This window comes from Marmota flaviventris, chromosome 3 (assembly GCF_047511675.1).
Source record: "Marmota flaviventris isolate mMarFla1 chromosome 3, mMarFla1.hap1, whole genome shotgun sequence".
Classification (NCBI taxonomy): domain Eukaryota; kingdom Metazoa; phylum Chordata; class Mammalia; order Rodentia; family Sciuridae; genus Marmota; species Marmota flaviventris.
The window spans coordinates 159,645,362-159,889,154 of record NC_092500.1 but is presented as its reverse complement, the minus strand read 5'-3'; the positions used below and the strand labels follow the sequence as shown (position 1 = coordinate 159,889,154).

The 243,793-nt window shown below is 38.1% G+C and overlaps 1 protein-coding gene, 1 non-coding gene and 1 pseudogene across 2 annotated transcripts; 2 read left to right on the top strand and 1 right to left on the bottom strand.

Annotated features, from left to right (window-relative positions):
• The first annotated feature begins 1,833 nt into the window (after nucleotides 1–1,833).
• Nucleotides 1,834–115,786, top strand: Cpe (carboxypeptidase E). Its single transcript, XM_071610542.1, has 9 exons — nucleotides 1,834–2,354; nucleotides 89,762–89,958; nucleotides 92,050–92,217; nucleotides 101,406–101,527; nucleotides 102,699–102,877; nucleotides 105,204–105,343; nucleotides 108,214–108,313; nucleotides 112,143–112,261; nucleotides 114,993–115,786. Exons 1-9 carry the CDS (start codon nucleotides 2,048–2,050, stop codon nucleotides 115,089–115,091), a joined length of 1,431 nt encoding a protein of 476 aa, XP_071466643.1. The 5' UTR covers nucleotides 1,834–2,047; the 3' UTR covers nucleotides 115,092–115,786.
• Nucleotides 31,195–31,266, top strand: Trnaa-agc (transfer RNA alanine (anticodon AGC)). Its single transcript has one exon. It is a non-coding gene; the product is annotated as a tRNA-Ala (tRNA).
• Nucleotides 115,787–175,297: 59,511 nt separating the features above from the next.
• LOC114085852 (protein Wnt-8a pseudogene) lies at nucleotides 175,298–176,321 on the bottom strand (annotated as a pseudogene).
• Nucleotides 176,322–243,793: the final 67,472 nt, after the last annotated feature.

The following is a 243,793-nucleotide window of genomic DNA, read 5'->3' as shown; positions in this document are numbered from 1 at the left end:
TTCTTTGGGCATGGTTTTAGAAATGTAATTATAACTCTGGTTTCAAACTTCTGGACCACGTAATCAAACACAGACTAGTCATAGTGGAAAATATAGTTTTTAGCTCTGCTTACATAGACAGGGAAAATGGGTGGACCCAAGTCAGTTCAACTAAGCAGTTGTTTACAGAGCTTTTATAAAGTGGCAGCTTCCCCTCAAGGCCCCCCAAAGAAGATATATGCTACTGTAGGAAATGTAGACAGTCAGGAGGCTTTGAAGCTTGCCTCTCCAGTAGCACCTTACCAACCATATCTGAGCTTTTATTTTTTGATCCAATAAAATCATTTGAATATCTGGATCCTTTTATAGATTGTTATGGTTTCTCTTTAAAGATTCATGTGTTGAAGGTTGGTCTCCAATATAGCAATGTTCAGAGGTGAGGCTTTTAGGAAATGATTGGAACATGAGAGGTCTAAACTCACCATTGAATTAATCCATTGATGGAGTCATAATTTGAATGCTCTCTCTCTCTGTGTGTGTGTGTGTGTAAACTGTATATGGTGGGACCTAGTGGAGGGGTGTGGGTGCTTTGTGGACGAGGCCCTTGTCCCCAGTCCTTTTCTATCTCTTTGCTTGTTGACTGCCTTAAGATGAGCAGCTTGGCTTGATCATACCCTTCTGCCATGATGTTTCTGTCTCCCACAGGTCCCCCCAGCAAAGTTGAACCAGTCTACCATGGACTGAAACCTGAGAAACCATGAGCCATAATAAATCTTTCCTCCTCTAAGTTGATTTTCTCAGGTATTTTGTCATAGTGATGAAAAAGGTAACACACGGGAAAAAGTTTTTATTTAGTGCAATGCATTACTAGACAGATGAAGAAAGAGGAAACTTAGAAAAAAATGTCTTAAGGTAAAAAATTACCCATCTAGGGTCCAGTTTTTCTTCTTGGTTGCAATTGCCAATGGATTATTTATTTATTCGGGTTTGTGCTGTTCTTAAATATAAAAGGCAACCTCTACAGGGTAACATCTGTTCCAGACATGGTCCATGAATATAAATCCTACCTAAGACTGGATATTTAAAGCTGTAAATGATCTTTACATTTTTACAATTTGTGGAAGGATTGGAGGTGGCAAGTCATAATCAGTTTTCGCTATATCAGGATGTAATCTTAATGCCAAACTAAATCTTTTGTCTAAGCCACCAGCAGAGCTGTATTTTGTTTTCCCAGGAGGTGTTTATAGACGATGTTCTTACAGGCACTGCCAAACGACATTGTCTCATTTTCCCCCTCTGTGAGAATGTGCATAAATACAATTAAAGACAGTAGCTGCAAATTGGTAGAAAGCATTTCTATTCTTTTAAATCTCTAAATCGAAGTGCATGGTGTTCTGGTTTCTAGCCAGGCCTTGCTATAAATGAAATCCCCACCCTTGGGTTTGTATTTCGATTACTGATACAGTGATGCTTCAGGAAGAGAAGGCAAGTGGCTCCTAACACTTCCTTTCTGTTCTTTTTCTTCCTGGAATACTCTCTAATTCTCTAATGCATCAAGATGGAAACCCCGTTCTGCTTGGAATAGATGTTTCTTTAAAAGGTTCCACTAACAATCCAAGAATTATATTCCACGTGCAGTGTCACGGGTCACGGTTTTCTCAATGACAGCAACGTCCGGGAGCCCAGACCTACGCTGTCGTGTCACCTGGGTTGCCCCAGGCTCCATTCGGCTTTGGCCGAGGTTTGGAGCCAACAGATAGCGCCCGCTGCCCTCCCCGACGCGCGCCGGCTGCAGCTCTCTCGGCCGGCCCCCCCGACTGCAGTGGTTTCTCCTGCAGCTCCCCTGGGTTCGGCGGCCAGTAGTGCAGCCCGCAGAGCCGCCGCGTCGCCCCTCTCCTCTGGGCGGCCCCAGCGCGCGGTGACACTCATTCAGCGCAGAAGGTGAGGCGACGCGAGGCTGGTGCGGAACTTGTCGCCGCTCGCGCAGCGCCTGCCAGCTGAACCCGGAGCCGGGCAGACAAAAGAGGCCGCCAGGGCAGGAAGGCACGGCCGGCGGCGGAGCGCGGCGATGGTCGGGCGAGGAGGCAGGGCGCTGCTGGCGCTGAGCGTGGCACTGGCCGCCTGCGGGTGGCTGCTGGGTGCTGAAGCCCAGGAGCCCGGGGCGCCCGCGGCGGGCATGAGGCGGCGCCGGAGGCTGCAGCAGGAAGACGGCATCTCCTTCGAGTACCACCGCTACCCCGAGCTGCGCGAGGCGCTGGTGTCCGTGTGGCTGCAGTGCACCGCCATCAGCAGGATCTACACGGTGGGGCGCAGCTTCGAGGGTCGGGAGCTGCTGGTCATCGAGCTGTCCGACAACCCTGGGGTCCATGAGCCTGGTAAGGGCGATGCCCCTTGCCAGCCCTGGAGGCGTCCCGGAGGGCGGCAGAGGGTCGGACTGGTGGCGGTGGGGGACGGAGGGAAAGGTGGGCCCAGGGGTGCCTCCTGGTAAGGGGTGCCTAGCGTAGGTGGGAAGCGGAAGGCGGCTGGAAATGGGGAAGAATCGGACCTAGACCGCGGCGGATGGCCGGGAGCCTAATCTCTGTCCCCCTCGCCCATCCCCCCAGCCCCAAGCCACCACCACAGCCCTTACGGCCACTGTTGGGTGAGCCCCAGCGAGAGAGGCTGGAGAGGGTGGCGGACAAGAGTACGGAGCAAGCAAATCCCCGTGCGCGCCAACCCGGCGGCCACTCTTACAGCTGTATCAAGCACCCCAAGGAATGATTGCGAGTCCTCAGGAAGGCGGCCGCCAGTCCTTACAGACAGGAGTGGAAAGATAGGGTGCAGAGGGCGGGGTTTTAGAGAAAACCGGGAAAAGTCATTTATCATTTGTTGCCTAATTTCCAGAGCATCAGCTTATTGGGTGCTGTGGGCTCGGCGTCTCCATCTCTACCTGTACGCGCCGTGTTCGGCACACTCACTGCTTTGGATGCTCAGGAATTTTAAGGATACTGCCAATCTGGGGCCTTGGTTGTTCAGACACGCAGCTCTTCCTACCAGGGTGGAAAAGTGGTCTCTGACAAGCTTTCAGATTTTGAAACTGCACATGACTTAAGGAAAAAGGAGTAGTCCATTTTCTCTGCTTTAACCACGTTGGAATGAACAGTTTGTGACTGGATTTTATTCCAAATGTTGTTCCCAGATACTGATCCTATGCACCTTCCTTGAGAGTATGTTAAAGCATATTTTAATTTATGTTAAATGCCGTTTATTTAGTATTAGTGAAGAGGTATTTAAAATGTGTTGGAGCTTTAAAAATGTTTCTGCTTTTTTGGAAATGAGGTAGGCCTGATCTTCCTTCTGAGAGTAAAGGTAATCTGAACCAATGATATCAGCACTCAATGCTTTATTATTTTTTAATGACAAAGAAAGCAAGAAAAATAGGATAACCATTCTTAATGCAGTGCCAGAATAGTTTTATAATGATACATGAGAACCAAACTAAGGGATTGAAATTTGTGACCAATAGAAACATTTTGATTTTGTGTAGCATATGGCTTAATCAAAAATAAATCTTTAGAAAATACTCCTTACCTTCAAATAATGTAAACAAAAAATAGTTCTTACCTTCAAATAATTCCTGAATAAATTTGCTCTCAAAATCCTGAAATGAGGCCCCAGAAAACATTAAATACAATGTACTCTGGCAGAATTCAGCATGTAGAATTGGAAATTTGGAAAATTAGTTTGATACTGCTATCTGAACACAAAGAAAAAATTTAATGTGATGACTCACTTTCACCTAAGTCAAATAACCAAAGCCAAGACATCCCAGACAACTAAAGCTAATTTAAATATTTTTGATTCTCCTGCTTCCTACTTAATTAGAACCCTTTGTTATTTTACTTTTTTTGTAAATTGCTTCTTAGAGTTTGATACATTATTATTTCAAAGCGATTACGTGAAAGTTAATGTTTATCTTGTCTTGTTTCAAAATTAGAAATAAAATTTATAAGTGATAATGCTGTAAGGAGATAATATGCTTTTGAAAATGAATATAATGATTCTTTTGCTTGAATATCTGGAATGAATAGATAGTCCAGCAAGATTTGCAGCTCTTTCTTGTAGATTGCAAGCTCTGTGAGGTATGGTCTGTCTCCAGCACCCAGTTAGGGTATGGCACACAGTGGGACTGAATACACATTAGAAATAGTACACATTATGGAAAAATACTCAACATTATCATAGAAAAATGATCACTGATGTATAACTAAAAAGAACAAATAAAAAAGAAAAATGATCAGTCAATATCTGGGCAACATAGTATTTATTTTTTTATTTTTTTAAATATTTATTTATTTATTTTTTTAGTTTTCGGCTGACACAACATCTTTGTTTGTATGTGGTGCTGAGGATTGAACCCAGCCGCATGCATGCCAGGCGAGCGCACTACCGCTTGAGCCACAGCCCCAGCCCCGCAACATAGTATTTAAAAAAAGTTTTATTTCTCATTTCATTTACAAAGATACTCAGAATGTTGTATAATATGTGCTTTGCAATTCTTTATTAAATGCAGGAAACTTAATTTTAAGTTCAGGTATTACTTTACTAATAGAATACAAAACGTCCATTGCATTTTTAAAAATAAAAAACTTATGAACTAACACTAAAACACTACAGGGTGATTTTCCCCTCTGCTCCCCCTTCATGAGGGTAAGTAAGCTAGATATCTGTAGGCTACTAGTAAATGTAGAGATCTGATTGGTATAAAACTTTGATAATTCTTTTGTGAATTAACTTTTTAGGAAGTTTTGGATAAAGAAAACATCCAACATTCTTAAATGGCCTTCAAATTCCTTTTAGATTGATCTAGTTTAAGAAATAAAAAAGAAATATCCATATCTAGTCTAAGATAGGAGATACAAAAACATTTAGTGTTTTTGTTTTTTTTTTTTTTTGGTACTGGGGATTGAACCCAGGGATGCTTTATCATGGAGCCACATCCCCAGTTCTTTTTATTTCTTATTTTGAGATAGGCTGTCACTAAATTAATTGAAGTTCAGGTATTACTTTACTAATAGAATACAACATGTCTATACAAAATGCCTTGATCTTTGGATCCTCCTGCTTCAGTCTCCCAAATCACTGGGATTATAAGCACGTGCCACCATGCTCAACACATTCGGTGTTTTTTTTTTTTTTTAAGCACAATGTGTACTCAAGGTGAGTCAAGTTCTATGGATTGTCTAGAAGATATTGCTTGCCCTCGTGAGAATGGAGAGTTGGGGGTTTGACAACATAAAGGTATGTAGGGTGTAAGAACAGCTGAGAGAAGACTGGAGAAAGCAGTTTAGGGACACTAGGCTGGAGGACTGGGTTTTTGAAGAGTGTATGAACAGAAGGCCAGAAGGGTGCAGATTACTGAAATTTCTAAACCCCAGTGTTGCTCAGATAGCTCTGGAAAGACAGCAACTGCCTTAATTACTTTTCCCTTATAGGTGCCCCCCCCCTTTTGGTTTGTTCAAAATAACATTTTTGATTCAGTTTTAGGAAATAGTGTTTAACTTCATTTCATTTACTTGACTGAAACTCTGATGAAGTTGTTATACTTTATTTTCTAGCAAGAGAGAAGTGTGGAGTTTGTTAGTTTTCTTAATCTAAATTCTTTTTCAGAATTCATAAAAAAAAGTAGTGAGCTGGAAATGTGGCTCAGTGGTGGAGCACTTGCCTAGAATGGCAAGGAAAAAAAAAATAAAGTAAAGAAAAGAAGAAGGAGAAGAACCTAGCTATTTTCTAAGGATTTAGGTAGAATAGTAGAAGAACTCTAACAAAACAAAACAATATAAACTTGAAGTGCCTCTCCCTGCAATCAAACCTGCAAGAGGTTCACTTGGTGAGATTAGCAATTTATGGCCAGATGTTTGTTAAAACCACCAGTTATCTTCCTTAGTTGAAAGAAATGATCTCTTTGTTTGGTATACGCTGTGCGGTGAACTTGAACTTATCTTCTGAAAATGATTCTCTCAGATATTCAACATTTGAAGTCATCAAAAGGGAAAGAAAATTCCCTTTTTAATGGACGAGGGAGGAATATCTATACCTATTGTCTCAACACCATAGGAGTCAGCTTGATGTTTGACTGTCTGAAATATTCATAAAAGAAACATCTATCAATTTCTGTCTAAGTAATGAAATCTGTATTTCCAGAACTTTCCTATCAGAGTTAAATACAAGTTAAGACTCCTTTGTTTAAAACATTGATTCTTTCACATGTAGTTCAAGATTGCTTCTTGGAAGTGAATCTGATTTATAGCTGAAATGTTATCTTAAACACATTCTTTAGAGCATGGATTTTCCTTTCTCAAAGATTGGAATGATTATTTTGGACCCATTCCCCCCCAAAATCTGTTAAAATTTAAAGCGTGTGAATGCCAGTATGTATTTGCCAAATATTGTGATGGAACATTTAATGCTGGAAAAATTTCTATACAACTTGAAAAAAAGAAATGGAAATTTAAATTATTTGTATGGCCTCTTTTCCTAACAGATTAGGATGTATTCATGTGAAATATTATAACTAAGTAACATTTTATAGTATGTGAAGATAGATATTAGATTCTGAAGGAGAATCTGGATCAAACCTCACATGGTCAAGAGTTATTTTTAGATCTGAATGAGTCACCACAGTGTTGCCAGAAGTAACATTCTTGATTGACTTGTGATTGGCTAATGGAAGAGAGGAGAAACTAGATTGGTCCCTATTATTATATCCTGGGCTCAGACAAAACAAGAGACTTTCTATGAACCTGGTTTGAGAGGTGGTCAGTGAATCATCTGCCATCTTGGTTTACCATGAGGGGTGAAATCCCCTCCTTTAGGAAAAGGCATTATTAAAAAATACAAAAGAGCCCTGTAAGGGGTGACACATTAACCCAGCTTTTCTGGAGTGTATTTGATAGAACGTTAGTTTAGTATGATTTGGTAAGTATTAGGTAAACAAAGATAAATGAAGTTAAACACTATATTTTGCAAAATTCATTATAGTCCTTAATATGCTAACAGACATGGGGCTGGAGTTGTGGCTCAGTAGTAGGCTGTTGCCTAGCATGTGTGAGGCGCTGGGTTCGATTCTCAGTACCACATATAAATAAATAAGTAAATAAAATAAAGATCCGTCAACAACTAATAAAAATATTTAAAAAAATATGCTAACAGACATTTCCAAATTTCCATGTTAGATGCATATAATGCAGTGCTTTCCAATTTTCTTTGACAATAAAATCTTTTCTTTCTTTTTTAAAGGAGCTTGTCATGAAACTAATATCATCCTACCTTGAGATACAGGATTAACCCATTGTTATTGATCATCTTGTTATTAAGGATTCATTTGGCAGTTCTCTAGCAGGCTCTTCAGGAGGACAAAGAATGTCTTTTCTCCTCCTCCTCCTCCTCCTCCTCTTCCTCCACCTAAAAACAGCTAGAATGTGATTTATGTACAGTAGACTCTAAGATATATTCATTTAATTCAGAGCATGATTCTGAGGCCATGAGGCAAGGACAATTTTATTGACAAGATTAAAGTTAGGCTAATGCATTCCAATTCTTTTCTTGTTAAGTGGCTTCCTGATTTTAAATCCTGTTTACCATTTTCCCCCATCTATAAAACTTTACCTCACAGGATTGCTGTGAGGCCCAAGTAATACAGGATATATAAAAGAATCTAATGAAGTTGCTTGCATCTAATTATTAATAAGATGGGCTAATTTGTAACAACTTTTCTTCCCTTCAGTTGCTCTGCAAAATGTGCTCCATGGGCTTTTATTTAGACTTGGAGCTGTTGCTGATGTCATCCTAAGGCATCTGCTCACCTTTTAGGATGGTATTGCACAGACCTAGTTGACAACTCTAAAAGTGTTCTTCCCTGCTAATACTATTTTCTTGCACACAAATGTTTGTCTTTTACCAATTTTTAAAATGTGGGACATTCCTTCTCTTCTTCCTCTTTGACATCCTATTTTGCTTCATAGGAACCAAATGTTCGTCATTATCTGAGAATGTCTTTCTGGTTGTTACTTTAGGTGGTTAAATAGATCTAGGATGATTTGAACATTTTTATTGGCAATCTACCTTATTTTCCTAAAAAAATTTTTACAATGAAAGTGCTTAGATACTGATTAAGTGGGGTTTTTCCTTTGGGTTTTTTTTTTGTTTTGTTTGTTGTTGTTGTTTGTTTGTTTGTTCTTTGGAGGGCCATAAGGTAAAGGTATACAGTATAGACTTTGATGTCAGGGGCCATAAGTTTAAATCCTGGTTCTTATTTTTCAACTGAGAGCTCTTAGGAAAGTCGATTTCTCTCGTAAGTCCTAAGTGTATCATCTATGGAAAGAATATGATGTGGTAATTAAATGAGGTGTTAAATATGAAGTTTTCAATTCAGTGTGTGGTAGCAGTTAGTATTACCTCTATCTGGCCCTTTCCACTCTTGGTGTGTGTGTTCCTTCAGTAGATTATAAGTTTGTGCTAAAGGATTGCATTTTGTTTCTTTATCACAAATGTGATACTATGCTTAGGACATAGTTGTCACTCAGTGAATATTTATTGAATAAATGCAATTTCTCAAACAGATAAAAGTGCATATGGTAAAACAGAGCCATGGTGAAGGTCGATGTTGACATTATCCGTGTTAGCCTGCCAGAAGTGTGATAACAAAAAAGGAGATAAGTGGTATTTTCCGGATGTGTATGCTTATACCTAATTGTGTTCAATCTAGGTTTGCATAAAAGAGAAATGCACCAACTACTGTCTTCTCAAGTTTCAGGGATGCACTTGCTTTGTTATCTGTAATAGCTTCACCAGTAGGAGACACTACCTCTTGGCCTCCTCATTCTTCACACATTTTAGACAGTTAAGCTCTTTCTTAAATGTTAAATCCAAGTTTTAAAGATAATCAATCAAAATTTATTTATTGAAATTCAATCTTTAAAGAATCTTCCTGAGGCCGGGTTGGTGGTACCCACCTATAATCCCAGACTCAGAGGTTGATGCAGGAGCAGGGCTAGTTCAAAGCCAGCCTCAGCGATTTAGCAAGACCCTCAGCAACTTAAGGAGACTCTGTCTCAGAATAAAAAGATAAAAAAGAACTAGGGATGTTTCTTAGGGGTAAGACGCACTGAGTTTGATCCCTAGTACTGGAAAAAAAAATCTGTCTGAGTTTTTAGTGTTGCATGCTAAAAATTGTGTGCTTGTTTTCTTTTTAAAAAAATGTTTTAGTTGTTGATGGACCTTTATTTTACTCATTTATCTGTATGTGGTGCTGAGAATCAAACCCAGTGCATCACACATGTGAGGCAAGTGCTCAACCACTGAGCCACAACCCCAGCCCATGTGTGCTTGTTTTTAACACCGAAGTCATGTGTCTCCAGGTCTTAAGTTTCCTTTTCCTCATGAAATGGTATTCAAATTGGTATTCAAACCAATGGACCAAACAACCCTAAATACACAACATGTTTAAATGCGCTCCTTCCTTCTCTTCCCATTAATTACAGGAATTGCCTTGGGTTCATTGCTCTGCAAATGTTTCTTTTAAAATTCATGATATGGTGTTTTGCAAGCTCTTTCTATTAACAGCCAGCTCTTTCTAATAAAACGTGGGCAAAGAAGACAGCCCATTTATGTTTCCAGTGCGTTTTATTATTTCAAATGATCTACCTATGGCCAAATAAGTAATCTTTGCAGGATAAGGTGGCATATGTAGAGTATCACTGACCAACTCTTAAACAAAAATAAACTTGTTAATTGTGATAATACACCCTGGAACAATTTTCCACTGCTAGTAAATATTTTGCTTTTTACAGAAACCTGTTTAACTATAAAACACTATTAAGCATCATAGTTCTGTAACAATAATTAAAAAACCACCAGGCATGGTGGTGCATACTTGTATATCCAGTGGCTTTGGAGGCTGAGGTAGGAGGATTGCAAATTCAAAGCAACCTCAGCAACTTAGTGAATTTCTGTCTTTAAATAAAATAGAAAAAGGACTAGGGATGTTGCTCAGTGGTTAAGTGTCCCTGGGTTTAATCACTATATCAAATAAATAATAAATAAAATAAATAAAACCCTTCATCTTAAGACATTCCAAACAAGACTGGTTATTTTAAAAAATGGATGTAGATCATTTATTTTTTTAAATGAGCCTAAAGAAAACTTTTAACTTAAATTCAGGTTGCTAAAATTCCCTTGCTGAGGTTATGCATGTCAAGGTAATTGGGAGAAATGATTACTTCATTTATTTGCTCACCGCAGGCAGCTCCTCATGTGTTCTGATCCTGAAGTGAGGGTTTTTAGTTGGATCTAACCTAGTTTCTTTCCCTATATCATCTAAATATTTAAATCCAGAAAATCTTTCCTTGGCTATGCAGCTGTTATTCACTGTGGTTGTGTAATTTTTTTCCCCCAGGAACTATATCTAGAGCAAAGTTCAACAACTTTCTTAAATCATAACCCTTGACCATGAAAAATTTCAATAATGAAATGATAAATTTTGGGTTGTTACCCAACCAGTATTTTAATAACCCTTTTCTGTTTCTCTTATCTAGCCAAGGAGTAATTTCTAAGACAACCTTTTATAGTAACCATTGTGAAATATTGCTATGTGGCATTCCACATTGAAATCAGCTTTCAGGGGTAAAAAGAAAATGTTGGCCTTTGTTAATATGAGTAATACTTCTGAATTAATTTAGGGAATATTTAATGAATACACATTATATGTATGCCCTTCCTTCCTTCCTTCCTTCCTTCCTTCCTTCCTTCCTTCCTTCCTTCCTCTCTCTCTCTCTCTCTTTCTCTCTCTCTCTCTCCCTCTCTCTCTTCCCTCCCTCCCCCCCCTTTCTTTCTTTCTCCTGGAGATTGGACCCAGGAGTGCTGTACCACTGAGCTACATCCCAGCCCTTTTTATTTTTAATTTTGAGACAGGGTATTGCTAAATTGCCGAGGTTGGCCTCAGGCTAGCAGCCCTCCTGAAACAGCCTCCTGAATCCCTGGAAATCATGCCCGGTTGCCATTTTAGTTTATCTGTCAGTCACCCTTGGAGGCAATGCCTTCACATATCTTGGGATGTGTTATTTCACTTCTTGCTTTGGATTCACTCTTTTACAGTGGGTGCAATTAGTTTGAATACTGTATAACCAGTGGGTGCATGACTTGATTCTGCACAATGTCTGCTGCATATAGATGCAAGGGTGAAATGTTTTCCCCCTCCTTTCTTGATGTAGCAAATATGATGACAGCATGTATGGAGGAAACTACTGGAAATGTTAAAGACATTTGCAAAAGAAAAAAAAAAATTGTCCTTTTTGTGTTTTAGGGGCAGTGTTGGACATCTGATTTTAAAATACAACAGTCCTATTGAAATAGTTTTCATTGTCTCAAATTGTGACATTGCTCAGCACAAATTTTTCTTTTTTAAGTTTACTAGTAAAGGAAATTGGTTTTATTCATTGTGGGAACTCAGTAAATGTTAAGCCAGATTCTCAGTATAATCAGCACCATTAGAATTAATTTTGCATACTTTCAAAAACTATATTAACCTGGCAAATCAACAGGATCTTTAGAAAGCTTGTGCAAAGACAAATCAGCTTGCTAAATGCATATTCTCAAGACTTATATTCACTTTTCCAAAAATACTGAAACGATAAAAATATAATAGATAGTTCTCATGTGAATACCAGTTAGACATACGAAGGATAATACGTGTAGCTATATATACTGAAATACTATATACACATATAGATTTTGATGGTGACAAAATAATTGGGAATAAATAAATCATCTCAAATTATTTTAAATTTCAAATTGGTTTAAAAGTATTTATAGATTTCACTTACATCTATAAAATAGCCTCTTTTTTTCCCACTCTTTATTCATGGCTATTATCAGGAATTGAGAGCTTTCTCTTTTGTATAAATTGTTTATTATTTTATTATTTTTAAAAGTTCTTTCTCAAAGTCCTTTTCTTTCAGGAAGTTTTTTTTTTTTTTTTGGTCTATTATTGTCTTCTCCAAATTTGGTCAGATATTCTACCAGGATTTTAAGTAGTTGGGCTTGAATTGCCTTTGTTTTTGTGAAGATGCTTACTGGGTATCCTCTGGAGTAGGTATGGAGAGTGTAGTGAATATTAAAGTAGTTCCATGTTTTTTTTTTCTCTTCCCTCCCTGTAGCTTTCCTACTCTTTTGTGGTTATTAAGATAATGAAGGAAGAGTGGCTCTGCATATTAATTGGCAGGCTTTTGTCTGAAGAACTTGGGTTATAAGCACATGGGATGTGTTCAACACATTTACTGCCAACCTTTTATCCATAGCTGTTCATCTCTAGAAACATCCTCCAGTTTGGTCCTATATTAACAGTAGCTCTGTATCTGTCATGTGTAAGGAATTAGATTATATATGTGTGTGTATATACACACACATATATAATATTTATAAGAACTTGATGCACATAGAACTTTTCTTTTGTGGAAGCGCTTAAACAACAACAACAACAACAACAAACAAACAGGGACTGGGGATGTAGCTCAGTGGAAGGGCACTTGCCTAGCACATGCAAGGCCCAATGTCCAATTACCAGCGCTGCGACAAACAAACCAGCAAAAGTCAAACACGTAAATTTCTTTCTTTTGAAAAGATGATCTTGTCAGGATGATTTTAATTTCCTCCGTACAAACATGCACATAAATTTTTGTTATTTAGTAGGTGTACTAAGGATAGTTATACTCTGAGAGAGGTTACTTAAGGAGCTTGTTTTTTTTTTTTTTTTTAAGGGGGTTATTTTTAAGAGGTTCTATGGAGCTCCAGAAGAAACAAGTGTTAATATAGGCCCATCTTGGTATCAGACAGGGACAAGCTATCCGTACCTAAAAGAGCCTCATTTCTTCTAGTTGATGTCCTTAACACTTTCATATTCATTTCTGACAAAATCATAATTGTAAAATGAGGCTTCAAAAACATGGCTGTAAATTCATTTACAGTTCATGATTTGAATATTGCTTTCTGTAGTTTTCCTTCTCTCTGGAGGACCATCCTTCTTGCTAATTTCTTAGCCAAACATACTAAAACTTCTGCAAGATTGTGGAACTTATAATCATTTATGGATTAAATTTTCTAAAAACACCTGGCAAATAAACTTTCTTCAAATGTCATTAAAGGAATACATGAGCAAGTCAAAACATCTAGTGAGAATCAGACTTAAAATTAAATTCAGGACATATTTTTTGTAACATTGGTGATTCATTTTCCAAGTTGCCAAATGATAAAGTGATGTGTCTTCCTGTTTCTTTCTTTTTTTTTTAATTTGTTAAGTTGTTGATAGACCTTTATTTTATTTATTTATATGTTGTGTTGAGAATCAAACCCAAAGCCTCTCAAACCTGCTAGGCAAGCACTCTACCACTGAGCTACAATCCCAGCCCCTCCTCCCATTTCTTTTTTTTTTTTCTCCTCCCATTTCTTAAGAGGAGGTGTCCTACCCTGTCTACCCTCTCCTGGAACTTAGATACTGACTACACATTTTGCTGCGTATTATCCAGTGTATCTACTGAGTCTGTAGTAAGCTCTCCATGAATTGATGAATGAATAAATAGGCACTTCAGAATGAATGACGCACTTGTTGGATATGCAGATACTCTGCCATACCTTTAACGGAGGGTGAGCAAGCATACCTCTTCTTGCACCTGCAAGCCAAATAGTATATCAATGAACAGTTCTGTTCTCCTTTCCTGGGAGCTGGAAGAGAAGTGGGTCATCTCTGCCACAGTGCCTGACTCTCATATTTGGTTCCCAACAGGATCCTCTGTTAACACTCTACCCTAGGCTGGTCCTTATTTCTTATTCTGGTCCTTTCTACATAGAGCTTTGGCTCTGTGTTGCCTCCGGATCTGCTTCTTATTAAGACATGGGTCCTTGTTCTATGCTGAGCCACATCATTCTGGCTGCTTTCTTATAAGAGAACCAAGGTACTAAGGGCTTCCAGTTATCAGGAGGACAAACCTGGAAGTTGTAAAGGAAGGGTCAAGGCCATGAGTGACTTTTAATGACATTTATCGAATATCATCTTAATATTTGTAAGACTTGTGTAGTACTAGCAAAGAGGATGAAAATGAAAAGGAAGAAAAAAATTTTTTTTGAATGAGATGGAAAATAATCGTTTTAACGGGCTGGGGTTGTGGCTCAGAGGTAGAGCGTGGGGCACCTAGCATGCCTAAGGCACAGGGTTCGATCCTCAGCACCACATAAAGTAAAATAAAGACATTGTGTCCACCTATAACTAAAAAATAAATATTAAAAAAAGAAAATGATCGTTTTAAGAGCCAAAAAAGTGCAAAGTCAAATTAGCTGTATAGTCACCGGGGAGGGAATTTCTGTTTCGAATTCAATTTAAAATGAAGTAGTGATGGAACATAGTACCAGCTTTCCTCCCCACTCCCAACCCTCCATTATCCTTTGGGCAGGTGGTTCTAAAACTGTAGATTGACATGTTGTTTTCCTTTTGGGAAAAAAAAAATCTTTAACTTCAAGGAAATCTCCTTTTAAGGTGAATAGAGAATCTGTCAGATTTGTTCATAGAGTATTAAGAGTTGTAAACAGAACTTAACTGCGTATGGAATAACTAGGATTTTGAGTTTACAATTTACAACCCAATAAGTTGAGTATTATTTAAAAAAAACAAATTAATTTACAATTCTCAATAGTCACATAAGTCACTCTCCAGGACATCACAAAAACTTGCATTGAACATTGGTTTCTGCATGCAGTGTGATTCAGAGCTCAAGTCTTTTTTTTTTTTTTTTTTTTTAATGTTGCCAGTGATTGAACCTAAGATTTTGAGCAAGTTAAGCAAGCACTCTACCAATGAGCTACTCCAGCCCTCAAAGCTCAATTCTTAAAGTAGGGAGGTTTCTTCTGAAAATTTTTTTTTTGTGCTATTTCTTGATTTTAAATGCATGAGTTGCAGAAAATTTTGGCGGTGTTAAACATGCAAAATATCCTATAAAAATGCATCCTTCTATGTGTCAATGTAGAAAAGGGTTGTATAAGCTTTCCTCACATTAGCTTTTTTTCAACTTAGAATAGCATCTGGGTTAAATGTTTCTTGGAAGTGTTTCCTTAAAGCACATAACATGTCTTTGTTTGGTTCCAATGTTCTGCTGTCCATTGTAGTATCTGGGATTAATTGAGCTTAATGTTTTTATGAGTTAAATCCAGTTTTATGCACTTCTTAAACTCATTGCAGCTCCTAATTTGCTCTCCACTGGTCACTATGGACCATTGGGAGACACATCATTAAAAGAGTCTATGAAATGTATTTGTGTCTAAATTAGTGTGTTGTAGATTAAGGACAGCCCTGGGCTTTACTCTAACAGTACAAACCATGAACTATGTAATAATTGTTTTTAGCATTTTTGAGACCCCTTTTCCATTATTTCTAGACTTCTGGGTGCATTCTTTATGGTTGATTCAGACTATTGAATAGATGGGAGTTGGAGGCACTTTGTAATAGTTTAACATTTTCCTTTCTGCTTCAATTCTATTTCAGTTTTCATAAATTGTATCCTAAAAAATTACATGTAGCTTTAAGGAGCATCAATTTAGTGTGAGTTTGAAGATATTTTTCATAAGTATTTAAAAACTTGTATTTTTGTTGCTATTGCTGTTTTTCTCGAAGCTGAACATGTTGGTTGCTACAATTCTGTGACCTTTGTAGACAGGGAGAGGGAATAAATGGGAATGTTTTTCTTGAATGAATGTACAGAAGGCTGAGAGTTACTGGTATTTTCTCAAAAATTCATTGGATGCAGGTAATGTTTTTATGGACTCTATAAAGACAGTAGCATAAGGAAAACATTCACACTTTGGCCAACTTTTCCAAAAAGCCAAGAAGGCTCTAATTTTTAAACCATGCCACATTTTCCATGATGTTCTTAGTTCTTAGACCAGGGTAGTAAGAATTCTTTATTATAAGAAGGGCCCTTTTAACAACTCATAGGTATAAATCACCCTAATTGGACAGATCACCAAGAAAAATATAAAGACATTCATTTACCTGATGTTTGGAAATACTAGTTCACGTTTGGAAATCAAACTCTGAGTAGTAGAGGGCAGTAAATAAAATACTGTGTCTTTCATTCCTGAATGTGTTATTATATTTGTAGTTCTGACGTTCTTACTTAAGAATAATAACTAAGTGCCTACCGCATGAGTGACATTCTGTAAATTGAAGACATGTTTCAAAAAGGAGAAACAGGCAGCAGTGTTTTACCAAGTACCTAGTAGGGAGGTATTGAATTTTTTTCTACTGGAGTTGAGAGAGAGAGGAGAGGGAGAGGGAGAGGGAGAGGGAGAGGGAGAGAGAAAGTAGGTCTTTCAAAAGGAGCTGGGGATTTGAGTAGGACTTGAAAGGTGAATAAAATCTGTAAAGTAAAAGAGAAGTTCATTCTGCCAGTAAAAGACCATTAATGATTCTTGTGTGTTTTTCTTCATTGTCCTCAACGTGGTGACATATAAGTGTTCAAAACAGATTATACCAGCTAATTACATTCCATTAATGTGAGAATAAAATGTTGGGGTTGTTGTCCTTTGGGGGTCAATTTCCCTCATCAGGATAGTAAAACTATTTGGGATAGAGAGTAAATCAATATTTTATTTATACATATTCAAATAAAGAACATACTAAAATATGATTATGTTACACATTATTTTTCTATATTATAGTATATAATTATAAACATAATTATATTAAATATATATTGTAGTATAGTAAGCAATAATTGGTTACCAATATTATTTCCTAGGTAGTTATTATTGAAGACTCCTTAGTAAGTCACGGAGTAAAAAGATGCTCAATTTGTGTTCTGTTTCAACTATGCAATTAAAGCACGATGTTTAGTGCTGGGTGCTGGGTGCTGTGGTTTGCGCTTCTTGACTTGGAAGGCTGAGGTAAGGAAGATCACTTGGGCCCAGAAGTTCAAGGCCAGTCTGAATAACATAGCAACAAACACAAAACAACAATGACAACCAAAACAAACAAACAAACAAAAAGAACAACAAGGAAAGTGAAGTAGTTGAGTTTCTGGAGGAAAATCCAGCCCACAGCTTTTCTCTGCGAATTGGCAGCTGCTTTAGAGCATCCATCCAGCTGCATTTGTCTATCACTTGAATAATGATCATATAGTTTGTCAGATGCTTTGGGGAGAGAAATTCACTGTGTGGAAATATTTAGTATTTAACTAATTTTTCCAATTATAGGTTTTTGATTAGGGTCAATTTATTTTGAATCACTCCTAATGTCGAAACCAATCTTCATTAGTGTTCCATAGAATTGTGAAACATTAGAATTATAGATTTTTTTTTCCTAGCTGAAAGGAATACTCTCATTTTATAGATGATTAAACTGAGCTTCAGAGAGAGATTCAATGACCTGCACGAGGTTGGGAAGCCTAGGGTCCCTGGAACTCATTTCCTGGTGTTCGGTTGGGTATTGTTTTTAGAGCATGTCCTACCATGATGTACACAGAGGGGAGTGAACACAAATGTTTCTGACGTGGCTGTGAACTGTTTGTGTGGACCCGTCGGAGAGAGTTTACTGGAATGTAACTTATCAGTATGTTTTCCATTCCTTAGAGCAGAGCTTCCTGACCTGTGTGCTGTGGATGGCGACGGTTGTACCAGAGTGGGATGGACCAGGGCCTGGGGTAGTGAAAAGTCAGGAAAGGATGGAAATAAATCACTCTCGCGTACCATGAGCACCCGAAGAAAATGTTATTTTTCTTGGCAGCAAAATCAACTCTCTAGGAAGAAACAAGCTTTTGTTGGAAGATGGCTCTGATGAACTCTTTGGAGGGCTGGGCCTTCAGGGCTAAGGAATTAGCTAAATAGAATGAAAAGAGAGGCTGTGGGGAGTCACAGAGGAAGAGAAAGACTTAAGGGATGGGGACTCAAGGGAAACTGTGGGATAACAGAAATGTTGGATGGGAGCATCAGCAGAATGTACCAGGCTCCATCATGTTTTGTGGAGAAGATTACAGGGTGAGGGGTGGTGGTGGTGTAGGATGAAGGACTCAATCTTGCTTCAGAATAGGCACTGGTAAGGGCTGGGGGTGTGGCTCGGTGGCTGAGCATGTGCTTAGCGTGCACAAGGCCCTGGGCTCGATCTCCAATAAAAAACAAAAACAAAAATGAAAAGAGAAAGATAGTCATGGGGAAAAGCTAAGACTGTCCATGGGAGGACAGAAATTACCATACAATTATGAGAACTATGCCACAGTAGATTCTAGAAAGAATTATATGAAAGTAATTCAGGGTGGGAGGATAGAAGCCAGGCATCTCCCATCTGACTTAACTCTAAGTGAAGGTTCCTGTTATGTATTCCAACCTGGAATCCTCGCCCCGGGGAGAATATGAACTGGGAGAGACCCTCTGAGGAGGGCATTGTGGTTTGTAAGGGTAACTCCAGGTTTGTGTGCATCCCCTGCAGAATGAATCATGGGTTGTGTGGTTGGAGGTTAGAGCGGAGAATATAAATAACCAAAATTGGGTGAGGTTTCCTTTTAAAAAAATAGTACCTGTGCTGACCTGTTCCTACGTCTCCATAAATGTCAATGTGTAGAAAGTCATTTGTGCTAAATAGGGAATCATGTATTTGTTGAGAATGTTTTCCAAGCCAAAAATCAGCACACATTTTCTCAAAGGATGTTATTCCATATTTGAGACTGTTATATAAAACTCATGAAAATGCTATAAGAATTATTGATATATTGTATATTTAATAAATGGCACATATTAAGATAAGAACTGTATTTGGAATAGAGGCTCTCCTTAAATTATTATACAGAAATAGTGTGCATTATTGGAAGCATTTAAGAATACATATGAAATACATATAAGTGAAATTTTTGTTTTGATTTTTGCCCCGTGAGAAATTCTACCAGATGGATTAGATGATAAATTCTGTTGGAAATTTATAGTCAGTATATGAGTAAGTAGAATATTCCAATGTATTCGGGCTGATGTTTTGGTGAGAGGGTGCGTACACCTATCATCAGGCAAGGAGCTAATAAGGCAATGAAAAAACTTGAGACAATTTTACAGCTGATTTGGGATGAAATAACTTTCTGTTTGATTGTCATATTATTTCTGGTGGGAGTATTGGTCTGGATCCCTTGCACTGTTGCTTTACTCCCTCATTTGATCTGTGTGTAGTCATAACAAGAGTGTCAATAAGGGAGGGGGCCCAGAGCCTAATCACACGTGGGATTAGGAAGAAAAGGTGAAGGAGAGTTCTATGTATATTGAGGGTCAATGAACAACATTGGTCATGACTTGGTTGGTCCATTTTATCAGCATCTATTTCTTTGACACACCAATAAAAATAATAACTTTTTAGGGTCCACCTCCACATTCTCATAAAACTTGATTTGAATGAAAGGAATGTGGACTAACTTTGATCTTGTTTCTTGCTTCCTATTAAATCTATATTCAGCCTAGAAACTAAAGTCAGCATAGGGTAAAACTTGAAATTAGAAATTCTGTGCATTATAAGTAGTTCAAAGGTGTTTATATGTTAATTCACATGTAGAGAATTGTATAGGACTGTTGGGGAATTTTTTTTTTAACCTTTAGAGAATGCTCACTGGCTACATGTAAGACTTGTAGATGCCCCAAATACTTCAGAAGTGGGATTATTTAATAAACTTACATTGAAATGGTTTTGAACCCAATCTTGCACCTATGGGGTGAGGCTATGCTAATTCTAAAATGAAGAATCTTACCTTCTCTTTGTTCCTTTTGGTACTGGGGATGGAACACCAGCTCTTCCATCACTGAGCTATATCCTCAGCCTTTTTTATTTTTTACTTTGAGACAGGAGTGTCACTAAATTTCCCAGGATGGTCTGAACTTGGGATTCTCCTGTGTCAGCCTCCTGAGTAGCACTAATTATAGGCATGTGCCACCATACCAGACTTCCCTTCTCTGAAGTAAATGAAAACTAGACTGACTTCTATCCACGCAGTTAAGACCATTGCTGCAACTTTTTTTCTTACAAAAAGGAGTTTCCCTAAAGATGTTCCATTTGCTTTTTTTTTTCCTTCCTCCAAAGGAGAAACTGTGTGTGCTGTGAAACTTGGAAATTTCAAGTTTAGCAGACTTTTTATGAAAAAATGCAATTCAGATCATCAAATTTGTTCTTGGCACAGTAGGGCTGTTGGTCCCTTGGGAATACATTACACCACATCCCTGAACAAGTTCTTGCTGGTTTCAGACCCACTGTGGTTTGTGGCCTGGAGTCTCTGTGTATCTCCTACAACCTGGATCTGAGAAAGCTCTTAAAAAGTGACCTATTGAATTTTGTAAATATCAGATAAGAAAGTAACATAATGAAGCTGGCTAAAAAGATTATGGCAGACCAAAATAAAACATTTGAAATAAAAGGAGAAAATGAAGCCAACTGGAAACAAAATCATTAAAACATAGTGTAAGTTAGAAAACAAAGAAAGTAAAGCTTCAAGATTAAATAGTCATATAATGTTGCAAAGCAAATATGAATTCACTTCATATTTTTGTTTTTACTTAGGTAATGCTTACTGTGTACCAAGCACTCTTTAAAATCTTAACTCAGCCTCATAACCCTGATTATTATCCCCATTCTAAAAATATTGAGAAACTGAAGCACAGAAAGATTGATTTGTTTGAAATCACAGATGGGTAAACCTGTGGAAAAACCAAGTGGCCAAGCCAAGAGTGGAATATGTGGATACATAGCTACCCTTAAGTAAATTCATGGGATCAGTATGTTAGACACCTCCTTGCTCTCTCTTTTTGCCTCTGAGGTTGGCTCCTCTCTTCCTTCTTGAAAGGAAAGTGACCACAGCACTTGGAGAGACCAGGAGATCTTTATTGCAGCAGTGCAAAAGAGGAGAAAAGAGAGAGAGAGAGAAAGAGAGAGAGCGAGAGAAGAAAGAGAGAGCAAGGGAGAGCAAAAGCAATAGAGGGAGACAGAGATAGCAAGAGCAAGAGAGCAAGAGCAAGAGAGAGGGGCTTGGCAGGAGGGAGTTTTTATAGCCCAAATCTAATGGGGTCTCTGGGTCTGCAAGCTGCCTTGTTGGCACAAGAGGGGTTAAGTGTTCAGCCTTGAGCCGGGGGTTGAGTGTTCATCCTTGAGTGGGTTGAGTGCTCAGACTTGATGCAAACAGGTGATAAAGGACCAGACGGAGGGGGTTTTGAGCGCGTGGGTTATCCTGCAGCTAACATTTGTTCAGCCTGCCCTGCACACAACTTAGTTCAGCCTGTCCTGCACCTAACATTCCTCCTTTTTTGTTTTTCTAGGCGACATGGGGGCGGTGTAAAATTGTCTGGCTACTTCCTGCTTGATGGTGGGCGGCGTGGGACCTAGGAGGGAAAGTGGAGGAATGTGGGGGGACAGGTCTGGGAACACCAGGGCAGCCAGAAATAACACCCAGTGGCTATAGACAGTTATTTTGGAAGGGGCAAAGTCCATAAAGGTTCCTTGAAGCCATAGGTTGTCAACGGCATCAAACCATTTCTGAGCAGAGAGATCATTGGCATCAGCCATTGGTCCTGTCGTAGGGACTCTAGGAAGTATCGGAGGTGGCTTGGTTGAATTCAGTAATGTTAAGGGTGACAGCCCAATTGCAGCCAGTGGAAGGGTAATTGCCTTGACCCATAAACTGAGAGTGAGTGGTGTCATCCTGGTGCCAAGTTGCTTGGATGTTAAAGCACCATCTGTGGTTGGGATAGAAACTTGAGAGAGATTAATGATTAGTAAAAGAAGAGGGTTGGTGAGAAATTTTGAGTTTGGTGGGCGTGGTGGAAGTCCAGGAATGGACATTTGGAACAGGTGCCTTTGTAAGGCAGGAGACATGGTACCAGGGGGAGTGCTAAATGCTTGGTCACCATTGGGGTAGTAAATATGACTGTATGGGGTCCCATCCAATGAGGTTCCAACGACTGAGGATGCAGTTCCTGAGGTAAGACTGAGTTACTCAGTTGAAGATAGTCCAGTTCAGTTTGTGGTTATGCTGGGATTGAGGCAATGAATGGCACAGGAAGGCACCCGTCTGCATGTTCCCTTAGGAGTTTGCGTAGAAGTGTGAGATTAGGCAGGTAGGACACAAGGGGAGGAGGAGTGATTGGAAAGCTTTGGTTGATTAAGAAAGGGCACCCATAGAGTTGCTCAAAGGGGCTAAGGCCTGAGGGGGCCCTTGGGGCTGCCTGAATTCAGGTGAGGGCCAACAGCAGGAGACTGGGTCAGGAGAGCCTAAGTTCAATAGCAAGTTTAGTGAGATGACTCTTGAGAATGACGTTAGGCCTCTCAACTTTACTCCAGGATTGGGGTTGGTGGGGCATGTGGAGCCTCCAAGTGATGTTGAGGCCTTTGGAGACTAGTTGAAAAAACCTGAAAAGTGAAGGCTGGACTGTTGTCTGACTGGATGGAGGCAGGAAGTTCGAACCTGGGAATGAGGATGGAGGCAACGGTGTCAGCAATTTCCCTGGATGTAGGGAAGGCAGCTATCCAACCTGAAAAAGTATCAGCCAAAGTAAGTAGGTAGCGAAGCTTTTTGTGCCTAGGCATGTGAGTGAAGTTGATCTACCAGTCTTCGGTCTGGCTGGTGGCTCCGCATCTGATGTGTGGGGAGTTTAGGTTTGATACTTCCTTGTGGTGATACTGTAGAACAGACAGAGCAAGCAGAGTGGATCTGCTGGAGAGTAGTTCTCATTCCTAGGAAGTGAAAGAGGGGTTGTAAAATATGGGAAAGAGGTTAGAGAGGGTTTTATGTGGGGGCAGGGTCTCTGGAGCTGGAGGAGTTGGTCATGAGTCAATTCCTTGGGCGTGTCTTGGGCATCAGGGCTGGTAGTCTTAAAGAAGTAGTTGATTGACTGATTGGTTGGTGAATTTGTGTATCTGATCTTGCAGGAACTTCTGTAGGCAATTTAACAGATGTGGTCCTATTAGGAGAAACATTAAGAGGACTAATAGTGGTCCTGCGAGGGAGAGGAGCCAAGGCCATACTTGACTGAACATTCCCCACGGAGACTGTTGGCCTAGCTGCTGTCTCCTCTTTTCTAGCTGTTCTTGTCCTTCATTACTCCCAGGAATGACTGTGTTTTGGCTTAACTGTTTTTGGTAGGTGTTTAAGATCAAGCTGGTCAAAATTGACTTTGTTTCTATCTATTGTTAAGAGTCAGCCGAGTTCCCATAGGGGTCATTTGTGGGGGAACTTGAGAGCAGCTTCTTAGTTTTGCTAGTGCCATTTGCGCTAGGATGGGTCCAGGTCTTGCTTGACCATGTGGCTTCCCTTGGAAGCATCAGGGATGTCTCCTGTCTCCAATGACCCTCCTATTGACAGGCTTTTCATTCTCCAATGGTCTCATTAATCTCCCTGATGAGGAGGTTATGTGGCCCAGAGTTGCAAAGCTCTTTAGAGAAGTTCCCTGTTCCCTAGATTCAGACTGACTCAGAGGGCCAGAGCCAAATATTGGTTTTCTTGGCCATTTTAATTTAACTTTAAGTCTTGATCTTAAACATCCAGCAAAGTCAGTTTCACCTTAAATTAAAAGTACTGGACTTTAGCTGAAGTCTGGCCTACTTTGGAGTCATTCTGACATGTAGTAAGATGGGAGGCACAGCCTTATCTCAGGTAAGGCGGGGAAATCTTAGGTAAAGTGTTCTAGTATTGAAGTTGATTTTTGTTTCTTAAATATCATTTTATAAAATTTACATATATTGTTGCCTGATGTCACATGAATACTAGCTAACACAATATGATATTACATTTAAATTGTACCCCAGTTTATAGAACTTTATATTAATCTTATTGATAAGAGGTCCAGTTATAGAACATTAAATGATATAAATAAATCTCCAATATGTTATTTTTATTAGCCTAAAATTACCATGCAACCTTTTGGAGAACATCAGTTTGATATAATATTTTTTTAAAGCTTCTATCTTAATGACTTTTATGCCTGGAAAATATGAACACATTTAATATATAAAGAAGAGTAATAGTACCACCTTTACATTGATGTTTTTGTATTAATCAAGTTTAGCTCTTAAAGAATAACATATCACAATATTGCAAAATAACAGTTGTTGTTTAACCATAGTTGATAATGCTTAATTCCTTCAAGATACTTGCTCAAAAAACTTACATATATAACTAACTTACACAGACCTTCTTTATCACTTGCTTAAACCCTCTTATTTACTTAATCACATAGACTGTCTTATCCAGAAACACATTTTCCTTCTATTAAATCCATACCTAGAACCTTCTAATTTCTCTTTCCCACCTGTTAACTCCTTCTTTATTCACATTTTGAAACAATCCGTGTAAATTTCTGAATTTAGGCAAGTTATTCCATTTTAATAATATTTAATATTATTTGCAGTACACAGTTAATCACATCTGTTGACCATTTCTGAAAACATAAGCAATGTTTAAGTGTATAGAATTATACTGTTGTAGGGACGGACAAGACAAGGCACCTAAGATAGCACCGAAGGTAGGGAAACAGTTTTATTTGGTTGCAGTCAGATTCAGAGGGCACAGCTTCTGCTGTAATCAATTAATCCCCTGAACCCCAAATTTAGGTAGTTTCAGAATTTTGCACCCAGCATGTAAGGGATGGGGCTCAGAAGTTCACAGTCTGCAGAAGTTCACAAAAAACAGTTTTTTTTTTTTTTTTCCCTCTGTTCTGGGCAAGTTAACCCTTCAAGGACACCTGAGAAGGGGAGAGCTTTTTCTCCCCTTTCTTTCCTCCCCCTGCCAGCTGTTACCATGGAGCCCAGTTGGTAACTTCTTTATCTTAGAAATGTAGTCATCATTGTGAAGCCCAGCTCAAGGCCAGAGACCTTGTCTACATATTTTGTGAAAAACTAGTAAGGGTGTGTCTAGCTTTTGGAGTGCTGATTTTTCCAGCAAGTGACCAAGTAAAACAGGGCAACATGAAAATAGGAAGTTTATCTACATTAAACTTTTCTGTAGGGACTCTTTGCTGACAGTCCTAAAATCAGCCATGGTGAAGAATTCTGGAGAAGACTTTTCTGTGGGCCGGGTAGGGAGGGGGAAGACGGGAAGGCGGGGCTGAGAGCAGCTCCGATGGATCTGAGAATGAGGAAGAAGATGTAAAAGAATAATGGGAAAGGGGTTTGGGATTTTCCCTAGCAAGGAAAACTTGAGTAGCAGAACAGGTAGAGCAGAGGGGAAGACAGGAGTGAATATCCCCAAAAGCCTATAAGGGACTTTAAATTCTTAGTAACCTGTTTTCAGTGATTACAAAGCAACTTTAAAGGCCATTTTCACCAGATCTTGGATAGGGGTCTGAGGGCCCTCCTCAGCTAGTTTGAGCTTTGGGTTAGCTGGTAAGAGGACCTGGTGGGATCTGGTGTGGGTACTGACAGGAGAAGAGAGGAGTGAGTGGGTGGAGGGGTACCTCAGTACCTGCTACCTCAGTAAGGGGGCAATGGTTTGAGGAAGGGCGGTGGTTTGGGTTTTTGATCTAGTAATTGGAGGGGAGAAAGCAGGTTATTGAGGTGGGCGAGACAGTGGAGGGGCTGGGACAGAAGGTTGAGGGTGAGGACTTATTGGAGCCGGGCGATAGGGTGGAGGTTCATCAGCAGGGTCAAAAGTAGTGGATGAGTCTGGAGGAGGAGAAGATTGGGGATCGGTGGTTGTGGGGGTTGGTTTGCAAGCTAGAAAAATTTGTAGAGGTTTGCAAGAGGTGCAGAGAGCACAAGCAAGAAGAAAGCTTGGACATAAGGGATGTTTACCCATTTTTTTCAAATGCTCACAGTAGTTGTAGAGATCCCTTAGAATGGGGGGATTCAGAGACCCAAAAGGGGGCCATTTGCTTTGGTTGTCTAGGGGATAAGTGGGCCAGGCCTGGGTGCTGTATTTGATCAGTTTTGGGGGTTTGATGTCTGGTGGCAAGGAGAGGGTTTTGAGGTTATCCAAGAGGCATTGTAGGGGAGAGTCGACCAGTAGAGAGGAGCATTACCCATGTCGCAAACGCAGTATAAGGGAGAGGGAAGGAGACGTAAAGGCAGTATAAGAGAGAAGGAGGAAACTGATTTATTGGCAAAAGGGGCGTCCCCTCTAGAGCCAAAAATCAGGAGTGCCTAGTGGCAGGTTTGAGCTGCAGAGATTGGTCGTCACCGAATCCTGACAGCCGAGCCTCCCCTCCTGGACAGGGCCGGAGCCCTGGGAGACCTTGGTCGAGGCCTCTCCTGGAGAGGCTGGAGACTCTCAGGGACGGAAAGAGGGGAGAGAGAGAGGCAGGAGAAGAGGGAGGAAGAGGAGGGGAAGTGTCTCTCTAGCGGCCGAGTCTTGAAGGTGCGAGGACTAGGACTATGAGCCACGGAGACCGTGAAGGTCTGGGTGGGGTGATGTTCAGTTCTCTGTTGTGTGTCCCCGGAGGTTGCACAGTCCTCCGAGGGAGACCTACAAAGCCTATGCTGGGAAACTACCGGCTGGGAAGGGAAGGGAATAATTTTGAACCCAGTAGTCTAATCTGCCCAAGGAAGGAGTCCCTGAGGGCCACCATGGTCTTGAAGGCTGTGGTGGGGTGCTTTCCTCCGCGCAGGTGGGCAAAGAGGTTTGCCGGACAATCCACGGTCAAATCCTCCTGACACCACCACTGGGTTTAGGGCTCCAGGAAGGGGAAACTCGCCAATCGAGGCCGGTGGTGGATGGAGTTCTGGCGGTCGAGAAAATGGGTTCAGGCCGTCCGGTGAGTGGCACTTCCGAAGGAAGAGGGACCCAAAAGTGGGTTTTAACCCTCTTCCCAGGTTTCGGCACCAATGAAAGGAAAGTGACCACAACACTCGGAGTGACCAAGAGATCTTTATTGCAGTAGTGCAACAGAGGAGAAAAGAGAGAGAGAGAGAGAGAGAGAGAGAGAGAGAGAGAGAGAGAGAAGAAAGAGCAAGGGAGAGTGAAAGCAAGAGAGGGAGCAAGAGAGAGGGGCTCGGCAGGAGGGAGTTTTTATAGCCCAAATCTAATGGGGTCTCTGGGTCTGCAAGCTGCCTTGTTGGCACAAGGGGGGTTGAGTATTCAGCCTTGAGTGGGTTGAGTTCAGACTTGATGCAAACAGGTGATAAAGGACCAGACAGAGGAGGGTTGGAGCGCGTGGGTCATCCTGCAGCTAACATTTGTTCAGCCTGCCCTGCACACAACTTAGTTCAGCCTGCCCTGCACCTAACACTTCTTATGGTTTGGATGTGAGGGGCCCCCAAAAGCTCAAGTGTGAGACAACGTGAGAGGTTCAGAGGGGAAAGGATTGGGTTGTGAGAGCCTTAACCCCATCAGTAATTAAGTACCTGATGGGATTAATTGAGTGGGGACTGAAGGCAGGTGGGGTGTGGCTGGAGGAGGTGGGGCATAGGGGGCGTGGCTTTAGGGTATATATTTGTATCTGGCAAGTGGAGTCTCTCTTTCCCTGCCTTCTGATCATCATGAACCGCTTCCCTCCACCACACTCTTCTGCCGTGAGGTGTACTCTCACCCGGAGCCCTGAGGAATGGAGCTGCTGTCTGTGGATTGAGAACTCTGAAACTGTGAGCCCTCGAATAAACTTTTCCTCCTCTACAGTTGTTCTGGTCAGGTCCTTTAGTCACAGCAGCAAAAAAGCTGCCTAAAACACTTCTGTCCTCCCTTCCCCTTTCAGGGAAATTTTCCTTCATGACATGTGACTTGAGGGGGCGCTGCTCCTGTCTTCCTAGACAGCCTCTCTCGATGCTTTTAAAGTCAACATCCTTTCTACCCAACCATCTTGACTTTTCTTTTTTTTTTTGTGGTACTGGGGACTGAACTCAGGGGCACTTAACTACTGAGTCACATCCCCAGCCCTGTTTTATATTTTATTTAGAGACAGAGTCTCGCTGAGTTGCTTAGCAACTTGTTTCTGCCGAGGCTGGCTTTGAACTCATGATCCTCCTGCCTCAGCCTCCCGAGCTGCTGGGATTACAGGTGTGTACCACGGTGCCTGGCTTGCCTTTGGTTTTAAATTAAAAGTTAACATACATAAAAACATGAAACTGTAGATATTTATGGGGTACCGTGTGATATTTTGGTTCATGAAGACATTGCGTAATCTTTCGATCAAGTTAAATCTGTCTTCTTAACTATTTATTATTTTATGGTGAAGTCATTCAAAATCCTTTATTCTACTGTTTAAATGTACATTACTGCTATGTGTAGCCACCCTACTGTTCACTAGTGTACCAGAATTTCTTAATTCTAACTGTAACTTAATACCCTTCATCAATCTCCCACGTTATCTTGATTCTAGAATATATTTCCAAACAGTATTTCTCAGGTTCTCTGCATCTTCATCAGGTAAAACAAGATCATTATTCTTTTATGGGACAAATTATCTTGTCAACAAATAAATGAAGCTGTATCACAAATAATATTTAATTGTTATTTTGAACATTTTTATTAGTAGCTTGGAGGCTGGTAACAATATGATCCTACTCTTTGTGTGTTATTTATTTCATTGATTGCTCATTCAAATCAGATGTAATATCAGGAAAAAACCAGAGTGTGTGTCAGTGAAAATTTCTAAGACATTTACATTTGGCTTTATATTTAGGACCATTAGCTTACAAGTATCTGCAGATACAAATACAGACACATCTTTAAATAGAATATGTTTGGGAAATCAAGAAAACTAGAAAGTGAGACTGGAAGGGCAAATGACTTTTTAAGATGTCCCTAATTTGAGGTCAGTGAAAAAATATAAGCAGTTATTTCACCTAAAGTACCTGATCATTATAGCTTGAGAGATCTGAAATTTTAAGATGGGTGGCTCATTTGTCTTGAAAATTCAATATTTCTTCTGAAGTAGTGTTGCCATGGTGATAAAACAGCTTAGCAACTGCCGATTGATTTCATTGGTTGAGTATCTGTGAACTTGCTTGTTGAATTTATATGTTGGCTCCTGCTTTTTTTTTTTTTTAATTGAACAGACCATCTGTCATCAGCTGCATTTAAAGGTACAGTTCTGTTAGAATGCCAGGTAACATTAAGGTGTCAAACATAGCTTTTGCAGGCATTAGGTGTTTTAACCAAGCAATGACTAAGAAATTTCACTTAAAATCATAATTATAGCCAATCAATTCACGATTCTAGGCTTTGACATTAGGAATTAAAGGACTTTACTATTGAGTTTATTTATGTTACAAAATTTTGTTTATTTAGTTTTTTTATATGGTGCTGGAAATTCAACCCAGTGCCTCATGCATGCTAGGCAAGTGCTCTACCACTGAGCCGCAACCCCAGCCTTATGATACAAAATTTAATTGACTAAATACACTGCACTACATCATCATTGTTAATCTTGATGTACCTGCAGATTATTTCACTTGATAGATTGTTCTCTCACATTAGATATCCATAAACCAAATTGTTATATGTATAAGTGTATATTTGAATTTATTTCTAATGGATACATAAAACATAATGATCATATATTAATGGTATGGCTATGTTATGGTAATGTTATGGTTTAGATATGAGGTGTCTCCGAAAACTCATGTGTGAGACAATGCAAGAAGGTCTAGAGGGAAAATGATCAGGTTATGAGAGTCTTAACCTAATCAGTGCATTCATCCCCTTAGAGGGATTAACTGGGTGGTAACTGTAGGCAGGTAAGATGTGGCTGGAGGAGGTGGGTCATTGGAGGACATCCCTGGTGAGCACAGTTCTCTTTCTGCTTCGTGGGGCAGTGTTCTGAACTGCTTTCCTTTACCATGCTCTTCTGCCACGATAGTCTTCCTCACTTCTGGCCTAGAGCAGTGGAGTTGGGCATCTATGGACTGAGACCTCTGAAACTGAGCCCCCAATAAACCTTTCCTCCTTTGAAAACATTCTTGTCAAGTCTTTTGGTCACAGCAGTGAAGAACCTGGCTACAACAGGTGACATGAGATGTTTTGGTACATGTGTACACTGTGTAATGTTTAAATAGAAAGATTTTTAAAAACAGTGATTATTGAAAATGCTTAATATGTCAGAGCATGAACAGTTGTCAGTTTTTACATTTGAGAGTGATAAAAATTATGGATTTTCAGAAGGATATGTGAAGGTGAGAAATGTACCTATTATAATAATGAAACTATTATTTTGAACAATAAATATCTGTTGTGCTTTGATTGAAAGACATTCATTTTTTAAGGAGCTTCCAATATGTAGGGAGGTTAAGACAGACACATGCATGTAGTAATTGAGCTAGAAGATGGTGAGTACCATAAAACCAAGAAATACAAAGTGAGGCCTGAGATTAAAGAATGGAGGAGGATATACTTAAAAATGACAGCTAGAAGCCTCTGTGGAAGAAGTGGTCTCTGATTGGCCTGAGCCTTGGCCAGTGTAGTTGAAGAGGGAGGGGGATTCTATGAGAAGCATCAGTATTCATCAGTAATAGAAGCCCATCCTTTCCAAGAGTGGCCCTAAGATAATGTTTAGAAAATAATACTGGAATGCCTTGAGCATAGAGCTTGCTGTGAAGGTAGAGGAAAAACAAGTTTAATAGACTTTGGTTACATCATGGATGTCCTTAAATGCTAGACTAAGGGTTTAGATGAGTCACTAACTTGTAAAAAAGGTAATGCATGCCTTTGGCAAGTTTAAGGAGATGTTATATACTGCCCATCTGGAGGACACTGTATGGTCCTTGGTTTGAAATGAAGATTCATTCCAGGGGAGAGTTTAAAGATGGAGGAAAATATTTAGGAGTCATTTGCCTGACCGGTGAAGGTGAAAGTGGTGATTGTGGATGAGACTGCCATGGTAGGGAGATCGAGGGAGAAGGTGTCTCCCGGAAGAGACACCTCCTTAGAAGGCACCAGCATTTTTTTTTTTTTAAGAGAAGCATGAAAAGACACAGAGAAGTAGACAAAGAGTGACAGTGATGTAAATCAGTGCCAAAGAAATCATGGAAAAAGAGAGAGTCTCAAGGCAGAACTGTGGGCCTAGGACAATGCCAGGTGCCATGGAAGCTGAAGAAGTGGAGGAATCGGTACAAGTCACTCACTCCAGGGCTGGTTTGCGGTCACTGAGGACATGTGGTAAAGCAGCTTCAGTAGGGTTAAGAGGAAAGAGTGAGACATAGAGATAAGGAGTAAATGGAATACTCTTTAGCTCTCAAACTGTCCTGGTTTGAAGGGCTGGGATGTAGCTCAGTGGTAGAGCATTTACCCAGCATGTAGAGGGTCCTGGGTTCAATCCCCAGTATTGCAAAAACCAAATAAACAAACAAACAAAAAACTGCCCTAGTTTGGATGATGTGTCAGCTTTTTGTTACTGTGATCAAAATACCTGACAAGAATAGTTTAGAGGAGGAGAGTCTATCTTGGGCTCAGTTTTAGAGGTCAGTCCATGGGTGGCCAGCTTCACGGTTCTAGGCCTGAGGTGAGGAAGAACAGCATGGTGGAAGGTGCTGCTGAAGGAAAGACGCTCAGTTCATGGCAGTCAGAAATGGAGAGAGAGAGAGAGAGAGAGAGAGAGAGAGAGAGAGAAGCCAGGGAAAAGATATAATCCCCAAGGGCACATCCCCAGTGACTTCCTCCAGTCACGCCCCACCTGCCTACAGTTACCACCCAGTAGTCCATCAAACTATTACTTCACCAAATGGATTAATCGATGGATGAGGTTATAGCTTTCTTCCTCCGGTCTTAGACAAAAGTTGCCATCTCTGCCATTTAATAGCTAAAGGTCTTGGAGAATATCTACTCTCTTCTCTATGTGGCTTAATTTCTATCCTATCACATCATAAAACCTGTCCCATAAGGTTTATGTGGGGATAAAATAGTATATGTAATGAGCCTTGCACATTTCATAGCACACAATATGCGCTTGATAAATCAAGGGGATTATTATTAGTCTCCAAACTGTAACACCTTCCCATGACTCCCTGTATTGATGAGGTGTGAAACACTTGCCTATATGAGTGGAAGAAAGTGTTTGTTTAGGGGAACACAAGATGCTCTTGAAAAGACTTGGTGGTACCCCGTATGAGCCCCCGAAAGCTGGCGAGAGGAGTTTAGACGTAATGGTCTGCAACTGGGCCTTCTGTGGGCTCCTAAGTACCAATGGTTCTTGGAAAGTGGTCTTAGAGTAAAATTATTTATTTGAATATTAAGCCAAATGTATTAAAAGTTGGGGCAGGGAAGTAGCCAAGAGGCTGTTAAATCGATGCTGGAATAATTCAATCAGGACTTGGAAGAGTGGTAACAATGGAAAGAAGAGGAAACAATGGAAAAGACAGACAAAAATCAGTAAATGTATAGATTATTTACTTTTTGTGTCAGTTCTTTCTACTTTAGTTAGAATTAATTTTCGTTAATAAGACATTTAATAATCAATGAAAGTATCTTTACGGATCAGGCACCACTTTTAGTTTGAGTCAGTATATTCATGATAGAAAAGGATGATGTGTTCATAATAATGGTGGCAACATTTTTAGCCCAATTTGCTCAGTTTTCACTTAGACCTTTACCTCTTTACGTCTTTGAATGAATTTTGTAAAACAACTAGTCCCATCTGTAACACCTCATGATTCTCAGAGTTCCTGAGAATTCTTGAGATGCATCATTCACTCTTGAAGGCTGTTTGTGCTTCAGATGACTCTGGCTCATGTGAATTAAAATATAAACTTCAAATATATCACAGAAAGATTCATTCTCCTACTAAGAAGAATCGGTACAAAAACCTAAGAACTTTGGCAAGTTGAAAAATGGAAAGGGGAAAACCATTTTCATTTTTATAATACTTAAGATTTTTTTTTTCCTTTGGAATAAGATTATTGTTTTGAAATCTGGAAAGTGAAATGCCACATTCTTGTTCCCCTTTTCTCACTTTGAAACCAGCAGACACTGGGAGGTATTTGGTCCTGTACTCAAGTGTGGGCACACCAAATTTGAGCTCTGATTAAAGAAGTCAATACTGGGAATTGATGAAAGTTCATGGTGATCATGAAGAGTATTTTTACTTGGTTCTTTTATAGCTCCGAGAAAGCTATTAAAAGGAAATAGCTGAAGGGTGTCTGGTTTATGATGTGTGTATATTGTAGGAAAACCACCACCATCTCCCATTAAAACAAAGAAAGCCTTGCTGTGTGAAAAGAAAGCAGAGTAAGAAATTCAAAATAAAAGAATCACTCTTGAGGGAATGAAGTACATCTTCCAGAAAACAATTTACGAGCATTGTATTAAATAAAAACTAATATGTACATGCTGATGAGGAAATACTGTTTTTGTAAAACCTGGAAACTGGAATAGATGCTCATTAAGGTCCAGCTGTAAAATCCTGCCACTACTATTAATGTGACAATGATTTAATTGTTGTACCAGATTTAAATTGCAGCATATGCCGTGGGGAATGTGCTTTTCTGGCTTGCTAACAACATTAAAAGAGGAGGTGGAAAGTCTCTTGTTATTCATGTTTTTAATTTAGTTCTCATCTTTTGTTTCTCCTCTTTCGGGATTTCATTATAATCCAGGACAATATAATTGAACTGACTTCATGGTTTTCTCTGAGATTTCAGAGTCGGACTGTCTCAATCTCCATCCTAAAACTTGCCTCTTTTATTTTAATGGCTGGAAAAAAATTCTTCCTGTTATTATTATTATTTTTTAAAAAAATATTTTTAGTTGTAGATGGACACAATACCTTTCTTTTGTTTATTTAGTTTTTTTAATGTGGTTCTGGGGATCGAACCCAGTGCCTTACACATGCTAGGCAAGTGCTCTAGCATTGAGCCACAACCCCAGCCTATTATTATTAAATTTTACAACTTTATCAAGATAAGAATTCACAAAGAGGATTAAAAATTAAGTGCTCTTGAGTATATACACAGAATTGTGCAACCATCACCCCAATTTTAGAACATTTTTTTTATGGCCTTAAAAAGAAGCCCCATTCCAAACAGCAGTCACTAATTATTGCTCTATATCCTCCCAACCCTCCGCCATCAACTTTAGGCAACCAAAGTACTTTCTGTCCTAATAGATGTGCCATCCTAGACATTTCATGAGAACGGAATCATACACACTATGTCGTCTTTTTTATCTGGCTTCTTTTATTTATCATAATGTTTTCTAGGTTCATCCATGTTGTAACATGTATTAGAACTTCATTTCTATTGCCTAGTAATATTCCAGTATATGGAAATACCACATTCTATTTATTTATTCATCAGTTGATGGACATCTGGACTGTTTCTACTTTTTAATTATTATGGATGATACTGCTGGGAACATTCTTGAGTTAAGTTTTGTGTGGATATGTTTTTATTTCTTTTTTGGCATATACCTAGTAGTTGAATTGTTGGGTTATATTGTAAATCTTTGTTTAGCATTTTCAAGAACTGTGAGACTGTTTTCAAAGTGACTACACCATTTACATTCCTATCAACAGTGTATAAAGTAACTATGAAAATTTTTACACTTGACCTAAGCTCAGAAAAAAAGAACAAAACAAAAATGTATGAAGGTTCAAATTTCTCTATGTTCTCACCAGCTTGGTATTTGCTGTGAGTTTGATTATAGTCATGCAGCTGAGTGTGAGGTGATATTTCATTGTTTTGATCTGTATTTCCTTGATGGCTAAAGATATTGAATATCATTTCATGTTATTACTGGCCTATGTTTACCTTCTTGGGAGAGATGTCTTCATTATTAATGAGGCCATTTGTCTTATTATTATTGAGTTGTAAGTGTTGCCTATATATTCTGGAACCAAGTCCCTTATCAGATAATTTGATTTATGCAAACTCCCTCCCTGTTTAAAGTTTAAATGGGTACCATACTTATTCCCAATGAGTATGGCAGAATTTTGGAGATGGATGAGGTATTTATTTGTAACAGAGTGGAATTCCCATTGTGACAAAGATATGGCAGGAATTTGGAGATGATGGGAGGGTCACCATGTGACAAAGCAGACAGGATTATTGACCTAGCATATTCCCTCATTATTTTATATGTGATTCCTTTGTACCCATTACCTGTGTCTAGCAGCGATAGTGTTTTCAGATGAGTTAAAAGTTTGGTTTCAGAGAGTTTTGTCTGTTCTCATTCCATTCAGTTCAACTGGCTGACTTAAGTGAACAGGTATGGAAGGTAAAGTATTTTCAGATTGTTAGCTAGATACCAGGGATTAAAGATATAAAGACAGTAGCATTTATTGAGGATTTATTCATTGTCAGTCATTTTTTAGTTTTCTCTCCACTTCATAGGTGAGGGGAGACAACTCAGAGGCAGAAAAATGGCTTGCTTAACATCATCAGCTAAAAAGTGGTGCAATAGGAACTTAAAAACCAAAGATCTCCTTCCAATATCTAGACTTGTTGCAATATACCAGTGGTTCTCAATCTTGAGAGCCTGTGGTAAAGCCTTGGAGGGCTGTTAAAACAAATATTGATGGCACCCTACCACCAGAGTTTTTGATTCAGATCTGTGGTGGGTCCTGAGATTTTGCATTTCTAAGTTCTGTTCCCAGAGATGCTTATGCTGCTGGCTCAGGGACCACACTTGGAGCCACTGTAGCACACTGTGATGTTTCCCGTGTGTGTCATTCATGATATTCAAAGAGCTTCCAGTTGTGGTAGAGGAAACAATATAAAGTCAATAATAGTTACAAAGGGTGAAGTATACATAGACTGGGAAAATATTCCTGCAGGAGACATTATGGAAATGAATTGGTTTATGAATAATATCTTTTCCTCTGAATGATGAAATCACAGAAGAGCAACTGTCCCTTCTTTTGTTTATTACAAATATGTTTAAGCAGCTGTTTTTCAGTGACTAGTAATTCTAGAATGGCTAGTGTGAGAAGTACAGAGAGGACAGCCAGATTGTTACTCCAAATGCAGGAAAGTAATATGAGTGAAGTGTGTTAGAATCTTCTCGCTACCCTTATATCCTATAGTCAGCTCCAGTGAAATGATGCCACTTGTGTGGAGAGAATTAAATTACTTAATGGGCTTAATTGATAATTTATTTTTAACTCTGAGTCTTTCAATCTACTCTATGAAATCTTGGTAAAGAAAATATCAATAACAGCAGGATATTAATGCTTTTCTGAGAAACTATTAAGTACTGTGGTGATCTCATCCTGGAATAAACGTGGATGGGCCAGTTTTTATTAACTATTTTACAGTATAGTTTTTTTGTACGCTGTGTTTACCCAGGGACCTTCATATTGTTGAATTATGTAAAATTTCATTTCAGATCCCAAATTAACTGGATTTATGGAATCTAAGATTGTGAACTGGTGGGTTCTCTTTCTGAAGTCATTTTATCTGTCAATACCCTCCCTCCCCCATCAGAGATCTTAGTGGGCTAGTCTTTTTTAAAAAATATATATTTTTATTTTTTAGTTGTAGTTGGACGCAATACTTTTATTTTATTTATTATTTTTATGTGGTGCTGAGGATCAAACCCAGGCCCTGGAGCGCTCCACTGCTGAGCCACAACCCCAGCCCAGTGGGCTAGTCTTAAACTATATGAATGACTTACTGAGAAGAACAATTTCAATTTAAAAGGTCAAGGTCAAAAACTAAATCATTGACTTGCAGAGCTTTGAACAGACTCCTTTTGCATGCAGCCTTATTATTAATGGTTCTATTCATAGCTGTGTCCAAAGGAGAAAAATCATAGTCACGCTGGGTGAGTAAGTGAGAGACCAGAGGTCTCTCTGTTGTCAAAGAACCAGCTATTAATGGTGATGTATTTCTGTTACACATTTAGAATCTTGTCATGCAAGAAGGTCTTGAAATAGAAACTCATTAGTACTTCATTTAATAACTGCAAACTTATAAGACTTTAGCTTATCTAAAAAAAAAAAAGAAAGTAAGGATAACAAAGAGAGGGAACCATATTTGTCTTTGTGTTTGTTCCTTTCCAAAAATGGAAGGTAGAATAATTTATGAGAAGATATTTCAAAGATCTAATTGAGAACCTGAAGTTAGCTTAGAGATGAGAACTTCTAGCTCAAAATTAATTTTCTTTTCCCTTATGATGTCACTGTGCCTCTTAATTTTAGTGAGATAGGGAGGGAGGGTGTGTGTGTGTGTGTGTGTGTGTGTGTGTGTGTATGCACGCGTGCTCATGCACTTTGGGGTTTCTTTGCTATGGCTACTTCAAAACAGGAGGCTTAAGGACAACATTCAGCAGAGGCTGGATCAGGGAACGTCAGTGGTAATTTCCTGGCTGCACTTATAGATAAACCCAGCGCCAGAGAGAGGTGAATGGAGGATACCGCATCTCTTTCCAACCCCAAAGGAAGCCGGAAAGTGATTATTTCAATATTATCTAGGAGACTTCCACCACAGTCTTAACTTAAGATAAAAATCTAGCCCATTGTTTCTGAGAGTTGGCTTCTTTCTCTTCTCCAAAGAGATTTTTCCCCCTTTCTTTCTCCTCTGAGGAAAGAAATTATTAAAACAAAAATGCATTATTGGAAAAGGAGTTTTTAGTAGCAGGACAGGAACTATCTGGACTTGTTTACTTAAAAATGGACTTTTTTTGTGAACTTTTCCCTTCATCTCTCCTTCTCTATCTTTCTTTCTCCCTCTCTCTTCTCTCTGTTTCAATCTTCCCTTCTCCCACTCTTTCCCTGAACCCTTGTTTTATTTAGTTTACCTTATTCTGCAGAGCTCACTGTCAACCATCTGGTACAGTTGACATTGTGCACAATTGCTGAATCAGTACCATGTAAATTGCTAAATGGTTGGCCAAGAACAACTTTGATCAATGAATGCATCTTCAAATTTTCCACTGAATGAAAAATGAGAAATAGCTTCCCCTGCTCTTTGGGGTATGGCCATTTTAATTCTAACTATTTAAATTTTTTTTTTTAATTTTTATTTTTTAGTTGTAGATGGACATAATGTCTTTATTTTATTTATTTGTTAATTTTTTATGTGGTGCTGAGGATCGAATCCAGTGCCTCACACATAGGAGGTAAGTGATCTACCACTGAACCACAACCCCAGCCTGCTAACTCTTTCTGGTATATATAGAAACCCTGTGTTGTGCTTGAGGGTGTTTTCTCATGAGTTTTTAGATATGGGTCAGGATATAGGGTCTATGCAAACTGCTTTTATTAATTTACTCAAATGATTAATGCAATAAAAAGAAAAATGTGTTCTTATTACTATCCTAATTCTGCTAAATGAAATGCTACACCCGCTGCTGGTGGTTCAGGGAGAAAACTTTCCTATACCAGAAAAAGTGGGCAGAAGAGTAGTATGGGGAAAAACTGGGGGCTGGAGTCTAATCCCTCCGAGAGATTGAAAACTATCTTTCTTTTTTTTAAAAGTTTTACTGAGGTAAATTTTATGTACAAAAAAAAATTGCCTACATTTAATATGTATAAATTGATGAGTTTGGATATATGCAAACATCTTTGATATCATCACAAAAATCAAGGTAATTGCTTGAGTACAAAAAATTATACTTACACATATACTGTAGTGCCTATATAGTCATTTTTAAAATTTTTGAAATCATCTCTTGAAACTGAAAGCACTCCTATTCACAAGGGCGCCATCTTTTTGGTAATCATTGGTAACTGTTTTGGCCACAGTAAATGGCTGCTGAGCTGCTACCGTTGGCTGAGCTAAGATGTTTTTCAAAAGCGTCACACTTTACCCCCAAGGGACGACTTTTATAGTGGAACAGCCTCTGTCTATAAGCAGCGCAGAATTAGGTATTTTTAGAGAGCATTTGGACCCCAGCCAGCCTAAAAGCTAGGGTTTATAAATACGTTAATCAAAAGAGGTTTTGTTTGAAAGGGTGAAGCACACTATGGAAAAGTTGAAGAAGAAACAAAAGAGAAAGAGGTAAACTTATCCTGATGTTTAGAAGAACAGTTATGTGGACTATGGATTTTAGAAAATACGGTTTTCTTGGTGGTGGAAAAATTGTAGATATTAAATGCCTGTTATATTTACACCTTATATTTACATACTGCTTTATATTCTTTCAATAAATACTAATATTAGTAAGCGCTTAGTATACATCAGGTACAATGCTAGATGCTGGATAAGAGAATAAATAAAACATGCGTTATTTAATTACATCCTCTCAATAAACTCTATGAATCAGCTACTTTTGTTGTTGTTGTTATTTTGGTACTGGGGAATTGAACCCACAGGCACTTAACCACTGAGCCACCTCCTCAACCCTTTTTTGCATTTTATTTAGAGACAGGGTCTTGCTGAGTTGCTTAGGGACTTGCTAAATTGCCGAGGCTGGCTTTGAACTCGAAATCCTCCTTCCTTGGCCTCCCAAGCTGCTGGGATTACACATGTGCACCACCCCGCCCTGCCCAGGTACTGTTATTATCTTTCTTTTACAGATTAGGAGACTGAGGCAGAGAGAAGCTCTCTCACTTGCCCATAGGTTCATAGTCAGGGAATGGGGGAGTCAGGATTCAAACTCACATTGTTTTTAATCTGATCCTGTGCTTGTAACCACTGCCTGGCCATCTCATTCAGTCAGCTCTGTCACTGCAGACTTCATTTTAAGATTAACACTGCAAAGAAGGCTTAGTGGGTTGTTCCCTTTGCATTAGCAAATACAAAAATATTTTGAAAATTTTAAATTGCCTTGGTTAAAGCTGTATGTTTTGAAGAAGTTCTAGATTCATCTCCCTCACCTCTTGCCTTGATTAATGCTTCATTTACTGGCATCTCAACCTCACCCTTATAATCTGAATGATTTTTCTTAAACATAAAATCTATGTTGTTGTTCTGCTTAAAACCTGTTATTTACTTGTATACTTAGAGCCAGAGCCAAACCCAAACTTCTTAGCATGCCTGTGAGACCCTTCATGGGTCCTTGCTCACCCCTGCACTGAATTTACTACGTGCATCTTCTTCCCCTCTGAGTTCTGGTCCTACTTGGACTTTTCTCATTTTTATCATTACTTTTTGTGGTACTGGGGACTTGAACCTAGGGACACTCTACCACTGATCTACATCCCCAGCTTTTTCTATTGCATTTTATTTTTTATTGATACTAAAAATCTTTTCTATTGTATTTTATTTTTTATTGATACTAAAAATCTTTTCTTAAAAAGATAGGTGTCTGTTTTTTTATTTTGAGACAATCTCTCACTAATTTTCTGAGGCTAGTCTCTAACTTGGAATCCTCCCGCTTCAGCCTCCTGTGTTGCTGGATCATAAATGCACACTGCTGTACCTGGTGACTCTTCTCATTTTAACAAGACATTCTCTTTCTTCCCTTTCACATGTTACAGATGCTCTTCCTTCTGCCTCACATGTTCTTTTCTTCCCTTCCTTCTTCTCTCTTACTTGTACCTTCTTTCTTTGTTTTTTTGGAGAGAGGTACCGGGAATTGAACTCAGGGGCACTAGACTACTGAGCCACATCCTCAGCCCTATTTTATATTTTATTTAGAGACAGGGTCTCACTGAGTTGCTCAGCACCTTGCTTTTGCTGAGGCTGGCTTTGAACTCCCGATCTCCTGTTTTGGCCTCCTGAGCTGCTGGTATTACAGGCATGTGTCACCACTTCTGTCCCCTTCTTTCTTGCATATGTGGTTCCTTCCTTCCTTCCTTTCAAGCTGCTTAGGATTTTAGTTGCTGAGGTTGGCCTCCAACTTGCAGTCTTCCTGCCTCAACCTCCGGAGTTGCTGGGATTACAGGCATGCATGCCACTCCTGTTTCCTTTCTCAGTTTCCACCGAGATGCTGCCTCTCCACTATGTGTTGTAGTTGCCTGTTCACTCCTGACTTCACTCCACTGGAAACCCCATGATGGTGGGACAGAAGGGAGAGTAGGGGGATATAGAATGGGGATCTCATCACACAGTCCTCTGTAGCACACAGAAGGGGATGTGCCAGGACATTTAATCAATGAGCAGCATCTTTTGAGCAGCTCATTGTCAGACTTTGTCAGCTGCAATGCTAGGTGTGGGCAGAAGCTAGGGCAGTAATCCTTGTGTATCCATAGACTTGCATATCCCCAGATTCAACAAAGTGCAGGTTGAAAATATGTGCAGAATTTTTACATCTATACTGAACATGTCAGGCTCTTTTTTCTTCTCACTGTTCCCTAAACAATATAGTGCAAAAAACTATTTTCATAGCATTTACATTACATTAAGCACTGTTCAGTAATATAGAATGATTTAAAGTATAATGGTGAATGTGTATAGATTATATGCAAACCCTATGGCATTAGAAGGGATTTTGGTATCTATGGCGAGGGGGTCCTGAAACCAATTCCTCACAGAGAGAGAGAGGGATGTTGTATAATGGAGAATTCAAGGGGCTTTGGAATCAGATATCACATCTTACCTATGAGACATTAAATAAGTTATTTAACTTTACTGAGCTTGCTTTCTCATATAAAAAATGGAGTTCACTAAAATGTCCTGGAAAGTTTTGTGGGAGAAATGGACATGGAAATAGATAGTTGTGGTACATGGTAGGTATTACGACACAGGCATGAACAGAGTGCTGTGGGAACACAGAGGAGGAGGCAACCAAGATAGCTCGAGGGGTCAGAGGAGATGTCATTGAGGCCTCTCCTTTGTCTTCTCAGAGCTGCTGGCATAGATATGCCTGGAGAGACCTGAGAGTTGGGTAGGTGTTGTTGATCTTTCTGGAAATGCGTGGTCCAAGGTCCTTCTGAACTAAGGATAGAGCTAGTGATCTTCCATTCATGCATATTTATGATTCTATTCTGAGTTCAATTATTAATAGCCTTTGAGAAATATTCTATTTAACTATGGACAAGAAGAATGTTTAATTTGAAGCATTTCCTAAGTTTGCTTATAGTGAACTGGAAAAAAATTTGCTTTTTTCTCAAAAATAGCAAATTTACTTGTCTTTCTCCTGCAACATAATAGCAAAAATAAAATCCACAAAGTATTTAGAAAAATCTCTGTAATTCTTGTTTTACATCTTGGCTGCTTCATGAATTACTAAAATTATTTGTGCAATTACCATTTGAAGAGGGTCCTTATCAGGTTGGTCATATTGAAGTTATCTTGAACATAGGTCTGTGTCTTTGGATAGAAATCTATTTTATTCCAAAGAAAGGATTTTTAAAAAATAACACAAACAGAAGGGAAAAACAAAGGAATAAATTTTTTAGGAATCTTACAACGAATAGGATGACCTGCTTTAAAAAAAAATGAGAGTTTAGTCAGAGTATATTTGTACCTACCCTAAAGTCAGGCATTCTTTCCTATAAAACAAAATTTGTTATGCTTCTAAGAATAGTTTCTATATATAAAAAATAAAAGCAATGATGCAACCAGGAAGCTAAGAATATTTTCTTGCATAAATTGTGTGTGTGTGTGTGTGTGTGTGTGTGTGTTTTAACAGCCTGAGCAGTCTTTCTTTGTAAGGTACCTGGCTCCTACCTGGCTTCATTACTAAGGTAATTTGGTGACTGATTCACATGAGTTGAAGAAATTCTGAACAAAATATAGGTAATATATAAATTGAAAAGAAGAATGCATGTAGAAATAGAATTGAACTTGAAAAGTAGCATCTCACATGACTGCAGGGCCAGCTGGTTATTATCTTAGCAGGAATTTACATTGTGAAGTGAGTTATAGTGACTTTGCAAAGTGCCGCATTGAAAGAGTAGGACTTATTAAAAAACAAAATATATTTAACACTAGAAGAACGTGTCTCATAATTACCTCATTGCTATGAATTAATTCCAACTGGGTATGCTTGAATGAGACCTTGGTTTTGAATCTGATTTATTTCATCCTCAGCCTTAATGAAAACATTCATAGTGCCCATCCTGAAATTATCTCTGGATCACTGACTTTCTGATTGGTGGAAAGTCTCTGGAGAAAGCTCTTTACAGGTTGCCAAGACAGTGAATTAATCTCTTTCTTATCTTAATATGGGGGCAGCAGACAGGTGTGTTTTTCCCTGTCATTTTGTAGGATCTATTGTTGTTCTCTAGGGAACTATTGTATAAGAACTGTTTTGGATTATCTTTTAATATTACTGTCACATAGAGTGTAATTTTAATAAGTTCTTTTATCATTTGGACTAAGTACAGCAAAATGAAAGCAGAGGAGCTTGTTCAGAGGATCTGTCACCATAATCTTTAATACTTTTTGAATATTATTTTATCTTATTGTATGTTTTGGGACAATTAGTAATGACCAATACTTCAGTTTTCACCAGGGATAAGACTTTTGGTGAAACATTTCTATTTCATTTGTCTCTCTTATTCACTGTCATTACCTAATTATTTCATAACTCTGAAGTGTATAACTTAAATTATATATAAATGTATATATCAGAATTAATGCACCACCTTCTGCTTTCTGATCATCATGTGAGCTGCTTCCCTCTGCCACATTCTTCCACCATGATGTTCTGCCTTACCTCTAGCCCCAAGGAATGGAGCCTACTGTCTACAGATGGAGATCTGTCAAACCAGCTCCTTAAAGCATTCATAGTCAGTTTTTGGCAGCATTAGAATCACTGAAGGCATTCTGAGATGTTATGGATGAAATTGATGAGAAGACTTGGGTACTTGAGTCAGAAAACCCTACATGGGGTGCAACAGTATACAGAATTACATTGGGGATCCAGAAAACAGTCTATTACAAAATTTGAAAGATGTTTTAGAAATTGATTTTCCAGCTTGTAGTTTCCTGGAAAAATCTGATTTTACTATGGATTGTGGAATTTGTTATGCCTATAAACTTGGTGTTACCATTCCTGATCAAGTGTGTAGTAATCCCCAGTGTGGACAGACTTTCCATCAAATATGTTTATAGGAGTGGTTGAGAGGACTACTCACTAGTAGACAGATTTTTAAAATCATCTTTGGTGAATGTCTGTACTGTAGCAAGCCAATTACTTTGAAAATAACTAGAAGGAAATCCTGAAATAAGAAATGTCGATATGAAGAAATAGAAACTATTAAAAGGATTTTATTTGATATCTTCAGAGAGTATATAAAGCAAGACATACTGAAGCCATAATAATATACACCTGCCTTTGCCTCTTCAGTAAGAGTAAACTGGGAAACTGTAGGCCAGAGTCCTGTAGAACTTTGTAAGTCTGTGACTCCTGTACCAAATGAGGAAGTATATGTATACCAAGGAGGAGATCTTGACTTGTTGATTACATCTGGACTGGTAGAATCTTGATAGGGTTCCCAAAATGAATTTGGGAATTGCACTTAGCTAGATTGTTTGAGAAAACCATTTACTTCATTCATAAGTTCTGAAGACTCATGATATTTTTGTCTTCTCTCTCCGCCTTTCTATGGAAAACATACATACATGGTTTGTTAGACTCAGTTATTTGTGGCTTTTGTATATTCTTGTAGGAATGCTAAATAAAATTTAATTAAATCAGAAACTAAATCAAGGCACCCATGTTATATATATGGGACAATTTGTAATGACTAATACTTCAATTTTCACCATGAATAAGACTTTTGGTGAAACATTTCTAATTCTTGTGTCTCTCTTATTCACTGCCATTGCCTAATTATTTCATAACTCTAAAGTGTATAACTTAAATTATATATAAATGTATAGATTAGAATTAATGCACCACCTTCTGCTTTCTGATCATCATGTGAGCTGCTTCCCTCTGCCACACTCTTCCACCGTGATGTTCTGCCTTACCTCCAGCCCCAAGGAATGGAGCCTACTGTCTAGGGATGAAAATCTCTGAAACCAGACATGTTGTTGCATATAGCTCTTCATCTTCCTTTTGAGTAATATGGGATAGTGATTTAAACATTGTAATTTTATTGAATCTGGTCCTCAAAGGAGGCGGATCTTCTTTGTTTAGTTTAATTTTCTCTGGGATCTATATCCACCAAAGGTAAAAACCAAATGTAAAAAGGGAATTGGAACCTGGCTTTGGTTCTCAGTCCTAGGCATGGCATCAGTGTTTTTTTGTAACTTAGGTGCTGGACTAATCAAGATCCCATCTGTACTTTCCTGCCAACTCAGCCCTTTCCATGCTTCGGTGCCAACTCAGCCATGACTTTAAATGTGTGAATCAATGCCTTAAGGTAAGGTGTAAGGGAGCTTTCCAGCTTGTTAATAAGGCCAATCCTGATTTTTCAAGCTTGGCAGTGGATGGACAAGGGACAAGGGAAAGGTTTAACTAGCTTCTGGCCCTGACTACCCACCCTTCCTCCATTCTCTACCCTGCTGGGACCTCTCATCCCTAGGATAGCTGGGGATGGGGTGAGGACCCTCCTCCTCTCAAATGCTCTGCATTTAGTGTAGCTCACAGGAAGGTGAAGCACTTATTCAACAGGGTGCTGTAGGATTTGGGGTAGCAGAATAGAAACCATCAAGGGGAGAAAATACAGTAGACAATTTAGGTTCTTCAATGCAATTTTCTTGATCTCCAGAGTTCCCCCAAACTCTTGTTTGATTCTAGGCTTTGCTTTACTGATTTTTTTTTCTTTGTGGTGCTGGGGATCAAACCTCAGGCCTTGTGCATGGTAGGCAAACACTGCACAACTGAGCTGTGGCCCCAGCTCTTCCATTCCAGGCTTTGTACATGCTATTTCCTGTCTATTTCCCTTGTCTTCTCCAGCATTGCCTGGCTCTTTCTTTTCACTCACTAGATTTCTGTGTGGGTGTCACATCTTCCTGCTTCTCGAGGCCTGGATTCAGTTTGTCCCTTATGGTATACAGTTGTCCTAGATATGCCTCCTCATCTTCCTGTTTTGCACTTGTTGATCCTGTTAAGCCATACACTCTGTGGCACTATTTTGTTTTCAGCACCTTGGACAGTCCCCGACACACAGTGGGCCCTCAATAAATAGATGGGGGTCGGGGGTGGGGGCACAGATTAAGAGTCAGAATGCTGACACTCAGCTTCCCCTCACCATAAGGGATGCTTCCTTCATTGTAACCTTGCAAGACTATAGCTAGGTTTTATTTAGAAAACCAGGAAGTTTCCTCAGGAAAGATGCAAATCAACCACTGGGAATAGGGAGAAGATAATGGGGCCATTTTCTCAGTCAGAAAGTAATATGAAATTGATTAAGGGGTGGAGGAGGGAGAGGGTGAAAGGGATGGCGGATCAGCAGGCAGCAGGTGTGGTGTTGGTGATTATTGACATTTGTCCAATTTTACTTAGTTTGGGCTTTTTTTGGGGGGGAAGGGAGTGAATTTTCTAGAAGTCAAAGTAGGTCTATAAAATTACTTGAACTAACTTAAAAATGATTCCCTTCATCTTGTTGAATGACATTTGACTTAGGGATACCCACTATTGAGCAATTTCTACAGGCCCAGGCCTTCATAGGATTATCTCCTTTAATACAACAATGTAATGAAGTAGGAATTATACTTCCATTAAAGTTAAGGAAACAAGCTCAGAGGGATTAGTTAACTTTAGAGTTAAAAAGCTAGCAAACAGTAGAGCTCATAGTTATTCATCTTTCATTCCACAAATATTTGTTGGTAGTAAATGCTTTTTCCCCCACATGTTTTTTTTAATTGGCGCATTATAGTTATACATGCTGATGGGATTTGTTGGTATGTATTCGTTCCATGCACACAATATAAAATATAACAACATAATTTGGTTAATATCACTCCCCAGCACTTAGTAAATGCTTTTTATTATTGCTTTGTCTGTTTTGATGGTAATTATTGCTTTTCACTTCTAACTATGCTTTTAATCCAGAGTGCCGCAGTCTGGCTGGGCACAAAATCACGAGCCACTCACAGCCTTGTAGATTCAAACAGCAATTCTTTATTCCCGAACTCACACCGGCACTCTACAAGCACGTTCTGGGGGAAATCCACCGGCACTCTACATCCCAAATACTCTCTCAATCCCGCGAGAACTCAACGGGAACTCAAGGAGCGGGTGGGCGCCTGAGGCAGCAGGATACGTCCTATTCCCAGCAGGAATCACCTTAAACCTGGAACCGCCCTAAACCCGGATCACCCTAAACCCTGATCTGCCCTAAACCTGGATCCGCCCTGGTCCTTGAGCAGGGTCACCTTACTCAAACTTCATGCAATCTCACTGCAAATGACCTGGGTCCAAGGCAAGCCCATTTCAACAATGGAGAGTCCTTCCTCTAAGCAACATGGGGTAGGCTGACAAGGAAATTGCCATGTGTCGTACCTACTTAGCTATGGCTCTCAGCACCAGAAAAGGCAAGTAGAAAAGAAAACTAACTTAGGCAGATCATATCGGTATAAATGCGAAGTCTCCTTTTACTCAACCCAAAGTGTGCAGGATCTTAAGTTTGGTTACTTTTATTACAGCTTTAACAACTGGTCTATTTTCTTTCCCCAAACCTCTGAATCCCACTTAATACAAAATTTATGGTTGATGAGAAAGTGGAGGACCATAAATCATTTCCATTTATTATGAAAAACATGACCTTGTTGTCATATTCTGTGTAAGGGAAATTTCACTAAGTGTGAATTATGAAGAAGTTCAAAGATCAAATCCATGTATTACTGTTATACTCACTCTTGGAATCAATTCTGAGGGAACCGAGAGTTTCTTGTCTTTGAAGCCTTTATCCTAAGACGGAGGACACCAATGCAGGTGGTCATTTAGAATCATGGATTCATGGCTTTGCAAAATGTTTTAAAACACGACTGTCAGCCATGATGAGCGCATTTTGTGTGAATGAGAAGTTAGCCTACTGATTGACATTCAAAACCTGTTGGAGAAATCAGGACACATGAGAGTGGGAAGAGCTGAGTCGATCAGATTGGAGCAGCTATCCAAAATCACAGAAGGCCAGAAGGTGGTGAGGGAAATGCCAGACAACAGACTGGGAGAAAAATCAACAAGCCAAGAAAAGTCCTAGTTGGCTTTAGAAGAGGCAGATGGCAACAGGAAGTGTTCAGTGAGGGGTGATGATGCCACAAATCACAAAAACGATGAAGTTCTCCATCTGTAGTTGGGTTTAGAGGAAAAGTAAACTCCTGGCTAGTGTTGCAAGGAAGGGTGATAGTACAGCCACAGAGTATTAAGTAAGTATGTTTTTGGGTCAGGATAATAGAAATGTAAGATGCGTTTTTCCATTAGAATGGAAATTTTGTTTACTTAGAGATTGTGACCGACACTGTAACAAGTGTTTTCTTTTGCATCAAACAGTTGGATTTGTATAAGACCTGTTTCTTTCACATTTTTTGATATAAGAAAGTTTTCCACTACAAGTGTTAGTAGGTTCCTAAGGCAGCAATGATACTTTCCTAATGGAAAGAAATTACTAGATATTCTCTGTTTCCCTGGAAAGATTTTTGGAATAGCGTATGGAAATGAGAAATAACAGCATTGAGCTTTAAAGAACTTTAATTTGAAAGTTGAGAAAAACTATAGCAGAGAAAACTGATCATTTGCAAAGTCATGATGAGGATTTGAAAAATAATCATTGTAAATGTTTAAGAGAGATGTGGTTGAACATTCACAATTGGGATTAGTTTTTAAGTGAAAGGACCTAATTTTCTGTGCTGAAATTTTAGGTCAAAGCTACTTATTCCATTTGTACATGGCAATGTCCAACTTGAGAAGTCTAATAGGCTCCAGTTTTTAAACTCTTCCAGTTATGTGCTTCAACACGGGTCTTTGATTTCATGCATTGGAAATGTTAGATGCTCCATTCTTCTTTAGAAGGAGTAGTAATTTAATATGCTGGATTCTTCTCAGAGATTTTTTATGTTTTTCTCTTTGATTTTTAGCCACACTTACTGAAGTGTAAGTTTTACATTTTAAACTTAAAGACTAGAGGAAAAGGCTGGGAGATGGTTTGTGTGGTGCTGCTTCTGCCCTTTACCTTGATAATTGAAGGGATTATTCAGTCCAGTGAGAACTGAAGGGAAATAATTTAAAACATTAAAGAAATTTGTTTTACTTTTAAAGGCATGGTTTTCTAGATGGAGAAGCAAACTTACATATCATATATACACACAGATATGTGTATATATATGTGTTTGTGTGTGTGTGTGGGTATATAATTTTTTTTTGTGTGTGGTGCTGGGGATTGAACCCAGGGCCTTGTGCATGCTAGGCAAGCACTTTACCAGTTGAGCTATATCCCCAGCCTTGTTTTTAATTTTTTTTTAGTTGTTGATGGACCTCATTATTTATTTATATGTGGTGCTGAGAATTGAACCCAGTGCCTCACACCTGCCAGGCAAGTGCTCTACGCAATACCCCCAGCCACATATTAGTATATATATATTTTTAACTTAAAAAAAATCTTTATTTTTATTTATTTATTTATTTATTTTTATGTGCTGCTGAGGATCAAACCCAGTGCTTCACCTGTGCGAGGCAAGCATTCTACCACTGAGATACAACCCTAGCCTTCCTTATATTTTGGAATAAATGAAAATTATGAAATCTGGACACTCTACATAAGTTATTTTATTTAATCCTCAAAATAACCTTTAAAAGTGATTATTATCATTCTCATTTTATAATTGAGAAATTGGAGGATCATGTAAACAAAGTTCCTAAAGTCCCACATCTATTGAGGAACAAGGTTAGGATTTGAACTGAGTTCTTGTGAATTCCAGCTGCTCTCATTATGACAGTGCTTCCTAATGGATTTTGCACATTACATCACTTAATCTCATTGTCCATTAGTCTCCTTGTTCTTTGCACTTGTTCCGAGCTGGTGCTCAGGTATACATACACTAAAAAAGTTCCAAGGGAGATTCTGATTTGAACCTCTAGCTGGGACCTGCTTTGTTCAGAGTTTCAAAAACCAACCAACCAACCAACCAACCAACCAACCAACCAATTAACTGACCATTATAGTCTTTATTATATGATGGTAGGTGATGATCTAAACATTATTTTTCACAAGTTGCTAGCCAATTGAACCAACCTCCTTCACTGAATAATATATTTTGCCCAAAGGTTTAGAGTGTCTTTTTCATTAGTTACTAAAAAATATAATAGCACACATGCACACACACACACACACACATACCACACACGCCTTCACATGCACGTAGTTGTTTCCCATTTCTTGTGCTTTTACACCTTTTTCACTTTTATAGCTATATGTGTGGGTATCACTATCTCAAAGGACTAGTGCTGTCCTCATCCTCATTCTTATGTTTTTATCTTTAATAACTTCAAAAAATTTCCACCAGTTTTTCTTTTGTAGGAGGCCTTCAGAATCATTGAATTATGTAATAAAATTTGTCTTTCTTTTGAGTGAAAAATACACTGAAGTTTGGTTTTCAGAAAAATGATAATATTTTATATCTTTTTTTATATTTATTTTTTAGTTGTAGATGGACACAATAGCTTTATTTTATTTATTTATTTTTAAGTGGTGCTGGGGATTGAACTCAGGGCCTTGCACATGCTAGGCGAGTGCTCTACCATTGAGCCACAATCCCAACCCCAATATTTTATATTTTTGCTTCTCAGAAAATTACAACAATTTTGTTAATGTTGGGAATATACTTCTCATTATAGTCATTCCTGTACAAATAATATTTTTATTGCCACCGAGGGTGAATTATCTTTCATTATTTTTGTACAAGAACTATTGATTTTTTATATAAACTTCTTATTTTTGGCCATTTTGCTGAGCTCTAAATTCCAGTTGCTGGCCAGTTGATTCTTTTTTCTGAGTATATTGCACAATTTGTGCACAGTATTTGCATTTAGCTTATCAATTTTTGTATATATTGATAAGCTAAATGCAAATATGTATAATTTAATATTTCAGAATTTCTAGTGCATTTTACATGACGATACCAGTAGGCATCCTTCCCCCAATGTTAGCTTTTCTGTCATGTATGATGGCCCATATGCACACTCAAACATGTAAATAACTACTCTTGATCTTGTGGAATAAATATTTTCAGTATTTGGAATAATTTATTTGTTGTTATTAAATGCCATTTTGTTTTAAGATGAATTTTTATTTAAAGGATACTAAGAATAAACTCTGAGCCAGGTTATTCTTTTAATTTATTTTCTGCTATTTCATTTAGCTTTTCATATCTACGTTCATAAAAGAAATTGGCCTGCACTTTTTAATTTTATAAATTAAAAATTTTTTGTCATATTTGGAATTGGAGTTGGATTGTATTTTTAGAAAACCACATCATTGAGGTCTATGTGTTTATTAATGCTATGGGTTGGGATAAGGGTTCCCCAGAGGACCATGTGTTAAAGTTTACATTGTTAGGGTGGTGATATTGGGAGGTGGTGGAATCTTTAGGAGATGGGGCCTTGTGGGAGTCCCTAGTGCCCTGAAGTTAAACCCAACCTCTTTCTCTTCCTCTTTGCTTCCTGGCTTATGAGGGCAGTGCTCTGCTCCACCATAGGTTCCCACCATGATGTGTTGCCCTTGCCAGAGGTCCTAAGTCATTGGGGTCTCTGGATCTTGGATTAAAACTTCCACAATCATGAACCAAAATAAACCTTTTCTCTTTTTAAAAATAATTTTTATACTTTTTTTTTAAAAGGAGCTTTGAATTTAATGCAAGTTTAGTCTGAATAGAGTACCCTTCTCTATATGTTAATTGCCTCAGGTATTTCATTGTAGTGACAGAAAGCTGACTAATACAATTAGTGTAATGGTTATGCCAGGTGTGTGCTGTACAAGGAACTTGTACTTCTTAGCACTTTTCTGATGATTAGTTACTTCCTCTTTACTGCCTAAGACTGATCAAATTAAGCTCAATCTTAAGGCAGAAACCTATTGAGCATGTAGTAGTACAACAGAAAGTACTTTAAAAATGCTTCTTTTCTAACCCTCCTGTTGGGTTCAGAAAATGGCTTTTGACTACCCACTCTGAATCCTGTTTTTTTCCTGAAGTGCAGGGAGGTGCTCTCTAAGAAACTCCCTTATCTGACTAAAGGAGTTTCTCCTGATGGAATGCAGGTGCCTTGGATCTCTTCTCTGATATCTCATGAAACAGGGAAGATTAACTCAGGAAAAGGAGATCCAAGGCCTAACGCTTCACAGCAAAGAGATTATATCACTGATCAGCCATCTATTTTTCTGAGGGCTGTTACCTGGGATAATTCCTTTGCCTTACAAGAGAGCCTTTGTTAGCTGAGAAATTCCTCTCTCTACCCTCCCATGGCCTGTATCTATCTCTGGAGGCCCCATGCCCTAATCCTTGTTGCCACCTATTCCCAGAAACCCCAAGTCTGTACTTCTTTCTGTAGCTTAGCATGTTATTTAAGCATCAACCATCTGGCCCTTCTTTGAATTTCATACCTGGTGTGACTCCTGCTTCCTTGCACATTAAGAAATTGGTATGTCTTTTCTCCTGTTGATCTTTCTATTGTCAGTTTGTTTTATAGATTCAGATAATGGAAATTTTAAGACGTGAAATGAGAAGGGTTTTTTTTTAGTCCTTACTCCCCTATATTCGGATTTGGAGGCTTTTCATTGCTGTGTTTTTTAGGCAACTGTTTCTCCGGGACAGAGAATGACAGATATGTTGAAATGTGTACTTTCAGGACTTCCTGCCTGGACATTGCTCTTTGTCCTCCGATGGGGATGGAGGGAGCTGAATCTTAGTTGATGTCATTTGTATGGTTGATAGGAAATAACCTCTGCCTCTATTCTATCTCCTGGACTTGGTATTTATAACTTCCATCCTCATTGTCTTATTGACACAGATGGAGCTAATTCCCAGATTGGTGAATTCTTTGTTCTTCTCCAAGTTTGCCCAATGAATCCTTCACATTTACTAATTCTGTGTTCTTCCTGCTCTTACAGCAGGACCTGGGAAATTCCCTTGCCATCCTTCTTTAGCGGATCTTCTTTTTCAGAAGAGTACATTTGAGTTGCAATTATAGAATGCTTGCTTATTGTTTGATTATGGCTAAGCACCTTGTTCTCCCCTTTCCATCTGTCTTATAATTCTAGTTAATATCATATCCTGACATAGGACCCAAGCAGGAAAGCATAATTGGATAGATAGTGCTTTTTCAGTGTACTCCCATTTTAAGTAATGTGCAATTGTACATAGCATTCCATTTTAATATGTTTTCCTCTAGGCATTATTTCCATCTATTAATTTCTGGGAATTAATAGATGGAAATAAATAAAATAAATTTCATTTTTTTCATATTTTTATTGGTGTGTTATACTCGCACATAATGGTGGGATTGGTTGTTACATATTCCTGCATGTACACAATATACCAATATAATGTGGCCAATATCCTTCCCCAGTATTTCTCCTTTCTCTCTTCCCCCAACAACAGCCTCCCTATTTCCTTTCCTTTACTCTGCTGATCTCCCTTGATTTTCTTTTTTTTTCTATAATAGTTTTGCAAGAGGTTTGTTTAGTTCAGTATTTTGCAAGCTGTTCTCCTCAGAATACTAAAAAATGGGCAAATAAGCTTGGGAAATTGTACTAAATACCCTTTTTGAGGATTCAAAGTACATATTAACATAAGAAAAGATCTGAGAAGTTTTAAAGTAAAAGGAGAAACTTTTGAAGTCTACTTAAAGATTAAAAGAACTTAAAATAAAGAACTTACTTGTGTAGAGTAAGACTTTTTCTTGGCACAGCAGTCTATCTCTGGGATAGATTTTGATTTTTTTTTTCCCTTAACACCCATTTGAGAAGTGCTACTTTATTTCACCATCATTATTATTACTTTAAATAAGGAACTTTGGAATTTATTTATTCAAGGCATTTGTTTTCTTTCTCCTGATTTCTTTTTACATATATTTTAATTTTTATTTACACTTAAAAATATTTCTATCTTTTTACAATTTAAACACTGTTTAGGTCATTTGTTTTTTATATTGAAAAAGAAAAAAATTAAAGCTATGACATTATCTCTGAATATGTCTTTTTAAGGATTTTGCTACTTAGCATCCTTATTATAGATATTTTATACATGAGTGATTTGTTTTTAATTTTTTCTTTGACCTCACTTTCTAAATAGTTTTTAAATTTCCTATTCTATGTGTCTTTTTGAAGTTTGATTAATTTTCCTTTTTATTATGTGGTTATTAGAGAATGTGATCTAGATTCTTTCTGATTTGTAAAATTTTACCTTTTAAAATTTCTGTGACTGATTATCTAATTAGCTATTTTATTTCTTATGTACATTACAAGGTGATTTCTCTGTTTCTAGATTATTAAAATGGGTATGTTTTGATTCATTTTATTTTTCTTTTTAAAATCTCCATTATCCTTCCTTTTGTCTACTTGATAAACAGATGAAGATGGATTGGTCTCTAATTAATTGTGTTTGGTTATTTTCTACTCATTCTTGCAAAGGTTTTTGTTGTATATATTTTCTTGCTGCATTATTCAGGGTTTCCTAGCTGGCTATTGTATCTTTTGAAAATATGAAATACTACTTTTCACCAATTTAATTCTTTAAAAAAAAAATGCTGGACACCGTGGTGCATTGACTAGGAAGGCTGAGGCAGGGGGATCCAATATTTGAGTCAGGCCTTAGCAATTTAGTGAGACCTTTCTCAAAATAAAATAATAATAATAAAAAGACTGGGTATGTAGTTCAGAAGTAAAGCGCCCCGGGTTCAATCCTCAGTACCAAGCAAACATAAAACCACATACACACACATAACATGTAGAAATTTATTGTCTACAGTTCTATAGGTCCAAATGTGAGGCCAATATCATTAGTCTAAAATAAAGTCCAAGAAGAGGTTTTAGATTAACGGTTCTCAACTTCAGGGTATTTTCTGCTTGGGACATTTGGCCATGTCTGCAGAGGTTCTTGTTTGTCACAACTTGTGTGGCTGTGCAAAAATCATAAGTGGAGAGGCATGCTATTGGTACTTAGTAGGCAGAGGCCAGAGACACTGCTGAGAACCTAAAATGCCCAGGCAGTTTCCTACCAGAAAGGAAGACCTGGCCCCAAAGATGATTAGTGCCTATTTTAGTTTAGGCAACACCCATCGGAGCCTGGATGAAGACTTCAGCAATACATTTTTCTGTGTTGTACTGTGTAGTTAGGAGCTCAGGGCTCTCACAAGCTGTGATCTAGAGTCTAAACCAAACAAAATAACTGATACTTTTCCCACGCTGAAAACATTCTCTAGGGAAATGCTTTTCAATCCTGGACTTTTAAGGTTCTATTCTTAGTGGCTCAACCAAAACCTTATGTCAATTTATAAATACTGTTCCTTCAAGAAGGATATGAATAAGCTTCGTTTCTGTGTTTTAAAATGTAAAATTGAAGGTTAGGTATTGAAGCAGTTCTTTCTGCTGAATTACATTTTAAGGTTAACCTTTGCTATGCTTCGTGATTTATTTGGTTTAGACAGGAAAATGCTAAATCCAGAATCCAGTTAGGGTGATTAAGTCATCTGGAGTGCTCTCTGACATCTATGCCCTGGTTTTGTTGTTGTTTGTTGCTGCTGCTTAAAGGGTCATGCCCACTTTACTGCTCTACCACCAGCACAGGAACATGTAGACCTTGTTAGAAATGCAGGCTCTTAGACTCCAGACTAGTCTTATCAAGTCAAAGTCTGCACATGAACAATGTCCCCAGGTAATTCATATGCATGTGAAAATTTAAGATGTATCTTTTTTGAGTTACAGTGCCCTTTTTAATGTAATATAAAGTTGTGTAAGTTGCCTCAAGTTCTTTTAGAAGTAAGACAAGTTCAAAACTCCTTTGTTTCTGTGTGAAGTTGGCCAATTCCGATTTACAAAAGAAGTACATACACATACAAGCATGTTAGAAAATTCAGTCTAAGTAATTTAACCACAGCTAACCCTTGTCCTGCCTTTTTAAAACATTGTATCATAAATATTTTCTCCAATTATTTGTAGGACATATCTACGGTTGCATAATATTCCATGATTTGCTTAATCATTTTGTGCAGTATAATTTCTAAATTAAAGAAAAAAAAAATGACACGGGCATTGAATAACAACACACAAAAATTTAATTTTTCCCCCCTTTGGGCAGTCGATCCTCCAAAGAGATGCTGCCTTCTGTAGTCTGAACAGAGCTGCCTGTCCAAGATGCTGTATCTCCTAGGATGCTGTGAGAAGCATTTTGATGTATGAGTCACACAACAGAAATGGATACAGTACTTCCTTGTATTTTTCCTGGGCTTTCCTCTAGCAATGGGGACAGGGATTTAGAATCTCCATCAATCTGAGTGTAGTTCAGTCTAAGGTACCCATAACTTGAACATTTGATATTTGAATATAGTTTTCTTCTGGAAAAAAATTCATGTGCATTTGTATTTTATTCTATAATATAAAAATAATGTTTTATTACTTATTAGTCTTTACATTCTTTTAAAGATTTTGCATGTTTAGGTTGTGTTTTCTTACACTCTTTGTTCAGGTTTAAGTATTTCAATGTGAAAGCACTCAAAGAATTGACCTGCTGATCAAAGAAAAAAAGACTTACCTGTAATGGGAGATAATTTTCCCCTTGATATCACAACATAAAGAGAACCATCTCCCATATAAATGTATTGATCATATTATTGGTTTCCTGTATGTTCTGTAACAAATAACCATAAACCTGATGATTTTAAACAATAGAAGTTTATTTTCTACAGTTCTGAACGTCCAAATGTGAAGTCGGTGTCATTGGTTTAAAATGAAGGTGTGCTCAGGGCTGCTGCCCCTCCAGAGGCTCTTAGGAATAATCCCTGCCTTCCTTCTTCCAGTGTCTGGTGGCTGCTAGTGCATTTTGGCTTGTGGTCACATCACTCCAACCTCTACCTGTGGGTTTGCTATCTTCTTCCTCCCTGCGTGTGTAGGCTCCCTCTCACAAAGAAACAGGTAGTTGCATTTAGGGCTCACCTGTTAATCCAGGATAATCTTCCCCTCTTAAGATCCTGAATTTGATCACATCTGTGAAGACCCTTTTGTGATTGTCATAGAAGGTGACATTCACAGGTTGCAGGGATAGGACATGGATATCTGTTGAGGAGTCATTGTTTTTTTTTTCCCAGCCTATAACACCAATATTTGCTTGCTCTTTCTCTTAACCCACCTTATCACTACATTATATACCTATAGCTACATAACAAACCATCCGCAAGCAATGAGAAATTATTGACAGCTATGTCCCCAAACTCAGTGACTTAAAAACAGCAGTTGTTTGAGGTTTTCCATAATTCTTTCTGTCAGAAATTTGGGCTGGGCTTAGCTAGGTGATTCTTCTGCTAGTCCCACCTGCAGGGGCTTCATCTGGGAATGGCTGGTGGTGCCAGTTGTCACTTGGTTGTGTATTAGCAGTGGGCCAGAGGGGACCACAAAAGGTGTGGACTCCAGAGGTATGATTCATCGGGGAAAATTAATTTAACAACTTTCTGCATCTCCTTTTTTAATACTTATGTCAATCCAAATTTATATAAAAACATTTCCAGAATAAGTACATTGGGCACATTCTTTTTTTTTTTTTTTTTTTTTTTAAAGAGAGAGGGAAAGAGAGAGAGGGAGAGAGAGAGAATTTTTAATATTTATTTTTTAGTTTTCGGCAGACACAACATCTTTGTTTGTATGTGGTGCTGAGGATCGAAACCGGGGTGCACGCATGACAGGCAAGCGCGCTACCACTTGAGCCACATCCCCAACCCCTGGGCATATTCTTTTAAAAATATATTTTAAAAATTACTAAACTTCTGTCATATACAGACACTTGAAGTTTATGTAGAATGGAAAAACACGGATAGTAGCAAAAAGTAACCATGAGAAATTTTAAGTCCTTGTTTATGCTGTGCTTGTGTTTTGGGTTATTTTTCATGCTGTATACATGACTGACAGATACATAATATTGTGTGTCTAACAAGTAATCCCTTAGGAAGGCAGAACCTTGGTTGGCATGAGACAGTCATGATTGTGTTAGGATCATTCTGCAGGTAATTTCCATGAACCTCAGAGGGTTTTAGATTATTTGACAGCTGAATGAAAATACCAAAAAAACAAAAAAGAAAAAAGAAAAGAAATAATACTGTTATCGTTACTGTATTCTTTAAAATGAATTGATTGGAGACTTTTTTAAAATCAGTTTTTAATAGCTACCAAAATCACATAGCCTAGAGACAGTGTTCATTTCTTAAAAATTAGTGCTTGTAAGTACCCATATGTGGCTAAATTGATTACATGTGTTGATTCATTTTTTTGGAAGAAGTAATCTTAGTCATACTACAGAACTCACTTGTTCTCTGAGAAAATGTCACTTTGGGAAATTTGCACAAAAAATTTTCAAAGTAAGTACAAAACAACAATGTGACAAAATAACACTTTTTTTTTTATTTTTTTAGGTTGACTTTCCAAATGTAAGTGCTTGTGTGGGATTTTAGAATGACATTTTTAGATATATTTTCCAAGATCCCATTTTAGTGCTGTTTTGAAGATAACAGACTAGAAGTGTTTTTAATTAATATTCAACATTCATCATTTCTGGTGAAAATACCAAAGCAAGATTTTCTGAAATTTACAGTATAATGTATGGTAGAAATGGTGGGATTGTAAAAAATGTAGTTTTCATCTCATGTTGGAATGGAAAAAATGTAAAATAATATGAAAATTTATTTATATTTAACAACTGTCCTACAAAAGTCAAAAGAAAGGGATATATACTTTTTAGACTTACTGAGAGAGTAGACTAAGGTAGTATATCAGAAAAAGCAAAAAGAACAATCAGAAAATGATTAAATATTTGGATTTGATCAACACCAAGATTGACAGATGCTAGCACACTCAAAGGACTCTAATCATAGAGTGGGGGTATGCACAAAGACTGAACTGCCATCTCATTGTTACCAACCCAGCATGTGCCGTTTATAGAAGAAACTGTCCTTGGTGGCTCATGACCAGCCCTATGCTCTTGCCTTTTCCAATAAGTCACACCCACATGGGTGGGGACTTGATTGCTGTAAAGATGGTACTTTAGCTCCTGGCCCCAGCTTCCTGCATGGCCTGTCCACTCTAGAACGGAGCCTGTACCCCATTGATGCCTTCTGCCAGCCTCTCCACTTTCTCCTCTCAGATCTTCTCCACATGGGACGTATAAGCCATGTTTTATGGACCTCCAGAAGCTGTGTGTTGATTTATCTCAACACCTACTGATTCTTGCTCTGGTAGGACTTCCCTGTCCTAATGTGATACCCTGGTTCCCACTGTCCACACCTACGAACACCACCTGGGTTGGTTCCAGCATTTGTTCCATAACAGTCTAGCTGTGGATTAGGTGTGTTGGTAGTACAAAATCATACTTCCAAAAAGTGATAAGCAGATTTTTTTTTTTCTTCTGAGCACTTTACCACTAAACTAACTCCTCAGCCATTTTTATTTTATTTTGAGATAGTGTCTCAATAATAGTTGTCCAAGCTGTCCTTGAACTTGAGATACTCCTTCCTGCCTCAGCCTTCAGAGTAGCTGGGATTACAGGTGTGCTGCACTGCCCCCGGCCAAACTACCTTTTTGACTGAAAGAGGGAAGAGGAAGGTGAAAGTGTGAAGAAAACCCTAGGTCAGGCACTTTCTACATATAATCTTATTTTAATGACCGTAGCTCTCTATGAAGCAGGTGTTAATATCTCCATTAAATGAGGATGCCTGGTTAGTAACAGGAGGAACATTTCTGACGAAGACATGATTTTTCTACGACAACGTACTGCTTCCTCACAAGTTTGCAACTTGTGAAATGGAAAGATTTTTTTTTTTGTCTATATTATGCAATGTTGGTGTCTGAAATTAAACACTGAAGGAACTTAGAATTTTTGGCAGTGATGTGTGAAAGCTGATTAGATTTTTGTTTGACTACGAAGACATTAAAATATGGTAAAGGGTAATAAAGATGCCAGAGAGTAATTAGAATCATTAAATATATAAGGAAAGATCCAAAGGGAAAGAAGAATATTGAAGGCTTTGCAGAATAAACGGAACACTGCCATCTGTTGCAGTGGCTGTAGAGAGCAGAGGTAACAGAGACAAGAGAGATGGATATATTTGATGCAAAAACACCTCCTTTTCTGTTTCCCTTAAAACCCCATTAAAAAAGAAATCATTACCAAATGAAACCAGTCAACATAAGACAAACCATATTGAGCTATCAGACCAAAGAGAAAAAAAGGTTGTAGAAGACAAGGGCACTTCCAAGATGTGTTTTAGGTGTGCAAAACCCCACACGTGGCCTGGTGGAGGAATACTGGCTTGCTCCCATCCCGTTCACAGGGTGTTTGGTGAGCACAGCCAGGCTCCGGACATTGTGGTCGGCAAGAAGGTGCAGCGTGAGGAGCAGAAAAGAAATGCAGAAATTTTGCAGAATCTTTAAGAAAACATTTTCTTTTTTTTTAATTGGTTGTTCAAAACATTACAAAGCTCTTGACATATCATATTTCATACATTAGATTCAAGTTGGTTATGAACTCCCATTTTTATCCCAAATACAGATTGCAGAATCACATCGGTTACACATCCACATTTTTACATAATGCCATATTAGTAACTGTTGTATTCTGCTACCTTTCCTATCCTCTACTATCCCCCCTCCCCTCCCCTCCCATCTTCTCTCTCTACCCCATCTACTGTAATTCATTTCTCTCCTTGTTTTTTTTCCCTTTCCCCTCACAACCTCTTATATGTAATTTTGTATAACAATGAGGATCTCCTTCCATTTCCATGCAATTTACCTTTTCTCTCCCTTTCCCTCCCACCTCGTGTCTCTGTTTAATGTTAATCTTTTCCTCCTGCTCTTCCTCCCTGCTCTGTTCTTAGTTGCTCTCATTATATCAAAGAAGACATTTGGCATTTGTTTTTTAGGGATTGGCTAGCTTCACTTAGCATAATCTGCTCTAGTGCCATCCATTTCCCTGCAAATTCCATGATTTTGTCATTTTTTAGTGCTGCGTAGTACTCCATTGTGTATAAATGCCACATTTTTTTTTATCCATTCATCTATTGAAGGGCATCTGGATTGGTTCCACAGTCTAGCTATTGTGAATTGTGCTGCTATGAACATCGATGTGGCAGTATCCCTGTAGTACGCTCTTTTAAGGTCTTCAGGGAATAGTCCGAGAAGGGCAATAGCTGGGTCAAATGGTGGTTCCATTCCCAGCTTTCCCAGGAATCTCCATACGGCTTTCCAGATTGGCCACACCAATTTGCAGTCCCACCAGCAATGTACAAGTGTACCCCTTTCCCCACATCCTCGCCAGCATTTGTTGTTGTTTGACTTCATAATGGCTGCCAATCTTACTGGAATGAGATGGTATCTTAGGGTGGTTTTGATTTGCATTTCTCTGACTGCTAGAGATGGTGAGCATTTTTTCATGTACTTGTTGATTGATTGTATGTCCTCCTCTGAGAAGTGTCTGTTCAGGTCCTTGGCCCATTTGTTGATTGGGTTATTTGTTATCTTATTGTTTAATTTTTTGAGTTCTTTGTATACTCTGGATATTAGGGCTCTATCTGAAGTGTGAGGGGTAAAAATTTGTTCCCAGGATGTAGGCTCCCTATTTATCTCTCTTGTTGTTTCTCTTGCTGAGAAAAAACTTTTTAGTTTGAGTAAGTCCCATTTGTTGATTCTTGTTATTAACTCTTGTGCTATGGGTGTCCTATTAAGGAATTTGGAGCCCGACCCCACAATATGTAGATCGGAGCCAACTTTTTCTTCTATCAGACGGCGTGTCTCTGATTTGATATCAAGCTCCTTGATCCATTTTGAGTTAACTTTTGTGCATGGCGAGAGGAGGGGATTCAGTTTCATTTTGTTGCATATGGATTTCCAGTTTTCCCAGCACCATTTGTTGAAGATGCTATCCTTCCTCCATTGCATGCTTTTAGCCCCTTTATCAAATATAAGATAGTTGTAACTTTGTGGATTAGTCTCTGTGTCCTCTATTCTGTACCATTGGTCCACCCGCCTGTTTTGGTACCAGTACCATGCTGTTTTTGTTACTATTGCTCTGTAGTATAGTTTGGAGTCTGGTATCGCTATACCGCCTGATTCACACTTCCTGCTTAGAATTGCTTTTGCTATTCTGGGTCTTTTATTTTTCCATATGAATTTCATGATTGCTTTCTCTATTTCTACAAGAAATGCCATTGGGATTTTGATTGGCATTGCATTGAACCTATAGAGAACTTTTGGTAATATCACCATTTTGATGATGTTAGTTCTGCCTATCCATGAACAGGGTATATTTTTCCATCTTCTAAGATCTATCCCAATGCACACTGACTTCCTTTCCTGGCGACCCTCTTGTCCCCTCCTGCATTCTCCACATGGGACGTCAGCAAACCTTTTGAGTACAGGGCCAGATAGTGTGCATTTCCGACGTTGCTGACCATACAGTCCCAGCTTCTCACCTCTGCCACGGGTAGAGGCAGCACCATAGCAGGAGCATAAACAAGCTGTGTCCTGGAACACTTTGTTCACACATCAGGCACAGTGGGACTGGTCGTTGCTAGGGAGCCCCGATCCTCACTGTAGCTTGTGATCCCTCTTCTATGCACATGGATCTTGCAAAGCCCCTGCTTAAAGCTAATTAATTGCTTCTCAGCTGCTCAAGGAAATACATTGGCAATGACTTGCTTCTTTATCCTGCTTATCTCCAGCCTTTCCCTCTTGCTCTCTGTGCACCTGTCCTGTTGGCCTTATTTCATTCAGACCCTTAAAAGTTCCTTCCTGACTTAGGACCTTCACACAAGCTGTTCTCTTCTCCCTGGAAAACTTTACTTTCCAAACTCCCACTCTACCTTCTGTTCTCAGCCCAAATGTCACTTTCTCAGGGAAATCTTCCCTATCCTTCCCAACTAATTTAGGTTCCTTTTGTTATATTCATACTTTCCCCATAATGTCTATCTCCATTTTTAACTAAATAAATATTGGTGTGATTATTTGTTTAACATTTAGCTCCTTCCTAGACTGTGAACTCCCAGGGTCAGGGACCTGCCTGAGTTTCAAACTCTGAATTCAGTATCTAATCTAATGTCCTGTATGGTAGATACTTAGCAGCTGTTTGTTAAATAAATAAATTTGAATCTGTATCAAGGCGAAAGAGAGATGTAGCATTCGACTAGAAGGTGAAATGGAGAGGTAATATTCAACTAGACGCCATGGAAACACACGGATTTTGCAAGAACTTTTAGGTTGAACCCATTTGATTGTGTCTTGACCTGCAAACAAGGCTGTTTCATACGCTTCAATGTAATTCTTTTTTTTTTTTTTTGAGGGTAAAAGAAACTTATTTTCTCTTATTTCAATTACACTTCAATGCAGTTCTGAATATCATGGACTCTCTCTGTTGGTGGCTTACTTCCAGTATCTAGAGAACTGGGTGGAATGATGAACACTAATAGGGGGCCACCGTGCCCACCTGGCACAAGTTACATTGAATAGAGCACTGAATAACTTCTTGATGGCTGTGAGGTGCTGGAAGTGAGAAACAGGGCCGCTGCCAATGGTAAAGTAGTCAGAAAGAGGAGCTGAATGCACGGCAACCCGAGTCTTTGGAGCTAGTTGGCCAAAGCTGTAGGAAAAAGGTAGAGAGTGACAGTGTCAAGTAATTCACACAGCCTCAGTGAAATGAAAAGGCACCATGATTTTGCACAGGGATGGCTTTCTCAGGGATTTGAAATGCAAATGACTTTAAAGCTACTGGAAGAAAACACCTTGGAAAAGAACCCAGAGGAGAGAAGGAAGGAAGGAAGAAAGTTTGCGTTTTTAAGAGTAGATATGTAACAAAGTTACTAATGGATCCCGTTATGGGTTATTTAATTACGGAAAAAAATCATTATAAACATGATTTAAAATATTAACAATCCCTGAAAAGTTTGGAAAATAAGATAGAAAATTTTCCTTATAAAAATTGGGTATAAGTCTTAGCCAGAATTAGGAGGACCATGACTTCTTGGGTTCCTTTTTAGTTCTGTGATTTCATAAAAGGTATAGAAGGCAAACAAAAAACAATATTGCACACAAATTTGAACATGTTTTGTGTACTGTGTATGGTATTATGTGTACTGACACCTATTCACATTCTCATGTTCCTTGTATATTTAGACATTGCTCTTGGCATGTTAACGTAGAACCTTTGCCTTTGGTTCTTCACTTTCCTTCCTCTCTTGAATCAGTTTCAGTGAGGCTTTTGACCCTACTTCTCCTTTAAAGATGATCAAGAACATCCTGAGCGTCTTGTTAAAGGTGTAGTGAGTGGATTAGCAGTTGACCTGTTGATCATTTCCTTCCTTCATAGAACATGTTTTTTACTTGTTGTTCAGGACTTGGTTTCCTCCTGGCTAATTCTCTGTTTGCCTTGTTTAATAGTTTCTCCTCAATTTAACAAACTCAAATATTTACAGACCCTGGACTCCGTCCTTGCGCCTCCTTTCCGGGGTTTGTACATGTTTTAGCTCAGTGACGTTTTAACTCATTTTGATCTCTGTGCACAAAAAACATATTTTATACCATTCCTTTTCCAGGGCACTCTGAATCTAGTCTTCCCAAAACAATCCACTTGGATCTCCTCCTCCTTTCCCTTTCCCTTTCTTCTTCTCTTCCCTTTTCTATGTCATTAAAATATCCTCTTCACATCTGCCAAATGAAATTTCACTTTCCACTTAGTAGGTCACAATTTGCAGTTGAAAAAAACAAACAAACCATTTTTCTAAGTGGTCTTATATAGTCTCACCGCTTTAGATGCCACTTTCATGCTGATGATACCTAGATATACACACAGTTTTCACTGCATGACAGTGTGGACCATAAAAATGACTGTGCACAGCAGAAACACACACTGTAATCTTTATAATCAATGGGGAAAAGCTTTGATTCTCTCGTGATCTTTACAACGTTTTGCTAAAATATTGAAAAGCTCATACTCTTGTATGACTATGTTCCAATAAAACTTTATTTATAAAAATTGGGTGGCCAGCCCATGGATGAAGATATGCTGAACCCTGTTCTAGAATGTTCCAAAGACTTTTTGAAAGACTGGTTCTTGAATCATCTTAGGCATAGAAATTATGTTTTTACATAAACCTTTGGAACCAGAGAAAAAGCTTTCATAATCCTGTTCAGACTATCAGCCCTAAATTATTATTATTATTTTTTAGTTTTAGATGGATACAATATCTTTATTCTATTTTTAGGTGGTGCTGAGGATTGGACTCAGTGCCTCACATGTGCTAGGCGAGCGCTCTACCACTTGAGCCATAACCCGACCCCTATCAGCCCTAAATTTCACAGTCCTTTGGTTATCTACATTGTTAACACATAGAGCATAAACCCATTTCTTTAATCTGTGTTAGTCCACCGAGAAGAGTTCTGGTTCTCCATCTCTGCTTAGAGTCTCTTCATATTATAATGGATACTATTAAGCCATTCTCCTGGCTTTTTGCCTTGAAGGAAAACCCTTGTGTTCTTTTGTTAAATTTCTTTTTGTCCAAACTAAAATAAACTCTGTGGCTTTTTCTGAATCCTAAATTCCCACAGTGTTCTTTGGTTTTGTCATCTTGGTTATGTAGTTATGTAAATAACTGGTTACACTTAGTATCTGCCTATCATACATAGAAAGGATGCTTTGGTATAGAGTCAGAATAGATGCATTTTAGTTGTGTGGAAACATGACATTTTTGAGAGCAATGGTGTGGCACAGTAAGGCCAGTACTTTGGGATAGGAAGATCAAAATCTGGATTCTAGGATGACAGCTTGCCGGCCACGTGGTTTCATTTTTTTTCATGTTGGGTGAGACCATTTAATACCAGCTCTGTTCAATCGGAGGCTTGGGGAGAGGCCAGGTAACCATCAAATATGATGATATTTGTCAGAAACATTCTATAAGTTGAAGAGCATTATATGGATTTTTTCCTCTTACTTCCTTTAATCTATGTGTGCTATAGGCTTGATGTACAATAATTATGCACTATCTTTTATTTCTCTATAGTTTACGAGTGTCCTGAGAATTCCGACAAAACCAATTCAACTACTTTGCTCAATGTGAACAGCATTTGGGAAGGGGTATGCCCCTTGTTGTCGTGTGTGGGTAGTCAGTCCCATGTCACGGGCTGGATGACATGGTCCCCATTACAGCTGGCTTCTGACCTTGCCTTCCAGAGGGGCTCCTCCTGTACCTGACTGGCTCCCCTGTGGTCTGTTCTCCAATTGAGTTTGTTCATCTGGCTGCCGATGGGACCTCAGAATAGTCGTTTCCTAAGCTGAGGATGAGGGCCACGCTCTGCTCCCAGCCCAGGCCCCCTGTCCATCTGTGCATAGAGGTCAGGGAGGAAGGCTGCTGAACCAGAGTCCCTCTAGAGCCACCATGGGTGCCTCTATTTTCAGGGCTCATGAAAGAGTCCACCTTGCCTTTGGGAATTTCATACCAGTATGTGGTTCTATCTTTAGAACTCTGCCCTCAAGCAGTTTTTCTTTAGGCCGGTGCATGATGCTTTTATTCTGCTTGAAATTCCCCTTGATGTTCGGTCTGTTACCTATGAAAACACATTTAGAGAATAGCTTGACGTTATTATTGGGCCGGAGTTTTTCGGAGTCCAGCCAATTTCCTATTTAGTCTATTTTAGAGACAGTCCAGTGAAAAAAAGATTTTAATAATTTATGTAATGGTCCTTTTTAAACCTCAACTAAAGTAGTGTTACAGAATTTAGGGATCTGAAAAAAGCCAGTCTATTTTTGGAGAAGTTATAATCTTCACTATTATCATTCTTTACTGCTTTTTGAATTCAAAAATTGGTTATGGATATTCCAAGTGATTATTTAAATTGGACACTGTCTTAGAATTCTTGTAGCAAGTGACAGACATACCAAATCTAGAGAAAAAGGGAATGTCCTGATCATAGAAATGACAAGTCCTGGGACAGAATTAGCTTCAGGCATAGCTGGATCCAGAGTGAATGTGAGATTCTGAGGACTTCCTTTCTCAGAGGGGCATTTCTCCGAGAAGGATATGTTCTCATACAAGTTCCTACTTCAGAGTTATTGGTCTGGCTTGTGTCAGTCACATGTTTGTACCTGAGAGAGTAGATGTATTCAGAGAGATGGAAGGTGCTGGTCAGCGAGGCCTAGGGTCATAAGAACTGAGTGGAGGAAATCATGGTGCTTTTACTTAACAAGGAATTAATTCTGGTTAGAAAAAGCTTAAGATCTGTACTTTAGGTCCCATTTATATGATATTTTCAGGCATCTTTACTCAGGACCTAGATCCTATCTGCATCAGCTCTGTTCTGCCGGCCTCCCAGCACCTGGATCCAAGTGGGAGGATTAAATGGACACCATTTGGATCAAACACTTGTTAAATAATAATTCAGGCAGTCCGCTGGATCTGGAGATATAAAGATGAAGGGAGAGGCATAGTCATGGCTCTTGCGGCCATTATGTCTCATAAAGGACATATAAATCTGTAAATTCCAGACAACAGCACATTTGCTAGGCTGTCTTCATGTGTTGGGGACTGTGGGAGGGAAGACAGACAGCCCATCTGGGAGCAGAGTGTAGGATGTGGAGAGAATTCAGGAAAGGTTTCCTGGAGGAGCTACCAATCGAGCTCCTCATCTCGAAGTACGAGGAAGTTTCTAGATGAAGAAAGAGGAGCAAGTTACCTTGGCAAAGCAACATCGTGAGCCTCATAGGGGATGAGGCAGAACTGCAAATCATTTAACATTGCTTGGGGGTGAAGAGTGAATCCAGAAGGGGCTGGAGGGGTGGGCAAGGGTGAGATGTTGGAAATCAACACCAAACCACCAAGCGTTTAGAATAAGTTGAGATACAAAGGGGCTTAGATTTCATCCTACAAGAAATAAGGAGATATTGAAGGGACTGCTTAGGGGATGCATATTTCAGAAAATTCATGGTGTTGACTGTAGACTGTGTGGAGGATGGAGGAGAGGATCTAATCATCCTTGGAGGTGGGAAGAGAGACACATTAGGAGACTGTTCTAACAGACCTGGTGAAGAAGATGAGAATGTATGGAAGAATGTTCAGAAAAGAACAGATGAGGGAAACATAGGCAAAGTTTGGTAACTGGAGTTGTTTCACAGATGAGTCCACAGGTTAGGAAGGCCATCCACATCTAGACAAAGCAGAGTGCAAGAGGCCCCAGAGGAAGGAGTAGGGAAACAACTGGGCATTTCCCCTTCTTTCTTTGAGGCACAGTTATGCTGGTCACATTTAGCCCCCTCTCTTGGTTCATTTCTTCAGCTCTGATTACTGAGCATCTTCTAGATGATTGTCACTGTGCTGAGTTCCCAATATAAAGACAGCAATCTCAACTCGTGGTGTCATGCAGCCTATAGGCTTGTAGAGGAGACAGAATGTGCAATTTCAAACATCATGGGTGTTACAAGTCCCCAAAGTCATTAAAAAAAAAGTTTTTCTAAAAAATAAAATTGTTCTAGTGCAGAAGAAAGGTCTATCCTGGCTTCAAGGCAAACCGTGTTAAGGATTGCAAAGGTTAATGCTAGGAGCTGTGACTGGGCAATATATGGGATGAATTTCAGATTTCTTGGAACTTACGGAGGGTAGAGTTTGTAATGGATTTTCAAAAAGTACTTGCTCAAAGGATGAGCACCAGTGGCCAAAGCAGAGATCCTCAGCTCTTAAAATCTAATTCAAGGACTGGTCTCTTTAATGCAGATTCGATGCAAGGGCTCCTGATTAATATGCATCCTGGTGTTTTAAGAGTGTTGTTTTCAGAGGTGTCTGATTTGCAGTCAAAAAGAGGCTTAAACCCTCAGAGAAGCTGGCTTTTACAATTCTGACCTAGAAAAGAAATAGAAACACCTTCTATGCCAAATTCATTGAAGATGAGTTTTGTTTCATTTCATGTTTGAAAAAGCCCCAACCACAACAGCAACAAAACAAAAATAATAACAACATAAATAAATACCAGTTATCGGGTAATTCCCAAACGGTGGCCTGGGGTTGAGCCAACTTTAACATTTGGTAAGACAACAGAAAGATCATGGGATAGGGAAATAGATAAGGTAGAAGAAAATGTGAAAAAAAAAAAGCAGAATTAACTGAGGGAAGAATATCAGACCATGTCTTTGTTGTTTATCATTCTGATATATATAAGTCAACAGAAATTCATTTCCTAGTTAAATTGTTAGAAATAAATTATTCATGGGAGAGCCATCTGTGTTCTCGATTGCCAATTTATAAAAGGAACAATATGTTGCAGCAGAAGCCCAATGAAGCAGTTTTTTGGATGTGACTCATATCACTCTAAAGATTTACTTCATTTTCAAACATCTCATATCTCAGAGTGACAGGAGGCTTAGCTGCATTTCTAACTCATAAAAAATTCAGAGAAACTAATAATAAAAGGAGATACAGCACCTAATGAGAGAATACATATGCACAGTTGCTGCTGTAAAATGTCTCTATCTGAAAAGATTGGGGCAGTCTAATCTGATCAGAAAAGGGGAGTAGCTTACAGCAAAACTGAGAAAATGCCATTGTTTTAGATAAAAGAACATTGATGTGACAGGGACCAGTAGAATATTGAAAGGGTCAAAATGCTCCCAAGATCAGCTCATACACCCAGTGAACGAACAAAACACAATTCGCTTATTTGTGGAGTTTATTTCTCTGCTTTCTAGAAATGTTTGGGTTTTAATATCTAAGCGCAAAGACTAATAAGATCAATGAGGCGGGAGTGCCTTCAGATCTAATACCTTAGCTCATTTGTGTAATACAATCATTCTGTTTTGTATAGTGTCATGGAAGACTTCCACATCAGCCTTTCTTGCCTTCTTTGGTTTTTCCTGCTAAAAGCGGTTGTGGACAGGTGTGTTTGTTTTTCTGTTTTACTCTCTGTGTATCCTTTCCAAGGTTTCAATGTGTCTCCCAGGCTGTGAAGCCAGAAATGACTCATTATCAGGGAGACAGGAATAATGGTGGTTTTGCAGTTAAACTTTAGCATCTCAAAAACTAACTCTGTCTGTAATCTAGAAGTTGGATCAGTTTGAGCTGAATCCTTCTTATAGTGCAGACACTGGCAAAATGGAAGTGCTACCAAGATGTCATTTACAGAGAGAAACAATCAAGCGTGTTTTGCAGAATCTCTCCTGTGACTGCCTAACCCCTTCCAAGCTATGGTTTCTGGACCAGGGATCTGATGTGCAGAGTTTGGAAAGTGATTTTATGATTCATACAATCACCATGGGAATGGATGAGTAAGCTTCTATAATTTATGTGCTTGAAGACTTAATACACTTCACAGTACCTCTTCCTCATCCCTTCCCAATTAAGGTCCCACAGCCCCTAATAAACAGCATCAATGCAGGGAGAATTCCAAGGAATGAGCTGGAGAATCTCTATTCCTCCAGTTTGGGAATATTTGCCTTGAGGGATTTTCCTCAACGCATGTTGAGTCCTTGATAGGCACTGGCTAATTAGCACTTGAAAATTCCTCTGAGATTTGGAACTTCTCCCTTGCCGAAGAAGCTGGAGTGCGTTCTCATGTACAGCATCCACAAATGTCAGTGTGACATAAATCTGCACACTGACAACCTGACTTTTAATGCAGCTCTGACAACCTGATCTTAATAATAAAAGTATAAAATGCTGTTAAATCAAAGGAACTGCAGAATGTCCCTGGATGGAAAATGAATTGTCACAAAGGTGCATTTGGAGGGAAGCAAACTGTGGGGGGAACTTGAGTGCTGTAACTTCTCCTGACTTTGACTCTGGACCTCCATTTTTCTCTGTGTTGCTGGGTGACCACGTATGCCACTTTGCACAGGATGATGGCCCAGTTTATGACTATTTCCCAGTCTTAAAAAAAATTGAGAACCCTCTCCTGTGCAGAAGGCTTGACTTGGTAGGGAATCTGATGAATAATGATTTTTTTTAAGAGAGAGAGAGAGAGAGAGAGAGAGCGAGAGAGAGAGAGAGAGAGAGAGTTTTAATATTTATTTTTCAGTTTTCGGTGGACACAGCATCTTTATTTTATTTGTATGTGGTGCTGAGGATGGAACCCAGCGCCCCGCGCATGCCAGGTGAGCGCGTTACTGTTTGAGCCACATCCCCAGCCCATGAAATTGTTTTAATGGCTCAAATAGCATAAAGAAACTTGGAGTACTGTGTATCTGAATTGGAACAACTTGAAGGGGTGGCTCACGTAGAACCCAAACTCCTAGGGAAGCCGGGTTAGCCACACTTGACAGACACTGGCTTTCCTGTGACACAGGGCATCGCAGTGACTCAGATCCATTTTGGCATAGAATGAAGCCATGGTTGGAACGTTCTGTTGCAATTCACCTTTGGAGCAGAACCCAGTGGGACCTGACTTTTCAGGGTTCTGTCAAGCCAGGTCTCTGTAGGCTCACTCTATTTCCAAGTTGTCCCAGAACCAGTAATTATCATTTTTGGAGAGGGTATTTTCCCTAAGATCTTGTTTTCAGCTACTCTCAATTATTTATTCCATTATATTTAGGCTTTCCTTTACAGATTTTTTTAAAAAATTCTTTTGGTTCTGACGCCACTGGAAATTTTGGGTTTAATTTTCATCCCTAGCTAGAGGGCGTGAGTTATGGTTGAGGACATGTGGGCATCTTGACCAAACCAAAGTGACCACTTGCTCCAAATGTTTTGTTGCTGCTCTAGATTGTGAATGCAGATACACTCAAAGCAACTTTTGTAAATGCTTCTTATCATGACTGATCGTCTCTTCTGCCAGTAAGGGAGTAGGAATCCATTCCATATTCCATAAAAAATAGCATATTTTGTATAAAAGGTAGTAGGAATACATTCCATACTTTGTAAATTCATGTTATTTAAATAGTGTTTTGGGTTTGGCAGAACATTTTTCCCCATTAGGGAAAGTTTCTTCCTACAGGAAAGCAATGAGTTTTTATACAATAGAACTGCAGCTCAAACTAGCATGTGCACGGTACTACTTTCCAGGTTTCCTTCTGAAATCTCTCAAACTTGTCTTCATGAGATGTAAATAAACTCAACACACAGGGAATTTATACAAAGGTACTAACTTCAGTTTCCAGATTGGAACAAAAAAGCACAAAGTGTTAGAACTCCATAACTCAATGTGGTAGCCACATACAGCGATTTAAATTTAAATTAATTGCAGTTATGTATAATTAAAAATCTGGTTCCTCCATTGCATCAGTCACATATCTAGTGCCTAACTGGCACTGCACTGGAGAGCACAGACCAGAAAACTGGTGCCACTGCAGAGAGCTCTACTGGACACTCATGGTGCTGAGACACTGGCAGACTTTGTATACAATGATTTCTATTCTCTGGGGAAAATGCAGTTGAGTTGACCTTTAATCTGTCTTTAATCCTGATTGTGCTAGTCAACAGAGGAATATGGGATGTCCTGTGTGTTCCTTTTGGGAAGAGCGGTGAAATCTCACAGTGGCATAGCTGTCCCAGTACTCAGAGCCAAGATCTAGGAGATGCTAAGGTTCATAACAGTAAGGTCTAAGTCTTCTTTGACCTTATCAGCCTCATTGGAACCTGGGGACCTGGCACAAAGTAGACACTCAACAAACACTTTAGTAAATGAATATGTGAAACAGCTCAGCAAAGACAGTTCAAGGGGCCTAACTATAAACACATAAGGCATCTCTTGGAGTAACTTTTTAGGGTTCCCTGGAACTTATGAGAAGGAGCAAGCAGTAGACATGAGAGATATCTTCTATGTCTAGAAGCCAGAACACAAAATGGGTCATTGAGTGTCTCCTCCTTTTTCTTCTTTTCCTTTACCTCTTCTCTGTCTTCCTTCCCTTATCCAACATCATATCAAATAGTTAATTTTATTGGGTGTTTATTAAATGCTAGCCACTCTTTTGAGTTGTTCTAACATATTATTTTATTTAATCCTCCAAACAGCTTTACTGTATTGGTTTGCTAGGGCTACCATAATAAAACATCACAGATTAGGTGGCTTAAATGACAGAAATTTATTTTTTAAAGTTCTGGAAGCTGGTAGTCCAAGGTCAAGGTGTTGGCAGGTTTGGTTTCTCCCAAGACCTCTCTCCTTCTCCTTCAAGGCTGCCTTCTCCTGGTGTCCTCACACAGTCTCACCCTGAGCACACACACTGCTGGTGTCTCTTTTGTGTTCAAGTTCCTCTTAAAAGGACTGAGTTAGGGCCAATCCTATCGGTTTCCTTTTAAATTACTCACCTTTTCAAAGAACTTACCCCGAATGCAAGTCACATCCTTAGGTACTAGGATTAAAGATTTACTATGGTCTGAATGTTTGTGTTCTTCCAAAATTCATATGATGAAAACTGAATTACCAATGTGATGGTATTAGGGGGCGGGGCCTTCGAGGTGACTAGATCATGAGGGTGAAGTCCTCACAAATGAAATGAGTGCCCTTGTAAAAGAGACTCCAGAAACCTGCCTTGATTATTCCTCTATGTGAGGAGGCAGCTAGACGGCACCATCTCTGAACCAGAAATGAAGTCCTTACAAAACACTGAATCTGCCAGTGTCTTGTTCTTGGACATGTTGGCCTGTAGACCTGTGAGAAACAAATTTCGTTTTTTTGTAAGCTATGTATCTTATATTTTGTTATAGCAGCCAAATGAGACTAAGACTGTCTTCAAAGTATGAATTTTGGGAGAATACAGTTTAGCTCATAACACCTATGAAGTATTATTATTAGTTACACCTTAGCATGAAATTGAGGCCCAGATGATAAATAACTTGCTCAGAGTCTCACAGCTGATAAATGATGGAACATAAATAGAAATCCAACCTGTGTGACCTAGAGCTTGCATTTTTAAACACCTTGAAGAGGTATTGGATCTTCGTAAGTTGGCAATCCATGTGGGGTTGAACCAATTAGGAAAGAATAGAGCCATACTGAGGTGGAGCGCTGGGGTGCTGATGGCCAGGTCAGGAGGCTGGGTACTGCCACTGTAGTCACTGGCTTCTGTTGTTGGTCACGCTTGTCAACTCCAGTTCCCCGAGTTCCTGCTACCTCAGCCGTATTCTCTCTCGGATCTTCATTTCCTTTCCCCAGTTTTATCTGGAGAAGGAAACTTCTGGTGAGTGATCCTTGGGCCATGGCAAAGTTCATTTCCCCCGGCCATCTGAATAAAGGATGGCTGTAGCAACCGGAGAACCCCAGTCCTCATTATTGGAAGCTGGGCAGCTTTCTCTACTTTGTTTTCTCTTAATAAAAAGAATAAAAAATTATTTTAACTTCTTCCTATGATGCCATTTCCATTCCTCTAATAGCATGTACATTTAATTTCCTCTTTATTTTTTCTCCTTAATTACGATTGGAACTATTCTATTTTAATGTTATTTCTATTTTGTTGGTGTTCTACATTTTTTTTTTATGTTTTTAAAAATGTCAATTTTGGCCTTCAGCTTTTAAAATCTCTACTCCTACCTTCTTATGGTGGATTTTGGTATTTTCCTTGGATTTGAAAAGGTGTCATGACCAAAAAAAAAAAAAAAAAAAAAAAAAAAGCAGCTTTTAAAAATAGTAGCAATAACAAGTTAGATATAGAAGTGGGAAAATGTTCCTTTCACAATTGTATACCCAGGAATAGATTTAACACAAAAGGTGAAACTCCCATGTGAAAGAAGATGTACTTTGTTGACAGAATTTTAATAAGTGGAAATTGAATTCACAGGAGGGCTTATCATGAAAATAGCATTTTTTTTCTAAAATTATTGTTAATTTAATGAAATTCCAATCTTATATTTTTTAAATGAAAAAAATTAATTGCATGTTTATTTGAAATTTATAACTGTGTCAGTTTTAGAGACAATCTTAGGGAAAATAGAGTGGAATACTAGTCCTATCCGCTATTTCTATGTACTGCTAAGATTCTTTTATCAAAATAGCTGGTATAAAGTTTAGGAAGAAGCAAGTATAATAGTAGAATAAGGTCTAGAAATAGATTAAAGTATATATGGAAATCTAATTTATGATAAAGGTAGAATCTAAATTTAGAGGAAACATAATGTTGGTATAATTGGCTTCCAGTCGGAATAAGACAAAGTGAAGCTACCACTTCACACGTGCATGAATATAGAATAAAGATGTGAATGTAAAAATTAAAATATAAGATAATAGGAGAAAAAAATTTATTGTATTTATTTAACTTTTCTTAAAAAACAGCCAGGCTCAGTGGCGTACACCTGTAATCTCAGTAGCTCGGGAGGCTGAGGCAGGAGGATTGTGAGTTCAAAGCCAGCCTCAGCAAAAGCGAGGCACTAAGCAACTGAGTGAGACCCTATTTCTGAATAAAAAAATACAAAATAGGGCTGAGGATGTGGCTCAGTGGTTAATGCCCCTGGGTTCAACCCCTAGTCCCCCCCCCCCCCCCAAAAAAAAAAAAAAAAAAAAAAAAACCAGAACAGGAAAAATCTTGATGCTACTTAAGAAAACAGATGGTTTTAATTTAAAAAAATTATGAATTTCTATGTTGAAAAATGCATGGAAAAAGTAAAAAATATAAAAGCTTTGAGTGAGAAAATATTTGCCAAACTGCATGACAAACAAAAGTTCAATGTACTTAACATGGAATGAGATTTTATAAAACACTAAGAAAAAAAAAAAAAAAAAAACAACATTATAGGCAAGGCTTGAGATTTGGCAAGATGTATTTGATGGAATGCAGATGAGCTTTAGAGCACTAGTCAGGGGATTTCTGCATTTCTGTAAACTGGAATTTGGATAGTCAGGGAAAGCCAGAATGGAAAGAGGCGAGCACTTAAAACTTAATTAATGAGGCAAAGAAAGAAGTCAGTTAAGTGCTTTGGCTGTGCAGCCAAACCATGGGGTGTCTAATCCCATGACCACTTTCAGTAAACTCTGGTAAAGGGAAAGCAAAGCTCTAAGTGTCCCTTATTTCCTTATTTATAAAATGTAGATGAAAAGAGTTCCCCACCCATAGAGGTGTGTGTGTGTGTGTGTGTATTGTATGTGTGTGTAATGAATTCACTCATAGAGGCCCTTGGGATAGCGCCTGCCCCAGGGTAAGCCTAAGTACACACAGGTCATTATTATTATGACACCATCCCTCAGAGTCTAGATCCAAGACGATGGTTTACTTTGTCAAGATTGTTCCATGTGCACCACTGTTGCAGTAATACCTGCATGTATTTACACCATGAGTTTAAAGAAGGGTCAGATGAATTAGAGGCTCAGAAACATTTGAATGCTGACATGCATATTTTAGGAGGGACCCAATTCTTTTGTGACTCCAGTTGATGTCCATGACTGTCTCTGTTGCTTTATGAGGCATGTCTTTTTATCTTGTGGATGTGGTGGAGATAAGAGATCCATAAACTGGAGAAGTGAGCATTGAAAATAGGGTGATAGACCTGAAGAAAATGACGGTATTTCCTACCTTCCAAGTTGAGATGTGTGCTGAGTACATCTATGTAGATATCAAACTATCCAAATAAAGATTCCTAAATAGCTTTAAAAGAATCATGAACTTATTAGCAAAAACAATCATGAGGGTCAGTATAAAATTCTATGTTGATGTTTTAAGATAGTATGTAATGTTTACTTGGGGGGAAACATGAAATCAAAGATTATTAGTTAATATTTAGTAACTGTTTTTCTTCATTGAAGCCAGGGGGTTTAATTTTTAGCAAAGCATTTCAATATTATTTTTAGTTTTGAATGCTTTATAGGATTTATCTTTAACATTAAAGGATCTCCAAGGGAAGGGACAGGTAAAATGCTAATACAAACTAATAAAAACATTATAGCATCACAAATCTCAAGTCTTTATTCGGGGAACTATGAATCTGCTTAATTATCTACTTGACATTGTAAGAGATTTTGTCCTTAGTTTTAATATTCACTCTTCTTTTGCTGGGAAAATAAATTCTCTAAAGATCTTACTGTTGTCCCCAAAGAAATAAATAAAAGAAAAGCAGAAGATGGATGAGATTGAATGGGAGGTAAAATTAGAATAGTTGCAATTGGTAAAAGCCTTTCAAGTACTTTATTGAGAGAACCATAAACAAAATATGTTAGTCTGTCTCCTATAAGGATCCATGATCACTCATGATTTATTCACAAAGACATTAAAAATGTAAAACCATGCATAATTATTTAATGTATATTTAAAATTTAAATATTGAATTTAAAATGGAGAAGAGCAATACACTTGCCTGTAGTGTGGATAGTTTTGATGCATTATGGGGTTATGTCAGTATGCACTATGCTGCATCTAATGTTGGATTTAATATACATTAGCAGATACTTACTTTTTGATTATGGAGGTTAGCACTTACAGTGAGTCTTAGATTTGAGGCCATGTAGTGACCTCTAAAATTGTACCTTTGGGTAATGGTTAGAGTAGCCAAAAATAAGTAAATGCACTTGAGTTTTTAAAGTTTGTGTGTTTCCCACTGTTTAAAAGTCAGTATCTCTTGCCCCAACTCTTGATTTTTGGAATTTTCAAATAGCCTTTCTATACTCAAGAGCAATCCACAGGCCTGCAGCATACTATGGTCCACAGATTAGCAGCCTGGTTCCCTTGGGCTCTTATTAGAATTGCAGGCCCCATTCCCCATCTGCTGAATTGGAATCCACATTTTAATAGGATCTTCAGGGCATTCATGTGCACATCCAAGTGGGAGAAGGCCTGCCATATGGGGTGGATCAAGACCAGGCTAAGATTATTGTCTATATTCCTGGAAGGATTAATTTTCCAAACTCACTTAGGGTGGCTAGCTTTTTGAAAGATCCCAGGGACTCCTCATATTCCCGGTGGAAGTTTATTTCTTTGTGTCTCTGGTAGGGAAGATTGCCCATATCATTATCCACAGTGTGAGTCATGGGCACTATCATTTCCATTTATTGGTTACTCACTGGTTGTAGGTCATGGTGCAGAATGTCTCATCTATATCTTATTTAATCCCCTTAACAATTCAACAGAAGAGGTTTTAATAAATTAATTTGTTGAAAAGAAAACTAGGATAATAGAAAGGGGTTCTTATTCAAGATTAGATATATAATGTTAGAGCAGAAATTCGAAGCTAAGTCTGTCTCACAGAAGTCTGTGCTTCCCTGATGCTTTGTTCTACTTGCAGGAAATAAGGGGATAAAGGAGACTCCCATTTGTCTGGGATTAGAAAACAAACCTATATCTTAGTTGTGTGTTGATATTTATGGTGGCTGTGATGTGTCTATTTCTTGATTCTGTCTTGCAAATGTCTAGTATAAAGTTCCCTAAATAAGTAAAATCTTTATCAAAATTTGTGATTTTTTTTTTTTACAAATGTGTTTGTGGGGGAGAGAATTCATAATTTTGTTTAAGTCAAACTTTTACAAAAGGTCATGACCCACAAATTGTTTGAACCATCACCCAACTCATCCCATATCCCAGTGACCCTCAGCTGTTGGAATTCCCACTTGTCTGCTGCCGTCACTACACACCCAACCGTTATTAGACTTTCCTGGTGCCTCCCTCCCAAATCATTCCTTTTCAATCCCGGCAGGACATCACAATCACCTGTAGACCTTTTATAGAATACAGATCCTTGGGCTCCTTCTGGGACCTTCTGAACTTGATCGTTGCAAATGGAGCTTCGAAAGCTGCATGTGTAAGTAGCTCCATAAGTTCTTTTCACTTGGAGTGCTGTAAGTCAGCACAATTTTCTTTACAAATTTTGAACAAAAGAGGATGCTTCGTGCCTGCCCTGATGTGGAATGATCTCTTGGAGAGAGGCCCAGGGTAGGCCCAGCACTTCCATGGGGAACTCATGGCCAGCCAAGTGCTGATGTATGAAAACTGGTCTATGTTCAACATTGCAAGACTTTAATTACCATGTTGGAAAAATAACATCCTGAAGATGTTTTGACAAATCAATTTGACTTTTATTTTATCTTCTTCCTGAGAGAATTGAAAAAAAAAATGTTCTAAGGATCTTTTGAGAAGAGATTGTTCAAATAAGCTTTTACAATCATTGATTATATTTTAGGTAGTTAATTGTACTTCCTCTTTATCTGCTTATTAGCAAATTGAAGTTTTTCTTCTTCAATTTATCTATGTCTCTTGGAACCATTTGATGTTTTCCACCCACACAGGCTCTGATGACATCACCTTTACTCATCTCCTGCCTATTTACCTTTGAATGGATGAGCTGTTCATTCACCAGCAGAAAGCAGGATGATCAGTGGCAATGGACTAGTGTTTTTCCATTACATTTTGCAATCATGTCTTACACTGTGATGATCTGTGGCTTTCTCTTGGTTCCAGAGAACTATCAAAATTGTCAACCCACATTTATTAAGAAGCATGACTTGTATAGGACATTTATGGGAGCTTGAATACCACTAGTTTGTCAAACTAAAGATATAAAGCCTGCTTTTATAGAATCATAGAATTTAAGAGATCATTGAAACCTCTGTAGCATTTTTCTTAGATACCTTTCTGCCTGTGTGGGAGTTAATGGCTTCACCGCAGCCATTCTGCCTCTGAGTAGCTCTAACTGAAAGAAAGCTTGTTCTTCAGCTGTGCTAAATGCTCAGTTTCTGAACCTTCTAGTTACTGTCTCTAGTTTCGTCTCTGGAATTTTGCAGAAGAAATCAAATCTGGCCCCACATTACAACTGTCAAAAACTTGAGGGCTGGGGTGGTAGCTCAGTGGTGGAGTGCTTGTGAGGCACTGGGTTTGATCTCAGCACCACATAAAACTAAATCAATAAAATAAAGGTATTGGGTTCATCTACAACTAAAAATATTAAAAACAAACAAACAAACAAACAAAACTTGAGGGACTTTGAACCTTTGGGAACTTGACACTGCCACTTCTAGTTCTCAAGCTATGAAATGAAACTCCACAAGTGGGCATACAGACCAACACAAAATATATTAATGAGAGAAATCAGTGAAGACCTGGGTCATAATACTTGCCATAAGTCAAGTGCACTTGTGTTTTCTCTCTGCACTGTCTAGAGCCAGTCATTAAACTGTTTCATGTTTGACTTCTTAGATAAAATTTTCTCTACATCTTATTTGATTTGATAAGCATACTCATGAAAGACTGCAGAATCTTCTTAAGAGAATTATCAAAAATAATTAGAAACTGATACTGCTGTAAGATACAAGATCCCAAAAGCCTCTTCAGTAATACATTCACAGAGGCATTCTGATGAAGTCTATAATTATTATTTTTTTAAGAGAGAGAGAGAGAGAATTTTAATATTTATTTATTTATTTTTTTAGTTTTCGGCGGACACAACATCTTTGTTTGTATGTGGTGCTGAGGATCGAACCCAGGCCACACACATGCCAGGCGAGCGCGCTACCGCTTGAGCCACATCCCCAGCCCCTATAATTATTATAGTACTTAATAAATGCTTCTTGGTGTTTCTTGGTGATTAATATCTACAGGAAGAATTCAAATCATGAGGCTCTGTCTATAGGACAAGTTCTGTCTTATCTGATTTGCATATTAAAACTTATTTCTGCTCATGTGAGATATCCTTAGACAAGTCTAGTGTTTTTCTGTATCTAAAGACATTCAACTTCTTCTTGCATAGCGATAATAAAGTGTTTGCATTAATAATCTTCAGTAGTTTATTTCTGTGAATTTGAAGTTAGGAATTTCTGTGAATGGGCATAAAAATTACTATTGCCTCTACCTTTATGAAGATTGTCTTGTTAATGGGGAGACCAAGAAGGTGTTTTGGATATATGATATTATTACTGTTACTTTAGAAAAATCTCCTTATTAGGTTAAAATTTCTTCAGTGGCTTATTATGGCTAATTTTAGAGCAAAGGGTGATAAAATCTGGTGAATTATCATCTTCTAGACTCATTAACTCAGTCCAAGATAATTCCCTAGTCCTCTTTACTTTTCCTTCCTCCTAAGTTGAATTGATAATGATTCAATACAAAAAAACAAAACAATAACAACAACTTGATTTTTGGGGGGTGGGTGGTTATGGAGATAGAACTCACAGGCACTCGACCACTGAGCCACATCCCCTGCCCCTCTGTTTTTTAAAAATTTTATTTATAGACAGGGTCTCACTGAATTGCTTAGCACCTTCCTTTTTTTTTTCTGAGACTGGCTTTGAACTCCTGATCCTCCTGCCTCAGCCTCCTGAGCTGCTGGGATTACAGGCATACACCACCGCGCCTGGCTCACAATAACAACAACTTGAAACCAAACAAACTTCTATTAATTCTTCCAGAATGAAACGGAACTTAAAAGCAGTAGGTTGCACCAATTTGCAGTCCCACCAGCAATGTATGAGTTTAACTTTTTCCCCACATCTTCACCAACAGTTACTGTTGCCTGTATTCTTGATGATTGCCATCTGTCTGGAGTGAGATGAAATCTTACTGTAGTTTTGATTTGCATTTCTCTGATTGCTAGAGATGTTAAACATTTTTTTCATATATTTGTTGATCAATTGTATTTCTTCTTCTGTGAAGTATCCGTTCAATTCCTTTGCGCATTTATTGATTGGGTTATTATTATTATTTTTTTTAGTGTTAAGTTTTTTTTAGTTCTTTATATATCCTAGAGATTAATGCTTTATCTGAGCTGCATGTGGTAAAGATTTCTCCCAATCCATAGGTTCACACCTCACATTATTGATTGTTTCCTTTGCTGAGAAGAAGCTTTTTAATTTGAATCCGTCCCATTTATTGATTTTTAATTTTACTTCTTGAGCTTTATGAGTCTTATTAAGGAAGTCAGATCCTTGGCCGACATGGTGAAGATTTGGGCCTACTTTTTCTTCTATTAGGCTCAGGCTCTCTGTTCTAGTGCCTCAGTTTTTGATCCACTTGGAGTTGATTTTTGTGCAGGGTGAGACTACCCCACTTCTTCATTTACACCCAAAGGACTTAAAATCAGCATACTACAGTGACACAGTCATGTCAATGTTTATAGCCATTCAATTCATAATAGCTAAACTATGGAACCAACCTAGGTATCCTTCAATAGATGAATGGATAAAGAAAATGTGGTATATATACACAATGGAATATCAATCAGCTTTAAAGAAGAATGAGATTATGGCACTTGCCGATAAATGGATTGAGTTGGAGAATATCATGCTAAGTGAAATAAGTCAATCCCAAAAAACCAGAGGCCAAATGTTTTCTGTAATATGTGGATGCTAATTCTTAATAAGGGCGGGGCGTACCAGAGAAGAACAGAGTTACCTTAGATTAGGTAGAGGGGAATGAAGGGAGGGGAGGGGAAGGAACATGGGGAAGGATAGGAAAGATAGTACAGTGAAAAAGACATTATTACTTTATGTATATATATGACTGTATGACCAATGTGATTCTACATATACATCAGAAAAATGAGAAATTATACCCCCATCTATGTATATAGAAGTGCATAAATGCATTCTACTTTCATGTATAACTAATTTAAAAAATTAAAAATTAGTAAAGAAAGAAAAAAAAGCAGTTGGGTAGAGGTTAGTCTGATAATATGTGTCACACGAAATGTCTTCAGATCTCTTAAACCTCAGTTCACTTTTTTGAGAACCTATGGAAACACTGGAATCTATTTATTCCAAATAGTTCTCTGTATGCAGCAGTGTGTTGTAGTAGGCTTGTACTGGCCTGTGAGATGAAATCTTAATTTTAGGAAATTTGTGAACCAAGTGATTTCACATTCATACCTTCAAATTGGCCAGGGTAAGAGTGTTTACACCAGGGAAATAAACAGTACTGCGTCTTAAGTTGGTTGATGAACATCTTACCTGCAAACCAGTGAGTATGGGTATTTGTGAAGTTTCTTGAATACTTTTGTGAAAGCATCAGATACTTTCATTTTTAAAAATTGAAGTCATTTCTGTTAATATTGGAACTCTGACATTGTTATATTGTCAGGCTGAAAATATCATCTGTTCTTTTGTTTAGACCTCTTTCTTCACTTAGGATTTTATCAGAAACATTCTAGATGGCATGTTTAAGATAACTTTAACTGTACTTATGTGTGTTACATAATTAATATTTGAAACAATGATTCTGTAATATATCTCTGCAGGATAATTATGTAATGTATTCTATTCTGATCGTCTATTAAAAAATCAGATGAAGTCAAGGCTTCATTTTTAAGATGTCATATTAACTTAGTTTAAATATGACTGCAGGAAGTTGCATTGGCTCATGCCTATAATCCCAGTGACTTGGGAGGCTGAGGCAGGAGAACTGCAAATTTGAGGCCAGTTTCAGCAACTTGGTGAGGACCCAAGCAGCTTGTTGAAACCCTGTCTCAAAGTAAAAAACAAAAAGCACTGAGGATGTAGCTCAGTGATAAAACTCCCCTGCGTTCAATTTCCAGTACCACCACCAACCTCAAAAGCATAACAAACAGACAAAAAAACAAGGACTCCAAAGAAGTAAGAAGCAAGAAGAGAGAACATCACATGAAAAGAAATTCTGCAACTTCTTTTGCATCCATTTTCTGTTCTTTTGTCTTTTCCAGGTTTCTTTCCCTTCATTCTTTTTTTTTTTCATTTCTTAAGTAGAGGAGATGTCTGTTTTTATAACCACACCCATCTATTATTTATTTGAACCCTGGAGGTTTGCATTTAAGAATATGCTCAGCATTTTAGGCTGCTAAAGTGTGCTAAAACATGAGTTGATTAACGACTTTCTTCCTGACAAATTCTAGGAAGTTTACAGGGTTCTGTGAGAATGATTTGCAGGCTATATGTAATGGGTTACAATGTCAAACAAGTGGGAACAATTAGTAGCTAATGTCTTTACCCCAGATTACCACTGAGGGAGGAAGCTCATTGATTAAAAGGCCCATCTGTTCCAAAGATGTTCCACTTGCTTGCAAAGCAGTTTGTAAATCCTTTTGGTTCAGTTTATTTCTCAAAATTGTTGCTTATGTGTACATTTTATCCTGATAGCTTTGAGAAATGGGATTTTGTTCATGGATATTATTGTTATGTTTAGTATAAGACATATACCGGGAACATATATTTTGAAATTCTCGCCAGTTCTAAGACTTATATAATCAATGAATTAAATATATATGGTCAGTCTTCCATATGCATGGGTTTGGCATTTGCAGACTTAGTCAACTGCAGATCAAAAATATTTGAAAAATATAATCATCTCTATGGAACACGTACAGAATTTTTTCTTGACATTATTCCTTAAACAGTTCAGTTTAAAAAGTATTTGCATTGCACTAGGTATTATAAGTGACCTAGAGATGATTTAAAGTATGGGAGAGGAAGTGGCTAGGTTTTATATATAAAAACTATATACCATGTATATAAGAACATGAGCATCCTCAAATTTGGGAATATTTTATGGGATGGGGTCCTGGAACCAATCTTCCTTGGATACAGAGGGATGACTGTACCTTCTGAAGGAATTAGTGGACTTATATGTTAGCAAAAATTTGATGTTGGAGCAAGAATAGATTCATCTCTGTATTTCATCTGTTTTCAGGTTGAAAGGAGAATTCTGTTACTGTGGTTGTTTTCTTAAAAATGCCTATAAGTTTCTTATTTTTTCTAAATGATGATGCTACACTTGCATAGAATTTTGCAATTTCCAATCCACTTTCATATTAGTTTTCATATCATTTTCCATTAGTTATTTTCCCTCTGTTGTTTTCTTTCTGTATCAAGGTCATTGAATCAGTGACTCTAAGATTAGAAAGGGGTCTTCCAAGCTATCTGACCAATTACTGTATCCAGAGGTCAGTCTGCCTACTGTTTCCAGGAGGAGAAACTATTAGATAGGGAGATAGACCACTGGGCCTAATAAAGAAGTGATTTTTATTTTATTTATTTATTTTTTTTTTGTAGGAAAGGGAGACAATGTCTTTGTCTACTTGCCTTTTTATTTGGTAATTTCTTTCATCCTCAACAGAGTGGTCCTCTGAACTGCTGCTCTAGGGTCTCTCAGATCACTTTGAGGTATAAATTCCTTTTACCTTTAAATTTCCTTTGGGAACATTGCTACCTTGCCTTCTGCTTCAAATGTCACCCACAAGCCAAGCCTAATAGGTATGAATTTCTGGGGTACAAAATGTTAACATTTTACTTTTGAGGAAATAGGAATTTCTTTCTTTTTACGTTTTTAAAGTTATTTCAAATCATATTATTACATAATTTGGGCAAATTAAGAAATATAAGTACAGATTTAAAATCCTTTGCCTGCTCTGGTTTATGATTTATAGTTATTTCTGACTTCATTAAAACTGTGGATCTCATTTATAAAAGGTAGAAATTATTCTTGCCTTGTTCTGCTGAGAATGCAAATCTCGTCAGGTACGTTATGTATTCTGTGTTACCAATGGAAAAAAGGTAGAAACTTGGCCCAGCCAGGTTAGATTAGTTTTGTGAGATGATTCTCTTTTAATATTCTATTGATTGATAATTATGTGCCTGTGAAATACCTAGAATACTGATAGCTACGCAAAATTGTGGGAAAATTGATGTAACAGGAGAATGGTACTTCCTAATGTGAGCAATGTAACTTGTGCTCATAGGATCATTTTTCAACTGCAAGACTGTGAACTTGCGATTACTGCCTAAAAAGGAAAATGAATTTGGTAGTAAGTGACGAAAGTAAGATGGATATAAACAACCGTCCCCAAGCGTACTGAGAAGAGTGCTTCTTGCTTCCTTTCACGTCTTGTTGCTAGGAGAGAGATGAGCAGCACACAGCTCCCCGAGCATCACCAGCCTATCCACCAGTGATGACAATGACGTACCTGGCAGTCCCAACCTGTTCCACCTGGGATTTGTTTTTCTATGTAAACACTGCACAAAGGAAGGCATATGTCATCCATGAGCCAGCCCGTTGTGCACGTCACCTTCCTAGCGGAAGAAAATTAAGTGATAATGAAAAGCTGTCATTAAAAAAAAATCAAAGGGAAACGGACACAGAGAAGGTCATTCAAAATCCAAAGTACCTCTATTTCTGCATTCGAGATTCAGAAGTTGAAGTCTCTTCAGAATCAGTTGTTTAGACTGCACAACAAAAATAGCCTTAGAGAGGCACTTGCCTGGAGAGGTTTTGTGGTGACCATGGAGATTAATCTTCTTCATGGGAAATCAGCTGTTCACAGCACGACGGCCTTGATTCTCAAAGAAGAGTTTCCATTCCTGCCAGGGGCTGTCCGGTAGAACAGCAAGCCATGGAGGCTTCTAGGTATTCTGCACGGGTTGCGGACTCCTTGACGCTCCTCAAGTCTCCTTCAGTTATTCATTTGTTCCCTTCCTGGTTCCAGAAATCTCCTCAGGCGGCTGCAGCTGCACCTGCATCTCAAGGGAGTGTGAGGAGGGGATTTAAAAGCAAGGCTGTTCATTCATCCCTCCCTCATGAATGTATGGAGTAAATATTTATTGTGTCTTTATGCTCCAGACTCTGTGCTGGGCATGGATGCTACATTAGTGAGCTAAAATTGAAACCACCTCAGGACCAACGGATTTTACATTCTGGGGGTGGGAGGGTTAATCAAATAATCCCACTGATTAATGCATACTTTCAAAATGAGATATTAAAATTAACAAGGGAGCAGGGCTGGGAATAAAGAAGGAGCCATATTTATCCAAAACTAGAAGGGTGTGAACACAACATGTGCACAAGAAGGAGATAACGTTAGAGGAAAGAGCCCTGTCACTGTAGGAAGCATGGCTGAGACACAGGAGGGAAGGGTGGCATCTGTAGGGAGTTGGTGGTCAAGGGCAGGCCACGTGGAAGTTAAGGATTTTGCAGAGAATTTTGGTCTGGATCATGAGCAAAAACGGGAAGTTATAGGTGGGATTTTAGGTAGAGACAACCTGGTGAGAGTGGTGTTTTAAAAAGATAACTCTGGCTATGGGAGGGAAGAGGGTTGAGAGGAAGCCAAAGAGGCGGAGGAAATATTCTAATTTAGAACCTTGAAGCTGGATAGTTACATATCCAACATTCCTTCATGGTTGCCTCACTCTTGACATTGTTCATGTGCCTGTCTGTGTCCTCCTCCCGGATTCGACATTCCTTGAGTTTAGGAATGCTGCCTTATTTGCTCTTTGACCTCCTTTCGTGTCTCACATTGGGATTTGTGTATATGCTTTGAATAAATGCTATGGCTCTTTTCCATGTCATGGACGTGTCAGCAGGCTTGTGATGGCTATATAATGTTACCACCAGAATTCACAGCTTTTGTGAATTCTTTTGGTAACATTATATAGCCATCTAAGTTATTCCTGTGGATAAAAGAAGGCAAGGATACACTTGCTTTTTCTTTTGCTAAGTGCTATGTGCCTTGAATCTTATTTTGCGACATCAGTACCTTCAGTATAATGACCTTTGCTGTTTTTGTCAACCTAAAACATGGTTATTGTCATTATTATTATTACTATCTCCTCACAGATAGAACAGACAAATTGAGGGAGATTAGTTCTGAGAGGAAGTTCTTGCAGAGTTGAAGAAGAAGAGAAATCATTTTGGAATTTTTCTGGAAATTCTGGAACTGCATACATAAATGAGTAAAGAAGCAATAGGGAGCAGTGTGGCCTGGGGCAGAACTGGGGAGGGCACATTCTCACCCCCCCCCCAAATATTCACATTCAAAAGCAAAATGCACTCTGTCAATCAAAACATCTCGGGGCCAAATTTGGCTATGTAACTGTGAGGCTGCTATTTCTCCTTTAAATGATTTTTAAAAATTTAAAATGAGATAAGTAATTAAAAAGAATCCATTGTGCTCATCTACACTTATGTATTGTGGGCCATGCTCACTCTTTTGAGTGACCTGGTGCTTCAAAGTTGTGTTGGGATAGGGAGCAGAGAACCTCTTGCTGTGAGTCTCTCAGACGACTTTACAAAGTGGGTTTTTAATATCCCTCTGCTTGCTTGGTTTTTTTTTTTTTTCCTCTCTCTCTCTCTCTTAAATAATGGGCTGTTGCAATTTTCCCTGTGTCTCTGTCAAGTCAAATGAATGCAACCAGTAAGGGAAGGTTTAAAAGGCATGCATTTAACAGAAAGGGGAAAGGTATTGTCACTTTTCAAACCAGAAACAAAGAAAACACTTCTTCTCATGCTTTTTGGGCAAGACCTGAGGAGGGTAATTTTATTATTAGAGACTCTCCTTCAAAGTATAAACACAGGGGGGGTATTAATAGCGCTGATGCTGCTTCCACTAAGATTAAGATTAGCAAAAGCCCAGTTGAGAGGTCAATTAAACCAGACATGCAGGAATCTCACGCAAAGAATGGTTAGATAACACATTTCCAGGAGAAAAATAAGTCCAACTTCTTTTCTAGTGATTTTATAAGTGGGAGAATGCTTTTCCTGGCAGAAGGTGGGCCCATGGGATAGATGAAGCCGAAAGAGCAGAACAGCAGGATGAATGGGAATCGTGTTCTCTGCAGTCCCACAGTGCCTCTCCAAAAGCAACTGAGGCAGCAGCCGTGGGCAGCCTGATTTATATTTCCATCTGAGCCCTTCAGCCCTGCTTATCCTCTTTGGGCTGCATTTGTACCATCATGACAATAAAAATATCTTCCTTCCACAACTTAGTGGGCTATTGTAAAGATTAGATTAGGTACAAACACCTCACAATGATAATGTGATGTAATTATACTAATGTTAAAAAATAAGTAGAGCAAGCACATAGAAGAGTTGCTACTTCCAGGTTCTAAACCTTTACATTCACGATTCTACTTAGTTATTATTATTATTATTATTATTTTGTAGCAGGGATTGAACCCAGGGGCACTTAACCACTGAGCCACATCCCCACTCCTTTTTAAATATTTTATTTAGAGACTGGGTCTTGATGAATGCTTAGAGCCTTGCAAAGTTGCTGAGGTTGGCTTTGTACTTGTGATCCTTCTGCTTTAGCCTCCTAAACTGCTGGGATTACAGGTGTGCATCACTGTGCTCAGCTCTACTTAACTCTATCAGCATAACCTTCCGTATGAGGTAGAACCTATCCTGTCTATTTTTCACATGGGGAAACAAAGCCAGAGAGAGCTGAAGTACTTGTTCAAGGCTAGTCAGTAAGAATTGGCTACAAGGTTGGAACCTTGCATTCTGGATCCTTTTAATTCTCTGGTTGGAAACAAACAACACAGACATTTAACTAAGGCAGAAGATCAGCCTTTGAATTGTAACTTCAGAATTGGTCAGGTCTCTTAAGCAGTCAGAATTTCAGTTTGTCCATCTATAAAATGGAGATGGCTTGTAATAGCGCTTGCCTTTTAGATGTTTGGTGAGGATTAAATAAGAAAAAATGCAAAGCACAATGTTTAACCAGTAAAGGGCACATAAAGTATATTATTATTCCTAGTTATTGGGTTGGGGTATGTATTAGCCTGGTTGGACTATCATAAAAAAATACCACACCTTGAGTGGCTTAAACAGCAAAAGTCTCTTTTTGCACTGTTCTGGAGGCTGTAAGTCCAAGGTCAAGGTGCCAGCAAAGTAGGTTTCTGGTGAGGCCTCTCTTCTGGCTTGCAGACTACCTTCTTGATGTGTCCTCACATGACCTATTAAACTGGAGACCCACTCCTATGACCTTATTTGACCTTGAGTATCTCCCCCACAGCCCTATTTCCAAACACAGTCATGTTGAGTGTTAGACCCCCAAAACGTGTATTTTGTGTGGATGCGATTCAGTTCATAATAAGTGGGCAGCAGGAAGAGAGGAACAGGATGGAAAGATGGAAGGGATGTTTGGCGTGTTCTAATGTGTAAGGTAGATTTTCTTAGGCAACAATTCCAGAGGGAAAAGAAATTGTTGCCTATTCATAATAAATTAGTAGATAAATTATATATCGGGCACCGTGTGCCCTTGCTTTGGTGTTGCAGAAAATGTCTTCACACTATCTGTTTTTGTTCTTTTAGGTGAACCGGAATTTAAATACATTGGGAATATGCATGGTAATGAGGCAGTTGGACGGGAACTGCTCATTTTCTTAGCCCAGTACCTGTGTAACGAGTACCAGAAGGGGAATGAGACAATTGTCAACCTGATCCATAACACCCGAATTCACATCATGCCTTCCCTGAACCCGGATGGCTTCGAGAAGGCAGCATCTCAGGTGAGTGACAGGCAGGTTGGGCTGGGCGTGCTTTCTTCATGTGTCTTTGTATGTTTGCACATATGTGTTTATACATGCATCACACCCTTGCACAAAGCTTATAGAAAGTTCAGTGGAGAGTGTGATACATGGAAGAGAGTGTTTTCAGCAGAGATTGCAAATAAGAAATTTAGTTAATAGGTTAATATTTTAATAATGTTTTGTTTGTATTGCTAAATAAATAATTTATGTATACATATTTGTGATCTGGTAAATTTCCTTCTTAAAAATTTCAGAAAATATCTACTGTAGTGTAATAAATACTATGGCTGTATCTGATCAGCCGATGTCATAGCGCCCTCTACTGAAATCAAGAAGAAAAACTTTCGGCCAGATCAATGTTCAACTGATGTTTAATCATTAGTTTTTTGAATGTTGAATAAAATTTTAAAAAATCAAAAGGAAAAAACAATCAACTGTAAACATAAAGTAATTTATAAAGTTTAAATTATAATTTTATGGCATAAATTTTGATTCATATTTTATATTTTAATTTTTAATAAGTTTATTAAATTACATTTTAACTCTTAGGCTGGAAATTAACCACTTTTGAAGAGAAGATAATATGGTTTGTACATCCATTTTTGGTTAGGAAGGGATGGGAACATTATATCTGCTGCTGTCTACAGCTTGAAATTATTTTCTTATTTTATTGGGACACATTAAATAATGTTTTTTACAGTGAAGCCAGTAATCCTGTAGTTTGATATTGTCAGAAACCCAGTGAATTTTTATAAAGTGTAACATTGATATGATTTCTAAAGTTATGAGAGAAAAATTCTAGTAACATAAAATCAAATTATTTAATAATTTGAGGTCAGTTTCAGAATTGTAAGTGAGCAAAAGATTGTTTTGCTATTTATTTTCTGTCATATAGATTTTTATTTCTCCATCTGAGGTATCTTAGCTTACATGGCTTAAAAAGATGATTGCTTTGTTTATATCAAAGATTTGACATAATTTAATAGTAAAACAACAAAATTCACATTGTAAAGTAAAATTGAATGTCTTAGAAGTTCGTCAGTTGTTCGGGTTGTACCATTAGCAAAAGGGTTAAGTTGAACAGAAATTCCTCAGCCACAAAGCCCTCACCCAGCGCCTGTAATCCTAGCAGCTGGGGAGGCTGAGGCAGGAGCATGACAAGTTCAAAGCCAACCTCAGCAATGGTGAGGCACTAAGCAACTTAGTGAGACACTGTCTCTAAATAATATACAAAGTACAGCTGCGGATGTGGCTCAGTGGTTGAGTGCCCCTGAGTTCAATATCTGGTCCCCTCCCCACCCTCCACACACACAAAAAAAACCCACATAGACAAAACCCTAGAATTTTTGTTCAAAGCTCTAGAACTTTTTAAAAGATTATTATTTAAAATTAGAATTCATTTTTAATTGATACTTAAAGTATCAAATTATACATATTTATGGGTTATGATGTGAGGCTTTGATATACATATATTTTGTGTAATGTTTAATCAGAGTAAATATATCTGTCTCCTCAAACATTTATCATTTCATATGGTGAAAACATTCAAAATACTTTCTTACAGAGTTTGAAATAAAACTCATATATTTTTTGATGAAAAGTACAAGAGGGATACATATTATTAATATATAAAAACTTGTGTTAATTCATTTTAAGCTTCTAATCTTATTTATTGTTTTGATTATTTAAACATATGCCACTTGTCATTTATAGAGGCAGTGAAAATTTTATTAAAATTGAATTAGAGTGGCATGCTTTGAGAAGGTCTTCTATTACTAGTGAATATGTATTGACTTTTTTGTAATCTTATAAATATCTCTTAAATATTATTATTGATATTTAAAATATTATTCATTGAAAATATTTTTAAGATGCCCATAACATATCCTTTAAATCTGATACCTTCATGTTTATATCAGTAAAACAGTAAGAATGACATTGTGGAAGGATATTGTTGAAATAAATAATCTTAGTAAATTATTTTCAGAAACACTAATTGAGACCTTAAATAGTGACAATAATAGTAAATGACTGATTTTTCTCTGATTTTTTTTTTTTTTTTTTTTTTAGCCTGGTGAACTCAAGGACTGGTTTGTGGGACGAAGCAATGCCCAGGGAATAGATCTGAACCGGAACTTTCCAGACCTGGATAGGATAGTTTATGTTAATGAGAAAGAAGGTGGTCCAAATAACCACCTGTTGAAAAATCTGAAGAAAATTGTGGATCAAAATACAAAGGTAGAGAACTTGTATAGTTTTCTTGGGGTCATTTCCTGGCTTTAGTTCAGACCTCTTGTCCGTCCTCTCCCAACTCCTTTCAGTCACTGTTTTGGTCAGCCTTCTCACTGCTGTGACTAAAAGAACCAACCAGAACAACTGTAGAGGAGGAAGAGTTTATTTGGGGGCTCACAGTGTCAGAGGTCTCAGTTCACAGACGGCCAAATCCATTCTTCAGGGCTCGAGGTGAGGTCTAGCATCATGGTGGAAGAGCATGGTGGAGGGAATTTTGGTGCACATGATGATCAGACAGCAGAGAGACAATCCTTTCTCCAGATACAAAATATATACCCAAAGGCATGTCCCCAATGACCCACTTCTGTCCTCTACCTAGAAAGTAAGTTTGAGTATCTTTATCATAGTGAAGGACGCAGGAGTAATAAATGCTGGTATGTGGCAGTTACCTATCACTACAAAAGCCAAGGCTGGAGGAAGGGGAGCCTAGATATTAGGTTTGCTCCCTAGGATTGACTGAGGGTTGTAGAGTAGAAGTTTGGGCTAGGAACAGGAGGAAGGAAGCCAGTTGTAGATCTTGGGAAGTCACCAGGGCCCTCTCAGAGGTCCTTTGTCAGTGCATCTAATTAGCAACTCAGCAGTATTCCACGTTGTTGGACTTTCTTCTCTTACAGAACTTTCTTCTTTCCTTTCTTGCTTTACAAAACTCTTTTCTCTCCTGCTTTCAAATCACTGCTTGGTTTCTTTCCCTGCTTCTTCTACCTTGGCTTCATACTGGCCTTCCTCAGGATCCCATCTGATACCTCTCTCTCTGCTGCACTAGGTTTCCATCCTTTCCTGAACCTGCAATGTTAGCTGTTATACCAGGTCTCCAAGACTTATTTCTCTAATTCTAGATCTTCCAGGAGCATAGATTTTCTGTTTTACTTGCTCACTGGGTCCCTTTATCTGGTGGTACCTGGGACTGAGGTTCAGACTGTCCAGAAATCAGTATTCTCTTAGAACCACTATTGTTTCACTTATCCTGATCACCAAAACCATGGAATTTCCAACTTTGTCAGTTGGTTCCTACTTCCCAGTTATTTGACCTCTCTGACTCCTCTCCCTCCCATCTTCCCTTCCTCTGCAAAACTTATTCCATGGCTGTAGTTCAGGCCCCGTGTCCTTTTATTTTTGTTTTGAGTCCCTCCTCTCCCAACTCCATTCAGTCTTTGTTTTAGTCAGCTTTCTCACTGCTGTGACTAACAGACCCCATCAGAACAATTGTAGAGGAGGAAAAGTTATTTGGGGGCTCAAGAGGTCTCAGTTCACAGACGGCCAAATCCATTCCTCAGGGCTCAAGGTGAGGTCTAACATCATGGTGGAGGGAATTGGCTCACATGATGATCAGGCAGCAGAGAGAGACTCCATCTACCAGATACAAAATATATACCCCAATGGCATGCTCCCAGTAACCACCTCCTCCAGCTGTACCCTACCCACCTTCAGTTTCCACTAGTTAATGCCATCACAGGATCCATTCATCGATGGGGTTAAGGCTCTTGTACCTTCAATCATTTCTCCTCTAAACCTTCTTGCATTGTCTCACACATGAGCTTTTAGTGGGGACATCTCACATTCAAACTATAACAATCATCTCATTTCCTCCAGAGTGATCTGTTCAAACACACATTATTTCTCTTTTGCTTCAAAAATCGTACCAGTTCACCACTGCCCAGAGGATAAAGTGAAAACGTAACGTGGCAGCATAGTGTGAAGGTTAGGCATGAAGATTCTAGACACAGCCACCTTGGACCAAATCCTGGCTCCATACTTGCTGTGTAAACTTGTAAAGTTCTTTAATTCTTCTGTGCTTCAGCTTCTTATCTGGAAAATGGAGATGATAGTACTGTCTGCCTCATAGGATGTTTATAAGGATTGAAAAAGTCAATGCCAAAAGTTAAAAAGTTAAAGCCAAAGTACTTGAGTTCAGGACCCAGGACTATTATTACTGCCTCAGCATTCTCTCTCAGTATTCCCTGCTAGTTACCTGGGGGCGAGGTGGACACAAGTTCGCATTTACTAAACCCCTATTGCACCTTCAAGGCAATATTGCTTTCAATTATTTGTGGAGAAACTGAGCCCGTCATGGAGGACAGGTGAAAGATGGCTGGTAGCAGCTCTCAGTCCCTTCTCTATTGTTCCAGGACATGCAGCCCCGTTGGGTCAATTATTTTTAGTGCCTTTCCTAACTAAGAGACCAGAAAGTATGATTTCTTCATTTCATTCCAGTTCCAGGATCATTCAAGTGTCTCTTGGCCCCTGGAAACTCCTGTTTGACTTATTCCTGAATTTGGCTCCAATAGTCCTATCTTCTATTTGTACTCACATGTATGATTTTCTGATAATTTTATGTCTTCGTATAAGTGGCTATTCCAACTGTCAAGAATACTCTTCCTTGTCCTTCTATGCCTCCTCATCTCTGAGATCTTCCTCTGCTCTTCAAAACAGATCCTATTAATCCTTCCTTATGGTGTATGTGTATATATATCCCAGTAGGGTGCTTATTGTCACATACAAGTTTATATCATACGTAGTTGTTTATACATATGCTTTTCCCTTTGACTCTCACTTTCAGTCCCTTGCTTGCAGGAATTCCAATTCTTATCTGAGCTGTTAAGCTCTCGTGGGTTCAATCCCTGGTACCAAAAAAAAAAAAAAAAAAAAAAAAAGAAAGAAAAAAAAAGTACAATCCAACCCTGCAAACAAATCAAAATATTTGAAAAGGAAAACTTTCCTGCTTCTGCATCTCACATGCACTCTTGACAACCATCTTCAGGGAGAAGGGAGAGCCCAAAGGCCATGGTTGGATGAAAAAGAGGGAAGTTCTGAGTGATAAACTATGAGCAATTGGAACAAGAATGAAAAACTGTTCTGGAAGCCGAGTCCCGATATGAGCACACAAACTCCCCGTTGCTTGCATTACCCTGTCAATGTTATCTTTGTTAAAGAAATGAGGAAAATAATTCCTATCACCTGCTACGGAAGAACTGCGAATGAGCTCATGTCGACAAGATGGTTGATTGGCAACTTTGTGTAGGTGCCATTATTTCCAGACAGCATGACCTTCTCCTTCCTGTTAAAACTGTGTCATCTTTGCACCTTCTCCATATGAGGTGTTTTCATATTTTTAGCTTAAGCAATATGATTAAAAGATGTTCATGGTACTCTTTTTAAATCATAACTTTTACTTCAAAGATCTTGATGCCACTACTTTTTTCTAGATAAAGGTAAACCAAAGAGAAATATGAAAATTATTTTTTTAGACCCTTCTTTGGAACATTAACAGTATTTGTTGACTTTGTTCCAAGTCTCCCGTAAATCTGCTTGACAATTGTGAGGTCACATTGCCTGTGTCCGGTTCATCTCTTTTTTCTGTTTTTGTCATCATAAATGAGACAGTGTTTAGAGCCTTCTGGTAAGAGACATAGACAATTCATTAATGCTGCTATATATTCCCCTTTTCTTAATTCTTCTTCTCAGCCTGATATCTAGATTCCTTGTAAAGGTTTGTAAAATTCAAGGGTTATTCTGTTGAGTATGTCGGGAATCGTGGCTTAGGAATGCAGAGTCCTGTGATGGCTGATCCAGGAGCTCTGGGCTGTGTGTGCTGTAGGGGAGGAGGTGAGAAGGAACCTGCACCTTGTGGCATATCCGTCAGATGCTGTGATGTTCTCTTGAGACACATGCTTGAGACTCATGTGCTCCTGCTCTTCTGAACCTTTGAGTATAAAAGCTGTTTCCTATACTCCCAGTTCTTCCTGCTGCCATTTCTCATCTGCCCCTGAGCTTGTGAGCCTGGTCATCTCACTGTGATCTGGGCTTAGCACGTGAACCTTGGCCTTGATTGCTTGAGAACAGCATGGATTAAAATGCATTTCATAAGTTATTAAGATTACACTGAACCTTTAATGGCTGGAGTTGTGAAGAAAATAGAATAAATATAGCTTCAACATATTTTAAGAGTCAAAGCCATCTAATTATAGGGCATAACATTTGAGCTATACTTACAGTCTTTAAATGGAAGTTTTAAAAATAGGTCACAAATAGTTTTAGAGACTATCAGGGCCTTGCTTTTAGGGATGCTCCACTGTGGTCCACTCTGTAGATCACTTAAACCTATAATTACAGTTAAGTATATAGTCAGCCTAAAAGGCTATTCAGAGTCAAAGAGAAACTCATCTTTAATTTATCAAATTGTGGAATTGACTTGCTTACTTTTGAATATACTTGTAACATGAATATTAGCAGTGGTGTATGTAAGATACAAGAACTAACAATGAACTAAGCCAAGGAGCTTTATACAACTTTGTGTATTCAGGACTGTATCTTTGAACTTATTTCAAAAAGCAGTTGTTAAAAAAAAAAAAGTTATGGTGGGGCTGGGGATGTGGCTCAGTCGTAGAGCGCTCGCCTAGCATGTGTGAGACCCTGGGTTTGATCCTCAGCACCACATAAAAATAAATAAAATAAAGGTATTGTGTCCAACTACAACTAAAAAATATTAAAAAAAATAAAAACAATTATTGCAAAATTCATATTTTGGTATGTGTCCTTCAAAATTATTTTTATGTTCATATTGATCTATAAACACATGGCAGTATGTTGTGCAAACTGTTTTGAACACTTGCAGGTTAATAATGAATAGCAAAATAGTCAGTTGCAGAGTGACTTTGCACCTGAGTGCCTGTTAACACTGACACCTCACCCCAGGGAATATTATGCTTACTTCCCAAAGATGGCCAGGTTACCCTCCCTCCTTCTTGACTTTAACTTCTCTTTTTTTTCCTTCTCCTCCTATCCAAATCCTATCTTATTTTTTTCCTTCCTGAGACATGCTAAGTTCTACCCCTTTCCTGAAGTCCTCAATAATTCTCCAAACCTCAGTGATTTCTGCCTTTTCTATTCATTGGTCAGACCAATCACTGGATTTGAATAAATAGAGAATGAAAGCTGTATATGGAAGAGGACTGAAAACAAATTTAGCAGCAAAAGAAAATCTTTTGAACAAAATATTATGGAAGAATTTATGTTAGATTCATACCATATAATACTAATATCAGGTCGGTATTGAGCTTAAAAATATAAATTCATTATAAAAATGTGCATTATAGAATTTTAAATTTAATTTCTTTTAAAGTTATTTTTAGATTATTTTAATCAAAAGTTATAGTGGATCTAGTTTAAACTACTTGAACTTTAGAAATAGATGTAATTATGTATAAAAGTTTAGTATATAATGAGGGCAGATTTCAGATCAATGTGGAAAGGATTATTTAATTGAATTGAGACAGATCCATCTCACAAATAGCAGAGATAAAAATAAATTCTAGATGCATTCAATTTAAATTATTTAAATATAAAGTGTAGGAGACCAGTAAAAGAGAACTTTGGCAGATATGTAATTTTTTTTCCTTTTTTTAAAATTTGTTTTAATTAGTTACACATGACAGTACAATGATCTTGACATATCATACATTTGAATCAGATAGGGTATAATTTCTCATTTTTCTGAGTGTACAGGTTGCAGAATCACATTGGTCATGCAGTCAAATATATACATACAGCAATAATAATGTCTATTTTATTCTCCTGTCCTTCCTATCCCCCCTTCCCCTCCCTTTCTCTCCCATCACTTCTCTACCCAATCTAATGGATGAATGGATAAAAAAAAATGTGGCATTTATACACAATGGAATATTACTCAGCACTAAAAAATAACAAGATCATGGCATTTGCAGGGAAATGGATGGCATTAGAGCAGATTATGCTAAGTGAAGTTAGCCAATCCCTACAAAACAAAGGCTGAATGTCTTCTCTGATAAAAGGGGGGTGACTCAAAATGGGGTAGGGAGGAAGAGCATGAGAAAAAGATTACCACTAAATAGGGAAGAGAGGTGGGAAGGAAAGGGAGGGAGAAGGGAATTGCATGGAAGATGGAAGGAGACCCTCATTGTTATACAGAATACATATGACGATGTGAGGAAAAAACAAAAACAAAAACAAAAAACAGATATGTAATTTTTTTTTTAATTTTTTATTGTTGGCTGTTCAAAACATTACATAGTTCTTGATATATCATATTTCACAATTTGATTCAAGTGGGTTATGAGCTCCCATTTTTACCCCACATACAGATTGCAGAATCACATCAGTTACACATCCATTGATTTACATATTGCCATACTAGTGTCTGTTGTATTCTGCTGCCTTTCCTATCCTCTACTATCCCCCCTCCCCTCCCCTCCCCTCCCCTCTTCTCTCTCCAGATATGTAATTTTTGAAGGGGACAGAACTTTTAAAATTCCCTTTGTAGAAATAGGCATATGATGGTCACTAAAGTTACTGTTTTGTAACTATGAATGAAATGCAAAAGCAAAGGAAGAGACCATAAAGAAAAGGTCAATAGATTTGATATTATCATTCATAACATAAATATCTTTATGGTCTGCATTTTAATTACAAAATTTGTAAGGCACATGGCGAATTTGAAAAATATGTGTAATATATAGTAGAGGTTTTTACTAAATAACTATTACAAATTAATAAGATAAACATTTCATTAGAAAAATCAGTTAAAACATATATAAATGTGTCATGAAAGACTAAATATAAATTAGCAACTAATACATAAAAACTTTCTCTGGCTAATTAAAATTTTTGTTATTGATTAATAACAATTAATAATAATTATTGATTAGAGTGCCAAACTTTAAAAAAAAACAGAAATGTGCTCTTGCCAAGAGTGACTAGAAATACAAGGTTTAATATGATGTTGATGACTACATTGCTATAACTTATGGGGAGGTAATTTGGAATATTTTAAAATTTAAACAGTGTGAGTTAAAAATAAAATTTTATTTAAACTTTTTTTTTTTTAAGCAAAAATTGTGTTTAGCTTTTGGTCAAGTCATTTTATTTCAAGAGATTTCCCCCTGAAAAGTGTAGATCTGTACAAAGGGTTACTATGAGGGTATTGATAATATTTAAAAAATTTTCATAGTAAATAACCCAATACTCAACAATTAGGGATTACTAGTGCTAGAGTGGTAGTTGTGCAGCTAAAACTGGGCTTGAGGCCAGGCTCCACCACTACCAGTTGAGTAACGTCATGTTGTTCCCTAACTTCTCAGTATTTCAATTTACTCATTTATAAAAGGGGGAAAGTGTACTCCCTATCTCATTGGGAGGGTATGAGAATTCAACATGTCACATAGAAAGTGTTTAATATTTATATTTTAAAAGTATTTAACATTATTTTATTAATGTTATTGATTTTATTTATGAATGCTAGATGCACACATCAGATAATTACTACTCAGCCGTTAATACATTATAGAAAGGTATTCAGTCATATGAAATGGTATGTTATTTTTTGTTGAGCAGGAAAAAAACACAGTAAATAAAAGGGCATGTAAATGATCACATTTTAAATATTATGTAAGTGGATTGAAAAAGGACCAAAAGCACATATATGAAAGTATTAGCAGTGGCTATTTTTAGATGGTAAACCGATGAAGTAACTTTAATTTTCTTCTTGGGGCTTATTTGTCTTCTCTACATTTTCTACAATGAGAATTAATTTGTAGCAAGGATAAAATACACCAACCAAATAACTGATAAAACCAACATCCCATTCTATTTTTCGATTGACACATAATTGTGTGTGAGTGTGTGTATGTGTGTGTGTGTGTGTGTGTGTGTATATATATATATATATGTATATATATATATGTATATATATGTATATATATATATATATATATACATATATATATATATAATGTAAATATGGGAGATATAGATATGGTACAGTGTGGCCATTCAATACATGCATATGAAGTATAATGGTCAAATTAGGTAATTAGCATTTCCATTTCTTTATACATTTGTCATTTCTTTGTCCTTCGAACTCTTCTAGTTAATTATGAAATATATAATAAATTGGAACTATAGTCACCCTACTTTATTGTAGAACATTAGAACTGATTCTCCTATGTAACTCTATTTTGGTATCTGTTGACAACACCTATTCTAAATCACACTTTCCTATAATTATGTGAAAAATAGGACAGTTTTAATACAGTAACGCTGATATGCTAAAAATATTGTGGGGCTTATCAGTTCATAGCCTGGATTTTGACTCCTTAGCCATGTGAACTTGGACATGTTGTTTAACACATCCAACCATCAAATTCCTCTCTATGAAGTGGGTATGCTGTGAAGCTCCATAAAATAATGCACGTGAAAGCCATTCTTAAACAGAACACAGACAGACAAATGCAAGATCTTTTCATAGCCATCAAATGCTATTGCTGTTAGATTTTTTCTGTCCAAAAGAACAGTATGGATCACATCTCCGTTAAAAGCTTTTCTTTTTATCAAAGAAGTACTTAGAGTTTAATAGTCTTTCTTGCTGCTATTAAAAACTCATCACATAAAAGTATCAAGTTTTTGGCTGCAAATTAATTCTTTGGTATAAATTTTTTTTCCCTCTTTTGTTTTGCTTCCAAGTTATGAGGGACTATGAATCATTCAAAAGACAACATGAATTCCTGAAACCGTTGCCTTTGTTTCAAAATTTAAGATGAGCATTCTGAAGTAAACTGATATTTTATAGTCAGCTCTGCAAGAAACCAAATACAATAGGAGAACAATATTTGAAGTAGTTGAAGGAAATTGGAAAAATAGTAAGCAAAAGTTGAAATTGGAAATAAAATCTCCCACATGTCTGAACCATCACAGAGGTTGAATCTTGTTCTGTGATCCAACCATTTTTTTTTCTCCTTGTCTTATTTTTAACTGTTAATCATGAAGACCTGGGAGCCATTACAGATCACATAATGTCCCTGAGTGATTTACCTGCTGTTTTCCAAGCTACAAAGAGAGAAAACTGGCATCCCACAAAAGTAGAACTTTGAAGAAAATTTAAATGTGATTGAACTATTTTTTTACAAGTCTGAGAAAGGCCTAGGGAATGCTGCTCTTATAGGAACTTTTGTTTTTCTATGAAAACAGCCACAAAGTGGCTCAATATGAATGATTTTGAGGGTTTTTTTTTCTTTTCTTTTTCTCTTTCTTTCACCTTTTCTGTCAAATGATCAACCAATGATCATCAGATTAATACTCATTTTAATCTCTAATCTTGAATACAGCTTGCCCCTGAGACCAAGGCTGTCATTCACTGGATTATGGACATTCCTTTTGTGCTTTCCGCCAATCTCCATGGAGGAGACCTTGTCGCCAATTATCCATACGATGAGACTCGGAGTGGTAGGTATCCTTCCTGCTTCTCTGAGCAGTTTAAGGCTTACTACTACCATACAAAGGTTTAGAAGATGACTCTGAAGTAGTCTTGTTTTGCTGATAGAAATACATGTGTTTAACATACATACCCTATTTCACGTAGTGTTGGCATACTTGGTAACTTTCTTTGAAGTTGAGGTGAAGAGAAACATGACCTTAAGAGAACACTTAGAGAAGAGAAAGGGAGAAGACAGAATGAACTTAGTTCAGTCCCGGCTCCTGGTAAAATGGAGAAATTACAGAGGTCATGTAATTTTGTGCACCAGCCTAAAAATGGAAGCAGTCTCTGGTCCTTCATCAGGGCCCATGTACATTTTTTGAACATCCCTTGCATTTTTTCATTGGATTCGTGTCGGAGGGTGTCAGGGAGGGGAAGTGATCCTTTATTTTCTTCTAACTAGTTTTAGTTAAGCTTCACGCAAGGCACCCTTTAACCAAATAGACAGTTTCAGCTTAATTTTTGTTGCTTCAGGAAATTTCCTGCTTTGAATCTAGTCTTAGGGACCTTTGAAGAGTAAGCTCTTTGTAAACAAGGATAAGGATCTTAGATATTAGAAACTTTGAGATTTGAAGAAGGCCTGGCTAAAAAAACACTGTTAAATATACTTAGAGATTTTGGGATTTGTCAATAGCTGGGAAACTAGTAGGCCAAGCATATTTATAATATAGGAGTAAGAATACATGAGATCAAAAGACCTAATATTTGCTCATACAACACATATAGGGGATTTTTAAAAAAAAAAGAATTAAAATCGAACGAACGCTGAATAGCATGTGTGAGAGTGGTTCATAGTGGCTATTAGGTTGATATGTGTGCATATTTGAAATTTAAACAATGGAAATCCTGCTATTCTCCCAGGTCCAATCTTCTATAACCATATCACCTTTTTCTTGTGAACTTTCAGTTCATAAGTAGCATGTTCAGTCTAACTGATTTTTACATTTTTTTTTTTTTTTGGTATTAGGAATGAAAATTATGTAACTAAGTGTAATTGGTAGTTAAATCTTCACCTCTTCCCCTTAGCAATGTAGCTAAAAAATACATCAGCAATAGCTCAACACCAAATTACTTTTCAGAAAACAAGTGCTGCCTTTTGATCTGTGTCAAATCCTTCCGTCTCTTGGATTTGTTTTCTAGGTAGTGCCCATGAGTACAGCTCCTGCCCGGATGATGCCATTTTCAAGAGCGTGGCTCGGGCCTACTCTTCTTTCAACCCGGCCATGTCTGACTCCAACAGACCTCCCTGTCGCAAGAATGACGATGACAGTAGCTTTGTAGATGGAACAACCAACGGTGGCGCTTGGTACAGTGTACCTGGCGGTGAGTTTCCATCTTGTTCTCTGATTATGATATTGACTTCCTTAGATTTACAGAGCGATTTCCACCTAGAGACTCTTCAGTCTTCTTCAGTCATTAAGGAGTAGGCTGAACCCCTAATTCCTCCATTAATTTTATGCATGAATAATATGTAATTTTTTTTCTTGTGGATTTAAAAAAATTGAGATGCTAAATAAAGAAAACAAACTGAAGTATTCAGTGGGAAAATATAAATTGAATATTGTTAATTGCTCTATTTTTCAAGTTCAGGCTTTAGGTAATAAGGTAGCATCCTTATCATAAACGAGTCTTGCTTTTACAATAGATAAATGTGTATTTTAGAGGGCATCCTGTGGCCTTTAGCACATCTTGGTGCATACATCTTTTAATTTTTTTTTAAATGGTGGGCTAAAGAGACTATGTGACATGGATTATGTAGTTTATATTCACTAGTGTAATAAACACTGTCAGATCAGGTAGGGTTTAGTCTGCAAAGAGAGAGAAGACCCTGTGCAGGAAATCCCTTTTTGCCCATCAAGGCAGCTTCCCTTGTCCCAACATGAACTTTACAGAGTTCATATTTTTGTAACCACCCAGAAGAATAACAGTTATAGGATGCTGCTGGCCTCGACCAAGGATGAGGGTGAGATGTGAAGATATTGATACTTTTTTTTTTTTTTCACTTTGCCTAAGAAAATTTTGCTATGGCCAACCTGGAAACAAAAAAGAGAATTAGGGCAGCATCCAGTGACTTCAGGGATTGGTTAGATATGTTTAATTTTGTTGCATTATGCCCTGAGAAAAATATTCTTCCTGTTTTTTTTTTTTTTTTTCTGGTATATGTTGATACTGTTTTTATTTACGGTTTGCATTTGACCAGACCAGTTTTAGTACTTTGTTTTTTTGTAACTTGTGAACAAAGGTCTATGTCAGATTTAGGATTTAGAATAAATCAAATACATCAGATGGGAAGTAAAATATACGTCAGCTTTCATAAAAATTTAGCAATTCCTTGTGCAGTCACTTTTGAACAAATATATACAGTCTATACAATATCAGATAAACTATATTAGTAAAATACTGATGATCATATTAGCATAGCAATAGCAATGATAATAATATTAGTATTAGTTAATGCTTATGTTCCACAGTAATCAAAAGGTCAAAGGAAGCTTTGATGGTTTTAGTTCTCCACATAGTGAATAAAATCAATGTCTTGGGTGAGGTTTTCTAGAAACAGAGACTGAGACAGTGGTTTGGATGTTTATTGAGGGAATACACTTTAAGAAAAATCCTTAGGGAAGCAGAGAAAAGGAAAGGATAGAGCTGAGTAAGGATGTCTCAGGTGAGGTGTAGCCTAGGCCAAAGCCATTGGGAGAAGGGTCCAGAGCATAAATCACAGGCAGGGTCATCTTTTTCTGGTAAGGGTACAGTCTTTGGTGACTGCATACCAGTTAGCCATTGGTTGTGTGCTGCTAGAAAGAAGTGAGGGTGAGAAATGGGAGAGTGTAACCTTCCAAATTAGGTGGCTCCTATCAAGCATTCTCCAGGAAAGGGGAGCAGCCTTTGTGAACTCCTAACAGCCCACACTTATAGCAGCTTGAGGTGGGTGCCCTGGCTCCATAAAAGTGATCTGGTGGGCACCAACAGTATCCACTATTAATATGAATTTGATTTAATTTCAATGAAAATTATCTGGATACAGAATCTTTGGTGAGTTATGAAGTATCATTAAAGTTTATGACCTTTATATGGACACTCAATGATTATTGAATTAATGTATAGTACATTATCAGGATTCCTAGTCCCTCAGGTGTACACTATGGTACTGGTTGGACATAAGGAGAGAGTAGTATGTTAGATCATCTCACACTCCGTTGAAGGCTTTGAAGGATATGCATTTCTTTTAGGTCAGTAGGGATCGAGTCATTCACCTTGTCTTTTTTGAAGCCTGTTACAGCAACATGGACCGTGGCTGACATCTGCTTTTGCACTTTGCAACAGCAATGCATTAAGTTAAATAATTACTTATGTAGCCATTCCAGTGGGGTCCATATAGAATTTAATAGATTTCATGATCTGCCAAAATAAAACGCTTCACCTCCTCAGACTGGCCAGCCTCTTGACAATTCCCTCCTTTCTATGGAAGCAGAGTTAATGCATTAATCTTGCAAGTATGTTTTCAGATCCCCTATGGAAGGTGATTTCCCAGGGAGCTCCCTCAGATGGCACAGGATGGTACATTTTTATTTAGCTCAGTTCAGCAGAATCGCCTGTGTGTTTTAGCCACCACATGCATATATTGACGTGTCATTTGTTGCTTCTGCAGGAATGCAAGACTTCAATTACCTGAGCAGCAACTGTTTTGAGATCACTGTGGAGCTTAGCTGTGAAAAGTTCCCACCTGAGGAGTCTCTGAAGAACTACTGGGAGGATAACAAAAACTCCCTCATTAGCTACCTTGAGCAGGTAAGTAGAGTGTCCAGCATCAAATGAATATTTAGGAGTATTTAGACCTGTGGTGTAATAGTCTTCTAGGAGGAGTCCTGTCCAGGGAGGTCCGTCTGAGCCTGGGTGAAGATGCTGTCATTGGAAAGCAGGTGTCAGTAGATTAAATTTGCCTTTCACCTGTCATAGACCTTGTGGCTCATGACTATTCACTGAGAACTGACCACACTGGAAAATTGTGGAGAAGTGAGCCAAACTCTTGCAGGTGAGGGAAGTCCTAAGATCATGTCCCAGCCTGATCTCAGTGGCCCTATGAGGCACCCCAGGAAGGGCAGGACAAGAGTGAGGAAATGAGGCACTTAGGGTGCACAATGTAAGGAAAAATTCACTCTCAGGGTCACACAAACATGAGATCAGCTCCTGAGAGTGTCTCCTTCAGTGCCCTGGTGCCTCACTTTTCTTCCCCTAGATTCAGCTAGAGGCCAGGTAATAATAATAACAACAATGCATATTTATTGAGCATTTACTATTTATCATTATTGTTATACATGTAATGCCTTACATGTAGTAATTATGTGCCTAGCCTCACGACAACCCGAGAAGGAGGATATATGACCACCACTATCACCGCCATTATCACCTGGGAATTAAATGATTGCTGTGGTGTGTATATACGTGACTGCATGACCAATGTGATTCTGCAACCTGTACACTCAGAAAAATGAGAAATTATATCCCATCTGGTTCAAATGTATGATATGTCAAGATCATTGTACTGTCATGTGTAACTAATTAAAACAAATAAAAAATTATTTAAAAAAAAATGAAATCAGAGGCTCAGAGAGGTTCAGCAGCTTTTCTGGAGTTATTCAGTTAGAATTTGAATCCAGGTTGTGTGGTTGTGGAATCTCCATGCCCTACCCCCTTTCATGAGTTAATCCTAGATCTGTACCACGGTCACTATGTCATCATTCCAGAGGGATCTGTGTAGAATTTGGGGGATCTCACAACCTGTCAAAATAAAATATCTCACCTACTTAGATTGGTCACCCCTTGCCGAATTCCTCCTCTCTGTAGTATGGTAGGCATTGACATCAGGGCAGTGGTGGTGAAAGATCTAAAGGCTCAGTGTATTGCCTGCAATGCCTTGACCATCTTTAAATTCTATTCTGTATGTGACCACTTAGGCCTAAAGTTAAGTAGAGTGATGTGATTTTACTTGCCAGCAAATAGTCCAGAAAAATCTGTTAAACCAATTTGTCAAAAACAAATGCTTTTAATATATATATATATATATATATATATATATATATATATATATATATATATATATATGATATACATATATAGTGTATTTATATTGTATACCTCTTGTGTATATATATTGTATATATGCTATATATGCTCTGCACACACATGTGTAAGACCACTTCTTTCTTTATTTTAAAGTGAAATTAGCTTAAGAATTGTTCTATGCATGTCATATATTCATACAATACCTTACCAATGAACTACTGTGGAATAGATCCACCGATAATGGGTCCTGATTAAAGAATAACCGCTCCACAGGACCTTTTCAATTAGTGGGTTCCTGCTGTGTGTTAGTATACTGGTGGTTTTTTTTTTTTGCCACAAAGCTAAGAATAATTAACCATATTAACTCTAGAATAACCTTGGTGGGAATCCCTATAGAACTTCTTTTTTGAGGAGAGCTGTATTTAACTGGATCCTACAAGAGCAAAGTTAACGGAAGAAATGCACTTTTGGTTAAAGGAAGCAAGATGGGGACATTTGGTGTGTTTTCTTAGATATCAAATAATGTCATTTTGTTTACATATTTTTTTCTACAAAAAATGTTTTGAGCTACTTTTATATTCCCGGCACTGGGGCTAGTGACCATCCTCTCAAGGCTTCATATTAGTGGGATCAGAAACATGAATATCTAATCATAAGGAAAAATAAAGACTAACTACCAGAATTAACTACAATGGCAGGACACAGAAGATTCCCAGACCTAGTCCTGAGAATTCAGAAAAGGCTTCTTGGAGTTATAAATAGGATTTACTATAGTTGGTGCTAATAAGATCATCACCTTGCTTAAGTTGTCTCAGTTCTTGAGGAAAAACACAATATAAAACAAAATAAAACACAATTTCATGCCATCAGGACAGGGGATAATATTTGTCATCTTTATGGTGGCAGGTACACATGCATCCAATCCGTCTGATAGTAGAAATAAGCTGAAAAGAAGAGGGATAAAGTTACACAGTCCTGCGTAAAGCTACTCTGAATGAAAATTTGTTCTGTCCACAGATCTATGTGATCAGTCTTGAGATAACATCATGTTAGGATGCAGGCTGTGTAGAAGCAGTGGGAATGGAGTTACAATGAGAGCACATGCAGCTGCTTGCATCCCAGAATACTGCAGTCAGGGGATCGAAGATCAGTGTAGACAGTCACAAGTCCTGCTTTGGGCCTATTTTCTTGATAATGGTGGCGATAATGGTAATTGAACACCTGGTTCTAAAATCTAAGCAAAGACTAGTTTAGAACTCATAGAAAACAGATAATTTGGACATCTAATTCTGTAATTGGTTGAGAGGAAATCTCAAAGGAATGTTTGCAGAAACTAGAATTGTCAGGCTAATTAGGGTAAATAGTTTGCTAAGAAGAGCTTCCCATTTCTATCTTTGGAATAAGCTGATTCTCAAAATTCTCCAGAGAATTGTTCCTGGGCACTCACATCAGAATCTTCTAAGGTTCCTGAGTTTCCTGACCTATCATTGAATCATATTCCCTGCAGGGCAGGAATATAAGAAGACGCTTAAGATAAAACATATTTTTTAGGTCATTTCTAATATGAGATTTTTGGTTGTTCTTGACCTCCACAGATACACCGAGGAGTTAAAGGATTTGTCCGAGACCTTCAAGGTAACCCAATTGCCAATGCAACCATCTCCGTGGAAGGAATAGACCATGATATTACATCTGGTGGGTGTTCTTTGCCATGGTCTAGCATTATGTACAAGAGAATGTTTTTTTAATTATCATAATTATAACTCATACTATAAGCAACACAATGAGATGCCTCAGATCTCTTTACACAGTCTCTGCCCAGCTTTGACCTAGGTGGGCTGTGGGAGCAGGTCAGGCACAGTGAAATTATGCTGCGTTTAAAAATCTGAGTGCAGCAGGTGGCGCCCTGTCCTCAGCTGTCACCCAGAGCTGTGAGTTGGTGCTGTCCACTGCCTGAGGTTTGCAGTTAGTTGTTTAGAGGAAAATGAACTAGCCGGAGTAAAGCCACGAGTGGCTTTTCTAAAGAGCTGTGAGTCGGGAGGGAGTGAAAAGAGTAGAAGGTAAGGTAACTGCCAACATATTGTATGTCTCACACATTTCTTTGTTTAACCCTTAAAATAAATCTAGAGTTATTCAGGATGATACAGGATATTATAGAATTGGGCTGTGATGTTAGTTATTTCTAGGTTTAAAGCATCATCTTCATTTTCTCAGTTTGGAGAATATGGTGTATTTCCCCAGAAGATCTACCTACTCCTGTTAATTTTTTTTTTTTTTGAGAGAGAGAGAGGGAGAGAGAAAGAGAGAGAGAGAGAGAGGATTTTTTTTTTAATTTTTGTTTTTTAGTTTTCAGTGGACACAACGTCTTTATTTTCCTTTTATGTGGTGCTGAGGATAGAACCCAGTGCCCCGCGCATGCCAGGCGAGCGCACTACCGCTTGAGCCACATCCCCAGCCCTGCTGTTAAATACTTATTCATTTTAGTTGAACTGTTACTTACTGGGATTTTTTTTTAAAACAATAACAATATTTTTCTAGCCATAAACTTTTAATACTATTTTCAAACCTTATAATTAAATAATCATTGATTTATTTTCCAAAGCACTGTATATCATTACTTCTTTTCTAACTTTCACACTTATAGCTTGGAGTTTTTTTTTTTTTTAACCTTTAACATTTGTTCTCTAAACCTCCGTTTATTCACTCATCCAACAAATATTTATCAACATTGCGCTAAGTACCAGCATGCCTTCTCAACCAGCGCTCCAGCATCTGTGCCAAAATGCTACTTCTCTTTCATCCCCTTAGTCCTCAGGGAGGGTGGAACTGAGGCATGGATACCTTCTGGCTCCCGGAAACCTGATCTTTCTGTTATCCCAGGAGTGCCATGTAAATACCATTTTCTCTGCATTCCATGATTTAAAAAGTTGAGGAAAATCTAAAAGTGGAGAGAATAACTGGGTGGAATGGAATGATTTCTGAGGGTTCTAGGAATCTCCAGCTTTTTGAGGGCAGGGTAATAAGAAGGAACTAGCAATGAAGTCAAAGATAGAAATAAAGTGTGTGGTCCTGGAAGGTTGGAAGTGTTTCAGGAGGGAGGGAGGGAGGGAGTAATAAAAAGTGCCAAGTAAGATGATTCTTGAGAGTGAACGAATAGATTTAGCAGTATGGAGAATCTTGACAAAACCTACTTCAGGAGAGCAAGCGGTAGGAGTCTGATTCAAGTGGGTCCAAGAGAGAAGAAAAGAGAGCTTTTAGTGACACAGAATAGTGACAGTCGTTCCAGAAATTTTGCATTGAGCATAGAAGATAAATGTTGCACTAGCTGAAAGGAGAGTGATCTAGAGGTAGATTGGAAGATGTGGGGATGAGGGCTTAATTTTTTTTTCCTGATTGTATCTATTTTCACAGTGAAATAAGATGTAAAGTGCCAAGGAAGAGTGAGGAGGATGAGGATGTGTTAGAGACTTAGGGAAAAGGAGAAAGTATGAATTGACCACTAGAACCTTGATACTCAAAGTGTGGTCCCTATTAGCAGCTTCAGCATCACTCTGGAGGGTAGAAACGCAGAATCTCGCCCCTCACCCCAGAGCTAGTGAATCAGATTGTGCCTTTTGTCAGGTTTCCTGGGTTATTGAGGTGCACCTATGTCTTGATACCAAAAGCTAAGTCCTTGTCTCAGTTGCTGATCCAATAAAGAGGACAAGGTTTTGAAAAAAAAAGAAAAAGAGGTGTTACTGGTTAGCAAGCAAATGAGAAATGAGACAGGGGACTCCTGTCTCAGAGATCGCGATTCTAACTGCCAGGGGAACAGTGGGCTTTAAAGAGGGGTTGCAAAGGCTAAACTCCAGGTGTGCCTATCAGGACTCATAATTCATGTTCAAGTGGTAGGCTTGAGAGATGGCCATTTCTTTGATCCACTGGTACCATCTCCCAAGTCTAGATTTCTTCATTCCTGTGGTCAGTGAGCCAAAGGAAAGATAACTTGGCCTAGGATGGGCAGAATGTTAGTCTTGCTTCCCCTGAAGTTAGGGATGGGAACAGGAAAAAGAGGAAGGAAATAAAATGTCAGCTTTAGAATAAACTACCAGTGGTTGAGCAGCAAGGTTTATATTTAAAGCCTGAAGTGGATCCCTGTTACAGTCCAAGTGGTGATTTAGGAAAATGGGAGACTGAATGGGCCAGGGAGGTGAAGAAGAAATATACCATGACTACCTAGGTCTGGTATCTAGAAATTGGAGAAATATCACCACGGGTGTGTGTTTCTAGCCACATGGAGGTAGGGAGTTGGAAATTGTCCAAGGCTGGTGATTTGCTAGGTGTGTATGGCCAAGGGAGAAAAGCGAGTGAGGTGAAGGCATGTGATATAATGGTGGGCCGTGGAACTCAAAATAGGTTGGGAAGGAACCCAGAGGAGTAAAGGAGCCTAGATCATAGGTTTCCTTAACAATTCTCTGGAGACCTTGTTGATAACATGGTTCCTGGAAAGTGCACCAGGCTAACAGATTCTTCTGGATCTTTAGAAATCTAAATGTTTTTGGCCGGGAGCAGTGGCTCATGCCTGTCATCCCAGCAGCTCAGGAGGCTGAGGCAGGAGGATTGCAAGTTTAAAGCCAGCCTCAGCAACTTAGTGAGACCCTAAAAAACTTAAAGAGAACCTGTCTAAAAATAAAATGGCTGGAGATGTGGTTCAGTTGTTAAGTGCCCCTGAGTTCAATCCTTACTACCAAAAACAAAAAACAAAATTTAATATTTTAAAACAATAGTAAAAAAAAAACTTTTGTGGTATACAGGAGATCCCCCAATACAGAATTATCCAGCCAATTTGGATATATTTTCATAGCACCAATGTTGAGAAACCCTGTTGAAGGGAGACGCCAAGCTTAGTTCTACTTTTTATAAAATTTAGTAAAGGTTTATTTCATAGATAATTTTTATTTTTTGATTTTTATTAATTAATTTTTATGGGTACATTATAATTACAGTGGGATTAATTGTGACATATTTATATATGCACATAACATAATTTGGTAAATTTCATTCCTCAGTGCCCCCTCACTTTCCTCTACTGGTCTCCCTCCTATAGAAATTTAGATTTCTGACCGTGCCTGTGGGATTCTGATGAGACTACCTTTGGGCCATACTTTGTGAAACATTGATCTTCCCCTGAAAGAATCAAATCATGGTGTCCAGATGCTCTGACCTCACTGCTTTGAGGACTGTGTGTATTTTTTCATCTGTGTGACTCCTGACATGAGTAGAAGATCCACGATCTTAGAAGATTTATTAGACAATTTAGCATTAAGGTCTATAACGTAGTTTTAAGAAATGAGGCCTGGAGGGAGAGCCTCACACCTCCTTCCATAGAATTTCATCTCATTGCCCATACATTGCCATGTATCTGCTTTAGAAATGGGGACTCAAAGACGTTGAACTGAGCTGTAGTGAAGATTCCTGGGATGGCATAATTATGCATTTTGCTTGTGCACCTGCCTGGTGGTTTGATGTTCTGTTTTTCCTACAGCAAAGGATGGTGATTACTGGAGACTGCTTGTACCTGGGAACTATAAACTTACAGCCTCAGCTCCGGGCTATCTAGCAATAACAAAGAAAGTGGCAGTTCCTTATAGCCCTGCTGTTGGGGTAAGTGATCATAATAATAGCTAAGGACTATAATTATTATTAAGCCAATAAGACTTTAGCACTCACCACTGTCCAGCATATTTAAGCGACATATTTAATCTTTATAATAGCCCTGTGAGGTAGTTTCCATCCTTGTTATAGCCACTTAACAGATGAGCAAACTGAGGCCTAAAAAGTTAAGTGATTGGCCCAAGATCTAATTGGATGATTTAACACCACTTGGTGTGAAACTCTATTACCATTTCTCAAATTTTGAAGAGATTCCCAAGAAAATGAAATAACTTAAAAATATTTAATTTTCTATTTGCTAACCTTGGTTTCAATTTAAGTGGAATTCTGTTCCCCTTGTCTTTTTATGTCTAGCACCTAGCATAGTACCTTACTTAATAAGTATTTGAAAAATATGACAGCTGCAAGGTAATTTTAGACATTAACTGACCTTTATTAAGAACATACTATGGTTGGGCGTGGTAGCATACACCTATAATTCCAGGGGATTGGGAGGCTGAGGCAGGAGAATCACACGTTCAAAGCCAGCCTCAGTAAAAGTGAGGCACTAAGCAACTCAGTGAGACTCTGCCTCCAAATAAAATACAAAATAGGTCTGGGGATGTGGCTCAGTGGTTGAGTGCCCCTGAGTTCAATGCCTGGCACTTCCCCAACAAAAAAAGAACATACTACAAACTTCTATTCCCTACCACCATATTATTATGGGTTAACATCCACATATCAGAGAAAACACTCAAACTTTGATTTTGGGGATTGGCTTCCTTCACTTAGCATGATAGTCTCCATGGAACATCTATGTACTGGCAAATGCCATACTATCATTTTTCTTAATGGCTGAGTAAGTTTCCATTGTGTATATATAGCACATTTTCTTTATCTATTCATCTGTTGAAGGACATTTAGGTTGGTTCCATAGCTTAGCTATTGTGAATTGAGCTTCTATAAACATTGACGTGGCTGTGTCACCATAGAAGCTGATTTTAAGTCCTTTGGGTATATGCCAAGGAGTGGGATAACTGGGTCAAATGGTGATTCCATTTCAAGTTTTTTGAGGAATTTTCATACTACTTTCCAAAGTGGTTGCATCAATTTGCAGTCCCACCAGCAATGTATGAGTGAACTTTTTTCCCCACATCCTTGCCAACATTTAGTGTTACTTATATTCTCGATAATTGACATTCTGACTGGAGTGAGAAGAAATCTCAGTGTAGTTTTAATTTGCATTTCTCTAATTGATAGAGATATTAAATATTTTTTTCATATATTTGTTGACCATTCATATTTCTTCTTCGATGAAGTCTGTTGAGTTCCTTTACCCATTTATTGATTGGGTTGTTTATTTATTTTGGTGTCAAGGTTTTTGAGTTCTTTATATATCCTGGAGATTAATGCTCTGAGATGCAGGTGGCAAAGAATAGAAATTCATTGGATTAGATAAAGAGGAATGAGGGAAGGGATTGGGGATGGGAATAGGAAAGACAGTAGAATGAATTGGACATAACTTTTCTGTGTTCATATATGAATACATGACCAGTGAAACTCCATATCATGCACAAGCACAAGAATGGGAAGTTATACCCCATGTATGTATAATATGTCAAATACACTCTACTATCATGTATACCTAAAAAGAACAAATAAAATATACTATGAGCTAAGCACTGTCAAAAACTATAACTTATTTAAGTAGAGCTAGTTAATTTTGTTAAGAAGGTGGTGGTGATAGTGCCTAAATTTCTAGAGCAGAATTTAACAACTGTCAAAATCCTGTAGGGTGGCCAATAGGATTTCCAATCAAAAGGTTTACTTGAGAAAAATGTATTATATTTTAGTTTATGCACCCAAAGTTTGGAGTAAAAGTGCTTTATTTTTGCAAACAAAATATCTCAAGTGTTTCAACTGGTGTTTTGATTTTGGTTGTGTCTATGTGTATATTGGGCTGTATGAGTATTAAGATCAGGAAGTAAATTTGGGCTACTGAAATCTGGAAAAAAATAATAAACCAGGAACAGGTTGTAAAATGTTCAACTATGACACTCCTTAGTTTTTCTAATATGCTGTTGTCCAAGGAGGTAGTGAGTACATAATCCCATTCCAAAATATTCCAGGGTTCCAGTGGCCACATCAAGGAACTCTTAGTTCCTGGGATGGGAGCCTGAGGTGGACTGGTTTGGGGGCTGCACATTTGGACTTGCCCTTCATTCAGGAGTGTGTGGATTCCCTACAGACCTGATGAAGACCCCCACATCCCAGGGAGAGTGGTGTGGAGATATGTGCATCTGTTAGTTTCTTTAACACATTCACAATTCGGGAAAACAGGGCCTGGTGGACTGTGATACCAGCCCCCTGAACTGTGTTCTGTATTCCCCTCCTATCAGGAGAAAATTCACTGCAGACAGAAGGGGCTCCCTAAATGTCAAAGGCATAAAATTCACTATAGTTACATCTTTTTATGAGTGGAAGAGGCTGGGGAGGGGATTTTTGTTGAACCATATCTGTCCTTAATGCTATTAGATCAAAGCACAATTGAGGCCTAATTGCTTTTTGTTTTTATCTTCTAAAAGTATATTTTGTTGAAATAAAACTTTTAAAGGGTCTACTTTAATTTAGGTGGCTGTATTGAGTGTATTTTATAAACTCTAAAGCTGCTCTAATTATTTTTATTTCAATTTTTAAAAATACGCAGTTTGATAACAACATGTTACTAATTTTTCTCCTTTAGGTTGATTTTGAACTGGAGTCATTTTCTGAAAGGAAAGAAGAGGAGAAGGAAGAATTGATGGAATGGTGGAAAATGATGTCAGAAACTTTAAACTTTTAAAAAGTCTTCAAACTAGCTGCTTTTAATCTGTCATATAATGTAGGATGTAATGTGGCCATTTTATTTTAGATTTTGTGCAGTTAATATTTAACATTGATTTATTTTTTACTCATCTAAATATTAATCAATATTACTTAAATAGACTCTTAGGTAAAAATATAAGAACCTAATCTATTTCATTCTCATATATAGCATTCATTTCCCTACGTATATTACACAAATGACTATAGAAGAGATTTAAATAATCTTGCCATTTTAGGCTTAAATGCATTATTCCAGATATTATTTACAGTTTGGAACTTTTTGGGTAGTTCTAGCTTTTAAAAATTGGTGATTTCTTTAATGTAATTGGTGGCAATGCCACAGAATGAATGCCATTGAGAAAGTCAACAGATGAAGCTTGGAGTTGTGAGCACTCTACTGCAAGAATTAAATAGTTCAGTTTAAATTGTCATTCATCTCTTGTGCTGACTAGCTATATAAGCATGATCCTATTAATGCATTTTTGATGGAAAGAAAATGTATGTTTACCAAAAGGTTTTATGAACAGAATGAAAATTGACTTTCTGCTTGTACTTGTAGGGGCAATATTGTTTTATTGTTCAGCCTGTTAACACTCCTTCAGAGTTTAGAGTTTTCTCTTGGTCGTAGATTGGCTCAGAATTGCTTTGTGAATGAATAAAGGCTAAAACACATCTCCAGGTGTGCATCTTAATTCACTATGATTTTTGGTCAAAAGTTGTGGTCTCATATGAAAAGTGGTATTCCCTTGAGAATGTCTTCTCATTTGTTTATCTTCTGCATTTTAAAAATTTATTGACTACAATATGCCAAGCAGTGTGCAGGCTGTGCATTGCTGTGTTGGATGAAAGGTTCTGATTCTATGGATCTTCTTGTGGACACAGACTTTAAATAATATAAACAAATTAATATGTAATTATGCATTGTGATGAATAAAGTGAAAAGAAAGAATAGGATGTGAAGAGAAAGGATGACAGAATGACTTAAACTGGACCAGATGAGGATGGTTAGGACTTTTTTTTTTTTTTCAATATATGTAAAGTCTAGACCTAAAATGGGAGTGGGTGAGGGCAGTGCAGAGTAAATGTGTGTGACAAAGAACCAAAAAACCCAATTAATGGGCAAATGAATGAAATAGACACTTCTAAAAGAAGAACTGCAAATGGGAAACAAATGTATGAAAAAAATGTTCAATGTCATTAGCAATTGGGGAAATGCAAAGCAAAACTACACAGATTTCATCTCATACCTGTCAGAATGGCAGCCATGAAGAATACAAATAATAATAAATAGTAGGACGTGGAGAAAAAGGAAGAATTTTACATTGTTGGTAGGACTGTAAATTAGTACAACCACTGTGGAAATCAGTAGGGAGGCTCCCCAAAAGGTTAGGCATGGAACCACCATATGGCCCAGCTATACCACTTCTCGGTATTTGTCCTGAAGAACTAAAGTCACCATACTACAGTGATACATGCATACCAGTGTCTAAAGCAGCACAATTCAAAATAGCCCAACTCTGGAACCAGCCTAGGTGTCCATCAACAAATGAATGGATAAAGAAAATGTGGTATGTACACACAGTGGAGTTTTATTTAGCCATAAAGAAAAAGGAAATATGTCACTTGCGGGAATATGCATGAACTAGAGGCCATCATGTTAAGGGAAGTAAGCCAAACTCAGAAGGTCAAGGGTCATATGTGTTCTCTCCTATGCAGAATCTAGAGAGGAATAAAGGAAAAGAAAGATGAGAATGGATCTCATGAAAATCAAAGGGAGATCCGTACAGGAAAGGGACCAATGGGTGGGAGGATAGGAGGAGGGAGGAAGTGCTGGGGAGCGACAATGGCCAAACTGTATTGCTATGTTTTGTGCATGTACAAATAGGTGACAACAATGCCATCATTATGTACAACTGTAAGCGTCAATAAAAAATGTGAAAAAAAAGTGTGTGTGTGTGTGTGTGAGTGTGTGAGTGTGTGTGTGTGTTGGTATGGTCGATCAATGCTCTAGGTAAAAGTTTTGTTAAAATAGTGTCAACTGCTGTCATAGTAATCGCCTGAATACATAATGGCTTAGACACACTGAAGTGTGTTTTTTGTTTAGATAACTGTACTGGGCAGAAGACAAAGATGAGGTAGCTTTTCTCCATATAGTCTGCGACCTCTTATTATCATTATAATTATTATTGTTATTATTATTTGTGTATGTGTATGTGTGTGTGTGTGTGTGCGTGTGTGTGTGTGTGTAATTGGGGATTGAACCTGGGGGTGCTCTACCACTGATCCAGCCTCCCAGCCTCTTTTATTTTTATTTTGAGACAAATCTTTGAGGCTGCACTCAAGCTAGTGGTCCTCCTACCTTAGCCTCCCCAGTTGTTGGGGTTACAGGCATGCACCACCACCTCTGGCTTCTGGGACCCATTCTGACAGAAGATCGGCCACCTTCCACCTGTGTGCATCAGTGTGGCGCTGGTGGCCATCTCCATGCAGCCAATGGGAAAGGGGAAAGTGCGTGGAAGAAACGGTGCGGGGGGGATGTTTTCATCATGGGGTTGGAAATGGTGTACATTACCCATGCTCGCATTACACTGCTTAGACTTGGGTTCCCGGCCAAGGGGACTGCGAGGGAGCATAGGAAGTGTAGTCTAGCAGTGCTTTCGGGTAGGTGAGGATAGTGGACTTTGGGGGATCATTGAAGTGTCTCTGCCAGATGGAAGGAACAGCAGGCAGAAAAGCACTGGGGGAGGAAAGGTCATAGCTTGTCGGAGGCTTTTAGATAAAGAATGCTTGGAGGGCAGAGTTGTGAGAGGTGGGAAATAAGGTCCAAGAAGTAGATAGGAACACAGTCATGCAGGGTATGACAGACCGGGATTGAGGGTTTAGGATGTTGTTTTAGAATCACTGAAGGTTTGTGAGCTTGGAAGGGACATGATCTAATTTATGTGTCAAAGATCATTCTGGCTCCTGTGTAGAGAGTAGAAGAAAGAGTAGAGACCTGGCGGGATTGCAGGGGTCTAAAAGAGGGGTGGCTTGGACCAGGTTGTGATAGTAGAGATGAGAAGTAGGTGGTTTTGTGACATATTTCAGAGGTAGAATGGACAAGTCTTGGTGAGGAAGTGGATGTGGGGGATGAGGGAGAGGCAGCTGTCAAAAATGATTTCGTGTTTCTAATTTGAGCAACTGGGTGCTTTGGGGGGGAAAAAAAACAGATTGGGGAAGTGAGAAGAAAATAGCTTCAGTATAGGAAATGCTAAATTTGAGGTGCTTTTTCTGTGTGTAGAGGTGCTGAGTGGATGGTTGGGTTTGCTACGGTTAGGTGTGAAGCTCTAAAAAGAAATTTGGGGTTGGGGATAGAGATTTGGATATATTGGCATATAGATAAGGTGGCCGTATAACTTTTTCGTCCACACTGGGGCACTTTTGAGAATGAAAATGGTACACTTAATTATGTCATCATAGTAGGTATTATCTAGAACTGTCCAGGGAATGCCTGGAAATAGTCACTTACATATAAGTGATCTTAAAGCTATGGGAACCTATAAAATGTCCTAGGAGGAGCCCATTAAGTGAGAAGAAAAGTAGGGTCTGGACTGAGCTTTGAAGAACTTCAAAATTTTTCTCATGGTGGTTTATATACGACAGAATATTTGTTATGGTTAGAAGCACCCCCAAATCTCAGTGTTATATAACCTTAACAATAATTCATATTTTGTGAACTCTATAGGTTCATGTAGATTTCCAGGAAATTTGTCCTGCTTGGTGATATAGAATGTTTCCACCTTGCGGCTCTGCCGTCTCACATGATCCGTTGTCTTGGTCACAGGGATAGATGAATGGGGTCATTCCTGCCCACAGCTTACTGGCCAGAACTAGCCACAGTCTTGCTTAACAATAATGTTTGGTGAACCACAACATCACTGCCATGGTCCCCAATCCTGGTTGCCAACACAACTTTCCTCCTGTTTCCCAAATACAGGATTTATCCCACAAGGGAGGCAATTTAAAGTCAAATCCAATTATGATTTTTGGATCTCTGAGTGATGGTGTCATGGTAGTCTTTTTAGATCAGGTCTGCATGTGGCCACTCCTGCCTCCGAGACCTAGGAACTAAATAGGCTATATGTACTCCTCACGTCAAACACATGGTGGTAGAATAGGGTCAAGACAAAATCAACAGTACTCCCTTTTGAAGTGGTGAAGAAAAAGAGGTGCATACACTCCCCAGTCTATAGCAACTCTGAAATCTTTCTGAGCAGAGGTTTTATAGGCTCTCTGTTTTGGGAGTGGAAAACATTACTGGTATCAGAATTGATCCTACTCTTTAGAAGAGCTTCCTTCTCTTATTTTCTATGGCCAACACTTCACTCTCTTGAACTCTCTCTCATTCACTCAGGACTCAGGTTGATCAAGGCCCCACCCTGCAGGGCTGGGAAGGTGGGGCACTCCCTCCCTCAGTCACTGGAGGGGGAACAAGAGAGTGGACTTTTCATTGCCTGAGTCTGAAAATGATTAGTCACACGCACGACCTTGATTAAGTGAACAGAATGCAGGAAATGTGGAGAGTCTCTGCCACAGGCCGTAGTGCCAAGTGGACTTCCCACCCATTCTACCGTCAGAAGGAGGTATCAGATCCATAGACTTGCCTTTGCAACCATTTGTCATGATATTGGGGTTCCAAGCTCACCATTTGCTTGTCATACTCTTTTTTTAAAACAAAAATTTAAATGATTTTTAAAAAATGAATGCCTGTGGAATGCATTACATTTCTTATTACGCATACAGAGCACAATTTTTCATATCTCTGGTTGTATATAAAGTATGTTCACACCAATTTGTGTCTTCATGCATATACTTTGGATAATGATGTCCATCACATTCCACCATCCTTGCTAATACCCTGCTCCCTCCTTTTCCCTCCCACCCCTCTGTCCTATCTAGAGTTCATCTTTTCCTCCCATGCTCCCCATCCCTACCCCACTATAAGTCAGTCATCTTATATCAGATAAAACATTTGTTTTTTTTAGGATTGGCTAACTTCACTTAGCATTATCTTCTCCAAGCCACCCATTTACCTGCAAATGCCATGATTTTATTTTTTTATTGCTGAGTAATATTCCATTATGTATATATGCCACATTTTTTTAATCCATTCATCTACTGAAGGGCATCTAGGTTGGTTCCACAGTTTAGCTATTGTGAATTGTGCTGCTGTAAACATCGATGTGGCTGTGTCCCTGTAGTATACTGTTTTTAAGTCCTTTGGGTATAGACTGAGGAGAGGGATAGCTGAGTCAAATGGTGGTTCCATTCCCAGATTTCGAGGATATCTCCATACTGCTTTCCATATTGGTTGCACCAATTTGCAGTCCCACCAGCAATGTATGAGTGTCCCTTTTCCCCTACATCCTGGCCAACACATATTGTTTGTCTTCATAATAGCTGCTATTCTGACTGGAGCAATAAAAGAAAATAAAATCTTAAAGTAGTTTTGATTTGCATTTCTCTGATTGCTAGATCTGATGAACATTTTTTCATATATTTGTTGTTTGATTGTATATCCTCTTCTGAGAAGTGTCTGATTGGGTTATTTGTTTCTTTGGTGTTTAGCTTTTTGAATTCTTTATATACCCTAGAAATTAGAGCTCTATCTGATGTGTGAGGGGTAAAAATTTGCTCCCAAGATGTAAGCTCTCTATTCATTTCACATATTGTTTCTTTTGCTGAGAAGAAACTTTCTAGTTCGAATCCATCCCATTTATTGATTCTTGTGCTATAGGAGTCTTATTAAGGAAGTTGGGGCCTAATCCCACATGATGAAGATTAGGGCCTACTTTTTCTTCTATTAGGTGTAGGGTCTCTGGTTTAATTCCTAGGTCCTTGATCCACTTTGAGTTGAGTTTTGTGCATGGTGAGAGATAGGGTTTAATTTCATTTTGTTGCATATGGATTTCCAGTTTTCCCAGCACCGTTTGTTGAAGAGGCTATCTTTTCTCCATCGCATGTTTTGGGCACCTTTGTTTAATATAAGATAATTGTAATTTTGTGAGTTAGTCTCTGTGTTCCCTATTCTGTACCATTGGTCTAACAGTCTGTTTTGGTGCTGATACCATGCTGTTTTTGTTACTATTGCTCTGAGTACAGTTTAAGGTCTGGTATAGTGATGCTATCTCCTTTACTCTTCGTGCTAAGGATTGCTTTAGCTATTCTGGGTCTCTTATTTTTCCAGATGAATTTCATGATTGATTTTTCTATTTCTATGAGGAATACCATTGGGATTTTGATCAGAATTGCATTAAATCTGTATAGCGCTTTTGGTAGTATGGTCATTTTGACAATATTAATTCTGTCCAAGAACAAGGTAGATCTTTCCATCTTCTAAGGTCTTCTTTGATTTCTCTTTAGGGTTCTGTAGTTTTCATTGCATAGATATTTCACCTCTTTTGTTAAGTTGATTCCCAAGTATTTAATTTATTTTTATTTATTTTTTTTTTGAGGCTACTGAGAATGGGGTAGTTTTCTTCATTTCCTTCTTAGAGGATTTGCCACTGATATACAGAAATGCCTTGGATTTATAGGTGTTGATTTTATATCCTGCTAATTTGCTGAATTCATTTACTAGTTCTAGGAGTTTTCTGGTAGAACTTTTAGGGTCTTCCAGGTATAGAATCATGTTATCAGCAAATAGTGCCAATTTGAGTTCTTCTTTTCCTATGTGTATCCCTTTAATTTCTTTCATCTGTCTAATTGCTCTGGCCAGTGTTTCAAGAATTATGTTAAATAGAAGTGGTGAAAGAGGGCATCCCTGTCTTGTTCCAGTTTTTAGAGGGAATGCCTTCAATTTTTCTCCATTTAGAATGATGTTAGCTTGGGGCATAGCATAGACAGCCTTTATGATGTTGAGATATGTTCCTGTTATCCCTAGTTTTTCTAGTGTTTTGTACATGAAGAGGTGCTGTATTTTGTCAAATGCTTTTTTTGCACCCATTGAGATGATCATATGATTCTTATCTTTGAGTCTATTAATGTGATGAATTACATTTATTGATTTCCATATGTTGAACCAATCTTGCATCCCTGGGATGAATCCTACTTGATCATGGTGCACAATCTTTTTGATATGTTTTTGTATTTGATTTGCCAGAATTTTATTGAGAATTTTTTCATCGATGTTCATTAGAAATATTGGTCTGAAGTTTTCTTTCTTTGATGTGTCTTTGCCTGGTTTTGGAATCAAGGTGATATTAGCCTCATAGAATGAGTTTGGAAGTGATGCCTCTTTTTCTATTTCCTGAAATAAATTGAAGAGTATTGGTATTCATTCTTCTTTAAAGGTCTTGTAGAACTTGGCTGTGTATCCATCCAGTCCTGGGCTTTTCTTGGTTGGTAGACTTCTGATGGTGTCTTCTATTTCATCACTTGATATTGGTCTGTTTAAAATGTGTATATCATCCTGGTTCAATCTGGGCAAATTGTATGACTTAAGAAATTTGTAGATGCCTTCAATATCTTTTATTTTATTGATGTATAAGTTTTCAAAATAATTTCTAACTATCCTTGTATTTCTGTAGTGCCTGTTGTTTGTGATATTACCTTTTTCATCATGTATGCTGGTAATTTGAGTTTTCTCTATCCTTCTCTTCATTAGCATTGTTAAGGGTCTGTCAATTTTATTTATTTTTTCAAAGAACCAACTTTTTGTTTTGTCAATTGTTTCTTTTGTTTCAATTTTATTTCTAATTTTGATTATTTCTTGTCTTCTACTGCTTTTGATTGGTTCTTTTTTTCTAGGGCTTTGAAATGTAATGTTAGCTTGGTTATTTGTTGACTTTTTCTTCTTTTTTTTTAAAGAGAGAGAGAGAGATAATTTTTTTAATATTTATTTTTTAGTTTTCGGTGGACACAACATCTTTATTTTATTTTTATGTGGTGCTGAGGATTGAACCCAGTGGCCCATGCATGCCAGGCCAGCATGCTACTGCTTGAGCCACATCCCCAGCCCTTTTTCTTCTTTTAAGGAATGAACTCCATGCAATGAACTTTTCCATAGTACTTATTTCATAGGGTTCCAGAGATTTCCATATGTTGTGTCTATGTTCTCATTTACCTCTAGGAATTTTTTAATCTCCTCCTTGATGTCTTCTGCAACTCATTGTTCATTCAGTAGCATATTGTTTAGTCTCTAGGTGTTGGAGTAATTTTTAATTTTTATTTTGTCATTAATTTCCAATTTCATTCCATATGATCTGATAAAATGCACGGTAGTAGCTCTACTTTTTTGTATTTGCTAAGAGTTGCTTTGTGGCATATTATATGGTCTATTTTAGAGAAGGATCCATGTGCTGATGAAAAGAAAGTGTATCTGCTTGATGCAGGTTGAAATATTCTATATATGTCAGTTAAGTCAAAGTTATTAATTGTATTACTGAGATCTATAGTTTCTTTATTCAACTTTTGTTTGAAAGATCTATCCCAGTGGTCAGCGAGTTGTGTTAAAGTCATGCAAGATTATTGTGTTGTGGCCAATTTGACTCTTGAACTTGAGAAGGATTTGTTTGATGAACATAGCTGCTCCATTGTTTGGGGCATACATATTTATGATTGTTATGTTTTGTTGGCATATGGTTCCCTTGAGCAGTATGTAATGTCCATCTTTATTCCTTTTGATTAACTTTGGCTTGAAGTCTACTTTATTTGATATGAGGATGGAAACCCCTGCTTGCTTCCACAGTCCGTGTGAGTGGTATGATTAGTTCCAACCTTTCACCTTCAGTCTGTGTATGCCTTTACCTATCACATGAGTCTCCTGGAGACAACATATTGTTGGGTCTTTTTTAAAATCCAATCTGCTAGCCTATGTCTTTTGATTGGTGAGTTTAAGCTATTAACGTTCAGGGTTACTATTGAGACATGGTTTGTATTCCCAGCCATATTTGTTTATTTTTGTTATTTAACTTGACTTGATTTTCTTCTTTGATTAGTTTTTCCTTTAGGGTACTACCTCCCTCTGCTGATTTTTATTGTTGTCTTTTGTTTCCTCTTCATGGAATATTTTTCCAAGGATGTTTTGTAGTGCCGGTTTTCTAGCTATAAATCCTTTTAACTTTTGTTTATCATGGATGGTTTTTATTTCATCATCAAATCTAAAGCTTAATTTTGCTGGATATAATATTCTTGGTTGGCATCCATTTTCTTTCAGAGCTTGATATATGTTGTTCCAGGATCTTCTAGCTTTCAGGGTCTGGGTTGGAAAATCTGCTATTATCCTAATTGGTTTTCCCCTATATGTAATCTGATTCCTTTCTCTTGTGGCTTTTAAATTCTATCCTTATTCTGTATGTTGGGCATTCTCATTATAATGGATTGTTGTGATCTGTTGTGATTTTGTACATTTGGCATCCTGTAGTCTTCCTGAATTTGGATTTCCAATTCATTTTTCATGTTTGGAAAGTTTTCTGACATTATTTCATTAAATAGATTGTTCATTGTTTTGGTTTGGACCTCTATGCCTTCCTCTATCCCAATAACTGTTAAATTTGGTCTTTTTATCCTATCCCATATTTCTTGAATGTTCTGTTTGTGGTTTCTTACCATTATCACTGTGTGGTCTACATTCTTTTCAAGATTATATATATTGTCTTCATTGTCTGATGTCCTATCTTTTAAGTGGTCTACTCTTTTGGTGATGCTTTCATTTGAGCTTTTAATCTGGTTTATTGTTTCTTTCATTTCAAGGATTTCTTTCTTTTTTTTTTTTTTTTTAAAGAACCTCTGTATCTCTCTGTTGAGGTGATCTCTTACTTCCTGTATTTGTTTATGTAGCTCCTTGTTGAAGTGAACTTTCACTGCCTGTATTTGCTCTATCTTCCTTGAGTTCATAGAACATTTTAACCATGTACATCCTGAACTCCTTCTCTGTTATTTCTTCTGCTGTGGCTTCCTATGATTCTAATAATGTGATGTCTTGATTTGTTTGGGGCACTTTCTTCCCTTGTTTTTTCATGTTGCTTGTGTGTCTTCCTTTCCAGCTCTGTGGGTCTGGGGTGTTATTGTTTTTACCCTATAGGTTTGTAGTGCTCTTGTAGGGTTCCAAGACCTCTCCTTTTTGGGGAAGGAGAATGTTATCAGATCCCAATGTCAACAATATACCACCTAAGAACAATTTGTTGTTATTAAGACGTTTACAGTTTAGTCTCAATGTACATAAATGTTGAATTCAATTATTGTCTATAATATAATCAGTAGTTTTATAAAAGGGTTTACAGTTTCTGACAGTGGACTATGAACTGGGGGTGGGGCATAGGACAATATGCTGAGGAGGTAGGATGTGAGGATATAGAGTTAATATATCTTAGGGAATGTGAAAGATAAATCTAATGAAGAGGGTTGGTAGCAAGAGAATAGACAGGAAGTAATTTAGGGTAGGCAAGTACGTGGGAAGACAGTACAGTACATAAAATAAACACACATATGTATTCAGAAAAATACAGGATGTTAAAATAGTAAAATTTGGAGGGGGAAAGAAAAATGAAAGAAGAAAAAAGAGAGAAAAAAAGGGCACATACAACACCTCTATATTATATTATTCAGATGACTCAGTCCTCAGAATCCTATTTCATGCAAAGTTCTTGATTCCACATATGTTGGGGATGTGAGGCCTGGAGGATAGAGGGGTAGAAGAGAAAAAAAAAAACTCGAAGGAAAAAACCAGGGTTGTTGCTAGTTTTAGAGATCCATATCTTTCCTGCTTCTCTTCTCACCCAGTAGGTGGGGTTGTCTGTTGTAAGCTGGTGTCTCTGCCCTCCAGATGGTGGAGGCAAGCAGGTGGGAAGACTGGTCCTAGTTCAGGGTTCCTAGAAGTGGGGAGTGGTACCTGCTAGTCCCTGCAGGGAGGTTGCACTTCATGGGTCTCTTTTTGGGACCGCTGGCTCATATGACTTGAGCGGCTGGTACTATCTCACTCTCTTGCCTGGAGATTTCCCAGTTCCTGGTCTCTCTGTTAGGCTCCAAACTTTAGCCCCATCTCCCTCTCCCCTAGCAGTTCCCAACTGTGGGACCTCTCACACCAGGGCTCCTGATCGCACTGCACACCTGCCCAACTGCGAGTTGTTTTGAGTTGGGCAGTTAGTGTGTTAGGTTACTCATGCTGGGGAGGAGAGGGGGAAGTTGGAAACCTGGTACCTGGCCAGCTGGAGATCAGATCTGGGAGCTGCCCCCAGCAAACATGGCGAGGGAGGTGAGCCAAGATGGAGGCGGTCTGCTTCCCACGTGGGGTGTCTGCTGAGGTGGGGGAGCCAGGCGATGGTGTTGTGCTGTGGGTAGGTAGCAGCTGAGTGACCTGTTTGGGAGCAGAGCGACGTCTGGGAGTTCTGTAGAGGTGCTGAGAGGAGATTCTGCTAAGGTGCTCCCTAGTTCTACGTTTGCTGGAACTTGGGCTTAGGGTGTCGGGAGCTAGGAGTCCAGAGTTCTGCTCCAACGCTGAGGCCCAGAGCCCTGCGCTGGTGACTTCTGTGGAAATCAGCTGTATAGGGGTCCTCTAACGTTCTCAGAGATGCAGTATTCCGACTAGGTGAGATCTGGATCACAGAGCGACACGGAATGCTGCCTCCCTCTGGCCCACCATCTTCGTTCCTCTGGTCACACTCTTACCGAGCTCCTGTTTTACCTAAGGAGGTATCAACTGAGAGCTATAGGAGGGAAACTCCTTTTCCCTGGTTTCATGTTCTTTTGTTAGAGGAGCTCCATTGGAATAAAACTCTTGGCTTTTAGTCCTAACACTCATTTACTTACTCCTTCCTGCTGAGAGTTCAGTTACCTATTTGGTAGATGGTGACAGGGGTGCAAATCAGGTGCCACAAATCTGCTGAAGGGGTGGAAACTTCCCCTTTCGCTCCCCAGAGGCAGCTCCAGCCTTTGCCTTGGGTGCTGAGGTAGACTTGGGTCTGTGTTGGGACAGAGTAGGGAGTTGATGTCTCACATCATTTTCTCCAATAATTTACCAGTAATAAAGGGGACAGTTTAACCTGCCTGTTCAGGTCTCTGATTAGTCTTGTTTTTCAACTGGTTCTGAACATAGGAATAGGAGAAATGGATATCTTATGTTGAATTCTTAAACTTTTTAAGAGGTGTAATACTTTAGTATCATAGGTGTGGCCTCCCCCCCAAGAAACAAAGACCAACAGCTCTCTCATTTGAATACTGTACTTCTCTTAATATAGAGCATTTGTTGGAAGTTATGTTATACTGTTGCTTTATATGAAATTAGCATAAATGAAACTCTGCATTGAGATTTTTGATGTGGTTTTGTAACTGAAGGGCCAGGACATGGAGGATATGCATCTGAGGGTTAAACAGATCTGGGTTATGAACAGCAGAGTCAAATTGTTTTAGGCAACAAAAGTATGGAGGGGCCTGGGTAGCTGATTTTAATGAAATAACACATTTTGAACTTTGGTGTTTTTTTTTTTCCCTCTCTCTCATTGACAAAGAAAACCAGACACAGTATGGAAGGAATGGCCAACCTTAACTCATATTTTGATTGCCAATTCTTCACATAAACAAAGATAAACATTATTTGCACAAAGGGAACTCTGAACTTGGATATTCATATTTTATTTATACAGACAACCTCTGAAAGCTTTCCATGATTTGGTGTTGTGGGAGGCTGAAAAAGCCATCATCTGTTCCAACATATTACTCAACTTCCTTTCGCAGAATTCTCATGAGGATTGTCTTCTGTGGTTATGATTTGATGGCATTTGGAGTTTCTGCCTCAAAAATGTCAAGATAGAATAGACCCAGACTTTTACATCTCACCTTGTATATAGATCACATTCTGGTTTTGTTATTAAAATAAACACCATTTTAAGTACTTATCCGTGCTCCGATTCTTTACACTTTTTCTTTGTGTTCCCCTTCCTTCCTTCCATCCATCCTTTCTCCCTTCTCTCTCTCTCTTCCTTCCTGCCTGCTAGAGGATGACTGTAAAATCAACTCAATCTTGACTTGAGTTTATAGGGTAGTATATAACTCTAGTTTTATGTGATTAATTTAAATCACTGTAAAATTCAGCAAGAAACAGTGTTTTAAGAAAGAAAGAAGAATGAAATTATAGCGTCTGCCAGTAAATGGATAGAACTGGAGACTATCATGGTAAGTGAAATAAGTCAATCTCCCAAATCCAAAGGCCAAATATTCTCTCCAATATGCAGATGCTAACACACAATGGAGGGATGGGGGAGAATAGAAGTTCACTGGATTAGACAAGGGAATGAAGGGAAGGGAGGGGAGATGGGAACAGGAAAGACAGTAAGTAGCATGAATTGGGCATAACTTTCCTATCTTCATATATGAATAGGTGAACAGTGTATCTCCACATCATGTGCAGCCACAGGAATGGGATGTTATACTTCATGTATGTATAATATGTCAGAATACACTCTACTGTCATGTATATATAAAAAGAAAAAATTAAAAAACAAAAATAGGGCAAGCTGAGCATGGTGGTACATACCTATGATCCCAACAGCTTGGGAGTCTGAGGCTTTGTTGGGCTAAGGGTCATCAGTGCCATTTACTCTAGTACTAAATATGGTCTGTAATGATGACTCAGAAGAGAAATATTACCTTGATGAGGCTGTTATGGGCCATGCTATATAGGCAATGACCAAACAGACTCCATTTTACCCCAAGACTCCATGTCATATAAGAAATGCTTCTCCCATGGGAACACCTCACCTCTGCACCTATCAATAGTTGCTTAGCATAGCATGTTGGCAACACAAAATGGCAATTCTTATACAATGTAAAATTGTTTTCTTTGGTTTCCATTTTTCTTGGGCAATGTACCCTGTCAGAGATTGATTGTCTAGGCTTTAGTAACCATTCTCTAACTCGTACTCAATTAGGGTCATTTTGACCCACTTCTCTTCTGCTTGCTTGCTGCTATGCCAACCTGGAAAGCCCTGTGGGAAATACCAATGTATCCATTGCATTGTTTCCCTAACTGCACAATTCAGCTTCTGTACCCTTGCTTGATTGCAGCTATGTCAACCCAGATGTGTTTTTTGTGGTGTTTGCCTTTAAAGACCCTAAAATGCTCAGGCTCAAGGCTGTTCCTTGCAGAGACAGTTATGGGTCCTGCTGGGAGCAGTCACTGGCTGGCCGGCTAAATAAAGACTCTCCAATTTGGACAAAATGGACTTGGTATGTTTTCTGAGTAGTCTGCCCCAGAACAGAGGCTTAATGTAAGTTTTTGCAGGATGCTATAGTTTCTTCTCCCTCTTCTAGGTGTTAGGGTATCTTAACTCTAATAGTTTCATCCATTTCCTTTCTCCTTTTCCATTCTTTTCTTTTGAAGATTTGTCCAGCAAATGACTAAATTCTAACCCTGTGTTCTCTACCAGTGATTTGAATAGCACACTGCTGTGGGTTTTGGCCGTCACCACTGTCACTGTAATCTCCATCAACACCATGATTGTCACCCTCCCCATTACTGTGCATATATTGTGTGCCACATTCTGGATGAGGCACTTGAACTCAGGCAGTTTGAGACCCCATTGCAGCACTGTAAGGTAAGAAGTGTCGCAGCATTCCTATGCCACAGATGAAGAAGGAGGTTCAGAGTTAAATTCCTCACCTCACACAGCCCGTGAAGGGCAGAGCAAGAGCAAGATTAAAAGTCATGTCTGCCTGACCTCAAGCCCATCCTAATTCTACCTTCCCTCCCTTGTTCAGCACAGCCGAGAGAGAGCTGGATTCTTCTTGATCAGATGTGTCTGTATTTTATATTCTGTTGACTACTTGACAGATGCTAATTGCTATATTTTGGGTTTCAGGAAAGTACTTACTACCTATTCTAAAAGAAGATGATTTTAAAACATTGCTCAAATAGATGCAATAAACACCTCTTTTATATCTTCTTTCCACATGGAATCACTGTGGATCCAATTATGTTGCTCGAGTTCCCTGTAGATACTGTGAAGTTTGGCACAGTGGCTGTGCTTGGTTTTGACGTTAATGCTGCAGAGAGACATGTTTCAGGACTTGCCAGCGCGACTCTCTCCCCCAACTTCCCAATGAGGGGAGGGATTTCCTGGGAAGCCGCCTGGCTGCAGGTTCTGGTTGTTGAAGTTCAGTGGGTCTTGAAGGTAGAGTCAGGGAAAACTGTGGCTAGGTGGAGTGGCAGGTACAAAGTGAAGTATCAGGGGTGCTGAGGTCAGGTGGAAGGCCGAGGTAGACGAGACTTGAAAATAAAGAGACAGAGATCCTTAGCATCAAGGAGGCTGTCCATGCAGAGGGAGGCTTTTGCTCGTGGACAAAGGTTCCTGGCCATCATACAATGGCAGTGCAGATGTAAGGCTGGTGAGGAGGGCACCATAGGCACATATTAATTGAATTTTAAAAATCACTTAAAAAAACTGCCTAGCAGAGCTGGGCATGGTGACGCATGCCTGTGATCCCAGTGATTTGGAAGGCTGAGGCAGGAGGATCAACAGGTCAAGATCCTGTCTCTGGACACTCAGTGAGACCTGTCTCAAAATAAAAAAACAATAAAAATAAATTTAAAAGAACTGAGATAGTAGCTCAGTGTTAAAGCACCCCTGGGTTCAATTCCCAGGACCTAAAACCAAACAAATAAAAAACTGTTTGGCATGAAATAGGTGCTCATGAATGCGATTACTGCTATAATTATCACTTGAAAGAGGTGTAATTATTATTATTCAAAAATATGTTGCTCTTACTCAAAGACATGTTGCTATTTTTATTATTAGTGCTAGTTTACAAGATAAGTTAAAGGACTTGGTACTTAGGAACCTGAAGAAACCCAGTTACAGACCCACAACTGCGACCAGTGCTTACATGTGAGGTGAAAAAGCCTAGTTATCAGAAGAGCGATGGAATAAAATTAGGTTACAACAAATTTGGGGTCTGATTATCCCTATTTTAGATCAAGATGAGTCTAGGGACTTGCACTGGACTTGTATCTGCTCGTGGCCTTCAGTGGGGAGCATTGACAATGTGGTGAGGACGCTGGCTGGGCTTCATACCAAAGGGCATTCTTTGGTAATAATTTCAGTATCAACCATAGTAGTTCTTGAATAAGTTAAAAATTACTTAAAATAATTATTTGTGTTCATTGCTATTTAATGGCCAACCATTTAGTGTTAAGACCACGATGATAAAAAGAAAAAAAGAGAAATAACATAATGCACTTATACTTGAAGATTTTTGAGATTAGTGTCCACCTGCATTGTTAAAAGCTGATGGAAACAGTTTTTGTTTCTGAAATGTCATGCCCCGAGTGTCTGTGTGGAGGTGATGCTGCGTGAAGACAGAGGACTTTGCCCAGATATATTTGCTCTGAGTGAATGGAATGTGAATCTGCCCATGGATATTTGTGGAATGAATGCTGTTGGAGGAGCGGGCACAGGGTGAAAGGTGAGCTGTGGATACCTGAGCAAAAATGCTTTCTCATGAACTGTAGATAAAAAATCAGAATCTTCTCAACAGCAAACAATCTGACACTTTCAGAAAATTTACTGGGCAAAGAATGTGCTGATGAAGTAGCCACAACGTTGCCCCTTTTACTTTTGAAACATTTAAAATTTACCTGCTGCGATTACTACAGAACTGGAACAAATGTGATTTTTTTTTCTCATATTTCCTTTCTACATGATTTTTCAGAATTAAATCATTACTGGCTCTTAGAACTGATCTAGCAGAAACACTATTCATGTGCTGAAAACTGTAATGAACAGGATATTTAATGAATTCCTAAGAAACCACTAGTTGATTACCACAAAACAAAACACAACACAGAAAATGATACCATGGCTTTCTTTGAATAGCTGTTTGAATAGTGGTTGAGTTTGTCAAATTTCGTGAGTGTGAATGTTGTAATAATGCATTCTTCTTATTATCCTGCTTAGATGATTTACAACTTTTCCAGTGAACTGTCTGGCTACATTGTATTTTCTACTTACATTGACACTAATGCTTATTCTAGAAATTTCTGAGAGATCAGCCTGGCACTGCCAGGCCCATTTCTATTCCTTGTCTTTGCAGTGGAACTATCTGAAAATCAGCTGGCGCTAGTCATTTGTCTATGATCGTATTTTTCTCCAGAATCTCCACTCCAGCTTCCCCCTATGTTTATTTTAAACCTTAAATTTGAAGAGGTGATGAGGAAATAGTATTTAACAAGAGCTCCATCAATTTGTGGCTGTGGCTTACCTGGCTACATGAGCTACTGCTGTGGGATTCGAGGTCTCATCAGAGAGGATTAAAGCAGGGGGTGGTGCAGCATCATTGCTTAAAACCTAAAATACACTTCCTTGTGCATTGAATACACAGAAGTATTTTGTGTCATTAAAGGAAGACTGGGCCAGCTTTATGTGTGCACCTCCAGCTGCACACCACCACGTGTTCTTTGTCAATCCAGGTGCCCACAAGCTGAGCTGATGGGCAGGTGTGAAAGGAAGGATCAGATGCTGGATTGTTGGTTCAGTCTTTTACTAGGTGAATGATCCTATAGGCTCAGCCTGCACAAACTTAGTTTTGTTGTATCTTCTGCCTTTTATTCACAAATGCAGAAGTGAGGGTATGGCCCCTATAATCACAGCACAAGATTCTGAACACTTAACTTCTTACCTGGGGTAGCAGGGAGCGACCTTCCATATGATCTCTATGTAGCCCACGTAGATGAATGGGGAATGTGTCCAGTGTAGACACCCCAGATTCTTTGAGATTGTACCCAAACAATGATAACAAAAACAACAAAATGGAAAAGCAGAAGTCTTTTTTTTTCCATTCAGGAATCACTTTCAAATCTAGTAGTATTATGTATTAGTCTGTTTTCATGGCTATCACAAAATTCCTGAGACTAGTTACTTTTTTTTTTTTTTAAAAAGAGGACCATTTAGCTCCCAGTTTAGAGGTTCAAGATCATGGTACTAGCATCAGCTGGGCTTTGGTGAAGACTGCATGGTGAATGGCATCCTGGCAGGAGCGCTTGTGAGAGGGATCCCAAGGCAAGATAGGAAGCCGGGGAGTGGGGTGGGGTCACAATTGCTCTCTTATAACAAACCATATGGCAGGAACTAAGGAGGCTCCCAGAAGAACGTGTTAAATCCTCCTGAGGGCATGTGGCCAGTGCACTAATCATCTAGTATTAGGTGCCATCTCTTAAAGGTTCCATACTACCTCAACATTGCCATATTAGGGACTAAGCTTCCAGCATGTGGAAGGACACACTCAAACCATAGACAAGTTACCACATATTATATTTAAGAGATTTTTTTTCAAAATAAGATATGTGACCATTTTGTTTGCATTTCCACCACTTCCCTAGCCACCTGTCCCTCAGGGTATTTTATCTGTCACAAGCTTCTACGTCTTCCCTTTCCTCTTTTCCTCCTGTTTGATCTGACTTCCCTCCTTCACACACTGCCTCTGCCTCTCTGGACTCTCTCTGTCATGGCTGACTTTAGCCTTGGAAAGAGTCTGAAGAAAACCAGCATAAGCTCTCTTATTATTTTTTTCTTCCCATAGGCCCGCCCTTTGGAAGGGCCCTTTTAAAAAGAGGATCTTCTGCCCCAGACTCTCTCAAAGCAGCTTGCTTTCTAGAGAACTGCCCCCAAGCCTTCCACGCAACCCTTACAACTCCCTGTGTCAGTTAGCTTTTCGTCACGGTGACCAAAGTACCTAAGAACAACTTAGAGGAGGACAATTTATTTTGGCTCATGGTTTCAGAGGATTCAGTCCATGGCTGGCTGGCTCCATTGCCCCAGACCTGAGATGAGGCAGAACATCATGGCAGAAGGGTATGGAAGAGAAAAGTTGGGTAGCTCATGGCAGCTGGGAAACAGAGAGAGAAGAAGGGGCTGAGGGAGAAGATAAAACCTTCTAGGGCACACTCCCAGTGACTATTTTCTCCCACTAGATCCCACCTCTCAATACTCCATCCAGCTATCAATTTGATGGATTAATCCACTAATGAGGTCAGAGGCCTCATGATCCAATCATTGCCTAAAGCCCCACCCCTGAACCTTGGTGCACTGGGGATCATATTTTCAACATGTGAGTTTTTGGTGAACATCCCAGATCCAAACCGTAATACTACCCAACCACAGTCCTGACCCCCAGAGTCCAGGCCCTAACTCTGGGTTTTCCCCGGGTATATATAAAATCAGGTTTCCTGAGTGAAACAGAAACTTAGCAGAGTTAGGTTGCTTTCCTCACTATTGACAAGTATGTGAAACTACAACCAGTAAATGAATCTAGGAAAGAATTAACCTGGGAGATCAGGCAGTATGGGGGAGTAGAAAGTGCCCTGGACTAGTCTCACAAGACTTGAGCAGCAGTTACAGGTTGTCTAATAAAGGAGGTTGGCAGCTCTACAAATTTAATTAGAAGACAGTAGATCTGCTATTAAGATATTCTTTAAAGTACTTTTCCTGATAATCTTGTCAGTCTACAAAAGAGGTTTCCTGTGGAATGTAAGAGAAAGTCAAAATGGAAGGCAAACTAAAATCTTTTTGAGGCGGTGTTAAGTAGGGTTAAAATGTACCATGACTCAGAAATAGTGTCATACTACACACAAAACTTGGCCATAAAAAGGTGTGACTCTTAAGTATCAGTAATGTCGATTCCCTGAGAAAGACAGAGAGTCAAGGCCTCAGACATGGCCTCCCCAAGGCCATGCCCCACACAGAGTGAATTTTAGGAATACAAAAGAAACTCTGGGTGAGATGTAACAGCTATGGGGAGGAACCAGAGAAACTGGCACTGATGGTACAGGGCAAGGGCAAGGGCAGGAGGGAGCAAGGTGGTGGGAACAGGCAGAGAACCAACAGGGAACCTGCTGTTGGGGTCACGTCCAGTTGTGGGATGGTGTTCAGCATCCAACTTCATCTTTTCTAAAAAAAAAAATTTACATAAAATACAAATCTATTCAGCTAATACTTCTGGAACCTAGGGATTAACGGGCTGCTGTTGGTGGGCCTTTCTGCCTCATAACATGGTGGAAGGCACCCATGGCAAGAGAGCAAGAGCCTGTCAGCCAGAGTCTCCCTTCCTCCTCCTCCTTCCCTTCCTACATGTCCTCCTCCTCTTCTTTCACCTCTCCTCCTGCTGCAGCTTCTCTTCCATATCCTCCTCTTCTTCTCCCTCCTCCTCGTCTTCTTGCTTCTCTCCTCCTCCACCTCCTTCTCTTCTCCTTCTCCGTCTCCTCTGCCTTCTCTTCTTCTCCACCTCCTTCTCTCTTCTTCCTCCTTCTCTCCTTCCTCCTCCACCTCTTCCTCTCCCTCCTGCATCTCCCCATTCTCCTCTTCTTCTCCCTGTCCTTCTTTTGATTTTAAAACAATTGACACATAATAATTGTGCATATTTATGAGTACCATGTGATAATTTGATACATATATATACAATGTATAATGATAAAATCAGGGTACTTAGCATTTCTTCTCCTTAAACATTTGTCATTGTATTGTGTGGGGTAGTTTCAAAGTTCTCTCTTCTAGTCTCTCTCTCTCTCTCTCTCTCTCTCTCTATATATATATATATATATATATATATATATATATATATATATATATGATTTTTTTGTAAACTACTTTCTAAATTGTGCTGTGGAACATTATAACTTTCCCCTCCTATGTAGCTGTTTTTTGGCATCTCTTATCCAAGCTTCCTCTCTCTCCCTCCTCACTACCCTTTCCAACTTCTAGTGACAGTTATTCTATTCAACTACTTCTATGAAATCTACTTTTTTAGTTTCCTATGAATGAGAACATGCAGTATTTGTCTTCCTGTGCCTGGCTTATTTCACTTAACATGATGTCTTCTAGTTCCATCCATTTTGCCACAAATGACAGAATTTCATGGCTGGGTCATATTTTTGGTTGAATAGTATTCCACAGTGCACACACAATGCTTTTTTAAAAATCTGTTCACTTGTTGGTGGACACCTCAGTTGGTTCCATACCTTGACTATTGAGAACAGTGCCACAGTAAACACAGGAAAATCAAAACCACAAGTCTCCTTGATACACTGATTTCAATTTCCTTAGGAATGTATCTGGCATTCTTTACAGAAGTATAAAAATAATCTTAAAAATTCATAGGGAAGGGGCTGGAGTGGTGGCTCAGAGATAGAGTGCTTGCCTGGCACATGTGAGGCCCTGGGTTCAATTCTCAGCACCACCTACAAATAAATAAATTAAATAAAGGTCCATCAAGGACTAAAAAATATTAAAAAAATTCATAGGGAAGACTATGAATAGCTGAAACAATCCTGTCCTCAAAACACACTGAAAAGCTATAACAACCCAACAGCATGGAACAGGCATAAAAACAGACACACAACAAGAGAGCAGAATAGAGAACTCAGAAATAAAGTCATGTGCCTGCAACCAACTGATTTTTTGACAAAAATATAAAAAAACCCCACTTTGTAGGAAAGGATATTCATGGTGCTGGGAAAACTGGATATCCATATGTTAAAGAATGAAACTAGATCTTATCTTTCACCATATATAAAAAACAACTCAAATAGATGGAGACCTATGTGTAAAACTCGAAACTATGAGACTATTAGAAGAAAACATAGGGAAAAGACTCCAAGATGTTGATATATTTTTGGATAAAACCCTTGAAAGCAGAGGCAACAAAAACAAAAATTGACAAATGGAATCACATCAAACCAGGAAACTGCACAGCAAAGGAAACAATCAGCAGAGTGAACCTGTAGAATGGGAAAAAATATCCACAAACATTCATTTGAGAAGGGATTGTTATCCAGGAAACACAAGGAATCCAAACAGCTCAACAGAGGAGGGGAGTCCCCCACCCCCAAATAATCCAATTAAAAATGGGTGAGTGATCTGATCAGATATTTCTCAAAAGAAGATTACAAAGAGCCAACAATATGAAAAAACAGGCAGCATCACAAGTTATCAGAAAAATGAAAATCAAAACCACAATAACATCTCCTCCTGATTACAACAACTAAAATAAAAAAAGATAATAATAGCCAATGCTGGGGAGGATGTGGAGAGAAAGGGAACCTCTTAAAGGCTGTTCATGGGAATGTACAGTCATTATGGAAAATAGTATGGAGGTTCCTCAAAAACAAAACAAAACAAAAAACCCCTAAAATTAGAGTGATATCCTTTTGATATGGGAGTTTTATCAATCCCTTCTATGCCTGTGTATCTGTGTGTCCCGCTGTGCTCAGTAGCTGGTAGCAGTCCTACATTATCAGCCACACATACAGGGGACAGGAATGGATCCAGGAGTCAGAGGTGGGAAGGGAGAGACTAGGAGAGCAGATGCTTCTCTGCCTTTTAAATTTTCTATATTAGGTAGACTTGCTTCTTTTTTCATTTTTAAATAATTTCCTGTTAAGAATGACCGATTCTTATAGAAAGCCAAAATAAGGTGTCTTTAAACTTCCCCCGTAACTTAGGAAGTATTGGAAATAGCTTTCTTCTTATTTTACAGAATGTGTAAAAGAAGAACCGATTATATGAAAAGGCTAGTCCTCTGCTGGTACTTGTGAGATGATGATGTGTGTATTTCCATGTATTTATGTGCCAAGTAACAGCAAAGCAGTTAAGTGCTTTGGGGAAAAATTGTGCATAATTGCTTAGGGAAAAAGTATTCCTGCATTTTAAAAGGACTATTAATTTTTTTCTTGACTGGGTTGTTTTGCTTAGAGACAAAAGCAAGGGTGCACCAGCGTATAAGCAAGAAAAAGATGCTGTGCCTCAGGCTGCTTTGTGGTAACACACAGCCACAAATATTCCTTATGCTCCAACTCCCCGCAGCGTTGAGATCACGCAACCTTTTAGTTTCAAAATATTGCCATTTACATGGACTTCTGATACTTTTCAAATGCCAGACTTTGTACTGAACTTGTGAATGTCTTCTTTTTTTTCTTGTTTTCATTTTCTTTAAAGGCCATCATTTAGGAGACAAGAACTCGGCCAGGGGATGCTGGATAGCCGGTGACTAAATATTGCAGGGTGCCAATATAAACCTCATCCCATAGCAGGCGAACCCTGATGGTAGGTAGCTTTTGGCACTTCACATTTGCTGAAGTCAGAGGCTATCCTTCCAACTCTCCTCTTTCTTCCATGTGGACATGTGTTGATGATCTAAGGAAAGTGACTGGGTCACAGTGAGTGCTCCGTACTACCTGTTCAGTCTGTCTTCAGTTTATAGCAGACTTTTAACAGTGAAGTATGATATGTACGAAGGAAAGGGTTGCAGAGACCATCAGGAAAATGAGCCTTGGCTACAACTCCAGAAGTAAAACAGGAAGAGAATGGATTCAGGTGTGGCCATCTGAGAGCATGAGGGAAAGAGGAACATTCCCCTCCCCTCCCCTCCCCATTCTGCTTGGTACATTTTCTCCAGCAGATACTTTTTTCTTTCTGAGTTCAAAGACAATCAGTAACTAGGTGTAGGGGTGAGTCCAAGAATCAAATAGCCCATGAAGAGAAAGAGGCACAGGAGCTATAGATTTGGCACCAGGGCAAGGATGGGGAGGGTTTGAATTTTTTTTTTTTCTGGGAATTGAATCCATGGGCATTCTACCACTGAGCCACATCCCCAGCCCATTTATTTTTTATTTTGAGGCAGGGTCTCCCTAAGTAGCTTAGCACCTTGTTAAGTTGCTGAGGCTACCCTCAAACTTGAGATCCTCCTGCCTCAGCCTCCTGACTCATCAAAATTGTTAGTGATGCAGATATAATGAGCGGAGTGACTGCTTTTTATAAGATTTTGGCTACAAAAGGATTACGCAGAACCCTGTTCTGGACCCAACAGAGCCCATGGAGGAATAATTACTTCAATGACCTTTTAGTGTGTCCTGAGTGGTTAACAGCTGCTCTTTCTACATGGAGACTGAGGTGCCAGGGAGCAGATTGCTGGTTGCTAGTGTGATGAGTCATGGGAAGGGTGGGGGCTTTGGAATGGGTCATGTCAGTGTTCAAATCCAGGGCTTAGCTGCTTATAGACTGTATGATGTTTGGCATGTTGTTTAATTCCTCAGAGATTTAGCTTCATAATCTAAAAACAAAAATAAAGACACCTCCCTTGCCTGGTCATTATGTGACTTACTTGAGATCAGGTGCACAAAATCAGTGTCTTTTTCCTGGGCTGATGCATGATTTAGGGAAAGAAATCATCTGCCTTTAGAAAGAGCTATGATAAACTAAACATAATTAAATATGTTTATAGAACTGTGGAACCAGCTTAATTTACATAAAATAATTGGAACATTTCTCAGACACAGAGCTGGGTAGTGAAAAATCCAGCACTGTTCTGGCCAAACCAAAAGAAAACCAAATAAAGGATCAGGATTTTTTTTTCTTTTTCTTCACAAAATAAAGAAATAGAGAAGAGGAGCTTATGTGTTGGTAATGATATTTGGTAATTCAAATAAAATAAGATTTCTATTTTCACTTAGTTCCATTACCATATATTTTTGTGGAGTGAATTTTGGGTTGGTTTTTAACATTTTGTCCAAGATCAGCAACTTATTTTTCCAAGGATCACATGGAATCAGGTAATGTCAAAACAGAAAATTCAGAAATCAGAAGAGAGGGATATTTCAAGGTAAAGAAGAGGTGGCCTCCATTGGTCATGATTGGTCACAATCATGATAACAGTCCGGTGACAGTGGATGGTAATGGTAGTCACCATGACTGGAGGGTTTACTGTGGACCCCCGGGGCCATGTTGAGCATATTTGCTACATTCTCTCCTTTCCTTTTTCCTAATAATCTATGTACGATTTCAAATCCCCATTTCAAAATGGGAAAGCCAATCACAGTTGAAAACATTTTTGTTTCACTACTGAGAGGTGGAACAGGAAGCTTTGGTCTATGGTTCCCAGTGAGCAGTAGGCATCTAGCACCTCTAAGATGTGCCCTTGTGTCCCCTATACTAACAGCCATTACTAGGGTCAATCTGGATTCGCTCATTGTTTTTACAGTTACACATTGTTTTCCTGCCCCACGTTCCTGGAATACTGTTTTAGAGTGGGGTTTCTCAATCTTGATGCTATTGACATCTTGGGATGGATCATTTTTTGTTGTAGAGGTACTGTTATGGGTTTGTGGATGATAAGCAGCATCCCTGGCCGCAACATACTAGACGCCAGTAGCACCTCTCAATTGTAATGGCCAAAAATGTCCCCAGGCATGGACAAGGTTACTGAGGTACAAAATAGCCCCCTGGCTGAGAACCACTGCTTTGGCATCTTTAGAAAAATTTTTGAACAAATCACAAAAATGTCACATACAGTTTAATTATAGAATCATCTTGTATTACCCAAGTATTGGTTATCTAGTATAGTGGTCACCATAAAACTTGTGAGTACTAGTGACACTGTCCTTTGTCCTCCCTCCTGAAATCCCGGCATCTGGAGGCACTTTTTCATTTGTAATAGTAACACTTGTTGACGTGGACACAAACACTCTTACACATTGTGCACGTGGTCCGTTAGTTCTCTAGGGCTGCAATAACAAATTGCAACAAATCTGGAAGACTTAAAACAATAGGAATTTATCCTCTCACAAATTTGGAGACTAAAGCCTGAAATCAAGGTATAGCCACAGCTGAGTCTCTTCAAAGACTCGGATGAGATCACTCCTTGGTTCTTCCCAGCTTCTGGGGTTGCTAAGAAGCTTTGTCATTCCTTGGCTTGAGACATGTCCCTTTGATCTCTTCCTCTGTAGTTATATCCTCGCGTCTCCCCATGTGTGTCTGTCCGTCTCCACTTTTCTCTCTTCTGTGGACAACAGTCACTGGATTAGGGCACACTCTGATCCAGTATGGCTCACTGTAACTTGATGACATCAGTGTAGGGTGTAGACCCTATTTCCAAATGAGGTCACATCATAGGTACCAGGAATTAGTATTTGAACATCTTTTTGGGGGGACACAGTTCTACCTATTGCTTGAATAAACGTGAGGAGGATGCTAGGAGGCAGAAATGAAGCCGTGTTGCTTTTATTTTGTATCACCTTTTCCTTGCCTATCTCTTAAAAGGCCATCTGTCATTGGGATTTAGGGCACATTCAGTTAATCCAGGATAATCTTTTCATCCCAGGTCCTTAATTTTAGTATATCTACTTTTCAAGGAAGCTAACAGGTCTGAGGATTAGGAAATGGGCATATCCTTTGAGGGCTACCGTTTAACCCACTATAAAGGTGACAGAATTTAAAGACAGAAAAAGTCTCAGGGTAGATTTTCATCTGTTGGAAATGAGTTGGGTACAATTTTGTCTGAAGTGGAGTCGGTTAGATAAGTCTTCAATCATTTCTAATTAATTTAACTGTATAATTTTGTAATCATGTCAGTGTTTGGGTTTCCAAGACCTTGGCTAAAAAGAAGAAAAACATTCTAGGCAAATCTACCATGACTAAGAGATTCTATTTTTAGCATGTTTAAATACACAAAAAATGACCTGCTCAGAAGGACGATATATATTCAAACTCAGCTTCCAAAAAAGAAATATTAAAAAAATGCTTAGTAATTTATTAAATGATTTAAATCTCAAAGGTGGGCCAGTTTATAGCCAGGACTGATTATTTATTTAGCATTAATATTATTGAGTCACTTGTGCCATGTAGGTCAGACCTGGAGGGTTAGAAGACTTAAAAGATGTGATAGATGCTAAAACAACCCAGAAACCATGGTGGTTGCCCACATAGCATTGAACATATAAAGGATCCTGGTGCAAACTACCTTTTCCCTCTACTTCCAAATCCACTCTCCATTGTTCATTCTCTGGTCTGGATTGCACCTATGACTCCTTTATCCTCAGACTTATGAGTGGGTGATGCCAGTGGAATGCATCAACAGTAGACTGGAAGGCAGGAATTGAGATTATGGTATTTATTCCCTGAGCTACTTCCTGCCCTGTCTTTGCATGTTGGCATATTCTTCTGTCCGGTCCTACATCTCCTGTCAGGTGGCTCCCTTCATATAGCTGCTTTTCCCATCTTCCCTTGCCCCAGGCTCAGGGTCTGCTGTTGTTAGCCATAACAGTGCGCCATCTTTGTTGGCTTCTCCCAAGCATTTCCACCCCTTTGTTACTATCTCCTTAGCTAGTTGCCCTCTCTTCTCTGCCAGACCCTGATGGATTACAATACTAAACACAGCAATAGTTTGTTTAGAAATAATGTCAGCGATTGCCTGTTTAAATTACAAAAAAAAAAAAATCTGTGTTTCAAATTCATAGTTTTCCTATCTCTTAAATGAGCAGATGAAGTTTCTGACAGGTTGGCTCTGGGCCACATCAATTGGAGACACACAGTCTCCTCCTGTCTAGTCTTTTGGATTGATTTTAGTGAAGCTGCACTGGTCTTTGTGCACAGACAGTGTGGAGAACAGTCTTTCCTTTCAGGAACAATTCATGTTTGCATCTGTCTTGTGTTTTGCTTATGAAATCTTATTTTCCCGCCTCTGCAGCAGAGCACAGGTGAGGAAATTGGCCTCTTCGCCATTTGGAACCACACCATTTAGAGACTATGAATCATTCAACAAAATGGAAAGAACTTGCATTTCTGGGTAGGTCCATAGTAATCTTAAGCACTTAGGGTGCCATTAAGCAACTCTCCATTGTAATGTGTTATCAAATCGGGGGCTCTGGGGCTCCTTCAGGGTCTCGGAGAATGGATGGAACTCCTTGGGTACCAGGGTGGAGCTACGACTGACCCCATTCACTGGAGTCTCCCCAGAAGAAGTTCTGGGAGCATTAAAGAAGGAAAACCTTACTCATGGAGAGGCAGTGATGATAAATATTCATGTTCTTCTTTCCCATCTTCCCTAATTTTACAGGGGAGGAATGGGGCTGGGAGAAAGGAACTCTGGAAGGAGAAAAGACATTACAGGTCCTCAAGAATGAAGATAGCATGGTGGGGCAGTGTTTTCTAAAGTTTTATGGGCTTGTGGAACTTTGGTTGTAGATTTTTGAAATCTTTGGTTTTATGGCAATTCCTGGGCTTTGGGGGCCTTTGAATGTACCCTCTCTCCTCTCTCTTCCTTCTCAAGTCTGTTTGGCTCTATGGATAATAACATGCTTGTCAGGACCTGTTGGAAAAGACATAGGAGCTGTCTGTTAAGGCTCAGGAGAATCCTTCCCTCCCGGGTGTGCAGCCAGCTCACCAGAGCAGGAAAGGAAGCAGAGCTGGAAGGCAAGGCCTGCTAGTGGGAGGTGCGCTGTTTCAGGGAGTGCGGGGCGGGGGGGGGGGCAAATGAGGCTAGAGTCAGGTTCCATCAACAAAGGAGTCTCTGAGTTCCTGAAGGCATAAAAGTCACATAGGAGGATGGATTCCCAACCTCAGCAGTCCAAGTATTGCATAATCTAAAAATATCTTTGCCAACTGTACCTTCCAACTGGGTGTATTTGCTGTTAGAGAAACTTAACCAAGAAATGGAAAACATATAAAAATACTCTGGTGGAGAGTATTCTGGAGGAGAATATGCAGTTACTCATCATATTAGTCCTTTTCAGTGGCTATAAGATAATGCCATAGACAGGGTAGCTTATGAACAAAGGAAATTGATCTCTCACTGTTTGAGAAACTGGGAAGTCCAAGATCAAGGTGCCACTATACTCAGTGTCTGTGGAGGGCTTGCTTCCTCACAGCAGAATCTTCTTGCTATGTCCTCATGTAGTGGATGGGGTGAGGATATCTCTTTCCTAAAGGTACTAATCTTAATCACATGGTCTCTGCTTTATAATTGTATCACTTCCCAAAGCTTTTTCTCTTAATTCATCACATGTTAGCTTTCAATATGGGGGAATTTTGCGGGACATACACATTCAGACCTATTTCAACTCTTCCATTTATTTGGATGTGACCTAAGAACACTTCATACTGTCACATCAGTCACTTCTTTAGCACTTCAGAGAGCCACTCTCTTGGGGTACAGAAGTTGCAGCACCTGTGGGATGAAGCCTTATCTAGGATAAAATTGGATGAGTGGGCATTTCCATATACATATACATTAATTTTGACATTTGTTTGATCTTATCACTACCTTGTAAGAGCACACAGGTATACATATTATCCACATGAAGAGAGAAGTTAAGTGACTTGGCGACAGAACTATTTGATGATACTTGAATCAGACACAGAAACTAGCCCATTTTGCCAGAAAACTGAAAGTCTCCTCTTAGCTGAAAGTTTTAGAATCTGGATCATTGCTGCATCTCTTCATGAATTAGAGCTCAAATGTCTTAGGGTGGGATGATTATCACCTTATTTTAGAGATGAAAAGCTGAGGCTCAGAGATGTTAATTGAAGTATAGTTAAGAATTTGACCCTAAATAAGTAAATATAGGTGTTAAAATTAAAAAAAAAAATTTGACTTTGCCCAAAGAGAGTTTGCTTGTGTTTCTGGAAGTTAATTCATGTTATACTTAATAGTAATGTCTCTGTGTAGGGCCCTGGCCATGCCTGGCAATCTTAGGGTAGAAACTGGTTACACCAGAAATGCCAACCATGTGATTTTAGGGTGGGGCCTTTGTATCATGTATCTGCCAACCTGGGGCTGAGTTTCTACTATGTAGGCAATCAATCTGTCATGCCTATCTAATGCAGCCCTAATAAAATTTCTGCACATGGAGACTTGGTTCAACTTGCCTGGTTGGCAATACTCTCTCTATAGTCATATATATCAACACTGAGAAGGTACCATATCCTGAGACAGTTGGAACCCTCTGTGTCCTTGCCTTATAATAAACTATAACCATGAGTATGATAGCCTTCAAGTGAGTACCATGAGTCCTTCTAGTGAATTAGAGAATGTGAGTATGGTTTCGTGAGCCCCCTGAACTTGCAGTCGGTATCAGAAGTGAGGGTGATCTAGTGTGAACTCTCCCTTTTAGATTTGTAATTGGACTTTAACCCCTTGCAGTTGGTGTCAGAGCTGAGCAGACCAGGCATTCTGGAGCACTGTGCCCTTGAACTTTGCAGTCGAGCAAACTTTGGGTAAATAACCTGTTCCAAGTCACTGGAGCCAGAGCCAGAGCCAGAAATGGGGTTTGGATGATTATAATAGTCATATAAGTATATTATTCATAACACAGAATGCACGTAGTCATTTGCTCCAGTGTACACTATCAGGAATGTCCCAACTATGCAGACCTTTCTGAGGCATCTTTCAGGAGAAACAGAGGTAATTGGAGCACCTAGAAAGTAGGATGCGAACACTGGAAGGAAATGCAGAGGGTTCAGCCCACCAGCCGGCAAAGCAGCAGGACCAAGCAGGAGTACATGGGAGAACCTGGGATTGGCCCAGTGGGCCTTTGGTGGTGGCAGGGTACTGCTTCTCAAGCTGTAACCTACACATGTGCTGGCAGGCCCAGCTTAGGAAGCCAAAGTGCCTCAGCCTCTCTAGAATTTCTTCCAGGAGCTCTTGGGTTCAGAAATGGCAATCAGACACCCCATCTTTGGATTACGCCCATATCCATAGGTCTCTGGGCGATTCCAACCCAGTGGGATGAATTATGAGATTTAAGTGCCACACCTACCCTCTCCCCATGGGCCCTAAATTGTTGCTAGTTTTCTCATGAAATTTCAAAATTGCAGCAAAAGGAGTAGAGTAGAGTAGTAACAGTGCTCACCTCGAAGTTGATGTTAGATGTGCTACAGCACAGCAAAGCACTCACTCTCCACAAGTTTCACATTCCAAATTGCCCGGGAGCACCGAGAGGATCTGTGCTCGGCCGCACCATGCTCTCCGCTTCAAAGAGAACAGCAGAAACAATTTTAATCCTCCCTAAAATCTTCTCTAACATTAAGAATTTTTTCATAAGTTGTGAGCTTAACGATTTTGACTAACTTAGTTTAGCTGGGTGAGGAGGTGCCCACCTATAATCCCTGCTATTCAGGAGGCTGAGGCAAGAGGATTACAAGTTTGAGGTCAGCCTCAGCAACTTTGTGAGGTTCTAAGCAACTTATCGAGAACAGTCTCAAAAATAAAAAAGGACTGGATGTAGCTCAGTGGTAAAGTACCACTGTGTTCGGTTCCCAGTACAAAAAAAAAAAAAAAAAAAAGTCAGTTTAGCCCAATGTTTGCTCTGTTAAAAGCAAACATTTGAGTTAATTGACTACATTAGCAAGTAAAGGGGGTTTGGAAAGTATCAAAGGGCTGTGTGTGTGGTCATGGGGGTTGGGATATCATTGGTGCCCACTGCATACTCTGCACTTTCCCTGCTGCATTTTGTATTCACAATAGCCTGTTAGAGTATGTATAATTATTCCTGCTTTACAGATAACAAAAGTGTAGCTTAGGGAGATCAAGTCATTTGCCCAAGGTTATAAAAAATATGGCAGAGACAGCACTGAAGTCCAGACCTTTCTGCTACCACATCTTGATCTTCCAATTATTCCGTACTGTCTATCCATTATAAATGTAATTAAGAAATATGTTACACCATCACACTATCTCAGGGCACTACTAATTTAAGAATCTAAGTAAGAAATTCTGAGATATGATCTAAACTTTACTTGTGATTTATGGGTGTGTGTGTGTGTATGTATTTTATTTTTAATAAGTCAGTTTTTCTCTGATCATTCAAATGCCTAGGACTTAAATAAATAAATTCAATAAGTATTAACTAAATATGATTTGTCCAACCATTCATTCTCCTTAGACAAAATATGGGTTATATGATTGATATTTGGGGGATTTTATAATCAATGTCTTTTCATTTTTTGTAGGAAAGATTCCAGTTTATAAACTGCAGTGGTTTACTTGTGATTCCTTTGTCGGTTTCAGAGTTTACACTCAGATTTGTGTTGCATTTTCCTCTTGAATATGAACAGATTACAGTGTGCTCAGGGTTTCACTGTGAGATGGGTTCTGCTCTATGATGTTGGTTATGTAGTAATAACTATTAACTTAGACTGGCTTGCTAGATTTAGCACTCTTAACCCCCACTTCACAACCTCACCTAACCCTTCCTTTTTCACTGAGTTATGCCTACTGCCAAAGGGTGTCCTTCCCTCAGGAGATGGAGACACTTGTCTATTTTTGTATGTCTCAGAGACTGCTCCAGGATCCAGAGCTACCACACTGAGCATAACAGACCACATCCTGCCTTGGGGAGTTCTGTTCTAGTGACTCCCTTCATCCTCAAAATTCCTGTCCTTGAGTATGTATCTTGGTTGGGTCTGAGGTAACTTGATGATCATATCACAGTGTGCTAAGGTAGGATAAGCGTGGAAAACACACATACACACACACACACACTTTATTAATCTAACTATCTTTCTGAATGATTTGAGAGCTATGTATCTAATTTTTCCCTTTCTGTAAGATGGATTCTTTTAATGTACAAATATGAATTACCAATGATTCTGGAAATGAGGGGTGAAGTTATTGTGAAGGGGATCAGTTTCCTTGTTTTATACAACATCAGGACACAGCAGGAAGGTGTCATCTGTGTACCAAGAAGGGAACTCTTGCCAGACACCAAATCTGCCAGTGCCTTGATCTTGGACTTCCCAGTCTTTAGATCTGTGGGAAATATATTTCTGTTGTTTATAAATGACCTAGTCTAAAGTATTTTTAATTTCATAGTACCCTGAAGAAGCTAAATCACCAACCAACAGAAGTCGTGGTTAAGGGGGAAAAAAATTCACAGAATGAGAAATAGAAGAAGGAAGTTGTAATTACCAACAGCAGGCTCCCTCCTGCAACTTTCTAAGTTTTAATAATTTCAATATTAAGGATCTAGGGATCGTACCTGTTCTGCAGTGGCTACTGAGATTAATATAAATATTATGATTTATAGTGATAAGAGCCTCTGTGGATGTGCAGCTGCTTCCATGGTATTGCTCAGTAGGCTTTGTGGTCAGAATATTGTTCAAGACAGGAAACAGGGAAATACAAATGATTTTTTATGGCATCATGTCTGGAAAGCATTTAATTCAGGGTCCATTGGTCATATAACTTCTTGGGGTGGGGGGAGAAGTGTGTTAAAACACCATGCAACCCAGGCAACTGACTGGGTTGTAAAATCCCTATCACCCATGACATTAATCAATGAAGCATTTGGTTCAAAGTTGGAAAGCTTCTCAGCTTATTGCTCTCGTCAGTACTTAGGTTTCAGCAGGAAAGCTGTGGTATTAGCAGGGGAAAGAGTCCAGAGCCCCGGATCAACCATTCAGTGGAGGGGCTCTCAAACACAGGAGTATGGACGTGTTAAGAACATAAAGCTCTAAAAATGTTAGTAGTTACCTAGAGAGTCAGAACCAGGCGAGGAGTTGGGAGGGTCTGTCCTCAAGTCCCTGCTAAAGACCTTGCTGTTTTGCAAGGGCACTGGCTTCACCCTTTGTCCTTCTTGACCTGGCTGATAGCATCGAAGCCACTCTGCCCTCTTGGTTCCTAGAACATTCTAGGCTCCTTCTCCCTGGAGGACATCTGAGGATGTTGTTTCCTCTGCCTTTTACCCCCCACCATTCATCTTCTCATGGTGGTTTTAAACTTTAAACTTTCAGTTTTATATTTAAACTTTCAGTTTTATATTTCTTTCCCAGAGATGCCTTGCCTGGCACAAATGTAGGCATTTGATAAATATTTATGGAATGAGTAAATGAAAATGATTTGTGGTGACTGAAAGAGGTTAGGTGGATCAAGATTGTAACAGGATGTCTGATGAGCAGTAGGGGCTCCTGAATTATTAGTTTCTTTACTGTGATGTCCGGAGTGGTTCTGAGAGTCTTTAACCACAAATGAAAAGTCAGCTTTGGTTGTAATCCCAGTACATATCAGCCAGTTAAAAGCTTTTCAGTATGTTTGGAAGGATTACTATGTTTTAAAATAAATGCAAATATATATATATATATATATATATATATATATATATATATATATATATATGAGAGAGAGAGAGAGAGAATATCTTCAATATCTCTGGAGAGTCTTCATCATCTCTTTTTACAGGGATTTCCTTTGTATTACCCTGCTTGAAGTTCTTTGAGCTTTTTCTGTGGCTGCCATCTTTCACTAATATTGAAAAATTGTTGGCCATTATCTTTTCAAATAGTTCTTCTGCCCTGATATTCTCGTCCTCTTCAGGGGCTCCAACTACCTGTCCCCCCACCACCCAGATTATTTAATATTGTTCCATAGATCTTAAATACTCTTTTTCTTTTAATTTCTTCCCTTTTTCCTCTTTGTGTTTTAATTTTTATGATTTTTTTCTGGTCTATTCTCAAGTTTCTTTCTTTCCTTTTTTTCCCCTGCTATCAATAGCCCATCAAAGGAAATCCTCATCTTTAAAAAAAATTTTTTTTCTCCTCTCATCCCCCTCCTCTAATTTTTCCTTTTTGGTTTGTTGTTTTTCACTTGTTGCAATTCCCTTTGGCTCATTTTTTTTAAAAAAGGGTTCACTCTTTCTGCAGAAGTTCTTCATTTACTTACACACACCATACACCTGCTATGCTAGATCATCCAACATATTAGACACAGTTATTTTAAAGTCTCAACCTGATAATGCCTTTTTTTGGGGGGAGTGCCCAAGATTGAACTCAGGGGCACTCAACCACAGAGCCACATCCCCAGCCCTCTTTTGTATTTTATTTAGAAACAGGGTCTCACTGAGTTGCTTAGTGCCTTACTATTGCTGAGGCTGGCTTTGAACTCAAGATCCTCCTGTCTCAGCCTCCTGAGCCGCTAGGATTACAGGTGTTCACCACTGAACCTGTTGATAATGCCATTTTTGAGTCTGATTCTGTTAACTCATCATTTGTCTAGATGACATTCCTTTATTTCTTGACAATGGGTCTTTTTTTCTTCTTCTTTTAGATGTATCTATTTTTTATTGAACGCTGGACATTGTGTAAAAGAACAGTAAAGATGGGGTGAGTGATATGGATGCCCAGGAACAAGTGGGCCTCTTCTGTAAAGCCATCTGTGTGTGCATTTGGGGGAGGGGGAGAGGCTGAGTCGGTCTAGACTGCAGTTGAGCTGGGATTGGGTTTAGTGGGTGCTTTAGTGGAACAGTCTTTAACTCCTTTAAGTGGGGGTAACCACCACTGTCTGTCTGGTGCTTCATATGAGACATGAACCAAGAGATTTTCTCTCAGTATTTTCTTTCTGCCTCAGATTTCAGTAGCTCTAGTCTAAGTCTGTCTTGGAGGGGGTCTTTCTTCAGGCCCATTTGTTAATTATAGATGATGGTTCTTTGGTGTTGGGTATAAGGCTTGCAATGGAGAGAGGGAAGTTTCTTGGTTTTCCTGTTCTAGTTTCCTTCTTATTCCTTATATGCCTGAATCTCAGGGATAGGAATTTAAAAAAATTCAGAATCCTTCCCATAGCAAACATCCTGTTTCCTTCTTAATACATGGTCTGGAGTATAGGTGGGTTTCTCAGGTCTCCTCCTGGGCAGGGTAACACTGCCTTGTATCAGGGGGTTGGATAGGTGGATTTTCTGCCCATATTCCTCTCTCAAGAGCAGCAGATAGATGGCTTCCAGTGGGGTACGTGGGACAGGTGAGTTTCCTGCCCTTCCTTCATTGACAGACAATCATTGCTGTGATACTAAGTGTAATGTATAGCAACAACTCATTGTTATTGTTCCAGAAATGAGTGTGTGCTGTCCTCAGGGTTCCCCACAGGAAGTGGGAATTTTGGAAAAGCAGACGATTTATCCAAATCTTTCTCAAGAGTTTTTTGCCGACTAGATTCTCCTCCCGTATCAGTTCCAGTTTATTTCATAGTCGGTTCTCACGGGTCCATTTATCCTCATCTTGCCCCATGCTGCCTTGTGCAAGGAATCTTGACCAACTCCAGTTAAAAAGATTAGAGCCTCCTGAATTATTGGTTTCCTTTCTCTAATGTCCAGAGCAACTCCAAAAGAGTCTTTAACCACAAATAAAAAGTCAGCTTTGGTTACAATCCCAATACACATAAACCATTTGAAAGCCTTTAAATATGTTTAGAAATGTCATAATGTTTTAAAACAGAGAGAAGGAGAGAGGGAGAGAGGGGGAGAGAGAGAGAGTCTTTACTATTTATCTCTTTGAACAGAGATTCTCTTTCTGTTATTCTACTTGGAATTCTCTGGACTTCTTTGCTTCCTGAATTATTCAGTGTTTCTGTACTCTCACAGTCTTCTGACTCTCTCTTCGACTGTCTCACACTTCATTCATTTTTTGTTTATATTCTTATTTCTCCAGACTAAGCTTGATGGCGGAGGCCATGCCCTATTCTCCTTTACTCACAGTGTTTGATCGACTGAAGCACATCTAGGGTGTTTTGTGTTAGGAAAGGTGGTGTAGTGGTTCTGGGGACTCCAGTATCAGCTCTGGATCTTGCATTCACCACATGAGCTTATTTTTCTAAAGTCAATATGTAAAATATTGGTTTGTAGCTTGCTGAGGACAGAGTTAGAGTAGCTGGCGCATGGGTGCTTCTACTCCTTCTTACTAAAGAAATACACAGAGAAACAAGAGAAGGGGGTCACCATGTCCGAAATTCTTATGAACATCATTCCAGGTATTTCTGTCCATTTGGACTACTGTAAAAGAATACCACAGGTGGTATTAGCTGGTGGCTTAAACAACAAACATTTATTTCTCTCAGTTCTGGAGGTGAGGAACTTCAAAATCTAGGGTGGGAAGATCTAATACCTAGTAAAAGCCCACTTCTTGGTTCTAGATGGCTGTCTTCTTTTGCTTTGTTATCAAGTGGCCTAAAGAGGGCTAGAGAGGTCTCTGGGGTCTTTTTTTTTCTTTTTAAAAATAGGACCACTAATCTCAATAATGTGGTCTTCACCCTCATAATTTAATTACCTCCTAAAGTCTCACTGCCTCCTATCATAGTATTAGAGGGCAGGACTCAACATATGAATTTGGGAGGGGGACACAAACATTTAGTTCATAATACTAGACCACTAGGCAATAGACTAGTGATACTTGCTAAGAGGAATAGCCCTTATCTACTATATGCTCTGCGTGAGTTGTCTCTGGTTTAAGGTTATTTATAGTAAATGTATCTACAGATTGATGAGACATGGCTCCCTGAGTGACATCATGCAAGCTGCACAGCACTCTGGGTTGCACAAGGCTTTGTGGCTTAAACGCTTTCTGCTTTATTAGGTGATTTGAAAACCTGATCAGAAAACTCACCTACTTCACTGTGGCAGTAAGTATCTGCTACCATGAAGACAGATCTGGGGGCACTTGAGAATCCTCCGACTTGTCCTTGCTTTGCCTGTGACTCTTGATTGCTTGTATCCTTAAAATTCTTAGTAAAGCTTGACATTGGGTAAATTCTTTGAGTCATGCGGGTTGGATTCATTAACATGACCCTTTGTGTTGGCTTCCTGCCTAATGGAAGTCTTGTAAGGATTAAATAATTTCAAGAAGAACCAGTAGTACCATACCTGGCACATACTAAGGGATTAAAGGTTTACTATTGTTATCATCAGTAACAATTAGTAATAGTAGTAATATAATAGATAGCAGCAGATGTAGCAGTGGTAATGGGTGCAGTTCTTCATATACACACAAATATATTCTGTCACCTACAACAATAGGTGTGACTTTGTCTCCAGCAGCTCAATCTATAATACAACATGATTTAATGATTCAATTATTGCTTGCTAAATGCTTAGTTTTAAACTCATTCCCATGGGTCCTTAATAATTCTGAATTCTAAGTGTAAGAACCAGGCTTCCTTGCACAAGCTCACCCTGTCACCAGAACAGCATTAATAATCTTCTTTCTTAGAAGGGTCCTCTTGGGTGAAAACTAAGCCATTCCAGCTGATTTTAACCTCCCTCTTTTTCTTTTATTCATAAGCCTTTATTAGGTAATCACCAAGTGCTAGGCAAGAGACTGTCCATGCCTCGAGGAGAGAGACCACAGGCACCTGGGCTCCAAACTAAGAACAATATAGGAGAGCAGTTTCATTCACTGGGATTTGTGTAAAGTGCTGTGGGAGCCCAGAGCTGTGAGCCACTAACTGGGTTTGGGAAGAGTGGAAGCACTAATAGAAGCAACTATGTCCAGGATGTAGAACCACCACTGCCCCATTAAGAGGAGGGAAAGGGATATTACGTTCTCCACTGTCAGAGGCAAAGTTTGCTATGCCAAAGTGTTGTCACGTTTCTGAGGGTGCAGAAATTGGCTACCTGCTTGCTCCTCTTCCCAGTTTATCCTGACTTTTTCTGCCCTTGGTAACTTCAGCATTTCTGTAAAGATATGGTTAAAGAAGAAATCTCTCACATCTGCTCAGTGCAGTAATGGGATGAATCCTTGCTTGTATTTGGATCTGAAGAATCAAAGTAAAATGTTTATTTAATCTTTGACCAGGACTTTGATTTTTACAAATCTCTCCCATTTGTGTGGAAATTGCTGCAGAGCAGTGTGCTTGAAGATACAGATTAAAGGCAGCTATTTAACACTTTACTAGTGTTTTTCAAATTTATCTGATCTTGTATCTGTTTGTCACATAACATCTCTTAACATCCTCAGAATAATTTGGGGACTGCTTATTTGGAGGGACGAACTGGCTTTTTCCTTTGGGATAGGATGCGGCCTTGTGTGAATCTATGTGTGTATCCATGCATCCGTACCAGGGTTCTCTGTGTGCTGCTTTGCTTTGGTGAATACATGCACGTAGGTACAAACGTCTACCCTTTGCTATCAGAAGCCATATATGCAGGTGTGCAAATATGCCTCTGTATGTGTGTTTATGCACATTGGCGACTGTGTGTATGGATATGTGAGTGAGGAGCATTTTTGCAACAACTGCAGTGCAATTTACCAAAGATGATAGGAACCAATGAGAGATAAGAGCCTGGTGTGCAAACTGATAGAGATGAGACTTGGAAACTCTGTTTTTCTATGAAATGGAAAAATTCCCCTGAGGAACTGGTCCGTTCAGCATTCTTGGCAATACCTAATAACTTATTGGTAAGTTCAGGGTTCAAACATCTTTATCTCTGAAGATTTCCCAGTTCATCAAGAATTTATTATGGATGACTTTTTAAGAGGGATTTATGTTTCCCATAAAACGGAACATGATTAGCTTTTAAAAACTTTTTTCTTTTTAGATGTACATGACAGCAGAGTGTATTTGGACATATTATACATACATGGAGTATAACTTATTTTAGTTAGGATCCCATTCTTGTGGTTGTGGAGTTTTACTAGTCATGTATGAACATAGGAAAGGTGTGTCTGATTTATTCTACTGTCTTTCCTATTCCTCTCCCCCTCCCTCTCCTTTGTCTAATTCAAAGAACTTCTATTGTCCCCCTTCTCCCCTCTTATTGTGTGTTAGCGTCCACATATCACAGAGAACATCCGGATTTTGGTTGAAGGATTAGCTTTTTAAAATTATGTATACATTCAACAGCAGATAATATTGGACACTAGAGTAGTTATGTATTGCTGCATAATAAATCATCCCCAAACGTATGGGCTTAACACCCCACACTCCTATTATCTCATAGATTTTGAAAGCCAAGGATTTTTCCACAGCTTAACTTAGTCCTTTGCTTCAGGGTGTCTCAGGAGGCTTCAATCAAGTTTTCAGCAGGGCACTGGTCTACCCGAATGCTCAGGTGAAGGATCTGCTTCTAAGCTCACTCATGCAACTGTTGCAGGATTTAGTTTTTCAGCTCAGAGTTTGTTGGATTGAGGGTCTCAGTTCCTCACTTGATATTGGTGAGATTCCATCACTTTTTCTGTATTCTATTCATGAGAAGCACATACTAGGTCCAACCCTAACACACACACACACACACACACACACACACACACACACCAGGGGATTACACAAGAACACCAGGAGGCAAGGATCATTGGGAGCCATTTCAGAATCTGCCTGCTGTAGATAACATGCTGTGCTGGCTTCTGAAAATGTTTGGTGTTCATCAAAAGACACACATTTAAAGAAGGTCAAATCTTTTCATCGGTTCCCCAAATACCTTTCACACTTATTTCTTCTCATTTAACCACCACCATTCAGACCTGCCCCTTTGCCCCTGATATCTGATTTTCTTTTTATTGGCTCCTAATTAGCCTTACTGACTTCAGTCCTGTATCTGTTATTGCTGCCAAAGTAATCTTCCTGAAACACGCTTCTTCAAAACCTCAAGGGCAGCTTATTCCTGGGTCTACATTGTTTCTCAGTTTAAAGAGGTCACATCCTCCTTGATAAATATGAAAATCTTATATTTTCCTATATTATTAATTGAAGTTTCAAAATAAATGTCATGTTAAAAAGGAAAAAAAAAAAAAAGGCAAGGCCATTTTATTCTGATTAACCACTGAGTTGAAAATCACCTGTGAAGAGGATCAGGTTCCTGCTCTTTAACCTGGTCTGCGAATCCTCCTCAATCTGGATCATTGTGCCCTCAAAGCCTTCCGGTCCAGTGCTATATTTCCAGAATCTATTTTGTGCATGCAGTATTTACTCCTTTATTACACAATATTTAAAATTATACATAGAATTGTTAAAAAGACTCTTGTATTTTTTTCCATTTGATCAAGTAGAGGACACACGTTAGATGAAGAACAGATGCTCTGGAAAGCACACCGATTGCAGGTATGCAGAAGAGCCATCCTGACCGTCTTGATCATAGAAGGAGTGGCACATGGAAGTAGCAATTTCTAAAATTGTATCCTTTGCTCAAACATTGTAACAAAAGTCATGAACATTAATGATGTATTATTAATCTCTTTAGTAAATATTTAAGATCACTTCTGTTCAAAACTTTTGCTACAGATACAAGTTGAAATAAATTTATCTAATTACTTTTACTTACTAAAGAATTATTTCTTTAAACAATGGCTTAGTGTGTGATTTTTGAGTTTCTATAAACTTCTTTCTCACTGTTCCTGCCTAAAATGTAAATGATGCACATTCAATCCCCTGACTTCTAATTGTCCTGTTCTTGAGAACATACATTTCATTTCTTTACATAAAGAGAATCAGAGAAATTCTTGCTTCCTTTATGGAAACTGATTGCTTGACTACAAGGCCTATAAGCCCTGTACCACCATTTTCAATTACATGTTGTAAAGGTGTTTCCATTCTGCTGGAGAGGTTTCCCTTGAAGGTTTAAAGTTGGAGACCTCCCTGGGTTCTACATCTATCCATGCCTGACATTAACCCAACAAGGCCATCTTCTATGATAAGTAATTAAGTGAATGAGTTCCAGGGCTGGGGGTGGGGTGCAGTGTTCAAGTGCTTGCCTAGCATGAAGTCCTGGGTCCCATCCCCTGCACTGCCCGCCCCTCTGATGAATACATTCCAATGTCTGCATCATACAGTTTCTTTCTGTGTTATCTTTAGAAAAAAATGAGAATTATTGCAAAAAAGATGATTTCAATCTAGAGGACAAGTCACATTTACTATACAAAGTAAGTGTGGTAAGAAACGAAAGTAACATGCTAGAAGTTTGGGCTTATTTGGGAGAAAGAGAATAGTTCTCGCCAGCTTTTATGATCGTGTAGGATGTGCTGGGGTCTATTCTAATCCTGAAGATAACCTTATGATCTTTTAAAAAAATTATTCACAAGAACTCAATAGCCATTTTTACAGAATTAACAGTCAGATAAGGGCTGGGGTTGTGGTAGAGTGCTTGCCTAGCATATGTGAGGCACTGGGTTTGATTCTCAGCACCACGTATAAATAAATATAGTCCATTGACAACTAACTAACTAAATGAAGAGTCAGATAAATCCAATTGTGTAAATTTATTATAAGATAAGTAAGGTTACATAGTTTAGGCATTTTATCATTATAGTCAATGCTAGAAAATAAGCAGAAATGTTTTTATATATATGACAGCAGAATGCATTACAATTCTTTTATTCACATGCATCAAATGGAAAGAAGTTGCTTATGCCTTCCCTTTACCATGATCATCTCTCAGAAACTCTGCATTGTAGTGAGTAGGAAAGTGTTTGAGGCCACAGGACCTGAAACATTCGCCTTATTGCTATGAAGTCAGAAGCAGAAGAGACATTAAAGGACTATATCCCCTAAATAGGATATTTCCTTTAGGCCCAATTAAAGTGACTTATTAGCAAGGACTTGCTTATACAAGTTGCCTATTTGGTACATAACAAGTATAAAATTCATTTTTTAAAAAATTGTAGGGCACGTAAGGAGCAAGCATTAGCAAGCTTCCCTCTCCACTAACGGAAAGGGACCTTGGCAAATGGGATCAGCTTCTTGAGGATATTGCCTCCGGCAGCTGTGTTGGTGAGTCACACACTTTGTGGTCACTAGGTGGCAGTATAACACCAATGAAAAAAACTAGAGAAACCCATTTCTCCCAACTTCAAAGCAAGTTTAATATAATTTTTATGCTAAGACAGTTTAAAGAAGGCTCTCTGGAGAGGGGTAATTGTATACTAGGAGTAAAAAAAATATAAACCTTTTCTTTTAAAAGTAGGCCATCAAATCAGCTTTTAGCCCTCAGGCAATTTAGGTTTGAAAGTTGGAATAGACTGGAATAATCTCATGACATTTTTTTTTTTATTATTACCTGAAGAAGTTTTGATACTTTCCAGATGCAGTAAATCCTGTGGACAAAAATAACACTTATTTTAATCCTAGAAAGAAAAAAAAGAACATATCCCAAGCCCAAATGAACAACTCCTACACATTAATAACTCTGCTCAACTGTACTCAGGTGCAACTCCCTATGACTTTGTCTTAGGTACCTTCTTACCTGTTTATGTAGGTTTTCAGTCTTCCTAATTTATGTAGAAATCCTCTGATGTCTTATCAGGGCACTTGTTCAAGTGAGTGGCCTGTTTTTCATACTGTCAGGAATATGGAGCCTGCTCTAGAATCCAATGCTAACTGCTTCTTGATCTTGTTTTTAGTTCAACAAGTGTTAGTACTCATCTGCTAAATAACAGACATGGGGCGCTTGTTGAGGAATCAGGAGTATGAGGACAGTTTCAGACCCTGGTTTACTTGTAGTCTAACTAACCAATGCTGACTACTCTGTGCCTGGTACTGTTCTAGGCACTAAAGATTCAACAGTGCAGCAAACAGAAAATGACTTCTGTCCATATGGAGATAAGTTTGAGTTGAGGGACACAGATGACAACAAGCAAAATAAGTTAATTTTATAACAAAATAAGTTATTTTTATAGTAAATTGTAAGGCAACAAATATGGGTAAACACAAAGCAGAAGTAACATTGATGAGGAGGCTGATGTTAAACAGTGTGGTCACAGAGGATCTCACTGGGAAGGTGACACATGGCTGAGAGCGTGAAGTAAGGAGGGGGAAAAGCCAGGTAGGTATTGGAGAAAGGACACTCTGATCAGAGAGAGCAGCATGTACCAAGTCCCTGGAGTAGGAACTAGTGAATTCAAGGAAGTGTGAAAAAGATACGGTGTCTGGCATGGAATGAAACCAAGGTCTGGGGCACTCAGACAGGGAAGTCCTGGGTGACAGATCATGCAGGACATTTATAAAGCCACTGAAATATCTACTCAGATGGAGCCAAGGAGCCACGGAGAGTTTGAGTAGAGACGGGACACCATCTCTTTTTTGAGAGGATCCCTCAGGCTGTTGGGGGTCCCAGAGGGAAGCCAGAGGCCTGCAGTCCAGGAGAAAGATAATAGAAGCTTGGGCCTGGGCGTGTAGCAGAGGCATTGAGAAGTGGTAGAATTCAGGATGGATTTTAAAGGTAGACCCAACAGGATTTCCTGGTGGATTGGATGGAACTTGTGGGATAAAGGGAGCAGCCATGGATGGCTTCGAGATGTTTGGCCTCATCAGCCGAAGGATGGAGAAGCCATTAATTGAGATGGGGAAGACTGAGGGTAGAACAAGTTGGACCTGTTAAACTTAAAGGACTGTCACTTATTGTTTTTGTCAGCTTTTGTGTCACTGTCATCAAAAAACCTGACAAGAACAATTAGAGAAGGAAAAATTTGTTTTGGCCCATTATTTTCAGAGGTTCAGAGGTTCTGTCCATGGTTGGCTGACCCATAGCTCTCACCAGGGACAAAATATAAACCCCAAAGTCATACCCCCAGTGACTTATTTCCTCTAGCCACGTCCTATCTGCCTATAGTTATCAACCAATTAATCCTTTTCAGTGGATTAATCCACTGATCAGTTTAAAGCTCACATAAGGAAATCACTTCATCTATGAACCTTCCTGCATTGTACCACACATGAACTTTTGGGGGACACCTGATATTTATATATTTACTTGTTCTTTTTAGATATGACAGTAAATATTATACACACACACACACATATGGAGTATAACTTATTCTAATTGGGATCCCATTCTTGTGGCACGTAATGTGGAGTTTCACTGGTGGTGTTTTCATACATGAACATAGGAAAGTTATGTTCAATTCATTCTCTTTCCTATTCCCATCCCCTCCCTTGCCTTCCTTCCTATCTGCCTAATCTGCTGAATTTCTATTCTTCCCTACTGTCCTTATTGTGGGTGAGCATCCACATATCAGAGAGAATATTCAGTCTTTGTTTTTTGTGTGTGGGGGGGTTGGCTTCTTTCACTTAGCATGAGAGTCTCCATTTCCATCCATTTACTGGAAAATACCACAATTTCATTTTTCTTTATGGCTGAGTAATATTTCATTGTGCATATATGCCTCATTTTCTTTATCCATTTGTCTGTTGAAGGTCACCTAGGTTGGTTCCATAGCTTAGCTATTGTGAATTGAGCTGCTATAAACATTGATGAAACTGCATCACTGTAGTATGCTGATTTTAAATCCTTTGGGTATATACCAAGGAGTGGGATAACTGAATTAAATGGTGGTTTTATTCTAAGTTTTCCGTAGTGGTTACACCTATTTGCAGTCCCACCAGCAATGTATGAGTGTACCTTTCCCCCCACTTCCTCACCAACATTTGTTGTTAATTGTATGCTTGATAATTGCCATTCTGACCAGAGTGAGATGGAATCTCAGTGTAGTTTTAATTTGCATTTCTTTAATTGCTAGAGATGTTGAACATTTTTTTTTCATATGTTTGTTGATTGATCTTATTTCTTCTTCTGTGAAGTATCTGTCCAGTAACCTTTGCCCATTTATCGATTGGGTTATTTGTGTTTTTCCTGTTAAGTTTTTTGAGTTCTTTATATATCCTGGAGATCAATGCTTTATCTGAGGCGCATGTGGCAAAGATTTTCTCCTATTCTGTAGGCTCTCTCTTCACACTCCTGATTGTTTCCTTTGCTGTGAAGAAGCTTTTTGGTTTGATACCATCCTGTTTATTAATTCCCGATTTTACTTCTTGTGCTTTAGAAGTCTTTTTGGGGAAGTCAATTCCTAGGCTGACAGGATGGAAAGTTGGGCCTACCTTTCTTCTAGTAGACACAGGGTCTCTGGGACACCACATATTTAAACCCATAGCATCCATCTAAAGAAAAACATTTTGTCACTTGGAGTACAAGAGAGTGGTCTAGACTGGAGGTATAAATTTGGGAATTGACACTAGTTAGATGATATTGAAAGTTGAAAATTGGGGGAGTGAATGGCTTAGAGGTGTATGAGAGGAGGAACAGGAATATTCTGTGAAGAAGTGACCTTCTAGCAAAGATATAAAGGATGAGCAAATTAGCTGGGTGGAGAATTCAAGGAAGAACTCTCTTTCTTCAATGGCACCAGTCAGAGGTGTTCCAAGGAGGGGCAGTCTAATCGCAGAGATTGTAGGTGCTGGAGAGGGTACTTGGGGTAAGAAGGTAGCTTTCTTTTAACAGTTTTATGAACTTTGAAATACAACATTAAAGTAAGTGGCAGTCTAGACTGTATCCTGAGGGTTCCTAAAGTCTGATTTAAGAATGAGGTGTGGTTTTGATCATGGGAAATGACTTTGATACTTGTATGTTGGATAAGCAGAGAACTCAGGGCAGTTGTTACCAACTGGCAAGAGCGTATATGGTCTTCCTCAGCGGGAGCAGAAGCATTCTGGGAACTTCCTGTGTGCTCTTCTTGGTAGGTGTCAGTGCTGAGTAGTCAGGCCTGGGGTTGGATCCTAGGCTGCCACCTAACAGCTGTGTAACTTTAGGCAGTTTGTCTAAATATTTTGTGCTTCAGTTTCTTTCTAAGAAAAACAAGCCTGGGCTGGGGCTGTGGCTCAGCGGTAGAGCACTTGTGAGGCACTGGGTTCAATCCTCAGCACCACAGAAAAATGAATAAATAAAATAAAGATATTGTGTCCATCTACAACTAAAACAAATATTTTAAAAAAGAAAAACAAGCATCAAGCTAGTGTTGCCAGGAGGAGCAAATGGAGATATGGTAAGTTACTCAAAGTGCTTAGAACACAGTGGGACTTTGATAAATAGTAGGTATTGCTCTTTTTACTGGTGTGAATCACCATGGGCTTAGTTTTTGAGATGGAGCGTCCAGAAGCAGTCAGATATATTTCTGGTTGCGAAAAGCATATCAGGTTGGACAATAAAATGCCTATTTGCCATTTGTCACAGTTGAATCCAGACTCTCAAAGAGTGAGACTGAAAAACAATAGCACAGATTTATCAAGCACTTAGTACAAGGGAAGCACTTGCACGTGTATCGTCTTCCTCAATCTTTACCCTCCTGTGGGGAAAGTAGAATTTACCTATTTTACAGATCAGGAAACTGAGGCTTGGAGTCTCATCTGAGGGTATGAAGATAGCGAGTGGGCAGGTCCGGAATTTGAAAGAAGTTGTCATCTTTCAAGTCCTAACCAATATCCTCCTAGCATAGAACCTATTAATTTTTAGCAGATTATATGTCAAAATGTACTGCCCTTAACTGAAACCTTTAACGTAAGAATCCACTTTTGAGGAACAAGAAAACAGAATCTGCATGAGCATATGCCTGTATTGCAAGTGCTAATTTGGACACTTCCCTCCCTCCCTCCCTCTCTAGCTTGCTTTCTCCTTTCTAGCAATCTGCCTTGCTTTCTAGTATTCTTTCTTTTTCCCTTTCCATTCCCTTTCTTTTAATTTTTTCCTTGAGATAACAAGGTAGTTATGTTTTCATATTGACTCTGATAAAGACTTTAAAACTTAGGCAGTTCTCATGTATCCACCTGGACGTCTAAAGAGAGCCAAACCCCTACGACAGACACATGAACCCCGCTGACGACACACTGTCTGGCTGCCCCATTAACCAGTCCCATGACGGTTGGAGAAGCTGAGCCAGATTGTTCCTTCTCTGCTCCACTTAAGTACACAGCTCAGTCATTCTTACACTTTGAGGGCATTGCATAGTAGCAATAGGATCTCCTTTAATATCTTTATATTCCGGAAAGATTGGCTTTATATTCTGGAAAAATTGGCTTGGTATATAGCTCTGTTGGACATTTCTGTTATTTTTTTTTTTTGCAAATGTTATTAGCTCCCTCTGTAGCCTAAAGCCACATCTTCCAGGCGTTTCTGGAAACTGCCATAAACTAGGCTCTGCTGACGTCACTCGCATGGAGGAGTGTTCTGTTGTGTGCACAGTATCTAGCCATTTCTCTTTATGACACTCCCCATGCTTGAGCCATAGGAAGCTCACAGAGGCACGACTTTTTTTTTTTTGGTAGAACATTGTGGTGTTCTAATGTGAAGATAAAATATCGCTTTGTTTATTGACCATGAGATTAGAAATTCTGGGTAGATACTTATCGGTGAACTCTGCATTCTCCAGACAAGTTTCCAAGAAACAGCTCTGGGGCAAAAGGGAGCATTATTACTTTGTTCGCATTTTTCTTCTAGAATTACGTGTTTTTTTGGTCCAAAAAGGCCACGTTTTGGAGTGCATCCAAATCACTGTGTGCATGTTCCTTTCTTGACCACAATTCCTCCAACACAAATCAAATTTAGAAGCTTCCTATAGTTCCAGATGGTCAGAATCTGAATATATCTAATTACCATTTCCCACTAGAATTAATGCCAACCAGGGACTGAGCTTCTGCCCAAATGACATCTACTCTCTTCCTCGTAAGCTCTGATTCCTGCATCCTGCTTACTGCCAATTACTAAAATGAAAATGTTCAGTTGGTTTACAGGATTCCTGTCTTCATTTATTTTATAGAATTCACAGGATGGAGAGGAATAGATTCCTTTGATTTAAATTGTTCAAAATGGATCAAGGAATTTTTAAATAGACAATATCTATTATTGCTGAGGTTACTCGCTTTTATTCCTCTTATGAGTGAAGGTGGGTTTGAGTACAGTTCTGTACATATAATAACTCCCCTTCACATTTATTTGGCATGTACTGTTAACTATCATGGGAAATACAAAAATGAACAGTATTTAATTTTATTCTCTAGGACTTATAGTTCCAGAGTGAAGCTGATATTTTAAAAAAAAACATATATAATACTACCATTCTGTGTCACTACAATTTAAACAATGCTTTTTGGGAAAAAGATTAAGATCAATGGCAGACAAAAGATTCTCTCTGTAACTTGAAAGTGCTTTTTCTTCTTGTAGAATTACAAATAATTCAAATAAACTATTTTAGGATACTAGAAGCAAAAAAAAAAAATCCATAGCCTGGGACAGAATATCATACATTTTACTAGAATTGAAAATAAAATACTCAGGGGAAGCAAGAATCGCAAAATGAATTCTCCCTGGGGGAATTTGAGAGGCCTTTGTAGAACAACACTGTTGGAGCTGGTTGGATGGATGAGAAGGGAGGCAATCCCCATAGGCAGAAAGCACAACACTTATGGGGAAATGAGATAGCAGGGTTTGAACTTGGACAGACAACACTTTAGTGAGTGAAAGCAAGAGATGGCAAAGTTAATGGGTGGCTAAGTGCAATACCTTAAGAATCAGGCAAAGGAGTTTAGGTTTTATTCCTCAGGGCAGTATTTCCCTAATTCTGATCTTGAAGTGTTGGTTCCCTGAGATGTACCAAGTATGAAATCTACATTCTTGAAGATTCACCATGGATGTTAGAATATTAAAAGCTCTGAGAATTGCTACTGCAAAGATTCTTGCTTTACTTCACTGAATGCAACATTTCCCAAAGGATTTGACCACAGATTTTTTAAAAAAGAAAATAATCATATGGAAGAAAGTACGTTGGTTTTACACAAAGGAGGCAGTTATGTAGTGTAAGTCTGTGCTAGGCACTGCTTCGTGTGTTGTGGGTATTTGCTCATTTGATCCTTACAGCACTTTGTAAAGTAGGTACTGTTGTCATCCTGATTCACTTGTGGAAGTTCAGGTACCAGGAGGTTCAAGAAACATATCCCGAGTTACAAGTTAATCAGTACAGTAGTCCCCTTTATTTTCTGGTTTTGCTTTCTGAAGTTTCACTTACTTGAAGTCAACCAATGATCTAAAAATAATAAATGGAAAATTTCAGAAATAAACAATTTGTTTTAAATTGTGCACCATTTTGAGGGGTATGATGGTATCCTGCACCATCCCACTCTTTCCTGCCTGGTATGTGCATCACTGACTTTATCCAATGGATCCACCCTGTATGTACTATACACCTGTTAGTCACTTAGTAGCTATTTTGGTATTAGACCAACTGTCATGTGTCATAGTGCTTTTGTTCAAGTAACCATAATTGTACTTAATAGTGACCTCATCAAAGTGCAATGGCAGCAATGATAGCACTTTGAATATGCCACCCCCCCCCCCCCCCCCCCGCCACAATAAAGTGCTTTCTTTAAGTGACAAGGTGAATGTTGTTGATGTATATGTAGGGTTTGGTACTACCTGTAATTCCACTGGGGATCTTAGAACATATCTCCTATGGATAAGAGGGAATGGTAATAGTAACTTTGGGATTTAAACCCAGAATCTAACTGCAGACTCCATGTTTTTAATCAGTATAATACACAGCTCTTCCAACACTGTGAGATTAGTGGGGAGCTACTGAAGATTTTTGAACAGCAGAGTGACAAGATCATCATTAGTCTGAAGGAAGATAAGGCTGATGGTTTTGCAAGGACTTAGAGAATAAATAGGTTAAATATATTTAGGGACTTATTTTTTTATTTTACTGTTAAAAATTTTAAACACACAGAAAAGTTGAAAGAACAATTATAAAGAACAGAGAGCAAAAAAGATTACTCACTGGAAAATTACCTACCGAGGATCCCTAACTTCAGGTGGTTTTCCTTGTATTTTGATAAGGATCTGGTATACCTTGCCTTGTATTTGTGAACTCCAAGAAGGCAGGTTAATTTTATTTTAAAATAGGCTTAAGCCATAACAACAACAACAACATCAAACAAAATAACCACAACAAAAATAGCTGGCTGATAAATTTAGTGCCAAATGCAATCCACATACCCTATGTCAGTGTTTGGCTAGATTTCACTGATTTATATTATTGATGTTTGTTTATATTAACAAGAATGATTTATACTTTTTGGGTATTGAACAACGTTTTGAGCATTTTTGTATACATGTTGTACACATTAGTAGTGGAAATAAAGGGGAATTCATGGTTAATTTTATTCAAAAATTTGGACCAGAATCATCACCTTCTTTTGAATTTTGCTGTAGTTAAACAGCCTGGCTGGATTCAATATTTTGGGCTTTTAGTTCAAATTAGGCCCCTCATAAGTGTGAGCACAGCTAGGGTCCATTACCCATCAAAATGAATCAGGGTTGCTTAGAGAAATGGCAGACCCCAGGTCGGGGTGAGGAAGAGTTTGAGTTTAACCTGGAATATCTTATTAACTAGAAACTAAGAATCCCCCTAAATGATAATGAATCTCTGTCAACACAAAACCTCAGGAACTGACTTGAAAGGGATCCTATGAACCAAATTCGGAATAATTTGAGATTCAAAAATAATAGTAATGATAACAAAATATAACAAATATTCAAATTCCTAGAGTCCATAGTGATATGAGGAAGAGAGAGGAAGGAGAAACAGAAGGAGAGCAAAGAAAAACTTTTCTTTAAAGCAGAACTGTACCTTATAAATGCAAAAGGAATGACAGAATGGGAAAATCTCTGTTTTGCAAACTCCCGGGGGGAACAGTTGATTTAGGTGAGGAGCACCTCCAAGCTAAAACCATGAAGTCCAAGATTGTTGAGCGACAGATTATTTACACGAAGATTCACTCCACATATCACATATTAATTGCAATGGGACAAAATAAGCCTTTACAATGGAGAGATCCAGTAGTTGTCCTTGTTCCCAGTGGTCCAGAGTGGCAGGGTCACAGCAGGTTGGCCTGATTTGCCTCCAGTTGTGATGCAGGGGGCACACAGGGCACTGAGGTGGGGTTCTTGCAAGAAATGTTTTGCAAACTAATCACGAGGAAACTGTCATACAAATCTAGAATGTCAAATTTTCTGCAGGACGAGTGGCCTGGATTCATCAAAGGACAGTGTCATGAAGATCACAGGGTGACATAGGAGACTAGAGAAAAAGAACACACAATCTAACATGTGAGTTTGGTCAGACCTTCAATTTTAAAAAAAGCTGTAAAAGACAAATTTTCTTGTGGGGGTGGGGGGAGACAAATGGGATAATTTGACAAATGGTTTAGATGTTGGTTGCTGTTATTAAATTGATTTTTAGTGGCAGGTAATGATGTTGGGTCGTGTGGGAGAATGTCCTTGTTTATGAGAGATACATATTTAGGGATGAAGTGTTGTGTTGTTCAGCTTTCTGTCACTGTAACGAAATTCCTGAGATAATCAACTTGGAAGAAAGATTCATTTTGGCTTATGGTTTTAGAAGCTTCTTGGTCAATTGACCATATTGCTTTGGGTCTGTGTCAGAACATGATGGCAGGTAGTGCCTGGGTGACAAAGCTGCTCACCTCCTGGTGGCCAGGAAGTGAAGAGAAAGAGGAAAGGAGTAGGATTCCAATATACCCCTAAGGACCCATCTGTACAGACCCAACTGTCTGGTGAAGGCTTGCTTCCTGGCTCATAGATAGCACATTTTTGCTGTGTCCTCATGAGTAGGAGGTGTGAGGGGTCTCACTTTTTAAAAATTGTATCTGCTGGGGTTCATAATTTTATTATTTATTTATTTATGTGGTGCTAAGAATCGAAACCAGTGCCTCACACGTGCTAGGCAAGAGCTGTACTGTTGAGCTACAACCCCAGCCTCAGATTTTTTTTTTTTTTGAAATTAATGACACTGATCCTATTGAAGAGGGTTTCACTACCATGATTCTTATGACTTAGATGAGGTGTCCCCCCAAAAGCTCATGTGGTGAGACAATGCAACAAATTTAAGGGTGAAAGGATGGGTTATGAAAGTCTTAACCTATTCGGTGCAGTAATCCTCTGATAGGAATTAATGGGGTGGTCACTGTAGGCAGGTAGGGTGTGGCTGGAGGAGGCGGGTCATTGTGGGTCTGCCTTTGGGGTGTATATTCTGTCTGTGGTGGGGAGAGTCTCTCAATCTCTGTCTCCTAGTGCCACATCCTGTGCCACACTCTTGTGCCATGATGTTCTGTCTCACCTTAGGCCCAGAGCAATGGAGTCAGCCATCTATGGACTGAGACCTCTGAAATGTGAGTCCTAAATAAATTTTTCCTCCTCTAAAATAGTTCTTGTCAGGTCTTTTAGTCACAGCAATGAAAAAACTGACAAAAACCACAATCTAATCCCCTCTCAAAGGCCTTACACCTTAATACCATCACCTTGGAGGTTAGGATTTCAACATATGAAGTGTTGGGGGAACACAAATGTTAGTTCATATCAGTTTTTGTGTCCAGAGAAAGGGCAGGTGCAACAAGATTATTAATAGTTGGTGCATATAAGCAAGGGGTATAACAATGTTCATTGTATTCTTCTTTAATTTTTTTGAACTTTGAACTTTTTCAAAATAAAAAAAAATCACTTATGATAGTCTTTGAGAGATAATATTTTTTTTTTCAGTTACTTTTCCTTTTTGGTACTGGGGATTGAACTCAGTGGTGCTTTGCCACTGAGCTACATCTCCAGACCTTTTTAAAAATTTTGAGATAGGGTCTTGCTAAGTTGCTGAGGTTGGCTTAAGCTTGTCATTCTCCTGCCTCAGCCTTTGGAGCCGCTGGGGATTACAGGTGAGCATCACTGTTCACTTTTGATCCCTCTTGTCCCCTTGTTTAGTTGTCATTTCATGAAGTGAAAAGTTCTGCTTTGTTTAACCTGTTAGTTTTGTCTGTTGTGTGGCGTTCGTCGTTGAGGACTTTAGACTTACCCTATTTCCCAGCAGGTGACCAGAATGTTGCAGAGACAGTGAGCTTAGATTTATAGGATACATTTTCTTTTGGCAACATTCTTTGATTAATATGTGAAGTGACAGCAAGGGACCTTGAGAAGGTCTCGGTTCTTGTTATTCCCTGCAGCTGTAAGAGTTGGTTGTAGAAGGCCAGGGAAGAAATGCAGTAAATACATGGCACATTCCTTATGGTTCAGGGGAAGGCCTGAAATATCTGTGGAATGAGTAGGAGAGAATTACCTAGAGACTTTTTACATGCACATCTGTTAAAACCATCATGTCAGATCATTTTATAGCATTTTGTCCTCTCCTGTTGACAGATTTTGGTGGCTGTGACATGGTAGTTACACATTTTGAACTACTTGCACGGGGTATTCTTATGTACTTTCCACATAAGCAAAGATGGTAGAGAGAAAAGAAAGGAGGGTTTACTTTCTTACCAATTTTATTTCTCCATAGATAAGATGTAACTTGAGTTACAACTTTAGTTATCACATACCTTTTGACAAAGGGGTAAATAAATAGCAAAATTTAACAAAATAGTTGTTCGGAGAAGAAGGTGTGGCACAATGAAATTTTTTGCTAAATGAAGTTTTTATACTAAAATCATAGCTAGAAATAAGGGCTAAATTTAAATTGGGTATGTGCTGTGTGCTTTCATTTAATGCAATAACTTGCGTGGAATTACTACTATTCAAGAATACTTTAATGACTCCATCTTCATATTTTTATTTCAATAAAGGGAGAATGCTTCAATTATATTTTACTGATTTTAATAAGTATTGGGGGGATTACGTCTGATAAGGGTCTCTGGTTTCCAGTTTCTCTTCTAAGAGTGACGACACAGCAGATTAAAGATTTATGATGGGTTGGAGGAGGTAGGAGATACAGGTCGTATCCGATGTCACTGAACAAATATGCTTGGAGCACCCACTGTGTACCAGGCACTGTGCCAACATAGATAAAGACACAAGAGATGGCATTACACAAAGTCTATTTGGTGACTGTCAGTGACCCAACCATATATTTGGAGGAGTTTGGCTGTATCCTGCTGTGATGGTCTTCATGGACAGACATCACTACCCTCTTTTTATATCAAGTCCATGGACAGAAGAACTCTAACCAATCCCTTCTCAGACTATTCCACTTTTGCCTTATACAATTTATTGGGGAAATGAGTTCCCATATGTTTAGTCAAGTTGTTCCAGAACTACTGCCTTTCTGGCTCACTTTTAGTATTTTGGGATTTGGTGGCTGTGTTTATGGTCAACAAATGCCTGTTCTTCATGACTTTTGTGTATTCTGCAGCACACACACCTCTGCAACCATTCTGTCCTTCAGATGTGAAAGTCTTTGCCTTCTTAGTCCATCATAATACTTCAATTTATGTGAGAGGGGTTCACAGTTCTGATTATTCTTAGCTTTCTTCCCTGTTTTTACATTTCCATGAGGAAGTAAGTGAGAAAAACTTTTCTTTCCCTTAAATAAAGGTATGTAAGTATTTAGAATTACCCTTGCAAAGTTCTAGATTGGTCACTGAAGGCTAATGCACTGCTCATGAAGACTGGCTAGAGTGATCACTTCTGATTACAGAGCTCTGGCTATTCCAGATTTTGCTTTCCTGTGGGATTTGATATCATTGATCATTTTAATTTCAATACCATTGGTCATTTTTAATTTCAATACCATTAATCATTTTAGTTTTTTGTATCAGCCATGCACAGAAAGTCCTGATGGGATAGTATGCAAACTGCATTCTCATTAAATTCGTTCTCCTCCTGTTGTCAATAACACAAGGACAGTTGAATATTCCCAATCACTCCATCTACATAGTATGTCTATTATGTGAATGTGGCTTATCTTGAAGAAGTTAGGCTTTATTTTGAGCCATTCAGACCAGGATAGACTTAGGCAATTATTGAAGCATTCATTCTTGCCAACCATGTTTTACATTTATTTTGCCTTCTGACTTCCTCCTTCAAATCTTTATTTCATGCTGACAATGTTGTAATAGAGTTATATGTGAAATTTAAAAAATTATTTTCCATATTAGCATATATTAATTTTTATGCTACTTTCTATTTTTCACTGTCATTTAAATAGAGTTAATCCATTCAATAAATACTTAATTAGCAAATGATAATTTCTATAGCTAAATGATAATTTCTATTTCTTCACATATTCATGATAATTTTCTTAGGTCAGATTCTTATGGAATTAAATTATACATGGCACTTAGACAATTTCATTATCAGACAAGAGCTTGGTAAATACTTTATGTATTAACTAGTATAATATTTTTACTATTATTATTATATTATCCCGTGACTCTATGACCCATATTATGTTGATGCAGGTAACTAGTTTATTTATTGTTACTGCCATATAGTATTCCACTATAGGTACATGCCATAATGGATTTATCCATTTTAATGCTGATGGAATCTTGGACTGTTCCAGATTTTAGCTATTATGAACATTATTGGTAAGAATATTTCTGTACAGATCTCATTGCACAAGAATAAGAGTTGCTTTAGATTTTTAGGATATATTAGTAAGAGTAGAATCTCTAGGTCATAGGATATATTCACATTCAAATTTATTTGGTAATGATTTTCTAAAGTAATTATACCAGTTTATCCCCTGACTAGAATGTGTAAGCGTTGCTCCATGTCCTTACCAACACTTGGTATTGTTTTACCAATTTCCATGGTGTGAAACACTATCTCTTCTTGGTCTTAATTTCATTTCTTTGATTATGAGTGTGGTTGATTCCTATGAGTTGTTTACATGCTCCAGATATTAATCTTTACTTGGTTATTATAATGGGCTCCATGTTTATGTCCTCCTAAAATTAACATGTTGAAACTCAAACCCCAGTGGGGTGGTATCAGGAGGTGGGACCTTTGGGTGGTTAATTCAGTTGGGTGAGGTCCTGACAGTGGCGCTCCCACGGTGGATTAGTGTCTTTATAAGAGAAGAAACAGACTAAAGCTTGCTTTCTCTGCTAACCAATGAGAAGAAAACTGTTGCCAAGTAGAAAATGTCCTCACCAGTCACAGGATCTGCCCGCACATTGATCTTGAGCTCCTCAGTTTCTACCACTGTGAGAAATAAATGTTTGTTATTTAAGCCACCCCGTCAATAGTATAGTGTCACAGCAGCCCAAGCTGACTAAGACAGCTCCTTATGTTACCATTGTCCTTTCCTAGTTTGTGGCTTGCTTTTCGTATTGTTTTTATTATCCCTGGATGAAGAGGAGTTCTTAATTTCAATGTGGTTGAATTTATCAATCTTTTCCTTTATGGTGGGCATGATGGTCAGTTTTGTGAGTCGATGTGACAAGGCGATGGGGAGCCCAGACATTTAGTTGAGGATGTGTCGGTGAGGGTTTTTCTGAATGAGATTAACATTTGGACCTGTAGAAGGAACAAAAGTGGGCCTCATCCAGTCAGATGAGTAATCGATTAGAACTAAAAATCTGACCCTCCTCTTAGTAGATGGGAGTCCTTCTGTCTGGCTGCTTTGAGTGGGACATTGATTCTTCTTACCTTTGGACTTTCAGTTCTGAGCCAGAGTTCACCAAATGTATATGTGGGGGAATTTATTAGGAAATTAATCCCTATGATCATAAAAGTTGAAAAGTTCCACCACACATGGGCTCCTTCTGAGGTCCACCCATATGCTGGAGAGATAGGAACTTAGTCTAAGAAGCCAGAAGCAGCAAAAATCAAGGATACTGACAGCGTAGATTTCATTCTGAGGTCAATGACTTGCAAACTTTCAGAGGGTCACTGGTGCAAGTCTCAGAGCCTAAGGATTGAAGAACTTGGAGTCTGATGTCCAAGTGCAGCAATAGCTATAGAAAATGTGCCCATTAAAGGAGTGAGAACTGCGGGGCGGGAGGTGGTCCTTTGTTTCCTGTTTTGTCTGTGTCTCCCAATCCATTGGTTGATGTCCACTCACACTGAGGGTGGGTCTTCCCCACTTAGTTTGTTGACCACATGCCAGTCTTCTCTGGAAACTCCTTCACTGACACACCCAGGAGTGTGTTTTACCAATTCTCTAGGTATCCCTCAGTTCAGTTGCCTTGACACCCCAAATTAACCACCACACATGGGCTCCTTCTGAGTCTCTGGCCTGCCAGAATTCAGACTGGAGCTCTACCATCTGCTTTCCTCATTCTCAAGCCTCTGGACTTGGACTGGAACTATACTATATATATAGTTATATATATACTATCTGCTCTGTGGGTCTCCAGTCTGGAGACTGCAGACCTTAGGTCTTGTCAGCTTTCATAATCATGTCAGTCAATTCCTTACAGAGAATTTCTGTATAAACATATATCTTATTCATTGTGTTTCCCTGGAGAGTCCGAATACAGTTAGCCTTTGTTTTGTTTTGTTGGAGAAATAATTTGCTCTTCTAAGGTCCCATGCACAGTTTCTATATTATCTTCTAAAAGTTTTGTTTTTCAAACAAGATATTCTAATCTACCTTGAATACGTTTTTAATATACTGGGAAGTACACATGCCATTTCATTCTCTCTCATGTGATAACCAATTAATCTAAAGCATTTAATGGAAAGTCCATCTGTGTCTATGTAAAATTCATGTTTTTTTACAAATTAAGTTTAATATTCCTTTAACTTGGTCAGTTTGCCTATCCTCACATGGTTTTAATTATGTTTTATGATAGAACTTGATATCTGGTAGAGCAAATTGCCTTACCTTCTTGTTATTTTCAGAGATTTTTTTTGACTCTTTCTGGTCTATTTAAGGTAAATTTCAGAATCTAGATGTTCAATTCCATGGAAAACCTGTGGAGGTTTGAATCAATATTACATAAACTCTACAAGTAAATTTAGGTAAAATTTAATTCCATAGAATATTGAATATTCTTATTCAAGAACATTGTATAGCTCCCTATTTATTTAGGTTTTCTTTTATATCTTTCAATAACATTTCCTAATTTATTAAATAAAAAGTATATGTATGTTTTTTAAGATTTGTTTCCAGGGACTTGATACTTTATTTTGTAGTTGTAGATTGCAGAATTAAAAATTATACTATTTAATTTGTTGTTGCTAGACTATTAAATTGATTACATTTTAATTACATTTTCAATATGACTTTCTACCCAGAAATATTGCTAAACTTTCTTAAAATTCTAATAATTTATTCATGATTCTTTTGATTTTACTCATGTTATCTATATGGCAGTATTTTTTTTTTGTTATTTTTCAACCAAAGATGTCTTCTTTTTTCTTTTTTTGATGACAAAAGTATTTGTTTATTGTAGGCATATATATTTAAAACAAAGTAGAAAAATGAAAGAGGAAAACAAACCTTTCAAGTTTTTTTATTACATCATGGCAAATATTTTTGCATTTTTAAAAACAATATTGGATTCATCCTGAACATAGTATTTAGTAATCAACTTTGTTCAGTTCATATTATGTGTGTTTTCCATGTTACTAAATATTTCTCAAGCATATTATTTTAGAAGTTAAGATTCCATTATAGGGGCATGATTTACATGATTTAAATAGTTTATTTTATTGCCAAACATTTAGATTATTTTCTAATTTAAAACAAGGAGGTTGGGGTGAATACCCATTCTTGGAGTTCAGTCATTTTACTTGTTTATTCAAATTCTCTGCAGAGTACCAGGCACATGCAGACAGGAGAGATTCTCAGTTCTGAGATATTCATATTTAGGAAATCAGTGGCTGAGCCCCTAGGGATCTTCATAGGAAACTCCTCCTCCTCTAAAAATTACCATTGGAAGAAGATGTAAAAAGTGCAAATGAGGAAAGTGGAACCCATGATTGTCCTAGTCTCTTTCCCTGGGGCCCAGGTCTGGGTGTACCCAAGAAGCTCAAGTTAAGGGAGCAAACACACTGTGAATATGGGCAACATAAGTCCCCAAATTGCTTAGGCTGAATTAAAATATCATTAGTTAAAATAATTCTTGTAGAATCCGTAGGTCTGTGTTTTTTTTTCCTATTGGCCAATGCCTGGATCTCAATTTCATTATCTGTCAAACATTGAAATCAAATGAGTTTGATATTCTACCTCCCTTGCTTAGTGTGGTGGGTAATGGGAACACAGAAGCAGGGCTCCTATTCCCTTCCTGACCCTAAGTTTACCAAGGAGAGTAACAAAAGGTCCCAGCTGGATATATTCTAGAAACATTTATTACAAAATGCAGTTGAGTTTCTAATCTGTGTAAATGACATAACAGAGGTTTTATAGCTGTCTGGGGAATATTCTGTCTTGTAAGACTTTGGTAAGTCATGGTCACCTGTCTCCTTACTGTGACCATTCCCTCTCCTTGATACCACAGGTGGTTTTATGAGCTGAAAAAGCCCTCCTGAATTCCCTTAGACTAGGGTGGGAAGAATTTTTAAAAAGTGCATACTCAGATGTAAAACTCAATACTCTAAAATCCTCCCAGTAGGAGCTAGAAAGTCTCTGCTTCACGTATCTGCAGGAATTTGTAGTTGGTTTTTCTGGACCCAGCCAGAGTGGTGGAAAGTTGCTCCTTCAGGGATCTGAACAGAACTCTGATTTTTTGCTTCTATGCCCTCTGATTCTCAGCAGCACAGCTGGGCTGAACATGGTCTAAAACTTAAAGGAACAAATACTTTTGAGAGTTTCTCTGAGTGTGAATGCCCCAAACCAAACCAAACCAAACCAAACCAAACCAAATTTTTAGCAAGCTGCACAGTAAGTATAGGCACAAGTACTAGGAAATTGCAGGAAAGATTGGGTGTGCCCAAGTCAGGAAGCACAGGTTCCAATATCAACTCTGCCAAGAATATCTTGTATAGTCTTGGGCCTCCATTTCCCCATCTATAGCAGATATCAGGAGGACTATAAAACTATCCCTGTGATTTTCAATTGTTTTCCAGTCTACTCTCTCCAAGAGAGAAGTGGTGTTGCCCTCCACTATCAAACCGGTTCATGTGGGGTGTTATCAGTCTGTTCTGTTGCTTCAGGCCTGGGCACTGTCTGGGGAGTGCATGCAGTAGTACTTGTTCACCACATGCCTATGCTTGTTGTACTTGACCATGCAGCCCCATTGAAATTTGCTGTTACAGCTGCCCTTGGCTTCGGTCTTCCTCTCTTCCACCTGTAGCTCACACTCAGTGCACAGGTGCCCACAGCTGTGTTGCTCCTACTTGAATGTATTGCGGCTGGTCTGCAGGCACTTTCGACCCTTTGTGTCATAGATGCCCAGGCTGGAACTGCAGGTATGGTAGTCTGGAGATTTCTCTAAAATGATTGTCTTAGCTTCTGTGCTAGGAGGAAGAGCCTCAGTGGGAACTCAGCAACCCTCCGCATTGTTCCCAGCCCTTAGCTGCTGCTTATCCTTCTCAATTTTCAGTGCCTGGTCGTGCTTGTCCTTTAGGTAGTCTCCCATCTCCCAGCAGTGAGCCAGCTGCAGCCAGCATGTCTGGATGCTGCAGCTCTCTGAGATATCATGGCATTTGCAGATTCTTTTCACGGTGGCTCTTACTGCCTGCCAGCCGGCCCTGTTATGGAGACTCATCAGGGCTTTGGCATCCTTCCCCTTCTCCAGATTGTTCACAAATAGTTTGGAGATCCTTTCCCCAAATTCCACATTGTCACTGCAGCCTCGCTAGATCCAGTTATGGCCTCCTGTTTTTCTGTTTTTGACTCATCACAGTCACAGTTTTCAAAGTCACCCATGCTACAGTATTTAGTGATGGTGTACATGACTCAGGCAGAGCTGATGGCATGAATGAAGGAAATCTCTCTGTTGGCACTTCTCAGCCTGTTGTGGGTGGTGAGCTGGAGAGTGTTTTCAGAGCAGTTCCAATGATAACAACAAAAAAAGGAACTTACACTGCTCAATGCCACTCTGGGTGCCCAAGCCCACATTGGTAGTAGGGGTGAGATGGGGAGGCAGAGGCACCAAACGTGGCACAATATATGCTCATGGCCACCCACAGCACAAAAAGGTGCCTATGGCCCTGCCTACCCCCAGGGACCATGTCCAGGTTAGGGTCAAGTGCAGAGAAGTGAGCTCAACCTGGGACTTCTAATTTTATTTGTACTTTACTGTATTTTCCACTCCAGTAAAATAATGAGTAGGAATGATGAGAACTGTAACTCTTAGCATTGCCTGATCTTAAATAAAATGTTTCCAACATTTCAACATAGATTTTAGGATTTTTGGAGTTTTATAAAATTAGTTTTGGCTGGCCATGGTGGCTCATGCTTGTAATCCCAGTGGCTCAGGAGACTGAGGCAGGAGGATCACAAGTTCAAAGCCAGCCTCAGCAACTTGGTGAACCCTAAGTAACTTAGTGAGACCCTATCTCAAAACAAAAAATAAAAAGAGCTAAGGATGGGAATCAGTGATTAAGTACCCCTGGGTTCAATCCCTGGTACTAAAAATTAAATAAAATAATAAAATAAAATTAGTTAAAAAATTCTTCTGATTATAGCATCAAAATGAATGCAGTTCTTTCATACTTCTTCCTCAAACAGGTGGGGCTTATTTCTCCTACCTGGAAAGTTGAGTTGGACTGTGACTGTTTGACCAATAGAATACCATAAAGGTGACGTTAGCTAGTTCTAAGCTTTGCCCTTAAGAGACTGGAAGGTTCCAGTATGGGTATTGGAGCCTGAGATGCCATTAGAAATCTAACTATCTTGTTTGAAGTACCAAATGGAAAGAAGAGGGGTGCAGCTGAGCTCAGCCCTAAAGCCATCCCTGCCAAGTGAGTGAATCTGTTTTTGTACTCTGCAGCTCAACTTAGTGACACCATCAACTAGAATCCACTGAGTGACTTCAGTCAGTGCCATGCAGAATAAAAGGTGAGATCTACCTGAATTCTTGACTTATAAAAATGTGAGATGTAATCACATGGTTGTTTTTTTAAAGCCATCAATTTTGAGGGGAATTTATACAGGAGTAAATAGCTGGAATAGAATATGGTCATGGGGATTAGGTCTACCATTATAAAAAGAACTTAAAACATTACCTGTGCAACTGGGCAGTGGGTAAAAGCAGAAAAGAGTCTCCATAAAACTGTTAGTGAAGCTGGAAAGATCTTAAGAAGACTATTGTGAGTGAGGGCTTGAAGGACATGAGAAAAATATTAGGGAGTTTGTCACATACGGATGGAAAGTTGGTTCGCACTGTCATCTGTTATAACTAGAAATAGAAACAGTAGCCAATAAACTCTTAAGTCTTCTTGAGGAGATTTCCATGAAGAATATAAAAAGTGCAAACTTGCTTTTCTTTGCCTATAATAAAGAAATAGAAGAGAGAGGTAAGCCAAGGAAAGAACTGTTAATAATTTAAATATGTTTGGATGGGTTTCATAAATCCTCTCTAATAAACAATAGAACAAATAGCATTGTCCCAAGAGCAGTCTCACACAGAAACTAAGATAGAGATGAGCATGTCTTAAAAAGATTGTGGGTGTTTGGATTGGTGATGGATTTCACTCCCCTCACCCCGTTCCCCTCACCCCTGTTACACTTTAACGATATGGTCCACTGCCTTCTAGCTCCCATAATTTCTTGTGATAAATCAGCAGTAATTGGAAGTGATATTTCTCTGCATTTGGAATATTGTTTTTCTCCACAAATGTTCAAGATTTCCTCTTGGTCTTTGGTTTTTCCAACATTTGGCTATTATTAGATATCTAGTATGTTATTTTTCACAGGTGGCCTGATTAGATTTTGTTGATCTTCTTTATCTGTAAATTTATATCTCCTATCAAATGGGAAATTTTTCTTTAAATTTTTCCTCTCCATGTTTCTTTTCTCTCTTTTTGTGAATCTAATTACAAGGTATGTTAGACCTTTTGATAATGTCCCACAAGTCCTTGAGGCTCTGGTTCAATTTCTATTTATAATCATTTTTCATTTCTATTTATCATATTGGATGATATCTATTGACTTATCTTAAGACCATTGACTTCCTAACATTTTCATGATTCTCTTCACACCATCATAAGACTAACTTAATTCAGATATTAAAATATCAGTTCAGCTATATAATTTCCATTTGCTTTCTTTTACATTTTCTATTTTTAACTGAGATTTACTATGTTGTATTCCATACGTTTTCTTTTACTTTGTTGAGCATAGTTAGAGTAATTGCTTAATGTTTTAATTCTTATTTCTGGATTCCATGTCTCAGGATTGATGTTCACTGATTATCTTTTCCCTTGATAATGATTCACATTTTCCTGTTTTTTTTTTTAAATATTTCAAGTAATTTTGGATTATAGTCTAAATTTATAAACATTATGATGTGAAGATTGTTGATTTTCTTATAGTCCTTTGAACAATGTTGATGTTTTCCTTTTATTAGGCAATTAATTTGGTCAAACTAATAGGGCATACTGTGGTTTTTGAAATAAGATAAAATATCATTTTACTTTTTTCCAGACTTAGCTGGACTTTCACAGACTTCCTTGAGTATATATGAATCAAGGAGCAGCAATATATTTGGACAGAATTTATACACTCAGAATTCAGGGCTCCTCTTCTTCAGCTTTCTTCTCTTTTGTCTTTCCACTTCACTTTCTAGTGTCTCTTTTCCCCTCAAATCTTTATTTTGGTTCTCATGTTGTGTATCATGTATACTTTCATGGTTTCAGCTGCTTTAAGATTGCAGCCTATTCACAGGCAGAAAGCCAAATAAGTTGATATTTTCACTCCATTCTGGTCCTTTGAGGTCGTCCTCCACAATATTCCTGCTTCTGTTCACTCTTCAATGCCTTCAGGTCATTGTTATTTTTGTGTTTTCTTAGGATGTCTGCAGGATAGGCAATTGATTAACAGTTTATTCCATTATTCTGAGAGTAGAAGTTCCTAAAACTTTTTCTTTTTTTTAAAGCTATGGCTTTTCTGCTAGTTATTCAATGTAGCAGTAAATTTAATTATTATTTTACTATGTTTTTATTAGTACAATATAATTAAACATAATAGTTGGATTAATTATAACATATTCATATATGCAAACATAACATAATTTGCTCCATTTGTAGTTGCCAATTTTAATTTCCATCTTTTTTTCTTCACTTCAAGACATTCCATTTGGTTCAACTTGTGAATCTATCTTTTTCTTGATAATATTTTTTATGACTTAGTATGTTTTTTAACCAAATTATTATTTAATTAATCAAAAAGTATTTAAATATAGCCAAACGTGAAAAAATGATTAATAAAAAAATCGAGACTAAAGCATAAACAAAGTTGTGGAAAAAGATGATAATTTTTGAAAGAAAAACTCAAAGACATTTAACTGGACAGAATTCTGCATTATTAGCTGGCTTTAGTTTCCTGGAGAGTTTGCAAAAATGTCTTTTGGAGAAATTAGTGAAAAAGTCTTTGGGAATGGGTCTCACCAAAATCTGGCATTTGGTAGAAATATGGTATGAGTCAGGTACTGGTCATCTAGTGAGAATATAGTTGAGGATTTGGGTTTCTCTGAATTCCCTCTTTCAAGTTCACATTGGTTAACCTTCAGCTCTCAGAAGTGGCTCAAAGCTGAGCATTTTTGTGGGTTGAAATGAGTTTTGTCAGCTGAATCAACATCTTAGCATGAAGGGCAGCATAAAACTTTCATCAGGACATGGTCCAGGCAAGTCAAAGTCAGACCAAAATTGGTCAGGCTCACCTGATTATTGTCAATGCTGGACTAATGCAAATGGAAAGTACAAATAATGCGTGGTAAAGGCCTGTTCTGGTTTGTACATGAGGTGTCTCCCCAAAGCTCCTGTGTTAATGCAGGAATATGAAATGATTGTGAGAGCTGTAGTCTAATCTAGTCTATCCTAGCTTGAATTACTGGGGAGCAATCGTAGACAGGTGGGGCATAGCTGGAGGAAGTGGGTCATGGTAGGGGGCACAAACTCTGGAAGGCTGCATCTTCCCCCCTCCCTCTCTCTTTGCTTCCTGTGCCATGAGCTGAGCAGATTTCCTCTTCTGAGCCCTTCCTCCATGATGTGCTGCCTCACCTTGGGCCCAGAGCAGTGGAGTTGGCCATCTATGGACTGAGACCTCCCCTTCAGCCCCAAATAAACTTTTCCACTTCTAAGTTGTTCTTGTCAGGTATTTTGGTCACAGTGATGCAAAAGCTGACTAAAATAATAACAAATTAGAGAGAAACTGTCTTGTTAGTGAACTCACAATCCAGCCTTCAACATTTCTGTCTTTAAAGCTAGTGTGGACAGGTTACCTTTAGAATGGTGACTAGATATTATCCTGGGAATATTCTTTAATTCTCATTTCCATTGCATCTTGTTTCTGGAAAATCGCTTCAGGTTTAGATCCCAAGCCTACTACTAGTGTTCAAAATTTCTTCTATCATATTATACTATTGAAGAGCTCTCTTTTTAGTCTCTGAAAAACCCTTTTTATAAGATCTCTTTTCTTAGCTTTCAGAGGATATCAGTGGTAAGTTTTCAACTTTGAAATTTTATTCTTCTTGCAGCCTCTTAGTGTACCTCTTCTGTACACGTAGTGTTATAAGTACTCATGCTAACTTATCAAAATAGAAAGATCTCTAAAAGTAATGCATAAGTTGCATTTATAACCTGTCAATTGGCTGGAAAATTACAGTTTATGAGAGTAGGAACTGAAGTAAGACCAGAGAAATAAAGCATAAATACTGGAAGAAATCTAAGGGGTTTGTAGTCTAGCTCACATCAGTCAATTTCTACATTTGTCCTGAGATAGGAAGGGGTTACTTTTACAGCATAAATTCTGCTATGATGATTTATTTCCATATAGGGTGTAAAATGGAATAAAAAGAATGTAAAGAGTAAGCCCATGGGGAAAATAATAGACTCTGATAAAGATGAAAAGAAACAGAGAAATGGTCCCATAACCAAAGCTGGACTAATGCAAATGGCAAATGCCAAATTCAAATAGAGTATGGTAAATGCCAAATGCAAATAAAGTATTATTAAGACTGAGAGGAGCACACATCACTTCTGGTTGGAGTGATTAGAAAAGGCACAATGACAGTTTATCCACAAAAGAAGACGTGAACATGTCCAATGCACATGTGGAAAGATTTTGACATTAATAATGAGTTAAAATGAGTTGCCATTTCCATCTATCAACATGTCAACTATTTTACCAGATAAAGAAAATACCGTGTTGGTAAGAGTGTAGAAGAATAGCTAGTTTCATTTATGGGTGGTAAAGTTTTATTTTTTTATAGGCTTTTGGAAGGAAAATTTGGCATCAAACTCTTAAAACCAGTTTCATTCTTTAGTCTCATAACTTCTGAGAGTTCGTTCTAGGGATTGAGCTGGAATGCAAGCAAACATTTGTATCTATGAGTATTTACTGTGGGTTTCTATATATAATGACAAAATGTTTAAAATAACTTGAGGGACTAGATTAACAAATTATAGTATGTACACATGACAGAAGAACCTTCAGTCTTTAAAAATGTAAATTACAGAATTTTTACAATAACCTAATACATGCATTTCCGAAAACGCTGTGTTTTACTATGTCATTCACTAAAATAAGAGGACTTAGGAAACAGCAGTGGGGTAGACTGTTCTAAACCGATGGCATCGGGGGGGTCATCTTGGATGTAGAAACTATACAGCCTCTTTCCAGGGAGAATTTGTTACAATTGATCAAACAAATAAAAAAGTACTTGAAAAAGTAAAAAAAGAACACTAGCTAGTTCAAACAGAGTAACAGAAGGACATGTCTTCTATGGTAGATTTTGGGAAAAAGCAAAAAAAAAATGAGATTTTTGGAAACTAGAAGGAGCTAAGTGAAGCTGGTACCCGTAACCTCTGAGTGTGAGTGTTGCCTCACTTGTGATGGTACTCCAGGAGCTCAGAGGAGATGTCGCAGGGAGGACACAGCTGCAGAGCTCTGAGGGAGTAGGCTGAAGTTCCTGTTATGGATGCTGAAGAAATTGAAGATGGAACCCCGCTGTACCCGTCAGAGTGAAGGGCTGTTACTCAGGCAATGCAGATAGGAACAGGGGGCAAGCAGAATGGCAGAGACGCTTACCCTTCCCAGCCTTTCTCTCTCCCTTTATGCCCACCATCAGCACCTCAGAGGGAGCCAGCTGACAAGCAAAAAACCCGGCTTGCATAGTTTTAGCTCCAATATCACAGAGCAGAGTAGATAAGGGCAGTGTGGTCAGCGAAATTCTAAGAGGGCCTCGGAGGGTCTCTGTTCTTGGTGCACATCTTGTATACAACTCCCACCCTCGAGTGTGCGTGGAACCTGTGAGTACAAGGGGATAGTATCTTCCTCCATCAGATGACATTGCATGGCACACAATGCTGAGAGAGGCTTCCCTTACCACTGTATAAGACTGGGATATAGCCAACTAGAGAGGAGCTAGAAGTCAGGCATTGCTCCTGTTGCCCGGGAGAAGGCAAGTACCTCCATCCTGAACTGCCCACAGGAGTCACATACTGCAGAACTGTAGGAAGTTTGTAGGAGCTGAGGGGTCCTCCACCAACAGCTAGTAATAAAACAGGGACAACAGCCCCACAACCGCAACCTGCCACTTGCCTGAATGAACTTGGAAGAGGACTCTGAGCTCCAGTGAGAACCACGGTGTCTCTGACACCAAGATTGCAACCCTGTAAGCCCCTGGACAGAGGATTCACCTAACCTCTGTCCAAACTCCTGACCTTTGGAAAATGTGAAATAATAAATGAGATATATATATATACACACACATATACACATATATGTATATATATATACACACACATATACATACATATATATTTATATTTATTTATTTATTTTAATGAACACAATACCTTTATTTATTTATTTAATTTTATGTGGTGCTGAGGCTCGAACCCAGTGCCTCACATGTGAGAGGCCAGGGCTCTACCACTGACTACAGCCCCAGCCCTAAATGAGTCATATTTTAGGCCACAGAATTTGTGAGCATTTGTTACACAGCATTAGGAAATAAACACAGGCAGGTTTGGAGGTGAAAATAATAGTTCAATAACATGCACACCTATTCAATATTAACCGTGGAACTAACAACAACAACAAAATTGCTATCTCAGATGACAATGGGAACAGAGCTGGATGATTCAGTGTGTTTGGAGGCTGCTCAAGGGGTATTCAAAATATGAAAAACAGTGGACTGTAACTGTGGCTGTGGGTAGCAACATATTTATAGAGTAGGAGATGGAGTTCCAAGGAGGTAGAAGAGTTGCTATAAAGGTGGACCCAGGAGGAAGGATAAATGCGCTACAAATGTGGAGAATGGAGGGCAGATATTGGGGTAGGACCTCTGCAAGTATATTTTTAATTTTCCCTCCCTCCCTCCCTCCCTCCCTCCCTCCCTTCCTTCCTTCCTTCCTTCCTTCCTTCCTTCCTTCCTTCCTTCTTATACCAGGGCAGTCACTGAGCTACATCCCCAGCCTTTTAAAAATTCTTTATTTTGAGACAAGTTCTCATTAAGTTACTTAGGGCCTTGCTAAATTGCTGAAGGTGGCCTTGAACTTGTGATACTCCTGTCTCAGCCTCTTGAGCCATTGGTTTAATTTTCTTTTTTGGGTTGTGCTTCCATATTCCCAGGGCCTTGTGCATATTAGGCAAATAATCTGCCTTGGAGCTGCAACCCTGGCCTGTGATTTTTTTTTTAAATAAAGCTGAAAAAGACTTTGGGCTCTAGTAGAGCTGAGGGCTCTAACTGAAAAAATCCAGTCTATCAAGAAAAACTGCTTATAAATCACTGCAGATAAACAACGTTCAAGTTTTGCCAATCTCCTTGCCCAATTATCATGTAAACATTCTAGCCAATTGATGGTGCCATACTTGGAAGCAGGCCCAACTACCTCAATGCAGCATGTTTTCTTGAAGGGAGATTAGAGCCGAGGACCTCCATGGCTAACACAAATGCAGGTTGTTTATTTTAGAAATTAATTGACCACTCATTTTGCCAGGGGAAGAATGAGAGAGTTGGGCAACACAGTTTTTAGTGGAACTAATGCTTGTGATTTGAGACAAAGATCACATAGAAAAGAAGCTGTACTGACTTTGGTGGAATCTTCTGGAAAGAAGGGCATGACAGGTTCCATATCGATGATTCAAGCCATATAGCACAGAGTGTGAGAATAAGGGTCCAAATTACCCTAGTGTAAAATAGAAATAAAAATTAGAAGAGTAAATGTCTATTTTTAGTTAGGTCACATAAATAGAATTACTTTTGGTATTCCTCGGGTCTCTAAACAAGCTGAGGCAGAAAAGCCTGCTGAAGCCGTAAATCTTCATCACCAAGCAAACTGCAGCTGCCCTGATCACTGTCCCCTCTGACCTTAACAGAAGAAATAAGACACAATATTGTGCTTGGATGGGTGAATTGAACCCATAGGAAAATTAGGAAATTATTGATAGTAGTTATGGTTTAGAGTGACACAGTATAACTCTTTGGAAACTAAAACAATTAGCTTTTCCTCAATTTTACCTTTATAATTTTTTTCCCCCACAAATTGTTTACCTATGCAAAGTCTTAGAAAATGTCTGTTGTTTGAATCCTTCAAGTAGACTTTGCCCCTTAGTTGTCCTAATTTGCATTGTTTACTTCGTAAGTTTTTCATGTATGTGTGTGTGTGTGTGTGTGTGTGTGTCTAAGAACTGTGAAATCCATTGCAATAGCATTACAGGCTTTCTTTAATGTTTTAACTCTTCACACAATATAGATGTGTCCTGCATAAACCACTTGAATCAAATGTATGAAATATGTTATGTCAAGAGCTTTGTAATGTTTTGAACAACTAATAATAATAAAAAATAAAGTTAAAAAAAATGTGAAAGCCTCTTTCTTATGCCCAACTTCTAGTACTTTTCAAGATATGTGGAATTAAGAACTTCAAGTGTCGAAGAAAATGTATGCATACTTTTGCATCTTTAAATTTGGTTCTCTCATCTATTTAGTTTGTGAAACAAAAGTAAAAACTTAAAAAATTGAATTGTGTGTATCATTTTTTAAACGGAGCCTCATGTTTTAAGAAAACGGCTGTGATCTGTGTATAGGTCTTATCTCACTGTTGATGTTATTCCTTTCTGATTATACACCAGTCTTGGAAGCAACCATAAACCAAGGCATCATAATTTATGTGGTGAAGCTGTACGATGCGCTCCTGTTTTATATTCAAGAACTAGTGAGGAAGGCAGTGTGGCTGTGCAGGATGGACAGTGGCAGACCATGTCAGAGACATAAGAAGCACTGAAAAAACAGGGATTTTTAGCCATCACAAGACGACTTTGGATTTTATTTTGATTGAGATCAGAGGCTGTGAAGCACAGTGAGCAGAGGGGTGAGCTGACCTCATTCATTTTTACTAGTATCTTTTTTGGTCTCTCTTAAGGTTATTATTTAGGAGGTCAAAAGCCAAAGCAGGGAGAACAGTTAAATACTGAGAAATCTGAGTGTAACCCGATGGGCTACAGTCATGGTGGTGGCAGTGAAGTGGCTAGGTTTTAGTTTTTCCAACTTCTTCCCCTCCACCTCTTCAAAAGGCCCTCATTGTGATCTTGACACTAGGCTGCCACAAAACGCTGTTAAATCTGCATTCCTCATTTTGTGATTCTGCAACTTGTATTTGGGGCAAAAATGGGAGTTCATAACCCACTTGAATCAAATGTATGAAAGATGATATGTCATGAGCTTTGTAATGTTTTGAACAACCAATAATAAAAAAAAAAAATCTGCATTCCTGCCTCCCGGGTGCTCTCGAATAGGCCTGCGATCCGAACAGATGACAAATGAAATGTACATGATCCTGGTTTGAATCTAAACTAACAATAGATTTAGGGCCTTAAAAATTGAAATTTTGACCCATCTTTTAAGTCAGGATTCTTCTATTTATTTTTTTTCCCCTGAGTGTTCTTGTTCTAGCAGCTGAAAGAAAGAGTTGACACTTGTTTTTCTTCTTCAAAAGCATATTTTAGTTATTCAATCTTGGACACTTAATTTCTCAGCATTTAAAATCTTTGACTGAAGCAAGCTTCTTTTAAAAAAAATCTAGGAAAATATACATAGAAAATTTACCATTATAAATTTTTTAATGGTACAGTTGAACAATATTAAGTATGCTCACATTGCTATGTAAATAATCTCCAGAACTTTTTCATCTTGCAAAATGGAAGCTCCACACATTGAACAATTCTCCTCATCACACCCCACACCCCCACCATTCTCCTCTGTCTCTATGAGTCTTACTATTATAGATGCTTCATATAAATGGAATTATATGCTATTTATCTTTTCGAGGTTGGCTTATTTAACACAGCACAATGTCCTTTTAAAGACAGAATAATAAATAATTTATTTTTAAATGTAACTCTTTTTGGAATAACTCCTAACCTAGAAGGAAGAGCTGACTTAATTGACAAGAACACCCAAAATTGAAGCACTATTTAATAAAGACATCACCACCGACATGCATCTTAGAATGTATGAAAGAGGTTTATGAATGCTACCTGGAAGAATAAGAGACATTCTAGCAATATATAAAGAAAAATGTGTTCTAATTGATCTCATTCTTTTGAATTCCTAAAAAGCCATTCTTATCAGGTACATAATCATTTTTAGATGGTTCTATAAAATTGCTCAATTCTCAAACATCAAGTGGATCAGGCAGTATTTTAAATTAGCTAGGTGAGTTCAGATTTTTTTCTATGTGAGTTCAGATTTTTTCATTGCTCCCGCTTCTTAGAGTCCATTGATGTCCTGATTTATGGAAAATAATATTTTAGAAATATTTCCTTTTTTGTATATCAAATATCTAAGCAAAAAGAATATATTTAAACTCAGCCTTTCAACAGGCATATCTTGCTCTTTGTCTCTCCAGCATTCCTCTTCTTAATACTATTTCAAATTTCCTTTGAGAAAACTCCCTTCCCCATTCTCAGGTATGGGGTTTGGGTGACACCCATTCCCAGCTCCAGTGGGTTCTTACCAGCTTTAGACAATAACCGTAGTATTTTATTGGTTCATAGATGAGCCCATTCAGAGCTAAAGAGGTGGAGGAGACTTTGCTGAAAAAAATCATATTCTCCTGAATATTCTGTTTCACATGTGAATTCTGGAACTGGAAGCCATTAAGCTACTCCAAGAGCTGATCCAAGTATGAATCTAAGAAAAAGAACTGATTGGAAAACTAAGGATGATGCTAAGATGGCAGAAAAAGAGTGAAGGACTGAGAACATGTGTGTTCCCACTGTCATGATTCAAACCACTGGATCAAAACTCATTTCTGGCACATTTACTTACTTGAGCCAATACATTTTCTTTCTTATTGGAACATCATGGGCCTTACTCTAGGGTCTACTTCACTATTTCACGGAAAAGATGTATGTATATGACTGTGTGTATATATACACATGTATGTATATATGTGTATATGTCATATATATATATATATATATATATATATATATATATATATATATATACATATGACAAAAGAGATATAATGTAGATGTTACAGAAGAATAGTTTGGTTAGTAATAAAAGAGAAGATGCAGAACTACTATTGGAACATTTGGAAGGATGATGTAAGAATCCATGTGACATTTTACTCAAAATAAGACAAAGAATGCAGCATAAATCAAAAGATAGCAAACTTATCTATTTATTTATTCACTTTTAGGAACAGCATACCTTTTGCTTCCAATATTTTGGGGCAGCAGCAGATAAAGGGGGCTGCTGATAAGCCATTGCAATTCTTACTTTCTTTAAGTGACCATACCCAACCAAGACTCCTAAATGATTTGTCAAGTTTGCATCTTAAAAGCATTGGTCTGAATAGCTCATGTGAGGGACTCAATGTCTCGAATTTACCTAAGATAAACAGAGTAAATAAAAGGTTATTTTTCTTTTCCAATGTTGTTTTATTTTCCTTAAATAAAGGATGAAGACTAGTGGGTACACTCTTTGCATTCATTTATTTCTGCTTCTTTCTAAAAGCCCATTAAAATGATAGTAAAGCAAAAGAAGTAAAGTAGAAATCTACCAAGGGAAAAAGAGCCCACAACAAATGATAGATATCAGCCAAGTTTAGGAAGGAGCAAAGCAGATAGAAAAGTATCAAGACTGGAGAGGACAGAGAACATAGGAAATGAGCAGGGGAATGTGAATTGGTAGAAGCCACTTTGGAAAACAGTCTAGAATTGCCTAGTAAAACTAAAGATACATATCCAACTGTCAGAAATTCTACTTTCATGTCTAATTCCTTGGGAAAAATTCTTTCATGTATGCACCAGAAGATAAAGCAGTAAAAACTAGATTAACTCAATTATCCATTAACAGTGTAAACAATAAACAAACTTGAGTGAATTTACACAGGAAAATTATATAGTAATAAAAATGAATAGCTTAATCTAAAAGCAATAGCATGAAAAATCTGAAAACTTACCAAATATATTCTACTACAATAAGTGTAATTCCATTTATATAGTGTTAAACATCAAGTACAATAAAAGTACATTATTTAGGGATGCACATATATAGTATACATGGAGCAGCTATGTGGAAAAGCAAGGCAATAATTAACACAAACAAATTAAAGTAATGATGATCTTCAGAGCAGAAGAAGGGGATGTAACTGAAAGGGATATTCCAAGGAAAGTTTCAAAGAGCATTAATAATTTTCTTCTTTAAGTTGAAGGGAAGATAAGTGATTTAAAAAAAAATCATAATTACTATGTGCATACTTTTCTGTGTTTGTACTTTATTTCACTCTCTCCCTTTTATGCACCAACAGGGAGGTGGGAGAGAGAAAGAGGGAGAGGCAGCAATAGAATGACATTACACTTCTCAACACTGGTGCTGGAATCTCACAAATGATAAAGCTGTACATTAGTAGAAAGTCAGTAGAGAGTTTCAAGAATGGAAAAATAACAAAATACCATTAGAAAGTACCAGAGAGATAAACACTGCAAAAAATAGAACTATTAAATGATTTTCAAGAGGTTGCCCATGAGAGTGGGCTCAGATGTGGGGGAGGAGAAGGCAGCTCTGAGAATTATCTTCTTATAACATTGTTCTATCTATAGCTACATTGCTTTGCTAATTATTAAGCAATAAAAAGTAATAGAGGAGAATTTTTTTCTGATTTTGTTTCTTTTAATAAATGTATTGTTAAATTTAAACACAAACTTTTATTTTAAATTGTATTAATGGACAAATTTTAAGTATTTTCTCTCATATTGCCTTTTTTTAAACTTAGATATCACATTATCTATCTCAACATATACTAGAATGTTGTGAAATTATTACATAATATTTTGGATAAAGTGGCTAGTTCTTTCTTTTTGAAATCATGCCTTTCTCTTTCAGGTATAGTCGGGTGGTTATATGGGAGGGCTGGAGTCAGACCCCAAAGAAGGAAACCTGAGTTAAATGGACATTCTCTCCCATATCAACTGTATGACCTGAACAAGTCACCTGAATAGTACTTCTGTTTCCTTATCTATAAAGCAAAGATTTGTAAGATTGCTGTGTGTAACACTGAGTTAGTATAGTTGCCTTTCTGTATTCCAAGATTCTGCAGTTATGGATTCAACCAACAGAGGATTAAAAATATTTTTAAATAATTGCATCCATCTTGGACACATAAAACTGTTTTTCTTGTCATAATTCCTTGTTCCTTAAATAATAAAATATAACAAGTAGTCTCAGAGCATTTACATTGTATTAGGTATTATTAGTAATCTAGAGAAGATTTAAAGTATATGGGAAAATGTACATAGGCTATATGTAAATACTACATTATATTATATAAGGTAGTTGAGCACTGGGATTTTGGAATTTGTAGGGATCCTAGAACCAATCCCCTGTGGATACTGAGAGACAGCTACCTATGAAAGTTTTAGAATTTTAGAATACCTGTAAAATTTTACCTGACATGTTGTGAATTCTCTAATAAATACTAATTTTGATTGTTATTACTAGGCTACTTTTAAATTCAAGCTTAATAGTGATTTCTATGTCTTTGTGAAACATAGGCATGCCTTTAAAGTGGAGTACTAATCACACACATACAACTTTGGGATGTATTTATTAGGAAAATAATGCAATTTTCTTGGCATAAACAAGTCTTTGCTTAGGTAATATGGATGTCCAAATGTTTTACTTTTACAATCAGATTTTAATAGCATTCATATCACGGGCAAGATTCTTTATGCCCCATTACATATCTTCTTAGTTTTGCTTTGGGGACTAGTGTGCAAGTATTTAAAAATGTTCTGGTACCATTTTGATCTAAAAACTATTCTCTTTTTCTGCCAAGATACAAAACGAAGGTGTAAAGACGGTTGTTATTTTCGATGTTTTTCTATCCTTTTTGGTTAGGAAGACTGTTTCTGACTCTGAATAAAACCAATTATTGTTATTTAATTTTTTTTAAATCAACAATAATCAGGCCATGCTTGCTCTTTTTAAACAATTTTATTATGCACATGAAGAATACAAAGAAGTTTATGTTTTTAACCCTTATTGAGCTGATGGTTTAGTAGGAGAGAGACAAATATATCAGATTATAAGCAATTTTAGATATGCTGTAGAAGGAATATGCTTAATTGCCGGTTGAGAATTTAGACAGTAATGAAATACACATTTCACTTTGTGATGCCAATTTATAATTATGTAAAAGGAAATAACACTCAGTGTACAAGGTCATATCCTAAGAAAAAGGATTAAAAAATGTTCAGTATTGTTGAATTTTAAAATGGGAGTGGATTTTGTTTCTGTGTTACCAATTTTCTAAAAATCTAGAAATTGTCCATGTGTTGCAGGATGGGGACGGGCAGAGGAAAGAAGTATTTTGGTATGTGGCTTTAGAAACTGTGTCCATTTAACTCAGGGATCTGCTAGGAGGTAACAGCAAAAAGTTCAAAAAGACACATTTCTGCAGCAAAGCCCCAGTGAATGGGCATTAGGGTAATACCAAAACTAACTGTGTGTATGTTAGTGAATTTTAGTTATGATTATTCAGACTAAATCTAAATAATTATACATTCCCTTCCTTTCCCTGTGTATTTGGTCATTATAGTTAGTGGACCTTTTCTGACTATTTGAGAAACACAGTCTATTACTTCACTAGGTATGACAAGGGGCCTTTCCCTGAAATTTTCCTTTATGGTCCTTTTTATCTTTAAGGTTGAGTTCTTTTTTAAAAATTTATATTTTAGTTTTAGGTGGACACACTATCTTTATTTTTTACACTTACGTGGTGATGAGGATCGAACCCAGAGCCTCGTGTATACTAGGCGAGCGTTCTGCCACTGAGCCACAACCTCAGCCCCAAGGCTTGAGTTCTTTAGTTACATACCTCTTTCTTTAAAGAGCTCTTACTAACGTTTTTACACCCCCAACCATGACTCCCAAAGCACCCTTCACTTGGACACTAATAACCTTTCTTCTAATGGCCTTTGCCTGTTTTCTCGGCTGCCTCCAGATTCATCTGAGTCATGTACTATTTGAGAAATTTTGAGACATTTGTGAAACTTTGTTATTTCTAAATAACACAGGAAATATCTGTCATAGAACAGTTCTCCACTGAGCTCTATAATAATATTCTTCATGGAAATTATTATCATAAGCTTTATATATGTATTTTCGATTTATAGATTATGTCAATCTGGTAAATATGTAGAATATTCTCATCATTTTCTCTCTTTACTCTCTCATCCCAGGTAGCACAATGGGATCTTTTTGTACATTAGTCTTGTCTTTGTAGAAGATATATTACCTTGACTCAAAGCTTTGAGAAGAGAGAAAATCAATTGGTAACTCTCACAAGCGGGAGTCATACTTAGTAAAAAAAAAAAAAAAAGATCAGTCAGCAACATTTAGATGTTGTCTGGATTTTACTTCTCTGAGTTGGTTGTGTTTAGTACTCTGAAAACTTAAACAGGTATGCTGAAACATGTTGGATCAACTTAATGGGTTGGTTGCAAGTCTGGACATAAACCTCAAGGGGCCACGGAGCTAGTGGGCCACTCCAGGTCTCCCCTTCCCTGGCTCCCAATGAGCACACTGCAATCATGCTGTCATCTGGGAAAGTGACCTTCTAAATGATTTCCCCCAATCTTTACAACTTGTTTAGAGCCCCTAAGTTAAAAAGAAAAGAAACAACAACAACAAACAAGATTCTCTGTGGTCCTTGGTGAGTACCTGGACATTTGCAGTCTCTGAGTCATGTCTAAGGATCTAGAAACGTCAGACTTCAATGTCCATACAGCAAGAAGTAAACACAGCAATTTACCCATTGAGTTTTATTAGCCAGCTGACTAACCCACTGTTTTTCCTAGAACATTCTGCCGTGCATGTTTTAACAAGGCAATGATTAAAAACATGGTTAATTAACTTTTGGTGGAAAATGCTCACGATGTTCTGTTCAAAAAATGAAATGATTCAACACTGACTCTTTGGTGCTGATAAAATCAGTGGCATTGTCCTAACAATATGCTAAACCAGTGGTAGACTCGAAGTCACAGCTTTATCAAGCTGTTAAACATGAACACCTGGAATGAATGACAGGATTATGATCACCTATGATTAGCATTGAGATGGCATGGTTCACAAATCCATATGTTCCAAGGCAAGGTGACATTATTTGTGGGTTTTTGTAATAGTGAAATTGCTAAGAGCATAGGAAAATTATTAACAGCTATTGTCCAAGTTAATTAAATGTAAACCCATTTCACATAAAAGCAACTTTAATGAGCTTGTATTGCTCACATTTAATAAAGTCAGTGACAGATATGGCTGCTGAAGGAAATAGAGTGCTTTGCTGGCTTAGGAGCCCTAAAGGCCATAAACAATTTTGAAATAAACAGTCAAAGCACAATTACGGGACTTCCCTTTGGATTCCCTGTTGTCAATAGAAGTAATTATTCAAATCATTTTGGCTGCATTAAAATATATTTTGAAAAACAACTGTTGAAATTAAAATAACTGCTCTTTCACACTTAATTTTATTCCCCAAAGTAAATTATACGCTTTCTAAGGTAAGTACAGTACCTTTTAGTTAGTTTGAAGTCCCTCTATCCTCTCTCATTCTTCTACCTTTTGTGTTTATTACAACACACAGCACGATGTAAGCACTCTCCCTTAGTTATTTATTGTGTGGTTATTGAACACCCCTACTGTGTGTCAACACCATATTAAGTGTCGAAGACTCCCAGGTCAATAAGACCTGACCACAGGAGACTGGAGGGAGCATACAGTTGAGGTAAAGAGGCAATTAATGTCCTTACAAGGTAATGTCAGGTGTGCTCTGGGAATTAGTTCGGGGGAAAGAAAGTGGTTAAAAAGGCTCTTTTGAAGGACACCAAACAAAGTAAAAGGTACTGTATTTACTTTAAAAAGCGTGCTGTGTGTTGTTGAATAATTACAGAAGTTAATACTGATATGATAAAAAGGAAAGTATTGTTTCACATTATCATTTGATTTGTCTGTGGTTGCCTTTGAATGATTCAAATAAGTATATGTATTTGAAATTCTCAAAAGTCTTTTTACTCAGATGTGGCTGGATAGGACTTTTGATGATTGTAATGTTATCTTGATCACATATGCTATTTTTCTGTTTCATGCCTCAAATAAGTCACATGAATAAACCTCAGCACTCTTTAAAGCGGGTAGTATGGAGAAGACATGGAGCATAAGAGTCGGGGAGATTGGCCACAAGGAATCAGGCTGGAGAGCTAGGCAGGGGCCAAATAATGAAAGCTGTTGGCCTGAGGGGTTCAGACTTTACCTTTGAGGGAAATGGCATTGATGAAATGGTTGTAGCTGTTGTAAGATCACCCTAACAGAAGTTAGAGAATGGAGAGAAAGAGGAGAGATTGGCTGTAAGGTAGAAATGTGGGAGATTGTTATGTAGGTGATAGAGGAGAGCCCAAAATAAGGGCTTAGAGGACTGCGGCTGTAGCTCAGTGGCAGAGCACTTTCCTAGCATGTATGAAGTACTGGGTTTGATCCTTAGCACCACAAAAAAATGAAGCAAATAAAATAAAGGCTTGATGTCTATCTACAATTACAAAAAAAAAAGACATAGATAGGTAAATGGACAAAAGAGAAAGAATAAGATTATATTCTTTCTATATATGAACATCATATATAATAAATATCATATTTTTCTCTTTTGAGAAATTATATATATATAATATATATTATATATATATATATACATATATATATATATATGAAAATACTATGGTATATATAAGGGAGACAGAATTGAACATGTGAGGTGAGAAGAGAGATGTCAAGGAGAACTCTTGGGATTTGGTAGACACAGTGAATGGAGAAGTTATTAAGCCTGGGAATAAAGAAGATCGTGGTCAGGATAAAAGTATGAATTCAGTTTTAGACTGAGTTTGAAGTGCTAGGGAAGATCTAGCCAAGATGTGAATAGGCAGATGTGCCCTTAGATGAGAGATGTGACTAGAGGTAGATTGAGCACAGAGAAGAAAGAATAGAACTTGGGTACAAGCTAACGCTGAGGCCTTAGAAATTCAGCGTAGACACGGATCTTCCTCCATAGAGTATGGAACCAATGTGGAGCCAGACACAGCAGTCAGACGGGGTTGGAAACATTACCTTCATCACTGGTAAAGTTGACTGGAGAATGCAGCTTCATTTCCAGGGTCAAACGATGTAGATAATTTTTATATTCAATAGACATGTTCACTTATCCCTGGGTTTGGAAGGGAGAGTGAATCAAAGCACAAATCATCTGTATGCACACAGATTAGAGGAGAGAGTTCTTTCTCCCAAGCTCACCAATGAAAGAAGACACTCTTTTTCCATGGGGAATAGTGAGGGTGGACTGAGAGAAACAAAAACACACAGGCCAGCATCCATGTTTTCCCAATCGCCTACACTTAAGATGACAGCAAAGGAAGCAGATGCAGATAGTAATAAGATGACAGCGATAATGAGGTAGATTATGGAAATTGCTAGCATCCATTTGCTAGAAACTCCCAGGTGTGATTCCAAGTTCTTTATAATCATTGGTGTCTTTAATCCTTACATGAAGTATAGGTAGGGAAACGGAAACACAATTGAATGACAGAATCAAAATTTGAATGTAGGCTGTGCGCCTCAGAAACTGATCTCTTGAGAAATAATACCCAGAGGAGGAAGACAAGAATAACAAATAGAAGAGTGTGGAGCCATGAGACCTGGACAGGAGGGAGTCACATGGTTAGCACAAAGTCCAGGTAAGAATCCAACTATGGATCTCTAGCTTCATGCTGTGACGTGTATATTGTTGACACTGTGAGTCTCAAAGTATGAAGAAAAAAAAAAAACACCAAACATTTATTTCATCAAATAGAGAAGAATAAATTAATGAGTTAACACATAGGTAAATACCTTAAGATTTTGAATTAAAAAAAAGAATTAAAAAAAAAACAAGAAAAAAAAATGTTAATTGATCCTATGTGCTGCAAAAAAATAAAATTTAAGGATATAAATTAAAAAAAAAAGATTTTGAATTAACTGATTTCTTATGTTTTCAGTTTATTTTTATTATTAGGGTCTAAGTACAGTGGTTTCTTACATGTAGACATCGACTTCAACATTCAATTGATTTAACCTGGGGATGTCTAATTGACTGAACAGTAAAAAATTAATTTGTTTGCCTACAAAGATAAAATTAATTGTATAGCCCTGATATTTCCTTCGTACTTTACAACCAGTGTAAGTTGAGCCTTAGAGAGCCAGAGATTGGGATTGGGTCTTGCTTTTGCCTTAAATGATTAAATTAGCCCCTTTAACCCCACTCCTTCCATTGTAGGGGCTCGTGATATATTCATTCTCCATAGCACTCCACAGTGATATTTTTTAGGATGGCATCAATCCTGAACCTTTGAACTTGGATTGGAGGTTTTCTAAGTCTCATCTTCACTATCATTGCCAGATGGGTATGCTAGGAAAAACATCTCAAGAATGAGGTTTTTTGGATCTTTTTTTTCCTGGGAAAAATTGGGAAGTTGGTCAGACCATCCTATTACTTTAGTGAAAGACCTGTTTCAAAGAACCCTGTCGTTTAAATGATAAACCTTTAGTGTAAGATCTAGACATCTTCATATTGAAATGTGTGCCAGGGAAAATGTTTAAGGCTTTTGACTTACTGAAATCACAGCTCCAAATGGTACTCACTGAGGTCATATTTTCCTAAATTGCAATGAAACTTGTGCTACTCTTTAGGGTGCTGTAACTGGACCATCTGTCTGCAGTTTCTTCTGCTATTCTCACTTGGAAATTTCAAGATGGTATATATCTCCTTAATTGTTTCTTGACAGGCAAGTTAAGAATACCACAGCAGGTCTGATAGAATGCAGGGTAGTATCTCTATTTTTTGTATTTGCTAAGACTTGCTTTGAGGCATAACATATGGTCTATTTTGAAGAAGGATCTGAAAGGCCAAGGTTTGTTGTCGGAGATTAAAATGCACACACACAGATAGCAGTGACAAAGATGAAGCACCTTATTGTAAGCTGGTGCTAGCTTATATAGAAAGTGAGAGACAGTTATCTTAAACCAGGAAGCTACGGGGGCCAATCATAGTAAAGGTCAGGTCATCACCTACGGTGTTCACACGTCCGCCCTGCATAAGATTCATGGAGATCACGAACTGTCCACGAGTACGGAAGATGGGAGGGCCAATTAGAAGGTTTTCAAAACAACTTGTTATCCGCCCACTGGCAATTTGCCTGCCGCCATGTTGCATTAGGGGCTCCTTATCTGAAAGGCCTGGGGAGTTCTCAGGGAGACTCCCAACAGGATCCATGTGCTACTGAGAAGAAAGTGTATTCACTCATTGATGGATGGAATATCATCTCCCTTTTCTACAGTCACCTAAGTTGGCCCAGAGGCAGAGTGTCCAGAGAGAAAGGCCAGAGATACAGAGCTTTGTTCTTCAAATTCAGCAGTCAAATAATTTAATATTTATTTAATAATTAAATTTAATAATTTAATATTCATCCATGGAGTAGAAGGAGGATGAACTGGAAAGAATATCCAAGTGTTGGTCTAGGTGAAATATCTTTTCATGAAAACTTGAGACCAGAATAGGTGTCCTCTCCAACAGTCAATATTTCAAAGCAGGGCAGAGAAAGAGACGACAGAACAAGATGGTAACGATGCTGCTGCTGCTGCTGCTGCTGATATGATGGTGATGGCGGGACTCTGTAGAGAGCTCTGTCCAAACTGAAGAGTAGCTAAGTCTTTTTTCAGAGTTCCTTTGTCCTCCCCTTTCTGAGCCTTAGCTCTGCATTGGAAGTTTTTCCAGGGTTTTATATAATCTCAGATAATCTGGCTTGAGCATCACGAAACTATGTGGGTGTCTCTACCCTCTCTCTGAAATTATGATCCCAAGATGGAGGAAGGAAACAGGCCCTATACTAATGTCGCAAGCCTTTCTAGCTTCTCCCTAGCAGCTCTTCCTAATCTAAGAAGGCTTTCCTTCCTCCTCCTAGTGGGGAAGTAAAATGATATCTTGTCTTCTCCAGCATCCTTCTGTGTACTGTGGTTATCTTTTACAATCTTTGCATTCTAACCTTCATCTTGGTTCCTTAGGATACACAAATTCTTTCTTCTTCAAACAAAGCTTGGCTTTCCCAAGTGAAAGTCTTGTCTCTGAATTGGGCTATTAGGGCTTGTTTCTTAACTCTAAAGATGAATATTTCTCCTTGGATTCTGGGCTTTGTTTTCCCCCTACATAATAGATGCTCAGTTCTATTGAGGGATGATATATCAGCAAGAATTACCAGGTATGAAATCATCTGATGAGACTTCATCAGACGCATTATTGTACTATTGACAGAACCATGTAGGAAACATCATCTCCTCCTTTCCACCTTCTTCGTGGATAGTATCAATTCTGTCACTTCCTAGGTCACATTGCTGCATCTCTACCTTTTTGAAGCACTGTCTCCATTCTAGTCCCTCTCATGTGGTACTTGGTCACACACACACACACAGACACACAGACACAACATACATATTCAATTATTACATTTATGTTATGATGATATATACATACATGTATATGCATGTGTAAATACACACAAACATAAAATGATGGCATATCTCAGGTGCCATATGTGTATTTTAGAACTAAGGAGGTCCGGGAAGAATAGATTTATTTTGTCCTATATACAAAACTAAAAGTAGTTCAATAGCCTCATCTCTACAGCGATTTCTATTCTAGTTCCTCTATATCAACCAAAACATGCATATGAATCTCTTGACACATTTTCAGAAAGATAAAGGCCCACTCTTTTCTCATTTAGGACCATCTAGTAGTGCTTATTGGGACTAAATAGGCCCAAGGCCTCACCACTTAACAAAACCCAGTGCCCACTAGTAAAATTATTAAAAATGAAACTCTTTTATGGCTCAGGAAGGGCTTGAAAGAATCCTTTTGATTTTCGTAAGCTTATTAGGTCACATCCTGGCTATGTGACCAACAGTTACCAGTATAATTAATTCTCCTGGCAAGGAGTTGGTGGAGGCAGTGATTGTACATCTGAAATCTGCATCAGGGAAAGGATTTTAGGAGTGAGGCGTGTAAAATCTCACACAGAGAAGGCCTTCCTTTTGCCCTTCTGGACACACACACCTGTCAGCTGTGAGCCTGGGCTTCTTGCCAGTTTAAAATGCTGGATCACAGGTCTGCTGGGTCCCAACGGGAACACTCTAAATTCAATGGACACTCCCTTTTCTCCCTCTCAGCCTTCCCTGAAGAGCTGGGAAGGCAAAACCCATTTCTGTTTGAAACCCATTCTATCATAATCATCCTTCAGAATCCCCAAAATAGATACCCCGCTACATGCTCTCATGCCATCTTGAGTGTCTTCATAGATCTTGTTAGTTACCGGTGTTTGTTTCATGTTCCTCTTAGCCCCTGAGTCCTGAGCTCCATGAGGCGTTACCTTATTTCCCGGGGCTTCAACCTAGCACTTGGCACCATTTGCAGAAGGGGATTGAGAAAATAATAGGCTTTTCTCTGCCACCCTAACACCTTGGTAATGCCACTTGTCACAACTCATAATACTTGGATATGAAAATTTCATCTCTCCACTTAACTAGATATGACCTTGGGTTGCCATTTAGCCTTTGTTTCTTAGCCCATAAGAATACTTATGATATGTTCTGGCTTAAAAAAAAAAATTAATGGCCTAAGCATCTAACATGTCCTTCTATGTTTCAATGTTAGTCAGTTGGAAATTTTTCTCCAGTGAGTTTAATAGGCAAAAAAAATATTTTTCTCTTTATATGCTTTTAGGAAGAAATAAATCAACATCATTCGTAGTACTTATGCCTTCACAAACAAAACAAGTGACAACTTTGCTCCATGGGCTCAGCACTTTATAATTGTCAATAATGTTAATGACTCCTGCAAGACCACTCTCAAAAGTACTCTTGTAAGCATTTTCATCTAGAATTCTCTTGATTGGCATCTTAGAGAATCATCCTAACAACAATAGAATGTGGATCTTATTTTGCTGAATTCTTTTCTGGATGGCTATTATTTTTTCTTGTCTTCAGCTTCATCATCTCTTTCTTTTCCTTTTATTCTCCTTTCCTACCTCCTGTCTCTTTTTTTCCACTAACATTAGGTCTGAGAGCCCTCATTCCCTCCATTCATTGCAAAGTCCCACTTTGCGTCTTGGCACACCTGTGCACCACACCCATGGGCTGCCTGCAGCCTTTCTAAGGTTTCCTCTTCTTCTTTGTAAGAGCTATTATGCTTGTCCCTTGCAGAGGGCTTCATTACTTGCAGAAACCTCATCTTGGTAATTCTATGAGCCTTTTTACTTCCCTGGGTATTTCTGACCTGAATTTTGGCCAACTGTGTCTTACAAAGTCAGCAGGTTTCCTCCAAATATTATCATTAAGTGTTTCCTGTGTGAAATCCTGTCCTTTCCAATGTACTTGGAAGAAGGAAATAGAAAAAACAACATGGGTATTTATATAGGATCTTTTCCCCTTACAGCCAACTGCTTGTGAATCCTTAGACAATTTCAGTGAGAGTAAAGAGCTGATAGGAGCTGGGCAAACAGAGGTTAAGATGGTTGAAGTCTCTCCCAGTGTTCTCATAGGGAGTGCTCAGGCTCATGTGACCTCCACAAAGCTCTTTGAGCTAATTCCCTTGATGTCAGGGAACCAGATTAGATTTCTAGAATTCAAGCCATCGCTATGTCCTGTGCATAGTGGAGAAGTATAAAGCATGTGACCTCTCTTTGGGCAAATGGCCAGTGTTTCTGTAGAAGTTCAGTCCAAGAAGGGGTGAGTGTGGGATGGAAATTGATACCTAATACCAACTTTTCATGTCCTGGGTGTCTGAAATGGAGTGGGTAGGATAGTTACTAGCAATGGAAAAATAATTTTGGGGGTGGGTACTGGGGATTGAACTCAGGGGCATTTGACCACTGAGTCACATCCCCAGACCTATTTTGTATTTTATTTAGAGACAGGATCTCACTGAGTTGCTTAGTGCCTTGCAGTTGCTGAGGCTGGTTTTGAACTCGTGATTCTCCTGTTTCAGCCTCCCAAACCACTGGGATTACAGGTGTGCACCACCATGCCTAGACTGGAACAATAGTTCCAGTTGAGCCTTGAAACTTAAATAACTCTTTAAAAACTCAAGAAAAAAGTCTTTGAGTTCATTATATGTTTATGAAAGTATTACACAAATTTTCTTTTGTTCCCTACAACTTTTATATTGGCTCAGAAGTTATGTGCATAAGGTATATTTATTAGGTGAGTTCTCTTGCTTTATCTCTGAAATTCTATCTACATTTAATAATTTTGAAAATTATTAATGTGCTGCTTGTCTTTTCCAATTCACATTGGAAAAGCACATGAGTTTTGCCCTAATTGTCTCCAGATAGTTATTCTCCTAAGGGAAATTCAGATTTATTATGATAGGAATGCAAACAAAGAACATGAAATCACTAAGCGTTTGACATGCAAAATAGCTTAGAGTCAGACAATTTCTTTCTCAATCAGATCATTTTCTTGAGAAGGTTTTCTTAATTTCTTTATTTTCTCCTTTTAGAGCATCAACATTCAATCCTTGAGAAATTATTTCATACAGTTATCCAACTGGGTAGACAAAATATTCAGTGGGCCAGGAGGTCGAATTCAAGTACAGAATATAAAAAGAGTGGGAATCCATCCTTCCAGCTCATGGGCATAGTGAAAAAGGGAAAGGAGGAGAGAATGAAGAAGGGTAGTTTTGGGGTTTGTGTGTCCTTATTTTCCTATCCACATTTAGCATGTTATGAACAACTCTAAGGAAAAGGAGCAGCTATAGTCATCTTACATCAGGACTCTGGAAAAATGACTGCTAGTAGATGTTGCACCTTAAACTTGGTTCCTGAGTGACAGAGATGAGTCTTAAAAGAAGCTGAACATGTGACTGGAGAGTTTTTCAAAGGGCTGCTCCTCTAGGAGGAGATAGCTCTAAGTTAGGGCTGCAAGGCAGACGGCTCGAGCCTGATCTGAGTGTGTCTCTGGGAGCTTCCAGAGGGGTCTTAATGGACGATTGGAAGCCCAAGGAGATGTATCCTAGCATAGGAATTCTCCAGGCACATTTCAGGAACAGAAAAAGTGAATCTCATAATTGCTGTGACTATATGCTAGCACTGTGTCCACCAGCATTGCTGGGGAGACCAGAGAAGCCAGAAGATACAATAAGAACTTTTAAAAGATTCATTAAAATTAGGTTGGACTTAGTTCAAACTATATTACCCTCATGCCGCCCCCGCCCCCCGCCCCCAATCTTTTTGATCTTATTTCCTTCTTTCCTTCCTTCCTCTATCTAATCAACCAGTGAAGGGGGTTTTGGAAGGAAATCATATTTATGTTTTGCATGTCCTATTTCCCTTTTCTGGGCCAACATTTCTACCCCTTTCAGTCATAAATTGTTCTTCCCTAACATGTCCTATTGCAGCCTCTGTAACTTCTGTCCCATGAAGACATCTGATAAACTAGCAGTAAAGCATTTATTTCTCTCACAAATATTTACATTAAACGTAAGTACAGAAAGAATTCAATGCTAAAATCAAAGAAAGGGAGGAATAGCAATTTTCCAGATTTCTCCAGGCAAAGAATTTAGGTAGCGCTTTTCTCTTAAAGCTCAGCATATATACATATGCTACCACGGAGAATTCAGTACCTGCAAAGAGACTGTTATTTATTCTAGACCATAGGAATGCCCATCATTTCAAACGTTTCTTTTTCCAGAATATGGAAGGTATGTAGGCAATTGCATTCAAGAGTATATCGGTGTTAGCCAAAACTTGGGGAACAGGTGCCAAATGCAGAGCAAGGAAGGATAAGATCTGATCAGAAGGGACAGAACTGGCCCTGGTCTTCCTCAAGGTGGTTTGTGGCATCCCAGATGAGGTATCAGCAAGAGTCTTCATTGCTTTGTCAGCACATGAGAAACAGAGATCAATATCATCAATCTGGTGGTGGGTGAAGGGAGCTAAGGGGTTTGGAATATATTTGGGAAATGTCTTTGGATGTCTTTAACTATTCTACAAATACAGTCTGGAAAAACTGATGAAAGTGTGAATCACAGTTCATTTCCACAGGATGCAAATCTGTGTCTATTATTTGACCTTGGTTGGCTGTGAAAGATAAAATTTCAGCCTAAATTAATAAAATGCAACTATGAGTTTAATGAGTAGAACAACAAGAGTTGGGTGAGCTGTTAAGGTAAATAAGCATTTGTAGTGCTGAAGGTATAACAGGTGTTTTCTCTTGAATGGTTGAGTTTTCAGGCTATGATTACAAAGTATTATGCAAATGAATAAAGAAGAAAGAGGTCACAATGTATCAAAATCTTAGGTAAAATAACTTAAGTAATTAGTATATTTTAAAAGAGACTTCCCGCAGAAGTTATAGATAATACAAATGGCAAGGTTTTAGGACAGCGAAAGCTAGAAATGTGATCATGGGTATAAACTATGGGGTCATTAAATCCTACATTGAAATTCCAATTCAGACTTCTTTATTGACTGAAAGAACATCTGACAATCACTTAAAGTCTCTCTGAGACATTCTCATCTGCAAAAATAGTGGTAGCAAAATTATTACTAATACATTTTATTAATAAACATTGCAGATTTTAATTCATGCTATTGACTAGGGAGTCAGGAGAGACCTGCTCCCCTCTGTCTGTATTTAGATTAGAGGACTGAATATGCACATACACACACCTATAAGCTAAGGAAATTCCAGAGAAGTTCCTTTAGAAATGACCAAAGTTGATAATGTAGAAAAATAGTGCAGAGAAGGGGAATAGAAAGTACTGGTGGGGGGAGGACTTTATAGTTTTAAATAGTGGCATTAAAGAAATTCCCAAAGGAGAATTCCCAAAGAGCTGTGTGCCATAGCTGGGGAACGTGTAAGGTAGGAAGAGGAATTACAAGTACAAAAGTCTTTTGTGGGAATATGCCTGGCATGTTCCAGAAGAAATAAAACCCATATGCTGGAATGGAGTGAGCAGGGTGGATGCTGGGTATAGCAGGTTGTGAGAGTGGTAGATAGAGCCAGGTCTTCCAAGGCCTTGCAGGCCCTTCTTCTTCTTCTTTTTTTTCCCTTTAGTGAGTTCTTTTTTTTCTTTATTGATTTCTTTTTTAAAAAATAAATGACAGCAGAATGCATTACAATTCTTATTGCACATATACAGCACATTTTTTTATATCTCTGGTTGTATATAAAGTATGTTGACACCAATTTGTATCTTCATACATGTACTTTGGATAATGATGTCCATCACATTCCACCATCCTTGCTAATCCCCTGCCCCTCCCTTGCCCTCCCTCCCCTCTGCCCTATCTAGAATTCATTTATTCTTTCCATGCTCCCCTTTCCTACCCCACTATGAGTCAGCCTCCTTATATCAGAGAAAACATTCAGCATTTGTTTTTTGGGGATTGGCTAACTTCACTTAGCAATATTTTCTCCAACTCCATCCATTTACCTGCAAATGCCATGATTTTGTTCTCTTTTATTGCTGAGTAGAATTACATTGTGTATATATGCCACATTTTTTTTATCCATTCATCCACTGAAGGGCATCTAGGTTGGCTCCACGGTTTGGCTATTGTGAATTGTGCTGCTATTTTTCTTTCACTGAAATGGGATGCTATCAAAGGGTTTGTTCATGGAAACATTTTAACAAGGTTTCTTTGGTTGCTTCACTGAGAAAAAATGATGAAGGGATAAATATATGGGCATGGAGACCTATTAGGAGGTTATTGCAACAATCTACACAAGTGGTGGTAGTTGGTAAAGGAAAGAAAGCCCCATTTGTATTGTGGTGGGTGGTAGCTGTGCTGAGTGCTGATAGATCAGATGTGTGGTATGATAGAGTTCAATCTAGGCCTCTGGACCATGGAGTGGGTAGGTACTGAAATGGGGAAGACTTTAGGAGGAGAAGGGCTATCAGGGAAAGTTAGGATGTTAGGTTTGGAAAAAAGATCAGTTTTAAAGGCCTACTGGACATCCAGGTAAAGTGATAGAGCAGGTGTTAAGGTGTATGAATCTGGAGTTGAAGGGAGAGGTCCAGGTTAGTGTTGTAAATTTGGGAATTATCAGCATATAGATAATATATAATGCTGGATGAGATCATCAAAGGAGCAAGTATAGAAAGAGAAGAGAAATAGTTTGGGGACTCAACCCCAGAATACATCATGTTAATAGGTTGAGAAGAGAAGGGACTAATAATGAAGAGTAAGAAAGAGAAGTCAGTGACATCAGAGGAAATGTAGATGAGTTTGCCAAACATGAGTTGAATAAAATGTTAACAAGGAGGGAGTAAAAGATGGTCTTAAACAATGCTGAAAATCATGTCAAAGCGGAGAGTTGAGCATTGATTTTAGTAATTTGAAAGTAACATGAGAACCAGATAAAAGCTGTTTTGTGTGAATGGTAGTTAAAAAGGATGATTAGAGGGGCTCAAGAGAATAAAATGAAGAATATTGAAAACAATCAATTTCTTAAAAGCACTTTGTTTTAAAAGGAAGGAGAGAAATGGAGCAGCAGGTAGCCAAGTATATGAGATCAAGTAAAATGTCTTGTTTAAATGGAGAAATAATAACATATTTATGTACTATTGGAAAAGATTCTGTCTAGAAGGAAAACTTGATGACGCAGGAAAGAATGAAGAATCATGAAGCAATGCTTTCAAGTAAATGGAGGAAAAAAGAATGTAATGCATAAATGGAGTGTTTGGGCTTTGCTAGGACCATGGGCAATTTATTCAAAGTCACTACAGAAGCAGAGAGAGGGACACAGACACAGATAGCTTGGGAGATGCAATGGAAATTTGTGAAGAGTGTCTTCTGATTGCTTCTGTTTTTTTTAAGAGAAATATAAAGCCTGATTCTTACTTGAGAGATGAGAAAGGGAATGGATCAGAGAAACAGAGAGTTACCAGACAGCACCTGGGCACCTCTGATGATAGAGGATATATTGGTCTGGGCATTTACTTTTCTCTGGCCCTAATCATTTGTGTGGATGCAGGTATGGCACACTGGAGAATTGGATTTTACCAAAATTAGAAGTTTGTCAAGTAAGTATGAGGTTGTAAGAGGGGAGCATAGAATTTGAAGATACATGCAAAGGATGATTTATAATGAATTATCATGAACTTCAGACTGACCATAGAGGTGAACAAGGAGATGATGGAGGTGAGAGACACTGAAAGATGGTAGGATCCATGGATTGTAGGACATGGTGGGTCAAAAAAGTCACAGAATCAGGAAAGAGAGTTAGGTCTTCACAAGACATAAAAAGTGGTAGTAAGACTTAAATGCTTTCCGTGGAGATTGGGATAAGGAATTTGTGCTTTATTCTTTAAGTAAGGCTTTTGGAGGGCTTAAAGAGGAAGTATGGCAATATCTGATTTCTTCTTTTTAAACTTACTCTAGCTGTTCTCTGGAGAATGGGTTACAGTGGGCGTTGGGAACTAAGAGCAACAGCAAGAGATGATGGAAACTGGAGCGATTTGGGTTATATTTTAGAATGAAGTTGAAACAAGGGCTGATCATTCAGGTGTGGAGGAGCAAAAATGGAGAATCAAGTATTATTTCTAAAATTTTTTAGTAAAGTGACTAGGTGACAATTGGGGCTGTGAGGTCCTCTAGGAGGAAAGCAAATCTTTCTTCTGAAGATTCAATCACGCACTGCTTAATGACAAGGATACATTTTTGAGAATAGCACTGCTCAGCAATTTTATCATATGAACAAGGTAGACCCTACGTCCACAAACCCAGGTGGCACACCCTATCACACTTGCAGGCTATTTGGTATGTATGGTTTTACCTATGGCCATGATGAACAAAGCAACAGGAGATTAAATCAAGCACAAGAGAAAATACCGCAATCTGGAGACAGATAAACATGGATGCATAAGGCTGCTTCCAGCATAACGTGGCATATTGTTTTATGACAACTTTTTTTCTTTTTGCAAGTAGGGATACACTTTAAAATGACAAAAACTATAGAATCGTAAATATGTAACCAGTAATAGTAATTTATAGTCATTGTCAAGTACTATGTAACGTACATAATTCATGTGCCATGCTTTTATATGACTAGCAGTATGGTAGGTTTGCTGACAGTAGTGTCGTCACAGGCTGATAATGCTTTGCACTTTGATCTTGTGTCACTTTGTGGGAGGAATTTTTCAGCCCCAATATAATCTAATGGAGTACCATCTACATGCAATCATATGAGCATGACTCTATTAAGTTTAAGATGCTTGCTAGATATGCAAGGAGAAATGCCATACCGTGCCTACAATTGTGGAGCTCAAGACAGAGGTCAGATCTGAAGTCTGAGGATGTGTAGGAGTGTGGTGTTGAAATTAGCGTGTCTGTGTGAGCTCAAGGAGTGGGATCAGAAAGAGGAAAAAGTGCCTTGCATTCATTAGTGACCCAAGGACAAGCATAAGGAAGAATGAGTCTCTTTGAACAAACAAACAACAACAATAACAACAACAAAAAAAATCAAAGTTAATAAAACTGAAACGGATGCTCAAGGGAGACCCATGATCTTTCCTTTAATTCCCTCGAGGAAGCAAAGCCCAAATGGCTTCCTGGGATGTGGGTCAGATGGAAAATGTACCTTTCTGTCTTCACAAATGTTTTGGGCCTTATGCATCCTGCTTTAACCATCTTAAACCAGGACCAGAGTTGCCAAGTAACCTCTTTTTTTTTTTTTGCCTATAGTTTGGGTAACAGAACAGTTACTGACTGCTCCCAGCATATTCTAATATTTTCTTAATCACTAGACATTTGTTCTCATATTGGCTTGTTTAATATTTGGGCCAATTTTGTAGAACCGTGGAAATGAGGGTCAAAGTCTTATATATCATCAAGAGAAGTAGATAATGTGAAAATAGTTTTGTTAGCTATTTTGAGTTTTTACCTATGCTTGTGGAATGCCTTCATGAATGGAAACTCTCACACAGAGACAGAGGAGTCTTCCGATTATCTGGAATTTTTAGTGACTGACAAAATTTTCATATAAACGCATGCTCCTTTTCTGCATAGCCCATTTACAGCTTTTTTTTTGAACATTCATTTAACAATATCCTACAAGTATAGCAATTGAATATTCCTTTGTGGTTATATAATGTTTTTTACCCAAAGGACCTCTAAGTATTTTCGTCATGGATCAGCATTGGATCCCCTATTTGGTGCAAAACAGAGAGAGAGGAATACTTAGAGAACAGATGGATTTCGTAATATTCCAAAATGAATTAAATGCAGAGCCAATAAAAAAAAAAATTCAGGGCTTCTGAATCACAGAGCCGAAGCAATGAAGGACACCAAGTTATGTCTAAAGACAGTAGAAAATGATAGTGTCTAACAAAGTGGGAATAGGAAATGCATATACAGTTGTTTGCTTTGAGATATCATTTCATCCCTCTCTTCTTACCAACCTACCTTCCTACTGTTCTCCCTTCTTTTCTTCCTCTCTTCCTCCCTCCTTTCTGGTTTTCCTTTTTTGGCCCAAACACTTCCTGTTCAGAAACATTTCCTCCTGGATTCAGCAAAGGAGCAAATGTTCTTTTACAAGAGACTCCCTTTCATTTCATGGTTGTAGTGAAACAGACAATTCAACGGATTCAATTCAACAAATCTCTGATGTGTACCATATCAGGTATTGTGTATGTGCAGCCGTGGAAGAAAACAGGCACAAATATAAACATGTCTTGGAATGGTAGGTTCTGTCATGGAGGAAGAAAGGAATTAGGGCACCAAGGTTAAGAGCATGAACTTGGCAGACAGACTGTGTGGCACTGCTGCGTGAGGGTGGCCAAGTTACTTAGCCTCTGTGTTTCTCGGTTTCCTTATCAATAAAAAAGTAACAATAATAAAACTTTCATAGGATTTTAGTGCACATTGCATGAGATAAACATTAGAACTTTACCTGGCAAATGGTAAACATTATATATATAGGTATAATCATTATTTATAATTACTTACATCTATAAAGTTACAAAATTATAATCACAGCATTTTCTAACTTGCTTCTCATCTCCCTCTCATTTATCAGCATATTAGAAATGGCAATAGTCATGAAATCCCTTCTTCCCTAGTTTTCTTGTCTTCCTTCATTTGTCCTCCGCCTGACTGTCCCTTTTTATTGATCTCTATTTCCTGGCTTTCTAATTATTGGTACACTCCATTCTGGCCATCCCATTTTTTCGCTCTATGTACTTTCCTTGAGCAATCTTACCACTCCCAGGGCTTGTATTACCACCTGCACACAAATGACCACAACTCAGTTTAAAGTCTAGATGTGCATCCTAGGCACTAGCCTCCATCTACTGGGACTAAGAAAATACAACAGGAGACAGCAGCTTTATCTCTCTGGTCCCTCCTAAGCTCTTCCCATGATATGCTTCCTATCCAACAGAGGGTGTGGTCTGTACTTAATATGAAGGTTGCTCAGCCACAAGGATCTGCATCCAGTCTGGATACTTATCACCTGAGAACGTGGAGTCAGCGTAAATGCAATGCCTTAGTGACCATTGGGATGTCTCATGGATGAACAATGTGTGGGGTGTTGGTAGCCAGAATGCATATTTAGTGTCTGCTTGCTCAGCCCCCATTCATCCTTCTGAATAAATGGCTCCATATACTTCTTTTAGGTAATTACTCCCGCACCCTCTATCCATCTGTCTAACCTCAGGTGTGGCCATACTTCTACTTCCAGGGGTGGTTACATAAAAGTAAGTTATACCAATTAGTATAATTCTATTATTATGGCCACAGTTTAGGGATGAACACATACAAATTTGCTCATTTAAAGTGAATTCAGGGATTTATGTTGGAACTACTGGGAAAACAACCTGTGCCCTAAACAATCTGTTGGCCCAATCTTGAACAACACAGAGCCTGAGAGAAGGAAAACAGCACAGTGATGAAGTCAAGTCTCTGGATGACTTCAACCCTCGGATTAAGCCATGCCTGGAGCCAGAAATCTCTCTTTAATATTTAAGGTAATATATTGCCTTTAAAATTTTTGGTCACTTGCCAACACCAGATTTTCAAGTGGTGTAAGGGTATGTTGTGCATGATATTACAAATGTGGTGACCTTGAACTTCTTTTCATGTCATACTTTTAAAAATACGATACAATTGGAATTCCTATTAGGATATCTCAAGCTGCAAATGAAGACAAGCAAATGCAATAACAAGATGTTGAGAGGGAAGCGTTTTTAGTTTTAGTTAACTCATTGGTTCAATGATGCTATTAAGTATCCATGTTTTTTCTAGTTTTCCATTAGGCCATCCTCAGTTAATGTATCCCTAGGCTCCCCTCTTTCAAAGTCATCTGATGACCTTGTTGCAGGCCTTGCGTTCTTATAGAACAAGGTTGAAGAGAAGAAGAGGTAATGCTATTTTCTCATTTCTTAGTTTAAGAATGAGAAGGTATTTCTTGTGTTTTCTTCTGTCCTGCCATCTCACTTATGTCTGTCTGAGTGTCCCACATTGGGCTACATGCCTACCTCTGAGCCAGCCATTGGCAAGATAATGGGATAACCACAAATGGTGAGACTAACTAGGATTTTCCTGTGGTTTTGAGATAGAATTACCTTCCCCAGAGGCTGAAAACGGTGAATAAAATCAGTGTTCTGTTTGTAAGAAACGAGAACAGGTGTTGAGTGGGCAATCAAAAGGGAATAGACTGGGTAAAGTCACGTACATGATTAAGTTACTCGGGTCTGAGCTTCTGAATTCCCTCTTGTCTTTCAGGCTCCTCTCAGCGATTCAGAACGTCTTTTTATACAAACCACTGTGTACACAAACCATTCCCATCTCAGAGGAAAAGGTGGCTCTCTTCTAAATCCTCCGCAGGACCCTTAATCATAACATCATTTGCCCGTGTTTGATTTGGATATCTCACCCTCTTATTTCTTGTTTCTATTCCAAGTTCAAGTCTCTCTAGTTAACAGTCCTTCCTGGAAGCAGATTCAAGCATTGCTGTGCATTTCTCCCTCTAAATGCGTCCTCGGCTGGTATTCTCACACTCTCCTTGCTTCACTGGGAATGCTCGCTCCTTGACACCTTCAAACGCTCTGCACCACACTCTCCAGGCCCTCGCCTTACGCGCTGCCTTCCTCTGTTTTCCAAGGAAGCCTTTTTCATGGAGGATGCTCCTCCCCGAACTGAGCTTTCCTGAGTGGTGTGTGGTGTTGTTTCTAGGACTTCCCACTTGGCTCTTGTTCTGATTGAATCTCTTTAAGAGTCAAGCTCTCCAACTAGATAACCTTCTACGTTCCCTTCCCCAAACTTGGACAGTGACCTCTTTATCAGGAACATCAGCATCCATATCATATACCCCCTTCCCATCCTCTTCTCCATGGGCTCCGGGCCTTTATTATAAATGTTCTCACAACTAGACTTAGCTTCTTTTTTCCTTCCATCCTTCTTCCCTGCTTATTCCCCTCCTTCTCTCTCTTTATCCCTCCCTATATCTCTCCTCACTCCTCTCTTCCCTCTTTCTCTCCCTACCTCTTTTTCTTTTCAGCTTGAGTGCTAACTGATGTGTAACAAACTGCTGATGTATTTAAAAGATGCCATTTCAAAAGCAGATAAAAGCTCTGGGAAGGATTTTGATTGGCCTCTCCTGGGTTGTCTCCATTTCCAGATCAGTTGCAGTTACTCTGATGGGTGTCTCACCCTAGAGCCATGTGCAGCCAAAGATCATGGTTAACTGTATCTAACTATGTGGACCCGAGGGAGTGGGAATGATTCTGCAAAGGTGATAAGAGCTCATTTAACAGAGAAAAGAGAAAATGGATCCTTCCAGAACCTCCCCAAGGCACTCTTTGATTCCTCCTCTGCTCTTACTACAACTGGTAAATAACTTAATTAAAGTCATTATTGCATTTTAATTGTGTGTTAGCCCTGTGTATCTCTGTATGATTATAAATTCTGTGGCAACAGAACTGTTTATTTTCATCTGCATTTCTCCATTATTTAGCAGAGTTTCCAGCTTATGATGATGCTTAACAAATACTCATTACTGGATTTTATCTATTTAATTGATCTGGTTAATTGCTTTCTTGCTGGAGCCTTCTTTGTACCTAAACACTAGGTTTTCTTCCTCCATCCAGATCTTTCTCAGGTAGGTGTCCTTTAAGAAATGCATTATCTACCTTTTACCAAAGAGTCTCTCTTTATCCTTTCTTTTTCAAATTTCTTCAACAGTTTTTTTCTCTGCCCTTCCTCTTTCTTCTATGCACTAATTATTTTTCTCTTATTGTCACTGGTAAAATCCAATGGTCATTCACACACTTGGTCCTTCTTGATGCCAGAGCACCAGCCATGACTGGCCTTGGGCTCTCATTGTTCTCTGTGTGTTCCTGGTCTACCTCCTAAACCTCCGATTGCTTACTAGCAAGACATACTATGACTTTATATAATATGCTGATACCTTGGGTAAAAAGAGTGATGATCTTGCCATCAGCAGCTTTTAATCCACTTGTCCATTTTTCATTTCCAATAAAACTGTACACTTGGGTTGTTAGACTGGTCCACTAATTGAATTTTATAGTATAGGAGGAATCCTATAGTCCATTCAAAACACTGTTAAAATTTTATCCTTTTAAAGTCAGTCCTTTGCTCGGAGCATTCACTGGCTTTTCCTTGCCTGCTTGGTATAATTCAGGCTCTGTTGAGGAGGGCTTGGCCCCTTTGGTAGCCCTAGGACCCTTAACAGCATTATCTCTTCTGTTCTCTCCACACGTATCCTGCCTTCGGGCAACGTAAGCAGCACCTTTCTAAACACTTGCTTTCCAAACTCTGCAATTTGAATATTATATTCTTTCTATGTGTAATACACCGATATTAGTTTTCTTCACATTTCTGTCTTTTGAGGCACAACCAATTCCATCTTTCCTTTTGGGCTCTCTTCCTAGACTTCCATTTAGAAGTGATTATTCCTTCCTTTGAATGTAAATAGCATTTAGCTTATGCTTTATCTGTAGTTTTCAAAACCTAGAGGAGTTAGTTGCATTTAAAATGTGAGTCCAGATCCCAGGTGGACAGAAAAAAACTGCCCTGTATGTGCCAGAGCATAGGTTTTAACTCAATAAATATGAGATGAGTGAATGAATAATTATCTGCTATAAAACTAGCCCTGAAGGAGTATAAAATATTTGCCCAAGAATGCTTCCACTGGCCATGAAGAACCCAGATGGAACTTTTCCATGTTGTTCTTAGTGCTGTGCCAGAAATAATACACATGGTGTCAGCTACCACTGAGCAATTCTTGACTCTAATCGACAAGATAAGGAAAATCTGGAGCAGGGTGCAACGGGAATAAGCAAATCAGCTCCATCCCTCTAAATGCTTGAGAATTCATCACCTTCTGCAGAAAGGAGGTTATCAAGTGAAACAAAACAAAACAAAACAAAAAAACCAACAACCAAAACTTTGTGTAGCCATTCATTTTGGGATTTTTTAGTTATTTTACCATCTATCATTTTTAGTCATTACATAAGTGTGTAAAAAACATTAAAGTAGCATGGTTATCTAGCATCACTGATGCCAAAAGTCTCCGGTCAAATATTTCTCCTTTAGATGTTAAATTGATTAGAGATTTTTAGATGATAGTTTTATGTAAAAGAGCCAACTTGGCACTGGGCATGGTGGGACATACCTGTTATCTCAGTAACTCTTAGTGACTTGGGAGGGTGAGGCAGGAGGATGGCAAGTTCGAGGCCCGCCTCAGCAACTTAGCATGACCCTGTCTCTAAATAAAAAGTAAAATAGAGTGGGAATGTAGCTCAGTGGTAAAATGCCCTTTGGTTCAATCCCCAGTACCAAAACCCAAACTAAACTAAAATAGATAATGTGACAATAATTAAATTGACTAAGATATCACTTAAATATAAACGAATAAGTTAGAACTATTGAATAAAGGTGTCAGTTTAGTTTTAAATCATGGACCCCCTTGGACTGGGAGTGTAGCTCAGGGGTAAAGCAAATACTTTAGTATGCATGGAGGCCTGGGTTGAATTCTGCCTGAGCTCCCGCAAAAATCATCGATACCTTTTCATCAGGGAATTTATAGTAGTTCTAGAGCCAGTGTTATTGACAGAATAAACCCTGTTGGTAGTGCTGGCATTTCAAAGCTGCTTTTGTGACCTGCCAATCTCTCTCTGTGGGGGCTGCCTTCTCTGATTTGGAGAGTGCTTTCCGACTCCTGATGAGGTGCGTTTGATTTCTATTCAGGCCTTTCTGTCTTTGCTGAGGACCCTTGGATTCCTTTGTCCTGTTCATTTTATTTCTGGTTGGCTTTTTTCCTTTGAAACTCTTCTTTTCTTGCAGCCCCTCATGCTCTGTAATCTGTCACTACAATAAAATGTTTGCAAATTTTCTTTCCCCATAGGCTGCCCTTCCTAAGCTTTACACTGCAAGCTATTGTCTTTTCAGCATCTGATCCACTTTCAGTTCTGAACCTGCACATAATTCTGTCTCTCTGGTGCTACTGTGGTTTCTCTCTTCCTAACTACACCTAATTTATGCTGACAACATTTATATGAAAACTTACACATCCACACGTCACTGTAATTCTTCAGTTTATTTCTGACTCTGTGCTAGTGAAAGGATTTACTTATTTTCCCTGAGGAAACCCTGCTTTTTGGAAACTAAACAGGTATTTTGACAGAAGACCTCAAGGAACTCATGCTTCCAAGAGACAAGCAAACAAATGAATAAACAACAGGCACATACAAGCTTTTTTTCTAAGGGGCATTTTAAATTTCTCTTTTCCTTTATTTATAGTATACCAAGGCTGCAGCAAAAGCATTATAAACATATGCAACAAAAAGACTTGGACATCCTGCCTCAGGGGTTGCAAGCAAGAAAACTTTAAGGTTTTCATGCAACTTAGAATAATATCTTCCATCGCTATCATGTGCAAGTAGAAATGTAACACGAGGTTATAAGATCTCAGTTCATGTGGTAGTTTTGTTGGACCTGATATAGTTGCTGCTGTTTCTTCCATTGTGTTTCTAAATGCACCCAACTTCTTTTGTCTTCAATAAACCATTAGCCTGTGAAGTTTAATATTTAAACCCATCAGCAGAGTTATTGTTAATCAGGTCAATGGCTCTAAAACATTTATGTGGAAGAAAAGGGCCCCTTTCATCAGCAGCATGAACTGTTTGGACAGATTCCTCCTGGTCAAATATCTTATGAAATTGTATGGTAAATAAATGAGCAAATGCTAATATGCATGGAGCAAAGCCATCAGTGTGTCTCATTCAGATCTATGGGACATTTAGGACCTGATCTCTTTTCTTTTTAAGAAAAACTGTCCATCAAGTTCAAATATACAATAGTTAATGTGGATAAAAGAGCATTTATATGAAACCACAAGACATCTTTTTACCAGCCACCTCAAGTTGGGATCTGAATTCAAACTCATCAAAGGAAAAAAAATCTATTAAGATATACAGTCTTTAAAGAAAAATTTGGTATTTTGCTTTTCTGACAGTTGAACAAAAGGATTTAAATATATTTCAAATGGAAAATAAAAAGCCTTAATCCCTTTGTGGACTAGTAAGACAGACAGTCTATCTTAGGAATACTGTGTAGAAGAGCAGGAGAGAAACCACAGAATATGTGGCATTAGTCCCAGTGATTGGAATACAGCAGGAGCCTGGCTATTCATTTATTTTCTCTAAGCCTGGGTCACTTCCCATAAGGTTTAAATAATAGGGAATCCCAACCTAGTTTCTGAGCGGTTGCTTTCTTCAGTCATGTGCTAATTTATTAGAGGTGACTTAGAAGGTATGGCATAGAAGGAGTGATAAATTACTTTAACCAGATTGCAAAACTGAAGCAGAGTAATGAACCTCACATGCATGAAATAAACTGGATATAGTAGGAATACAAGGGCAAGGCATTTACAGGAGTGCCACCCAAGTGGATGGTGTGCCACACTGGATGGGCTGTTCATGGCACTAATCAAATGTATATTTTGGGAAATGTCTCTTGCTGTGCACATGAACTACGGAAGGCACCTAGTAATTTGTTGAATGAAAACAATAGATTATACATAAAGAAAGATTTTGTATGATATCATCAGAAACAGATTTTTAACAACTAGTGTTTTTGATATTTTGGGCTAGACAAGTCTCTGCTGTGAGCAACTGGGTTTGCATTGGAGTGTTCTGCTGTAATCCTGAACCCTGGGCCCACCAGATGCCAGCAATTACTTTCCCTGTTGCAACAACAAGAATGTCTCCAGACATTGTCAAACACCTCCTGAGTGGCATAGCTCCTCCGACTGAGAAGCACTGGGTGGGGTGTCGGGGGGCATGAAAGTTTGGTCTACCAACTTTCTACTTTAAAGGCTATTTTGGCAGCTGGGTGGAAAGGATGAATTCAATTTCACTTTAGCCATTATTTAATTTAGTTGCTTTCCTAGGGTTGCAGTAACCACCACAAATAGGTGGCTTAAACAACAGGAATTTTCTTGTCTCAAAATTCTGGAGGATAGAAGTCAGAAATTGAGGCATCACCAGGATTAGTTCCTTCTGAGGGCTGGAGGGAGAGTTTATTTTAGGCTTCTCTTCTGTTAGCCTTACATGTTCTTGGCTTGTAAGTGAGGTTCTTTTGAGTCTTCATGTCTTCTTTCACGCATGTGTGTCTCTTTGTTTAAATTACCCTTTTTATATGGGTATCAATCATATTGGACTAGGACTCACCTTACGGACCTCATTTTAACTTGATTTCACTGTAAAGAACCTATCTCCAATTAAGGTCATGTTCAGAGGTACTAGGCCTTATGACTCCAACATATCTTTTTGGCAGGCACCCAATTTAATCTTTAGCAGTTTGAGTTTATTAAGTATGCATTTGTTCCTGAAAATGAGATTCTGGCCTTTAGCCATTAACTGCTTTAACTTGTACTCACTGGTTCATGAGTCTGTCACATCTCTGTTACCTGGAAGACAACAATGGTGAGATGTATTTTGTTTGAATCTTCATAGTTCCCAGAAGAGTATTCAGCAGGGGCTTAATCAAATGAAGAAGAAATGCTTCTTAATACCGAAGTGGAGTTATTTTCCATTTCAGCCCCAATTGAAGTCAATTTAAATTGATGAAACTTATCTATTCCCCTCTTAAAATCTAAGCAGTGCTGAGCTTTGAGCATTCATTAATTTTTAATTTAAAAAAATCCACAAATACTTAAAAAATGAGGGAACAAAACAAACTCAAATGGAGCAAGTGTATATAAATTCATATTCCATTTTAAGTTCTGTGGTCTTCCTCTCAAAAGGCCGATACTGGTAACTATTTTTTCATAACCTTCTAGAATATTTGTGTGCCTGGAAAAATAGGCTTATGTTGTCTTCTGTGTACTGTGACTTATCCTCCTGAAACTGAATGTGGATTATGCATTTCCAGAGATAAAGATTTAGAAGTAGTGATTTGTGCAGGTATGAAACAAAAGATATACACTTAAGATTACCATCAACTGAACAATTACTAGGAGTAATCTAAAGTTGATTTTTGGATCTATAACCACACAAAAAAACCACAGACATTAAATAATGCAGATAAGAGAGGAAAGGCAGTCAAACGGACTGCAGAAGCCCTCAGGAAGCCTGAATATATTTGGATGATGATAGAGAGACCTGGGCATGGGTAAGAAGTTCCTGAAGAGCCAAGAACAATGCCAGCAAGCCAGGCTCTCCTTGGAACCAGGACCAGCAACATCTCTGGCTCATGAGTCCCTACAGATCTTGACTAGAAGGAAATGCTTGACAGTGATGGATTCCAAGGTACCGAAGGAGCTTCCAAAACCTATGCAGAGGAGGAGAGAAGCAGCCAGAATTCTCAGTTATTACTGAACTGGCACAAATTATGCAAACTAGGAGATACTAATGAAAAGAAACCTGACTTCAGATTTCAATAAAAGTGAAGATGAATGTGATACTGACATACTCAAAGATGAAGCTACTGCTTTGGTATCTATTGAACAGATTCATTGAGTTATTTTCTGGTAGTATGGATTTGTGCTAAAACATCCTCTTCCCACTGAGTTGCCTATGCATGGAATGGTACGCATGAATTGGCAGTTGGTAGAAAAAGAATTAGGGTCAGTACTGTGGGGAAGGTTGATTATCATTTAATTGTTATACAACCTCACAACTGAGGGAGACATTAGCTTGCTGCTTTAATTGGCTTAGCTGGCACTATCCCAATCATACATGTTTAAACCTCAAAACCCCAAATTATGGAAAGAAAGTGTTTCTTATCAGTAGAATTTGTGGAAGCTTTTATTTAATAACTAAAAAAATTAAACAGGAAAAATGCTACCTTTTACTTAATGTGACACTAGATTTGTAAATTAGATTGGTTTTTCTGGCATATTTCTATTAATCTTTATATATGAAATTAAAGACTAAGTAGTTGTGAGCTTTGCTAGACTGAACTTTCAGACTAGTGAGGAAGACTGTTATTATTTGGTTTTCTTTCAAATACTGTAATCTCTCAGACAGCCTAAAACTTTAGTGGAGAAGAGTTTATGGGAGACTATTGATAATTCATGCTCCAAACAGTCTTAAGAGTATGAAGCTATTTGGAGTTCTATTTTTTAATTTTCTCCCCAGAGATTAGCAAGAATTAACCAGTACAGAGAATTCCTCTTGCTCAAAATCTTTGGTTAAGGCAACGGATTTTCAATTTTCAATAGATTTTGGTAAAAAAAATTAAATTCTTAGTTCTCATTCATAAACTATTAAAATTTCTTTCTCTTTTGAACTTCCATAGTGGCATTTAATTTGTGAACAATAATTCCTAAGGTCTCTTATAACCAATTTGAGTATCCTACTGGGGTCACTGTGTTAGGGAAATGACCATTGACAAACGTGATTGCTGCATTTGTGATTTACTTAACCTGTTCAGTTGTCAACTGTGATAACCTTGGAAAAATGATAACTCAGGTCTGTTCTAGAAGCAACTCCAACCTGAACCACTGTGGTAGGTGGAATTCCAAAATGGCCTCAAGAAAACTAACGCCCACCTCCCTACCCCAACTGTACATGTCCTATGCAATCCTCTCCATTTGATTGTGGGTGGGATCCATGAATGTGACAGGCCAGTCACTCCCATTATGTTATATTATATAAGGTTTTGTCTTAGTAGACCGGAGGAGAGATTCAAAGTGAGAGGTGCTATTCTGCCAGCCTTGAAAAAGCAATTTTCCATTTGTAGAGAGGACCACATGGCAGGAAACTAGGGTAGCCTCTGGGAACTGAAAGCAGGTCCCCAGTGCAGCTACCAGGAAATTGAGAACCTTGGTCCTACAACCACAAGGAATTGAATTCTTCCCCAAACCAAGGAGCCTGGAAGAAGACCATAAGCCTTGGATAAAATTATACTTCTGGTTCACACTTTGGCTGCATCTTTGAGAGACTATGTATGAACAGAGAACTCAGCAGAAATGTGCTAGGATCCTGAATCTGTGAGATAATTGATCTGTTTTAAGCCGCTAAGTATGTGATAATTTGTTATGCAGCAATGGAAAACCAAATACAAATTATTCTTACAAGATTTAGGATTCTGTGTTCTATCATGGATCCTAAAAATTGCCTAGGTTATATTTGGATGTTATAGGATATAGACAATTTAAGACTCTTATTTTAAAAACTTAAAATCAAATGCCACTCATCATGATTTTTTATTTAAGGAAATACAGAGCTGAACACCCAAGCAGAATAGTAAGAGGCATGGCGCAGAGGTTTCCAAAGCAATACCCTGATATGTTCCATCTTTTTGAGGGATCTCTAAGTGGAATACTAAACTTCACTGCTGACTTTGCTACAGACTTTTTTAATGGAAGAGAGAAGAAAAGATTAAGGGGAAATCTGTTGAGGGTGAAATAATGAGGAAGAAGTATGTGCCAAGCAGCTCCAAAGAACATGATCATTCTCACTCCTAGGCTAGATGTTGGAATTCTGGGGCAGGAGAACTAAGGGAGCCAAACAATGATGGCCTTGAGTTTTATCACCTCTCACCTGGGCGGTTTGCAATGAGGCGAAGGCCATTTAAGCTCCTGTGCTCAGATGTGGAGGGAATCGGTAGAAAGTCAGCCAAGTGTTCACCAAATTATCGGTAAAATGTGTTCACCAGAAGTTGTCCAACAGCTTTGGTGAAAACATCAGTTACTTTTACGACTGCAGTGAGTCACTAACACCTAGAATATATTAATGCTTGTCTGGTCTATAATCTTAGGTAACTTAATTATCTTGTCAGGGCCTAGGTTTTGTTTTGTGTGGGCTGATCATGCTTACTTATGCTGCTCCCAGACATACTGGAGAAGATAATAGGGGAGCCAGTGGGTGAGCAGTGGGAAAAGAACGTTGATGCGATTCATGGCCAGTTGAAAGTTGAAAGAACCATCGAGATGTTCAAGTTCAACTTTGTGTTCTGGCTGAGGAAGCCACAAAGAAATGAATGAGGAGATTCATTATATGTAGGATTTGGTGCAAAAAGGAAAAAAGAGTTGGGTGATCCTAGCAGACTGATAGCAAGATGTGACTCAGCACATTGCAGACAGGAAGCCAGTTTCCTTCAGGTAACAATGTCTTTATCTGGTGGAAGATAGTGTTGGCAGAGGGGAGGAAGGCTCGCGGGGAACTTGAGGAGGAAGGAATTGCTGCAATCTGTAAATATTTTGGTGACAGGGTCCTGATGTGGATCTTTGTAAGGAAGGAAAGGTGAAGAAGTCTGTGTCACAGCCTCGTCCTTAAAGCAGTGCTCATTGTTCTGGAAAAAGGAAAATGATAACGACAAATGAGATCTGCAAAGAGGATTAGAAACATGGAAAAAAAGTGTGCGATCATATAAATTGGAGATACCAGTGCTGGAACTATTGGATTATTATGGAAATAATCTAAAGAGAAAATTGAGAAGGTAAAAATGTAAATAATTTGATAAGCGTGCTGAAGCCTGCTTCATGAATCTTGTCTTCTTCTGAAGGAGAAATAAAGGGGATGAGGTATTTCAAGAAGGAAGAAAGCAGGGCACAGTTGAGCAAGTGGACATTGTTCCTGAACCTGGGACATAGGATAGGCTATCCACATTGCACTTTTCTCTATTCCTGGCTGCTTGGAAAGCAGATGAAACTGAAACTCCAATAATTTGCTGGGGGTCATGGTGACATCTGTAATCTCAGCAACTCTGGAGGCTGAAGCAAGAGGATTGCAAGTATGAGGCCAGACTGGGTAATCTAGTGAAACACTGTCTCAAAATAAAAAAAAAAAAAAAAATATATATATATATATATATATATATATATATATATATATATATATATATATATAAAAAGGGCTGTGGATATAGCTCAGTGGTAGAGCATCCCTGGATTCAAAAATTTCCAGTGCTGAAAAATAAATAAAAAAGAAAATCAAATAATTTTGTAATTTTGTTACTGTTAGGAATGCCAATAAAATATATTGCTTAAAATGATGTTTGTAGTTCTAGTTTATCCATGTTAGTCTCATCTTCCATTATCGTAGTTTATCGAAAATTAATTATAATTCCTTTAGTAAGAAATATATATGAAATACTGAAAACAGAGTAGGTGAGGTATATATAGCACATCTAAAGGGTGTTATACAATTCCCAGTTTTAAAGTCATTCTCATATTTTATTGATACCTGAATAGGAAATAAAATTTTCCAAATATAATTTAAAAAAATCAGAATTAAAAAGTTAAAACACTTCAAATAAGAATGAGACTTTAGAAGTGATTATCTTCTGGAGCAAGAATTTAAGACATTTTAAGAGTATTTTGAGAGCCATGACTGGTAAAAAAGGATGGGAGGCAAGAATAAGGGAATATATATCACATGAATTCATGTGATATATAGTTGTAGGCATATTCCAATTTCTTGTAATTATTTTTGTTGTTGTTGTATAAAATGTCTCTTGGTTTGACCAATTCATTAATGCTTTTCTGGGTATTATCTCCCTCTCAACATGTACCTCATGGGCTGGGGATATAGCTCAATTGGTAGAGTGCTTGCCTAGCATGCACAGGTCCTGGGTTGAATCCCCAATCCCCCCCACACAAAAAGAGATGTATCTCGCGATCAGAATTTCATCCTCATGATTCTAGTAAAGTCTCAGGACTCCGCTTTGCCCAATCTCAGACCTGGCCACTTATGCAATATGCTTTCCCTCTTCCTTCTGGTCCATAGAACCTCAGCAGAGAAAGCCCTCAGTCTATGAGCTGTTAGCCAGCTCTTAGCTGGCTCTTATTCCTCACCTTCAGAGGATTCTTCACATCCTTTGTTGGATTGTCTCTAAAGTTCTCTCAGTCAGTTTGAGAATGTTTTATGTCCCTCAGATCCTTAGTTTCTCTGTTCATCTCCAATCTCAGCAGGACACTTGTGTTCTGTACAATGTCTCTGATTCACTGCATGAAGTTGGTTATCAGGATAATTTCAAAGCTGTCAGAAACTTTGAAGACAGTCTTGTCTCCCTTCTCAAATTAGAAATGAAGAAACTAAGAACTAGAGGTTAATTCCCCTAATAAAGTGGAAAACTTTTCATTGCCAAAGAATTAGCACTGTTCCTATTCCTACAACATGTTGAAATCTGTATGACTCTGTGAAAGAGTTGTAGTACTGGCCTAGTGATTCATTTTTAACTAATAATACTCTTTAAATAAGGGAAATAGCAACAGTCTGTTTTTTCCCCCCATTACCTAGACCCAATACTTAACCTTTAACAATATTTTCTACTATTTGTCAGCCCCAAGTCTTGTTCTCTTCATTCATTTCTCTGGTCATTTGCTTTGAAGTCATAGAACCAGATTGAAGGTCATTCTCCTGAAAATGCTTTCTACTGCTGATGTGCTCTAGTTCTGAAATAAAAGCTGTTTTCAGATATTTGAATGCTGGATGTTTGGAATCATGTTTGCTGTTATGGAATTCTAAAAAACAGAATTGAGACCAATGGATGAAAATGATAAGGATGCTCATCTCATTTCAATATTTAATCCACCAAAAAATATTTCTGGTGCTCACTGTGTGTCCAGTATTTCTAGGAACTGGGGATTCAGGGGCAAAATTCAGTCTCTGTGGGTTTTATTTTTTAGCTTATATTTCTGTGCTGTATCAGATAATCAAGTAATAAGAAGCCAATAGTGTAATGTCAGGTGATTGTGAGTATTATGAAGACATAATGGATGGTTAGGAGAGTAGGGAATGACTGGAACATTGCTCTGAGAAGGTGACTTTTGAACAGAGACCTCATTGTATTTAGGGGGCAGCCGTGCAAAGCCCTGGAGGAAAGTTATTTTTATCAGGCATAAGAAAAACAAGTAAAAATTCTTGAATTAAAATTTTCTTTCTTTCTTTCATTCTTTGTTTTTTTTATGTGATTTGGTGGGTTCTGTGTCCTGAAACTGTTCAAAGTCTAGATTACCTTCTAGGAGTCCAAGAAGATATTCCTACATTAATTAGGAAGTTACAGTAGTCAGCTTGAAAATGTCTATCCAGCTTGAAGATCCTGTATATTTACCTGGTGTAACCATATGGCTTAGAACTTAAAATAAGAGAAACTCAGCAAGGAAAAAAAAAGATGCAAAACTCTCTTTGGGGAAGGAAACAATAAAGCTATAGGTTGAAGACTATTTATGAATAACCTTGCTTTGTATTGACATTGAAACTCAGAGAGAAAATAGAGCTAAAAATAAAACTAGGAAGGGGGTGTGATGAATCAGAAGTTAAAGTAATTTGGGTCATTCAGTTACGCACAGATGCATAACTATTCTCCAATGATTCAGAAATCATAGGAAATGACTTAAAAGAGCTGATACTAAACTCTGTATGGGAAGTAATTTTACAAGAAACAATTGTTTGTAACTCTTGCATGATGTAAAATTAGAAAAACAAACGCTTGAAGAAGTATTTTTAGATTTATTTGAGTTCTTCAAAAGAAAACATTGCTACAGATTTTCATTTTTAATTATGTTAAATTTTTTCTCTTAGTTTTTTTTCAAAATCAGGAAGCACAGAAAGGTAATTAGAATCAGAATTTATGTACAATTGGAACTAAAAAAAATCAATTGATCTGTTTTCATGTCTTTTTTTTGGAGCCTTAGAAAAAGAATTTGTTTAGAAAATTAAGTTGAAGAATGTTGATGTTTCCTGAAAAACTTCTACAATTATAACATTTAGAGTAAAATAACTACCATGAATGAAAGGTAAAATATGAACATATTTCAGCACCAGATTTTGCACTCAGAATAGACTTGTATGGACAATGTTTGTATCCTCTATCCTGACTTTAATCAAGTAGTTTTACTAACAAGATAAAGCTCTATTAAAAAAATTGTATCTGTATCTCATTTTTCTCTTAAAATGAACTGCTCTCATAATCACTGAAAACTATAGTAATCAGGAAGTCCAATAAGAGAATGGAGACCAGGAGACCATTATTGCCACTTAACAGAAAAGGAGTATTGAGTGCCAAAAGGGTAAAATATTTGTGAAGCATAACATTATAAGTCAAAAGAAAATGCCAAGAATCGAGCACATGAGAGTTTCTCATCCCTGGGCCAACTCCAAGCTAATTCTTCTCCTGAACTGACATTTATGGAGACCAGATGTGGTGCCACTGTGGTATATGTGAAATTAGTTCTGCCTACTTCTATTCTGAACACACATGTGTATTACACATGTATATTTAGCTAAAGATGGGCCATATTTTGCCAAGTTCTCATCCAACATATTTTTCTAGTAGCTTAGGGGATGACTAGAAGAACTTGGGAATGAGGCCAAGGAATGATAAATGAGAGGGGTCAGGCCAATATGGAGGTAGGGAGATGTCATGCTTTTAGCACGCATGGTTGATAACATTGTTTCTGCTTTGCTTTGTTTTGAATGAGGATATTGTCAGGGAGGCCAATAAAGCTGAATTGTATGAAGTATAAAAGGTTACAGAAGAGAAACAGCTGCTCAAAGCCAAGTTTGCTCTCAGGACTTGTCTTTTATGAAGATCCAGGCTTTTCAATCTAATGAAGAGTGAGAACGATTCAAACAGTGAGTTAAATAAGACAATTAATAGAGCCATAGGAGGCCGGGCATTGAAGTTTAGGGAAGAATATTGTCCTCGGGTTATAGCAAGTCACAAAATGGTGCATATATTGTCACAGCCTTAATTTTTGTAGGTATGTATCCTGCTTTCCTATAACTGATTTGGGCACAGGAAACTTATAACACTCAGAGCCTCATAGCTTGGGGGACTGGTGGTCAGTATTCATGGTGAGAACTCATCTCAAGTTCACCCACAATAATTGGCATCTAGACTCCATGGACAAATTGAGGCTGTGAATAAACTAAAGACTGTTTGGAGTATTTGTGAGGAACTTCTGATCTCTAAGAATGTACATGGGCTCTCTCCTTCACAAAGAATGCTTGTTGGATGTTCTCTGGGTGGTTCTCCAAGAAAGCTCCTAGAATGGGTTAGGTGTCCTGTGTGTGAATGTATGTGGCTCTTGTTGTATATGTTACAACTTGTTGTATATGTTATAACTCGTGTTATTTTCTCAGAGACAGAAATGGTGTTTGATTCAGTCAACTTCTATAAACTAACACCCAACACAACTCTTCTGAACCAGAAAGAGTTTTGGATTTGCTGGAGCAAGAAGTCAAGGGCAGGAGTTGGAAAGAATTAAAGCTAAAAATTGGGGTCATATTATGAAGGAGCATACAAGTTACATTAGGAGTCTGGTTTATAGTCTAGGTTTCTACTGTGTGTAAGATAGAGCTGTAAACCTCCTGAAATGTGGTAACAATTTACATTACTAACGAGTCATAGGAGAAAAGAAAGAAAATCAGTTGATTAAAAGAACCCTTGGGGTGCTACTTATTTCTGCTGGTACTCAATTTCCAGGCATATACTTTGAATTTTATGGGAGAGGGATCAGCTGTTCCTCCTGGTCATAAAATGGTCCCTGGGATGATTGTGAGATGGAGAGTGTGGTGTGGAGTGGAGAACTTGTTCTGCACAGCATCCTGTCCTCAAAGTTTTTGTTCTACACTGAGTACTGTAGGATCCCAAGGCAGGGGTGCCATTTTCCTTTGGGTTTTCTTGGCCTTGGTCCTGTGAACACTTTCATTTGGGTTCAGTCATCAGTGCTCAGAGGCTCAGTAGTAAGACACCCAGTTCTCTGGAAGGATGAGAACTACCTGTGCTCATACAATTGAAGAAATTCCAACTGAAAAGATGTCCTCTGTTTTAGATACTCATATCACAGAAACAATGAGTACCTTCTCAAGACATTGACCTGTTTCTGTTTTGAAGAACAAGATATTTATCTGGCTTTCAGTATTCTAATCCATGTTTAGTTCTTTTATTTATATCAATCTCAAATTATTGGATAAAAGAATCACTTTGGTTTTGATTTTCATAGAACTTATAATATAGTCTGATAGTTTCTGTAGGCAGCAAACTTTAACCAACTCTGTGATTTCCTAAGGGATATTTTCTTAAAAGGCTCTTTCTTCTTTGGCTTAGGACTAATTAGGTTTAAATCTTGGGTGTCAACATACTTTATATACAAACAGAGATATGAAAAATTGTGGTATATATGTGTAATAAGAATTGGAATGCAAAAAAACAAAGTACATGTATAAAGACATGAACTGGCGTAAACATAATTTATATACAAAGATATGAAAAATTGTGCTTTATATGTGTCATAAGAATTGTAATGCATTCTGCTGTAGTGTATTTTAAAAAATAAAGTCAATAAAAAAAATTAGATGTAAATCTGACATGCCCTTTAGATCACAACCTAAAACAATAATATAGTGAGTAAGAAAAATAGATCATGAAGGGTAAACAATGCTGGAGTTCTGCTTTACTTGACACTCTTGACAGTGCAGGTGATCCCAAGGGAACTCAGATTGGGTCAGTCTCTGTTGGTTTCTGGACAGGGGAAGAATGCAAAATGGCAAAGTCTGTCTGATTCGTTTTATATAAAACAGAAAATATTAAGGATGATTAAATAAAGTCACAGGTACAACCTGCACAGTGACAGCTGAGATCACGTTGCCTGTGGCAAATGTAGAGCTGAATTTGCTCTTTACTCTTTGATGGTTTTCAAGAGAAGAGAAAATACCATTTACATAAGTGAAGAAAGGAAGCAAATGGATAGCCATGAGTAGTAAAATGTGAAAGCAAAGTTGGGATTGTCAATTGCACTATTTTGAAAAGTATGAATTCATGAAGTCTACCATGTATAAAAATCAACTTTGAACTTTAAAATAACCTTAAAAGTATTTAAAGAGGAAGAAATACAAAGAAATAGAGATGGATAGAGTGATCTGGCATGTATCTTATTAGTGAACTAGCTCTTCCCCAAGCTGAGGAACTTCAGGAGAAGAATTACTTATTTTTTAAAAATTTTTTGTTCTTTTTAGTTGTATATGACAGTAGAGTATAATTTGACTTATATATACAAACATGGAGTACATCTTATCCTAATTAGGATCCCAGTCGTCTGGTTGTACATGATATAGATTCACTGTGGTATAATCATATATGTACACAGGAAAGTTATGTCAGAAAGAAGAATTAGTTCTTGGGCACCAGTGTTACAAGTTATTTGCAATCAATTTAGTAATCTGTTAGAATCTAACAGAAAAGGTAATAAATTTCTCTCTCTACAAGGTAGACTTACATCAGTGAAGGACTTAGGCACTGGAGTAGATAATGCCATTGCATTAGTTCCCTGTGACTGCTCTAACACTTTACTATCAACGTGGATTAAAACAATAGGAATTTATTTTCTCTCTAGTATGGAGGCTGGAATCTGAAATTAAGGTGTCAGTAGAGCCACACTCCTGAAAGCTCTAGAAAAGAGTCCTCCTTTGTGTTTTCCAGCTTTTGGTGGTTACCAGTATTCCTTATTCATGACCACAGTTTGTGCCTCCACTTCACATGACCTCTTCCCTCTTCCCTCAGTCTATGAGGCCTTATAGATAGAAATGTCCCTCATAAGGACAGTCTCATTGGAGTAGTCCTCCCACTCCCAATCCAGTGTGATCTCATCTTGAATGTTTTTAAAAATTTTTTTATTAGTTATTGATGAACCTTTATTTATTTATTTATTTATATGTGGTGCTGAGAATCGAACCCAGTGCCTCACACATGCTAGGCAAGAGCTCTACCACTGAGCCACAACCCCAGCCCCTCATCTTGAATCTTAACTGGTTATATCTGCAAAGACCTATTTCCAAATAAGGTTTCATTCTGAGGTTTTCTATAGACATGATTTTTTGGGGGGAGTATTTAACCCATTACAGAAATTAAAAATTAAATCTTCAAAAGAAAAAGTAGATTTTTTAAAAAGTTGATCTAGACTTTTAGGACTGAAACTCACTTTTTATCTCATCATACTTAAGGATCCTTATGCTCACAAAAAAATTCAATTGTAAAGTGTAAATATAAAGAACAATAAAAACAAACATTTCATAAAATAATACATACTCCAATTTCCTAAACTGGATAAAATTTTTTTCCTAAAGAAATCACATATACATATTTTCCTTTCTATGGACTTCTTCACATAGATTTTTAGCTTAATTTTAGGGAAGCATTTGTAACCTTTTCCTGTACTGAAATAGATACAATGAAAAGATGACCAATGTAAAATATAGCTTCTTTACCTCTTTCTATCTGAATGTTTTCAATTTAATTATCAAAGTAGATCTGATTATTTATACAGAGCTTATGTACTATTCTAAATTCACTAATACAGTTTGGACATCACATCAATATCTCTAAGTTGATATTTGAAAAATATTTTGCAGTTCTTTATTATAGATGTAATATATAATGTATAAAATCCTGAGTGTATTTTTCAGAGAAACATTGGTTGTTTATTCTTGTAATTTGTTAGTGTAGTCTAAATAAATTATTGGGAAACTTAATTAGACTAGGAATGCCTGAGCTGAGAGTTTTCTTTCTCCCTCATTAAAAATTTTTATCTTTTGACTCACCTGTTGCTTACTTTGGTTTCATTGAACTAGTACAGACCACATGGATGGGCTTTAGGAAATTGATAATTGTTCAATTAGCAGCACAGAAAGCTTATAAAAATTTTATTTTGAAGAATATATATATATATATATATATATATATATATATATACACACATATATATGTATATAACATATATACATATATATGTAATATATATATGTATATATATACACACACACATACACACACATACATACACACACATACATACACACACATATTTAGTGAGAATGAGCATAAGGACAGATCATTTCTACTTGATTTTTTCAGATTGTCAGAGTATTTCAGACATCAGAATTGAGTACATTTATTATTTCTCAATGTTCCATTCCTCAGGTCTTTACTGAGGAATAATTCTTTGAACTTGTATAAGACTTTCAAATTGCTTTGCTACTTATTCTTATATCTCTGAAGAGGGGATGGTAAGCTCTGTGTCCTTCATATATTCTGCTGTCCTCCACAGGGCTTAGCAAAAGCAGAGTTTTATGTCAAGTGTGCATTTTTAATACTTGATGATGGATAAATTATTTCAAGACTACTGTTTAGAAACATTGTTTTAGACAGTCCAAGCACATGGGAATCAATGGATAGTGATGATTTCAAAATCTCTAAGAAAGGAAGCTTCTCATTCAATTTCCTAAATTTAAACAATGAGTAAGAAGCCAGTGTTCTGGTGAGAGCTCTGCTTTGGGAATGTGGCTACTAGATCTCTATCTAGCTTGAAGACAGTGTTTGAGACTTTCAGAAAAAGCACCAATACTTTGGGTTGTGTGACTTTTCCCAGCTTTCTCTTGGCATTTTCTCTGGAGAGAAAGACACTTGAGAGACATATAGCCCACTCCTGCTATAGAGTCTTTATGAGGCAGTCATCTGGGCTATGAACTTGAACATGACACATGTTGTTCATGTTGTTCATGTGTCATGGTATTTCTGCAGTGTGACAGGTTATGATCCTCCCTGGGTACAGTCAAAACTTTTTATAATTATGGAGAAAGCTCTTAAATGTCGTGACCTGCATGATGGTTAATTTAGGAAACTGAATGAGGGGCGATGGGGGATTAGAAAAAACAGACAGACACACAAATAGAGAAAAAGCTGGGACCTGATGAGCACCACATTCTGATAGAGTGTAATGACAATGAGTCAGCTTAGCATGTTAATTATATAGGTTATATCATTAAAAGGATTTATTGTGAGAAAGTTTCTACAAAGCATTCAAAGTGAAGGACAAATTTCTGTGCAGCCTAAATTATAATTATCAGTTTGTACCCATAAATCTCTACCCTTGGGCAGCTAGTGTTTGAACTGATACAATTCTGTGGCTGGCACAGAATCTCCCTTTGAACAGGTCACCATAGCAACTGGGCTATCTTGATCAGTGCCTTCACATTGGGAGTTCTACAGAGGGGCATGGCCTCTGACACAGGACAGTTCAAGGGCCATAATTCATTCAGTACTCCTGACACTTTGGAGTTTTAGATGTTAGTTACCTTCCAAACAAGTGGCACAATCTTTGCTTTGCAAGGTTTGGAGCCTTGGTTGTCAGGCATTATCCCCAGGTAGAGGTGTCTCTTATCTCATTTGTGCTGCTGTAGCAAAATTACTGAGACTTAGAACTTTATAAACAGTAGAAATTTGTTGTGTACAGTTCTGGATGCTGGGAAGTCCAAGCTGTCAGCAGATCAAGCCATCTGGTGGGGGCTGCTCTTGTTTCCAAGATAGTACCTTCTTGCTGCATCCTCTCATGGCAGAAGGGTACAAAAGGGGAATGATGCTGTGTCCTCACATGGTAGAAGAGATGAAAAGGCAAAAAAAGCCCCAACTAGTTCTCACTGTCCCTTTTATAAGACTCTAATCTGTTCTTGGAAACAAAGCCCTAATGACATTATCACTTTCCAAAAGGGCTCACTTAGTGCCATCACAAAGAACTTTAATTTCACCATGAATTTTGGAGGGGAAAAAATGTTCAAACCATAGTAGAAGTTTTGGTTTTAATTGCGGGTGTGGCCTGGTGGGATCAGGATGCAGGCAATTTATTTCCAGCCAGAGAAGTTCCGGGAAGACGACATTTATGAAATGAGGTGTGTTCTCAAAAGCTGGAGGAAGGAAATTAGATCTATGTCAGCTACTGCCCCAGTCCTTCTATTTATAGTTGTGATGTTTGACAATTCACAGATAAATATTCTGAGCTTCAAGTTTCTGCTGTTTCAGTGCTAGGTTTCTTCTAGTACTAAAGAGACAGAGTCTGCATTTCTCAGATTCTACATTTGGAAAATGAAAGCACCTATGCTGTCTCACAAAAGACAGACAGCCCACCTGGCATGGCATAGCAGATTATTACTTAGTGATAGGGTTTCTTGAGGAACAGAACTGAAAACTGGCTTTGTTCAAGCTTTATTCTCCAAGCAATAGTTTTGCTTGCTTAATCTCTCATACTGGAATCCAGATTCTAGTCATCAGGGGCAATAAATCACTTTAAGGGGATCTATAGCAGCTATCTCTCTTGTATACCACTGGGCATCCTTGAACTCCTCTGTCTAGTTTTGTTCTATCTGCCATTGTAGAAACCATCTCTGTGTGGGCTTGTTGGGCTTTGTAGAACTCTATTAATGTTAACCTCTTGCTAAGGTCCAGCAATTGCAAACTCAAAAGTATGTGGAACTAGTTTGTATCCAAGCTCAGTATTTCTTTCTATTTCATTTTCACCATACTAGAGGATCGTCATTAACAATGACCAGCAAACAAAGTTGATTTTCTAAGCATCATGATGTTAAACCACAAAGAAACAGATTCTAACCTCCCCATTTCTAATAGCATAGTAGTTTGATTTTATTTTGTAAGATGTCTCTTAATGACAGCATCTTAAAAAACATATATATTTAGAATAATTCCAGGGAAAGCAGACTGATTTCACTTTCAGTTGGATAGTTGATGTTAATACTGTTATAAAGTATTAAAAATAATGTGATAGTATTATTTAACACAGTTGTGTTGTAAATCATTCCTCTGGGCTTTGTGTAAACTGGGGAGAAGATGGAATTGTTAAAGGTATGCCTGATAGTGACCCCAGAAGCAGGTTGGTGAACACAGCTGTCACTGCCATAGTAGATACTATCTGTGTGGTGACAGCAGATGCAAATCTAGAGGACAATAGTCATAGGAAGGAGACAGATATTTACACATGGACAATTAGAATGCAAAAAAAAAAAAAAAAAAAAAGAAAAAAAAGAAAAGAAAAAGAAAGAAAGAAATGAATAGAATGTATTGTATTGAAATAAACTTGTGCTTAGCATCAAGAAAAGTAAAAATCAAGAGTTTTCCTGGTGATTCATTTGCTGTCACAGGACATGAACTATTACTGAATTCATTCAGCAGAGTAAAACAAAAATATCTTTAGACTTGGAAAAGATTAGGCTATGTGAGATCAGGCGTAAGTACAGGAAAAGTGGCCTTGAGTTGCTTGATTAAACTGATACAGAGGCATTCAGTTAGCAAGTGTTTTCAAGGAAAAAATTAATTTGGTCTGAAGTTAATCTGACAGGTTAGAGAGAGAGAGGATTTAAATTTTGAGGATATTGGGCTTCAGGATGACCTACAGAGTTTATAAGGCTATTGGAAATCTGGTGATGGCGACTTTTGAGAAAACGTGAGTTCTTATTGAAACACATTGAGTATGACCTCTGTGAATGAGGAAAAAAATGCAGAGCCTTGGGGAAAACATTAGCATTTACGTGGAAATGAAAAGGAAAATGAGTCCGGGAGGGAACACAAAAGCATCTTTTGTGAGTACAAGGAGTATACTGTATTTCAGAAAGTAAATGCACGTTTAACATGTTGCTAAGAGGCCAAGGGAATAAACAATGGGAAAAGGTAATTGAATTTGGTGCTTAGGATTCACCTATGATTTCAGCAAGGAGGTGGCAGCAGAGCAGGTTGTAAACTGTTTTTACTGTGTGGATGTGAATCAAGGTTAAAAAGAGATTACTCTTGCAAAGAGTTTGATGATCAAGAAGAGTCATTTTTAAGGTGAAGGGAAAAGAACGTTAGGTATGGGAAATAAGCCAGGTGCAAGGAAGATACCGAAATTGTATAAAAAAGAAAGGAGAAAAGAGATGAAAAAAAAATCCTAAGGGAGGTTGTAGAGAACAGGATTAAAAATGAGTGGAGTGGATTAACTTTGACAAAGATATTTCTTTTTTCCTTCAGGTATAGAAAAGCACCAGACTGGTGAATATCCAATGAGATTTTGTAAGCATAGTGAGAGAAAGTGGAAGGAGCCTTGATTATATGGTCTCAAGTTCTTAAATGAGGACATCTGCCTAGAATAAAAGATATTGGGTGGAACTGAATATTTAAGGAAAGTGGAAAATATTTGCAACAACTGTGGGAAAATGTGGGAAAATGATGAAAAGCACTATACTAAATGGATGAAATAAGTTCTAGGTAGCAATGTGCCCATTGGATTTCAAAGAATATGATTTCACAGTTCAGGTTTGGTACTATTTCCAGCCATACTCAGGATCCTGGGACCTTGATCAAGATATAATATTAATAGGTAGCATTTATGTAGTGATCTAGAGTTTAAAATACATATGCCTATGTTCTGTCATATTGGAATAAACTGGCAGTTGGAATTAATCAAGATTAGAAATGGACAGGGTGGTAATGATGCCTAGTCCTTAAGGGCAGGCTGCCTTAAAATCATCACCTCCAAAAGCACAGAGAAGTCTATAAAACCATTCCAGGGTGAGGGACCAGGAGCCACAGGGATCATGATGGAGTCAAGGGCACATTCTAGAGTAAGAGTATGAAGTGTGGATTTTGTGGTTGGAGAGAAGAATTTGCATTTTGTTTTATGACATATTTTATGGGGGAAAATTCCCACACTTTTGTTGGGTGTTTCATGAAAAAAGCATAAGCCCTACTGCTTCTATTTATTTCTGCAGTGAATTTATCATATGTCAAATCATTATATTTAAAGATAATCAGGTCTATCTTTAGGCTTTAAAAAGTTGCTAAAATATTTAAATTTTTTCTTTTATATAATATTTGATATTTCTGGCTTTTCTTTAATCAGATATACCTATAACCATATATCTAGCTAAATATATATCCCTAGTTATATCTGTATTTATATCTATTTATTTTACATCTAATTTTTGTTGGTTTTTGCCTTAAATGGATACATTAACTTAGGATAACTAAAAATTTATTCATAGAATATTTACATTCAGAAATATATATTCTTTATTTTTCTAAATAAAACTGGATAGTTTCTTAATATATTAGACCCTATTACTCATGCTTGATGTGTGCATATATTTATCTATCTATCTACCTATCTATTTATTTATTTATTTATTATTAAAGCCTTTTAGATATACACAGTAGCTGGGTTCATCCTGACACTCCTACATGAACAAAATCTATTTCAGTTCTTTATTATTTTTTTAATCTGGACATGTTTAAATTCTTTAAATAATTCTATTAATTTGTTCTATTTGATTTTTTTTTGAATTTAATATGTCACAATTATAATAGAAAATGATTGTTTTTCTCTCATTTCCAATATTGTCTATTTCATTTGTTCTATAACTAAAACTATATTATTTATTATAGAACCAGATTTTTTAGAACAAATTTATAATCTTGAATTATGAATATATATATATATATATATATATATATATATATATATATATATACACACACACATACACATATTAATTCTTTTTGTGGTTCTAGAATTGAACCCAGGGCCTCATGCTTGCTAGGTATATGCTCTACCACTGAGCCACATCCCTGGCCCAAAGTTTTTATCTAATTAAATGCCTTTAAAATACTATTTCTGCATTTAAAATAAGTATTCTTTACCATATTAAAGAATATTTCAGATGATGCATTGGAATTTATACATAATTCAGTCATTTTAGGAAACAACTCCTCACCAAGATCACATGAAAGAAAAACCTTCCGGATCTGTGGTTATAGATCAAGTTCCTCTCAGTCTGCCCACCTGTATTTCCATTCTGTCTATCTTAAAAATAGTAATCCCAATTTTCTGATTCCTTTTGGTACCAAGTCCTTTTAGCACAGTCTATGGCTGGCTATACTCCCAGCTCTAACTAACTGCCCTTATTTTGCAGATTCTGGCAACTACCTCTTCTTGGTACCATGATTCAGAAATAAATACAGGTCAACAACCCTCTTTTTATGGCCCTAGGAAACTTCCTATCAGTTTATTGCTCTCCAGGGCTTCTTGACAGGGTGTAGTCAAGCCTTATAATCTGTTCCTAAATCTTTTCAGCGTCTACTAAAATTACTATATTTTTCTTAAATGTTATTTAAAATTACTTCTTTATTTTGGACAATTCTTGTAGTTCTGAGATAAACCAAGACTAGTAACAGAGGGTTATTTTATAAAGTGTAACTAAATTCTTTATGTTAGTACAACATTTTTAAAAATAGATTTTTTCGTACCTACATTCATAAGCAAGAGTGTGTTGGCATGACCTAACCAGCTTTGGGTGGGAAACATTTGTTTCGTGAAATAATTTCAGAATATTTTCCTAGGTTTTATAATATATATTATAAGGAAATCAACAATTTGAAAGCTTGAAAGATTTTTTTTGACCTTCCTTCCCCAACTGTGTTTGGCATTTCTTGCATGACTTATATTTTAATACTTAAATAGTTCTCTATAAGGTTTATAGTTTAATTTTATAGATCTCCAGATTAAAATTTACTAGGGTTCTTATTTTTATTTATTAAATTTATGTATGGTATTCTTTTAATTTTAAATTATAACATTTTCTTATCTCGCTTGTTAGTATGAATTATTTTGGCTCATTAAATAACAAAATAATGTAAATTTTAAAATTTTCTTGTAAAAACATTTTATCTTTAGTTGATTATATTTACATTCAGCATTCTCAACTTTTTCTAAATAGTCTAGTTACATTATTAGAAATATTTGAAGACATTAAGAGAGTTTTATGCAAACTTATAAATTAATTTGTTATCATCACTGCATTAAAGTAAGAATTAAGGTGACCATATATATATATATGAATTGAAATTTTGTGTACCTTTGTAAATGGTCAATTCATGAAGATTCACAAACACTTGAAAATTAGATGTATTTTTGTTCAGAGTTGAAATTTAAGGTGAATTAATTTTACATTTTATTAATTAGAGTTTTTATTGTCCTTTGGTTGTGAAAATTTGTTAATCATGGGCAAAATTATAGATATAGTTATGTTTCTGTATTCTTCTTCTTTTCTTCCTTCAAGAGTATAACTAACAATTTGCTATACTACTTATCATATTGTATCATTTTCATGTACTTGTCTTTATTATTTTCCATGCCTTCTAAAGTCATACACAGTGATTCTATCTTTCATAGCACATTTGATGATTATATTGCCACATCTAGTTTCTCTTATTTGAGGTTCATTTAGCTTCACATCAGCCTTTGCTTATCTTTGTCTCATCATCAGAATATTGTTGGGTTTAGTATTTTAGTCTCTTTTGCCTTTTGATGTTAGAATTGAGAAATTTATATTCATAATCAATGTGCAGGGTATAATGTGTGACATTCTGCAAAGGGTAGGTCCAAGCATACGATAGAAAAATTGTTGGTAATTTATGAGGATTTGAGCTGGGCTTCCAAACATGAGGCATGTGAAGTATCAAAGATGAATAGGTTCTCAATGACATCTATTAAAAATGAAACATAAATATCAAGTGTAATAAAGTATATTTTTATAAGTATATAAAGTGTAGGTTAATAAAGTACTATTTGCAAAAAAACATGCTTTTTGATGGAAAATGTTCAAAAATTTTGTAAAATTTATCAGAATTCTGATGTTATAGGACAAAATTCTATAACTCTAAATTGAATATCACAGGACTGAAGGTTCATGTTTTATTCATCCTATCACTGGTATATAACAAATTTCCCTTAACCATAGAGGAGGAAATACTAAGTTGTTTATCTCTTCTTTCTGTGGAAAAATATAGTTTTTTAAAAAAGTAGTATAGCTAGGAGCGGTGGCACATGTCTGTAATCCTAGTAACTTGGGAGGCTGAGGCAAGAGGATCACAAATTTAAAGCCAGCCTCAGCAAGTTAGCAAGACCCTAAGCAATTTAGTGAGACCATGTCTCAATAAAAAATTTAAAAGAAGGACTGGGGATATAGCTCAGCAATAAAGTACCCATGGCATAAATTTCTAATACCCAAACAAGCAAATAGACAAACAAAAACACCCCCAAAACAAAACAAAACACCTCCCTCCAGAACAAAAACAAAACAAAAACAAATCTGGTATTATACCAGAAGAGTTCAAAGAAAATCAATTCATAAACATCTCCAACAAAGACAGTTTCAGAACCAGACAGCTTTAATGGCAAATTTTACCAAACATTTAAGGAAATAATATCAATAATACCCAATCTCTTCTGGAAAATACAATACTGTATGAGGGAATTCTGAAACTAGAAAAAGATACTTAAAGAAAAACACAATGAAGACCAATATCCATCATAGTTATTGACACAAAAATCTTTAGTAAAATATCAGCATATAAGATCCAATAATATAAAATAATAATAATACAGCATGACCAATGGGTTTATATCAAGAATGTACATGCTATTTTTTGATTGGTTAAACATTAAAAATATCAATCAATAAAATTCATATCAAAAGACTAAGGAAAAAACAGATTGTAGAATTATTTAAAAAATGCAGGAAAACGTTTGACAAACTTCAGCATCTGTTCATGATAAACCTTTCAGCAAACAAGAAATAGAAAGTAACTTTCTTAACCTGATAAAAAGTAATATACCAAAAACCCCTGATGGTATTAGCATAGTTAGTGAAATCTGAATTCTTTTCCATGGACAATGGAGGACTAGACAATGAAGTGTTGTCTTACCATCCCTCTTCAACATTGTAGTGATAGGCAGCATGGCAAAAAAGTAAATAAGTGGCAATGAACTGAATAGTTATCTACATAATTATCCATCTTATTCCAATAAATAGACAATGGCAAAAGAACTTGTATAATTAGTAAGTGTAGGAAGGTTGTTGGATACATGGCGAGTATAAAAGTATCAATGGTATTTCTGTATACCAGCCATGAACTATTGGAAATTGAAAGTACAACTTCTAAGAGAACACCAAAAATATTTAGGCATAACTTTATCAAAATATGTAGAAAGTCCATATATTTTTATTAAACAGTGTCTTTCTCCTTTGAATGTCTATTTTCTCATACCAGCAAAGGTTCAATTTAATATCAATTTAGAGATTATTTTCCACCTCTTCAATAGTAATATCTTTAGATGTGTATTCTTTTTAATATTCAAGCATTAGTTGTCTTGAGTGCATAGTCTAAATTTTTGTACAGAATTTCTTGATTCATAAATTTTCCAAGACTTAGTTATACCTGATAATGTACTTCCTTTGTGTGAACAGATGAAAGATTAACTTGTCCACATTCAGTTAATATGGATAGTATATTATTCCCAGGCATTTCTGAAACCAACTTGCAGCTGTTTTCTGGTATTATTTCTAAATATTCTTTGGTTTTTATTGCACAAAGGATTTTAATGCTTGGAAACTTAGTTTTCCTTTTTTCATTATATTCTGTTTCTTATAATATGCTTGATTTTACTGCTCTTATTACTCAAAGCTGTTATCTCAAGTGTTGATTTTATCCCATTCATTTTGATATCTTTAGAGATTCCTATAATTGGCAATATGAATATGGTATTCAGTCTCAAAGTACATTATATTTGATCGAATTTTTTTTATGTATTTCTGTTTTTGGTCCCTGTTCTAAAATTTCTCCTCTTCTCCTTAATCAATTTTCTGTTTTATTGATTCTACTTTTGATTAGTTGTCTTGGCAATCTTATTGAGTGGATTTCTATTTGAATTAAATTTATTCTCTATTTCATCATATACTTTCTATATAAAGCCTTTTTCACATGGAATTTTGTATTATTTTCATATTTTTAATTTTTTTTTTGTTGTAGATGGGCACAATTCCTTTATTTTATTTATTTATATGTGGTGCTGAGGATTGGACTCAGTGCATCACACATGCTAAGCAAGCACTCTACCACTGAGCTATAACCCCAGTCCTGTTTTCATATTTTTTAATTGCTGAAAAATATTTTTATAGATCTATGGTTAGATTTGTTCAGCGATATATATGTGAATACAACTTGTTGGTCTTTTTGATGATGAATATTTTCTTATTTAAATTATTTTATGTGGATGTAGTGGAAGAAATTTCTATCTGTCCTACCGTTGTTCCCAAAGTAGCAAAATCATGTATATTGAATGTTAATTTTTGTTTTTATCCCAAGTTTTTATTATGAATATTAATTATAATTCCTAGATATAAAGTAGTGCAAATTTCAAATCTCCATGAAAGTTGGCACTTCCTAAGTGAATATAGGCCAGAATGCTTTGTGCATTTGTTAGAGTGGAGAGGCAGACAGGAGTAGGGGCTATGGGGACAGGCCAGTGAGGCCCTGTGCTCCACCTTGAATGACAAAAGATGATTCCACCCAGACGATGAAAAACCCCACCTATAAACCACCTCCTTCAGGGCCTGATACGCCCTTCCTAAAATGGAAAACAAGTGAGTGTAACCAGCCTCAGGGACTTTCCAACTTTGCAGTCTGTGCTGAACACTGAGACACTAAGTCATAGGGGAAAGCCCTATAACCACCCCAAATACATGCATACAGGAGGGGAGTTTCCAGATCACATGTGAAAACAGCCAGCCCCATGTTCTCCCTGGAACATACTTTCATTTCACTTAAATCCTTTATGCTTTTCCTGCCTATATCTCTTGACGAAATCTTTCAAGAAAACAGGAAATGAGGGAGATGTATTGCCTGGTAACAAATTGGTGTCTATGCCTTTTTCTTAATCTATTGTTGCCCTTTAATATTCATGTTTGAAACCATTCTCCTTCTCTTTCTCCAGATAATGTATACCTTCTTTAGTGTGAGGTTTTTTTTTTTTTCCCTGTTAAAATTAGGAAAAATTTGGTCAAATTCATTATAATAATGCTTGAGGTCTGGGTTCTGAGTAAGAACCCAGGGATCTCCTTGGAAAGTGGTTTGTCTACTTTTAGCAAATGGGATATGGAGACACTTGGTGCTTTTGCTCAGGAAACTGTTTTCTTATTTGTCTATTCTCTGCTAGGCTTGATTTCTATTTATTTTTTCTATTTATTTTATTCTAGCAAAGAACAGGTAAATAAGATTGAACCCAGGGCCTTAAGCATGCTAAGCTTGCGCTCCATCACCAAGCTGCACGACAGTCATCTTTGCTATTGTGTAGATAGTTGGGATTCCAGGTAGATATTTTACTGAGATGGGATAAAAGGAACAGAAAATATGTAGAAAGGAAACATAACAGAAGGACAAGGAAATAAGATTTTAATGCAGAAATTTCACATACTTTTCCAGGTCTCTCTCTCTCAATCTTTAAATTAGTCTCTTTTCCAGGTTATTCCCCAAATCCTGGAAAAATCTATAAATCTACTTGTGCACCCCGCCCCCCCACCATAGATTAAGCAAAGAGAGATACAATATCTTGAGGAACCTATAATTTAGGGAACCTTCCAGCACTATCCACTGATCAGATAATTAAGACCATGTCAGCCTGAACATCTAGAGATTAACCACAGCACCAGAACTGTCTTATCACGTGACATGATTTCTTCATGCCTTCCTGTAACCACCCCTCACTAAGTTTCCTTTAAAAGAAGAACCAGGAGCTTTCAAAATGCATCTCTTGTTCTTGAGATGGCCTGAACAGGTACCTGTTTTCCTAAATAACCCTTTATGCCTCTGACTGGCACATGCTGAGCTACTTTTTTATAACATAAGCTAAGAATCTGCTGGTGCTGAATTGAGTTCCCTCTTCCCTTGAGAACTCCTTCAGAGACACCTCTTTTACCGTGACAGTTCATCCAGTACTTTTCATGTGTCCTCTATGGCCTACAAGTGACTCCTTTGTAGACAAATCTCCTTTGGCACAGATGCTGAATTTTCCTTCTCACCTCCCTGGGGTTGAAGGGGTAATGAATATTGCATGGAATGCAAATTCATCCTGACAGTCTGACTCAAGTCTTAAGGATGAATTTTTCCCAGGAGCAAGGTTCTGTGTCCTAAGCCACGTGCTGGGACTTCTGGAAGTTCACATGATGTCTCAAAATGACTCAGCTAAGTGTTTGCAAAGACTGTTGGCTATCTCCTGGATGCACATCACCAGCTTCACATTTAAAGTTGAAGATACTTCATGTTAGGCCCAAGAAAAACTGATAGGGACTCATCAGCTGGTTATTATGGGAAGAAAAAATAAAAAAGAATGAAGGAATTCAAGGTCACTTAGAAAAGATTCAAGTGCCAACTGAAAGAATATCACAGAAGGCTTCTCCTAAGGAAGTGCCTTCTCCTGGAGGCATTTCCCCCTCTGGGCTATGTTTAGTATATGAGAAAAGGTCCCATTGAATAAAAAGCTGCAGCTGTTCCAGTAACTACTAGTTAATGAGGTCATTAAGGATCAGTAATGTGGTTTGTCCAAGACAGAATGGAAAAATGTTAGTGCATATGTTAATAAAGGAAAAAAATAGTGAATAATTTTGCACATTGTATGCATATCCTACTGGTTTAAATGCTTTTACCTGGCCTCATTAGTATGAAAAATTTGAAAGTGAAAACTACCTAAAGGAAAAAAAAAACCAAAACAAAACACAAGACGAGAAGATCCTAGGTCAGACTAAGGGGTTGGGGATGGTGGGAAAACACTGTAACAATGAACACAGACAAAAGAATGAACACACCCAAACCAACCAAAACAAAACAAAAAAAGGATGAGAAAATGGACTGTCAAAGCTAGCCAAGTGGTCCACATACAGGAATAAAGGAAGTAAAGACATTTTAACTCTGTATATCAAATGGATCATTAATAAGTCAATTTAGCATGATATTTAAGAATACAGGTTTTGGAGTCAGACAAAATTGTCTTTGAATCATATACCTCTACAACTTAGGAGTTTTATATTAGGGTGTTGGGAGGATTAAAATGGAGCCATTTTTATGTTTCAGTAAGGATTTTTTTTTTTTAAATCTGTACTTAACAGAAAATTGAACCATCAGTGCCTTAAACATTAAAGAAAGTCTTATATAGCAAGAGTGCTAGAGATGGTGTCATTCCAGGCTTGATTAATTCAGTGGTTTTCCGGAGTCATCAAATTCTCTGGTTCTTTCCATCTTTCTGTTCTGCCATTCTCTTTTTTTTTTTTTGGCTTTCTTTTTATTGACTGTCTCCATAATCCCAAGGGGCTGAGAGTCACATGAAGGTGAAAAATATATTGGAATTAAATGGTTCCTATTAAACTCCTACTGTTAATGAGGAAAGCTTTCCCAAAATCCCCCCTGGTTTCTTTGTCCAGAATTGTGTCAAAGGCCAATCCTTGCAAGGAGGATTGCCCCAGTGAGCTGTGGCCTGTCAAGATACTGGTCTTATATCTGAATTTACATTGCCTATGACATCGTGGACATTTCCTGTTGAGACAATAGATTTACACAAAGAACAAGAGAGAAGCAAGGAACAACAGATTTGCTTCAACTTCAATATTTTATACCAGAGGAATAAATAGCAAAGGAAGGATTTTATTTTTATTTATTTATTTTTATTTTGAGAAAGGGACTTGCTAATTTGCCCAAGTCGGCTTTGAACTCATGATCCTCCTGCCTCAGCCTGATCAGTTGCTCTGATTACAGGAATGCACCACCGTGTTGAGTGCAAAGGAGGGATTTTAGAGTTGGTGCCCAATCATATGATGGTGATCTAAACCACCTTATTTTAAAATTTATGTTAGTTCATCATAAGCACAGAAAGGAAGGGGATAATTTTAATAGACAGAGGCAGTAGCAGTTTGGAGTTTTATAAACTTTCTGATTACAATCTATGTGATGATTCTCTTCCTCTTACAATACAGGTATTTCTGATGAAGGTATGCTATCTGATGATTTAGTTATTCTTTTTTTAATATTTATTTTTTAGGTGTAGATGGACACAACACAATGCCTTCATTTTTTATGTGGTGCTGAGAATCGAACCCAGGACCCGCCCGTGCTAGGCGAGCACTCCACTGCTGAGCCACAATCCCAGCCTTGATTTAGTTATTCTTTTGATTATTTTTATAAAATAATTTTACTCTATAAAATAAGAACTCTTTGGTTTGCATCATGTTCAAATTATGGGAACTTATTGAATACTTATGGCCAATAATTGTATGCTTTGCCCCAAACACATAGCAACAATAGATAAATTATAGAAGGGCTAATCAAATAGATAAAGCTTACTATTGACCAATGATGGAAGAGGCTGATTTATTGGGCTTCAAATACACAAACATATGGTAATAGTTTTTTTGTTCTTTTTTTTTTTTTTTTAATTTTTTATTGTTGGCTGTTCAAAACATTACATAGTTCTTGATATATCATATTTCACAATTTGATTCAAGTGGGTTATGAGCTCCCATTTTTACCCCATATACAGATTGCAGAATCACGTCAGTTACACATCCATTGATTTACATATTGCCATACTAGTGTCTGTTGTATTCTGCTGTCTTTCCTATCCTCTACTATCCCCCCTCCCCTCCCCTCCCCTCCCCTCCCCTCTTCTCTCTCTGCCCCCTTTACTGACATTCGTTTGTCCCCCTTGTATTATTTTTCCCCTTCCCCTCACTTCCTCTTGTATGTACTTTTGTATACCTCTGAGGGTCTCCTTCCA

What these genes read in the sequence shown, in the direction of transcription:
- Cpe (XM_071610542.1), top strand. Translation starts at nt 2,048, where the DNA reads ATGGTCGGGCGAGGAGGCAGGGCGCTGCTGGCGCTGAGCGTGGCACTG. An exon ending in CCCTGGGGTCCATGAGCCTG is followed by an intron (nt 2,355 to 89,761) that starts GTAAGGGCGATG and finishes TTGTTCTTTTAG; the next exon opens with GTGAACCGGAATTTAAATAC. An exon ending in TCGAGAAGGCAGCATCTCAG is followed by an intron (nt 89,959 to 92,049) that starts GTGAGTGACAGG and finishes TTTTTTTTTTAG; the next exon opens with CCTGGTGAACTCAAGGACTG.